The 285634-nt window shown below is 44.3% G+C and overlaps 7 protein-coding genes and 1 non-coding gene across 11 annotated transcripts; 5 read left to right on the top strand and 3 right to left on the bottom strand.

The window, feature by feature from the left end:
- Nucleotides 1–51922: 51922 nt before the first annotated feature.
- On the bottom strand, nucleotides 51923–57949 carry C18H17orf67 (chromosome 18 C17orf67 homolog). The gene is made up of 4 exons (XM_032199706.1): nucleotides 57845–57949; nucleotides 57054–57154; nucleotides 53934–54073; nucleotides 51923–52362 (listed from the first exon to the last, which is right to left on the bottom strand). The coding sequence occupies exons 1-3, from the start codon at nucleotides 57897–57899 to the stop codon at nucleotides 53957–53959; spliced, it is 273 nt and encodes a 90-aa protein (XP_032055597.1). The 5' UTR covers nucleotides 57900–57949; the 3' UTR covers nucleotides 51923–52362; nucleotides 53934–53956.
- Nucleotides 57950–60073: 2124 nt separating this feature from the next.
- Nucleotides 60074–75212, top strand: DGKE (diacylglycerol kinase epsilon). The gene is made up of 11 exons (XM_032199516.1): nucleotides 60074–60739; nucleotides 62406–62565; nucleotides 62916–63035; nucleotides 63952–64095; nucleotides 66032–66189; nucleotides 66464–66515; nucleotides 66653–66766; nucleotides 67152–67223; nucleotides 67755–67882; nucleotides 68725–68836; nucleotides 69153–75212. Exons 1-11 carry the CDS (start codon nucleotides 60276–60278, stop codon nucleotides 69342–69344), a joined length of 1716 nt encoding a protein of 571 aa, XP_032055407.1. The 5' UTR covers nucleotides 60074–60275; the 3' UTR covers nucleotides 69345–75212.
- A 4379-nt stretch (nucleotides 75213–79591) lies between these two features.
- LOC116496423 (meteorin-like protein) lies at nucleotides 79592–84284 on the top strand. The gene is made up of 3 exons (XM_032199491.1): nucleotides 79592–79940; nucleotides 81349–81408; nucleotides 83678–84284. The coding sequence occupies exons 1-3, from the start codon at nucleotides 79607–79609 to the stop codon at nucleotides 83992–83994; spliced, it is 711 nt and encodes a 236-aa protein (XP_032055382.1). The 5' UTR covers nucleotides 79592–79606; the 3' UTR covers nucleotides 83995–84284.
- Nucleotides 84285–90879: 6595 nt separating this feature from the next.
- On the bottom strand, nucleotides 90880–101959 carry TRIM25 (tripartite motif containing 25). The gene is made up of 9 exons (XM_032199487.1): nucleotides 101291–101959; nucleotides 100275–100370; nucleotides 99048–99281; nucleotides 98353–98509; nucleotides 96811–96894; nucleotides 96297–96362; nucleotides 95639–95665; nucleotides 95160–95288; nucleotides 90880–94493 (listed from the first exon to the last, which is right to left on the bottom strand). Exons 1-9 carry the CDS (start codon nucleotides 101921–101923, stop codon nucleotides 93961–93963), a joined length of 1959 nt encoding a protein of 652 aa, XP_032055378.1. The 5' UTR covers nucleotides 101924–101959; the 3' UTR covers nucleotides 90880–93960.
- Nucleotides 101960–105188: 3229 nt separating this feature from the next.
- On the bottom strand, nucleotides 105189–111093 carry COIL (coilin). Its single transcript, XM_032199488.1, has 7 exons — nucleotides 110840–111093; nucleotides 109470–110664; nucleotides 109029–109115; nucleotides 107535–107582; nucleotides 106858–106933; nucleotides 105855–105943; nucleotides 105189–105392 (listed from the first exon to the last, which is right to left on the bottom strand). Exons 1-7 carry the CDS (start codon nucleotides 111091–111093, stop codon nucleotides 105303–105305), a joined length of 1839 nt encoding a protein of 612 aa, XP_032055379.1. The 3' UTR covers nucleotides 105189–105302.
- A 99-nt stretch (nucleotides 111094–111192) lies between these two features.
- SCPEP1 (serine carboxypeptidase 1) lies at nucleotides 111193–125120 on the top strand. The gene is made up of 13 exons (XM_032199489.1): nucleotides 111193–111250; nucleotides 111946–112091; nucleotides 113005–113094; nucleotides 113997–114152; nucleotides 114630–114704; nucleotides 114905–114977; nucleotides 115925–115962; nucleotides 116135–116263; nucleotides 117773–117857; nucleotides 118652–118765; nucleotides 119414–119551; nucleotides 121136–121299; nucleotides 121423–125120. Exons 1-13 carry the CDS (start codon nucleotides 111193–111195, stop codon nucleotides 121486–121488), a joined length of 1332 nt encoding a protein of 443 aa, XP_032055380.1. The 3' UTR covers nucleotides 121489–125120.
- A 2745-nt stretch (nucleotides 125121–127865) lies between these two features.
- Nucleotides 127866–244160, top strand: RAB11FIP4 (RAB11 family interacting protein 4). Of its 4 annotated transcripts, none has more exons than XM_032199495.1 (15): nucleotides 127866–128071; nucleotides 166398–166485; nucleotides 176653–176741; nucleotides 229217–229440; nucleotides 232727–232918; nucleotides 234447–234581; nucleotides 236061–236096; nucleotides 237016–237115; nucleotides 237467–237570; nucleotides 238126–238266; nucleotides 238812–238893; nucleotides 239191–239328; nucleotides 239832–239990; nucleotides 240347–240490; nucleotides 242287–244160. In XM_032199495.1, exons 1-15 carry the CDS (start codon nucleotides 127928–127930, stop codon nucleotides 242401–242403), a joined length of 1893 nt encoding a protein of 630 aa, XP_032055386.1. In that variant the 5' UTR covers nucleotides 127866–127927; the 3' UTR covers nucleotides 242404–244160. The 4 variants fall into 4 exon arrangements, with proteins under 4 accessions (XP_032055386.1, XP_032055389.1, XP_032055388.1 ...); XM_032199497.1 differs by lacking the exon at nucleotides 127866–128071 and adding an exon at nucleotides 165373–165391; XM_032199498.1 differs by lacking the exon at nucleotides 232727–232918.
- Nucleotides 244161–255889: 11729 nt separating this feature from the next.
- TRNAT-CGU lies at nucleotides 255890–255961 on the top strand. The gene has a single exon. It is a non-coding gene; the product is annotated as a tRNA-Thr (tRNA).
- Nucleotides 255962–285634: the final 29673 nt, after the last annotated feature.

Raw genomic sequence — 285634 nt, 5'->3', positions numbered from 1 at the left:
AGCAAAGATTGCCTGGAGCAAACGTAATCATTTGGAGTAATTGAGTGCAGTAGCTGATCAAGGTGAACTAATTTATGACGCTTGATTTTATAGTCCTAGATTTATTATAGCTTTTTTCCCCCTCCCAATTACACTAAGTACCTGACAAAACATTGCCCAAGCAAATTTCCATAAAATGAGGGGTGCGTGAGCAGCTTCTTTAGAAGGGTAAGCTGCAAGTTCTAGTCAGAAAGGATACAACTACATCCTTGAAGTTTCTACAAGCTGCTGGTAATGATTTTTCCATTGCATGCAGTTATTTGGGCTGTGCTTTACAGTAAATGAGATTTTAAAAATTCTCTTCTGGCCTAAAATCTATGAAAAAATACTTAATCTCTCTTTGCTCCCTTTGTTGGAAACATGGTGTAGCACAGACACTACTGTGAGCACTGTCAGCATAGGATGTATCAGGAGAGCTGTGAATGCAAGGGTAGCTGGGAATGATGAATTTCCTTACAGTCAAAACTGTAAATGTCTTAAGCATATTGCTATGTCCAGTATCTGTGTAAGCATGGATATCCAGTTCAAAAAACCACCTATGCGTGTATTAAGATCCCATTTAAAGTCAGTGAAATTTTGAAAAGGCATAACCTTTAAGACCTGTTGATACAACAGCCGTATATTTAAAGATACACTTGAAAGGCTTCCTGAACTCGGGCCATAAACTGTGGTGAGGCAGTTCTGACCAGGTAAAGATGGATGCTTTTTGTAAGGAGTTTTATTTGACCTACAAATAGCATGCCCTGGTTTGCCATCAATAGCCCAGTATGTGGAGTGATAATGTAACATTTCCCTGATCGTTTGTTTTGTTTTTATTTTTAGAATAGTAGCATTTACATAACAGTCTTGGTAGAGATTTAGGGTACAAAAAAGCGCTAACTGAGGCTCCAGCTCTTACCCTCATGTGCTGTGTTTATAAAAAGCCACTGTAATACGGTGCAGTATAAAGTATGTATAAAAAGAAAAACCCATTACAACCAAGGGGATTTTCAGTGAAGTATTAGCCTGGTAAGAGGGTTAACAAGATTCATGCTTTTTTTTCCTTCCTTCTTTTTTTTTTCTTTTTTTTTAATCAAGGCACAACTTAGTATAAGCAGTTAATGTGCAGTTTTGGTGACACAGATTAAATTGTGCAGGCAAAAGTACTGCAGGGATTTCGTAAAGACATATATACAGTTCATTGATACATATAAATAAGATTATACCCTTTCCCCTGTATTCGCATTAGCCAAGACAAGAATTAAACATCATAACACAGAATGGTTATTCAGAGTTCACTAATTATGGCTTCGTATCTTTAAATGAGATTATAATATGGCCAGCTCTGGATCCTGGTACAGCCTGACTGAGTTATGCTGTGACACTTGGAGGCAGCAGAAAAATAGCCTGGAAAAAAAAGTTCACAGAATATTTCCCTATCAAGTTGGTAAGTGTGTGTGTGTGTGTGTGTGTGTGTGTGCGCGCATGCACAAGTTGGGCAGGAGAGAAAATGGGCCTTAGCCTTCTGGTTATAAAGGATTGTGCTGGAGCTGAGATTTCTGATTCTGTGTGCTGGCAGGTGCTGAAGGTAGCCCTGAGCTGGTAGCGGGCTGTGTTGAAGCTGCAAGTGAGGTATGGGGGGGGCGACTGCCTCCCAGATGCTCCCACACTGCTCCAGTGATAGTGGAGCTTGCCCCTGCTGGAGTGGCGTCAAGGATATCCCAAAGATCACAGATTCAACAGAAGGTGTGGCCACGACGTTGTGCTGCCTCTGGCCTTCAGTACACCTTCCCAGTTCTGTGCTGCCCGGGGTGGTCTGCAGATGTCTGGGCAGACAAAGCTCCATGGAAAAGAGAATGCAGGCTGAATTTTTATTTTGTGCATGACTTTTACTGGGATGATGTCTAAATATTGTTATCTTAGCTGTTTTGCTTAGGAGCCTGTCAAGTCTCTGCTTCTTTTCCCTTCTTGACAGTTTTTGAGCAGTAACGTCTCTGGATTTCGGGGGCCAGGAAAACAGGAAAGTGCAATGGATGTGGACAAGTTTTCCTTCCACTTGCTATTCAGCTACAGCCTGGCATGTTTGCCATCATGTGCAAATGACAAATAACATCACAAAACCCCGTGTTGCTGCATTAAGATATGGAAGAAGAGAATCAGGCAGTCTGTACTCCCTGCTCTAGAGTATTGCTCGGAGCTGTTGCTACCAACCATGCTTCACCCCAGAGCTGGCTGCATTTCAGTGATGAATGAAGCCACCCTTGTGCCCAATATGTCTGTTTTGTTTTAATTCTGCAAAGCTTTTTGGAATCTTCTAGGATGAAAGGCACTATGTAAGTGCAAGATTGTTGTTTTTATTTGGATTTGGAAATAGCTTTTCTGAAAATAGTAACTAGTAGATTAAATGCCAGACCAGGATGAGGCAATACTGCTTTGTACACAGAGAGGATTATTAGAAATATTTCTTTAGAATGATACCCAGAATGTGAATTACTCAACTTGCCAGGTTACTTATGAAACAGAAAAAGTTACAGAAGGGCTTATGTAACATTATTTTTCCAGAAAAATAGTTGGTGATTTTTCCCAGCAGTTCCATCTGCTAAGTGGCCTAACATCTTGCAAAACCCCCTCACTGCTTTTCCTCCCATAACTTCTATAAGTGGACACATACAAAAGCATATCCATGCGTAACAAAGAGCAATGTCAGATGTTTTAAGTAGGCAATCGGATACAAGAACAAGCTTGGACTATTTGATGGATGAGAAAGGTCAGTTTGTTTTTAACTTCCCTGGATATAAATCATCTATGAAAAAGTTTATTTTGCAGATGTCTTGAGCAGTACAAACAAGCAGTACAAAGTTCAGTGATTTTTTCAGGAGTGGAGGGAGAGGCAAGTGGGCCAAAAAAGGTCTCCTAACTATGTTGGTGGCTTCGTCCTCGTTACACCAGAGCTCCGTTACACCACCCTGACAGCAAGCCCAGGTTAGCCCCCCCTGCACAGCAGCGGTGTGAAGAGGTGCCCTGCGGAGCAGCTCTTGCACCATTCACCTCTGCTGGGTATGGCAGCACTCAGAGAGCAGCACTGGCTCCTCTGCTTTTGGAGAGACTGGCTGGAACATTTCACATTTGGGGCTGAATTCTCCTAGGAATGTAATTATTATTTAAAACACAGTAGGGAGAAGGCTTGGTCACCTCAGTCTGTTAGCTTCTAGGCAAATATATGAGAGGTCTCTGGTGATACAAAGTTGTGTTGTGCCTACTATTTAGTCTGCCTAATAGCATGTTCAGTTTGGGATACTGAGCTGACAGAGACCTCTTTCAGAAGGTGTATAATTTACCCCTTAAAAACAATACTTCTTGATGCTTATTTTTAACAGCATTTAAAAACTTAATACAGAACAGCAACAAAGAAAGAAACCCTCCTCCTTGACTCCCCAGTGAAGCTCTGAGTGGGTGTTTATGTCACTCCTTTAATGGGCATTTGTGTTTTATGCCTTATTTTAAGGATGCATTTACAGATTTCTTTTTAATTAAATTTTATGGGTAAATTTACTGCTCATGAAAGTGAGCGATTAATCATGCTGGCTGGATTCAGATGCAGGGGGCTAGGTGTTATGCAAACCTCCCTGCGTGGCTCTGCCAGGGCATCTCGGTCTTGACCTATTTTACCCTGGAGAGAGGGCTGGCCACTCACATGATATCGGTGGCACATGGCGTGGCTGTTTTGTCACATGCTGCCCAGGAGGAAATTTCCTTTGGAGCGTGAGGGGCTGGCAAGGATCTGGTATTTCTGGTGCTGACGTACATGGTGCTGTGCTGGCATCAGGAGAACTGGGCCAGGAGCCTTGTGCTTGGCACCCAAGCAAACAGAGAGCAGCCTCACCTTCCTGTCACTTGGAGCGGGTCTGGAGTTTCAGCACCTGAAAAACCTCAAGGGTGTGAATAACCTTCTTAAAGTCAAGTGTGTGCTGAAGTCATTTGTTGCCTATGAAAGTCAAAAAGCTTCAGAAGCAGGAAGACAGGAGAAGTAACCATGACAGAGACTTGACTCAAGGCATTAGCAGCTAGAAATCAGTCTATCCCTAATCTATCTGTATTAAAGCATGCCTTAGAAATTCATGGAATAAAAAAGATTCCCTTGTTAGTCATTACAGGCTATTCCTTGTGAGTGCTGTTATTTTTTGTTTGTTCAGAGTGATTCATGACAAATACTAGGCCATTTATGACAAGGTGACCTGAAGTGATTATAGGAATAGCTGCTTGTAACACCAGCGTAGGGCCCAGTCACTCCTTGTCAGGCCTGAAATGCACCTCCACTTTTGTGGCTGTAACACAAGTCTGGGGCATCTTCAGAAACCTTGCCCTGACCCTACACCCTGCTCCACCTTCATAGCATTTTTCCAAGCAGCTTTCAATGCTATCAATACCAAAACCACGAAGTTACACTAGCTCGGAATGTGCACAGCTCAGCTTTACTCAGTTTGATTTTGAACACATAGTATTGACTATTGCTCGTTCTTTGACATTTCTCTCACAGACATCCCAAAGACTTTACTCTCTGGTGAGGGATCTTGTATTTGTGGTGACTGTCACAACAGAGCATTTCTAGAAAGCAAAATTCCCCGTGACAGCTGTTCTAGTCCTTCTTTTCCTATTTTTAGACAGTGGATACATCCCTCTGCTGATAAAATCTCAAGTAGCAATATTAGTTAAACTTAAATTTTCAGTAGCCAGAGTTTAGCCCCAACCCTTTAAAAAATTCTTTCAAAAGCACTTTTAGCGGTGACAGTCTTCAGCATTTCATTTCTATTTCATTTACATGCCTGTCACATTTTTATAAAATAGGCCCTCTCCTCAGCACATACTTTCTATTAGCAGAGTTGCCAGCCCTCTTAACACTTCGTGTTTATACATAAAGGCTTGGCCTTGGGATTTACCTGAAGACATTAGAATAGTCATCTGCAGTTTTTATATTTAAAAATATATTTCTCACTACTGTGGTTATTACATTTGGACACAGTCCTTAGGACAAGAAGGCAAACACAGGTCAATAAATATTTATAAACTGTTGTAAGATATATTTTTTCTTCTAAAAGAAATTATAATTCTGGGTCAGCTACATAATGCTTCATAATGCTGTAATAGATATAAATTACCATCAGAAGGCAAAAAGGCTTCTTGGGGCTCTGGACAGAATGAAATGATGCTACAGTTACGTGAAGAGAAATAAACTGCAGTGTATAAATAATGTCTGTGCTGCTTGACCAGAATTAGCCAAGCCTCAGACGGTTCATCAGCTAATGCTATTTGTTGTTAGAGAGTCCTGGTAGTCCAGAAAAGTCTAATGAAAAGTCTGATGAAAAGTCTAATGAAAAGACTAATGAGAGTCCATGGAGATTAAAAATAATGCTGTTTAATACTGTAGGGTCAGGCCAATAAAGAACAGTTGCTGAGACATTTTTTGAAAACAAGCTGATCCACTAACATAAGAGTAATTGATAGGTCTTCTCCAGACACCAGGATCGATGCTGGCACAGGAGTAGGTTGCACGTGAAACTGGCTTCTGCAGGGTGATAGTCTGTAGTGGGATTTGAGGTAGGGGCTACACCTGCACTTTTAAAGCAGAGGCTGGATGCTCATTAGAATATCGTGAATTGCAAGATTTTGTTTGGACCAGTGGTACCAAGAAGTACTTACTGCATTATTTTCAGCACAGATTTTAGGCCACTTCATAGAGAAGTGGCTATTTACATGTGGAAAATGCAGCAATGTCTTTCTGACCACAAATAGAATTCCCAGTGAATATTTAATGTTAGGCAAGGTAGGCATCCACAGTAAATAGCAATGTGGTTACTGCAAGTACATATTTTATAAAAATATACATATTGTTCCCACATTTTCTTTTCCCTTTTAAATATTTAGCCTTATAATCCCAGATTACTAGACAGCATCTTTATTTCTAGGGCATTATGTAAATGACTTTCACGTACTGCTTGGAATATATGGATCTCACAATGATTAAGCTATAATCATTACACATTGCCTTTATTCATACCATGTTCTGCAAGACAATGGCTATGTAAATTGCTTATCAAGAATGTTCCAGGAATGTAGGTTTAGTATCTTAAGGAAAACTCTAATTAAGTTAAAAAATTGACATTGTAGATTTCATTTCCTGGTGCACGTTATGTTGTCTGAATTGCTAATGGGCTTTACAATTGCTCATGGCAGAGCTCTATGAAGAGCCTTCCATCACTTCTCCCGGCTTTCACTGGTGTGTATTCAATGTAAAACCTTGTAAGTGAAGAATAATCTTCATTATATGATAAAAAAAAAAAAAATAACATTTGCTCTTTGTGAAAGTGTAAAGACTGACCATCAGAAAATATTTCCCTGCGATAGCACCAATGTCACAGTAAGTGTGAAGAGCATTCTCCAATGAATAGTCAATGTTTGGCTTAAACTCAAAGAGCCCAACAGCTACTTCAAGTTGGCAGGTTTTATTGACCCACAGACCTAATTATTTACACACTCCAGGTGTTTTGACCTTTAAGGAGCACATCTCAGATTGAAGTAAACGGATCTGTGCCAATTTACACCATCTGTGGAACCAGTCCTTAGCTTTACACCCTGTTCTTAAACAATCTGAGTCAAAACTGAAGTACATGGTATTTAAGTAATTTCTGGATCCTTCCCTTTCCTTCCCTGCCCTTTCCTCATTGTGAGCTTCAGAAGATGTCCGAACAATAGTTTGTGCCTTCACTAAAGTAGTCACTGCAGTTTCAGTAATTCCGATCTACATAAAGCATTGCTTATAGAGGCCTAGTCCTTCGTCAATTAATGCTGGTGATAATTTGGTGTAAGCTCACTCACCTGGCTACAAAGGATCTTGGCTGATATGTAAAATAAAATGTGAGAAGCTTTACAAAAGACCTCATGTACGGAAGGGGAAGGAGGGAGTAGGGAACATAGCAGCACAGAGAAAATAAGCCAGAAATAGCGCTTACGTTTTCTAACAATGTCTTAGTACCCTGTCCACTGCACTACACAGGTGTAATGAGGAGGCTCAGTTAAGCTGTAAACTGAATCCATAGGAGCCCAGCATAGAAGAGGTAGCCAGAATATCAGGAACAAAACTCTGGTAGTGGAATTTGAAGAGCTCTTCTGCCAAGTCCACAGAGCCCTTCTGGAGTGCTTTTTCTGTAGAGCACTTAACTGTGAAGCAGACTCCAACAGTAATAGACAATGCGTTTTTATCCTTCGAGCAATAGTACACTTACAGTGAAGAAGTCTGGAGACATACATGGGTGTTGGTGCAAAGAACCGCAGCTGTCCAACACATACCAACAGGCAATATTGCAAAGTGGAGAGTGCTGCATGACTTGTTGGAGGAAGCCATCGAGTTTTGGTCATGAGAATTTGATCTCTTTTCATCCAACTAATCACAGTTGGGCAGATGAGAGCATTACAAATCTCCTTATTTAAAAAATGGAATCAGATTTGCCCATGCATTGCTGTGATGATAAGGACAGCTAGATGCACCTAAGGATGCCAGCTTGATCTTTGTGGTTCCAGGCAGTAGAAACAGGCACGCCTCAGTGATCTGCAGGCAGTGGAGAGACCGCAGGGATTCCTGACTCAGGGTATGACATGGGTGCTCTGCAAAAAGCAAGGCCTAGCACTAGCTGCAGCTGTCTTAATCGTTATTTTTCCATAGAGCAATACCAGTTTATCCAAACAGATTCCTGAGTAGGAAAAACTTAATTTTAATTCAACATTCTGATATTTAGGAAGGAATTTCAGATCAAAAGTGGAGAAACAGAGTGAAAGAAGTCATTCCTTCCACCCGCTTCAAAATAGTAGATTGGTAGCTGAGACAGTTGCTTGGAACGTGAGATAACTGGCTTCTAATCCCTCTGATTCAGAGATTTAAAGCTTATCCAGTAGCTTTACACTAATTGTTACTCTGGAATTGTTAGCTTTTCATTTTCTTCTCAGATTTTTGCACATGGAAATTCAGAAGGACTTATTTTTGTTCTGCAAACAATGCTTAAGAGTAGATGCTAATATTTAACAATTCCCACAAAATACAGTTCTTATTTTCTAGCCTGAATTTTTCTCTGAAGCTCTCCACATAACTGTCAAGAACAGTTTCTGCACTCTTCCATCTCCATTTGAGTATGTGTAGGGCCAGGGAACCCACTGTGTACGCATTAAGATTTCTTCAAAAACACAAAAGTAACTTAGTTATGCTATGCAGGAAAGACTGGAAAATATGAAAACATTCTGTTATATCAGAGTGATAATTTTGTTTGTTTGCTTTAAACTTACAACCATGTGAATGAGAAATTGGGTGCGCCAATCCCATTAACAATAATGGGAGCAGAGGGCTTAATTCTCCACATACTATGCTGAAAATGTGCCCCCTTAAGAATACTGCGTGTATAATTGATTTGGGCTATTTGCTTGAACTTGCCAAATGGATTTCTTGAATATTTGTAGCTAGTTTTGAAAGCACTCCCATCCTCAACCAGACACACATATTATTAAAGGATTTGATTTGACGTTTAACAATTTTGTATATTAATATTCCCCTCTTTTTCCTAAATCGACATAATCCTCCTAAATCCTAGCATCAACAGTCATTACACCAAAAGAACAAGATGTTGCTGGTGTCGCTGCGTTCCAGTATTGAATTTTGTATGAGCCTGGCTGATTTGGACAGATTTATATTCTGCTATTTCCTGAACTGTGAGCAGGACCTTGCAGGTTCAGCTCTTTGAAAACATTCACATAAACAATCTCACTTCATTACTTTGAAGGAAATAGATTCAGTGGCATCTGCTAGAGTGGTGATAGTCCGTGACACAGAAAGATAGCTTTTCCCTCTCAGGCTTGGCTAAATAAAACTCTACCATGGGTCTCTAGGGACTGGTCTGTGATGGAGATCTGATCTCAGATACAGTCAAGATTTGTGTCACTTTGAGCTATTCTGAATTTCAGCTGTTTCAGGTGAGAATGAAAGCAAGAAGCTTACTTTCAATGGATGCAGTTTTTGATAGTTCTTATAGCCAATGTGAGTTGCAAACTGGAGAGCCCAGTGTTTGTTATTTTCTAGTTTTTCCTAGGTCTTTATTATAATAGGTGTTTGTTATATCTTGCAACACTGAAGTGCTTTTCATGTAATCTCATTCTATGATCACAAGCTATAAACCATGTTTTGCCATCCTACCTAAGACTGAGCATTGCATCACTCAACAGATAGATAATTCCATCGCAATGAACTGGGCTACTCAGAAAATTTACCCTACAGCTTCAGATCTGGGTGTGATGGAGTAAACAGGATTCACTCATCAGCTGACTTCCTTCTTCCAGTAGGTAGAGTGAAGAATGAATGTTGGCTCTAATTTTAGAGTCACTAGCCAAAATGGCAAGGTCAGCGTTACAGCAGGATGTTGTAATTTGCTGCTGGTGTAAACCAGCAGTAAGTTTCTACCCCAGAGGAGTAAGAGGAAGTAATGAAAGAATAGTGACTCAGAGGTGTGTCTCTGAGTCACGAGCGCCCTGGGGATTATCTTCAAGACAGTGAGATTAATGCTGAACCCCTTGTTTGAGGCTGTGCCTAAAGGGGCTATATACCCAAAGTGATGAAGATTGATCTACCCATTCTGAGTCATAATTGCTGTTGTGTTGAATAAGGTGAATGCTAATCCCGAAGTGTGAACGTTGAATATAAGTGGTACAGCTCAGTCAGCCTTCACCAGAGAAGTCTTCTGACAAATGAGGATACCAGAAACTTTCTGCAGGAGTTATCTGACTCTTTTTTTTTTCCCAACTTGTCAGACACACTTCCAGCCCAGGCTGAGGAGCTTGGAATAGGTTAATTTACATATTGTTGAGTGTTATTTATACCCTAATCCCCCCATTGAGGGAATGAAGATCTATGTTTAGCTCCATCCATTTATCTGAAGGGTTTAATTCCAGTGTATCTAGTCTGATGTTGGCAACGTGGTATTTTCCAGAACTAATTGCATCTCCCTGGTTGTATTTTGTGACAAACCATGGAATTGTCATAGAATCACTGAATGTTTTGTGTTGGGAAGGGGAGACAATACCTGATGTTCTAGAGAGAGGCCTTTCTTCCCATCCCCTCCTTCAGCCATACTGCTGCTAGCTGAATGGCCACGGGGAGCTCTTTCTGACCCCTTTTGCCTTGGTGTTAGTTCAGACTTGAGACATCTCGTTCATCGTAGAGAACAGCAGTAAGTACCAGTGTGCACGTACGTATGTGTGTGTGTGTGTGTGTGTGTGAAATACACCGCACCACTCCACATTTCTGTTATGATTCATGGAAAGACCTTGGGTCTATGATTCATATATTTTAAAAATCACTGGTGTTATGACCTTTATTTCCTAATGTTCTGACAGAAGTTGCGGTTTCGGTTGTGTTTTGTAGTTTCCTCCTATTAAAATGTCTTTAGAGAAGTTGTGGTTGGAGTTGTTATATAGAAAGGGACTCTCACACTTACAGTGACTAATAGTGTAGCTTATTTACTGGACTCAGCAGGATGGAGAAGGACTGTATGAGCAGCCCAAGCATTAGTTTTTCTCAGGCTATTTAGGATGAGCAATCCAAGTCTCAGTAGCATCACCTTAACCTTTTCTGCCTCCAAAGCAGATGAACCAAGAATCAGAGAGGAATGGGATGAGAGCTTAAAGTAGGTCTTCTCTAGCTGATCAAGAACACATTGTACTTCTAACAGAACAGAGGGGTTTTTTAGTCAAAATATTGTGTTCTTGCTGATAGCGTTGGGCACTAGCTGTTAATGTTGGAGCCTCACATGCCCCTAAAAGAATGAATGTGGCCAGAAAAAATTGCCCCTGTAGAAACACAGCCGGGCTAACCTGCCTGTAGCAGAGAGGATGAAATGGCGCAGCTGGCAGGGCTTGCCTTCATCCTTCTCCACCTTCATGGCACAGTTACCTCATCCATTTCTGCACTCAGCAGCTACATCTCAGCATAAAAGTTACATTAGCAACTTGAGGAGGAAGCCAGATAATGACTGCAGTGTTGTGCTTATGTTGGTCCCTGCCCCTGCTTTTATCAGCTGCCACTGGCTCAGTCACTGCTAGGGAAGAAAGGGATTTCCCCTGTAAGCTAATGCTCCCGAGGCCAAAACATTTTTGTGATCCTGCTGGTATGTGAAAGAGCGACGAAAATGCAAGTAGTATTTGTATGTTATTAAAAGGACCATTTGGGGGTTCCTGTGCTATAAATGTTGAAGAGACGGTACTTCGGGGAGGTGGCACGCAGGGATATTGTCATATTCCATTCCACCCTCTCCAGGTTGAGACGCAGTATTGCAGTCTTGAAGGAAATGATTTCCACTCTACAGTGTTAAGCTTCTGATACTGGTTTGCATCTTTGACTTACGAAAGGTTGAACTGGGGAGGAAAAAAGAGAACTGGGAATGAAGGGAGCATGTAGAGGAAAGGAATCTCTCTCTTGTGTTTGAGCTGAGCTTAATTACTGTTAACAGCCCGCCTGTGGCAGCAGCACTGAAGACCCGTCCCAGCTCCTGGGGGAAGCAGGAGCTCACCTCCCTGAGCTCACATCCCCAAGCATTCACTGCCCAGGGCTGCAGCACCGCGTCCAGCCTGGACCTGGCTGTCGATGCAGGAGCTGTGCATGTGGGCAGTGGGCCCAGCTCATACATCAGCATCCCCTCTCCCTGCAGAGCTGCCTCATCCTTGCCTAAGGCACAGCCTGGCCCAAGGCGGGATGGACATGGTGCGTGGACAGACAGACAGGGTCAGGTTCCCTGTCTGAAAAGGGAGGGAGCGGAGCAGCAGTGGCCCTGGTTGTGTTTTTGATCAATGTGGTTATTTTAAGATTTTCTTGTCCCTAAAAAGAATACATCGCCCTTTACTATATGTCAACAGTCTGCGGCTTAGCTCTGTCATCTCCGCTGAGCTGTGTGCAGGTTCCATCCATGTGAATCATATAGTGCACTTATAAAAAATAAAGAAAAAGGAGGGCTGATTTATGCTTATTTATTCTGTGCAACTACAAACATCTGTGTAGAAAACAAATATGGACACTGAAGAAAAAAAAACACGCTTCACCCTTTTTCCTCCCCCACCCCTTATTTTTAAACCTTACAAAGGCAGGCCATGTGGTCAACATCTGGAATGTATGTGGGAATTATTCAAATGAGCCTTGGTGGTAGTTGCCTTGTGCCAGGCTCCTGAAGTGGCGAGGAAGAGTGACAGCCAGCCACGGCTGCGTACACGCCGCGTTCCTGCGCACCACATCCACATTCCTGCTGCCTTCCCGTTGCTGGGCTTGCCACTGCTGTCCTGCAGGCCTAGCGGGGCGGCTCCCCTGTGTCACGGCAAGTGTGCTCTGCGTGCCTCCAGTCATGTCTGGTCAAGGATCTCCATGCTTGATGCTAGCCCAGCTCTGAGAGGCAGGGAGCAGCTGTGGATGCTGGTTTGGGCTTGGAAGGGAGGCACTGAAGGACCTGAGCAATGCGGCACTTGCAGGGCAAAGCGAGGAGTGGGCTCAGCCCTCACCTGCAGCCCCCCACAGAGCCCAGGAGAAAACCCCCAGTGCTGGGCAGAGCAGAAGCCCTTGTGGAGCTCTCACCATGCTGCTTTCAGGGTAAGCAAAAAAATGCTGTTCAGAACCCAAAGTGGCGGAGCAGCACGAGGAAGGAAGGCTGCCTGCTGCAGAGGCACGAGCCTGGTGCCAGGGCAGCTGTGGCACTGAAGGTTAGCAGCTGTCAGATCACAGAATCACAGACTGGCAGGGACTGGAAGGGACCACAAGATGAAGTTTGTGGCCATGGTGCTGGTTCCAACTCGGGCTCAGCTTGTCAGGAGCACAGGTCCCAGGCTCCGCTTGGCCTTTCAGCTGCACAGCGAGCTTGTACCACCCAACCATGCCATGCTTCACTTCTGCAGTCACAGGCCCAGCCACACAGATCAGCACAAGAATTTGGGAATCTGTGTGAAGAATTAAGAGCTAGCAAACTAAGAGCTTACAAAATTTAAGTATAAAGCCTACACAATGAGGCTAGGCTTGTATAAAGGCAGAACAAAAATGTTTTTGGGGGGGAGGAGGAAGGATGTATATATTTGCTGCTTTCTAGCCTTTAGCTGGAAGTCCTTCATCAAGAGACTGCATCTGGATGGGAGCTGCATTTAGTGTCAGGCAGCATTTTATTTTGTCTGTTTTATTTTTCCCTATTACTATCAGCTAAGACTCAGTATCCGTACTTCAGGAAGACTTTGGCAAAATCTTCCTGCCTCCTTTGCTAACACTAGCAGAATCCCCCCAAACGCAACGAACCTAGGCAGCCTTTCTCTCCTGACCTGACAAACCGTGTTTCTTTTCTTCCCAAGTAGCCAGGCATCTTCTAATTAGAGGCTGGCTGCTGAGCGCCTTACTCACAGCAGCGGCTCATTACATCAGGCAGCCCGCTTGCGTTCGTGCTAGGCTAATGCTCCCCTATTAACTTCAATGGGAACAGGCGTGCGTGAGTAACCTACCGTCGTGAGCTAAAGCTTGGCGAGGCAGCCCGAAACACGCAGCAATTTGTTCTGGGAGCCCAGCAGCCACCAAAGCACCCGGGCTGTCGTCAGCAGAGGCCGGCGAGGCGGAAAGCCACGCGTTGGGCTCGCTGCGAGGCGCGGGACAGCCGAGGTGCGCTCGAGGAGACGCGCTCCCAGCCTCGCTGGCGCGCCGGCCTTGGCTCGCAAACACACGCGCAGTTTTGGGGGAAGCAAAAAAAAAAAAAAAAAAAATCCCGTACAGAATGAGGTTTTTCAGCAGCTCTATTGGCTCCTCTCCTCGGAGCAGTTTGAAACTTTTTGACAGCTTAGCAGCTCAGCGGCGCGACGCGCGCCCCGCCGGCCGGGCAGCTGCGGGAGCCCTCGGTGCCACCCGGGGGAGCCCCCGGCACAGGGGGGCGGCACCGCCACAGCCCCCGGGGACGCGGGGACACGGGGATGGGGAGGGGGGGACGGGGACAAGGGCGACCCCCCGCCCGCCGGTGCCCTCTAGCGGCCCCGCCGCCGTGCCGAGGCGAGGAGCCGCAGCTTGCCGTGGTGCAAGGCAGCGTTCTGCCCTCGGCTTCATTGCTAATTGACTCCAGCTGAGGATCTGGCCCGGCTTGTTCAAACAAATTAAAAACGATGCAAATCAGCCGCAAGTACTTGATGATTTCACTGTGCTAAGGGGAATACAACTATTTGGCACTGGGTGTGCTGTCAATGGGAGGATTGCTAAGTATTTTGCAAGCGCAGCACTTTCGAAGTGCAAAATGGCTCGCTTATGTTAGGGCTGATCAAAAATATTTTGTCAAAACTGTTTTTTCAGTGGAAAATTGAATTTCCAAAAAAAAAGCCATCTTTTCACAATGGAGATCTGCCTTTGCAGGAGAAATGTATTTCCCTCAAGAACAATTCAGCCAAAATTTTAAGCTTCTGTTTACAAACTCAGTTTCTGGTGACACTATTCATTTTTGGGGTTTTAAAATAAAAAGTTTACATTTCTGCAGCAGAGGAGGAATCATTTTCCATACAGGTCTATGAATTAACTCTCATAAAACCCCAGCCAGCAACACAAGCATAGTTTTCTTTTTATGGATGAGAAGCTGAGAAGCAAAGAGGTTAAGTGATTTGGCTCCAATCCCTACAGGCACCATTAAAAGCTCCTGGCTCCCAGTTCTGTGCTCAGAATGTTAGATCGCATGACATATCTTTGTGAGGCAGTTAAATGCTTTCAGACTCCCTTGGATTTCAACGGGAGAATCAGTCAGTCTACCGAGAACAAAAAGAATGATAGAGTAGCCTTGCCTCAACTCACACAGCGAGTCCTCAGCGGAGTCAGAGCCGGGACTTCTGGCTCTCGGTTCTTTGCAGCACACACCACACAACCTTGCTGGCTGTACAGACGGCTGACGCTTTCTTGTGGCCCACCCAGCCAAATCTGACACCTGAAGATCAAACAGCAGTGTCTTTCCCATGGACAGTGATATCTGCCCTGGACTGAAGATCTGGTTGATACCTGTAATTGAACAATTGAACCGCTACTCTTACTGCGTGGTTAATAGTACAGCATTACGTTATCAGCCCCAAAATGATGATGGTTGGCCACACGGAGGAGATCAGAAGACCGAGCATGCTGATGAGATAACGGAGGGTGGCACTTGTCTCTTGGTTAGAGCACATGCTTAGCAGCTGAAGCTGTTATATGTTTGAAGCTGTTATATATGTTTGGGCACTTTCAGAGTGTCTAAAAATGGTTAAATCATAACATTTCATTATACCTCAGCTTTCATATATGCTTGTAAAGTGTTTCCAAACCTTGTGAGAGAGCAAGGTCTTACTCATATGTATGTTATTTAGCTGGGCAGAAACTTAGCTTGACTCTCCACGTACTCTCCAACATTACAACAGGCAAGATCATGTCCCACCTGTGCTCTTATCTTGCTTGTCTACCTCCAGAGGCTGACACCTAGGGACAGATTAGTTAGGCATCATAATTTAAAGTGCCCTGCTTTATAGTGATTTCCGTGATTTTCATAAGCATGTGTCTCCTCTGAGATATCTGGGAAACTGCGTCACTTTGAACATTGCCTGAATATCTCACTGTGAGCAGCCAAGATGGAAAATGTTACTTATGTTCTTTTGTATGTTGGAAAACACAACATTTGTTCCTGGGTGGTACAGATCTCTTCAGTCAACCAGTTGTGTATGCTAATATTTCTACATTGAGGCTTTATTATCTTTATTCCCACTAGCTTTGCTTAGGACATGCCATCCCTCCCCTTGATGTTTTTCTTTTATTCTGGACCAGAATCCTGATGACCAGGTTGAGGAACCAGACAAAACTGGATTGTATTACAGCTGAAATACCAGGCTATAGTTCTAATAAATCTTCCCACTTTGCCAATCAAATTATTTGTAAACTATCTAGAGCAAGGGGATTTTTCTACAAATAGCTGGTGTAATGATCTTGCTAACAAACGATTATCATGTTTGGGAGAATTCCCAGTTTGGCAGGAGCTGTGCAGGAAGCCCTGTATCCAGTTCAGAGGCCAGTGATCGGAGCATACCTTTTATCATAGGAGCCAGTATAAAGAAGCCAGGATTTTTTTTCCTTTTCCATTTCAACAAAGGATTGTTTTAAAAAGTACAGTTCCAAAAAAAAAAAAAACCTGTGATTTATTTTTAATTTCAGTATAAATAGGTTAAAGAGTGCTTACATCCTAACCACCAGTACTTTTTTATGAAAATGAGATTTTTTTTCCTGTTCCTTAGCCAGTTGTTAACTTGATAAATATCCCTGAATATTCCAAATTTTAGAGGAAAAAAGAAAATATACTATTTTTTTTTCCCACACAAAATGGCTAACCCTATTTTTCATTGAGCTCTGATTTATATAATTCCCCCAACAAAAACATCAAATATTCACTACATCAAGCCCCCAAGGACACCAGCAAGCCTGCATTGTCTCAACCAGCCTCACCTGGGACACTCCCCACTCCACTCACAGCTCCAGGAGCTCCATTTAAGCTCAGCTCTGGGCTTTTTTCTCCTTGTTTGAGCTACCCTGTAGTGCTCCTTGGCTGTAGCTCTATCACCGCTCTGCTTGGCTGTTTGATGTTCAAACTTGTGATCTAAATGAATTGGAGTTTTCTTTTTAAGAGCTGTACAGGGGGCTATGGCTTATGCAGTAGCTTGATAGGAAAGCTGGAAATAGGACTCATCTCCGGAACTGATCATCTACCTACTCAAACAGGCTAAAAGCTTTTTTAATGTACATTTACCTCATTTGGAAAAGGGAGCCTCAGATTCTTTTCATTTAATTCAAACAGTTTTTACATCGTTTCTTTGTTGTTAATGGTTAGCTGGACAAATCACCTGCTTCTAATTCCTGGTATTTCTTGCTATTTTAAATCACGGCCTTCCTGTTGGTACCACTTACTTTGCCCCTTACATCAAAGATTTGTATTATTTATTGAACTCAAGTTACCATATCAAGTCAATTCACGTTTGGTCATTTCTAATTAGAAATAGTCTACTTCGCAAGTCAGGCAGCAAGCAAGTGAGCAGCTTGGTCGGGACACACCTGTAGATCAATCTGGGATTGGTATCTCCCCATCCAAATAGTATAGCTTAGGCAATGTAATATGTATACATGGCTTAATAATTCCTGGAAAAGCCCATGTCATTGCTTTTATCAAGTCTTAAATAAAACAATCAGTCATGATATTTTCTGCGTGGATCAAAGGCAGCACAGGCCCATTGAGTTCGAGCACTGTGAAGTGGTTAGTTAATAGTCACTGGGGAAGGAACACAGCACGCAGCGGTGTCCATCACTGAAATACTCTGCAAACATCAGCTCTCATAATCCCTCTTTCAAAGGCACATGGAGGCAGAATTAGTTTAAAATAGACTATGTTGTGACTTGTCCAAGCGCCTGTATTAAGGCAGCAGCAGATGCAACATGAGACTGGACTTTCAGTCCTGTTACTATGCCCCCAGTTCCCCCTCTTTGCTATGGTGGCCTTGTCCTGTGCTTCTTGTCCTGGCCAGGTGCTGCCAGCTTGAGCTGGTAACCTCTGCACTGGGAGGAGCAGGGGAAGGCTAGATACAACCTGAATTGTGAGCTGGTAACCTTGACTCTCCATCTTTGCTGTATGATTTCTTCTATCCCTGCAAAAAGGGGCCTTGCCATCTCACAGCAACACAAGTGCAAGAAGCACAATAACTCACTGCATTTGAAAAAGACAGTGAAGAGCACTGCCTCCAGACCTTATTGCAAAAATTGTGGGAGATTGGAGCTCTAGAGCCAGGGAAAGGCGATTCATCTATGTTTTCAAGTTTGTTTATTTATTTATTTATTTATATTGAGTATTCTTTATCAGAATTTTTATTGCTCTCATCCAGAAAGTGTGTAAGTGGCCAGAGCTTCTTCTGGTGAAACCTGCTGGAGTTTCCTAATAGGAGCAGCATCATGTTGATCCGCACTGCTTCAGCAGTGGCTCTCAAGTATTCAGTGAGGTTCCACTTGCATCAAAAGCAGTTTTGGTCCAAGATGTACTCAGATTTGCGTTTAAGGTGCTTGGCAACGTTGTAGTGAGCAGCTTTATAAATCACTCTGTATTATTATCTTTATGTCTTAGTAGTAGTATTGTTGTTTTTATGGTACTGTAATGTTTATTATGGCTATTTTATGGTGTAATTTGATTAGTGTGTTACCCTAATGTCACGTAGAAAAGGGGAGGGCATTCCTGTCATACTTCTGAACACTAACCCTTCTGTTTCCATCTGAGGAACCCAAAGCCCTTTGGCGATCATTAATTGTCCCACACCATATAAGTAAACTCACGCACAGAGGACTTAAATGATTCCCCCTAGCCCACACAACAAGTCAGTGGCAAAGCTGAGAGTCAGACCTCAAGAGTGCTGACTCCCTGACGTCTGCGTTAACCACTAGAAAACATTCCCGTCACAGTAACAGCAGGTATAATAGAAAGGAAGATTGCCGCTTTGGAGTTTTTTAGGTCAGTTGTAATGAGAACACTCAATGTTTTATAAACCCTTTAGGTTTCCTGTTTAGGGCTTGATCAAACCATAAACTGCTCGTTTAAGTAAGCTCCAAAAACAAAATGTACTAGAAAGCTGAGGAGCAGAGAGACAACATCCAACAGCAAACTTATGTTTATTGCTCATTTGCTTTCCTTGCTGGGATGATGCCGTGTACTTAGATTAAATATGCAGAGCCAAATTTATCCCTAGGGTGTAATTTTTTTGGACTCTGAATGACACCAGGGTGAATTTGGCACATTTACACTCAAAATTAATATGGGTTTTACAAATATTTGGAACGGTGTCAAAATGTTGTGGGTTAAATTCTGTTCTCAGTTCCACCAGCGCTAACCCAGGTTAACTCCGTTCTGATCTCGCACTGGATTTACAGCAACGTAATTCTGCTGGGCCGGCGTTCAGCTCGTGTGAATTAGTTTATCTGCACTGGAATGCAGGCAGCTCAGCTGCTTTACACCAGCTAAGAATCTGACCCATATTTAGATAGAATTACTCCTGAAATACACAATGGCAAATGTGATGTGAATTGGGTCTGCTGGGGCCCTGATTTGCACTGAGGAAGTACCATAGAATAGAATCATAGAATATCCTGAGTTGGAAGGGACCCTTAAGGATCATCAAGTCCAACTCTTGACACCGCACAGGTCTACCCAAAAGTTCAGACCATGTGCCTAAGTGCACAGTCCAATCTCTTCTTAAATTCAGACAGGAATTTAAGTTCTGTGGCTCTGCTGCGCAGTGACGCAAGCTGGTGTCACAAACCTGAACCTGACCCCCTTCAGCCTTCTGATGCTTTATAAGTTTTAAAATAACGCTGCAGTAAGTGCTACACATGCTGCGTGCATGTAAATCATCCCAAACGGCTGCAAATCATCGTCCGCTCTCTTGTTTCAAAGCAGAGATTGGGAAGTGCTTGGTGATATTTGGGTTCAGTTCAGATATTCCAAAGCTTGGATGGATGGATTGTTTTGATTCTTTCTTTGAACTCCTTTCCCACCCCTGCTAAAAGAAACAGACAGATCTACTCAGTTAAGCGACAGACAAGTTGGAGACAATGCGCCACTGCCCTCCCCAGTACCACCCCCCACATGCCAAATTTGCAGACATCTGCTAGCTGGAGCACAACTCTGCGGTAATAAAGAAGTGCTGGTATTCATGTGATGTACTGCCTTTAGCATTCACAAATGACTGAAATTAACCTCTGTTCTATGGGCCTTAACTTGGTTTACGACTGGGGGTCTTTTGTTTTATACCACTATACAGAGGTGCCTTTGCCATGCTAAAGATTTAACTAAATTATAATGAATGATCCTCACCAGCACTGTGCCCCTAATTAGAACAAGTCGCACAGACATATTGTCTCCTTGATTTCCTCTGTTACATTTCTCTCACTCTCTTTCTCTGCCTGAGACACATGGGTCCCATTAAACATTTTAGCATTTAATGTGGTTCCCTTAAATGACTTCTCAAGTTTTCAAGTTCCATTTAGAATTGTATGTTACTCTCCTGACTGTGGTTTTGATTGTTATGTTTCATGCGTTCAGCCAAAGCAATTGCTCTTCTTCCCCCTCTAGTGGGGAGTGCCTTAGCTCCCTGTGAGCTTGTGCGAGTACAGCATGGTGTCTACCTATACGTTTTGTAGACATTCACACAAATCCCTACATTTGTATATGAAATTGGGAGATGGGGAAATAGCTTCTAATGACTGATTTATGCAGTCGAGGTTAAGTGCGGTGTTTCTTCAGCACAGTACAGTTGTCTGTTAAAGAAAGCATCTGTTAAGATACAGTTTATTATCGGTATATTTCCATCAAGAGGTCTTTAAGTGTTTCTGTAATACACAAAGCTTATTAATCTTTAGATATTTCCAGCCTAAATAGAAATGATTGACAAAAAGCTTTTGTAGTGTCTGGTTATATGTATGATATCTATTATCCCCATTACATATACCTACTGTACAGATAGAGTGCTGAAGGACAGAGATTTTGTTGTTGATCACATTGTAATGCACTTCCTCAGGAACCACTGCAATGAGAATACCAAATTGTCCATTGGTTTCTGCCCCAGCTTTCCAAGAGTATCAAGTCAAGTTCAAGGTCTGGACCCTAATCCTCAAGGTATTTTGTGGCCTGGGCCCAAGGTGTCTCATAAGCTTGTCTCAAAGCTTGTCTATACCACTGTAGTTATCCCATTTCAGATCTGGCTGGATAACTTCTGGAATAAGAATGCCTTGTTTCCCCCACTCTTTCCCATTTAGCATATGCTCTTTTGAAAATGGTATGTACCTATTTAACAGAAAAGGCGTTCTTATTCCAAAATAAGCACCTCTTATAAACAGTGTCATAATACGAAAAAAATATGATGATAAAATAACTTCAATATAATTTTAAAGTTAAATTTTCTTTAGGGAAAAAGCCTTTCCATTGTCATGAAGGAAATCTGTTACAAAAGTGAACTGTAAACCTGGATTTCCTGGCTCCTAGTTACTGAAGTGGCATCATTCTGAGGACATGCGTCTTTAAAGCTGTTTACTTTCTCAGTATCAGATTGACACCAGTCACTAAAATACTGGTAAGGCTGGGAATCCAGAAGCTTGTTCTTTCCTGTTAAAGGGATTCATATCCTGGTTCTGAGACCACTGCCACAGTATTTTAATGGTGGATTTTGGCATGCCATCACAAAAACATAAGAAATTATTTCGGTGACAATATGTTGGCTTCTTAGATCCCTCAGACATGAAATCGAGATTTCATTATGGCGACTTACCAACATTATTTGTTCTTTAGATAATTCTTAAAAGTTTCCGTGATGTATTGGCTTCCAGGTTTAAGCCACAAGAAGCTTGAAATTTATCTCTGGAGCTGAGATTTAGGTTTCATTAACAGTTAAGCCTTCGTCTGGAGTGCTGAAGTGTTCTGCAATGGGTAACTCAGCTTGTTAGTAACATTAGCAGATTTGTGAGTCCTCAAATGCGTCTATGGATAATTGTTTCAACCTTGTGTTCTTTATTATAATCCGCTGTCTGATAATGGGCTTCAGGGTAGATAAGAGAAGGAAATGTGCCAGTAGGATTTCATTCAATCTTGTGCATTCTACCCGCAGCTGCTGTTTCCTCTAAGGTGATGGCTGACTTGGCATCTCTTGCTTTAAAGCAGAGAAAGCCACGATTGATGGCAGGCCATTCTAATGCCTCCGTACCAGCCATTCATGGAGACTTTGAGATTACTGTAAAGAGATATCACCAGTGTAGGAGCTGCTTTCTGGAATCATTCTTCTTGCAATAGTGCAAATGGACAGCTTTTGTTTCTATCGCAGCAGCAATCACTGTTTAAATTAGAGAGCTCTTTGAAATTTTTTGACAGAGCAGTTTTCTGCTGATAAATGCAGTTTCACTAACATTGAAATGCTTCTCCAGGGAGGGTATCAATTTTGGCAATTTTTTCCATGAGAAAGAAAAAGAAGCATCTTGGCTTTGAGGGAAGATTTTATGAAGTTGAAATATTTTGTTTTGAATTTATCACTTTTATTAATGTTTAGGTTTTAAGTTTATGCTAAGGTTGGAAGTGTAGATATTCAGTAACACGTATTCACGTTTAGTATGGTACCTTATTGTTTCTACATAATCATACTGAAATGGGTTTTGCTTTGCCAAAATGAAGTGATTTAACTTTAAGCCAAATAGTAAGCTACTTCTAAATCTTGGAAGGCCTTAGAAATCTTGATTCCTGGGGAAAATATGTCATTTTAATTTAGAATGAAAACATTTTAAGCATTGAAATTTCCTATTAAAAAAATCAGGTTTCTCACTAGTTCTGTATTAAATGCAGACATTTTTAATTTCTCCAGCTAATCTTTTAGTTCTTCATACCTCTGCAGCCTTCTGAAAAAAAACTTCTATTGCTTGAGAGCTGCTCCCTAGAAAAGATTACTGGGATGAATATTTGCCTTCCTGAACTGTATGGTAGAGTTTGTACATCTTTCACAGCTAGCCGTATTTCTGACTGTCACAATGCTGATCACTTCATTTATATTAAAGCGTTATTATGAGTGTTGCTGCTGCCTTTGTAATATATTATAATCATAACACTGCCATTGAGATACAGATTAATTTTATGAATTAAAAGGTGTCAGACTAAGATCCTGACTCTCAAAGACTTAGACACTTGTTGCTGCTTTGGTTCCAAGTGGCTTACCCAAGATCACCCAGGAGGTTTATGACTGAGGAAGGAATTGCACCTTAATTTCCCTGACCACTTTGTTGCAAGCTTCTAGCAGCAGCTGTGTTCTTGTTCCTGACTGCGGCCCATGATGAAAAATACTGACTCATGTAATTGAAAGGGTTAAAAATCAAGGAGGCACACCACCACCAACAACAAAATGCCATGCCTTTGATTTAATAAAGAGATAATCCTCTTTCTATTAGCTACGATAATAATGACTCACCAGTAGTAAATGAAGGAATATACACAGAATGACATCATGTGAACAGCGCAGTGTCTGTGGGACTTAAAACGAAGAGGATTATTCCAATATATCAGCTCTGAGCCTAAAACTGGCAAGGATAGGTTTGGAGTAAAATTTAACATGAGAAATGTTTATTGAAGCACTAACATGAGAAAGGAATTATATAACTGAAGTTATTAAAAACAATAAGCTCCTATTTCAAAAGCTTTAATTTCAGTAGAATAATATACACGCAGACTGACACAGGCTGTAGTTGTATTGAGTCATTCCAATGACATCATGAACCACAAGAGGGGATGTGCCGTGGTTTATCGGTGTCTGCAAACCACACCCCATCCCCTGGGTGGAATTACAGACTCTGTCTTGCTCTGGAGACAGAATCTCATCTGGTTCGTAACATGGAGGGAATTGCCCTGAAATCAGCAGTAAAGAAGAGAAGTAAAAGCACCGATCACTCACAGCTTATTTCCAGGCCTCCTGCTTCTGAACAGGCCATCGATGTGCTGCATCACGTTGAGGCAAGGGTTTCCAGCTCCTGTTTGTGGACCAGAGCTTATATAAAACTAATGATAAACTGTATCAAGCTGACTTTTTGGTCATGGGGTTTAATCTGTTTTTTGTTTGTTTGTTTGTTTTTTAGCCAGGGACTTGCTTTAAACTGACATCATGTGGTCTGGTTTGTCCCTGAGCACCACAAAGATTTCCTCGCTCCCATAAAGCAGAAGCTGGGGAGTGGCTGAAAAAAATTTGTTGAACTTCAGGGCTGACCAAAATGGTCATTCTGCTTTGCTGAGAACAGAGGGGTTCCTGTTGAGAGCGATTCAGAGCAAAAGTCCTTGATGAAAATGCAGGTCAGATTTATAGGCTATACAGCTGCATACTGGAATCGTGTTTTTCTGTAGCTCTGGTGGCCCCCCCTGTGAAGGGAGCACAGCTATGGAGGCTGCACACCTGAACCTGGTCCCTGGTACCTTTGGCAGATTGAGAAGTCCATGTATTGGTCAGAAAATGCAGATAGCATTGCTTGTGTGCTGTACGGATGGCAAGGCTGGATACCAGCGAAGTGTTACCAACGCTGAGCCTGGACTTAACAAGGACTTGGACTGAATCTGGACTTTTGTCATAACAAGGAAATGCAGTTTAGATCTAACAGGCCAAAGACTGCTTCTCTTTACTGATCTTAGATACTAAATCCTGAATATCTATTTCTGGTAAATTGGATTCCAGTGTTGTGCAAAAGAAGAATAACTCAGAGGTCAATGAGATTCACAGTGGTGCCACCGAGGGCAGACCCAGTGAGTCTTGCTGGCGCTGATGTCAACAGCAGCGCTGCGAGAGGGGGAGGAATCCGCCCCGCTCCATTACTCAGAGGGTGCTGACAGAGTATCTTTTATGAGGAGTCTGAAATACTCTGGAATCTGCTTCCTACTCTAGTCCAAAGTAGTCCAGATCTGACTTTCCTGGCATGTTGCAAAAGACATCCTTTTGTCAGATATCTGGAGAAGTGAGAATATGCTTCTGTTCTTCTACCCTGTGAAGGCGGTGGATGAGACGCCAGGGAGCTGATGTCGAATATAATCATTTGGTCTCTGCTGAGACACCTGGGCAGACAGCTCCGTTATCTGAAAACTAAATAGAAAATACATACAGATTTCATTAGGGAAGCTAGGAAATGGGATACAGTACCTATGGTTTGGGGGGTAGAAATAAGTGTTTATGCTTCCTTTGGAAAGAAGAGATTTGTTATAAAAGGACTGTCTTGTGACTTCTGAAAGTCCTCCGCAAGTATGCATTTCCCCTGTGCTGCTCTTCTTTCCCACCCACCTTCCCCTCTCATTGAACGATAAATGTGGAAGTCTTATTTATCATTCGGTAATCTGGTTTCTTGCTTTGGTTGCTGGTCCTTGACAATAACATCAATTTCTAAATCCCTGATTAAATTTACTCCACTTTACTGCTGCAGATTATTAGAAGGGCAGTCACTAGATGAAGCCACATCACTAAAAAGGTGAATAAATTTTGGAGCAGAGCTCTAAAACTTCTGAGCAGGGTCATTTTTCTACTTATAGGATGGTGAGGCTGAAGACTCCAAATGCCCAGGCAAAGGATGAAAAAAAGTATCCAACTGAATAAATAAATCTCTTAAAGAAAAAGATACTTGTCTGCCAAGAAACTTAATATGAGATGTTGAGAGTGCAGTTCTGAAAAAGATTTAATTGGAGATATACTCCTAAGAATATGTAAATAGTCTTTCCTTTCCTTAACTAAAAGGAGAAACAGATGCCAGCTCTAAGATCTGAGACCAAGTATGAAAAGTACTGAGGCCTCTAAATGTCATTTTAAACATATATAATTAGATTCTTATCTCGTTAAGAGGTTGTCCAGTGCTTTTTCAATTGGAAGGTATGAACTCTTTAGATACACTTTGCTGCAGACAGTTTGATTGTCTACTTTAAATGTGGTAAAAATCAAACACAGTTTTTAAAATGTAATTTCAAATTCTAGGTAGCCTTAAGACAGTGCAGTGAGATGCCAGTTTTGACCAGCAAGCCTTATGGCACTCACTAGTTTGGACCTATTGATTAGGGATCCAATATTTATTTAGTGTATGCAGACCCCATGAGTAAAGAGTTCAGCAATGGCATGTGGACTTGACTATGACTTCAGTTATAAAACTGGATAGATTAATTTGAGTAAAATAAGTAAATGCATTTTAATTCACTTACTGGTACAGTAGTCGATGGAACCTTAATTCTTAAAGATGAAGGACATTTCCACGGGGCTTGGGATCAGTCAATAAAAAGCTGCATATATTTTTGCCCTTCTTAACTTTGGTAGGGACCATCAAGGAAAATGCTGAATCATAAAGCAGAAATTAATGTTTTCATTAAAGGCTCAGTTACTGCCTGACACTACAGTCTTTCATTTACATGAGGACATTAGATAATTCAACAAAAATTAGTGCACTGCACTATTCCTTCATCACCCACCAACAGACTAAGACTCAAGAGTTTGTTTGGGGCAACAGCTCTGACTCCTGTTTTTTTCTGTAAGCCATGACATAAAATGATTGTGACATTTCTGATCCAGTAGGAATTTGTAAGTACCAGAAAATGCAAACAACTTTCACTCCACAAATCACAGGTTCAGGTAGGAGGCTCAGACTTGGGCTTACTTTGTTCAGTTTTGGTTACTGCAGTAAATCTGAAATTAAACCAAGGTCTCTAGCACTAAGTTTCCAATGATGCCAGGCTAGATTTATGGTTCTGGGAACAAACCATACAGTTTTGCAGAGATTGTGGTGTTGCCATAGAATCATACACCCAAAGAGTCTAGTCCTATCCCTCTGCCTGCTCTGAAACCTCAAGCCTTTGGATGCTTGTCTGGCCTGTTCTTAGCGACCAGTAATGGTGATTCTTCTCCAACGTTCATAGAAAAACATTTAGACAATGAAAATAGGATAAAATAGACCAGCTCCTTTGTTGGTATGCCCAGGTGTGGCTCAGTTGCAGTCAGTGTAATGTGGCTGTGGCCCCGGTGCAGTGAGACCCCATGTTGCGTGAAATGTTTCCATCCCACTGATCAAAAAAAATCAGTGAACCAGTGTGTAAAAAATGATGGGGAAATGATGGAAATGAGTCCCTTTCTCTGATCTTGGGGAAAATCTTGGTATAAAGCTTAGAAAAAAACAGTAATTTCTATGTTTTCCAAATAAATGTCCTACTGTTATGAAATTGTAACAAAACGTAAAATTTCCCAAAGCTGAAGTTTTCTAAGCATTCTCAGCAGAAGTTCAGCACAGTTCTAGGAAGACATTTTTCGCTGTTTTTCTTCAAACCCTCCTTCTGCTGGATGTGCTGCTCAGCCCTGCTTCAAAGCTGCTTTAAAAAGGCCAGGACAGAAATGGCAAGAGGATGTCATTGCCCACAACCCAAACAGAAACCTGTCTTCTGTACGTTATGAGCAGCCCTGAACAGACAATCAGGGAGGCGTAAGGATGCCTACTTCTGTTGGGTTTTTCTGTGTGGCCTTCCGTGTTGTCCCCAAATTCAGACTGCAGCCCAACTGAAAGCGCTGCTGCTTCTGCTCGCTGTCATCTGTACTAAACTTCCATAAATCCACCCCGTAATCCCAGTGTGCTGCTCCACGGCTGTACTGTGCTTTATGGAATCAACAAACGTTCTGCCTGGCCAGGAGAATATCTGGGGGGGGGGGGGGGTTCCTACTTTTGTGGGGACGGTAGCACCGACCCTTGTGTGGGCTGTGCTGGGGCAGCGCAGACGGGTCGGCACCTCAGTGCGAGCTGGAAGCATCACCTCTGCCTCTGCTGTCTGCCTCAGCTCAGATCTCCCACACGGTCCTGGAATGTGCCTCTTGTCTGCTACCCGGCTGGCTGGGGAAGTTTTGAAAAGGTTTAATTTAGCTCTCATTTGAGTCCCTCCTCGCTGCCAAAAAATCTGAACTTTGGTTCCAAGCGGAGCTTAGGAATCCTGTTTCCCAAGAGAAAAGAGGAGGGGAGGACAGGGGAGAAAAAGTTGGGCATTTTAAAGGAAAGACAAAGAGATGATACCAGATAAATACATATATTTTTCATTTTAAGGGGACAGTTGTTTTGTGTTCTCAACTGCCTAACGCTGTAGCATGAAAGATGAGTGATCTGCTCCAAAATCTGGGGTAACAGCGACACTTTGTGGCCAGCTGCAACCACCCACACGAGGCTTTCCTGGGGCCTCTGGTGGTTTTAGCAGTAGGGGACAATTTTCTGGCTTACCCCTACCTGACACGTGGAGCTGTTCCACCTCCGGCCTGTGCTCTGAGGAGCACCAGCGGGGTCCCGCACATTGCTCATGCCAGGCTCCGCTTCGCAGCATCCCCAGGGCACAAGAGCTGCTGCCCGTGCATGCAGTTGGGGTTGGAGCCCAGCCAGGAGGATTCCCGAGTCCCTGCAATGTGCCTGAGCCTCTCCCCATGCTGCCGTGTCGCACCCCCGAGCACGGAGCAGCCCAGCTCACCTGGCTGCACGCAGTACGGGCATGGCAGGGCCAAGCCACGGGAGGTGTCCAGGCCTACAGCAGTGAGAACCTGAAGAGAAGGCCTGGGAGCAGCTCCTGCAGGCTCTGCCGCGACACCGAGACATTTATATACGTCCAGCTGTGAGCAGTGTCTGGCCTGCAGGCCTGCCATGGGCGTAGAGCAGAAGCAAGGTTCTTGCTTCCCAGACGACCCAGGGACTGTTGTCTTGCCTGGTGTAATTCAGCATCACGCAGCTGAAATCAATACAGTGCTGGTCAATCATATCATAAACTCATTTCACATAACACCTCCAGGGATGGGGCATCCACAGCCTCACATTATTGGAAGTCCAGCAGTGCTTGGTGCCTTGCTTAGAGCCCTGAGCCATGTCTTGTGTGGATGCACAAGAAGCTCTGCTTTCATTTCCAGTAGCCCCTGTACTTCTGGGGGAAAAAGCTTTATAGTCTGACCCAAGCTTTCCCTAAGGACATAAATATCAGGAGGCAAACTGGAGGAAAATAAAAGTTCAGTGAGTTTTCTGTTGCATTTTAAGACTTTCAAAATAGTGTCATTATCCTGGAGTTCCCCATGGCTGCTCTGCTAGTTGGATGGAAATTAAATTAAACAATTTGCAATGCCTTGGAATTTGCTTTAAATAGCCCTAATGCAGTAGTATAGATAAGGAAATAAATTCTTCTTTCTTGTAAGAGAAAGACAAGTATTAAAAGCTACATATGCTAAAAAACAGTATATGCCATTCCCTATTACTTTTCCCTTTTTAGACTGCTTTTCTCCTGTTCAGTGACATTATATACCCAGCTACCTACGTAAAACATGCAGAAGCTTTGATCTTCTCGCTAGCTCAGATAAGTAGTCTAAGATTTTGAATTTATAGTTAATAGCTTTTGGTGCCATCTCAATAATTAGACAAAGCAAGACGCTTTGTGTACAGATAAGAAACAATTGCACAAAGTAGCAGGTCCAGGGACCACATTTGCAGGAAGAGATTTGTCTGGTTGTGGCATCTATGACAGGCGGTTTAACAGCCAGCTGTCAGGGGAGAGAAACCCTGAGACTCCTCAGAAGATCAGCAATGGGACATTTCCAATGATCTAGCTGACCTCAGATGTCAAACATAATCGGGTTAACACACCAAGCAGTGAATTGCCTCGAGCTGTCAGCTCATTCCAAAACTAACTCCCTAAGGGCTCAGTCCCGTGTCGTTTACTCACCAGTCAGTGGGGCTACTTATAGAGGAAAGGGCTGCAGGAGTGGCCACTTGGAAGTATAAACAGGATGATTTCTCCAAAAAGGCTTCTGTGTGAAACTGTAATGGGTCATTAATTAACTGATAGCTGCGGGCTAAGTTATGATAGCGAGAAATGGCACTCATGTCTATAAAGAAGAGGTTTCGCTGTGAAAGACACTCATTCATGGCCACTGGTGGCTAGGGATAGCAGTGGCTAAAGAATACCAATTTTTCAGCCACGCTGCACTGTAGATGTGAAGACAGCACTGGTGTTTATGTTGCAGATGTCAAAAGATCCTAGGGAGTTGGGTATTTGAGTAGAAAATTAGAAATTCCAACTTGCCCTTTAGAGCTATAGTATATGATGAGGTTCTCTACCACCATAAAATGCAGATAATAAGGACCCAAGTCACAGATGATCTTTAGAACTATAGTTTATCAACTATATCGTTCTGCAATATAAAAGTTTAAGCTTACATTTTAGATAACAGTTGTAAGCACTGCTATGTCCTGCCTTCCTGTCCAATGTGCTACTCAGTGCTGTCCAACACTAAAGTTCCATTATCTGTGGAATCAGCATCCCAAATGATTTGAAGATCTGGTGCTATTTCTGTGTATACACTATGTATAAAGTTAATCATAGATTTACATGTAATCATTCAGGATAGTATTAAGATTAGCAAATAGTTTGTAAAGGGACTGAAATAATTGCATTGGTAAACTAAGCTAGTGCACATCCGCAGTTCTCAGCAGTGTACAACGTCTCCATATACATGTACATGACCTCAAATAACATTTTATAAAAAGGAGACTAGGAAAAGAGCTTTCCAAGAGGGAGGTTCAAAGTTATCACAGTTACAGTCCTCTATAGCCCAGATGCTACAAAAATACCACTCGCATTTCATGCTTCATTAACTTCTTTTTGTAGATTAATCCATGTTTGCACAGAATGCTTTAAACCTAACGGCACTGATTCCATGTGTTCACTGCATGCCTTGCAGCTGAGGGCTGATTGATCCCACTCTGTCTGGAGTGCTCTGAGCTCTAGGATATAAGCTGGCCAACGGGTATGCAAATGGTATGTGCAAGGCACAGAGGTGTGACTTCTCTCTTGCCTTACTCCTGATAGATCCATTTCAGCAAAGTCACTGTAAATTGCCGCCATTCCGATCTGTCTTCACTTCCCATTTCATTCACGTTGCCTTGAACATATCGACTTCAAGTGCAGTCACACCTGATTAAAGCTAGGTGGGTAAAAAAAAGAATTGAGTTCAAGTGTAGCTAAACATCTTAAATACATGCTGTGGGCCAGATCTTGAGCTGATGTATTTCAGCAAGGGTGTTATTCTATATCTGCTGAAGACATAGCTTCTGGTTTTTGATTAGCCAGAAAATAGCTTCTAAAAAGCTTGGGAATATAATATGCTGGGAATTCTTCACAGACTGTTTTTCCATTAGAGCTGGCTGCTGGCCTACTTACGAAGCTGTCTGACATCAGGTATATCTTTCCTAGGAAGTCTCCATTATCTGATAGTGGTATTATTTTTGTGCCAATGATTGAATTGAACTATTCTGTTCTTATTTCAAAATGAAACTATTCTAATGTAAAAGCCATGCATGGATAATATCCTTTAATTCAGGTGGCTAAAGATACTTCCTTCTGTTTTAACCAAATGAACCTAAAATTTGAGACAAGTTCAATATTCAAGCAAATCTATTCCAAAACAGCTCACAACTCACATGAGAGCAAGCTGATCGGGTGGCCATGCGAGGCAGTGGAAGTAAATACTGATCTTGTTGACACTGGTCTAACTTAGAGTTACATAAAAGTCATAAGAACCACTTCAGTCACCTCCCGGTCAAGATCACAACCACCAACTATCTACCAGCAGCATTTGGTTCCAATTGAAAATTAAATCTTACATCTCTATGAGCAAGCACCCTGTCTGGCTTCAGCGACGACTTCAGGAGCAAGGAGTGTTTGGGGAGGGTTTTTTGTCACTGACCAGAGTTGAGGAGAGACTGATGAGGTGTTATGCAGAGATACCTCAAAGCAGCAGATTTTTGGAAATCCTCAAGCTATCAGGCTGTTCTCAGGGCTGGCACAAGTTAGGCAACCCAGCAGGGGCATGTAAAATCACTAGGCCCTTTTAAAATACACCAGTCTTCATCCACCTAGCAGACATATTGGGAAACCAGGCTAATGTAGAAAGCCTCCAAAGTTCTACGAAGCTAAAAAAGGTACTTATTAGTGCCCATAAAATCTGTGTGTGTAGTGTAGGATTTCTTCTTCCATTGAGCAGTGGAACATGCTGTACTGTAGCTTTCATCCCCAAGAAACAGCTAATGATGCTATATTTACAAATAGTTATTAGCAAAAGCTAACTGTCTTTTGCAGTTTTGGTACTCAGCCAGGCTCCCTTTTGGTTCTTATTCTAACAGAACCGATGCTGTCTGTGATGTGTTGCTTTTAAGGATGAGTTAAGGCAGAGAAGGAAACATTTTTGATAATGATGCAAACTTTGTAAATGGTGTGGTTCAGTTTGAAAGAACTGAGCTTTAGGTTGTTTGGGAACCAGTCCAAATCGGTTTGAGCCACTCACAGAGATTAGTTTACAGGCATTGCTTTCAGTGTTATCTTCCAGCAAGACTAATTAACATCAGTGAGATAATTTATCAAATATCTGACTTCACCTTGCAGTTAGAGACCATGAAAACAGAAGTTCCCATGGAAACATGTTAAGAATGACTGCGACCCATTAATACAGCTGAAATGGATTTTCAGCTTGATTCTAGGAAGATGTAAAAAGGTATTGATAATCCACCCCTGGAAGCTGAACACACTGTGATACATTTATTCAGGAGCTGGAATTTTTTTCCATTTCTCACCTCCTCCCACTAGTCCTACACATGAATAGCATCCTGAGATTCTGATGAGGACTGTAAAAATTGTGCTGGCTTTGAGAGGCAAAATCATTCTGCCCATCTATGATGACAGTAACATTTGCTAAAAACTACTGAAATGGGTGGCATTATGATGTCAGGAGGATCAGAGCCAAAGGTGGTTTTCTGAACGGAGACTCTGCATGAATCTCCCCAGACTGCCCAGCAGTCAAGGAGATTATATTCTCAACTGTTAAAGCTGTTTACACATACCAACCAGCACTGACTGCCTCTTTGTGGCAAGTTGTTTACATGAATTTATTTTGGGAAAATTCCATTAGACGGGACCAAGATTTCTTCATAAATCATTGAATTTAGCTTGTGTACTGATAAAATCTGGTTAGTCATTTATTCTTCTGAGCAGTGCTTAGTTATGAGTGTTCATTATTTGTAAGGAGCAACTTACATGAGTAATATAAAAAATAATGGATCGCCTATGGCTGTTTTCAGTGGTGGATATTTTACTCTGCTGGGAAAAAGTGTATTAGAAAATGACCCTTCTTACCCATTCATCTAATAAAACAAAGGACTCATTAACTGGAGTCACGGACCTAATGTATGCTCTGAATTTTGTTAATTTAGCCAGCAAAAATCTCCCAGTGAGACACTGAAACCACTTTGAAAATGGTCCCACAGATCTGTTTGCTGAGGTCTGTATTAGCTGGGTCCTCTGTAGCAGAAGGGATCTGGCTTGAGATATTAGTGCTACTGCACTGCTCACTTCTTAATCAAAGGAGAATCGATGCTGCTGGACTGCAGCATCCTAATTTCATGCACTAGCAGGGAGTGAGTTTTCACAGTGTGCCATTTACCAAACCATGGGAGGGATATATTTAGAGTTTGAGAACATGAAATTAATTCCTTAGTGTTGAAGAGAAACTTACTCTTTCTTTGAACTGCCATATGTGCTCACTTAGCAATTTCAGGTGAGCATACAAATCTTTCACCTGAAAAAAAAATAACATTTCTAAAATTCTGTAATTTATAAATAATATTTTCTTCTGATCTGTGACTTTTCTCTGCTAGTATTTATTGCAGTATATTTGTATAGCAATATATTATTGCTATAAGAAGATTCATCTTAAAACAAACAAACAAAAATAAGCCCAAAAAGCAAAACTAAGATGCCAGTTTAAATACAGAGTTTTGGCATGTTCAGACCCAGGATTTTGGTTGTTTCATTTCAGGCAAATGGACCAAGGTCAGATTCTTTGTCAGTATAACTGGAATGACTTTGTTATAATTAACTGCCTGCATCAGTTTACACTAACATGGAATTTGACACCCTGCCATCAAATGGAAGATGGCTTTTCATCCTCTGAATTCATACAGACGTATTAATCCAACACTGAGGTTTGGCATAATCTCTAATTTTATATAGCACATTTCTTCTCCAAGTGCCTCACAAATATCACTCAAATGCAGCCGTGTCTGGTAGCGAAGTTAGAAACATTCCACAATGCACACCAAAGAAGGCAACTCAACGCCTCCTTTTATTAAAAATAACATTAATTCAGAGAACCACGGTTTCAATTGTGTTGGAAATTTTCAGTCACTCAGACTAACTGGTATGAAACTCAGTTAATGAGGTGTTTAGTTGCTCGTTCCAGGATCTGTACCTCTGCTTCAGGCAGCCTCTGTGTCTCTTGGATGATTCCAGATCTTTACCTTGAATTAATAATTTGCACATAAGAGATAATCTTCAGAAGATCTCTTATTGTAATGCCCCATAAAGACAAACTGATTATGCCTTGTGAAAAGGAGGCTGTTCCCACTGAAGTTAGACGATGGTAAACAGTTGGCAGCAAGGAGAAGGAATATTTCTATATAGAAGAAATATTTGAAATATTTGGTGGTGTTGAATTTGTTGTTCCACAAGGTGTTATCTTCACCTTCACCAAGAAAGTTATTGTGTCTGCTTCTATGTCCTAAAAGCAGGAGTCCTCTGAATAAGGTCTCTGTGTGCTGATAACTCCGATGAAGATACAGGCTGGCCTCTCAAGGTAAAGGAGGTAACACAGAAACCTGCCTGGAGACAACAGGAAAGGTTGTGATGCCCCAGGTGGTTCGTAAATTAGTCTGCGTCCGTCAAATAAGGAGTCCTCCCTGCTAAGGGGTTTTAAGGTTGGTTGGGCAGCCTGGTAGAACTGAAGTCTGTGGGTGTGATGTGGGTGTGGGTGCTGTGCTGTGAGAGCTGAGTGCAGGGCTGCCATTTACCTTGCAGTGGCACTAGCAAATGTTAGCACGTGGAAGAAAGCTGCTACTCCACTGCTGATCTTCAGAAGGACTGCCCTGCATGAACAACAGCTTTATTTTCCAGCCTGGGTTCCTGAAGGACTCTGTCAGCAACCTCTCCCTGAGAAATGCGCAGAAACAGGCTGCCTCTCAGCCAGTTCAGCCCTGAACTCTGCCTGTTTGGCCCAGCAGCTTTAAGAGCTCACCAGCCACATCCAAGCATTTGATCCTCCCTGAAAGAGCAGATGCTGCAGAGGCCAAGGACTTGGGTGCGAATTGGGCCCCAAACGAGTACACTTCCTGCTTTGCTTTCACTTAGCACAATGTGGGAAGTTCCTGAGTAGCAGCAAACTTCGGGCCAAGCAGCTACTTAATTTTTTTCTCTCCCTTTATTGATTGTTTGCTTTAAAAAGAAAAAAAAGGTTGGCAAACCCAGTGATCATGAAAGCCCTGGATGGATCCAGATGTAGTGTGGGCAGGATTTGCGTGAGTGCCTCCACAGAGCTCTGCCAGTGCACTTTTGTCCTGGCCAACTCCTTCTATTGCAAACCTTGGCCTCTCCAGCACAGACACTACCAAGTCAGGAAGAACTGAGACGTATTATTAGGTGGTTTTGAGCTGTGGATTCTTGCCTACAGAAAATGCTTTGCTTGCTTTCTTCCCTGACCAGACGCAGGGCTTATGCTAGACTTCCAGAGGCAGCAAGCAGAGCAGGACTAAATGTGACTAATATGGAAAGGAAATGGCGAAGAAGGGCCATATTCACACCACTCACCAAAATATGCCCTGTGGTCGTGCCGTGCCGTGGGAGTTCCAGGAGATGATGTGCTTTCTAGAGCATTATGCAATGATGTGGCTCCAGTCTGTCTTGGGAATAGGATTCCCCTTGCTGGCAGAACGTGGAGACCTCTATCTTTATTTAGGCTGCCGCGCTGTGGCTGTCTCCGTGGTGTCCAAGCCCCTGGCTACAGCAGAACCTGCAGTGTCCTTCTGCTTTGGAGAACAGAGGTGATGGCTGTGGCCTCCCCAGCACAGGGCTGGCAGCACAGGGCGTCCTGGCTGCTCTTCCCCTGACAGTTCCCCTCCACACGTGCTGGGCTTGCTCCCTGCAGGAGCTCGGAAGCTGTGAGCAGCAGCGCCTACTCGGCATGTCTGTTTCTCTTCATCTTCTTTGCTTTTACGTGATCCTTAGGGTAATTGTATGGACTGGAGAGGGCTACCGTGTTGTAAATGATGAGGCTTTAAAGATCCTGTCCCTCATGGTGGGAAATCTATTGAAATGAGTAAATGCAGAAACCGGGAGGGCTTTGATGTTTCACCCAATAGACAGCAACTTTTAACTGATCAAAATTACAAGATAAGGGAAAACTCTAGCTTCCTAAAACAACCAAAGTAAAGATAAGTGATTAGAGGAAAGCTATCTGTCACATGAAATACAGAACTCACAGAAAACAGATTCCCCTATGGCTAACGGCACGGGCTATAAAATAGATTTTTTTTTTCCCTTCACAAATCATTTAAACATAAGTAAGAAATCAGTAGCTCCCTCTTCAGAAGTACCCCAAGGAATAAAAATGCAGTGAATCATGGGTACTTTATTACTGGTCTGTGTGTCTATCTGATGGCAAGCATCAATGGTTTTCCTTACACAGGGTGCCCAGGGGGATAGAAGAATGCAGGGAATAGCTTACTAGCTGCTGTGTCTGTCTTGTGGCAGAAATCCATGTTTTCTTATAGAAGACACTGCGGTACTGCATGGGCAGCATTTCAGTGTGTGTGTGCCTGGCTTTCTGGTGGCAAATCCTAAAGTGGGATTGAAATGTTCCCACTCCTCAAGTGCCTGCTGTGCCAGCTCGGCACGGCTCCTGGGCTCAGGCCCTTGCAGAAGAGGCAGAAAGTTTGTCCTGCAGGTTGGTAAGGGGAGCCAAGGACAAGCACTGAAAGACAGAACTGGGGAGGAAGGGGGGGGAATATCCAGTGTGTATTAATAGAAATGGATGCTGAAATAGGAGTCTGTTCTGCCATGTGGGGGAGGAACAGGCAGAAGGGATCTTCCCAGGTAGTGGCTGACACTGCTTAGGCTGGAAGCACAACGAGGCATGAAGGCACACGGCGCTGTGCGCCTCACCGGGTGTCCCAGGAAGCTGCTTCTCTGTGAACCTTGACACCAAGGAAGGTCACGGGCTTGGCTCCCTGCGTAGCCTGAAGTTCACAAACCACAATGGGGTCTGGGGGGACCCAGAGCCAGTCCCAGAGGGAGAAACTTTTTGTCCGTATCACTGAGTGATCTCTGTGGTAGTGCTGATCTATTTGTCTGTGTCCTCTTTGGAGAAGGGCTCTCTACCAGGCTGTCAGCATGATCCAGTGGTGTCTCCATAGAGCCCAGAACATCCAGTGGCACTTTAACACGTCCTGTAGGAAGTCAGCCAGGCTACATCTCCACTGGAGACCACAGGAAGAGTGAAGGTGCCTAGCTAGCTGTAAACAAGCTGGTGGGGACAGAGAGCAGTCCAGCTGAACCCTGGATGGTCTGTTTTACCCAAGTAAGAACAGGATGAATTGTCCTTATTAATTTGCACTATGCTGGCCTCATGTCAGTATGAGCTAGGTGGTTTTAAGATGGCTCTCAAGTCTCTGCTTTACATCGCAGCATGACACAGACATGTATATGCCAGGTCTTGATTTAAAGACTGTAACAGGAATCTTGTTCATCCCTAGATAAGATACCACAGTGATTAATTGCCCTCATTGTTAAAATTGTGCATGTTATGTATTAGTATAGATACAGCCATTTATGTTGACATTCTGATTTTAAAGGGCTTCTGAAGACCATGGCCAGTGATCTTAAACATCTTGGCTGCTTCTAGAGATGGCCTTCTCCTGATAATAACAGTGCTCCAAGATCTAAGTAGGAATAGCCATTTGCTCCCTAGCTTGGTTCACACTTCTCTTCATCATTGCCTTATAGAAAAAACATGATTTAAAAAACAAGCCGTATAAAATTTTGTTTCTCTAGTGATTTATTTTATTTTCATGGTGTCTGGAGACATGATGTACTCCCATACTCGCCGAGTGGTTATTAGCATTTTGCCTGGCTGTTTCTTGTGGAAAATCATAAAAATATTTGGTGAGCAAAGGAGAGAAGCTAAGTGCTTTGGTGGTCTGATCGGGGAGGGTATTTTGAAAGACTGCATGTTTTGTTTTGAATGAAGTGACTAGCTGTATCTTTTATTGATGGCAGAGACACACTGGATTGCAGCAGCGTTCTGTATTTTTCTTTTAAATCATTCTTTTCATTTAGACTGAATGTTTTGCATGAAACTCCAAACTGGTATGTTTTCAGTTTAAACTACTTCTGGTGTTTTGGTGAAGGTAAACAAGCAACCTGACAAGGCAACCCTTGGAGCAGGCTGGTAGCCAAGACCAGCTGAAATTTAATAAGACAGTTAGAGGATGAATAATTTCTACTGTCGCAGAAGTTTGGGAGACATGGATGGTGGGTCTGAGTCAAAGGAATGGAAATCAGCCTCAGAAGGCTTTGGACCAGGCTTATAAGAGAAGGACTGGTCAGCTGAGAGAGGACAGCTTTGCAGAGAAAACTTGTTAATACTTCAGAAGTAATTGCCTAGGGAAAAAAAAAGGCTGTAGTCAAACTATACCAGAAATATCCCATTCCAAATGTCACAAGAATTCAGCTTATAGGGAATTGGAGGTATCTTTTCAGTGAAAGCATGCTTCCTTGATTCAGTTTTAACATGTATGTCCTCCTAGAAAACCAATTTGACTGGATTTGCAGTGCTTTTGATCTGTACTATTATTGAAAGAAAAACAATTCCGAACTTTAATAAATTTATTGTAATCAGTAAATGTGAAAGAACAAACCTAAAAGCTGTCGCTGAAATTACATTAATAGAAGATAAACTGAAGCTTAAAGTATTCAGTTGCTCAAAATCAAATGAACACCTACAAGATTAAGAGCAGAACTCATAGCAGCCTATCAGAAAAGCTAAAGCATTTCATTAAAATTGGAGATAAACTGTACAAATCCTAAATAAAAATGGAAGAAAACAGCAAAAAAATAATGTTCTCTATAAACACTCTGAGACACGGCTACTTTCATAGTGGCAGATGGAAAGTTTTTAAAGGTGGCAGTTTTATAAATAGTCCTAAGTCTCTTGCAGACTGGGCATGGAATTATTTCTGTTACCAGCATTGGTACTGGTGTCATTACTACAGTGACCTAAAATAGCATTATGCTGTTTCTTGGAGACCCTGTAGGAGTCCTTGGATCTCAACACATCCTGATTTATTCTGCTTTTATATTCCTGCAAAAATATTGTCTAAATTGTAACTGGGTGGCTGGAGAGCTCAGCTGCCAGCCACCCAGGGAACGGAGCAGTTGTTAACTGAGAGTGAAGTAAGCACTTTGCAAAAGCATCAGCAATGTCACCCGTAGGGGAACCATTACCATCGCTCCAGGGCCAGACAGCATACTGTAATGACACTGGGGAAGAAGTGGTCGGGCTCATAATTCTCCAAGAAGCTTCCATAAATATTTAGGTGCCTGGTCTTTTTGCCGTGTCTGGAAGTGTAAGAACATTTCCAGATGACCAGCAGAGAGGGGTTTAAATCCTAGAAGTTTGGACTCAGCATTTCACTCATCCTCAGCCTGAGAGATGCCTTTGCTTGGGGAATATTTTGTCTTCCTTCAGCAAAATGAATGGCCACCAGTTAAGCGGGTACAGGAAGGGTTGGCGTGGTGCTTTCCTATTGGAAATGGCACACAAAGGTATAATGTTGGAGCAGCTAAGTCAATCCCCCATCTGTATACTGGAAAGCATTAAAATGACTTCTTACTCTAATTCTCGTAGCCGAACAGGCAGCAGTATGGCAACAAGTTAATGCATTGGCTTGCACAGGCAGCACCAAGACCCATCACATCAGCAGGAGCAATGTTTTGTGAATGAATCAGAATGGTGCAAATTAGGAGTACATAAATGCGCAGATGGTCCACAAATGTCCCTTACTGCAAGTTAAGTCTTTTTTCCTTCTGGTGGATCCAAGTGAGTACAGATGTAAATGGATTTATTTTTATTTTTATTTTATTTTATTTTGGTAACTGTGATTTCACAATACCTCATGGTATCACAAGCCAGAATTTCAACTGGGGAGAATGATAGTGGCAGACTGGGTAGTATACTGGCCCCACGTCTTTACGCTTGGGTTTGAAATTAACACTTGCCTCTTTATAGATATATAAGCAACACTGGGTTATGAAGAACCATTTATCAGATGCAGATTTACTGGGGAGGCAATGAATGCCTTAAACACCAGCATTAACCCTTTTGTACTTACCCTTGCCCGGTGCTGACTACATTCTGCGTTCCCAGGTCCTCCCATCAACTCCAAAATCTCGGGGTTGAATTCTGGGTGAACAGCTAGTGTTGTTTCTTCAGGCTTTGCCTTCAAAATAAGTTCTGTTTGCTTTGGACATTACAAATAAACACAACTTTAAACCAATTATTTTTATATCTATTTTGAAGAGCAGTGAATTAGTTAACCCTGGTGGTATGTACAAGAGCCATTTAACCCAAGGCTTTGACCTAGCCCAGCATCAGAATGAACATATGACCATAGCTGTTCTTCTCATAGACCTTTCCTTGCAGGCTGTCCGCTGATTCAGGGAAGCATTGGTGCACCATTTCAAAACTCTTTCCACAAAGTGGTTTGCAGGGGGTTGCATAGGGAAGCTGAAATTCCAAGCTGGAAGCTCAGACCTTCACATGTCTGCCAGTTCCAGCCCAGAAAGAAGGCAACTTGGGTAAAGCAGAAAACTTGTAACACAGTCAATATTCTGTCCGTGTTCTCTATTAGTCGATATTCTGCATCAATCCCCTTTTGCTACAGTCCATGCTTCCTGTCTCTAATGTATATGCATACACACATGTGTTTTGATTTGCTACTTCATTTAACTCCTCTGTGCTAAGAAAAATACTAATATTTATTTCAGAACACCGTAAAGCTTCTTTTTTTCTGCAATGTCTGCCCTCTGATTCCAGGAGAACACTGTCATGTGAAAGAACCTATTCAAAATCCATTGCATTCCCGTCCTTTTAATTTATGCAGTCAGACTTACACTGTAACTTCACATATCAGTTCTCGTCTGCTCTTGAGTTCATTTGCTTTCATAGCAGATGGAGCTGCTGAAGTGGCTGCATACATACCAGCCTTCTTACACTGGAATGATATTGTCCCTAGGTGGGTTTCCTTGTAATTGCCACAGATCCTTCCAAAAATTCTGGCAGAGCATGGAGCACATCACAAATTTAGCAAATGTGAGCCTATCAGATGATAAAAGCCTGCTTGTGCTGCTCTTACTCGGTAGGAGTAAGAGCTGATTCTTCACATGCCCCAAATGAAATTAAGGGGGCTACTCAAAGAGGCTGCGGTTACACGGTCACTTTAATCTGGCATAAATCTGGCTGCTGCTGAAAGGGGTGGTTCCAGTCCTCTCTCCCCTCTTCCTCTGCACCCAGTCACTTTTCTCACCCACTCTTGTCTGGCACCAGTGTTTATGTGGCTGTGCAGCGAGCTGGACCACAGAACTGATCCAGCTGAATATCAACCCAATTAAAAGAAAAAAAAAGCATAATTAGTTTTTTAGGGTAGTACAGCCACATGAATGCTTGTGCTGGCATAAGAAAGCACAGAAATGAGTGCCTGGGGGAAGAGGGAGTGGAAGAACTGCTTTTTCAGTAGCAGCCCAAAGGGCCATTGAAGGATAGCCTGATTAGACTAGCAGCATCCAAGCCACACAGATGAAACTATCTAGGCTAGGCTGTGAACTTCTCACATTCCTGGGTAACTCCTCTGCTCCTTTTTCTGGAGCACCTTTCCATTTCTCAGCAGCCACTGAGCACTTTACAGTTTTCAGCCATGCTTTGTCCTGGGAATCCTCTGTCCATCTCATCAGCAGTAACAGAGTTATTTGTGTTGCCTTCTTTTACAGTTTGCAATTTCTACAATTTCCCAGCAGTACTACTCCCAGTGTGTCAAATTAATTCAAATTCCTTGTTTGTGCTCATTTTTCCTCTTTACCACAATGTGCATGCCATCCTCAACTTTCCAGAGACCAGTCAACCAAAGAAAAACAAGGTATTTTTTTCCAAACTATCTAAACAATGAGTACTTCAGTTCTGTGACACGGCCCAAAGATCATTTCCCAAGTTAGTGAAATATTGTCCTAGTTTTACTGGACTGACTTAGGGGCAACGCAGTGTACGGTTGAGTTATCCCAACAGCAAAGCAGTGCTTCAGTTGTGGCTCCTGGGTTTGCTCCTTTCCAAAAGAAGCAATCCGTGTTCGCATTGTGCTTGGCTCCGACTGTGTTCCCCTCCTTGCCGCCTGGCTGCCTCGGTACGTGAGGGGTGCCAAGCCAAAATTCCTCAGCTCCCCTTCCCAGCCCACCCGTCTGTGTGGGAACAGGGAGGGCCACTGCTGGGACCTGCCGCGCTGGTGGCCAAGGTGAGAGAAGAAAGGGAAAACTCACACTCCCAAACTCTGCCACAAGAGAAATGTTCTCATAGCCACTGCTCAGGCTGGGCAGGTTCAAGCTCATGACAATAATCCCTTTTGTAGCATCTGTGACTTCTTCTTTAATACAATGGGACTGTAAAAAAAATCAAAATAAACTTGTTTGTGCACATTAACGCAAGACTTGAGACCAGCAATGTGCAGACAAAGACCCAGTAACAGAACAAAATAATGAGGACTCATCCTGGAAAGACATCTATCTGCCAGGCCAGTGTTTTGCACCTTTTTTTGTGTTTGTTTCAGTTTTATCACTGAGCTGCTGACAACTATTGCTGCTTTGATGCACCTTTCTGAATCCATGTCTGGTGCAAAACAGCTTAACAAACCCCCCACATTTCAGCCTCCTCTGAGACATGGGCTCCAAGGAACCTAAAATCTCATTAATGAAAAACAATCTCTAGGGGGTAGACAAGGTATTAATGAGGTAGAATTTTGGACTAAAGGTATTACATTGACCTGTCTTGAGATCCAGTATCGCTTTTAATACCTGCAGTTGTGAGCTAGCACCAGTCGTTTCTAGGACAGCCTTACATGCCTGCTTTCAGATGCCAGCAGCTTCCACTGCCTGAAACAAACAAACCAACATTTCTCAAAATACCAATGAAAAGTGGCCGGTTTCAAATCCCTCTACCATTGCTTCAATTGTAATAGGCAAGAGTCGGTGACACTCGCTAACATTAGTATCCCTGTATTCCACAAACCAGCCCATTTGGTAACTCTAGCAGAATTTGGGTATAAACTATTACACAGATAGGTCATATTTTTTCCCCTGCTGTAATGGAGACTAGCAGCCATTGATATCCATGACATCAGTTTATCCAGGTTTATAACAAATGAGTCTAGCAATTCAAACGAAAATCCCTTGGAGGAAAAAAATCATCCTGAAATGAGGTTTTATTTTCAGATGCAACCTCTGAAATCAATTTGGTAGGACTTGTCATAGGGAGTAGTATCATTTTACTAAAGTCTGGTCTTGTGGGAGATGCTTGCACTATTAGGATAAAACATAATGTGACAAAAGGTGATAGGCTTGCAGCTTTATTGTAACCATTGTCTGAGATAATTTACGTATAATTTAACAAAAGATTTTAAGAAACAAACTGGAGGTCTCCTCAGAGAATTGTCTTTGTGGTTTTAATCAAAATATGGGGGGAAGACACTTAGCTTCTTTTTTATTTACAAAATTGTAGAAAAATTGTGATGTTTCTTTCTTTTTCCTTTTCTTTTTTTTTTGGTAGCCTGAAATGATTTTGTATTCTCTGAGCTGCTCTGGTCTGTAATATTCCTTCCTTGCTCTCAGAGCTAATTTCCATTTTTTTGTCTCAATAAATGATTGTATTTGTATCATCTCTAGACAGGTCACAGGAGGTACATTGAGCACACACTGGATATGTTACACATCTGGTTTATATCCTCCTCCACTGAGCCACTTCACATCCCACAATGCTGTATTTCTGCACTGTTGTCATATATCAAAACACAAAGAAAGATGCTCAGACAGTGGAGGTAAGTGGACACAGCAACATAAGCAACAATTAAAAAATCAGTTAATTTAGAATAGCCACTTTCCTTTTAAGCACAGTTCCCAATGCTTGAAGTAGAAGCAACATCAAACTGAAGAACCATCCAACACAATGTAAACTCCCACACTACACAAAAAAAGCCAACAAACTCAGTGTTCTGGGTCTTCTTTACATCAGCCTATTGGTATTTGTATATAACTGTGAGAGTCTTATTTTAGCAACAGAGAAAACAAATGTACATTTAAACAAAATTTCCGGTGGTCCCTCATTTGGTATGATATGGACTAAAAGGGAGATTGCTATGCTAGCTATTTTCTGTAGATCACTTCCCAGTGGTCCATGGACCATAACTCAGGGGCTTCCAGAGGGAATAATATATGCCCTATAGATAACCAAAGGACAAATGCAATAGAAAGACAGGTCCTCGGTGCCTTCAGCCTGGCATCCACTGCCCCTTCTCTGCCAATTCATCTGCTTTCCTCCTGTGAGACAGGACAACAGCTCTGGAGGAGATTCGGAAGGAGGCACTGCTAGTGTGGGCCAAGAGATCCTCAGTGCAGGAGGAAGAAGATGAGGGTATGGACTTCATGCTGCCTTAGGCTTCCCCGTCGGGCACAGTCTCACCGTGAAAGTCCTTTGTCCCATAGGCAGGTTTGGTTTGGCCTGTTATGGCAGTGGAAACCTTCTTGGGGTTCATTTGTCAGTTTGAACCTGTCTTTACTGGGCTCAACGCGTCGGAGCAGCACAGTGACACAAGGCAGGCAGGCTTACAGCCGCGTGCAGGCCCGATGCCTTCACACGAGGTGGTTGTGAGGCAGGCAGGTGATGCGGGGGGGCTGACCCCCTGCCTGACAGGCTGTCGCCGACTGATGGACAGACAGACGAGCAGACAGCTGTGCTGGGCAGCCCCAGTGTAAGCAGGGTCACTGGTGGTCTTTGTGTCAGACCTGGGCCCTGTCACAGGGGCAGCTTTTTGTGTCCGCCTTCCCATCCATTCACCCACCCCCCCAAACACACATGCACGCCTGCACGTACACACACCCAGTTTCACTGCGATTTGTCCCCGGATTGAATTAAGCCAAAAGAACAAAGAGCAAAGCTGAGAGACTGTTTCCACACAGACCGTAGGCAGGGGCTCTGTCCTCTCAGAAACCAGCCCTCTGTTTGTCCCTGCTCACCTCACCTGATTCAATCAAAGCACAACGAAAGGTCTTCTGTTTCCAGCCCTAACTCCCTCCTATCCCACCCCCTCAGCTTTCTTCCACGTGGATTCTTTCCAACTTTGCCCCATGTTCTCCAAAATGCCAGAAAGTGCAATTCCCTTTTTTCTCCTCTTGAGTAGGCATTAAAGCTGCAAGCAAAGACATTTCTGTCTCATCAGGGACGGAGAGAATAACTGTTCCAACATGCTTTTGAAACAGGCACACATTTTGAAGTGCATGTCAAACTTTATGACACTTCTAGAATTGTGGATTCTATTCTCCTTACATAAACCTTGGCAAAGCAATTTTCCATGTCCGCATACATGCAGACTGCCCTGTTCCTGGGTTTGGGGAGGCTAGGTCTTCATTCATTGAGTGGCACATGGTTTCTTAATGTGAGCTTGGATTTTTGGATGTTTGCATCTTCAATTTTAGCTGAAGGTTCTAAATAAGAACATAGAATTTATGGAGCTTTCCAGTTAAATGCAAACACTTAGTGCTAATTTGAGCAAAATTAAGTTACTTTATTTAACAATATGTGTAGATCATGCAGTTCATTATTCCACCCTAAAAATTTTAGGCCAGTTGAAGTGATGTATTTATAGTTCCTAAGTACCCCAGACTAATAACAATCAATTTGAGCAGTGGCACGCATTGTTTGTGTGATAGCAAAGGAGATCAGAAGGAGAGGTATGTAGGCAGTAAAATCTGGTCATGAGGCAAATGAAGTGAACAATGTTGGAATGCTGATGTTATGGTAAATGCTGATCTTGATTTTCAGTAACTACTACAATTGTTTGCAACATCTAATCAGCACTGTCACAACGTGGGTGAATACAACCAAGCACTGCAATCTACAGTTAGTAAGTTTGCCTACATAATATGTAGCCTCATTATACAGAGAGATGTTTGTACACTGCTTGCTGTAGTAGAACTTGAGTTTTAATAGGGAACATTAGGCATTTCTGAAAACGAATTACAAAAATAAAAGGAAATTACCAGAAGTGGCGTAAGCTGATAAATACCTAGAGTCATTTGTAGCCCTTTTCCACTGATAATGCTTTGTAACCATCTCCTACGAGTCTGAGGTAGCCGAAGAGCAAAGGTGAAAATAAATGAAAGACATGTGCGGGCTTAAATCGGAGCAACAGTTAAGGAAAAAGTGACCTTGCTGTCATTTCATATATTTCCTTGTCTTATTTAATTTAAAGAGTCATGTTTTAAAAAAGCATGTTTTGGTACTTCTGTTGTCTCTGTGCTTCTCTGTCTGTGCTAGTGATTTACTGTGTGTAACACAGGGCTGTAATCCATTTCTCTCTCTGCTTAGGCGAGTTGTTTTGGGCACGTGTGTCCTGCTGCTGAAAGACTGGAGCCACAGGTGCTGTTCACTTCAGACCTGCTCTTGAGAGAGTGTGGTTTCAACAGCAAAGCACACGGAGCAGAATTAAAAGCCTGGGAATAAATTAACTAGGTGGCTTGAACATTTGTCATCCCTGGTAAATAGGAAATAGATGAGCAACCAAAATGATGGAAGTGGCCTCTTTCTGCCCCCTGGCAACCATGAATTTCAGACCATGAAGGATGATGGTTCCTTTTCAAAGCAGAACTGGAGGTATGTCAGCAGTCTGGGTGCATAAATAATGCTGCAGCCATTAGTAAGCCCCGTCACTGTATTGTCTGTGCTAGAACCCTGCCTCCTGGGGATGGATCCTAGACAAAGTTAAAGCAACGTCCTCTGCTGAAATCTACTGTCAAGCTGTTTTCATTGAGGGAAGCCCCTGCTTCTTTTTTGGATGGGATGAAATACTGTGAGTACCACTGGTGTGGGTGACCTCAAGGTGCAGCTGGCACGATTACTACACAGGCTGGCTTGTGGCAGAGCTAAATGAGATAACCACAGTATACACCCTTAGACGCATTAGTAGCATTGGGTAAGAACACTAAAGTCTCAATTTGCAGGTTAACCACAACTACAGAATTTAGCAGGTGGAAGAGGCTGTGCTCTAACCTTTGCTGAAGTATTCCTGGTTCACTAAAGCTGGCATGGAGAGAGAACTGAGACAGTCCATTTCACTCCAAAAGTTTGAGGTGAGAAAAAGATGTTTTTGACTCCAGAGGCTGTCATAAACTATTGCATCTATGAACTATTCTTTATTCAGGTGGAAAGCAATCACACATAACATCTGATACAATCACACATAACGAGTTCTGTAGGCATCCATCAAAAAAAAAATAAATTGCCTTACTATCAGCAGAAGGGATTTTGATCTTTGACTCTATTTTGTGACTGTTCACTTTGCTGAAAGTCATTGCATTGAAGTGCCTTTTTAGAAATGCTTTTAGTCCCAAAGCCATATTAATATTTAAAATGTTTTTTCTCCAGCAGTGCCACAGCTGTGCAATGTGAAATAGAAAACATTTTTTCTCACTTTCCCTGGGCATCTCTAAAGCATCAAATGGTAAATAGAGAGAAGGAGGGAGAAAAAGTAAAAATGAAAGATTTTGTTTCTGCTATGGCTCTTATCTAAAACACCAAACACTAACCGTCTGCCAAATCCCCTGCAGAGCTGTAGATTTCATGTTAGCAAAACTTTGTGTTTCACCAAAATGCATCCAAATACTCAGGATTTGAGAATGAATAACTCTGGGCAGAAAAGGCTCTTGAAAACTGTAATTTCTGCATCTGGAATGCTGACATGCAATTCAGATCCATCCACTGTTAAAACATAAGCTTAATTTCTGTATCTTAAACTACATAAAAATATCTGTAAACATTTGTATACATAAATAAGCATAGATATAAATATTATTCATTTATTTCTTTGTTTTGTTTTTGCTTTTATATGAAGTTTGTTGCAGATTTGTTTCCCGTGAGACTGAAATTGTGGTTTTTACAATTGAAAAATGAATAACTGTACATGCATGGTCAGCAGAGCTGAATGCAGCAATTTATGGAACACCATGTTGTCCCATGCTACCTCTTGCCCCAGACTTCAGCCTGGCCCTCCTTAGAAATGGCCATAAATATCAGAATTGGAAACAGGGTATGTCACTTGTCTTGGAACAACTCCCTCCCTAAAAAAAAAAAAAGGAAGTTCTATGGTTTCATGTTGAGCCTACACTGTGCTGGATTGCTTATTTGCTACAATAAAGATAGTTATATCAGCTCAAAGTTCATTGAACCTTTTCTGTTTTTACTGTTTTTCATTTTAGTACACATCTTTACTCCCAGTCCTGAAAAAGGATTAAAATGCCGGAGACAGATCACTCAGCATTTCTAATCACATACCAGAAATCTCAAGACACATAGTTCTCACAAGATTTTCTACTTGTTGTAGACCATAAAAGGCTCAGATAACCTTCTGAAGTCCACTCTGATCTCTGTAGTCATTAAATAAGTTTTTGTTTGTTTGTTTGTTTGTTTTTACTGAGAATCTAAGCTAGATTCCTACTTCAGTGGTCACATTCAATCAATCCAGTTTCCCTTCACAGTTTCAGAGGTTACTTTTGTATTCATTCATCAAGGCAGAGAAACAGAAGTCTTCATTCAAAACCAGATTCTAACATTCAAAACAAGTCTCTAACTACTGGGGGGGGGGGGGGGGGAAAGCCCCAAAGTATTGCAGGGAAACATTTCCATACACACCATTTCATTTCAAATTGTCATGTGCATTTGCTTTATCTCATTCTTTCATGTTCGCTTTTCAGAAATATTGCAGAGAAGCAGTACTGCCATCGTAGGTAGAAGAGTATACTCACCTGTTTGGCCTCCATGAGAAGTGGGCAAGTACTGTATCATCTTAACTACGAACCGGTAATCTTAATTTTGCATTTTTCATTACCTTCACCACTGTGAAAGTGGATTTCAAATAAACAAAGTTACTGACTTAATTTCAGCGACCATTCTGGAAATACCAGTCTTAGTAATTAAGTACTTCTAGTGCATGTTCTTCTGCAAGGTAAGGTGATCTTCTGGAAATAACCAGTTAGTTGAACTACCAAATTGCTTAGTAGCAATATTATAGCTACTTCATATAATACTTATCAGGCTTTGATGAAGTCTTTCAGTCTTGGTCTTGCTGAAGTTGATGCTTTTAAAATCTCAGCCTGGGTTTCTTTTTGCTGGGTTGTTGCATATGTAAATTAAAGTTGATATTATTTATCTACCATTTTTTAAGAGGGGTACTACGTTTCAAGCCCTGGGCATAGACTGATCTTTCAGTACTGCTTGGTACTGAACCTAACACATAGTCCCCTAAGCTACTAAAGATAACAAAGGTGGAAAGATAATGGGTGATGCTTTCACTATATAATTTGTCTGCAGCTTACAGTTTGGGGTTACTGAAAATAGATCAAATGAGAGTCATTGTGAGAGTGAAGAACAACATCAGACACAAAAATCCATTCCTAGTGTAAGTATTTTAATGACAGACAGTAAAAAGTCACAAGCCTCTACAATGTGTGCTGTAAAAACTTCCAAATGTTTCTTTCTATGATGTAATGGGGTGCTCCCATATAACGAGGCAGACACTACAGTAACATCCACTTTCACTACAATCTTGGATGCAAAGGGGAGAAAAATTGACCATTTGCTAAAGGGTCTTTTTTTTTTCCCTGTGACTTTTAATTTCAGTCATCTGACCTGAACATTTTAGAAAAGGAGTAAAAAATCAAGAGGGGAGAAGGAGGGATGCAGAATATTTCGAATCAAATGGCCGTTGAGGGCTGTGGTGCAGTTTTATGCAGAAACAGTGGCATCTAGTGGACAGCTTTTCACATGAAAGGAGACAATGTTATCAGAGACTAAATATAAAGCAAGTCAGGCAGTGATGAAAGCTAATGCTATCTTTATCTTTTTCATAGGTGAAAGATTTTCCCAAGTCTGTTGTAACACTTTTCTGTAAAAGAATTTGGAAATCAACTACCCTGCCAATTTTCCCATCCTCTGCATACAACTTGCAGAACACTTGTTCTTTTTTTTTTTTTTTTTTTTTTCCTCATTATATTAAACCCTCTCATGGCATTCAGATGTAAATTCTAATGACTTAGTGTTATACAGATTATCAAAAATCTTCACCCAGCAGAAAAGCTAATGGCTTGCATGCATGCGAAGAAGTCTATCATTTTTCCCCGTGATTTCAGACATGGACAAATACAAACTTTCAGCTAGTCCTTGAATACACTTATTTAGCTCAACTTTAGACGATTTCAAGTGCAGCATGGCCTTGAGGGAAAGACCTGGATAAAGGAAGAGAATAACAGCACAATGAAGCAGCCATGGTGAAGGACTTTGGAAAAAGTTTAATTATATAATTTCTGTAGATAAAACTAAGTATAATGTTTATGCAGTGTTAACCTTTTATGCTAATTGATGTCTGAGTTATTTTACTGTCAACAATTTTCTAAAGCAGTCATAATCTTGCTGTCTGTCTCTTTAGACTGCAGTGTTTGCCAGTGCTGAGCAATCTTCCAAAGATCAGCTGTGCTGTAACAGCCTTCTTCTTTGGCTGTCTCTCATGTAGGTTGAAGGAGTGTTTCTCTGTTTACTTATAGGGCCTAAATTAGTTTGTATGAATGGAGAACTTGGCTTCTTAAATCCAGCAGAACAGATGGATGTCTTAAAATGAAATATCTTGATTAAGTTCTTTACCCCTTACTCTCTCTGTTTCCAACTTTCTTATACAGCGTTTGCTGTCCGTGTTTTGACGGATCAGGAATTACTTCAATGATCTGTTCCACTACAGAACAGAAGTGCAGCTACTTGTAAGACAGCATTTACTTTTGTGAGGTGTAAGTGATGGAGTTTTAGAAACACTTGTAATGGTTTTGATTTGAATCTGAGTGCAAATGTGAGTTGGCTCTTTAGCCTATTGGCCAGATGAATCAGCCTGAGGCAAATGTGAAGTAAACAATACTAACAACATCTTTTTTTTTTCTTCTTTACAAAGTGGGAGAGAGCACAGTACAGGGAGGGACCTGTAAGCACTTAATTCTTATTCCTAGTTTTCTTCCTGTAAGTTAGGCATAGTAATACTTAGCCTTTCTATGGAGATTCATATGAGATCCCTTCATCCTTAAAAACAGTAAATAATCTCTATTCCACATTTGCAATAAGATTAGCTAAGTGTTACTGAGGTAGACCTAGCAGCTACAATTTAACCTTACTAATTATCTAACCTGTGACTGAATATAACTAGCTGGGTGTTCTGTTATTTCAGACAAGTACTTAAATAGACTTTCACTGGGTGAAATTTGGCATAATTGGGATCAGCGTGATTTTTTTCTCTAGTCAAGAGAAAACAGAGCCAGGATTTCCCCTAATGATGTTAACTTCTATGGAGATAGGCAAATTGAGATCTATGTGGCATAGAGTATTATAAATGGAGCACACAATAGCAGCCTGATTATACTTTTTTACACTCCCAGATTTAATCTATGATTCCATCTTGACATTAGGGGAAAGTAAGCCTTTGATGCTTTGAGATTTAAATTATTTCCTTGGAGTCATCCAAGAGGGCTGTCTTACTGGAAGGACAGTTGTTCTATTTCAGCCTACCAGATGCTCTGTTGATGCAGTAATTATCATATGTATCTTCAATGGATTGTTTTTTATTTTGTTACCTGTGATCAGGCTCTTAGTGTGACTGCAGTGAAGAACTCTGAAAGTTACTTTGTTCTGTCCATAACTAATTCTATTGCCATTACAAATCATAACTGTCAGGTAAAAGCCACCAAGACATTTCTTATGTTGTTTTGCAGGTATCATATGTTTAACTGTACAAGAAATTCTATACCAAGGCATAAATTTTAAAGGCACACAGGAAGAAAAGGGATGGCTAGATACATGTGGCTGATCTGGCAGAATTATAAAATAGTAGGAAAAGTTGTACAGAGAAACTACAAAATGATACTACACCTTCTTCCTTCTCACCTACTGATCATGGGAAGTCCTCACTTTGAAATACTTGCAATACAAAAAGAAATCACTTTGTAATACCTCACTTCAGTGATCTTTTTCAGCATAGAGTATGGGAATGTAGTGTAACAAAATCATCTGAAAATGTATTTGAACCAAGCATTTATTATGAAGTAATACATGAAATACTCATCAGGCAGTGAAACATAGATCAGTGTCTTCATACAATTTTGTTTTTTTTTAACCTACAAAGCTATAAGTAATGTTTCCTCCAAAGTCCAGAAAGGTGGCCTTCACTTTACTTGAGGACTAATTGGTGAGTTTTCCTTGCCCATACCTCAGAACTTGTAGGAAACCTTTGATTTATTTATCTATGCATGCAATATTTTTTTTCCCTACTGGTAGAATATGTATGTTGGTCTATAATATATCTAGCCATTTATGTTTGGCAGTTTTGCCATATCACTAGGGTTGTACTGTATTGCAAAGAGATTCAGCTCTACAATGAGCACATAGCCAATGCAGGAATAACCTTGTCCTTAACGCAATCATGATACATATCCTCTTCAGTGACCATGAAGAGACCTGCAGAAAAAAAAATGGAAAATATAACTAAAACACACAGAGAGATTGACCACACTAATAACATACAAGGGGCATCAAATCTTTTAAGCAATTTTCTAACAATTCTTCACCTCATTGTGAGCCGGGTAGAAGTGAGCCAGCTTTCAATTGTCTCAGCTGGAAGATTTTTTGAAAACTGCCAACTTACCTCCTAGGGCTAAGGTCTGGGAATTTTGTGGTTTTGTTTTTAAATAAGCGTCGGACCTTTGGCTTACTGTGGATTAGCGTAGCTCCGTTGAAGCCTACCCCAACATCCAAGTTTTCAAAGAACTTTAGATACATACAAGTACAGGTGGATGCCTAGTTGAATTTTAAGCAGATGAACTTTCTATCTTTCGACTCAGATCAGCCCTGACAGATACCATCTCTGTATTTTAATGCTTAAGTGCTTTTTAAAGTATGGCCCTAAATCTGCAATTTTTGTGTTAAGAAATTAACTGTGAGTGATATAGCGTCACTTTGTGGTGATAATTCTAAGTGACAAATTTCATGTCTGTTTAGAGAATGTTAGGGGGAAGGCTTATCCTGTTACAGAAATACACAAATATGGTTATATCTTCCTTTTTGGCATCCAAAACAGCCATTAGGAATTGGAAGAGTTTAGGATTAATACTTGTATTTTACAAGCTTACACCTGTCTTACCCACCCCAGATTCACAGTTTCTGAATGTAGTGATAAGTATAATCGCGTGCAAAATACACAAGGAAAAAATAGGATGACCATAGCACAAACCTAATGTGCACGACATTCTATTGGCATGTGGCATATTGTTACCAATTGGCTTATGAGTGGTGTCTGCTTTCTGGCTGAGCTTTGGAGTATATTTTCCCATTTAATTTTATGATGCATATGATGAACAGAGGCAGTAAAGCAAATTATGCTGTCTATTACACTGATGTTGAAAATGATAAACAGAACTGGTAACTCATACAAGCACCATGAAAATGTTCTGTGTTAATGCTTACCAGCATGTGTACTAAGCATTCAAATATTTAAAAAATTAAAATTAAATAAAAAAAATCATTTTAAAAAATCAGCTGTCAGCAGATTATTGCAGATGAGATACTGAAGAACAAGCTCAACTCTTAGCAGGTCAGATTGTATCTCAGATATCTCAAGGATGAAGACTATGAGTTTCGTCCTGCCACAGTCTTACTGAAAGCTAAGTGAACAAGTACAAGACTTAAATAAATGAAAAATAGTTGGAAAAAAAGCATAAGCAGACAGGAAAGAAACCAGAACAATGTCAAGCAATGTTAATAAGAACATTGTGTAGTCACCAATTTATATCCATATAGCAGATAAATGCATGACCAAATGTTTTATTAATATGAACAGAACTACATGGGCACAGCTGATGCCTGAAGCTCTTATGTTTCCTGCCACTGTTCTGTTCTATTGCCAGACACCTTTCAGTGCAAGGTGCTTCCTCCAGGCATTGGTTATTCTCTCCTCTTCCAGTTCATGGTTCTGCCTTTATTCTAGCAGAATAAAAGAAGCATGCACTGTAAATATATATATATTTATATACCAATTGTGGGGTAGCCAAAACTGTTAGACTGGATGGACTAAATCCCTGTTGCAGTGTGGGAAGCAATGTGGATTCAACCAGTGTTCAAGGAATTGTTCTTCTGATCTCTGCTCCAAGCGCTGGATGTAAAGCATATGCTCCTATTTAAAGACAAGAAAATGTAATTTAATTATGCAATCACTCAGGTCTGATGTCAGGCCAATGAACCAGGATAATTTTACAGCATTTACAAGACCAATGAATTTTCCCCTGAAAATTATCAAACGTAATGAAATGAGGTTATGAGTCAGTTTGTCCCAATGTAGCAATACTTAATGGTTGACATCAGCAGCCGTATTAGTAAACACATTGAGCATGAATTTTGCAATAATATTCATAAATTAAGAATTCCACATGCACATTTCTTATTGGCATATCTACACAGAAACTTCTGTTGGTCCTGAGGGTACAGAAGGAGTCTCACAGACAGGTCTGTTGCATCCTCTTTTGAAAATTGATTCCTGCTAATTAAAAAACATTACATCTTTATAGGATCATGTGGCAGTTCTCTGAGGGGGTCCAGTAAGCACTATCCATCAGTGCTGATTGGTCTTTGTGTGATAGATAAGTAATGTGAATTTTCCATAGTAACATATAGGCTTTATGGTGTAAGCAACAACTTCTCAAATTAAGTGAGCCATGTGCCAAAAACTTGACAAAAAAAAGAAAATTTGCTTTTAAAAAAGTTACAGTCTCAATACATGTGGGCTTATAACCTTTGTGTATATAAGATATATTGTTTTCAAAATATACCCCATTGCTTAGCACACTGAGCGTTGTAGCAATGGAAGCTGTAGTGTAAACCTTTTACAGTGGCCAAGTATTCCTGCTGTCATCCAGTTCTCTGCTCTTTGAGCTGCTCAGAGGGTTGGTGCACAGAACAGCAGCAGGAAGCATTGGTGTCCTGCCGTATACTGTGCTCTGTGTTCCTCACCATGCAAAGGAACTTGGCTCAAATCCCTCAGTGAATCTGCATTATGAACTTGAATAGAACAGGACTATACGACCGTGAAGATGCTACATTATAAAAGTAGGGCCTCGGTCAAAGGAAGATTAAAATATGCTAATATCATAAATGACATTTTTAAATAATAAGAGATGGCAAATCTTGTTGTCTGTAAGTGAACAGGCATTTTTAGTGAAACAGCACTGTGTCAAACTGTTTCACAAAGAATTGCAAATTAAATTCCCTAGCTCAGCATGATCTGGCCTAGTACAAACAGTTTTTGCTTAAAATAGCTGAAGAGAGGCAGGTTCATCCCAGCACTAACTTCATTCTGTACAAGGAATCCATGCAAAATCAGTCTTTCTCTGAGACTGTGGTAGAATTGTGCACAGGGATACAGTGGCCATGACCCTTCATTCACAGAGGTAAATCTCTATGTTCAACGTGGCAGGGGGGATGGATTTTTTATTGAAAGATATTTCCTTTTCTACTGAAAATCTTGACATTTAGTGAGAAAAACAAATACTCTGTGTTTGGGTTTTCTTACAGAAAGAGAGTGTTGCTGTATAGAAAAAAAAAAAATCAATTGGAATTTCTCATCAAAAGAGAGCTCAACAAAGTGTATGCCAGTCCAATCATGGTAGGATGGAAAGTGGCCAGGATATAGCAGCAGAGGTCAGTGATCAAATGCTTCTCTAGCCTTAATTCCCTCTACTCTCCACATATACAAGTGTAACTGCCTGTAATACAGAATGTAACTTGATCCATCCTCTCTGTTTTAGTTATTTTATATTTAAGATATTTACTATATAATGTACTATGTAATCGTGGGGGTATACCAAACATAAGCATGGATGGGATGTATTCCCACCAATTTGTGAAAACTACAAGGCTTACTTAACAACAGCATGGAAACCAACCCAATCTTGAATGTTGTCAGCTGTCAAGCCCATGCCTACTTGTTTCTTGGCTCTGTTGTATAGCATTACTTGTACAAGATTGTTAACAAGCATAGTATAATATTCTTGTGACAGCTTTGATTTGTTTTAGACATCACAGTTGACAAAGTACGTAATCAGATGTGGTGTACGGCCAGCCACTAACTATAGGAAAGAGAAAACCACTTGCTGTCTCCGCAAGCCTGGCACATAGTGAACTCAGTCTTGGGAGGTATATAGTGCTCTTCATGCCCTATGGGTGTATAGTGCTCTTCATGCCCTATGGGTGTATAGTGCTCTTCATGCCCTATGGAGTTCAGAAGTGTTCATTCAGCACCTTGCTAAACTGAGCTCCTTGTATTCATCATACATGCACAATCTATTGTGTGCTTTCTGGCTTCTGTGGTTTTTGCCTCTTCAGAACCATGTAATTCTTGCACGGTTTATTTACTTTGGAAAGAAATAGGCACTAATTTTAAAATACTTTAAGTGGCTCTTGAGAAGTGCAGAATTATATGTTACATCTTGTCAAAGCAAGTAAAACAGAAGCCTTCTAAATTCTTTTATTTATTTCTTTTGTTGTAAAATAGTTTAGAAATTAATAAATGTAAATATTACTTGCAAAAATAATGCTGTTGCATTAAGCTAGCAGCTAAAAATGCCTACAATGTCGTAACAAACTATCCAATCTGTAGCATTCATATAAAAGTGAATGAAAGTAAGTGATTTTAACAGCTAGTTTAAAACTACCTCAATCTCCACACTGACCGCTGACACCTGCATCTCCTTTCTGCCTTGAGTGCAGAATGTACTGTAAGTGGAAGACATTTCCTGTTATTTAGTTTTTCAGGAACAACCTGATGAACTCCACATTTCTAGAAATGAAAAGCCACTTTCTTCTCAATAATTTAATCGGCATTTTTGAACCGTGATAAATAATTTCCACATTCTGCAAGCATATGCTTCCTGAGCAATGTTCAGCACTTTCAGAATGCTACGTGACAGTAATTGAAAGAATGCAAAGGAGATTTTTAATATTTCGCGGAGCTCAGCTGCTTTAAAAGGTGACATTCATAACTTACTGCTTAGAATTACATGTACAGAAATCTAATATTAAGCACATTTTTCTTTCTTTCTTTCTTTCTTTCTTTTTTTTTTTTAATATAGTTAATGTAATTTAAAAATATCATAAATCACCCTCATGGGCTCATCAGGGAAACCAGCTTTTCTTTGTCTGTCTTCACGACGAGTTCTCAGAATCTGTTTGGCTTCCTTTTCAGTCAAAATTGGTGAAGTGTCTAAGGAAAAGCAGAAATTAGTTATGAAATTATGATAAAGTTAATGTTTTACCTGTCAGTTGTAAAACCAAATGTCTCCAAACCTTATTTTTGTCTATATACAAAGTGTCCTTTCATTACAGCCCCTTCCCAGGGGATATTGCATTCCAGGCGATATGAGTGGAATTTTAAACCATTTTTTTAACTTGGGCTTTCTATAGTTTGGTTCTATCAGTATGAAACAAACTGTACATATTAATGTTACTATCTAAAATGAGAAAATATAATAGCACCATCTAACCAATAACATTTGTAACTCTTCCAATTCTTTGTTCTTTTCTGCATTGCTTTGCTTTTTAGAATTATTTGTCTAAGTAGTGAGTTAGAATTTGTTGCAAAGGAGAGATTTAATTGAACATTTAACTTTCAGGACCTTGGTAAAATGATATTAAAATTGTAAACTCATAAAATAAAGCATTTTGGTTTTAGAATAAATGACTGCAGTGTGCTAATGCAGAGAGTAGAATATCTAATACAGTAGCACAACTGTTAAAAAACAAATCATGTCAAGCAGTAATATAAAAATAGTTAAATATTAAAAATGAAATAAGAAGATACTAAAATACAAATTACTAATATTATGCTAATATGCTCTGCAGCTATACTCTATAGTTACATACATATACAGTTTTATTTTATATAAACTCCTACCTGTAAAAGTGGTCATGAGGACAAGAAAGAAGATAAACACAAGTAACTTCTTCATTTTGATTCCGCTTTCTCTCAGTCTGTTCCAAAATGAATAACACTGACTGAGGCATTAGCCTATTTGAAGTAGCTACGTCAGTCACAAATGTTTGTTTATGCTTTAACTAATTTGACTTATAGTATGATTTTGAAGACATCTGGCCTGAAGTTTTGAATATGGCTATTATCTGTTCAAACATTCTCAGCATAACTCTGTTCCTGAGGGAAAGAAAATAGAAGACTATTTTTCCACTTCAGGTTTCTGAGTTATGCTGGATATTTTAAATTTGTGAAAATAGGACACATTACCTTTCATTTAGCATAGCAAGCCATGGTTTCAGGTGCCTAAGAAAAACAATCGCTTTTTAAAAGACACAATTGCCTATTACTAAATGCTAATCTTAGAAGGGGCTTTTTGTTAAAAATTCCTCTCTCTAACTTTACTCCAGCACAGAAGTATGTATTAACCTGATTTAACTCTAGCAAAGCCAAACTACCACCGTGGAAATACAAAGAGAGATTTTCATCAAATTAATAGAATCATAGAAATGAAAACTCATATAATTCTTCTTTTCAGGACAAGTTAGTGGAAAATGGGATTATAAATGACCTCACTATTTAATACAGTGTGAACTATGAATGTGAATTTAACAGATGTTTCCAGAGAGCTAGTTTCTACCTTCAGAAATGTCACCGGCCATACATCTGAGCAGCACTATTCTGGACGTAGGGCACCAGCATCACCAATTTGTAGGGAAATAAATACATATCCCTTTGAATATATCCTTTGAAACAGTCAGAATTCATCAGCGGCTCCCATACAAAGGACATAAGCAAGTAGCCTTTCCCCTCAGAGGGAAAGGTGCAGCACATCCACATCCCTGCTGCACCACAGGCTGCCAGCCCAGACCCTGAGCAGGGCTTCTTGTTTCTGCCTTTTTTCTTTCCTTGGAGAAGCAGTGTTCAAGCAGTTGTGTCTGTGCAGCATTTTCTGTGTTCACAGGCTTCTGAGCAAACCAGTCAGTTTCAGCGAAACCTGGGTGAAAGCTGTGGGTTGCAACAATACTAAGAAACAGAAAGTTTCAGGAAATCAGACAGGCGGGTCAGATTGAGGTGCTGTCAGTGCTGCTGGACCAGAAACCAGCAGGGTGAGCTCAGCTGTGGTGAACACCAGGGGCTCCAATGAACACCAGAGACCTCTCCTCAGCTCACTGGGCTGGCTAAGTTCAGCTGCTGACATTGGTACCGGGGCGTTTGTATCAGCTTGTGAGCCGTGAGCTAACGTGGGGTGCCACAGGTGTGAGGACTGGACCAGAGTCGAATTAGGTGACGAAAACAAAGCAGAGCAGCTCAGTAGTTGGGCCTTGAAAGAAACAATGGGCAATTCCTGGGTTCTGTATCCCATCGTGTCACGGAACTCGTGTTAATGTCAACATAAGGATTGTCCAACTGTGCGGTGCGTGCATTTCCAGCATGTTTTAAGGTACTGATAACCTAAAATCCAAGAGATGTGATGTGTACTGTATGGATTTAAGTAACTGTGAAGTATTTTGTTGTCATAGCTGAAAAAAACTTGTAGTTTCTATTAATAGCAACCATTGCTTTATTTTTAGAACTGCTCCAGGGAAAGCTTCCCAGCACCACGTGAAAGAATTTATGAGCAAAGAGCCGCTACGGATGGGGCAGCGAAGGGACAAACACTGCGAACAAAGGGATAAAACTCAGCGAAGGGCGAACCAGCGTCGGGGGGGGACCGCTTGCGACAAGCCCCGCCCCTTTCTACAAGTCGCGACAGTCGCGACAAAGCCGGTGGCGGCCAGGCCCCACTTCCGGGCGGTGCCCGTTGCCTGGTAACCGCCGCTTCCGCTTCCTGCACCCCGCGCATCCCCGGCGGCCGCCGGCACGGAGCGGAGCCCCTCGGCCCCGTGTGGCCCCGGCCCCGGCCCCGAGGAGCCGCCGCCGCCAGCAGCGGCCGCCAGCAGCCGCGGGAAGCGGGCACGGGGCGAGGGAGGTCGGAGGGCGGCGGCGGAGGCCCCCAGCGCATGGTCTCGGTCTGAGGGGGGGCGGCCCGGGGCTGGGCCTCCCCTGCCGAGGGGCCTGAGGGGAGGCGCGGGGCCCTCGTAGGAGCCGCAGCCCCCGGGGGCTCCGTGCTGGGGGCGGGAGGGGGTCGGGGGGTGGCCGGCCTTGTGCTAGGCGGAGGCAGAGCCCCTGGTAGGAGGCCAGCAGCGGCATCCCTCTGCTGGGTGCCGGCCCTGAGGGCACGGAGGTGCTGAGGGAGGGGTTAGAAGATGTTTCACGAAGCTGCTCGTTGGCTGCTGGGCCCAGGCAGCCGTTCCCGGCTTCGCCCGGCTGTCTTCTTGAGGGGTTAGGCTGGGAAGACCGAGCTGGACGAGGAATGGCGGGCACGGAGGGCAGAAGCAGTGCTTCCTCCTCGTCCTCTGTCGTCGCGGACTGGAGCTTGGTGTTTTGGACTCTGTGCTCCGTCATCGTGCCGGTGCTGATCACGCTGTGGTGCAGCTTCCAGCGGTCCCGGCGGCAGGTGCTGATACGTGACATCTTTCGCAAGAGCAAACACGACTGGCACTACACTGATCTCTTTGGGCAGCCCTCCTACTGCTGCGTGTGTGCTCAGCACATCCTCCAGGGTGCTTTCTGCAACTGCTGTGGGCTGCGTGTCAGTGAAGGATGCCTAAAGAAGGCTGACCAGCACTTTCTCTGCAAGGAAATTATGATGAGGAGCGATGGTAGAGCCCGCAGCTCTATGCCGCATCACTGGATCAGAGGCAATGTCCCACTCTGCAGCTACTGTGTGGTATGCAAACAACAGTGTGGCACACAGCCCAAGCTCTGCGACTACAGGTACTGCAAGGGAGTTTGGTTTTGTATGTGGAAGTGTGATGCTACATCCATGTTTAATTAACTGCAGTCTTTTTAGAACACATCGCCACAAAAACAATTTGAGAGAACCTAAAATGAAAGTGGGTGCCTGTGGGTTACCTGACTCATAAGTTAAGGGCAGGATATTGCATCTTCGGTCTACTTGTTGTCTTGCTTGCATTTCTCCATAATGATGTGCCAGCTAGCGTATAATTACCTCTAAAAGGCAATGTCTAAGAGAGCTTATGTTTTTATGGGACAGTTCTAAAAAGGCTCTAACACGCATGTCGTTAGTACAGTGAATAGCCTGAGCAATATCAGTGGCATAGTGTGCATTTCAGATTGCCAAAATGTGCATGCATCTCTGCAAAACTGGCATCTGCTTAGTGCAGCTAGAACAAACAACCCTCCTATAACTGGTGCTTTTTGTTTTTGTTTTTTTCTTACCTTTTTAAGGCTGCTCAAAAGAAGCTAATAGGAAGTTCATGAAAGTTGCTGCAATATAATCCATTGTTACGGTTTGTAGTAAGAATGATAAAAAAGTTTTAGGAAATTGAAAGGCTCATACTGTCATTAGCAAGGCTGCTTGTAAAGTTGTCGGCATGGCACATAGTGACATGTTAGGCTAGAACATAGAGGTCGTGGTGCACATCCTGTGTAGAGTGTGACCTCTGCATTCTTAAAGGGTGTCTGCTTTTGCTCCACATTTATGTGATACTGGGAAATTGCATGGTAAGTTAGCCGAATTCCATTATACGTGAGCATATTGTCAGAAACAAAACCTTGAGAAAGAGAGAGCATGTCTATGAGAGCAGGAAAGAAACAGGATTCTGAATGCAAAAGGAGGAAGAATGAGAAAAGAAGCAGAAAATAACTGACAATAATCACTGTCTACAGTACAGGGCAAGTATCATCGCTTCTCTAGTTGTGTGCTGGATTAAGCAGAAGGACTCCAAAAATAGCTTTCACAGCTGCTTAAACCAAGGCTTTGGATGTAGCAAATGAAGATTAACATTTTGCAGAGGCTGGCAGGAGGTATTGCAGTGTTCCCTCTTGTTCTGGTCTGTTTGCCAGGGCAGCTCTTAGAGTAGGTCAAAAAGCTGAGCAATTTTGCATAGCAAAATCCCATAAGCCTTGCTCAGTACCGTGTAACCTTTTAGGTTTCAGACCTACGGGTATTATCACTTTGGGGAAATTTATCGCCAAAGTCAATTCATGGTATTAGTAACACTTGAAATTATTAAACTGAACTCTAGTATGTGCTTTCCAAGAATGGATAGGAGTTCAGTTTCTCATCCAAGCTTTCAGTGTAACTGCTGCATACAGTGCAATACGGTATTTGTAGCACTTATTTTTAACACCAAAAATCAGAGTTAATTTAAAACTGGTATCTTTATTTTAACAAATTCAACTGTTTTTCTAGACTTTTGAGGACATGATCAAGTTATGTAATTTTCTGTAGCCAATACATAGTCACTTCAACTTCCAGAGAATGCATGCTTTTCTCTAAAATGTGCTTAAAATATCACTTATAACAGTACATGTAAACATAAGTAATTCTTAGAAGTTAGTTTCTCTTTCTAAAATACATAAGCAAAATTTGTGTCATTTGTTTGAGGATTTCAGTTGTTTTTTTCTTTTTTTCCAGATGTGTATGGTGTCAGTGCACTGTACATGATGACTGCATGCTGGATTGTTTAAAGATTGAGGAATGTACATTTGGAGAATTCAAAGACTTAATTATTCCACCATACTACTTGTCCACAGTCAACCAGCTACGTAAAGACAAAAGAACCGATTATGAAAAGGTAATTGCCTTCTGCTTCTTGTTTTTAAAATGTATTGTCTGGCTTCTGCTTCTGTTTTTTAATGAAACTGGAAAACTTGATAAAGATGTAGGAAGTTTTGTTTTGGTTTGTTGTGTGTTTTTTTTTTTTACATAACAAAAAATGAGTTTATAACACCGTAGCATTTGTTCTCCTAAGCACTGTAGAACAAATCTTCAGCCTTTGTGTTGAAAATATCTGTTTGTTTTGACTACATCAGACTAATTGGTAACTTCCTCATTTCAGCATTTGGAGGGAACTGATTATGAAGCAAGACTTTAGACATTTTCAAACATGCAGTGTTTATGTGACTTATCGTCATCTTTTTGCAGATAGTACCTTATGGCAGAAAACACTGGATCCCGGTAATCGTACTGGCTAATACTCGTAGTGGAAACAACATGGGTGAGATTTTACTGGGAGAATTTAAAATTCTGCTGAACCCTGTTCAGGTAATTACATTGAAAAACCACTATAACTAAATAACAGTTTAAGTTAGAATCAGCATCCCTTTGCTTCAATAATGGTAGTAGGATCTTCTAGAAGGTCAGTAAAGGAAACAAATTCATGCAGTTTGTTGTTTTAGAAAGAATAAGGTTGTGTGCAGAATAAAAATTCAGAGGTTCCCCCACTTCCATGTTTTTTTTTCTGGTTCTTTTAATAGTTGTGCAGTCTTCTATTTATAATAATACACGTAGTAATTCTGCTTTGATAGTCACGTACTTATTAACAATATACTTTTTTTAGAAATTGCAATATTTAAATCTTAATTTGGAACATGTGTTTAAATCCTCACTTTACTTGTGAAAATATTGGTGTTTACAATTGCTGTTTTGTGCTGTTGTTCCCTTTAAAGTCCACTTGAGATGGCACAGGATGTTGACGTTAAGGCAATTAGTTGTTCCTTGGACTTCCTGGCTGTACCTTAATATTCTCCCTTTGAAGTTTAAAACTGAATCTTAGAATACAGACTAACAGAAAACACTACACATTTGTTTTAAATACATCCCAGTAAGGCTTTATAAAATAAACCTCTTTGTATCCTGAATATTTTAAAGTAACTTTTATCTGAAGCCTTTCATCTTAACAAAACTCATGAAAATGTTACTAGATACAGACTTTTCTTAGGACTTGGTCAGCTTGATTTATCAATGGCTTTTATTCCTAGTGAAGCAGCTGAAGCTATTTTGTGACTTCAGGTCACATCCTGCTCATAAAAATCAAAACAGCTTAATTGCTTATGTAATATTATAAATAGAGAATGTTTGTTTTACATTAGAATAAACATCTTGAAGTTGTTTATCTACGAGGCAAATCATGACTCATGTTTCGTGAACCTATGAGACTCTCTATTTTCCTTTATTCTAGGTTTTTGATCTAAGCAAAACTACGCCTGCTAAAGCACTCCAACTTTGTACCTTGCTGCCTTGCAATGCTGTCAGGGTTCTTGTCTGTGGTGGGGATGGTACAGTAGGCTGGGTCCTGGATGCAATTGATGAGATGAAGATAAAGGTATTGTGTTTTAAATGAAAGGATATGTTATGAGTTTTGGAGCTGGAGAAATGAGTTTTGGAGCTGCTGAATTATTACACTTTAATCTTTTACCTGCATTTATCTTTTTCATCTTCCTGAATAAGCATACAGAAAAATATTTGCAGAATTGCTTATCAGGGCAAAAACAGCTTGTAATAATGCATCTTTTCATGTAGCTCAGAAAAATATATAAAAGCTTTAGAATTAAAAATGTATTTAAATTTGTTCTTTTCTGTAGAACAAGAAAAGAACAGATGCAGAGTATTTTATACATTGTTCTTTCCTCTTTGTCTAAACAGATTTATTTTGCTATCAGTAGCCATTATTAGTAATGCTGACTTGCTGTTTATTTATCCCAAAGCACTTTTATAATAACCTCGTAATTTTTGCCAGCTACAGTGCTTATATTGCCAGTGCATAAATGAGGGCTGTAATGTGCTTTTACTACTTATGGTGTATTCTGAAGAACCTATCAGTCTGCACTCATCCATTAACAGCAAATAGAAAAAATATGCTGTATGCTTGGTGTTGATTTGAAAGGGAAGATAATCCAATTTACAGAGTACTGCTAAGAACCCATGAGAAGATTGAAAGTAAAGAATAACTACCAGGGCTCTTGTACTTTACCTAGTAATCTTTTTCTCTAGTGATAAAAGAATGTCTTCCTTTATCAATATCTCTTTTTTTGTCTGTTTTGGCTGTGAATCAATTGCAGTGTTTTTAGTAGCTTTATTTTCTTGATGCTGCTTTCATGTTAATGCATGAAATGTTGTTGTTGAAGGCCATTATTACAACTCCATGCACAATCAAATTGAGCTTCTTTGAGACTTTTTATGTACCGATAAAGTAGAAATAGAACAAAGTAGAACTATAAAGCTTAACTAATATGGGTATGTGGTTATTTGGTTTTGGACACTTGATATATTGTCCCCAGAGCCAATATAGTTGATGAAACCTGGTAGCAAAGAACACAGATATTCAACTGAGGCATTGGAGTTACATAGATACCGTTAAGATTATGAGCAGTAGATTGTGCTCCCTTCATTTATCTTGACTCTCAAATCCAGGTTGCCTGGCAGAAACCTCCTGTTGAAAAGTAGTAACCATAATGCTACATTTTCCAAGTATTTTTCACAGCTGAATGTCAAAGGTTATAGTATGTCTGAAACAATTGTTCATGCTTCTCTGGTAAAGAGGGCAAAGATCTTTGCTAAAGTGGCTGTTTTGAATGTTTGTTTCTGATATTTGCTGTGTGATCTGCAGAGGTAATTATCATCTGCTCAATCTGTTCATGACAGATAAATTTGTGTGTGTATATTGCAATTCAGAAACTTAGATACTGACTTTACTTTGGGTGTGTGAATTTCTGTCCACAGTTGAAATGCTCTAGTATTACATGCATCAGTTTTTTTAGAACTAACATCAGTCTTCTAAGAGCCTTTTTGTTGCTCATTATGGTCCACAGTCGTGTGTGTTCTTTTTGTCTCTTAGCATTCATTGCAGAGCACTTTCCCAGAGATATATGCAATAATACTGTTATTAACTTACCCATACCCATGGTTGCAACAAGTAGAAAATTAGGAAATCAGATGAGAAGTTCAGGCTTCTGCTTTTAGTTCCAAAGCTTCGTTCTTCTGAGGGGATGCTCTGTTGAGTATCAGTAATGCATTGTTTCCTTTTTTCTTTTTTTTTTTTTTTTTAATTTTTCTCCTCACAATGGCTTCACATTTCCTTTCTGTACATTATCACTACCATAAGTACTTAAATGGGCCATCTGCTCTACTAATACTGCCAGCTGTACTGCACTATGTAACAAGCTGATCTGAAGATTGTTTATCAGACTTGAACATTTGGTTTTAGAAGGTAGAAAATGATGCTAAAAATAGAGCTAATATGTAGTGTTTCTGTATCCTAGGGGCAAGAACGCTTTATTCCACAAGTTGCTATTTTACCTCTGGGAACAGGTAATGACCTGTCTAATACACTGGGCTGGGGTGCAGGTTATGCTGGAGAAGTCCCTGTAGAACAAATCTTACGAAATGTCATGGAGGCAGATGGAATCAAACTAGACAGGTAAGTAACAGTGAAAAGACAAATTCTATTTAGCCAAATATTACTGTAGGTCTACTGCTACGCCACTAAAGCAGTATATGTAAAGTACACAGTGGATTAGGGAACTGCAGAATAACCAAGGTCCAAAATTAGTCTTTATTTAGTTTTTCTGAAGTGCTCAACTCTTTTGTAGTGTAGCTAAATCTGAATCTTTTGAAATTCTTAACTACAACTTTGATACTAAGTGAGAATAGTTTGCCTGCCGTGCATCTAAATAATGGCTGTTGTTTTTCAGGTGGAAAGTTCAGGTAACAAACAAAGGATACTATAACCTAAGGAAACCAAAGGTATGGCTTGTGATTATAAATATGGGTTCTATGGAATATCTGTATCATTTTCTGATTACCTGTTTCCCATTAAACATAGTGACTTTTAAATCCTAATAATATTTCAGAAGGCCATAAATAGAAATTCTCTCTCACAGGTGTTCACAATGAACAACTACTTTTCTGTAGGACCTGATGCTCTGATGGCTTTAAATTTCCATGCTCATCGTGAGAAGACTCCGTCTCTGTTTTCCAGCAGAATTATTAATAAGGTATGTTCGGTAAAGTGACACTTTCACCTTGTAGTTGCTGACTTAACTTAAGGCTATTTTTAAAGACTCAGCATGATTATTTTTCTGCATAGTGTGACAGAAGTTATTGCAATTAAATCTTAGTTTCATCTTAATTTCTATTGGATTTTCAACCCTTAGGACTCTTTGTCAGGGACTGCATTACTCTGAAACAAAATGTCTTCAAATATTAATGAACTGTAGTGATATAATTTCTCTGCACAGCTGCCTTGTGCAAATGTTACATATGTATTTTAGATGATAAGCTTTGAAGAACCATAACTATACATGAGCATTTAAAATAGATTTCATACTAACTGTCTCTTTTAACAGTCCTTTCTGTCCTTTCCTTTTGTTTGTTTTGCAGGCTGTTTATTTTTTTTATGGAACCAAAGACTGCTTAGTACAAGAATGTAAAGATCTTAACAAGAAAGTTGAGGTAAGTTTTTTAACTTGCTTTTTCTTTGGACAGTCGGGGAAGTAGAGAAATTTATCTTGTGAAAGGAAAGGAAAAAAACTGTGCAGTTTACATCTACATGATACTTGTGTGAGGATAGCTCTGGACTCTGGAATTTTTTTGATGTTCCAGGCTTCTTTGCTATCTGCAACTTTATTTGTGGAATTCATGCCTTCGAGCTTACTGAAAATTACTAAAAACTTTTCTGGTCTTGACTCAGATCTCTGAGTTCAAATACAGATACTGAGATGAAATCTGTAGTAGACTAGAGACTTAAATAAGTGACAGTTCATTTTTCTTTTCTCTATTAACAGAAACTGATTACAGGTTGTGAAGTCAGAAGTCATTTTTTTTAAGTATGGAAAGAAAATGTTATATTTGTACAGGCCCAATTTTGCTCACAGATGTTTTTTTTCTTCAAGTGGAGGCCTATTAGACAAAGAGAATAATTAGCTTATGTTGAAGTACTGAATTTCATTCATGGTAATTAACTTCTGTTTTTTTTTTTTAAAGCTAGAGTTGGATGGTGAGAGAATTGAGTTGCCCAATTTGGAAGGCATCATTGTCCTGAACATTGGATACTGGGGAGGTGGCTGTAGGCTCTGGGAAGGAATGGGTGATGAACCTTATCCCTTGGCAAGGTATGCAATACCTCTTTTTTTTTTTTTTTTTTTTAACAGTTCTTGTAGTGTAAACAATTCCCCCCAGTAGGCTATGCTTATGTAATAAGTCTTGTCTGAAAGTCAGGATTCTTTTTGTTAGAGACTAACAAGAGCTAAGTGCATCCCATGCATCAGGTTTGACCTTCTCAAAATGTCTGGCCTGATTAGGCAATAGGGTTGAAAAGACTATTGAAAATAGCCTTCAAAAAGTAGAAGATACTTACATCATGGAAGTCAAATTTTTGTTGCCTTATTATTGTTCTATATTTTAATTTGTATTAAGACATGTTCTTTTATAGTCTGAAATGGATGTAAGTTGGCTGCAGCAGTGATGAATTGTGGGCACATGAGACTTGCCCTCCTGTGACTTCCTTCTTTAGAAAATGCTTATGAGGCTGCATTTCTAAAATTATTTGGCCAAAGTTCTTTACCAAAATCTTAAAAAAGGTGGGGGCAATTAAAATATTTTCCTGTAGATTAATAACTGCCTAAAAAGACAGCAAGACAGAAAAATTTTCAAATTTCTGAAGTGGAAATCCACCAAAGGCCTTAAATATGCACTTTGAGTCTTGGAGAATAATATATCTGTGATCGCCAGTAACTGTGTAGGGTGTACCAACCAGAGTATTGTTCTGTACTTGGCCTGCTTTTGTACAGCTGCGCTTTCTATTCAGTGTGACTTATTCACCAGGAAATAAATAGTTCAAACATTTGTAGATTAACAGTTGTCTTTTTTATAGTAACAGAGGAAAGACTAATATTTGAATGGGCATTTCAGAGTTCATGAACATCACTAAGAGGTCTGCTTTCTTAATTCATAGACATGATGATGGACTTCTGGAGGTTGTTGGAGTTCACGGTTCTTTCCACTGTGCCCAGATTCAGGTGAAACTAGCAAATCCTGTTCGTCTAGGGCAGGCACATACAGTAAGGGTAAGTACTATTTATAAACCTGTTTCCCTAATCTTTTTTTCAATACGCAGCATACAATTTCAAGCACTCAGCTCTATGTTCTAAAGTTGCAGTTTGCAGTTGAGCAGGATGCTTCTTTTGCGTAATAAATTTAATTATGTTATAATTAGCAATCCTCTGTTGCTGTGGTTGGTAACCTATGAGTACAACTAATTATGTATTAAGTTTCTCCCTGGCTAGTCTCGAACTGTGCAACATCAATACGTTGTATTTATAAAAGGTATCTTCAGAGCTACATTGAACTGCTGTGATTGTGTGTTCTTCTGTTTAATACTAGCTGATCTTGAAGAGTTCAAAGATGCCAATGCAGGTGGATGGAGAGCCGTGGGCTCAGGGGCCATGCACTGTTACCATAACTCATAAGACACATGCACTGATGTTGTATCACTCGGGTGAGCAAACAGATGACGACGCTTCCAGCGTGTCTGAGCAAGAGCACGTGAGAGAACAGACAGATGAAGAGGTATAGATGTTGTGGAATGTAATGTAATACAAAGAAGAACTTCAGCCCGTTAAAAGCACTGAGAACACTTAACCTAGATCAAGAATTGTGCTGTAAGGTTCATACTTGTAAATGAACTAGGGTCGAGGAAAAAGCCGTGCTTTCACATTCATGAAAACTTTCACAGCTGAATTACCACAACTGCTTTGCCTTTTAGGTTGATAGTGGTACCCAGCCTTTCTAGCTGAGGAGCCAGTTACTCTGTCAGGGAAGGACCAGATACAGAAGCCCTTCCTTGTTGTGGAATCAGATCTTCTGCACATATACAATATAGTATGCATAAGTTTTGATACCCTTGAAAAGGGGAACAGTTGGAGTTCAGCCTGCTTCCACCTGTTATTTTCTCCAGGAATGCTTCCAGAACAGAAAAACAGACCAAGTAAAATGTGGGCTGTTTTTTTTTCTGTCAACGGCCTGCTGGTCCTGTCTGCCATCTCTTCTTGGAAGTAGGACAAACTTTTTTGTGCACCTGTGTGTGCAGTACATACCTAGTAGGCTTGACTGGGAGAGTGGAGATGTGGGGGCTCTTGGAAAGGCAGCTAGCAAGGAAAGGTAGGTTTGGACCAAAGGTTTCTGGAAAGGGTCTGTTAGCGAATGACTTTTTCAGTGGCTTTGTAAGCCATAGATGGAGTATTCCTGAGTACCCAAGATACAACATCAAAGTAATTGTACCATGACTTGCACTGAATGATCCTGTGACTGACTGCTTCAGTCAGCAAGAGATTAATTCTAGTTTTTGTAAATAGCAACATGTTACAGTTCTAGAGGAGGCTTCTTGGAAGAAAACTTGGAGCTGTCTGTTTTAGCTGTGTTTTAAAGACTGTTTTAAAGAAGTAATGATAGCTGGCAAATCTTTTTTTTTTTTTAAGAGGCTTGTTAAAGATCTCGCTTTGTTACCTGGAAACAATCAATAGCAAGTCAGTCTGTTAACTGTTTCAGTTTGAATTGTGGAGATTGAGAGAGAGGTTTGCAGAGGTTAGCAAGTTCTTTTGTTCACGTGTATCATTTGATGTGTGTGGAGGGTAAATTTGTTTTCTAACTGGCTCTTAGGGGGGTCAAAGATAATTCGGCCTGAATCTTCATTTCTCATATGAATACTGGGCCAGGAAAAGGTTAGTGGCCTATACTGGTAGTAAAGGTTAAGAACACACACACCAGTACAAGTAAACGGTCAATTTGACATATCTGAAGCTTCTCAGGTTCCAAGCTTCTCAGGTAAAAACATCTTCATGTCTAACAGAAGTAAAAACCTGCTTCCTTTTTAGTTTTCCCTTAGAGGTATTTTAAGCCTGCAGCAGGTGAGACATGTGAGTTAAGATTTTGAAGTTTGTAACTAATAATTCAGTTAAGTCCAGTTGAATTCTTGAATAAGAAAAGAATTTACGCTGAATGTATATTGCATAAGCTAAGATCATAAGAGAAGTTGAGGGGCATTGATCATAGCTTTGAATGTTGCTGCTTTTGTCAAACTGCCCCAGTCACTTCTTTTTTTTTTTTTTTTATGCTAACTGAAAGCGAAACCATTGGGTAAAGTAGACTGTGTTTCTAGGTTTTGTAAAATGAAACTGTTTTTCAGCAATCTGTAAAACAAAGTTTGCATTAACAGTGAAGGAACTATTTATATTTTAAAATAATTTATTTAAGCCTTGGAAATGTTAGTATTTTTAGAATCTTCAATTGTAATCATCTTTGGAGAGCATTTTTAAACTGATGGTATTTACTCTAGAAAGTGTACGTGCTAGATCTTAAAATACTACTGATTGCCAGTGAATTTATAGTTGTCTGGATACGTGACCAGAGTGTAACGAACTGTAAAACAGAAGCCACTTGTAAATTCCATATTCATTAGCCTCCCACACCTCATCTTAATTATTTTATAGTATGTAAATACAGAGAACAAATTTATTGTTAAGTCTATATAAAATGTATTTAAAATATGCAAAAACATGCAATGTTAGATAAACCCAGTATCCTAACCTTTTGTTGCTGTTGTTATGGAGGTTCAATTTGTATTGTAGCTTCAAAAGCCTTGCTAGTTATTTATTTTTATTTGGATAATTTACAGACATTAGCATCCCCAAAATACTTAAGTTCTGTGCTATGTAACTATTGTTTACAAACAACTGACAAGTCTCTGGAAAAGCAGGGTATGTGTTATGAAGGGCAGTATTTTGTATACTTAATTTAAACTATTCAGAATGCAGTTTAAAGAGCTATCTAAAGTTGATCAGATGATTATTCAAATTATTTTGTAGCTTAAGAATCTTTAACAGTTCAAAACGTTCACTTCTTAAACTCCCAACATCCTGAAAAATATGTGACGTGAAGACTTTGAAAGCTTCCTTTTTTTTCCTCCAGTAGGTGAGCTGACTTTTCCACATCTGTTTTGCCTGAATGTGTACCAGTGATATTGTACTATATTTGTGCAGACTAGATCCTCACACTTACTGCAGGTTGTTATGAATCCTGTCCTAAATGTGTGAAATACTCTTTGGGAAATGCAAATGTATCTAATTGAGCACTTTTGAGGGAGAACCCCCGAGAAATGGTCTTGTTTGTATTGGACAGATCATCATCCCCGTCTTGCATGTGGAAGTGAAAAAGTTTGACTCTTGGTGAATGCAGGAAATGGTAGACAGCATGTGTAGCCTTTTTAGGCATGGAAAGCCTCTTGTAAAATTGTATTTATGGTATGGAGAATATTCTGCAAGTATCCGGTTCCTAAGCAGATGTGTGGTCATCCTTCTATTATAATTATATCATTGTCATATGCATGACCAAAAAAAAAATCTTTTTAAACATACGATGTTAGCACTAGAATCTGCTAGGAAGTCTTTGGGAAGTCTTGCTGTGTCCAACACACCATCCTTTGATTTACATGTGTCCTCCTTTCCAGTATGTTGCAAATTGTCCTAAAGTTGTTATTAGTCCAACTTGAGAAAGCTCAAACATAGTACACAGGCTCCCAGATTCTAATGCTGACGTAAATGAACATCTCTAACTTATAATATAGCTGTAGTTGCTTAATGTTGTCATGTGTGTTGTGGCTTTAAAACTGCTACATGTTTTTTTAATGTTGTAGGTGCATAAAGCACCAGTACAAATAGCAACTGTATAGATAGCTCTTCTGAAAACAGATTGGAAACCTGAAAATACTGCAGTACGTCCTTTACCCAGAAGAGGGTACTCTGCAGCTGGAGCTCATGCCCTGCGTGGAGAGATTCTCCCATGCCCTCTTACTGACTAACATTGGGGAAAATAGTGATAAATAATGAATAATTTCTTCTGGCAGTCTTCATACAGTATAACTTTGCTTAAAATGTATAGAGTGAATAATAACATATATTGTCAAGCACTCAAAAGCAAATTCACTAAAACTATTTTTAAGTTTTACTGGAGTATAGGCTACCTTAACAGAAGTTTGGTCAGATGCTGATAATTTCCTTTATTGTAGGTTCTCAATCCTGTGAAATGCAAACAGCAAACTTTAACTTATTTGGAGAGTCTTTCTGTGCGTGAGCTTCCTGCCTTACTCAAACCTAGTTTGTTTACGTGTTCATTGAGAGGGGGTATGTGTGTGCATTTTCATATGCATAGAGATTTGTCATAGGCTTTGTTTTTACTTTTTTTTTTTTTATCCTCTACTTTGAGCAATTCATAGCAAGGTTAAACTGTTTCAAATACCACCTGCCTTTCGTATCTTTATCCTTGTATGGACTATTTAAAAAGGTGTCTGAAGTCCAAAGGTGCATTCTTTGTCTTTAAAAACAGCTGAGGTGGATGGCAACCACATTCAGCTTTGTTTTCGTTCTACTGCAATTGTGAGATTTGTTTCAAATTAATTTCAACTTATGCTCAAACTTGAATATTTTTGTCAGCTCTGTTATGAATTGCATTTTGTTTTCCTAATGTAAAGATGGTATAGCTTAACTTATGCATGTGATAACTGTGTATGTTCAGTTTTCTGTTGCCCATTCATAGTTTTGTGTTTTCAGGTCTTGCTTTTCTTAGGCACTGAGTAACTTGGAACACTGTTTACTACAGTTAGAAGCTTTAAGTACTGTTCTTGGAATACAGGCTTGAGTTTCTCCTGGTTGCACAAGAAAATGCTACCATGTTTGAACACGCTTGGAGAAAATTGTCATCTTAGAGCGATGTTTATATCAAAAGTTTAAAAAATATATATATATAATTTCAGCTGATTCAGATTGGGAGTTTGTTCCCTGGTACATCTTGTCTTGACAGAATTTGCAACTATTCAGTAAGTACTTTTTTCCCCTCAGTCATTTTAACTTCTCGTTTTTAGTTTGTATTAGCTAAAAACATCAGTTGGGACAGTGTCAGAAGCTCTGCTGAAACAGGATAGTGAGCTTCTCTTCTGTTTGTTTTATACTTTATGCCAGCTGGTTTGTCAGAAACGCAAATTGGAATGGTTTCATACAGCATATTTGTAACTCACCTTTTTTGCCCTTTCCAGTCAACTTAATTTCTAATTTACTCAGACTGACACCTGACACCTGGAGAATATTAGAATGGGCACATCAGGTGTAGTGTTCCCTGTCCTCCAGACCTATTTTGAAAGTACAGTTTTTGCTTTTAGCTGCTGGGGATGAATCTCCACTTTCTACACAGGTTCTCAGAATTAGTAATTTCTGGTTTAGGTTCTGCCAATTTCTTCTGGATCTGCATTACATGCACTGATGCTCACAGCTTTTTAGTGTATATTATTGTATCTAACTGGTTTTAAAAAAAAAAAAGCACTGTACATTAGCTGTAAACAGCATAACAGTATCAATGCTACAATGCTTCTTTTTTACGTAGGAACAAATACATTTGGTAGAGCAGCACTGAAGCCTAACTGGTTAATATACACATAAGAGTAGGACACTTAAGAATCTTTGCATGTGTTCTAACTGAAAATCCTTTTTTGTTCTGTATTTCGTATCTAGTATTAGCAGTTTTCTTTTTTTAAAAGAAACAAGATTGTTCTTGGTTAAGAATAGACTAGGATATCTTTTTAGATTTAAAAATGCTAGTAGCATCACTGATCCTGATGAATGTGAAACACTTGTTTTAAAATGTTCTGACTTCTTTTCTGAGAAACTGTAGCTGCTTCCTGAACACGGGAATGAAATGAGACCACATTTTCATTTAGCAATTAGATAGATTGAGTGAATTTACACATTCAGTATTTCAGTATTGTTTAGGCTGCAGTTCTAAAAGCATGGCAGATCAAAATATCTCACTAAGAATGCTGAATACCCAGTTCAGGTTTTGGGCATCTCAGGGAGAGACTTTAGGCTGGAGTAAAGCCACATGCCTCAACTAAACCTAGTGATGTTATGCTGACTTGCTTTCGCTGAGGCTCTGGTCTTTACTGTTTGAAAGTATGAATGTATTCAAAATTTTACTTTGGTTTTCATTAATGCTACCTTGTTTACTGTGCTGTATACTCCTATTGTTGTATGTATTTCATTTGTTTATTTGAAACTTGTTTGCAGATTTCAGCATAAATCACTTTTTTCTTAAGAGTAAGTGGGAACTAATGTTGTGAGTTTATTGCATTCTGTGTCTTCAAAGTTTACATCCCTCAAAAGCCATTTTGTCTGCTACCGACTATTGTAATCCTTCGAGTACCTCCAGCCATCTTCTCTTTATAGGATTTTTATAGTTAAACAGAACGGATTTTTATTTTTGTAGCTTGTAACTTCAATATGTATACTAGTTATTTCTATTTAGTAATTAGTGATTAGAATACTGTAAAAATGTGACTCTTAAGAGCTGTAACTTTAAATTAATAACTACTTAAATGAAAATACCAGCATGTTAAAATTTAAAAAAAAAAAAAAAAGTTATTATTTAGCTTGGAAATACTGTGATGCTGTGACTTGGAATTTGCATTGAATGTGTTTATGTGTATTCTGAAATTGCACTAAAGGGGAAAAAATGAACTTGAAATGCAAATAATAGATGAAAAGGTAGAATTTTTATCATTTTTTTTCAACCAAGATTACATTTGGCATTTAGTGTTTTGTTTTCATGTGTTTTGTTTTTTTTGTTTGTTTTCTCCCTGCTGCAGAGCCCTAACGCAGGAATGATCATTGCACTTGACAGAACAGTTGTTTCCCTATGGTGCAGTTTAACACACACGTATTACTTAGTGTCCAACCTCAGCAAAAGCCATTTGCACCTTTCCCACCTCTCTTCTCAGAAAACAAAATCTTAGAGCAAAGCTGAATGCTCGTAGCAGTAACGTACATGAGATCTTGCTTGCAAAGAAATAGCCAGGCAGCATAATATTGAACCTCCAATGCAAACTTCTAAAGACAAAAGTTGTTACATTTTTTCTTTACATCACGCTGCTTTCAAATACAATTTTTTTTTTCTTTGGTTAAAAGAAGGAAGGTAGAAATGGGAGGGTAAGGAGGTATTCATGTACAACTCCTACTTGCAAAGGCTTGGAAATGTCTTATTTGCTGTGTAGACACAACAAGTATGATTCTAGAACTTTGCATAAAACTCTGCTTTGTTTGTGCTCTTACTGGCTTAATCCCTTATTACTGAAGCAGGTGATACTAGCATTGACATGTGAAATGTGACAGGTTTACTCAAATTATTACATGTGGGTGATATGTATTATTTGAGTAGTTGGGCCAAGCTTTGTCTATAGGCTCCATCAGGTTCTGTGCCAGCACTCCACCTTAACACAAGTGAAACTGAAGAAAACGTTTGTGTTTAGTCAATAGTATTGTGGCCTATTTCTTGTGACTTAAGCTCCCAGAAGGCTCTTTTGAGAAACATCTACTCTGTATTCTTCATAGAAGTTTGCAACTATAGATTTTTCACAGTACTGACTCTGTTACTAGATTTCCTAATGCATCTTTTTGTTGTCTTGCTATTTGTACTGTATTTCTCTGTAGACTAAAGTGTGTGGATTAAAATATTTAAACTCAGTTTTTCCTGTTCCTCACTATGCACAGAAGCAAATGCGAGTTTTTGAATCCATAACAACCTAGTGATGAAGATTGCTGCCTGGCTTTAGGGGGCTGGAGTACGATAAGCTTCTTTCAGTTTCTACCTTTCCCTTTATGCTTGTTCAGCAAGCCTCCTCATTACAGGTAATAAACTGAAACATTCAGCACATAAATGGCCCAAAGCATTAAAATTCATTCTGTCTGAGGCAATGTGCTGGGCTGCAGAGCTGGATCAGCAGCTTCTTACATAGCATGCGTGCTACATCTTTTTAATAAACTATTACGTGTGTATATGGGGCATCCTTCCTGGGTAAGCATTCACAAGTTTTTATAATGGCTAGCAGTTTCCTGCTTGAGTCTTACAAAACAATTAATTTTATCACTTAAAAGGTTCTGTAGCTTTTTTTCAAATGGGTTACAACAGGGTTGAAGGAGACGGGTTTTGTACTGTGTGGAGGTATTCACCTGAGGGGAAAAGTTGAGTTTGTATGGCTTTATAATAGATACTTTGTCATTTAAAAAACATTTAAAATAATTTAAAAAACACAGACTTTAGTAGTGAAATGAAATGTCTCAGTTGTTCTATCTTGCCTTTGTTGTTAGTTATTAGGGTTATTAGAACAGTGTGTGCTTTTTATTTAGCCAAAGGGGAAGATAGGTACAACTGTATTATTTAGAAATTGCTCTTTACAGATAAGGGTTTTAACTGCAGATGTTTTGGTGTTACGTGGTATTAACATAAACTGGAGCAGGAGGGATGCTGAACACAAGTCAGCAAAAACACATGCAGTGCTTTCCACAGAAAGGGAAAACTGCTGCTGGAAGAAGTTCAGAGATCAAGTGGCTCAATGCTTTTTCCTGATGGCAGCAGATGGGTTAGTTTGAGCCTTTGGAAGTGAACAAATCCTCCTGGGGGGGGCTCTTTATCATGGTGTCAGTTCTGTTCCCCAAGTCCTCTCCTCTGTTCCCTGATCTAATTTGCACAAAAGAGAGAATGGGCTCTGGCCTCTTAGCTCCTAGATTATGCCACAATCAAACCTTTTAAAGACTATTTGTGTGCTGTTTCCCATTCAGGATTGGGTCAAAGCATAGATAGCAGGTTTTTCTCTTATGTAGTAAGACAATAGTTTCACAGAGCACTGAGGATCACTGACACTAATGTTAATACAAGATCTAGGTTTAATGCATTTTTAAATGTTTTTAGAACTGCTGGAGTGAACTGTGCACAGCACCAGATTGAGCCAGTTTTGCCTGAAGTGTAACGAGTCACACCACAGGTAGGTGTGGGGAACTGTGGGGTGTTAGAGAAGTGCAAGTCAAAGCTGAGATTATCTGCTCTGTGATAAATAAAAATAAAACTGTAAAATACTTGATAATGAAAAGTAAAGTGGTTGTGTTGGGGTCCAAACAACGTTCAAGTAGTCTAGCTTTCAGCACTTGAGGGCTAAAACTTTTTTCAGGATATCTATGTCTTCCTGTTAAGGAAAAGCCTTAAGTGCAGAGCTGTGACAGCACAAACTCTGCTTCTGTTTCCTGGAGCGGCTGGGGGCAATGTGAGAGCGTGCTGCTCACCACAAGGTAACAGATGGCCATGGAGCCCTGGTGACAATGCTGCTCGGATCTTCGCCTGTGCCACCCAGCAGTGCTGGGGCCCATTGTCGAGGCCCTGCTGCAAAATCCCGATTCCACGCTGAAGAGCCGCAGAAAAGAGCCTCGGTCTCTCAGACCTGCAAAAGAGCAGCTCCCCATGTCGTTCACTGAAAATATGGAAAGTGCAATGCATATAGAAATCTAATTACTGGCAGGCCCGGCCTGCCTTTTGGTATGATAATCACAGGCCCTCACCCTTTCTTGTGCGCGGAGCCCTGAAAGGTAATAATGAAAGCAGGAGTTAAACTCTTGAATCTCCATCAATCATTCGCTGTTTGCTTTGATTACAGTGACACGACTTGTGTTTGTTCCTGGAATGCGCTCAGAAGCTGTTATTGATGGCGTTAAGATACTTGCAAGACAAATCTGCCCTTGTTGCACCGCCGCCAGTCCCGCACGGGGCGCTGCGGCCGCTCGGGGGTGCTCGCGGCGGGGCCGGGGGCGGTGGCGGGGCCCCGGGACCCCCCCCCCTTGTCGCCCCCCGGCCGCCCCTAGAGCCCTGCCCGGCCCGGCCGCGCCGTCTGTCCGCCGGGGGTGCCGGCCGGGCTGCCATGGAGGCGGAGCGGGGCCTCCTCCCGGCCCTGCTGCTGGTGCTGCTGGCGGCCGGCGGGCAGCAGCCGGGTGCCGCCGACTACTGCAGCTGGAGGGGCAGGTAGGAGAGGGGCAGGGGCAGGTAGGGGCAGGGGCAGGTTGGAGCCCGCGGCCCCGGGGTTCGCCTCAGGGCGCCGCCATTCGCCTCAGGGCCGGGCCGGGGGGGCAGCGGCGGGAACGGCCCCGGCCCCGTGTGGCGAGAGTCAGCTGCGAGCCTCGGCTCTGCCCCGCCAGAGGGTTCAGCGCCGGCGTTTCGGCAGGAGGATGCTTGGCGGAGCCCTCACCGAGGGGACAGCGCCTGGCGTGGTCGGTGCCCTTCGGTCAGGGCTGCTGCTGGAGCTTGGTGGGGTTTTTGAGGGCGGTACAGCCAGAAGTAACTCTCCTGAAGGCAGCGAAATTGCACCGGCTTGGTGCTCAGCCTGCTTCCGATAAAACCATTTTTCTTGATGAGTTCTTGCCAGCAGCATTAAAAAATAATAATAAATTAAAAACAAAACTTTTAAATGTAGGCTTTTAAATCTGGTTTTCAGACACAACGCCACGAGTTGTGCAGCTCCTACTGCGAGTCCATGCTCTCACCTGCCCCCAGGTGGGATTTTCCAGAGAGATTAGAAAGACCTACCACACACCAAGCTTTTGCTGCTGTTTCACGGAGGGAATTTAATATTTTTCTGGATGCTGCAGATATCCAGGTGTGGACCTGTGGTTGGGCATAGGGGGCTGAAGCTCCTTTCTGCAGCCGGTGCAGCACCAGGTGCGAGCGGTCCCGTGGCACTGGGGCTGCACCTGCAGCAGGTCCTCAGAGGCCGGGGAGGAAAGGCACAGCTGGAGGGCATTAGCTGCACAGACACCACCCTTACCTCTGGGCGGTAACTGCTGGATATTCCACCTGTGCTGTGGATATCGTTAGTGATGGACTGATGGTGTTGTCTTGGCAGTGGTTTGAGCTGGGAGCCCCGCTCCCGTGCGGTGGAGCAAGTCCACCTGCGCTGCACCGAGGGCTCCCTGGAATGGATGTACCCAGCGCGAGCCCTGCGTGTCGTTCTGGAGCCCAACCTGTCCAGTGCCAAGCACACCACCGTCTGCATCAAGCCAGCCAGTGACTTCCAGGGTGCCAGCATCTACGTGGAACGTGCTGGGCAGCTGCATCTGGTGGTAAGCGAGGCAGGAGGGGCTCGACCCCACCAAGTGTCTTGCTTCAGCGCCCACACACCACAACGAGTGGCCCTCTTCCTGCAGGCCAGCCCGCAGAGGGACATCAGCCGCCGGACGGCCAGCTTCCAGTATGAGCTGCTGGGCAACCAGAGTGCTGCTGGCCCTGACTTCAAAAAGATGACACTGGTCAAAGGTACGAGAAGGGTCTGCTTCAGGGCTCCGTTGTTGGGGTGGATCCAAGATAGCACCTGTATCTAGTGATGGAAGCTGGTTTGGATGAAGGGGTTTGTCATGGCAAGGGAAATCCTTCTGCCAGCTCATGGACAGTGTTACAGGGGTGCAGTATAACCAGCTATTTGTGTTCAGATTTCCATTGTCAGGGGCATCCGGTAGGCACAGGAGCAAATACTGCATTATAAAGAGAAACTCAGTCCCTTCTTTAGCAGCTAGCTTGGCCGTGGATATATGCAGAGCAATCAGGGTGACTCCAGCCCCTGGGAGGTACTGTCACAAAGAGCATCTGTGTGGTTTAGGAGTCGAAATACCATATTTAGGAGAGGTTTAAATTCATTAAGAACCTAAGGTCTCTCCAAGATGGTCACTGAAAATTCAGTCTTTTAAAAACACCTAAGTTGCTTGAAATTTCATTTACCTTTCTTTCTTGTTCCTTTTCGTAAACAAACAAATCTTGCACTCAATAACATTTATGTGCATCTGTGCCCTCCCCCCCCCACACCATTTATGTATGAAGAGGGCTCATTTCAATTCAGGTTCTGAAAGCTTGGGACCCAAGTACTGCTGCCATTGTGTTCTCACTGTCCCCAGTAGATAATATCTAAGTCAAACCTGATAACCAAGGGCAGATAAATAAGGGGAGTGTTCAAGCCACGTTACAATAGTAAGCAACTGCCCTGTAAAATAGGGGAAGAATAAATAAAAGAGCAACCATAGCACTTCTGGACTGTCATATCCCTTTTGTTAACCTGTTCAGGCCACTGCTTCGCATGGTTTTGCTGTTTGCTAGAGCTTTGTGGCATTAACTTGAGGAACACGCTTATTTTAGGGAGTGCTTATTGGCCTGACTGCTCAATACTTGATACAGGAGCTTTCAATAACAAGCAGGATATCTAATGCGTGTATGGATAACTAAAATTCAACCACATCCATGCTGGATTGCTAATGTTGTTTCAGTAAGCGATACCAGAGTGTTCCTTGACTGTGGAGCTAAGTGTTGTTTGAAGTCATCATAGGACCCAGTTCATGCATAGATGCCTATTTTTTTTTCCTTGTTTCAAAAATGGTGGAGGGTAGCAATGTGCCAGGTGCTCATGTTTTCTGCTATATCTTTTGCATGTTTGATGAGTTGTTAAAGGGATTATAGGCTGTCAGGCCACGTTGTCACTCAATGACTATTAGAAATCCTCTGTGCTTATTTCATTGTTTTGGTTGTGTTTGCGTAACAAGAATTTTGTTTTGTCTGATCATAATGCTCTTTAAACTAGTACCTCTGCCCTATTTCCTCTCACGTGTCAATGTCAACCCCTTTAGAAATGAGGCATAGTATTGTATTGTAACTGACTGGCTTTTTTTTTTTTTTAAAGCTATGTGCCGTCCTTGTGACAATGTGGAACTTCTTATGGCTATTTGCAGCAGTGATTTTGGTAAGCTGACTAAAGAGAAGTCATTCTGACTTTATAAATATATATTGATTATTTGGATTTATTAGATTGATTTCTTAAAGTAATGACATGACTATGCACTCTGATCTGAGAAGGAAAATATCTTTGTGAAAAACAACTTGAACTGGGGGAGGGGAATGAAACCTGAAAGGGAGAAGCTTCCTTTCAAGGTCCTCATTTCCTGCAGGCAGAAAGGTTGTGATCTAAAACTGAGCTAAAAGTAATTCTCACAAGTGTACTGCTGACTCTCACATATAACAAAGTCACATGCCTGTAGATAACACACATATGCACAAATTATGCATCCTATTTACATTCCTTTTTATTCCCTTAATCTATTTTTTCCCAGATGATGAATATGTCCTTTCTTTTTCCTCACAATTTGCACACTTCCTAGTTCTCTTTCTACAAAAGTAGTGAGTTGTTTGTAGTTTAGCTAAGGATTTCAGGTGATTTCAACTTCCTTCAGTGACATACTGTTTCAGTTTCAGGCTTGATGAGAAAACAAAGCAGTTAAAATGCTGATTTGGTGGTACATTAAAAACTCTTCCTATTTTCTTTACTTCAATTGCAATATCGCTATCTTTTTTCTTTTTTTTTTTCCCTGTGGATTGCTATTTGTTTTATTCCCATAATTTTACACATTAAAATTTGTGCCTCTTAGAGACAGAAGTCCGAAAGATGAAGCTGTAGAGCTGTATCTCCACATGGCCACAGTTGTATTGCTGTAAATGTGCCTATGAACAGGTGTAAATATAGTCCCTAGCTGTATTTCTTTTCAGTGTTTAAAAGAAAACACGAAACAACTGCTTTCCTACTTCTTCCTAGAGATTGCTGTGCTTCAAAAACTACAGATAATTTTCTCACACCCCAACATCATTGTGCTAACACAAAACCAGAGCACAGAGCATACTTCCCTTAAATAGTGCTCCTTAGCTGGTAATGTTTCTTCATCTAAATTAATTGATGCAATCTGTCCCATTGTTTCTACTTGATGAAGTTATCAGTTCCCATGCAAGGCACTCTCCCCTGTACTGCCTGAAAAACCAGAGACTGACAGATGTGGAGGCCCAGAGCACAATGGGGAGCATTTACACTTAGAGCAGCAACAGACCAGAAGAAATAGCCCTTTGAACTGACTCTATTTATGGCCTGACTTCCTTGCCCTGAGCTCACAAATCGCTATCATCAACTTTTTTGATTAGAGAAAATAGCTGCTAATGAAAGTGTAAATGACACTGGGAGTGAATAGGGGCTTTATAGTTAATCTCAGGATGGAGGTCTTCTGTCACTAGGCCCTGAGCAGTGCAGGAGCAACTTGGAGCACCAGGAACAAGTGCATTATAGCTTGTCAATAGACCTGGATGCATCTGATTAAAAATTATTACACAGAGAGAGAGATGGAGAGCAGAGACATCTGTTACACAAAATCCTGGATTCCTTGGAAATTGAGTTAGATAGGAAGGTCTTGGAAATTTCAGAAATACGTTCTTTCTGTTTCATCTGTTGTCGAGTTCTCTGTACCTGAATGAAAGAGTTTTGTGGCAGAAGTATGGCAAAGTTCCAGTTTCATTGACAACCCCTCAGTTGCCCAAAGCCCAAATGGGATTGTTTTGGGAGAAAGAGGTACATGAATCTATGTGATTTTAAATAGGGATTCAAATAAAGTCACTTGAAGAGTTCTGCATGCTGTTCATTGACTTTGAAAGTATCTTTTTCTGGATGGATAATGTTTTCTTTTAAGGGAAGAAACCTCGAACATTTAAATGAAAAGTGTTTAACAAGCTCTTATTTTTCCCAATCGAGTCATATTCTAATTCTTCTTAAATCAATTTATTTTACTGCTGTCAAAGAAGAAAACTGAGAGTCCTGTGGAGACAGGAAGGAGTTAGTCTGTGACAGTCTTTGACTTGGAACATAAACCGAATCCCTGAGCTGACCTCTTTTCCTGTGCTTTTTATTCTTTACTGCTGATTTGCATTATCAAACAAGTTACACGTTTCTTGGCAAGCATAGTCGATTTGAGCAGTTATAAAGCATGCTTACAAGCACATAGCACTGTTTGTGTCGGGCTTTGGACCGTCCTTTGTACAGGAAGCAATGTATGCTCAGAAATGTGTCTGCCTGTAGGTGGTTGCAGTGCGAGCCATGCAACAGATTTATTTCTCCAATTATTTTATTCAGTGAGCTCCTTATGCATGAGCTACTTACCTGCTGCTCCATAACCAACTCCTGTCTTCTTCACATTTAGTGGTGAAAGGATCTATCCGAAATGTTTCCCACGATTCTGAGAACCACATGTCACAGGTTGATGTCAACGTCCAGAAAGTCTACAGACAGAAAAACAGAATTTTCCAGCAGGATGAAGCAAGTGGTGAATGGCGAGGCCCTATACGAACCCTGCTACAGTGCAAGGTGAAGAAGGGAGCTGGAGATTTTCTTTTCACTGGAAATGAACATTTTGGCGAAGCCTGGTTGGGCTGTGCTCCTCGGTTTAAAGATTTCAGTTTCATTTACCATGCTGCCAGAGAAAGAAGAGCCAACCCATGCGAGTTTCAGCTCAATTGACAGGAGTAACACAGGACATGAGAGTTGAAAAAGTTCACCCCTGTTTTTGGATACTGAATCTGAAACAGCATTAAAACCAAGGGCTAAAGCTAACAATTTCACCAAAACAGGAGCCTGGAGAATTTCTTGGAGATAATGGCTCTGTGAGCCCTGTAAACTTTGACCACTAATCCATAAACTGGGTTGTATTACTTTCTCCCTCTTCAAATCTTATTTGTCTCAAAAAAATAACTGTGAATTTTGAAAAGGTTATCTTTGTTTTGTAGTTAGAAGGCAGCTAGTGCTCAGTATTAAGATATTCTCTCCATCTTTACTCTGGGCACTTACTATGTGCTTTTTCTCTATTTTTTTTCCTCTCTTCACCCATCTCCAGTTGATTTCCCTTCCATTTGATTCCTATTTATCTTCTTAACTACGAGATCGTTTCTGGGCGTCTCACCACTTCATCATTTCCACATTCCTATGATTATAGCTAAAACCATAGTTAGCATTTGTTACTAAACCTTCAAACAATTGGTAGGTTTGCCATTTTTTTCCCCTTCTGTATGTTAGTAGAAACATTAACAAACCCTCTGGGGCAGGATCACAGCTGATGTAATTCCACAGTTCTCTGTTGATTTCAGCATAATTGATAGTATCTGATTTTGTTCCACATGACCAATGAGAGATACAGCACTAAGCTCATATGGACTGGTATCATTACCAGATGAGGAAAGCTCTTCGAGAAATGCATTGAAATAATCAGAAGTTTAGGTCGTAGCATTGTCTGCATTGGAACGTAATGCTAGGTTTTCATAGTACTGGATCTACAGCTAGCTCTAGTTATTGTTGAGTGCAGAATAGGAAAGAGCTAAGAGAATTGGCTCTTGGAAAGTATTAGCGGATATACAGGGGTATCCAAGTACATGGTTTTGAGAGCTGGAGATCACTGCTACATCTGAGATTTTAAATGGGGTACTCTTTGGTATTTGCACTGTAGATGTGAGAGAAAATGTGAGAGATATCTCTGTCTTGGTATAGATTAGAGGAACTTAGGTACTGCATTTCTTGTTTTGTATATTTGCTATATTTGTACATAGCAAATGTGTGTGTTATGGTTTTTGTTGTGTGTGTTGTTTTTTGTTTTGTTTTGTTTTTTTTTCATTTTAAAGGGTCCTTAGTGATTTCTCAATAGTATCAATACTATAATTAATATTAGCTTTCATGGAGCATTGTCCCTTTGAAACAATGTGTTCTTTTTCCAACAAATAGGTACTTCAGTTAACAATTGGTTGAAAACCTGAAATAACCCAGTGTGATGTGAAATATCATACAAGGTACATACTTCTGAAGTGCATGTGAGCCGGTAATTTAATCCACAGCTATGCAGGCTTGTCTGCATTGTAATGAGTAACATGAAATTCCTGCAATCAGTGATCCATAATGAAGAGATTACTAGAGCTTGTGGATGTTGAATATATTAATTCTGTTTCACTGTAGTCTCCATACATTGCATGGAGTTGAGATCGCTATTGTGACACCAGTAACTTGTAGAGAGATACCCAAATGTTTCCAAGTGCTGGGACAAAAAGCTTTGGCAGAGGAAAATCTTTTAGTTTGAATTTGTTTCAGATTTTAAACAAATACTCTGAAAGAACAAAAAAGAAAGTAAAAGCATCGCATTGTTCTTCCCCTAGGGGCCTTCCTTACCACTTTGCTAGCAAATGGGAAAACAAACAATAGATAGGAAAGTGAAAGAGAAGAGCTGGGGGGAAAAAAAAAAAAAAAAAAGGAAACTAGGTGAAAGTTACTTCAAAGTGCTCAGACCATTCTTGGAAAATAGTCCATTGAGGGAGCCAAATGTTTTTCTCTATAGGAAAAGATTCGGAAGCAAAGACCAGACAAAAATGCAGTTAGAAAGATGAACAAGTATATGAATATTTAAGAGAGAATTTCTGTGATATATGAAGTGCCAACACTCATAAAATCCATAGTGCTTCAGTTCTTTACCCTAGGTCCAAATTTCTTCCAATTTCAAGACAGAATGTCAAGATAATAGGCGTGAGTAACAGTGGGATAAAGCTGGAAAAGGTGGAAAATCAGAATCAGTGGAAGAGCAGGGATGTATTTGAAGAGCAATATAAGATCAGGTTACACACTACTTAATTTCAGTAACTTTATTAAGATTATTATCCTTATACAGGATGGGCAACCATTATTGGAACAAGGAGCTGTAACAACAAGCAGGACATTTTAATTTTGTCTCCTGGTGGTTTAAACTGTCAGCCTAAGGTAATACAGTGCGGTTTCTTAGTTACACAGGGCAGCAAGCAATGTTTGTTTCCCTTGCATCCTGTGTTACAGTTTCTAGCTACAGTTTCTTAGGTGTAGCAGAATAAAAGGTAAAGGGAATACTCTTTCTTGTTGAGTTAGCTTGTGTATAACAGGAGCCAACAGTTGCAGTTATGTATGCATTATGGTCTTATCAGGCAGCAAGAAGTTGGAAAGAGTGAAAGAAAATAAATTATGCAAGCAGTCTGTACTGCACCCAGCAGAGAGTTTTAAAAATAAGTGAATATAACCAGGGATCCCTAGTAGTAAAGAATGGAAACCTTCCTTTCCTGTGGTTTTCTGACATTATGGCTGCGTTGGTGGTGGGTAAACAAAGGCCGGGCAGCATTACAAGGGCATAGGGAACCTTCAGGGAATAAGGGAATACCTAAAAACAAAGTAAGGGTGCCAGAAGCCTAATACAACTGTTTCTTTTGAGCTTTAGGGATCAGTTTCTCCAACTAGAGGTGTAGGAAAATTGGATCTGAAGTGAAATAATATCACTTGTTTCATAAGTGGAGGGCTGAGGCAGCACGAGGCAATTATTGGTGGGATTTGGGTGCCTGCTCTCATTAGTGCAAGCCCTGTGATCTGAGCTAGATGGACTATGGGGAAGGGGGGGTAAGTTATGCTCAACCCATTTGTGAGCAACTGCAAGCAAACACGTGATGTTCTTTCTTTACTGTGATTAAATTTAACCCAGTGAAATATTTTTATTAAGGAAAGCCTGTTGAACATTTTCCCCTTTAGCATTGCAGGCTTAAGTCTCTCGGCCTCTTCCAGGAAGGAAGTGAAGCCTTTTCCATAATCCTTCTGCTCTGTAACATTTCATAAAGCAGTGGGGTCTTTATGCACTTAATCATTTGTTCTTTGCTGGATTCGTGCCCGATGTGTAGATTGAGAATCAAAAGATAGACAGGATGTTTCCTCACTTCATTGAAAGACAAAAAAGAGCTGTAAGAATCTCTAATGAGTTGGTGAATGACTGGACCAACACTATGAAGTAGAAGTTTGTGAATAGATAGTGGGGGCTAAGTTTTCTCTCTGATTTGAACGTGGCTTGGCTGGCTTACACCCAAGTGAATTTGGCCCTTTTTGAATGCAGCTGGTCTTTTCCTTATGTCTACCTTTGCGTTTTCTGCGTAGTTTCAAGTGCACTGAATTATCAGCACACTGTTCTGTAGGAAATTAATTGCATGACTACAGGCTCATACTTTTTGTTAGAGCAGTGACTCATTCACTCCCTTTCTCCAATTCTATTAGTACTTTAAAGGTAAACGTTTCAATATTTTTAGCTGAACTGTAAACTCAACTTGTCTCAAACAGAAGTGTAAGAACCCTGTTGGTGTAACAAAGTAAAATGTCACAGTGAAATGGCAAAGCTGTGGCTTTCAGAGGGGTCAGGAGTTGTAGTGAGAAGGCCCAGGAGCTGCATGTCAAAGTTCTGGGTTGAAATCTGGGTTTATGCTGAGCTTTACCTGACTCACATACCTAATGCCTTCCGTTGTCAGTGAGAGTCTGTATTTTAAAGCAGTTTTAGATGGCTAGGGATGAGAAGGATTAAGGGAGACACTCCTGAACACGTTGCAGAATTAACTCAGTTCAGAATCACTAGCACTTGTTCGCAGCTGGACAGTGAAAATGGCTTTGAGAAAGCAGCATGTGTTTTCTATCTGACATCCTAGGTTTTAGCACCTCCCTTCAGAGCTCGTTCTCCACTGAGATCTTTAGGCTTAACTTCAGCATGGAAGAGGAGTATTTTTTTTTTCACTCTTTTTCTGACCTTTACCAAGACTCCATCTTTTCCCGCTTTTTAATGGTTCTAATCCCATTCTGCTGAAATTTAGCAAGGCTTCCAAAATACTCGTGAAGAATCAGATTCAAGAGTACTTTTTTTTTTGTAAACGCTTTTTTTATTCCAAAGTGATGTGTTTTGGCTTTGCTACAGTGCAGCGGTACGTTGGAGATACATAGTGAATGCTCTTGTAATTAATAGTCATACCATATTTATAATTTTGCCTCAGGATATATAATTCTCTTAGTGTCTGAGAAAGCCATAGCTCTGTCTTCAAGGAATTAGTACAGAGACAAGTACCTGAAATGAATCAGGGGCCAACAAGGAATAAAGGGGCTCCAGGTATGCCATCAAACCTGTCATTGCAGCATGCCATAGAGCAGCAGCCCTCTTCACCGTGACCTTGAGAATTTGCAAACAAATTATGACTTCATTACCAGTAACAGTGCCAAGATTAAGGATTGTTAAACTGCCTGAGTATCAGTTTCATGTAAAATGAATGTACATGTATGACTTGACTACTAGATTATTTTTGCAACAATGCTATTCCTGATCAGGTTCCTAGGACACAACAATCCTTTACAGACAAATCTGGAAGCTGCTTCTAAACTGTGGGAAAAACTGCCCCTAAGGCAGAAAAAAGACTTTCCTTCCTTCACGAAGAACTACTAGATTTTTGAAATAGAGTCTTAGTACTCTAAAAAAATACAAATTATTTTTTTACACTGTGTATTAAACTTCTTAATGTTTTCAAACACATCCAAAATATTTGGATCTATAATACTTGGACTTGGATCCTTAAAGTTCTGTTGAACTAATTTAGGATCAAGAATTGCTCACGGTGGTATTTTCACCTAAATTATCTGCCTCTTTTCAATTAGCTTTTATTATTTTAATGGTCGCTCCTCCCACCCTTGCTTAGTGCTTTGGCCAGGCTCACATAATTGCCTCTATTTTATGTAAATGGAATTGTTACACCGTAAAATGATATACAAATGTGTCTACTACATGAAGTCCAGTAAATGGTGTGAATAAGCCCATTATTTTCAATGTAACGGCATCTGATAGCAGCCTGGGAAACACAGGGCTGACAGATGTGAGCCTGTGACAAGGCCTGGAAAAAACTGAATGAGAAGCACTGTGACAGACCGCAATTAATTGACTTTTGAAATAACTCCTTTTTTTCCTCAGTTCTACATGGCTGAGCAAGATTCACAAATTGCTGTCTTGAACTTTTTAATGGGACAAAATAGCTGCCAATGAAAGTCTAAATGACATGAACTTTGAATAGGAGTCATACAATGACCACACCATGACATGTTTTTAACTGACATTATTTGAGCAGTAGCAGCCCCTCCATTGAGAGGGGATCAGGAAGGGGTGAGAATAGATGGGAGGGAGTCAGAACTGGGCATGGAAGCAGTCAGTTGAACAGTAGCCCAGTCCTATTTTAATGTAGGAAGAGAAACAAGCATTAAGAAATGTCTTGACAGATGTGTTCATGTGTGTTCCCAGATAATTTGCAGTCCCCTTCCTGTGTTCTTTTTACTATGAAAAGGTCATAAAGCTAAATGAAGAGAAAACGATACTAGATAAGAGAACAGACTGGTTATGAGTAAGGTGCATGCTGGCTTCTCCACGTTCAGTATGTGTTCCAGAGCCAGGCTGTTGTCAGTCACGTTTACACGGGAGCAAGATACTTTATTTGTATTGGAATTGTGTAAGCTTTGGAAGCTTACGCCAAACTGTGGCAGACCTAATTGACCTCTTAATCCCAAGAACATCATAGGACAAGTAGTTAGTGAAGGGAAGATGAGGATTGTATTTTTCCTTAGTTATTAATGTGAATTACAGCATTCCTACTGTCTGCCTCTCCTGATCTAGCAATATCGTAACTGACTCTCTAGGAACTCTTCAGAGAATTTATTCCCAGAAACCTTCATCAGCTACACTCATTCAGAGAAAAGTGGCAAAGTCAATTTGTACCTTGTTTTACAGGTGCCTTTGTTTTAGCTAATTTTAAAAACTTTATTGAGCTGTCTGCTTTCCATTGGTCCCAGGGCGAGGCAGATTGCAAGCCACAAGCCCTTTAGTTTGACCTTGCTGACTGCTATTAGGAGTCTCAGAATATCCTGATTTGGAAGGGACCCTCAAGAATTACTCTGAGTCCAGCTCCTGGCTCCACACAGGACCACCCAAAAATCAGCCCCTGTGTCTGAGAGCATTGTCCAGATGCTTCTTGAACTCTGGCAGGCTTGGGGCCATGACCCCTGCCCTGGGGAGCCCATTCTAGTGCCCAACAGCCTTCTCAGCGAAGAACCTTCTTCTGATACCCAACCTGAATCATCACCCATTGCCACTTCCAGGCATCACTTGAGCAAGAAAATACTAGAGATCATCTAAGTTTTTTTTTAAACTGTCCCACTACACACACTTAGTTCTTAATTGTTATCTTCTTCCAACTAGTGGCATTTTTGCTTACCTGAAAAGGTCTCCACAGGTGCGGTTGTTGGAGGGGATGTTCATCCCATCCTCAGCTAGAATAAACCATTACTAGTAAAGGGTGTGTAGCTCAGATGGAGACAGAGGTAGTTCAGGCACGTGTCTCAATCCAGAGGACACCACAGCACATGCAGCTCTTGTCCTTTTCTCTCTTCCCCACTTCTTGTCTAACTTAGTGAGTTGTACAAATAACTGGTCTCCTTTTGCATACGATAGCATCTATTTCTGCCTCCCTTACTGCTTACTTCAACTTTGAGCACTGAACAAAATACCTCGAGTTAGAGTTTACCAAGAATATTTATTGAATTCAAAATATCAGTTCATTCACTTGAAAATTTAAAAGATCAGAAGTCATCTTCTAGAAAATTTGTAGGTACAACAGTAAAGCAGATGGCATAAAATCCATGTCTACTGCCCTGACAAGACTGTTTAGCTGAAACATCTATATCAAATAGCATATAACATACATACTGAAGCACATAGCTGATACCAGTACAATCATCAGGTTTGTACTTACGTAAGCATTTATTTTTCTAACTACAGTATTTTACTGATTTATTTAATGGAAGAAGAGATTAATGCAGATTAGGGCATTCAGTGGGCAAGCATTTATCCAGTTACCATCACTTACACATTAGTATGCAAATCATTCCACATACTCATGGCTTTATTAACACCAGAATTAGTTCTCTTCCTATACTGGATAATCAATTTCTTTGCAGTATTAAAAAGAGAAGTGTAATTGAAATTTATGCTCGTGTCTACATTTCATTTACGAACCAGTACAGCTTTGATACTCTTACTGGATGAGTAAAAACTTTAGTTGTTATTTATCATGCTGTAACTGATAATTTATTCTAATGATATATCTGCCCCCACCATTTTTATATATGCAAAGGATATATTCTCTGAAACTAAGTGAAATACCAGTTTTCAGAAGTGTGACAACTCAACTGTGCATTTCTCATTTCGTTCTAAATTAACTGACCCTCATTCTACTATTTTAATTCATTCAAAGCACAAAACCAAACAGGAATCACTAGTGCAGGGGCAGGCTTGTTTCACTGCCCATAGTAAACCAGAACACGTCTTAACATGTTACACACCCATGTCACATTTACAGAATCTACCCCTATCCAGTGTGGCAGAGTAAGAACTCTTCTCTTGTTAGCTTGAACACAGAATCATAGAATCATTTAGGTTGGAAAAGACCTCTGAGATCATTAAGTCCAACTGTTGAGTGTCACTCCACACTATGTCTAAAGAAGCCCAAAGACTTTAAAGGTTAACTCTGACACCCCTTTGAAAGTCAAAGAGCAAGCAACAGAAGTCGAGAAGAGGTGGCGTTTCTCCACTGCACAAGTTGCTGGGGCACTTTGAGAAGTGAAGAGCCATGAAGGGGGGATGTCGTACACTTTCAGCACCCCACTGAGTGGGTCTGCAGCCCTATGCTATGGTGAGGCAGCCAAAGGGACAAGATTTCTCAGACCAAACTGCTCATGTCCCCACAGCTGACAAACTGGAACTGCAGAAAAAAATATTTCAGTGTACTTTTTGCTTCAAACAGGACACATCCTCCTTCCTCACCTTTCAAAATGTTTTGCTTAATTTGACAGTTTTAGTGCTGACTGTGCTTTGGAAGGCTGGGACCCTTGAGACAGGACAACCACTCCAAAGACAGCCATTGCACTTTTAGATCCAGCAACAATTCCATATCCCATTCTGGCCAAACAGATAGACACATCCTATTGGACTTGGGCTACCTGTGACAATGTACTGAGAGTTTACAAACCAAGTAAACGGAGACACCAAAGCCTAAATTCCTATAAGTCTCCCACTTCAATCAATATGAAATGTAGTCAGAGATTCCTTAGAGCATTCCAACAATTCCCTTTCAAGCTGTCAGCTGTAGGTTTGTGTTTTATTTCTCAGTCCTATCAGAGTCCAGGAATTCTCTCTGTTCTTCATGACCTACTCCAAGAAATTAGAGCTGGCATGGTAAGTCCAGAGATGTCACCAAGATACAGGCCCAATAACTATGAGATCCAAGTACCATGGTTGCCTACTAATTCTTTTAAAGTTGTAATTAAGAAATGCAGAGGTACAGTCCTCTACACGTGGCGAGGACTTCTGGAGACATACTACAACCCAAAGGAAAGAACACCAGGAGAATTAGAAATCCATTCCAGTGGGGGTTGAAGTGTATTCTCCTTTGTGCTAATTCCCTCTCTGTTTCGAAAGACTCCCCTGTGTGCAGGCTTCACACACAGAGGAAATATTCTCTATGTACTGGGCTCCTCAAATCAGAGTCCCAGTAACATAACCACACTGTAGGAAATCCAGTCTCTACCAACTAAGCAACTAAAAATATGCCAGCAGAGAATATCCTGCCTCACAATGAGGAAAAGAAAGCAGGGTCTCCTGTCATAAACTAAAGTGAACAGCACATTTATGCTCCTATGCAAGCCAAAAATAGGCTCCCTGAATTCCTCAACACACAAAACACTGAAGAGCCTTCAATGTAAAGCATATTCTGGGTCAGAACATGAGACAGATTGCTTCAACCCACGAACTCTATTATTACAGGATCCACACTACTACTGTGCAGGACATCTTCCTTCAGCAATTCATCACCTGGTGATTCTGATACCATTTCTTATCCATCAACTCTAAAAATATCTGCATTCCATTCTGATGAGATTTGTCATACTTAATTTTATAGCTGTCACAAGACCTGAATTTACTGATTTCAATAGTTCATTCTGCAGCATCTCATCGGCCATCATACACTAAGAACATGTATATTGTAAATCTGGACTACAGACAATGGACTGAATATAGAGAAAGAATTAAGGTAAAACTGAGACCAACCTCAAAGCCTGAAACCTGAATTTCTCAAGGAATTCCTCGTTTCTTTCTCATGTATTGCTACCCAGACTCAAGGCTATTACAGACTTGAAAACTACATCTGGGGATCCTTTACAGGAAACTTCAGAAGCCACAACAGCTACTGCAGCCTTTTAGGAGCAGATCATATGATAACTGCTTTTGGAAGGACAGACAAGGTTTTTGCAAACCCTTTAACTGTGTGTTTTTGTTTTTTTTTACTATCATCCACATTTTACTAAATTACTATCTAAAGGTTTTAGCAATTCAGACCAAAGAATCATCAGATACTCCAAACTGCTGAAAAATTGATTTTCACCTTAAAACATTTTTTGAGACTGCTTTGACTAAGACAGGCAAGTTAATAGCTCATGAATTTGTAAAATACGTGTTATAGCTACTAAGATAAGTTACTGCAAGGAATGATTATCTGCATGTAAATACCCAGGCAAACTACATTAAGATATCAGGCCTTACTTTTTCATTTGGCAGAGGGAGAGAACAGTGCCACTTGAAAATACCCAGAAGGCAGGGTACAGTGCCTCAGTAAACTGCGTTTTGAATTTATAAATCAAGTTAAGCTTCTCCCCAACGGCCAAGAAAATTACAAACCCTCCCTCGCAGTGCAGCAGCACGCCAATCTTGGTAGCCTTCACATTGGGTAAATTCTTTTCAACATCATTATGCCAGGCTGAAATTTTGGAATTAAACCACTCAATACACCAAGAACTGCTGTTCCTACCCAGGCGGCTGTCTGGCCCCTCCCGGTCCATGCTGCCATAGCAGATGCCAATGGCACAGAAGTTTTTCTGCTGCAGTTCTACTTCCCAGTAGTGGATGCCTCTCTTGAAGCACTGGAACCCCAGCACTTGGGAACAATAGGTGAAACGCTGAGGGTGGTGGTTATAATTCAGGGGGGTGTCTGAGACAGACATCTTGGTGTATCTCTCAGACAGATGCACTTTGTTATGAGCTGTGTTGAAATCCAGGGTGATGTTAGCAGCATCTGTAAAGACATGAATCAGTTGAAGGTAGTAAAGAGCAATGCAGTTTTATTTACACAGTCCTGTGTAGGCAACACATGTTCCTACACATCTTTATCTCCCTGCTCAGCTTTCCTCTGCAGTGTAGGCAGTTCTTGGGGCTGCAGTAACAGCTGCTGGGTTCAACTGCAGCTCCGTGTTGCAGAGCAGGCAAACAGGGAGGGACAGGTTTCCTTCCTTCCTTCCTGCATCCCCACAAATTTCTCTAGCCACCCAAATGTATACTGGCTGCACAGAGAGATTACTGATCTGGCAGTGAAAGAGCCTACGTTTCATTTCAAAGAAAAATCAAGTGGGTTTCATTGCATTTCTAGGTTCCCCTAATGCAGTCATTTGGAGGGGAAACCCAAGTCATTACTAAGAAAACTTCAATTACACTGTGGCAAATACATGAATACAGAATATTAATTTTGATTCATCTGGCAAAATAACCACTGTTTAGTAAGGTAAACTTTCTTCCTCCTTATCCTTCAAAACTTTAACTTGTAACAACTAGTTAATAACCCCCCAAAGGCAACCTAGCTAACTAAGCCCCCTCAAAAACTTTCAGATAACTACAAAGGTCACATAACACCAGTGCAATAAGCACAGAAAGTTCATCTTTACATAGTGTAATGTTGATATCTTACACTGCAAAAGCTCCTCTCTGTCTTTCTGAAGAAAGGTGCTAATAAGATCTTTTGTATTAGCCGCAGTTGCAGCTTTTGATGCTCCTGCAGTTGTTGCTGCCGTGCTTGGTGCTGCCGTGTTTGGTGCTCCTGTATTGACAAAATAAAAGAGAGTTTGGCCACTTGGGAAGAAACATTGCATGCTTAACACAGACTTAGGCTGGAGTGGATCTTGAGTTATCTGGTCTAGCTTCCTTGCTGCAAGTAAGGCTAACTTCAATATTAGCTCAGGTTGCTCCCTGTCTTGTAAAGTTGTCAAAATCCCATTGCCACCAGGCAACTTCTTTCAGTACTTGATAGCTCTCACAGTGACCAGGAAGAGCCTCCTCAGAGGCAACAGCTAAACTTTTGCCTAATACACCAATCCCGGTGATCATCTACTTGGCATTTTAAGAGTAGTCAATGAAAACTAGAATAAGTATCCTCAAGTCTGAACTTACCAAATGAAATGGAAAACTTTTTGTCCGCTGGAAAAAAAAAAAAAAAAATCTGTTAGTTGTCTCCACGCTAGCTGTAATATTCTTGTCATGGCTCTTCTGAAGCTACAGCAGTAAATAAAGCTGACAGTCTAGCATGCTGAAGCCACGCAGAAATACACACATACTGGAATGCTGCACGTGAAGCACAACCTACTATTTGCCTCCTATTTCTTAGGGTCATAAGTCTGGAAGGAGCTTAATTTCTACCTTTGGATGCAACATGTTAGAGGAAGTGGTAATCACCCTATTCCCATGAGACACGTAGGCTGCTTCTTTTTCAGAACAGAATTGTTAGTACAGCACCAGGAGCTGCTCTTCCACTGTGTAAAGTGATCCACAGCAAACCACTCTGAGCGCTCTCCACACAGGACTCATGAACAGAAAGGACTGTATGTCAGGAGCTCAGTGGAAGTGACAGAATTAGTTTCTTAACACTTAGATCAAGTTGAAAAAGAGAACATGGAAGATCTTCCAAAGAGGCCAGAATGCCACATGAATACCAGTAACTGGATAAAACAGCATTGAAAGACCTGAGCATACCCTGCCACGAAGACTGTCTCCATCAGCCTTAGACTTTAAGCAAGATGTTTAAGTAAGGCCACTGCTAATCACCACTTACGGTTATCTGCCTCCTCCTGCAAAGGTTCTTGAACCTGGCAAGGTTTTTTTTCTTTGTACGGACGCTCTTGTGAAGGGAAAAAAAAAAAAAAAAAAAAAGAACATGAATAGCTAATAAGCAGGATTCATTACATACAAATCCATCAAAAAAGCATAGACATTTTGCACAAGTGAAAAGTAAATATTCCATTGCATTGCAAGGCAGAAGGGCAGTGAAGTACTGCAAGAACCAGAGGGTAGGGAAGCTCTCCTTTGCTTTACAGCCTGCGCTGACAACACCACAAGCACACATGCACGCTGAGGCTAATGCACCATTGTATCCATGCAGTTTGCTTCTTTACAGCTCACACGACATCCATCGCTAAATAGCATAAAACATCCTCCCCTTCCCACACAAAAGTGCTCATTACAGATTATTGCTGCATCCCCACTAGAGCGAGCAGCTCTTGGGTACTGCTTGAGCTCTTTATTTAATGGCAAAACCTTAGGAGAGGATGATGTTCCTTAGTACTTACGTGGTCCAACCGGCTTTCTCCCAGGAACGGGTCTATTTAGTGCAGCTGCTTGAGGGGGCTTAGCTTTCCTAGCTGTTTGTTTCTCTGCAATATCAATATTTTACATTATGGTTTGTATTGCCAAGGACAATTATGCATGAAAAAGGACATTTTTTCAATCATATTTTTCAGGCATGTGATTAGAATTTATGTGATTAGAACTTAAGTGATACTTGGCAAAGTCGGAACTACATGGAAGTTACCCAAGCCCCAGTCCAGAAGATACTTTTGCTTAACCCCGTAAGTAGAGTTTCATTCTACAACATTTATACAATTAGTGCCTTTACAATTGGGTAGTTCAATCACTCCAGGGTGTTTTATGTCTCCCCCTCAAATCCACATATCCTGAATATCCTGATATCCACATATCATACATGTATATAATGAAATGTAACAAGGGCAAGCGTAGAGTCTTGCATATGGCCAAGAACAACTCCAGACACGAGTATAAGTTGGGGACTGACCTGTTGGAGACCAGCGTAGGGGAAAGGGACCTGGGGGTCCTGGTAAACAGCCGGATGACCATAAGCCAGCACTGTGCCCTTGTGGCCAAAAAGGCCAATGGCATCCTGGGGTGTATTAGAAGTGGCGTGGTTAGTAGGTCAAGAGAAGTTCTCCTCCCCCTCTACTCTGCCCTGGTGAGACCACGTCTGGAATATTGTGTCCAGTTTGGGCCCCTCAGTTCAAGGACAGGGAATTGCTTGAGAGAGTCCAGCACAGAGCCATAAAGATGATTAAGGGAGTGAAGCATCTCCTTACGAGGAAAGGCTGAGGGAGCCAGGTCTCTTTAGCTTGGAGGAGGCTGAGGGGTGACTTATTAATGTTTATAAATATGTAAAGGGTTAGTGTGAGGAGGACAGAGACAGGGTCTTCTGAGTGATATCTAATGATAGGACAAGGGGTGCAAGCTGAAACATGGGTGGTTCTACTTAAATATGAGAAGAAACTTTTTTACAGTGAGAGTGACAGAACACTGGAACAGGCTGCCCAGGGGGGTTGTGGAGTCTCCTTCTCTGGAGACATTCAAAACCTGCCTGGACACATTCCTGCATGACCTGATCTAGATGTGCCTGCTTTGGAAGGGGGATTGGACTAGATGATCTTTCAAGGTCCCTTCCAATCCATAACATTCTGTGATTCTGTGACTGTGTCCAACCCTGCTGCATAATAAAAATGTAAATTACTCTAAGGAATAAAGGCCAAGTTGTGCCAGAGCAGCTTAGTGTCCCAGTGATCTATACTTGGGTAAGTAATGAGTAAAGAAACACTAGCACATTTTGTTCTCCTATACTTTAGAGCAGACTGTATGTTTTTGTTTGGAAATGCAGGACCACAGAAGTTGGAAGACAGTTTATATTAACCAGCTCTATTTGCTGCACTAGTTGTGGTTGTGTTTTGTTTTTTTTAAATGATATTTCAATTGCAGTGAGAATATCTCTCACTTGAGCTCAAAGGCATAAAGGAACAAATCATAAAATGCCAGTTCTCTAAGTGATACAATACCTTCTGTTTTTTTCTCCTTAGGCTGACTCACTGTAAGCTTGACAGTTTCTTTAAGGTTAATGGCAGACTGATAAGCAGTATGTATCAAGTTTTGGTCCATTTCAATTACAGGCACAAAAACATCTTTTGTTGATGCTCGTTGCAGTGCTGCTGCTCTCTGAAATGAGAAATGGAACATCTCATGCAGACCACCTTCTGTGGCAGATGTAGACAAATACAACCAAGTTACTTTAAATGGAGTAGGTTTTGTGCATTCAGCTCAAATGCGAACAAGCAAAGGTGACAGTCAGACATGAGCCATGGCAAACTTTCAACAACAACTCAGCAAACCATAAGCAGTAATTTCTAACTGATACCTGAAGCAATGAGAAAGATCTACTAGACTTCATCGCAGTATGGAGATGTAACACCTCACAGAGATGGGTTCTGTCATTCAGTGACCTTTCTGCTTGTGGCAGTAGTAGTAGGCAAGCTGGTGAGGAAGGGGGCTGCAATTTACTGGACAGAAGTTTGTTCCAGTGCTCTTTCACTGTTATTTGTGTGCTTATCAGTACACCTTTTTACAGAAGGTTCTTGCACGATTGTATTGTCATTTGAATAAAGCGGCTGGAGAGCAGGACTGCCACAGCAGGTTTTTTTTGATTCTGCATTCTAGAAACTTGAAGAATTAGATTTGCATCTAGAGGACTTATTACCTTTAAAAACAGAACGTCATCATGTTCTGTCAGTGCCATCTCAATCTGGTCTCTGAGAGACTGAATTTCATTCTTCTTACTTCCCAGAACAGTAGAAATGTAATCAAACTTAGTGCAAACTCTTTTTTCTTCTTCTGTGATTACTTTAAAGATCTGGTTTTCTTTTTCTTCAATCAAAGCTTTAATTTCCAAAAACTCGTTTCTCATCAAATCTCGCTTTCTGGCAGCTGTCTCCTGAAGCAAACAAGGACAGATAGACACTGGTTTCAAAAGAACAGTTTGTGGAAAAAGTGCTGCTGCTATTACAAAAACAAACAAACAAAACAAAACAAACAAACAAAAAAACAACGAACAAAAAACAACCAAACAAAAAATGAAAGTCTTTGAGGAACATCTAAACTAATTACTTGAAATTAGCAATAGAAAAGCTATGCATTCCTATTTTGTTTGGAAAGAAAAATCATTTACTTCCAAGAAATCAAGACAGTTCTCAGCCTCTGTTGCGGGGGGCTGCTGGGCAGAGGCCAGGCCTGCCGTGCCATCTAGCGGTTAGAAGAAGTGGAACTGTATCAGGCCTTCGCCAGCTTTGACACCACACACCCACTTGTACGGCTGGAGTTGTTCCTGTGTCAGCGATGTGCTTTGTGGCATCTTCAGTTAATACAGAGTTATTCCCCATCCTCCAAGAGGTGTTCTGGAGGAGCACAGAAGGGCTACTCTGGCAGTTTTGCAGTTTCTTGGTCCCCACCACCCAGTCCAGAAAGGACGGTACAGGTGAGATGTACCTGATCCAGCAGCCAGCACATGACAACCCCAATCGTTTGGTATGAGCAAGGACAGGCTGTGTTAAATTATGGGAAAGAGCCATTCCACATTTCAGCAAGGGGGCAGCTATAACTGCCCACTCATGCTTCAGCTTAGGCTACACAGATGCACTCTTTCTGGTGCACAGGAACGGATGGGTTCGAGCCCAGTTACCGCTTGGGTACATCAGCACATGCAAGAATAAAGCCCTTGTAAGGTGGCTGCATTTGCTCCCATCTGCCATGGAGCTGCCTGGCTCTGCCAAAACATCTCTTTTTTGTTCCTTCCCAATAAGATCTTCTCCTGGCAATGCAATCTCGATACTACAGCTGTTGTCACAAGAGTACGAGCATCAATAATGCTCAGCAGCCAGCATACACCAAGCGACTGGACAGTGTTTAGAACAGGAAGTTTCCCACTTACAGCAGTTTGGGTTTGGCTCGTTTTCACAGAGTTCATCGCTCGAGTAGCTTTTTCACTTTGATTATGCAGCTCTGTCAGTTTCTTCTTCAGTGCTGTCTGTAGTAGAGGAGATCAGATAAGATTTTAGAAAAAGAAGTTACTGTATTTATAGAAACTTCTGCATAACCACTGTAAGCATTTAGTACTACTGATTTAAAACTCACTGCTCCTTAAACCTTATGGAATGTAAAAATGCTCTCCTGCACATGCCTGGTTTGTGAAGCCAGAACCCTCCCTGCGGCTCCGCCTTTCCCAGCAGCAGGATGGACATTGTTGAGTCACTCTCTTGATAAGGGCTGTTCATCAGCAAAGCTGTTCCCCGTGCTTAAAATAAACTTTACTTAATCTCTTAGGCTGGACTTTGAGCATTAGTTAAAACTAGGTTTACTAGGTAAACACTGCTCTTCACCTCTCACTCCAATAATTTTATTGGTCAGTTATTCTTTTAGTTTAAAATGCTGCTAAGCAAAGTCAGGGAAGCTGTCTTCAGTTAAGCCATACCAGTGCTCGCTGAGTCTCACTTAACTTTTCAGTGTTTTCCTCAACTACCCTCTGATTTTTAGCTGTGTTATACAATTCGAAGCCAGGTTTCCTTCCCTGCTGCTCCCTGGAGAACCTGCTCCTGGCTCTTCCTTAGCACGTGCTTGAGATCGCTCTAGGGTACTTCTATAGCTCTTCGCTTTCTAAGAACATAGCAGCAGCGAGCGGTGCCTACAGGCTCTCAGTAAGCCAGCGGCTCCCTGCCAAGCCCCACCAGGAGCCTCACCAGCCAGCACGGCTTAAGGCTGGGCCACCCAACCCCCCGACGCCAGCCTGGAGACCCCTCTCCTCGCCTCGGTGAGGGCAGGGTGAGGTGTGTAGAGCCTCCGAAGAGCTCAGGCTCACACAGGAGGACAGACCTCAGAAGGACAGACAGGCAGGAGGCTTGCAGCCTGGACCGAGCCAAGCCACCCTGCCCCTGCCCCTGCCCCGCTCACCTCAGCTTCAGCCTTAGCCTGCTGCAGGGGGCTGGCGTTACACAGCTTGTGGCTGAGGAGGCAGAGGGAGCAGATGCAGATGCCATGCTGCTTGCAGAAGAACTCGAAGAGCTTGTTGTGCTGCGAGCACTTGCGCTGCTGCAGGTCATGCACGGGTGGGCAGAGCTGGTGGTCGCGGAAGGCCGGGCTGTCATGGTGAGGCCGCAGGTGCTCGGCACAGAAGGAGGCCATGCAGGTCAGGCACGTCTGCGCTGCATGAGCCTGCAGGCAGCTGTCGCAGTACACGGGGGACGCCGCTTCCTCCGCCACCGCCTCATCTTCCTCATCCTCATCCTCCTGCCTCTGCTGCTGCTGCTCCTCGGCCGCGGTGCAGCCCTGCAGCTGCTCCACCACCCGGCACAGCACCGTGTTCTTGCGGAGCTGCGGCCGCCCCGGGAAGGTGGTCCGGCACTGAGGGCAGCTGAAGCCGGCCTCCAGCTCGGCCCAGGTGCAGTCCAGGCAGGAGGCGCAGAAGTTGTGGCCGCACGGCACCGTCACGGGGCTGTCGAAGAGGGAGAGGCAGATGGAGCAGGTCAGATCCTCCTCCAGCGCCGCCAGGTTCGGCTCGGACACGGCTCGGGTCAGCGCCGCCATCGTCCCGACAGTGCCACCCGCAGCCACCGCCGCCGCTCCTCGGCTGCCCAGAAACGAAACTCAGGACCGAGGTTTTCCGGCAAACGACGTGGCCGGGCCCCGCCTCGCTGGGAGGTGCGGCGGCTCCGGGACCGGCCCCCGGCCGCACCGAGCGGGGGCAGCGGCTCCGGGACCCCCCCGGTACGGGGCGGGCACACAGCGGGGGGCTCCCAGCAGGGCCCCGTCTGGTTTTACACACCGAGCACGGGCGAAGCAGCTCCCGTTAATGCACCCAACTTAGGGCTGTGTGCTCGCAGAAACCACCTCAATGCATTTCCTCTCTCTCTCTTTTTTTTTTTTTTTTTTTTTTTTTTTTTTTTTTTTTTTCCTCCACGCTTTGCTTCTTCCTCAAACTAACAGAAGGAAGTTAGTCAGGAGATACAGTATGGAAATTTGATTAAGTGCTCTGTAATAACAGCATAACCTGGCTGTGACAGAGGAGCTCAGGGACCAGGTATGTAATTTGCTTGAGGGTGGATGAGTTTGTAGGAAATGTAGCTGCACCGTTACCTCCAGCTCCTTCCAGCTCCGCAGGGATTTGCAGCTCAGGACTTTGTGATGAGCCTGAGGGGACACAAACGCCTGGAGATATCTGAGAGCTGGTCACTGACAATGACTGCAAAAGAACATTGTTACAGTGGTGCGTTGCGGTGGGCCTTACCAAAAAGCACCTGTTGATATTTACATTTCTTATTTTTCATTAGGTGAAAAAAAAGCACTTCTTCCTGGCCTCGTTTGCATTAAGCCATCACCATCTTTCAAGGGCTCGGCACCCTTGCTGACTTCTGCAACACTCATCTGACATCTATTAACGCAAAGGTATGCAAATATAAAGGGTAACTAAATATATACTCTCACAATTCTAACTTTGCTTCTGGAGCAGAACATGGGATGTTTAGAGCTCAGATGAGCAATTTAAATTTCCCCATCATCAACCAGATCTTGATACTCTGTTGAGTGAACCCAACCACTCCTGTTGACCAAAAACAAGTTTAAAGATAATTGAAGAACTTTACTATTTAAATAGCTATTGAAGCTGTTTGCCTCCTCATAATTACTCAAGGATTTCTTCACGTGGTTCTGATTTAAATCTAACCCTTTGCCCAGATATTGTTTATTTAAAATGCCACTCAGGCTTGAAGCAGGAAGTTAGAAGAACAGCAGAAGAAATTATTCATCCGTATACATGACTGAGCAAACATCAAGATAGGCACTCTGATACTTTGGGACTTCTTTGGATTTAATATTTGAACTGGCTTAGGTAGGTACAATTTCCCCATCAAAATTATAAGTATCTCCAAATTCCTGAAGAACTGACACACTGTATTTTTGGCAGGTCTGTAGTCACAGCAGCAAACTTCTGGGTCTCTTAAAATCTGTTCAACACCTTCTGTTTGCCAGCTTCTCGCTGCAAAAGTTTATTATGTCTGTAGGCCTACAGCAGGTTGCACATTGTGACTGTAGCCTGCTAGGTCAAACTTACACATTTTTAGTCATGAGGTTGGAGTTTATAAAAAAAAACAAACATGAACAGATATTTTTTCTTAACAAACCTATAATTCTAAGTTTCATGAAGGAAGGTGGCAAGGAGCTGCTGTGACAGATAGCCAGGGCTGCCTCAGCAATGGGGCTTGCAAGGTGACAGAAAGAAAACAAAATAGGTTTATTCAGAGTAGCACCATCTCCCTCTATGGTTCACGTGCACATCTACCTTATTCTGCATTTCCTGCCCATTTAGCGACCCAGCCCAGCTCCAGCTTGCCTGGTATGAGGAAAGTAGTGCCTAGTTCTGTCAAGAACAAATGCATTGGTGTGGCAGGAAGGGCAGTAAGCCATCTCTATCAGATTGCATTTACTTGATTTAAATTGTGCATTGGAACAGGAGTTTTGTGCTAACTTGGTAACAATGGTTAAATAAAACTCAAGATTTTATCTTCAAAACATCCTTTCTCTGGGGTATATATGTTTTCAATCATGATCTGTTTCTCACAGGATGCTGTATCTTTACTTTATAGCCAAAATACACGGTAGGCAATGGAACAAGAGGCAAGTACTGCTCTAACAGGCTGTGAAATACTTGCATGTAATATTTGCAGTTTTATAAGAATTCAAAATTAACAATTTCCTTAAAAAGTAATCTTTCAATTAATCCTGTCTCCACGTGATTGCACTAGTATCAGAAGTGTTCTCTTTGTCCAATTTGCAAGTATATCCACATTTAGAATCAGATTTTTAACATAAAACAACAGCAACTAAAGAGAGCTGCAACACAAATTAATTTTACTGATAAAAGCATTTCTTCACAGCGGAGACATTTTAATAGGAATAACACAAAGGTGTGCAATATTTTGATGTAGTCATGCATTAGTCAGAATATATACTAGCTAAACCATGACATGCAGCTTTTCAGGTGTTTGTTGTACCCAGGTCTGTCTTTTCTAAATGTCTTCTGCTTAAGAGTCAACTATCTGAGTTGGAGAGTCTTAAATTTTAAGATTTGCCAAGATGCAAGTACAATACCTTAGGGGCACAAGGTTCTAACTCAACACTGGTATTTAGCAGAGATGTCAGTAAGTGCACCACTACCACATGATGACCTGTTCTATGATTAGAAAGGAAACAAAAAAGTAAGTACAGACACTTCAGCACTGAAACGGCAAAAGGGTTTGCTGAAAAAGGTTTTCAGAGTGTACACAGATTAACACACAGGGACACATTTTTGTCTAGGATTTCTGAAATACTCCACTGGTTCCAGACAAAATTCTCAGTTACAAATAGTATTTATCTGCCTTTCAAAATTACAGAAGCTTAAAGTCTGTACATTTTTCTTGACGCATTCAAGTGAACCCTGTACACAACTGCAAAGCCATGGCATTTGTATCGTGCTCTACAGCCGTACAGGAAGAGTCATGTGTATCAATACTATTTGACTTTTAAATGATGGTCTTTAATTATCCTTACAGCAAGCTGCCATTGTATGGCAGTTATACTGCTCTAGACAAAACAAGACATTTAAATGGAGCTACTGACAGTACAAGGTCATATTTTGTATTTTTGATCAAACTGTTCCAGTTTTACAGCTCACAGTTGTGAGATATGAAAAGTGTGGCTAAGATTCTATTTAAAAAAAATCAAATCTATATTAAAGATTTCCTATAATAAACAAAGCATTCTTGCATTACATAAAAAACATATCCTAAGAAAAAGTGTTTTCTTTTGGCATCAATTTCATTTCAAAACCATTTATTAAAAATATTCACCAGTGCATCTGCTGCCCTCAGAATTCGAAGGCAGTATTTCACAAAACAAGTCCATACGATTATTTACATGTATTCACATCTTAGATTGCTCTGTTTTCAATGCCTGATCCATTAACTCGAGTCTCAACAATCAGTCTTGGTTCTATCAGCGCATCCCAACTTTCAGTTATCTGAAAGCAAAATACAGACAAGAGTTAGCATGTATGAAGTATACAGGCAGATGCAGTTTTGTTCTACATTATACTTTGTCTGGACTTGAACAGCAGCACTACTGATCACAGATCATAGATTCTTCCTGTGATTTGGTGATCTTAGTGAATCTCAGTCTTCCTTACTTGTGCATCAGGCAGGCTACCTCAAAGGAATAGCCTTTTAAGAACTGATGCTCTATCTAGTTGTGATATTGTTTGTTAGCCAAAACTAAATGGTTACACTGTCTGATGACTGGTTTTGAATCTAGTTAATTGAAAACACACGCATGAAGTTCTTATCTTGTAATCATACACATTCTGTGATTCTTGCTAGAAAGGATCAATTATTTTTGCTTTCAATCAGATGTATTATAATAAGAGGAATCCCACTGAGAAGAACAGTGTCATAAAGCAGGAAGTGCGAACAAGATATGCACATACCTTTGTATCATGAGGAACAGCGTACTCTATCAGCTCAGCTCCATCTGCAGACTGGTAAACCAGATCAAATTTCCCTGGCTCTTTAGCAGCTTTAAAAAAAAAAAAAAAAAAAGCTTCTTAGTTACATGAACAAGAAGCAAAAGGTTAACATTTTCATCATGTTTGCAAAGCTAGTCAAGCACAGCTGTGCATTTTTGGTTTGTTTGTTTTGGTTTGTTTTGTTAATTTTAAATTATTAGTCTAAACTGCTGCAATAATTGAGGCTCCAGAGGTTCAAGGAACCACTTGAGCTGTGACATTACTCTGTATTTATGTTACGCTTTTCCACAACGCAGTACCCACGCCTCACATTATTAATCCACTTTGTATGAACCCTCTTTAGCCTATTTTTGAGTTTTAAACATATATCATATCAGCAATGTTTGTAACTAACAAAACTCTGAAGGAGAACTGAACTCTACACAACAAAATTAAAGTAATTACCTAGTAAAACTACGCATGAAAAATGTTTGTCAACAATACGCTGCCTACATTTGAGAAAAATGCTCATATGATAATGATTCATTAATGGTGGTATAAATCTCAACTGCAGCATACACATATATATTTCTGGGTCTCTGAAGTGCACTTTGTCATTGTATAGGCTCTGTTTCACATCCAGTGGAGACAGTGACTTCACTGACTTCACAAATAACAATATTAGGACCTAAAACGTTCTCTGGAATTCTACATAATCTTTTTAATTTTTCAGGAAATGAAACAGCAATGGAAATGAGTTACTGACTGGAGAAATTTCATTTTGCAAGCATATAAGAGCATGCTCTTTAAGACTAGCAAGCATCAGAACTTCTCGATTTAAATAGACTTTATGGAGAGGCAGTTTGGAGGGGGCAGGAAGGTTGAAAAAGAACAGGAGGAAATTGGAAATGCTCATGGAGTGGGAAATGTGCCCGAGATTAGTTATTTTTCAGGTGATGCACATGCAGTGTCCCAGGGTACATACGTTGGCTTGTTGAAGACGATAGGATCTCAAGCTCGATCTGTTTTTTATCAGCATTCCAACTGATTATTTTCCCCTCCTGTATAAGGCAACAAGAAAAGAATCTGATATAACACATCTCAGCACTGGATAACCATTCCATATTACAACCATTCTGATACTTGATCACAATTAGAAAAATTTAACAGACATACTTCTATCTCTACATACAAAATCTGTAAGGTATTAACATTTAGCAATCTGCAGTTACAAGTATCAATACAGTCATGATACTGTCACTATCCTTGTAGTTTAAATCAGTACTTTCCAAGAAACCAAGTTATTTCAAGTAGGTACTGAATTTTACATACACCAATACCAAGAATTTACCTTGACTTCAAAGAGCAGTATACTTGAACACAGCTACGTTTTTGTACTTGAAGGTCTGCTTTTCTGTCATCTCTAAAATACTAATGATCATTAATAATTTTTTTGTTTTTTTTTTTTTTAACAGCTTCACGTAGTTTTCAGCTAGCTTTGGGTTTTAGGTTTTAATTTTTACTTCTGCAAAAGGAATCATCTGCAGACTCAACCAGGTAAGAAGAAAAATACTATAGAACATCAAAATATTTAAGTCTTACCTCACCTATAATATTTTTTTTCAGTGAGTTGGGGGGTTTAGGGAGAAGGAAAAACAATACCTTATAGTCTGAAATTTCAGGACTGTAATTTTCAGTTAGTTCCAAGCGCTGTTGAAAGAAACACAAATAAGTTACAACTTATGATCCTTTAAGATGCCACCTATACCCAGACTTGGCTTCTTCAGCAAGAGGGAAGTGCAAGAACCAAGTCTCCTACTCCTAGACCCTGACACCTATCACAGTCCCAGGCAGCCTTTCAGGACTCACTGCTCTGAAGGATTTCTGTTTAGGTCAGGCTGTGAAATGAGCTCAAGGAGAAGGATCCAGTCTCCTCAGCTCCAGTGATTTAATTTTTCTTTACTTTTTTTTATTTTGCGGTGAAGTGTAATTATTTGTTATTTATTGTAAGCTTTGCAATAATATTTTAGAAACGCCGCAGAGAGAAATAATAACAGAGGGATTTTTATTTTTTTTTAATAACATCTAATTTTAACACTGACTTTCCTTGCATATAGGAGAGGGGTAATGCTTCTTTATGTCATTCTTATATTTAAACATAAACCTTGAAACCATCCTCAGGATAGAGAGAAACTTTGAGAAGATAAAGCCTGAAAGCTCAGTTATTCGTGACCTGATTGGGTGCCACGTAAGGGAGTCTTTGTACAGCTGTACATGGAAATTCACATTGAAACAACCGCAGAGACACTTCTTTGTGCTGTATAAATGTGGCAAGTCTTAAGAAATGCATTTAAGATACTGAATAATATTATCTTTTAGGTCGGAAGAGACCTAAGATTACCAAGTCCAACCACAATGTGGAATCTTAAAAAAGGATTTGTTTTTTCTTTTTGTGAAGGATTTTAACAAGAGCCAAGATTTTGCCTTTATGCCACTGGCGAGCACAGCTCATCTCGATCCCATGATCTGCAACAGATAGCCAGCACATGCGAGCTCAAGAAAACTTTCATATCTTTGAATATGAGTTTTATTACAGCAGTACAGGCAATGCTCTGTTATCTGGGGAGATGGGAGGCTGGTGCTGCCAGAGAATGGAAAAGCCTGGTGATACAGGTGATTCAAGCACTGTGCAAACACTCAAACTCCTCCCTCGTAGCCCTATCTAGCTTCAGGACAGAATTACCTAGCCCTATTTGTATGCTCAAAACCTTTGTAAAAATCTAAGTCAGAAAAGAATTTTTAGAACAGAACCTGTAATATTTTCTATAGTATGGGAAAGTATTAGGTTAGAAGGACAGCAAGAGGAACGAATGCTTTCAGAGCCTACAAACATTTGGAAGCAGTTTTACGCTCTGAACCACTTGTTGAACTTTAAAAAAAAAGTTTTGGAAGAAAAAAAAAGTTTAAAATTAATTTATGGATTCTTAATCCTTATACTTTTACAGTACCAGTCCCTGAACAATGCAAGATCATATCCTAAAGTGCAAGCTTTTGGTTGTCAGGACTACACCATTTTTATCATATCATGCAAAATTTAGAGCGGCCCAAGTGAAGCAATTTTAGCCCAGTAACAGTCAGCATTTCAAAGTTCTTTACCTTAAAAGCAATTCTTTCTCCCACTTGTGGTGGGGCAGCTAGAAGAGGTAATACACTATAGTCTCTCTTGGGGACTTCCACGGCATTCTGTGAAACAAACAATAAACCCATTGATTTGATTACTGTTTTTATAAAAACGGAAGACAATGTTTGTGATGTAGGAACGTAAGAGCTCTGAGAATAGTAAGGTACGTGTATGAGTGCTTTGAGATAGAAAATACAGTCTCTTAAGTATTGTTTCATAAACATTCCTTCAGGCTGATACATGGAAGTACTGTAAACATCAGACTTGCTAAGTTAAGATCCATCGCTAAGTTACAACCCATCAACCTTTCTCCTACTTATTTATTTCTGCTTTTCTGAACTACTCTCACCCTATACATTTTTTGTACAGTTAGATCTGCAAGAGAAAGGTGACCAATGACTGCATAAATCACTCACCTGGACAAGAAAAGAAGTATTTGTCACAGCTTCATTTATCTGCCTCTGTTTCTGGCCTTCACTGCTGTAGTTATAGAAGAAGCCAGGGTTTTCTCCTCTCCCACGACCTCGGCCCCTCATCATCCCACGAAACCCACGGCCCCTAGGTCCTCTCCAGAAGTTATCCTCTCCTGTTCCACGCCCCCTTCCACGACCTGGGCTGGCGACCGGTCCTTGAATACTGGCTGGCAACAGTTTAGTACTGTTTCTTACTATGGAATTACTCATTCCAGCATTTGCTGTGGGTTTTTTAATAACAAGTGTTTCTGAATCTGAACTGTCAGATTCTGAAGAGGAAGTCTTTGCTTTGGGAGCACTACTGGAACCGGCTTTTACAGCTGCTACATTGTTAGGCAATGACTTTTCCTTTGTGGTATTGTCTTGTGCTGGTGCCACTTTCTCATCCTCTGTACTTGAGTCAGAATCCTCACTAGAGGACTGGGATTTTTTAACAGTCTTACTAACTGCAGTCTTAGTGGAATTTTCAGCTTTAGATTTTACAGTCACTTTATTAGAAACAGCAGTTTTCACCTCAGAGTTTGTAGCAGCTTGGGATTTGTCTCTGGGAAGTGTTGCCACTGCAGATTTATGGGAAGATTTATTTTGCTTTATATTTAATTCACTGCTGTCGCTGTCAGACGACGTGCTGGAGGAATCTGAAGTTCCCACCCTCTTTTTCCTGGTCTCTGTTGTCAATTTTTTGGTGTTATTTTTACCAGAATTTAAAGAAAAGCTGTCATTTTTCCGTTCTAAAGCCGCCTTTGCTGCAGCGACCTTTGTGTGCTTTCCATCCTTTGTTTTTGTTGCCAACTGTTTCTCCCTCTCTGCTTTCTTAAGCTTTTTAGATCGGTCAGTAGGGCTCTCTTCCTTACCTTCTGTGAGTCTACTCCCACTAACTTCGTCCATTCTTTTTCGTTTCTTGTGTTTCTTTTGAGAGTCCAAAATATCTAGAGAGGCCTCTTCTCTACAAGAGGAATACTCGGGGCTTTGTTTCTTCTTCTTCTTTTCCTTTTTACGCCTGTCATCTTCACTCCTAGACAATTCCTCCTCTTTCTGCTTTCGTTTGTGCCTTTTTTTGCTTTTGTTTGGCGTGTAGGAGAACTCATCATCCACCTCTTCATCATCGCTGTCCGCGAGTACCCCTTCCAGCTTCACTCTGCCAAAAAGCAGACAGACACACACCAGGGTCAGGCGGCACCCTGCAGGCCTTTGGGGCGGGGATGCCCAGCCCGGTACCGGCATAAACCCTGCAGAACCTTTGGGGGGACCCCGATAGGGCCCTCAGGGCCCCCCCGATCAGGCTCCGTACCCCCCCCCACCCCCGGCCGTACCTCAGCGCGTCGTTGTCCCGCACCAGGCGGGCGCTCTCGGTGGGCGGCAGCAGCGCCCCGTCCAAGAAGAGGCTGAGGCGGGCCCGGCGGCTGAAGCCGAACCTGTGGCGGATGATGCTGAGCAGGTCGGTGACGAGCCGCGCCTGGCCGGGCTCCAGCAGCAGCCAGCACAGCGCGCAGCCCGGGCTGCACGGTGGAGGGTGGTCGAACAGCAGCCGCAGGCGGAGCGGGCCGCAGCCGCCGGGCGCCGCCATGTTGCGGCGGGAGGAGGAGGAGGAGGAGGAGGAGGAAGAGGAGGGCAGAGGAGGGCGGAGGGGCGGTGCGGGAGCCGTCCGCGTGACAGCGGCGGGAGGATGGCGCCGCAGCGGGCAGGGGTCGTGCTGGGGCTGGGGCTGGCGGCGCTGGCGGCAGGTACGGGATGGGGGGTTTGGGGGGCGGGCTCGGTCCTGTGACGGGACACCCGGCTGGGGCCGCTCAGCCCAGGGAGGAGGCTGGGGGGGGATCGCATCGAGCTCTGCAAACACCTGAGGGACCTTGGAAAGAGGACGGGGACAAAGTCTTCTCGGTGGTGGCCAGTGGCGGGACGAGGGGTGACGGGTGTGAAGGGAGCCGCGGGAGGGAGAACTCGAAAGGGTTCGGGTGAGGGGGCGCTGGAACGGGCTGCACAGAGAGGCTGTGGGGTGGCCGCGTGTGGAGATACCCAAACCCGCCTGGGTGCCACCCTGTGCTCTGGGTGACCCTGCTGGGCAGGGGCTGGGCCGGGTGGGCCTCTGGAGCCCCCTGCCCACCGCAGCCTCTCGGTGTCTCTGTGACAATCCTGGCCCAGCGGCTGCCCGGTGCTGTGCCCGCAGCAGCTGCGCTGTCAGGCGCTGGGAAGCGAGCGCCTAATTGCACGCCTAACCGCATTCACTGGTGGTAAATCAGCCACGGGCGTGTAAGTATGATTCTTACAGTAATTTATTTAATTGAAGCACCTCTAATTATCACACCCGAGATTGAAATGTAACGTTGTGGAACAAATCTGGGAGAAAGCCCGCAGCTGAACCTTTTGGACTTAGCTGTTTGTTTGGTTGTTTTATTCAGTGTTTGTTTTTCTTACCCCCAAGGTGTGGTGCTGAAGCAACCCCAAGAGCCCAAAGAGCTGTGGGGATATGTGCAAGTCCGAAGTAAAGCCCACATGTTCTGGTGGCTCTACTACGCAAACAACCCAACCAAGGACTTCACGGAGCTACCTCTCATAATGTGGCTTCAGGTAAGGCTTGGTAAAGGCACTTAGTCAAGAACTTTTTCCATCTGCGCCTGGTTCAGTGTGGTAAGTACTTTACAGCTGGACAGAAGTAGTGTTCAAAGCTGTCTGATTCTAATGCTTCATGTTGTGAAGGAAGCATTCAGGTTAGCAAGAAATAATTAAAGTGTCATTCCGCAGTTGTGTGATGCCCTCAACTACTCATAGAGTTAAACTGCAGAAATAGCAGCTGTTCTTATCTTTCAAATAACAGTAGTGCTTTTTGTGCCAGACATGACAAGTACTTAGAGGCGTCACAGCAACTTTCCCGAGGAGTTTACAGCCTAACTGATGTTCAGAGGGAGAGTAGACAAAACAATCAGAGATGTAGGATAACTGCTGTAAGGAAACAAGTCAGAGAGACTGATTGTTTTAGAGATTGGTCCCATTCAATCACAACTCATAAAAGTCAGTGGTGTGTGCTCCACATTCACTTCCAGTATTACATTTCAGAAATTAATGTTGAATATAATCGCTTGATTTGGTCCTTTCCCTTTTCATGTTATTTTTTCAGAGTGAAATGCATGTGCTGTACATGCTGAGAAAAAAATAATCATTTGCAAACGTCTGTTTTTACCTATTTTTTTGCATTAGATATTAGGGGATTAAGGGGAAAGGTTTTCAAACAGCACTCATATCATGCAACTCATTAGATGCTTTCACAACTGGATGACTGCTTCTCCGTTCAGAAATAGCTTGTGTACGCATAATGAAAAGACAATGAGGAAGAGAGCCTTCTTTGCAAGTTAACATGTAGGGCAAAGGCCACTTCTTTAAACACGTGATAGGTTGTGCTTAGGGGGTTGCTTTTGTTCTCCTGTCTTTCATGTCTCTACCATGCTGCCTTCTAATTTACTTGTCATTTGCTGTTTCCCCTTAGGGAGGTCCAGGAGCTTCAGGCTGCGGATTTGGGAACTTTGAAGAGATTGGTCCGTTAGACAAAGAAATGAAACCAAGAAATACAACCTGGGTATAGTGGAGAGTTCAGCTCCTAATAATTGATTGAAAAATGTTTGTTGCTTGTGTAGGCAAAAGATTGTTAGGCAAAAGCACACACAGAATAATTTTCATTTAAATAGAACTATGATACTTCATCTTAAAATGATGTGGTTAATAAAAATGGCTTATATGAGTAGCCTTGTTAAGATCTGAAGAAGTAGCCTCTTAATTTGATTTGGTGGAATATGGCTGGGCTTCCATGAATCTGTGAGTTGCACATGTCTGAGGAAACGGAGAGCAGGGAAATTCTAGGAGGATGTTATTTCTAATCCTTGCTTCATTGCATGCACTCATGAAGGCTTTTCTGGGTGGCTGGCAACGTATAACCAAGGGATTGTAATTACAAGCCCAGTATCACCTTCATGGGAAACCAGCTGTAATATAATTATAGCTGCCTATGAAGGTTTATTCAACAGAACATATTTGTGCTGTGAGACAACCAATAGCCTTAACTACTCTGGAGATCCCTAGATCACATGGATGATCTGCCCTTGAATGACTGGGATTTTTGGGCGCCTTTCCTGTTACAGATTAGGAAATGGAAAGACTTCATGTTGTACCTCTCTTGTATGAGCTGTACTGCTTTGAGCCATGCTGGCTATCTCTGTGCTGATCTATTGATTTTTACGTAAACACTTGTAACTATACAACTTGGCACTATTCAATAGCATATTTGACATCTGACAGACAAGTCCTACCTGTACCATTTCCTGTGTTGGACTTGTACCTAATTTTTTGGCAGGTTCTTTCAGGGTCAGGGATATGGTGACTGTTAGACTTCTGTGCATCAAAACCACAGTTTACAGTAGTGGTGCTCTGCTAGACTGTTAGCTGAACTGAGATTTCACAGAAACTTGCTTTCCGCTTTTACAGTTGCAGGCAGCCAGTATCTTGTTTGTGGATAATCCTGTTGGCACTGGATTCAGTTATGTGGATGACTGCAGCTTGTTTGCCAAAAACCTTACCACAGTAGTCTCTGATATGATGGTCTTTCTCAGAGACTTTTTCACACATAGAACAGAATTCCAGGTAAGTGATTTGAATTATTGATTAGAATCCTATTTTTATTTGATTGTTAAATAGTTCTCAAAAGGAATTGGTGAACAGGAGATGTCTGCTACTAGGCAGCATGCAGCGGTGGGGCGAGGCACTGCAGATGTAAGCACTGCCTCTGATTCTTCACAATTTATAACTGGTATCTTGAATTTCTGTCTTAGGCACCAGCTAGGTAATCAAAAGGGTGTGTTGTTTTCTATTGTGACCTGAGAAGCATGTAGGAACATGACTGTTCCTAGTTCCAAAATACTGAAGTGCCCACTTCAAAACTCCTGGTAATTACACCAGTATGTTGTGGAAATCTTATCTGCAACTTAGAGTCAAAAATCTCCAGTGTTGGATAGTGAGAAGTGACAAGCAAGCTCCTGGGTTCTGTGGGATGGCGGAAGAGGGTTGGGGATATGTTCTGCCCTCTGTCTAATGGCTTCATTGTGTGGTTTTTCTTTCCAGACCATCCCATTCTACATATTTTCTGAATCTTACGGAGGTAAAATGGCTGCTGGCATTGCCTTAGCGCTTCATGAGGTAAGTAGTTGGGATGTAGTTCACTTTTCACTTTAAAATGTGGTATTCTACAATACTAGTATTTCCTGGAATACGCTGTGCCTCTTGCCTAAGTCAGGCCAATAACCCATTTTTGTTTTTCACATAAGGAAAACTGGTTCTAGAGTTGTGAATTTCTTACTAAAAGAAGGCTTGTTTTTATTTTTCCTCTTCTCACCAAGGCTGTTCAAAAAGGAAGTATAAAGTGCAATTTTGTTGGGACTGCTCTTGGAGACTCATGGATTTCTCCTTTGGGTACGTTTAAAATCGTTTCATGGGTATCTACAGTCAAAAATGCCAGCCCTGCCTTAAGGGACTTAAATCTCTAGTGAGTCTGGTAAATCAAATCACCAAAAATAAATACTTTAGTATTGCAAGCTGATTGAATGTATCTTTAGAATAGATCTAAGTCATGAACAGTCTGAGAGCAAAGTCAATGAGGAGCACACTTGCATTTTTATTGAGGTGGTGGTGAAATGTCCTTACAAATCTCTGCTGTGTCTGTGGTGTTTTGATAAGAGTACTGCACATAAAATGTGGCCACTAGATGATCCACAAAGTTGCAACTGAAGTTTTCTCACTGTTTTCACAAGGAGACCTTGTGCTAGGGAACTGATGTGCTTGCTGACCTGGAGAAGATAGGGTGTCTGGTGAAGGCCAAAAAAAGAAAAGGATTCTTGGTCTTCAGTAAGATTTGCAAGGGTAGGCTCCACAGATTCTTTGTGACATGGGACAGTATCAAGCCAACTCCTGCCTGTCTTAGAAGGATCATCTGTTCCTTGAAACCTTATAAATTATCCTGCTAGAAAAAAGATTAGTTCTATAACTATTTTTTCCCTGAAATATTTTCAAATAGATTAGTTTAGACTATGCTTAGACTTTGTCCGTTCTCTCCCCATGCTGTAGCAATGTGCTGCAGTGCTGGGGTGAGAATGCTTTGGTAAGGACATGTCTGTTGCTTTATATAAATTTCACCAATTTATGTTTATGGCATTGAATTAGTCTTAGTGGTTCTTGAGATTTGTAAAGAGACTGCTCCATGGCATGTAAGCTTCAGACTAAAGTGAGCAGACAGTAATTCTTCACTGAGTAACGTATCTCTGTGTGGTTTTTGTCATGACCATTTCTGCTACAATAAAGGAAAAGTAAAGGAAATCATATGGCAAAAATGTAGATGTTTGAAATCTGTTCTGTTTCTTTAGATTCGGTGCTGTCTTGGGGGCCCTATCTTTATAGCACCGTAAGTACCTTAAGCTCTTGGTCTTCTGAGAACTTGTACTACCATATAGTATAAATGGAGGTTGATTTTAAGGTTGGCTCTTAATTGGTATAAAATCTCTCATGCATGGAGACTGTTAATGAGAACTGAATGTGGAATTATAATTAAAGCTGCTACTGCATTTCTCTTCTAGTCTCTCCTTGATGATCATGGTCTAGCAGAGGTGACTGCTGTTGCTAAAGAAATAATGGATGCCATAAATAAAAATCAATATGGCCTGGCCACTGAGCTCTGGAGCAAGGCTGAAGGTGTCATTGAAGAGGTAAGATATTAACGAATTAACAAGATATTAACAGCATTAACAAATAGCTGGTGCTTGGGGGAGCACCCAATGCCAGGTTTTCTTTTCTATGAGCACTGGCTTGGTGTGCATCCTCCAAACCCTGACCAGTCACTTCCACCAGTATGTGTTTTATGATACTGCTGCTGTAAAAGAGCTGTTTGTTTGCTGTGCGCTGCTGTGTGATTATAAGAGGCAGTGGGAGGAGCAATCCTCATGGGCTTGCAGTATTGCACAAAGGTTTCAACCCGCCACATCATTTAAGTAGATGCCTAATTTTTAGCATGCCACTAGTCCCACTGACTTCTATAGAACTTACGTTCAACTTGATCAGGCTATGTCTCCTTGAAAGCTTTGTTTTGACTGTTGAAAACTACATCCAGGAAGGCACACATTTCAAGTTAAGTTTAAATCTTCTATTTAAAAAAGTACAATAGGAGCATAAGATGGAAAGGAACATCAAATTATATTCTGTTACTGTGGGTAAATGCATCTTAGTACTTAACAAGTTCAAATTTAAAAACTAGGTAAAATTTTGTTCTAATTTTTCCTGTTAAAGGGTTGCTCCAAAATTTCAATCTTTTCTTGTATTTGTAGTTTTAGTGCAAGTAAAATTACAGCTTCCTCAAACTGAAAGACTAATCTTGAGCTGCGTCCCACCCCCCTCTTTCTTTCTCAGTGCTTTGCACACAGTTGGTTTCACTTCTTACTTCTTGTTAGAAACTTGTGGTTCCCATTTTGCCTTTCTCTTCAAACATGTTTGTCTTTCCGTTCTGGCTCTGATCACTGTAAGGGTGCAGGCATTTCAGTTCCAGTAGGGTGGCTGTTGTGAGCTCATTCCTAACCTGAGCCTCATAACTTTTAAGATTTGACAATTAAATAAAGGGGAGCTTCAAGAATCTTGAGTAACTTTGCTAATAGCAACGGTGATCACACTGATCACTCTTTGGACATAGTCAGTCTACTGTCTGTATCGGAGCTGTCATTTAATGATTCTCAGACTTGTCTAGATGTCAGCAGTTCCAAAAGAGGGATGATGAATACCTATCACCACTGTCTTAAGGAGGCATTTGGGATATTGAAGGGTTTTAGGGTGGGAGGATGTCGAGCAAGAGCTCGGCATTGGGCTAGACTAGATCTAGCAGAACAGGGCATTTGAAAGTATCACTTGTAAATATCTCTGTAATGAGTTGTGAGAATCTGCAGTCATTTGCAGGCTGTAGGGCTTTCTGTAGCTTCACACCTTTTTTAGAGAAGTAGCATCTCTGGCACAAACCACGTGTGAACAGAGACTTGAGAAAACTCTTTACCATTCTCAAAGCAAATGTAGAGCCAAAGTTTTTCCATAAATAATTTCCTGATATGTAGACAAATGGTAGGTCACAGGGTCCTTTATTTAGGCCTTACCTCTTCTTTTCAGAAGGAATTCTGTTCCTCAGATCTGAGAAATGTTTCAGTAACACTGTTACAAAAACTATCTTGTGTTTTCAGAACACAGACAATGTGAACTTTTATAACATCATGACTAAGGAAGTTCCAGAAATGAACACAAATGAACAAGAAAATCTTCATCTCAGTAAGTTGGATTTAAGTACTTGAACTTCTGAGGCTCTGGTTGCATTCACCTACCATCAACTCCAATAGTGGGAACAGCATCAGTTTAGCACATCCTTAAAATGGGACCGTCAGATCCAAAGGATATTCTCCTGAGCAGAACTTGATAGCTCTTGCATAGATAGGGATGAATAGGAATGTGGAGTAACCCCTCTATAGATTACACCTCCACCTACACATTCTGCACAGATTACTCCAAGGAAGTAGCGTAATTGCGACACAAGTTTTATGACCTCTAAGTTACTTCCTGTTAATGCCTTTCATTTGTCTTCAAGCTAGGATACAAAAACGTCCCATTCATGTAAATATTCTGATTAGACTCTCTGGCTTCGTGGTGCTTATGCATCTGTGTGAAAACAAGCACATGTACTGAATTTCTTTCAAGCTCTTTCTCTCTTGGCTTCAGCTGGGAAGGTGAACAGCACAGTCAACTCCCTAGAGTAAAGCATTACAACTCTAAAATAACTGGTCTGCTGAGGAGAAGAAACTGTGCCAAGTGGCTAAAACAGAAACTGAAAAAGTAGTGTGTTAGCTAAAAGCAGAAATGGATGGTTGGGCTCTTCCCGTTTTATCCCATGACCTAAATAAGGGTTGACTTCAGGGGGTTCTAGTAAAAGTAAACAAATTGTTCTTCATGGTGTTACGTTTTCACTAGAAGAGTTTGATGGCTGTGACTGTAACACTGAAAATTCTTATCTGTGCAGGATGGCTGTCTTAAATGTGCAACTACTCAAAGCATTTTTTTCTCTTTTCCAGTTAGACTTTACCAACGCCACGTCAAAAATATGCATAAGAACAGCCTAAATGAATTGATGAATGGACCCATCAGAAAGAAGCTAAAAATTATTCCTGACTGTGTGAAATGGGGAGGTACTTTCCTATCTTCTAGTGTGGATCTAATGAATATATTATCGCCTTCCACTGTATTAGAGTCCAAAGGAGGAAATTTTATGGTAGTTAGCAGTCACATTAAATTTTCATTGTCCTTCATCCTAAGAAGCAGACTTACTCTCACGAATGAAAATGTAATGGGCAAATCAGTGATAGCAGACATGGTTCTGGTTCTGCTGCTTATATCTGTTTTAGCCAAGCAGATGAGTTCATGAGTGGAAGATGATCTCCCACATCTCAGCATCTGATATTTGTCATCACAGCCTTGCTGAAAGAATTTCTGTCAGTTTTTCTTTGCCAGAAGGATGGTATCATGAACTGCTGCATGGTGTGGAGGAGAGAGGAAAAAAACAAAGGAAAAGCAAAAAGAACTGATGCCAGCACCCTGTATTTGTGTAATAGGAGCTAGAAACAACAGTGCTATATTAGCTCCAGTGGGAGTGTGGCTGCTTTCTGGTTCTCGTTAGTTCCTCAGACTGATAAATCACAGGCTGATACTTTGTGCTAGAGCTGGATTTTATGTAGCTATGAACTGTGTTTTGAGACCTCTGGCCAGTTGTTTCTGTCCCAGCTTGGGGATGCCATCATTCATCAGTTAAAATTTGTCTCCTTTCTGTTTCTAACCAGGTCAGTCCACAAACGTCTTCGAGAACATGGCTGAGGACTTCATGAAGCCTGTCGTTGACATTGTTGATCAGCTTTTAGCAGCCAATGTCAATGTTACAGTCTATAACGGGCAGCTGGATCTCATCGTTGACACCATGGGTAAGTAAGGGACTTTGTGACTGAGGTCGGGAACAGAACAGGTTATGAGTAGGACGTCATCACGAGTAACACTTGTACCTGGATGTCTTCTGAAAACCTCCTATGTAACTTGCAGTGCTTAAATACTTCAGTCATAAATGAGCAGCTCTTATGTTTTGCTTACACCCCTGTGAGAGAGGCAATTTCCCTACTTCCATTATAATTATAGTGTTGGGAAATGGATATGCAACATCAGTACTTTCTTGTTTCAATGAAGCCCATAAGCAGGTAGCTAATAACCCACTGAATTATTCTGGGTAGGTGTGTGTATATAAGTACAGTTTTTCATAAATGAAGAATGAGAATAAATTAATAAATATTTGGAGATTGTCCTCTCCTCTCCTGCTCTGCCTTGAAAATCCTTTCCTGTGGGGCAAAGGCCATATCCTGCTACAGATTGATGCAGAACACAGGTCAGCCTTCACTGAGCAGCCTGCAGCAGAGAGCATGGTGCCAGATCAGATGCAGTGAGGGTGTTGGTAATTAGTCCGTGAGGGTGCAGTTGAAGCATGGTCGCACCTGCTGCTCAGTAACATTTATAGACACCTGCACATTTTGGCAGGGCTTTGTCCCTTGCTGCTTGCAAGATGCAGACTTGATGAAGTGGCAGTGCGGGAGCCAGGCCAAGTGTTGCTGGAACGCCTTGTGCTGCCCATGCTCTCTTCCATTCGCCTTTTCTATTGATGCAGATAATCTGCAGCTACAGTCTGCATAAACATCTTTTTGTGTTGCAAATGGCTTTATTCTTTGTTTCTTTGCCCACTTAGATATTCACGTGCCGTTCATGAACAACATGGCAATCAATATGTCAGAAAACAGAGTATTTAGGCTGTCAAAACAGATTAGCAGTTAGTGGTGCTCCATTTTATCATATTTTGAGCTAAAATTTAGCTTCAGTTCATGTGTAAATTCTTCCAGTAGCTCAGAGGTAGGCTAAAGATAAACCTTTCCCCCCTTGGTGTCCTGGAGTTGGTCTTTTTGCTGCCTTGACTTCCGCCTTCTTTAGCAGGGATCTGAAAAGAGTCTTTCTTAGGCTCTTCTTGCTGAGTGACTGTAGCAAACAAAGAAGCAGTAACCCATGTGGCAAGTGTCTCTTTGGATTTCCAAGAGGGGTTGATTCTCCTCCATTGCAGGACATTCAAGGTGTTTGAGCAAAACATGTCAGAATTGGTAGGGCTGCAGAGCCTGTAAGAGGTGCATGTGCCACTTGGCTACCCAAACCTGCCTATTGCTAGTGTTGAGCATAGAAATAAAGCCTTATGAAAAAATCCAGCTGTTGCTGGGACCACAGCTGGACTGGGAGGGAGTCCAGCAGTGGGCTGGTACCTTGAAGCTGGAAGATTTCCTACAGCCAACTATAAAAAATCACCATAACTCCATTTCACATACATTTTCACTGTTTGCTTTTTCCCTTCCCTCTCCATTGGTTTGTTTCTGCTTGTCCTGGATTGTTTGCAGCCTTGGTCATTCCTCTAGGCAGAGCAAAATTGTTTTTAGAATCTGAGCACATGGAAACGTTCTGTTAAATCTCATATCTCTTAACAGGCCAGGAGGCATGGATCCGGAAACTGAAATGGCCCTGTTTGGACCAGTTCAGCCAACAGAGGTGGAAGGCACTTTATGTGTCTCCAGAATCCACGGATACAGCTGCTTTCCACAAAGCCTATAAGAACTTTGCTTTCTTCTGGATTCTTAAGGCTGGGCACATGGTAAATAACAGACCTATTGGGGTAGGATGCACCGATACCTGCAAGGCAACTGAGCATGCATGTATTGTCGTTCCCTGCTTCTTTACAGCAGCTGCTGACCATGTGCTCTCATCTCCATACTAGGTACCGTCTGATCAAGGAGAGATGGCCCTGAAAATGGTCAGGATGGTGACCCAACAGATGCACTAGGGAAGGAGAGGCCAGCTGGTATGGCCTCCTGCTGAGCACTGTGTTACTGCAGAATGTGAGTCCAGAACAAATAAGCCGCGGCAGGAACAACTGGTACTTGGACACACAGCTTCTCTGATCTTGATGATGTGTGAAAGCATTTATGAAAAGGCATATTTCTCCTTGAATGAGTTGTTTCTTTTGAATTAGAAAGATATGATTTGCTGCCTCAATGCTGTTTGTAATGACTCTTCCAGAAGGAACTCCTCTGTCATAAACAACTAGCAATAAGCCTTTGCCTTTGTCTTGGAAGGATTTTGTGCTTTTGTAAAAAAGCTGCCTTACTCCGAATGTTCTCTTGTCTGTTCACAGACCAAGACTAAAACTGATTTGCATCTTGATGGATTAGTTGTTTGTTCCTTTCAGAAAGCAAGCCTTTTTCATGAGGCTGTGGAATGTTCCTTCCTTTTTCCTCAGGCCTCTGCTTGAGCCACCTGGCTGGATTAGAAGCCGAAGACACGAAGTTGGCCAGGATAGAAGACCTGCACAATAGGGTCTACAGTCCGTCATCTCAGTGAGATGAGACGCCTGAGTTAGGATCCAAAATTCCTCAGGCTTCCACCACCCCCCTCCAGAGGAGGATTTGACCTCTTTCATCTGGCCATGTGTTGTTTTCATTCTCTTTTAATGACTCAAGTTTTTTTCCTTGGCTTTAACATCTAAAGCACACCCAGTAAAAATTTCTGCTGGAATTCAATTCAAGCCTTATTAATACCATCTCGCACAGAAGAGTCCTAACGAACTGAAGTCTCTTACAAGCTTTTGAGCATAGGCTGGAGAATGAAAAGCAGAATGTCACTAGAACAGTAATAGCATAATTCTGAAAGGTAATAGTTTTTAAAAGAAGGCTATACAAACTAGAACCAACATCTTCACTGCATTTTCTAGATAGCTTTTTTTTTTAAGTCTTGCAGAGACCTTTTGTCTTGTGAAACAATATTTTTTACACAATATACTGTCAAGGAGAGACTTGATCAGACATATTTGACTTCTGCTAAAGAACACAAAGTGACTGTTCTTTATCAGTGTCTGCTAGGAGGCACAACAGCTTGTTCCAGCTGTCAGAATCCTAAATAAATAGCAACCTGCCAGTTACTCCAGCAACTGAAACTGTCATGAAAAGTCTGATAGCATTGGCTTAGCAAGGACTGAGGCATAATGCTATGTAAACATGTGCAGTCGTCCAGCAGCTGGACTATTGGCACCTAATAATTGCTCTCCTTCTTGTTGTCTGCTTGAACTGTGTTCACGAGAACTTTAACAATGCAAATCCAGACCTTTTTAAAACACATTTTTAGTAAGTGCAATAGGTCGAATCTTATTCCTCTCCCTTGGGCATAGAATGTCATAGGACATACTGTCATTGGCACAGTCAGACTATGCTGATCACCGTTAACCCTCCAGCCAATTTGATCTGTCGATGGTCACAGCAGTAATGATGCTGCACCTACATTCTCATGCATAAATATTTTTGTTCTGTCCTTTAGCTCCTATTAGTCAGCTGACTTGGACTCAGCTCACACAATCTGTTTTGAGATGCAACAAGTAATCACTGTTTGGCGTTAGCATGGTATAGCATGTTCTAATTTTACTACTCTGTCCCAGATCTTGCTGCTAAATGCAGCAAAATACAGGAATTGCACTCCTTGTAGTCAGCTAGAATAAAATCACAGATGGAGCATACCTATTCAGATGTTGTGTAGTCCATCTCAGAGCAAAGTAAACAAAACTTTAAAAAGTATATGTAAAGCAGTAAGGATCAACTTACCGAACAGTTCACATATTGTGTGCTGTGGGCGAGTGAGCCTAAGGAAAATATACTGGTTGGTGTGCCCTCAGGCAAGAGCAGCTGCTAGATGATTTGCAAAATAGCAGTCTTTATTTTAATAAATTGAGGGTGTGTGCAGACATTTAGAGGTCACTTGTGTAAGACAATGGTCTTTCCCTTCAAGAGTCTGAGGTGTGTTGTTTGGTTGCTAGAGCCAGAGAGGAATGTTTGTGTGTCTCTTGGCAGGGCTTTTTGGGGTAGGAGTTGGAAATGACTGTAGCTACTACACTAGGTTACCTTTTTACATGGTTGTCTTCTTATCCAGACCCATTGCTGGTCCCCTCACAAGTTCTCAGGTCTACAGAACAATTAGGTATCTTAAATGTTTTGTTGTATTCAGGATCTCCTGTCAAGACTGGAGATCTCTACCTGAAGAACAGGACAGAAATGACCTAGAGGCCTGGTAGCTGCCAGATGCTTTCTAGCACCCTTAATGCTTCCAGGAGGCTGCCAGATGCCATCAAATGTTGTAACCTGAGGCAAACATAAGCCTTCCCAACTGCTTAGAGCTCTTCAGAGAAAAGCTGATGGGTGCTCTCCTCTCCCTAAAAGAAGGCACGGAGGCTCCTGGAATGTACCACTTGGTACTGAAACACTTGGTCCCAAGGCATTTGGAGGATTGTAGGACTTACTAGAAAAGGAAAATAGCTCACTTCATCCCACACTATTTAGTCATCTGTTTTCCATACAATTTTTGGTACTAAACTCACCTTGTTCCCCTGTATGAAGTGGCCAGCAAAACGATTCTCTTGGCTGGTGACAAAAGTGCAGTGAAATGGCTGACCACTTGGTGGAGTACGCAGCCCTTCAAATACCATGGGAACATGTTGGTGCCATCCCTGGGAGAACCTGATTAGCACTTGGAAATGTGTGTTTGATCCTATGAATTCATAGTGGAAATGGTTGTATGTGAGCCAGTACAGAAGATTAACTTTTGTAGTAGCTTCAATAGAACAGATATTTTGGTCTTTGTGGGTACAGCCCCCATTTACAGTGAGGTTTAGTAGTTGCAACCAGCAGCTAGATTAGCCTGCTTTAGCCAGAACATACCATTTTACACTGTCATTTGTATTTAAGCATGTTCTTCTTTTCTAATTTGGTGTATTCCCTGCCTAATTTGGAAACTTTTTCATCAATGTCTCTGAAGGTAGTATGTGTGTTAAGAAGAAACGAAGAAGGCATTGCTGTGTTTGCTTAGGTAACTGCAGTCAGACGTCTAGCTAGGTTCATCTAGCAGAGAGTTACGCATATGCCCAATTCATGATCTGGTAAGAGTACTGTTGAAATCAAGCAATACCGTTCACACTATATAAAAACAAACCATTAAGTAAACTTTTACATGGTGAGAGCCTTTAGGAAATAGAATTTTTCAAAGATCCTTGCTAGTTGAAAGTTCTACAAAATTTGTAGTATTTTGTCATTTTACTTAGCAGAGCACATCTGTTATATTGCTAATCGGAGCTACAGTTGTTGATGGAAAACAGAATTTGAGTCAAAATACAGCAAGTCAAATAAGTCAATATTTAGTTGAGTGATGTTATATATAATACGGAGAGAATTTGTACTATGAAACTGTTCTGAGAGGCTAGTTCTCCAGATGTCGCTCCTGTTTGCTGGAATGCAACCAGAACTGTAGATAAGGTCATCAGTACTGGGTAATGCAGTCCTTACATGCTGTTTCTGACACCAGATTACAATTCACCAAATAAATGGAAGTGACATTGATGGATGAGCAGCTGACTATAAAGAAATCTTGTGAATGGCATCCATGGCCTGTGGTATTCAATGAAATGTTTCCTCCTGAACTCTTCATTCTTAACAGGCAAAGATGGTAGCACCACCACTAGTCTTATTGCAAGTTTAGAAGATCAGATTCACAACATATAAGATACTTACTCTGCATAGTATAAAACTCAAATGAAGAAGCTGTCAAACATCTCTGATTAAACAGCTATTTTGATATACCATTAAGGAAAAATAGCCTAGTGGTACTAGCATGCGTATTCTACTGAGAACTGGAAAAGCAGAGATCAGTAAGGAGTAATGCCAGCTACATCCACAGGCAGTAAAAATTGACCTCTCCCATGTCCCTTGCCAGTGCAGTTGTCCATCAAGTGTGTGTGGCACATGTTTTGCTCAGTGTCCCAAATTTAGCATGCTTGGGGCACCCCCAGCTTTCAGATCCTGGGCCTTTATTGACAGGATCTCACATCACAATTCTTCTGTATTCAGTACCATCAGATCGTTTCCCAGCTGTCAGATCTTTGCTCAGAATATTTAGCTGTCTCTTTAGCTCTCATATCAGCTTGATTTCAGTTCTGTCTGTCATTCAAACTGTGTGGCAGTTCTCAGACTTCTGTACTAACTTCCCAAACTATACTATCTACTGCCTATACCTGGAGCTTCCCCCCTCGTGTTCCTCCTTTTTCTTAGGAATTAATACTAGAATAACACATACTTTAATACTGACAGATTTCGTCTAAATCTACATTGTCACGTACTTGCATGTCTGGACCAAGTTATTTTTTCCTCCATCAGAAGATAAAGACAGTAGGAATTAACTGGATTTCATAAGACAGACTCATCTGAGCATGGCAAATATGGATGTCTACTATGTTGTTTGTTTTGCTTTTTTTTTCATAATATTGTGCTACTCCACTTCCCTGTCTGGGACTGTACAAGTGCCCACCTGCAGACAAAGAACCAAGTCAGATGGTGCAAGGAGACACTGAGAAAATCTGAGCAAACAGTGTGGGACAACGACACAGGCGTGCACTGAAGCTTTGAAAGTGCTGAACTTCACTTCAGAGCAGTAAGACTAACTGTAGCTGATACCCTAAAAGCATGCTTTCCACAGCTGTGAAGGGTACCAGCTCATAGATTTTTGAATACTCCAAACAGGTGCCCCTGAGGGTTGTGCTTAACTCAATTCCTATGTAACCTGAAGGTGATTCACCTATGCTGAGATAAAAGCTAAATGTCCCAACATCTAAGAGTCCTGCTCTATGTAGACAGCTTCAGAGAAGTTTGCTGATCAAACGTTTTGCTTCCCTTTTCTCTTTCAGACTGCGTGCATCTTCACATCTCTTCATGAATTCTTTGCTTCTTAAGAATCTTATCTGATCTCTGCACTTTGAGGTTTTTTTCTGGTCTGGAAAGACCTTCTTGTACATCAGTAAGGGAACTGGATAAGTCTTATGTATTTATTGTAAAACTAAAGGAGGGTGGTAGGGGCTCTGGAACCAAATCAGAGGCTGGTTATATGTGGAGCTGTGCTGCCTGTTCAGTGTGTGCTATCACTGTGCTGTTGATTGACAGCTGACTTAAGCCTACAGAGCTGTCAAGTCAGCCTCTTCCTGAACGCTGAATTTGCACATAGCAGAGATGAGGGATATATGCTCAAAGAAAGAAAACTTCCTGAGAACGCTCCTAGTGATACCAAAAAAAAGAGATGAATTTCACTAGCTTGCTTTAATTATGGGATTTTCAGGGTTGTTGAGGGGCATAAGAACCTCTCCTACTGAAAGAAGCCAAGTGGACACTGCCTCAGCTCAAAACATGCTGCACTTCCATGGCCATTTTGGATGGATAGCTTTATCCATCACCTGCAGAATGTCACTTGGTGATGGACAGTCACTTGTCCTTAGTAAGCACAGAGGGAAAGATGTCCTGGCAGAGGCAGTATGTACCTGAGCCAGGTACAGTCATTGTCACATCCTCCACGAGCCATCCTCCCTGACCTTTCTGGTCTGAGGCACACTGCAGGAACCAGAACCTGGACTGGTCTTCTCACTGGCAGATCATGGCTGTGGGCTTAAAAAGTGGTCCAAAAACTGAGAAAAAAGGACAGAGCAGAAAGATCAAACTAAAACCCAGCACAGCAGTTGCAGAAGGCTTTTATGAAGAACCCTGCAAAGGCAGGGGCATCCCTTCCTTCCCAGCCACGTCTCGTCAGCTGAGCTGATGCCCTAAGCCAAAGGCGGGGAGAAGTGCTTCAGCCAGCCCGAGCACAGTGGCTCCCATTGCCCTCCTTGTCCTTTACCACCCTCCAACTCTTCACACTCCGCTTTTCTGCCCTTAGCCCGGGCCTCCCCACAGCAGGTGGCCGGGAATTTTCTCAGGAGCGAGGGCAGTTTTATTTGGGACTCTGGGGATGGAAGGGAAGGACCGAGTCTGTGGCAACCGGGAGAGAAACCGAGGGGTCGCCAGGCCTGGAGGACCCCGCGCTCAGCCCCCTCAGCCCTTCCCGCGCCCCCCTCCCGTTTCCCTCCCTTTTCCCCCGTCCCCTCAGGGCGCCGCGCGCCCCCGCCGCTCCCTCCCAGCGGCGCCCCCTGGCGGCCCCGCCGCCCCTCGCCAGCCGCCGCCGCCCTCGCCTCGCCGCGCCGCCCCTTTGTTCTCCTTCCCTCGCTCCCTCCTTCCCTCCGCCCGCGGCTCTCGCCCTCCTCCGGCTCTCCTCCAGCCCTCCCCCGGCCCCTGCCCGCGGTCCCTCCCGCACCGGCTGCGGGGGAGGGCGATCATGGCTGCTGCTGCCGCCGCCGGTGTAGCCGCCGCCGCCGGCCTCCGGCTGAGGTGATGCCCGCGATGGAGCCGCCGAGCCTGCTGCCGTTCCTGCGGAAGCTCAAGGAGGTTTTCGACGTGTGCGACGAGGATGCGGACGGCTTCATCCGGGTGGAGCACTTCGTGGCCCTGGGGCTGCAGTTCGGACAAGGGGAGGAGGTGAGGAGAAGGAGGAGGAGGATGGGGATGGGGGGTGCCAGGATTTCGCCCGGCCCGGCCCCGTTCACCTGCTGCTCCCACCGCGCTCTGCCCCGCCGGCCCCCCCTCAGCTCCCCGCCTTCCCTCAGGGCGGCTCGGACCTGCCCCGACCCTTTTGGAGCCCCTCGGGGCGTCCCGGGCTCCCCCCGTCCCTCAGGGGGGTCCCGCAGCCTCCCCCCGGAGGGTCCCGGAGCCCCCGTCCCTCAGGGCAGGCCGGAGTCCCGGCTCCCTCAGGGGGTCCCGGAGTCGCCCGGCCTTGATGTTTCCCCCCCAACCCCGCCTCAGGGCCGTCCCGGCGGGGCTGCGGAGCCTTTCGGGGAGGTGTTTGCGAGCTGGGGGCTGCTCCGTGCCGGCTGAGCACGGTCCTGAGCGGGGAACGAGCACGGAGCGAGCCGCAGCTCCGGGCGGTGCCAGGCCCGCAGGCCGCCCGCAGCGGCGGGGGCATCAGTGGGGCGCGGGGGAGCCACACGAGGAGCGGCCCAGGAGCAGAGCAGAGCCCCCAGGAGCAGCCCTGAGGCACCGAGCGGAGCCCCCAGGTGATCCACCCAGCCCTCCGTTATCCCACCGCCAGCCCCAAGCAGCTCCAAGGGGCTCAGCGGAGCCCTAACGACAGCAGGACCCTGTAAATCCGTGAGAGCGGGGTTTGGACCCGTATCTGGGGGGTAATGATGTGTGTTTGATATTAAACAATTCCCTTAGGTGATTCAGTAAAGGGTTGCAGCTCTGATCAAACTAACCAAGCAAGAAACGCTTTCCCTCTCAGACCTCTTGGGCTATTGCGCTTAACTGATGCTTCACAACGCGCACCCGGCAGGTTTGGGGCTGGGGAGTGGAGCTGGGACTGAGAAAAGGCTCGGCTGCTCTCAGCTGGCCTTTTAAAGGATAATAAAACAAATTAACGCAAGGAGCCTCTAAAAAAGGAGTTTCGGAAGGGACGCCAAAGGGGCAGCAAAACTGCAGTGAATTCACATTAATTGTCGGAGCAAATTACTCATTTTTGGCTTACTGCTGGTAATGAAACACAGCTTGTGAATGAAATCAGAAGAGCAGGAGGCTCATTGCTTGTAGGTAGTCACAGGTCTGTTAAACGTTTTCTTAATGAGAAACTAGAGTTTCTTGTTTTAACCAGCAAAATGAGGAGGTGAAATGCATAAAAGTAGAGAGCTTTATTGATTTCAAGTTTTATTTGTCTCTTGTAAGTTGTATAATTTTATATAAGCTAATAGAAGTATTTCTAAATGGTATTGCCAAATGCATTGCATCAGGATTGCTTCTTGCATGCTGCATTTATTTGGAGGTAAATTGGTGGTTTTCTCTTGCAGCACAGAGGAAGATTAGTTTGATTCCACAGGCTGTTTTGTGGCAGAATGGCTTTGATGATCATAACAATCCTTTTTGGTCTTAGAAATCTATCTATAAGGTTATGGAAGGTTCTGTGTGATGTAAGGGAGCATTCAGGTGGTGCTCTCAAGCTTAGAGTAAATCAGAGTATATTAGTTGGCAAATATTTAAAATATAAAATGGAACAGACAAGACGACAAAACCGGTAATCTCAACAGTGAAGGCAGTAGAAAAGTATTGGTTGTCAGCATGGTATCGAGGCTGCAGGAGGGGCTGGCTTCCTGGGCAGGCACTAGAGGAATTACCAGTGGGGAGCAACGCATCCTTTTTATTTTGTGCAGTTGTAGCTGGCTGTGTTCAAACACGATATGTGCAAAAGTGGGACACAGAAGTCTTAACTATGCATCTATCAGAGATATAACCCTTTGTTCCCCTTTGCTTCTCTGTATTGATTGTAGTCGTTGGCTGGCAGTCCCTTGATTTCAAAGGAGCGTGTATCAGCTGAGTAATTGTGATTAGTAAATCACCGAAAGAGGCTTGTTAGGGAAATACAGAATCAATTTTCCAAGTACACATTTACTGCAGAAAGATTAGAGCAGGTGAGCCGGTCTGTCTTTGAGCCTTGTTAAAACTGAACTTTATGTATGATGAATCGCAGCTGATGTCTGGAGACACTGAGAAGCTGTTCTCCCATATAACATGGCACTTTCACCCCCGCAGCTGCAGGAACCTAATAAGCTGTGTGTGGTAATGCAGCTCATGAAATTAAGCTGAAGAGACACTGCTCGTGCACTCTCCTTTAACACGCTAAAATGTGTTTATTGTCACTGAACACCAATTATACATTCGAACGTGCTATGCTTCTTGGGCCTGATCCACCATGGCTCCCTTTGCATTCAAAAGAAATCTTTCTGTTGGCATCAGTGAGAGATTGATTGGCCCTCATGTCTAAGTTATTTGCTGCTTCTATTTATTGAATTCATCTGGCCACAGAGGGGATCCCGTTTTGTAATTTTGTGGCCTGAATAATTGTGACTCTTACCCCTGGTAGCCCTGGGTCATATTTATGAAATGAGACAGTATCTGTGCTGTCAGCTGTGCCGTCCTGATGCATGCAGGTTTCCACCTCTTCTCTACCTTCCTGCAGCCACAGCAGTGCAAAGTTTGGAGTCTATAAATTCTTAATACCAACCAGGGCGTGTGGGGCTTGGACTGTGTAGGGTTTTTGACCTTTTCTGATTTTTCTTGTTCTTTTCATTTCCTTTTTCTTAATTTTTTTTTTCTTCTGGACATGTGTGCAGTCAACATGCTGAAATTTATTTTTCCTGAAAGATCTACAACTCTCTGAAAACTGCCCCAAGGCAAAATGTTGCAGCAAGGCAGCAGCTTCCTGTTCAAGTAAAGCAGCCCTTACCTGCACAGTCAGAATAATAAATTTTAAAATTTCTTATCAACTTCCTTGCTATTTTACTGAACTTTTGAGCCTTCGCTTCTAATAGTGTGATGCTTTTCCTTTCTTTAAGACCACACCATCACACTTTCCTCATACTGTTCTGCTTTCCCCCTCCCACCCCCCCACACTGAAATCCTCATCTTCCTACAGTCACTGAGAGCCACCCGCAGCAGAGCAGCCATCATCTCGGAGCAGCTGCTCGTGTAAGGTGTTTCTGCAGCAGAAGCACTTCTAGCAAGTTTGCTTTTATGCTGTAGCATTTCGTCATTGCATTTTTAACACTGGACCAACCCAACATGATTCTCTTTCCTGCTGTTGCTGAGGAGCACGGAGCCATGATCTTCTCATGTGCCCAGGACTTGGCTTCTAGTGGAGGCTGCAGTGGCAACACCAGGCTTCAGCTGAGCCCGTACAAAGAATAGAAGGAAACCCTTGACCTACGCGGCATGTGGTTCAACCGCAGGAAGAAATGAGTAGTCCGTGTTCATTTGGCACAGCCAACAGCAGAATCGTCTTCTGGGGTATAACCAGGGTATATCAACTAATTTTCCTCCATGGTCATTGATGATCAACTGAGCACTCAGAGGGAACAGGTCCCAAGATGAAATTCATCTTTCAGAAGTGCTTCTTTATCTCTCCTAACAACAGAAACTCCTAGACTGAGAGATTTTGGTTCAGTGCTTAAAAATAACAGGCTTGGGCCTTGTTTTCCTGTTGAATGGCTGTTTGTGAAAGAAGCTGAAGAAAGATGTGAAGGGCTGTTTCCAAAGAGACCTGACTGAATGGCGGGTGCTCACTAGTTGAAGAAACACTTCTCATAACATTGAAAAATGCCAAGAGTTGCTTGCCATCTGGTTCCCTTTCACTGGGAGGAGAGTTGTACTAGCAGCTGAGTGTCTAGGAGCGTTGTGAGTGACGTGTTCAGCAAGCACCAGTTCTGGCAGTGGAGTGTGTGAATGTGTATTTCAGGGTAGTGCCAGTTGATGTTTCATTATGCCAGATTCTATTTAAACTCTGCATTCATTTTTCAGCAACAAGTGAAGCATGCTAAACGTGTTGACTGCTTCTAGAGTTGGAATCATCCTCGGGAGGTGTGCAAACTGTGCAGGTGCTTAGGCAGTAACCTTGTCATGGTAAGGTCGACAGACTCTCCTCCACTTGTGAGGGAACTTGAGCAGCTAATAAAATCAGGAGGCCAAAATCAATTATTCTTGTGACCGGACAGTAATTTACTTGAAATCAATGGTTTTCTAGTAGTATAGAACAGAAGTAGCTGGAAACAAATTAATGTTTCATGTGAACAAATTAAACTTTCTGGCCAAAAGAAACCATTGGACTAGGGAAATGTTTGTTGCTGTTTGTTGTTGCTTTCTTGTGATGAATATCACCATCCTGAGCTGAAACCAAAGGCATCAGCCTTGCATGGTGCCCAGATAGTAGTTGTGGCTGCTGGCTGAGTTTAATGACAGTCCTGGCAGACGTGCTCCATTCTGACTTGCTCTCAGGTGTCCCCAGGGACACCTGGAAGAGTTGTGCCCTAAGCACAGCCCCTCTGTGGTAGCAGCTCCATGGCTGGCTTCTCCTGTGAAGACAGGGCTGTAATTTCACTACATAACAACCTGGGATTTTTCTGAATGGACTGGGGGAGTTTCAGGCTTCTCCCAGCCGTAGGGGTGCAGTTCAAAGTTGTGCCATAGAGATAAGTGAAGTCGCTGCAAGTTTCCATCAGTGTGCATGATGACAGAGGCTGGTTCATAGGTTCCTGGTAATGTGCAGCATGCTCTGGCCGTACCTCCATCAATGAGAAAAAAGACTTTGGCACCAAGACATTGAAATAAATACTGTAGTATTAAAAAGTGATATTCCTTGAAATTGTATATACTGATGACCTGAATCGTAGAATGGTTTGGGTTGGAAGGGACCTTAAAGACCATCGAATCATTCAGAATGACATGGAATATGCGTAGTTATGGAATGATGCAGTGGGTACGTGGATTATGGATTGTTCTGTTGCTGTAGCCTTCCTGATTCCATGCAAACTAGCCGGCAGTAAGTTTAAAATAGCCCTTTGGCATATCCTTGCACTAAGCGTGTATTTTCAAACAGCTGGCATAGACCAAGCTTAGTACTTACTGTTAATCAAACATTTTCTGAAGCACTGTTATGGGAAGAGAAGCTGTAGGTTTGCTGTGCACTCGTGAGTTTAATTTGTTATGTAATATGTTTGCCTTTCAAAGGTGAGAGCTGAGGGGGGTGATGTGCACAGGTAAGAATTGATTGTTGCTGTGTTTTGCAATACGTGTCAGCAATCTGAAATAGTGAGTTCACAAAGCCTGAGGAAAGGCAAACAAGTTTAATAGCAATTCTTGATGCTCTTATTTAAATGACTGTTTTATGACTACCTCGGTGTTTGCTTTTAGTACAGCTACAGTGATTTAGTGTTGCCTTATAAAATGCAAAAGTAAAGAAAAAAGTTAGCATATAGATCAAGTGTAGAAGACAGTACTGCATTCTTTGCACAGTGTATTGAAGGCATCATATGTAACTGGTGAAGTTAAAATATTCAGCTGCCTAGCAAGACTAGGTTTTGCTATTTTTTTTCTCTCCCCCTTCCACCTCCCCAGACCCATTCCTGAGTTGCTCCATGCTGTTAAGCTGTAAAATTGATATTCTTTGTCTGTGACATGTCAGTGTGTTCTCCAGAAATTTGCTCTTGCAAATCCTAGGGAGGATTTCAGATTTCTAGCACGTACTGATTTTCTTCCTGTAATGTGATTAAGTTTTGAAAAGTGAGTTAGACAAAATCGCTGCTAGGAAGGGTAAATATTAGGGGGGAACAGGACAGTGCCATGTGGGATTTGTGGGGATGATCTGCAATACAGAACTTTAGCACAAGTGACTCGTACTCCACAGCAACACCTGCATAGCAATATAGTGGGGAAAATCATTTGCATCATAATGTTTAGCTAAGTAAATGTGTTTTATTATTCTCTTTGTAGTTTACAAAATCATTTCATATTAATTTTATCTACTTTCAATGCTAATATTAACAAACATTTTATAATCCCTGATTGCTCTTTTGTAATGGAAGTAAACTGAATCACGGTGTCTGCTCAAGAGCTAGAAATGAAGTTCTACCAGATCTTAAAATACACATGAGTCTGTGGGCTGCCCGTGATCTCAGACCTAGATACCTGCCTAAGCTGCTGAGTGAATTCCCATCCGTGCACTGAGTGTAGTTAGCTTGGTGTGGGGAGTGAAGAATTTGATGAATGGTAACGGGAAATGTCAAGACACGAACACTACTGCTGTAACATACGGGGTTTACAGCAGTGGCGTGAGTGTAAGCAAAGCGCTGTGTAATGCATCTCAGTTCCTTGTATTTACTATGTAATTAAAGGGCCTCACTTGGAGAGAATGTGAGTGTTTATGTACCACTATGAATGTTATTTTCACATCTTCTGTGCCGTTAAAACCAAACCCAGCGGGGCTCCTTCCTAAGCTGTGCGTCCTGTTTGGTTTTACAGTATGTTTTGCCCCAGAGTGAGTGACAGGAGTGAGCTGTGGGGTCAAAATAATGCGAGAGACAGGATTGATGCACAGGGCACAGACCTGGAAGAATTACAATCTACTCTTTAGATTTTAAAGCCACTTCAACAGTTTACTTTGGGTATAGCATTACGGTTTCAGATCTTTTGTTGCTGGGGTTTGCTTATTTGTTTGTTTGAAGCAGAAAGCTTAGAGATGGGAGAGGCTTTCTCTGTTAGGTTCCCTGAAATCGGGAAAGTAGATACTGGAAGTGTCTGTTCTGGTGTTGATAGAAGTGGAAGGAGTCCTTGGATGGAAGCTTTCAAGGAACCTTTTTCTTTTTGGACATCTTCAGCTTGTGGCAGTGCTTTGTGACGTTCCACACTGGAGCATGTTTCTGGTACGCATGCTGGAAATTTGCAGTGGCAGCATGCTTTGTGTTTTTTTCCGATGCTTAGGTTGTTCTGGGTGTTCTTGGTGCCTGGTTTTTCATGAAGATTTGCAGTGGGCTCGTGAAGCCATTCTGGTGTTGTTCCACCACCTCGTGATGAACCAGACCCCCCAATGAGATCCAGATGGCTTTTGGAACATGGGATATTCTTTTCCAATGACACTGCTGTTGTTGTGATTAAAAAGCTCAAACAAATATGCAGATATAAACAGCTTTGCCCATATGTTTGCATGGTATTAATAGATTTGAGAAACTGTCCCAAATATCGGTGATTTTGCTGTTTTTGTAGCAAGCAACTATATGACCAGTGGAACATATTTCACCCAGTTAAACCCCATAATGTTGGGGCGCAGTAGGTAATAGTGCAGAGGGTGAAATGCAGCAGTGTGTCCTGTTACCCCAAAGCAGTACAGAATCCTCCAGTAATAGCACTAGGGCTACCTTTCTGAGCTTTTCTTAGTTCTTGGGAGCAGTGGAAAGCTGGAGGGCTCTCATTAGAAGTGTTTTGTTGCAGCATTCTCTCGCACGCTGGATTTGTGTGGCATTGTGTCAAAACACAATAGAGCCTGCTCAGAAAGAGGGCTAAGGGCAGCTGCACGCTCCGGAGGGAGGTGGGCTGCTAATGAAAGGAATGGGATGTGGGAAGACAGATTTCGCTGTCCTTACTGGGCCAACAGGCAGCCTCGATGAGAGTAGGTTTGGCAGGGTGACCCAAGGAGTCCTGACCCCGTTGAAATTGGGGATGTGACCCTTGTATGTTGCAAGGACTTTTTTCCATCAGGTAATCGTTGTGCACTAAGCCCCTCCAAATGGGAGTATCTCAACATGCTGTAAGGACTGGCAGCTCGCTTCAAACCTGCGTGTCCTCTCCTGCTGGCAGTCTTGTCTGATGACAACATAAAATTGTTGTGGTAGGAAGTATGTGGGCAATTAATTACGTGCTTATTCAGTGTGGGGAAACACAAAATGCTGGCTCGTTTGCAGTGTCTTAGCATCTTAGCAACACGGAACAGTGTGGAATGTCTCAGCAAAGCTGGTGAGTTCTTCTCTTTTGGCAAGTCCCATACATACCCTGAGTCTGGTTTGGGTTTTGCAAACGATTTTTGCCTTAAAAAAGTAGCAATGTAGTTAATTTCACTTTATTTTTTATTCTTGTTTTGTTTTGTTTTAAGCATATTTTGATTGTTTTCATTAGAAGCTTGCTTTTTCCTGACAAAAATAAATTGAGGTATTTGACAAACAAAAAGTGAAAATGCCCCAAATCATAAAATTTTGTTCAACACACATTAATTTTATTTCATTTTTTTCTAAGAAATTGATAAAACGTGTTTGATTTCCTTTACTTGGGCAAAAAGCTGAAAAATCAGTTATTTACCAAGTTTTGTATCGAGCAAGTACAGGGAGCCTGTGAGCTGCAGGAGGGAGAGGAAATAAGCCATTCGGTTCATCTCTCCTTGGCCTAATTTGACTTATGTTCAGCTCACAGTTATCCAGAGCTATGGGGAAAATAGAGCAATAGGTAAAAGCAAAACCTTGGATAATGCCAAGCTGTCAGAAAGAGACTAGAGGAATATAATCTTTAGGAAAAAAATATCATGAGTTTGTACAGAAAGCTGGAACAGCTTTAAAGCAGGATGGTACAGAGAATGTAGGATTTTAGCTCTTGAGTACCTCTGTCTGTTGCTTTTCACAGCTTGTGGTTGCAGTGATCGTTCCCTTGGTCTCTGTTGAGCAAATGAAGTCTGACTTCATTTGCTGCAGTCAGGCGCTGGTGAAACTCATGAATTTTAGACTCTGGTGTGAAGAGTGAATTGTGTGTTTAATTCTTCAGTTCCCTTTAAGATCCCTTAAAAATAAAGAGTTGAGGTATGGCTTGGGACAGATGTTGAAAGGAGCTTTAAGAATGTCAGCTTTGCTCTTCTCACTGAGCAGTTAAACACCATGGAAGGTTCCACTGAGGAAACTCTTGCAGTTTTTCTCCCCAGTTTCCACCTGGGAATTGCATGGCCTTTGCCACACGCAAGCTCTTCTGCCCATTTGGGAACGTTCACAGGAAAGTGCCGTGATACTTGCTCCCAGTGTGACAGTTCAGTGCCTCTTGTTGGAGGGTGAAACTGTTTTGAACAGACAGTGGTTGGAAACGAGTGTTTGTGAAAGTCTGTCTGCTTTTTGCCTCTTCCTGGCAGTGGCAAGTGGCATATGTCATAAATTATGCACGTCAAGCATTAGAATACCAAGTCTTCCAGCTAAGATAACAGGCAGATGTAACCAGAAAAATAACTGATGAGTGACAAAATGATAGCCCTCCGAAAGGACAAACTTCAGAGGGAATTACAGCTGGGAAAAAGCCCAGGGATGCACGGTTTGTAATTTGCTGGAACAAAGTTAGGCTCTGTTGCTGTTGGGGTTTGTGGGAGTGCTGCCACCTTACATGATGTGTTGTTATCCTCTCCCAACCCCATTGCACCCACCTGTGGTGCAGCTGGAGGCAGTGGAGGTGAGCACATCCCTGAGTGCCAGTGCTGCTTCGGGCTGACACATTGCCATCATTCTCAGTAATCTACCACTTCACAACTGTCCTGATGTCCAATTTGCCAGCTGTTTCTACGGGTAATCCAGAGGATTTCTGCATATTTAACAAGGTAAAATATTTGCAAACTCTATTGATTCTGCCAAAAGTGCAAGACGCAGATGGCTTTTGTTGTGTAGGTAGCCCCAAGGGATTCCTCTTGCTGTATTTTTCATGTAAACCTGGTATAACTACTGTGGACGACATTTCTTTTCTCAGCAACAGCTTTACTTTCCCGACGGCGTTCTCAGTGCGTTTCCAGAAGCGCGGTAAGCCTGGTACATGGAAACATCCCTCCTGTGCTCCTGGCGTGCTCTGGGTGCCGCTGCACCGTGCACCTCCCCGCTGGGAGCAGCTGGCAGCGGCTGGAGGTCCTCTGCAGCTGCCCTGCCTTTGGGCCAGCACTGCACACACACCGGCCACGTTTCTGCTCCCTGCCTCTGCCTCGTAGCGTGGGGAGGAGGAGGAGGGCACCGTACAGCAGGGATGTGTAAGGCATGAGAATCAGGGGTGCCTCGAGGGACACCCTATGAGCTGACTGCAGTCACTGCTGTTCCACAGCTCTCCAGCCCTGCCTGGGTGCCTCGCATTGCTGGAGACTCTCTGAAATAACACCTGATGCTCTGGCCTCCCTGTATTGTCCCAGTTTATTCCTCCTTCAGGGAGAGCTTCAGCCGTGGGCATGTCATTGCTTGTGCTTTGTGGTGGGGGGCTCTTAGCTTAAACCATCGTGCTCACTTAGCTCTAGCTATGTTGTAGCAAATCAGCACCTGTTGGGAAGAGAATGGAGCTTTGGAGGAGTAGCTCTACGTGGTTGTAAACGCAAATGATTTACACATTTTGGGTGAAAAGCCTGCTTGAGTGAGCTGAGTTGGTGGGATAACAGGGCTATAGATTACCTTTGGGTTTATTGCAGTTGGCTGCTCCTTTCCCCCCCCCCCCTCTTTATTAGTGCCAGTGGCTCTTTTGCAATGTGTTCTGTTCGGTGGCACTTCTAATTCAGTACTTGCCACTGCTTGCATTTTTTAGATGTTGCTCTATTCTGTGGCAGCGATTCTCTGGATTTACAGCACAGGATGAAAAGGGTAGGAGTGCGGGCTCTGCTCTTGTAGCAAGAAATGGTTAGCATCTGTGTTTTGGAGTCAAAGTGTGAAGAGCTGAATTTGAAATACCTTTTTTTTTTTACAGGAGGAAGGGTTACCATGGCTAATAGCCATGAAACATTGTGTCTGGTTGTTTTTTCCCTTATCTTTTATGTTGTTCTATGAGATATGAAAACGAAGTTAATCTTCCAGACTTCTGTATGGTACTGGATGTCTGAAGGGAGACTTGCATTAAGTGCTGGTAGCTTCACCAGAGGCTGTTCCTGAGCCCACAGGGGCACCAAGCTGAGCATCCTCTGGAGCACCTTCTGTAGAGGCAAAGATGCAGAATTATCCTTTGATTTGGGGAAATTTAAAGATGTGAGACTCCGGAAGGGAGTTCTTGCCGTCCTTTGAAGGTGTCTGTGTGACCTGACCTAGTACAGCTGGCACCCTGGTACCTTTCTTTCCTTTCCCCGTTGTGTAACACTCAGCATTTTTAGGAACTCACATCATTCACTGCACAGTGGGTGTGTCAGTCACAGGAGGTATTTCTCCGATTACCCAAATCCCACTTCAGCTTTAGTTTCAATTTCTTCTGTGTGTTCTATGCTACCCTTGCTACTGATAGAAACTTTCCTCTTTTGCAACCAGTCTGTTAGTCATTGTGCCTGCTTAATGGGGGGGAACTGCTGTCAGTAGCGCTGACTGCGTGCCATCATCAGTGCCAGCCGGTGGTTTCGCTAAATGAATTGGGTGGAAGAGGAACAAGGAAGCAAGAAGCAAATAAATGGGTAGATTGCCACCAGCAGTGAACGAATACAAAGGGAATTCAGGTGAAATGGACAAAGCTGTGGAACAGGATGGCAGTGTTTACCCTGTTTGAATACCTGTGTGCCTCTTAATACCACCCATGTGCAAGGACTGGTTTTGAGCAGTAAGCTGCCAGCCTGGAAGGGGAATTGATTTTAAGACCCGAAGTGTGCGCTCAGTGCATGCAGTAATTAGATTGTGATGGCAATTTCAGCACAGGACTGAACTTTAACTAACCTTTCAAAAACTCATTCTTCCTGCAGGAGCTCGTGGGTTTATTTGTGCTATCAGTGATGAACTCAGGCAATGTCACAGGCTATCAGATGGGAAGGAAGGGAGAAGCCATTAAAAGATTAAATTCTCATTGATTGCATTTTTAACTTAAACCCCCCAAACTGGTTGCTATATTTGATGCTTCTTTATTTCCACTGAAAGTTAGTGGCTCCAAAAAGCTCGGGTCATTTTTGAAAACACAGCTTTACTTCCTGAGTATGGCAAAAGCTCATGGAAATTCTGCGTTAGCCCTCGGGGAAGATGCAGGAGGTGCTAGACCCAGAAACACTGCGTTCTCATCACAGCACTCCTCCCCACTATTGGAAATGGCTGTTGTGCTTTCTGTGATTAATGAGGGAGTTATTACTTCCTTTAGGTGAAGTTTCTTGCTGCTTGGCACTCTGAAGACTCTCATTAAAGAGCTGATGTGATTCCCGGGAAGATTTTGTGAAATCTGGACTAAATGGGTCACTGCATGCAGATAACACGAGCAATCCACGCTGCTTCGTGGGAGCGGCAGGGAAGGCAGGCTCAGCACCATGCCGAGCTGTGTGTCAGCCCCCGCTTCAAAGAGATAGCACACACAATTTTAAAATATTCACCCTTGTTCAGCTAATACTGCTAACATAAAAAGCATGACTTATTTTGGTGCTGCATTAATGGATTTAGGTCAGAGACTGCAAACGAGTGTGACTCAGCTGTGTGAATAAATCAGTTCACTTGATTGTGGGATGAATTTACACTTTCAAAGCTTCTAATAGGTAATGAATATTCAGGGTCTGCCACATGGTAGGAGATCTAAAATGGAGGCTTGGATTCCTACCGCTGGGCTCTTGCTCAGCAAGTGTTGTTACAAAAGAGTCTGGAGTGGCAGATAGCAGAGCTGCTTCATCTTTCCCTTTACCATTGCTAATTGCACCGCTGCAATTCCCTAATTTGCAGCTCTGGAAGGTGGGTGGGGTCATGGTGCATCAGTGCTCAGAGCACGTTGTCCTCTAAGCACAATTTGTAGACATCAAATGGAGTTGCACAGGTGTCAGGAGGGGATTTGAAATCTCAGAGGCTTTTAGAAGAGTCTGGGAGCAGTTTCTTACCCCAGGTGTGCAGAGGCAGCACCAGGCTCCTTTTTTTTTTTTTTTTTTTTTTTTTTTCTATTAAGGTAGAATGATCAGCTCTCCTGAAACTTAATTTTCTTAAATGTCTTGTTCAGCACACCCCAAATTACAAATGACACCAGAGACAGTGAGTTTAGGACTTTGTCTGCTTTTGGGTGTAAAGCTCCTGTAGGGGAGTTGGGCTATGGGCTCTTCTGGTGTGATTGCATGGGCTGGGTCGTGCAGCTCCCCTGAACTCTTCTGCTCTGACACAAACTCTGAAGTGGTAAAAGCTGGTGTCAGCAAGAGTCATGGCATTGGTTTGGATGGCAGAGTCCTTGCTTATGCAGGAAGGGGACAAGAAATTCATCAGACCTTCCTGGGCAACGTCTTAATTCTGAAGTTGTTACTTCTTAAAATGCCATTCACAAGAGTAGTGGGGAAATTAAATAAAGATGCTGGTGTTACCCAAGTTAAGAATAGCCTCTAATAAAGCTGTGAAGTGTTTTAAATTTGCTAGTTTATTTTTGCTTGCAATAGAGATTTCTTGCCAAAGCCCTCTGTGGAATTAATTTGAAAATCTGAGTTCAAGATAGCTGGATAAGAAAAAATTTGGCAGCACTGTGAAAATCTTTAATCAAAAAGTGCAGCACATCTGATTTACACCTGGCAGCACATCTGATTTAGGTGTAAAAGCATTAGCATGCCTATGCAACTTGGTGCGTGGCCCCAGGAATGCTGCTGATGGTCATCACTTTCTAGAGCGGGGCAAAATGAGGAATATATCTGCTATCAGTGAGCTGCTCACGGCGCAGTCAAGAGCCTTGGATGCTGCACTGATACTACAGTGCTGCACTTCAGAGCCTGCGAATGCTGCCTTACTTGTGCTGGAAATCCACCAGCAGAAAGAAAAAGCAAAAAGCAGCTAGGTTTCTAAAGGAAAGATCTCTTTAATGGCAGCGTTGTAGCAAGGAAGGCAGGTACAGCCTGCACGGCAGCTCCTGCTCAGCACCAGCAGGCAGGCGCTGATGGCTGGCCTGACAGCTGTGGCAGAATTTACACCACTGATAACAACAATGAATGAGAGGGAAGAGCAAAGCCTTCAGTTGTGCCAAGTGCTCAGGCATGTGCTCACGTCCCGGTGACGTTAGGGGGTCTGTGTGCATGAGGGTAAAAGCTGAACAGGAGTGGAGCTGAATAAAAAAATCAAGTTGAATGCATGCAGCAGAGATTTGTTGAATTTAAGGCCTTTCTGTTTTGCTTTTCTTTTTTTCCTTCAGGAAGTCCCATATGATTGGGAAAATCCATATTAACAGGTTTCTTTAGAAATGACACTGAAAATACAAGAGATAGGAAAAGTGACAGCTTTCCAATGTTGTTAGTGTCCTCTGGAATTCCACAGAAAAAGCGTATTCCTTTTATTAAATTCTACAGCAGAGTAGAAATCTGTCATTTCTGTTCACTGCCACGGGGCTTTTCCAGAGCTTAATTTATTGTTTGATTCTGCTTTAGCTATCAGAAGAGCTAAACAGTGGAAGGAGCTGCCAAGTGTAGTTAATTTTTTAAGATGTTTAGGGCTAGACTGGACACCTGTCGGGAATGCTGAGTTACGAAATTAGTTATCCCAGGCATAACACTCCTGATGAGCCAAGGGCTTTGCACACCTAACATGAGCTTCATACATACTTCCTGGTAGAAGAGCTGTGCTCTTTACAGCAAGGAGCAATCAGACTAATCAAAATAGCTGAGAAAAAGGAAAATCTAGGCAGGAAATTCTCTGCTGGCTCCCCAAGTATGCAAATTGTTGGAACTACTTTCTTGGGAAAGTCCTGCAGACTGTAAGGGCAGAGACCTAAGGCACTGAGCAATGTTACTGGTGCTTGTGCAACTGTTCGCACGTACGAATGTGTAATGTAAAACGCTAGGTAGCATTGCAGATGCTAGTGTGTAATAAACATGTGCTAAACATGTTGCTGATCTTTTCCTTCAGGTTTTGTTTCCTCTTGGGTCTATTTTCTATTCCTGTGTCTGCCTCTTCTTTTTGCTTTGCTACCTACAGCCCTGCTCTGAGGCCTTTGGCAGGATTTGTGCAGGGACAGCAGTCTTCCGAGTGACTGTTGTCATACGCTTTTCTGCCGTTAAATCTTTCATAGAGCTTGTCCTAAAAATATGTCCTGTTCCCTCTCTGTGCTATCCACAGGCTGTAAGAGCCTAAGTAGGAAAAGGAACATGACAATGGTATCAGAGCTGTACTTTATATTTTGGGCAGGGGGAGGATGTTCCTATTATTAGCGTGGGTTGCATTACGAAAAAAAAAAACCTATGCTGTATGTTAAAATGCTGCAATAGTAGATTTCAATTTATATATACATACACACACACACTTGTATTTGTGATTCAGATTAGGTAAGTTTAATCTGAGATAAAATTGCCAAAAAAAAAAAAAGCTGTAATGCAGTAACATGTCTGCCACCCACTAATGTCAGACTAAAAAAAGCTAACTGTAAAACATAGTAGTTGAAAAGAAAATGAAGAAAAATGTGCGCCATATGACGAGTTTATTAATTTGACTGTAGGCAACTTGACAGGTTTCAGTAAAACCAGTGGAGCTTTGCTGCAAACTGGGAGTGGGACTGAAAGGTTTCCCCCCATCAGTCTGTTCTCAGCCTGGGGTCCCTTCGAACACGGTGGCTGTTCCTGGGGCAGGAGCCAGGGCTCCTCTGGGTATTTTCAGCTAAAGAGGAGCTGTCATGGGTATCGGGGTCTGTAGGGTCGGAACATGTGCCTGTCCTGTATGGGGTTTCAGAAGGAGCTCAGATCCTGGAGTTCAGAAGCATGAACAGCTCTGGGGAAAAGAATAACACCCATCTACACAAAATCCTCAAACCGGGGCCTTACCTGCGCGTTGGGAACAACAAACAGACACGCCATCCCTTTGAGCTGGATTGTAGGAGGATTAACAATGAAATAAACAGGTTCCTGTTCACGTTGTGAAGGTCTGTCAACATATTGTGACAGGTTGCAGCAGCGATGCGTTACTCAGCACAGCAGCTTGCGTGTCGTGGAAGCATCTCTGTAAATTCTCTGTGCCGCTAGATGCAGAAGACTAACGAGCAGGGGCCAAACGGACGTGACCACCACAGTTCCTGTAGATGTCTTTATGCAGTGCTCTCTTTTTCTTACCAGTGACAACTGCTATTTGTAACTTCTACCAACTGCACGAACCCAGATCATCTTGTTCCTGCTTTCTTTCCTTGATTAGAAGGACAGGAACCTTACTCCCAGCTCAAATCTGTGTTTTACAGAATGCATAAATGTGTCTGGCAGCGAAGGAAGATAGGCTTCTGACTGCATGCAAGATTCATGGTTTTGTCTGTACTGGGCTCAGCCAAACCTGGAGCCAAATGCCTGTGAGCTGCGAATTAAAAGTTTTAAATGCAGACAGTGCTTGTTTAAATCTTTGTAGTGCCTTCGTCCTTGTAGTCAGATTTCACTGGTAATTTCAGATGGAAGCAGGAATGTTTTGTCTTAGGCTGACTGCCTTTTGTCTTTGCTGCTGAAAGTCCCAGAGGCTTCATACTCTGGTTTTTATTGGCATAAAAGAGAGAACAACAGGGAGAATCTGTCTGACCTCAGACGCTCCTGAGAACAGCTGAAGCACGAATAAATGAGAGGCTTCGGTGACCTCATGGAAAACCACCTGGAAAAGTTCAGAATTTCTCTCGTCATGTCATTAGGTGAATGATTTCTGTTAGGATTTTAATTCCCTTAGATTTGTCCTTCAAGCGTCTAACTGTTCTCCATTACTGTAGCACTGGTGTAACTGTCTGGGCTTTAATGAAATTCAGATTGATGTCACTCGGAGATGGGAATAGGGCCTGTTGTGGTGCTGTTAAGAGTAAAAGGAGCCATACCGGTTTATGCTTAAAACTAAGGAGCTTTATCCCCAAAGCAGTTATATAACATTTATACAGAAGAAACAGGAGGTGATTAATAAATGCCATTTTAAATATTTACAGGTCTCTTTAGCTTCTCTGTAGAGATGCAGGTACCAACAGATGTTATGGAAAAACTGCCCAAGCTCCTTGCCTGACCAGGAACTTCACCCTTTTTGTGCACAGGAGGCAGTCTTTTTTTTGTCCTTTTTGTGCACAGGAGATCTCCTTAGGAGCTGGCAGCCCTGCTGCGAGGAACCAGGGTGCAGGAGAAAGCAGTGTGAGTTGGCTGTCCTTGGGAAACCTTTAGTAGTCGGTGTTGTTCTTGGTCGCCTCCTGGGCTACCTCCTCCATACCCGGAGGCTCAGAGCTTTCAGAGCTCTGTGTCCATTTTTACCATTTCTGAGAGTCGATATTTAATATTATTGTCATGATTTGAGTATTGCTGAGCCCTGGATTTGCTCAGCTTCACAGTGGCCCATGCTTGAAGACTTTTTCCCCTTTCCAAATCTTTACTGGTGAGTTATTTGCAGAGGATTTGCTGCTGCCTTTTTTTCTGCTGTCAGAATTTGAACATTCTGACTGCGTGCTAGGTGCTGATTTCCTTGGCATATTTCCTTTCTTCTTTTGGCATGTCCTGAGTACGGTCCATTCTGCTTATGAATTGAAGTGAAAAATGCTAAGCAGAATTTGCAGCGACTTTCTCTTACTTAATCAGTGCTTTATCTCGACATTGTCTGGTGTGTAAATTTTGTCCTTTTGATGACCAGGAACAGTTGATGTATGGAGCCTTTGTCACTGGGCTGCACTGGCTGCAGATATCTATCAGCCTAGCAATGGGTATGAAATGCAAATTTACATCTCGGGTGGGGAAGTGGAGCCTGTATTACAATATACTGAGAGTGTCTGATAAATTATTCTGTGCAATAGTAATGTGAAATGTGGTGTTTTATTGCTGCCACCTGACCCTCTGAGTATTCCATTCTCCTCAAGTTCTTACATTTCACCCTTCATTATTTCCTCCAAATAGGCCATGAGTTTGCAATATCCTGTGCCTCTGCTGATTATTATTGTGCTGTGTTATTTCCAAAAGCCGTAAAGGGCAAAATCTCCATCAGGGCTGAGCCCATACGCAGAGGGCACACAGCTCGCACTGTGCAGTCCAGCTGCTGCCTGTGGAGGTTGGTCTGATGTGTGGGACATTAACTCTGCTGTGCCGTGTGATGCCCTGGAGAGCCACTGGTGAGCACCCCGCGAGACCAGAGTTCAATTTTCAGGAGCCTGTGCGATGGCAGTGCAGATCTGATTAACTGCAGAGAGCATTGGCTACATCATAGAAACCCAATTATGCTCATAGTACATCATGGTGGTGTGAAATTAAACCCAACTGTTTAATGCCAGCATTTCTGATGGCATGGTTCAAATCTCCCAAGTGCACTTGAATGCATTTTTTTGGCAGTCTCTTGCAGAGACCCACAGATGTAGCAGACAGTCAGCATTCTACAGTGCACCTCGGCCTGCCTTGGTCAGAGCAGGTGTAGGAGGCAGCCACAGGAGACCCCAGGCTGCAGCTAAGCCCACCGTGCTCAAAGGCTGCAGGGTAGCAGCTGCTTTTCTGCGCCAGTCAGTGACTGTACCATTGAAGGACTAAGCCAAAACAGTTAGTGCTGTCCCTGTGTTTGAACAGGGAGCGCAGCTTTGTCATGTGTTTGTTGGGAGAAAGCCCCCAACCGTTCCACTCGTGCAGTGTCCTTGCTAGAGAAGAACAAGTTAATTCACATCTGACACAGCAGGAGGCTTGCGGGGTTGTCTTTCAGATGAGATGACAACTGGTAATTATATGAAAGAGCTACAGGCTCTCTATCCTCTGTTACCCCAGCACTGCGCTGACTGCTTTTACTAGCAGAAAAATAACACAGGGAGTCTGAGAAAACCCTTAATTATAGGGGAGGATTTTTCTTCTTGCTTGCTCTTATTCTAACCAGCTAATTGTTAAATCTTGCATCTGATGTAATGCACGCAGTGGTGGAGTGTTGCTGTTGTGTTTCAGGTCTGTCTAGAGGATGGCTGGGAGAGATGCTCATATTCAGACAGACCTCTCTCTGCTGTGTTGCTCCATCAGGACATCCTCAGGTTGTGAAGGCAGGATTTGGGATGCAGAACATCTGTCAGCTTTAATGGTATCTCGTGCCTAATCTCCTGCTCTCGCCGTATCTGCACATTTCTCAGCAGTAACCAGAAGTCAATGCCAGTGTTACAGTGCAAGGTAGATGGATGAAAGCGTCAGATAAGATCTGGGTGTTATGTCTGCTTGCAAATTGTTCCCAGGTACTGTATAAACTTAGCTCCGTGGCTTGGTAAAATGTGCTGTTTGTGCTGGGACCATTAATCTACACAGAGCAATTATATTGCTTTCATCGCTTCTCCTAGCGCTTTACAGGAAGCCTTCACTTGTGCAGCACCTGTGCAAGAATTAGTTAAATGGGAAGGGTGTGGGAAGGAGGCAGGGTGAGCTGGTGACAGGGTCCTGTGACTCAAAGCAGAGCCCAGGGTAACGGTCCAGCGGAGGAGGAGAGCTTGCACACAAGAATGTGATTTTTTTTGCATCAGCTTCAAGAGAAAGCTTTGTTCTGGGGGAGCACAGGGCAGCATGCAAGTGTGATTTATTTTTTTTTTAAATCCAATTTTACAGCTTATATGAGAGACCTCTAGCTAAGTAGGCTGGGGACTGGGTTCCTGGTTCTGAATTAGAAGCTACATATATTTGTCATAATGGCAGGGTGATGTCCTCCATCAATTCACTGACAGCTAGATCTTGAATCAGCTCTGACACAAGACATGACAATTTCTGGCCTGGCCTCAAACTGAAAAATCCCTTCTTGCATGTCTTGTGGGAAAATTTAGGTCATGGTGAGTTTCCATAAATTGCCTACCTAATGTCCCTAATGGGGCCGTTAGGGAGTGCAGGTTCCTAACAGAGCAGTGCACTGAGAGCTCCTGGGGAGTTGGGAGCTACTGCCCAATCTATTGGCCAGGCCAAAAAAACAATTTCTTTGTCATTCTTTTCTTTCCCTGCACTGGTTATTTTTAGAATCCCTCCAGTTCTGAATATCAGTTGTGAGAGCGGTGTTGCAGTAAATAAGTGCAGGCCAAATAGGTTCAAACCAGCCAGGCTTGGTGTTTCTAATGGGTTTTATATAACACTGCATAAGGCGTTTGCTTCTTTTTGTACATCTGTGATACGTGCCAGCTACCCACTGTGGTATTATTGCAGTGCTTGATGTAGAATAACACTTGATTTTTTTTAGTAATGAGATCCCTTCACACTGGACACGCATTGAGAATAGGTGTGGGGACAGACAAGCATTTGCTTGGTCTCTTGGGACTTCTTGGAGAGCCGTAATTGCCACAGGTATTTATTTTAATATATAACCCCATGTATACACAGCGATTTGGGTGCATTGCTGTAGTGGCTGAGCATCTCAGCTGCCATGTACTTATTTTCACTGTCCTGGGAGTTTGGGGAATGGACGTGCAAGCCAACCATTAACCAGAACGCTGCTGCTGTGGCAGACGTGGTGACTGAACACAGCTCTCCTGAAAGCTGGGCTGTGCCTTAAAGAACTGAGGCTTACGTTGTGCGGAAGGAGGTGCTGGGATGATGGTGTGTGTACCATCCAGACCACTTTGGCACGGAATTAGCCTTACTAATTACTTGCCCTCCTTTCTTAATTGAGTATTTACTTAACATCTGACCTCCTTTAATGTACTCGAGCAGTCTGAGTTGGCTTTCCCTAGGCTTTCAGTCTGCAGCTCTTGATTGAGGCAGAATTCCCTTTATCCCAGCTATGCTCACGCTGGAGCAGGGCCAGCAGCTCCTACCCAGGCTAAACCATGGCCTTCTAGACAAGGAGCAGACTTTTTCCTACCTTGCCACTGGATGTATTACATGCGTTTCAAGAGTTTTGCTTCAGAGAGGACAACAGTATGTAGGAGATCCTGAGGGACCAGACTGCAAAAAAAAAAAAAAAAAAAAAAAGCATGGTAAAGGGATGGAAAACCAACTGGGAAGCATAACACCCAGCTTCAGGCATCTGATCGTAGTAGAAGACAAGGCCTCCTAGATAGTCAGGAGAGAGAAAGAGGCTCTTGAAGAACTGAAGCCTGAGACCAGAGTGTGATCAGGTCTGGAAGGACTCGATTCTGTACAGTAGCTTTGAATGATACAGGAGGAGGACACTGGGGCAGTAAATGCCACAGTGATGTGTGCACAATTCCATAGATGAGCAGTCAGTGTGTGCAGCTTAAACCATCATGAAAGGACAACAGGAAGAGAGTGTGATTTTCCTGAGAATAGCATCATGTTATGTTCTTCTCCAAGCAAGTAATTTATTCCAAGAGTGACAGATTGTCTGCTCTGTCTGAGGCGCTGGCCTGCACCTTGGGTCTAGATGGGGCTGCCACAGATTCCCTTTGCTGTCAATATGTAAAGTATCCAAGCATAAAATGAACTGTCAGACCACATCTTAGCGGTGTTGCCTTAGGTTTGAACGGCCAGGATGAGAAACCTTGAAAGGCTGCTGCCTGCACCTGATTCACAGCTCGTTAGGCTTTGGTCTGCAAGGCTTTATTTCAGAACATTGCATTAACACTAAATTTCTGACCTTAAATTAACAGTCCATGTAGTATAACCAGTAAAATATTATTAGCCCACACAGCAAGTGTCTTTTGGAGAGGTGTAGGTTTTCCTGTTTAATCAGCTGAGTATTTGGTCCTGACATACAGGCACGGGAAAATGCCTGAAAAACAGTTGAGAAAGGGTGGAGCTTACTCTGAAAGGTCAGGTGTACGAGAAGGTAAAATACACTTACAGAGCTGATGCAGGAGGGAAGCATCCTAGAAATGGAGTAGCCCACGTTATGGAGAGAGGTTTTTTTAGTGCCAAGAGAAACAACAGAAAATCACGAGCAGAGCTGTGGTTCTTCATCAGTCTGACACTGGCAGAGTGAGTCTGCAGTTCGCAGCTTCTTCCTGATACATGGCGAAACTTCTGGCAGAGCTCCATAAAGCTGCTGATCTCTGTCAAATCCCTCAGTAAGTCTCACTTCTCCTGCTGAGTGCTGCTGCTCGTGAGAAGCTTAGCCAAGGGTGAAAAAGCCTTGCCATTAATTAGCTTAGCCTCGCTGCTGACCCCGTGTGCTGACCAGGAGGTGGCCAGGTGACAGGTTCCTGTTCACTTCTTGAGGTACACCATAGCTGGTCTGCAGAGGGCTTTGCTCGTGTTACCGTGCTTCCATCCTGCTTGTTTGCCTCTCACCGTGTCTCAGGCCTCTTTATTGTCCCCAGGAACATGGCCTGTCTGCTACAGTGCCCACCAGCAGGGCAGTCGAGCCTTGGTGGGGGTCTCAGCCCCCAGGAGCTCTGGCTGTCTCCCCAGCTGCTGCTGCTGGAGGTGTGGATGGGGTGAGGAGCACTTGCTTAGTTCCCAACCACAGCATCCTCCCCAGTGAGCAGACCTGCAGTGAGCCTTGGGCTTTGTGCAGCTTTAGGCTGCGGGTTGGTGGTGGAAGGCTTTCAGAGTAAGACTACAGCTTCCCTTGAGCTCAGCGCTTGCCATTCATCCTCTAGAATCACCCAAATTCTGTAAAATTGATAGTAGCTAGGATACAAATATTACCTTCTAGTACTTCTTCCCTTCTTACGTTATCTTCTGTTTCTTTGGCACAAAGATTGACCTCTGGTGCTGGAAACCCCCTAACATCCAGCGTGCACTGTGTGCTGAGATCCTTGTTTTGTTTAGGTGTTATTTGTTCGTTTTTATCCCAGACAAAGCAAGTGTTTGGGCAGCAGCCTTTAAAAGGCCTCACCACCGTTATCTTTGAGCACAGCAGTAATTCAGTTATTGCAGCTTTTCGTATTCTCACCGGTGCAGCAGTGTAAATAAACAGCGAGCAGTGAGACACATGATGGGAACCAGAAGTAATTTAGCCACCGGAGTTTATCATCAAGATACAAAATGCCCTGGAGCAGGGGAATTGTCCCCTCTGCCAGCCCGTGGCTCTGACTGCTGGCTAGAAAAATGTTCTTTTTTTATTTCACTGACAAAATATTACTTTTTGCAGAGAGTTGGTGCTTCCCCTAATGTAACTGCTGGACGCAAAGGTCATGAAAGATCTGTGCTGATGCTGTTCCAGAAAGATGTGGAGCCTCCCTGTGTGCAGGGAGGGTTCAGCAGGAGGCCAAAGATATTTGCTCAGTTCTGTATTGGACAGACTCTGGTTTGGTGGCTGCGTTTTGAAAGGCATTTGCAGAGCTTCCCTGATGGTCTGTTTAAGGAGGGATTCCTATTACAGCAAAGGGTAAAACCATTCTGTCAACTCTGAGCAAGAAGTAATGTGTCCTGTTCTGGGGCTCCTTGTCCCCTGTAGGTCTGCAAAGCACTGGAGGCGGTGAACTCCTGTTTTGTAGCCTTTGTGTGCAGGTTTGGAACCCCAAAAGTCTGTACCGGTGTTCCTGGTCTCTAGGATGATAGTCCAGAAGTACAAGTGTACTGAGCAAACCTACACAAGGTGCAAAAACCAGCAAGTCTGAAGGTGCCTATTTGTAATTCTCAGCATTTTACTTTTTTCCTGGTCCTGCATAATGAGACTGTGACAAACTTGGCTGTACAGAGATTTGTTCTGTGCCAATGAAGGCGGAGTATGTCCTGTAGGGTGGAGAGCCCTCACATACCTGGATGATGGTGAGCACTGGAAAGCAACATTCAGCCAGAGAAGGTTCAGGTCTCACACCAGGACAAGTTTGATTCAAGCCCTAGATCATAACAATGCCTCCCAGCATCTTTCAAGTAAGGGGCTAAGTGTTACTTGTCAAAGCTTACAAATTTATTGCAGCAGTGCGTTTCAGCATTAAATACCTCCCTGTGGCATTGGTGATTTATAGATTTTACGGCCATTAAGCTCTTCTAGCATGCCTTTCATTGTATAATACAGTACAAGTGGTTCCTGTGTCAAGCCCGTTGCTTCTGGCATTGTTCAAGGTCGGATTTAGCGTGGTGCCACGGGAGCTGTTCCCTGCTCCTTTCTGCTTCCCTGCCCTGACCAACACTGCTTGGTGTGAGCTCCGGATGATGTGACAGCTCCGTGGCTGCCTTGTGCCCTCCCCACTGCTTCCCTGCCCAGGCAGCACTGGGTCACTTAATACAAGTGCATCAGCCTTGATTTGTGAGAAATGTGAGGTCATACCCAGAGAGAATGGCAAGGCTGAGCTGTCACCAGGTGCAGTATTTCACTGTGACTCAACTTACATTTATCTATGGTAATGGCAATAACGTTGCCCTGTTCCAGATCAGCTTTCATCCAAGCTGCTTGCAGAACACCGTGAAGCCTGCAGGACCCCTTTCACATTTCCCCTGGGAGCAGTTGTGCAGCTCCAGCCCATGGCCGCCTATGCAGAGAGCTGCAGAGAGGAGCCCGGCTGGCAGAGGCGCAGTGCAGTTTGTCCAGGGCGTTGTGTTTGTCTCCGGTCCCTCCAGGAGTGAGTGCTGGCAGGATGCCCGTCTCTAATATCCCCACACCTTGCTCACGAGGTTGTTTTTCCTACCTTACAAAAAAATGTGTGGATCCCGTCCAAACAAGTGCGATTCAGAGCTCCGGGAGCTGTGGCTGTTCCCAGGTCAGGCTGTGGGGTGAGGTTTAACAGGGGTTGGAGTGTTGTCCTGCTGCTGAGGGGTAAAGCCTCAGCTGCTGAGGCACCAGCACCACGTTTTGGAAAGAGTACATTTTTTCTTTGGCATTTCCCCTTATATATTATATATTGTCCAAGCTGCAGCTGTGAGGTTCCCTGCCTGCTGGATTTTAGTCTCCGTAGATGCATTATAAAGAAATTATATTCTAAAAGATGCCCAGTCCATGGGCACATCAGGCAAAATCAGTCCATCAGCCCTCTCTCGGGAGCCTTCGTACACCGTGCCACCATCAGCAGTGTCAGCTAGACACTGCTGTTGTTACACAGGTGTAAAAATGTCAGGGTGTTTAACTCAAGGTGGTTATAAACCATGAAACTACTTTACTCCGTGGTGAGGGAGCTGATTATGTACTGCCTGGTGTGGATTCCTTTATTGAACTGGTCCTTTGAAAGATGTTCCCAGAAAGCTCCTTTTTTACCTTCAGGTTCTCAGCCACCCCGCCTCACATTTCATACATGTACCTTTGCTGCAGGGCTTCACCCAGCCTTAGTACTGAAGAGCAAATTACCTCCTTGTTAGTAAATTACCTTGTAAAGAAGCTGTGTCCCTGGAAATACACAAGGAGTGAGCGCCCTGTGGTTTCTGTGGCTGGTATGGGTTCGGGTGTTAGTGGTGGACAGGCTGCTCGGATCCAGCACAGTGCAGTGAAATGCAGCTGGGTGAGGGCCTTGCAGTATAAATCTGCTGTGCTTTCTGCATTCTCACCTCTTGATTGTAACTCCTACAAGACATCTTTATGCTGGAGGAAAATAGATACGAGCACATTTTTTTTGCAGGTTGAGAGAAGGCAGCAGCAGCGAGTCTTCGGAGATGTTGCACCGTGGAAGGTCTGGCAAACACACAGAAATCAGCTTTTGCCTGCTTGGGGATTTCACAGGGGATTAATAAATTGTCAAGAGCTTTTTAATTGTGAAATGAAGAAGAGCCTGTGAAACGAAAGGCCAAGAAGGGGGTGTTTGCCCTGATTTTTAAAGGGACTCGGGTGGTTCAGAAATAACGTTTTACTCTGCATGTTATGTCTCAAAGTGGGGTGAGGTCCCACTGAAAAGGATAACCTGTTCCTCTCCCCTTTTCTATAGATACTCCAAAGCAGAACTGCAGTTCCACTACTTGGCAGTGCACAGGGGATATGTTCTATGCCAGAGGTGGTAATTGAGCTCCAGTGGCCAATTCTTACCTCATTTCTTGGGGGGTTCCACCTCAGGTGAATCTCCTCCTGATTTACTGTAAACAGCACCTACTCCAGTTCTGCAATGAAGGGGTCGGTTGCTTTCACTTTCCAAGCAATCTGTTTTCGCTGTCTGGGGCTCTGTGGTGATGTGTTGTGACAATACCTACAGAGAATGTACATTAGCTAGAAAAACCAAAATGTTCTTGGTGAGGCTGTTAAGTTTGATTTTAATGTAGGGAAAAACGAATTAACGTGCTGATACCACAATGTCAAAAACAGTCTCAAGGGATCAACAGATACACAAAATTAAATCTACTGAGAGATGATAAATGTATACACATTGAGCCATAGATTAGAAAATCCAAGCTACATCCTTACTAAAATCTGGTTGAAAAAAAAGTAGTAGTGGAAATGAGCAAGACCAAAACAGAACTTCTTATAAAGCCTTAGGAAGAAACAATTTAACACAACAGAAGCAGCCTCGTGAACGCCTTTGCTGAGTGTACAGGCATGAATATTTACGGTCCCACCTGTAGGTGGACAGAAATGCCTCTCTGATGACTATTGCCTTGATTGACAGCTGCTCTGGGAACAACGACCTGCTTAGCTGAGCTGGTGGGATGAGATTTCCAGCTGATGGAAGTCATCAGAACCACTCCTACCCTTCCTTGTGGAGAAAGAGCAGCGTGAGCACAGGGCTGCTGAATACCAGCTCAGTCCCTGGCTTGTGAAGTGCGGTATTGTTTGTGCTTGTTGTTTGTTCTCTTGTGAGGCTTGGTTCCCTGGGTACAAAAGAGAAATGCAGCAGGGGGGATCTCTGTTCAGCTAAAAAGTGAGGTGCTGTAGCCAGCTGGGGTCCTCTGCGGGGTGATCCCAGGGCCAGCATACCTGCTGCACACTGCCGGAGTTGCAGAGCACGTCAGCAGGGGCCCACACACACTAATACCTGACTGCACATGCAGCGATGCCGCAGTCCTGCTCAAATTTGCACTCAGGAGATCAGGGTTTTCTCAGCAGCTCAGTCTCCGTTTCAAAATCTGCCATTCCTGCTTAGTCCCTGGGCCCAGCACTCTTTACAGTGCATCTGTTTCTGGGTAAGAAAAGAATATAAAATCATGTGCCAGCAGAGAAAATTATTTCTCGGTCTGATATTGTGAATTCAGTAGTGCATGCAGCGAGCAGGGAACACTGGGCCTGGTCCCTCACTGTTATTGTAACAATACCACCACTAATTGATAAGAGTTGGATTGGGCACACTTTAAGAATACAAAAGTACAATTCCAGCTTAGCTGTGCACCTTTATTTCCTTTCTCTTTGTATTACGCTTTGGATCTTGTTTCCATTCAGCCTTCCAGCCAATAAGTATTAATATCGACCAGACGTGAGGATGGAGAGCATAGGAAGTACTGTGACATGAAGTATCTTGTGCGGCCTGTAAGGCTGGAAAGAGATCTTGTATGCATGCAGGCTTTGCTCTGTATTTCGTCCATCCATTCCTACACAAAAATTCTGGCTAATTATCATTCCCGCTAATGTCTTTCCCAATGTGCATCAAAGGGCCGCGTAAATTTCCGTGTGTCATTTTATACAGCGAGAATTTTCTTCTTTGCAATTTTAATGGTTGCTGGATGGGGGAATTGCTGACGATGTGGAAGAGGGAGGCATGAGGGGCTTCTGAGCTATTGCACTGCCCGGAGCTGACAGCTGCAACAAGGCTTGGGGGATTTAGAAAAGATTTAACGCCGCTGTCTGTGGTAGCGCTGTGGTCAGGAATCTGTCTGCTTGGGCAAGCTGATGCAGCAAGGACTCGTTCCTTCCCCCGGTAGCTTTGCTCTTGGTGGGACCCATCGTTGTCCTCTCGGCATCAGCAGTCCTGACTCGTGCTCTGCTGCTGCCTGCTTATCTGTGCTTCCCTGGTCTTGACGTCAGCCGAGGCAGCTGCTGCTCAAACCTGTCAACTGCGTTTCGTACTCGGTAATTATCCCCCCGTAGCGGTGGTACCCACTGCACGTTTGCTTTGTTTTGTTGGAAGGATGTTATCTCCTAGCCACACTTCTCTGAAAGGTTAAGCATCTTTCTCTTCAGCTAAGTGGAAGATTGTTCCTTTAATCATACCTTTCTGCCTGATGTTTTTCATCTCAACTTATGCATCTCCCTGTGCTGGATTCATCCAGTACTCGTTCCTCCTGGGATTTCCGTCAAAGCATTAATTTGCCATGAAATTTCCTTCATTCAATTTAATTTCAGGACTGCTGCTCACTCGGGCTTTTGCATTTGAGATCAGCTCTCGAGACCTACATTTCATCCTCTGTGTCTGCGAGCACGCCAAGGCCAAGCACGTTCCCTTCTAGCAGCTGCCTTCAGGAGTGGGGTGGGGAGAGCTGGAGGAGGCCCAGCCTGCGCCGTGCTGGGCAGACCCCAGTGCAGACCATGATCTAAACTGTGTTGGAAAGTAGGTGTTGGTGTGCGATGCAGCGCTGTGCTCTGTGTGTATGTTGGTGTGGTTTTGTGGTAAGGAGAGAAAGTAATAAAGCAGGCAGTCGAGACATGACCAAGCGTGCTACCTGCTTTGTGTCCATGAGGCTAGAAACCCAACTTGTAAGGATGCTGCTGTCAAAACTTGGGGATGCTGTGTCTCGGGAGCCTGCCATGGCACTTAGCTGTGTTCCTGAAGTGTCAGTCGGGGAAAAGCAACGATGGGGCCCTAATGTGGCTGACAGAAGAGGGCCTGGTTCTTGTTTTGCATGAGCTGTGCGGGCTGCAGCGACTGCCTGGCCTTCAGTGTGAGCCTGCAGTGTGCTTGTGGCAGCCGCGTTAGCTTTTGGTTCTGGTTCGAGGAATTTTCTGTAGCTTCTTTCTGGCTTTGGGCACTGTTTTCATACAAGTGGAGCTGGCATAGAGGGTGCCTGAGCTGCATGCCGGGACCTACAGGGATACTTCGGACTTGCTGTGTTCTCCTCACCCTCTCCAGCCTTCTCCTGCTGGTCTCTGGTATTGTGCCTGCTCTTTGCCTGTGATAACACCTCAATTAAAGTGAGACTGCAGATGTGGCAGCAAGAAAGGCACAGAGAAGGTGCTGGCTCAGGAGCTGGCACTGTTTGCCCCACCTCTCTCCCCAGTTTTACTTCAAAAATGGTAATTGTTCCTGGAGTAGATCCCATTTGGCTGACGTCTCACAACTGGAGGCCATGAAAACCATTGTTCTGGGCAAGTTTGCTTTATGCACTGATGGGAAGGATCACACACACCACAAGCTGCAGAGGGGGGGGGGAAATATTTTCTCTGATAATTGAATCCGTGCTGCATCACTTGTGGATGAGCCTGATGTAACCCAAACATCTTCCTCCCTGTTGTTTAAAGGCAGAGCACGCTGCACCCACATGCCCGATGGCATCCTGCGTACCTGAGCTCTGACTGGTTCGTGCTGTATTTGACTTACGCTAATGAATGAGACAATAAAGGGCTGCGCTTCACTTCAGCTTGTCACAGCTTTTGCTAACAGCCTTATTTTTCAGGAAGCCTTGGTTTCAGGTCTGGCAGAAGTGGAGGAGAAGGCGTTAATGCAGCCCTGTTTATTTTAGCAAGTGAGTGAATCAGTGGTTTTAGGAAAACAGTTCATCACGTTAACTCTTTGTTTCCAGCACAACACCACAAATCACTGTAGAGTGAACAGATGGCTCCGGCATATTTTTAGCCTTGCTCTCTGTTCCCATGGTACTCCAGACTGTATGGGATTCCCCATAGACTGTTGTAAGATTGGTGGGCTCAGCCAAACGTCTTGTTTTGCAACACAGCATCAGAGGGAAGGAGGGGAATGGCCTCGTTCTCCAGTCAGCTATGTCAAAGTGACTCTAAATGAGAGGTCCTCACATCTGGGCTGACGGATGCTGGAAGAGGCTGTGGAAAGATGTTGGTCTTATGGTTCCGGTGCCTGCTCATTGCTGGCTGCCACATTGCATTAGGATGGACACACCAAGTGAGAAATGCTGTTATAGTGGTATTGTCTGTGTAAGGAATTGGGGGATTTACCCTTGCCTGTGACAGAGACCTGATCCAAAGGTGAACAAGGCAGAGGAAAAACACCAGAATTCCTGTGGTCTCTGGCTTGCAGAAAGGATGGGAGGGAAGTAAAGTCTGTAGCTAGGGGCAGTCACTTTGGGATGTGTCCTCTGAGGAAGTTTGGAAAACTTTCTGGTTCCAGTTTTTTAAATTTTCATGAATTTTATTCATTTTCATGAATAAAACAGGCAGTGATCCTTTTTTGGGTGCTGTCAGTCAGAGCTATGCATGTCACTTTGTTCAAAGTTTATGAGCAATTCTTTGTGGTTGTAAACGTCTTGCTCTGTAAGTCGAGGCTAGCCAGCGAGGTATATGGTGTAAGAGAAGGGATTCCTTAGATGTAATAACTTCTCGCTGCAGAGAAAATCCAAGCTATAAGAATGTTAACTGCAAAATCTGAGTATACAATATCTCAAGAATTGTCTTTGTTGTTATCCCAAATTAGATTTGTGTCATCACTTGTAGTAAAAACCACAAGTGATTTCTCCATGGAAAACAGAAGGCATTGATTTTCCTGGCACTGTCTGGGTATTTGCCACACATGCATTCACTGAGGTTCATGGAGTACTACGTTCTCTTAGCAGCTTATGGAAAATGTTTTAAACGAATCCATCTCTAATGTGTTCTCTCTGCACTTCCATATGGCTCAGTCTTTTCCTCTCAGAAGAGGAGATGCTGCTGAACAGAATAAGAAAAGAAGATGTCATGAAGATAAGGGTCGGCTCAGTGGGACAGGCTTGTCTGCAATGCAGTTTAGAAATACCTGTGTGTTGTAGCAAGGTCAGTGTGTCTGGTGTGTCCCACAGAGCTGAGCGTTAGGGGATGGCCAAGGAGCTGCTACCTGCGCTCCGTCCTGTTTGGCCCTGCTGGGAGGTGGCACGTACACAGCTCTGCCAGGAACGGGCAGGTGCAGCTGGGCATGCGTAGAGCACTTGCTGTCCTTGCGTTTCTGAAGGTGGAAGCTGAGCTCTCGTGCGTGTGCTGCCTGATTCCCGTTTCTGTAGCTCAGCTGCATTTCCCATCTGTTGCCCACCTGAGGCAGGTAACGCTTACACAGGGCGTTAATAACAAATGAACACTGTGAGCTTCCCCATCTCCTCTGAGTGCACTCAACCACCTGCGATGCCTCTGAAAGTACCTTTCTCGCTCTGTGGCTTTGTAATTCACTGTTATGTTTCACACACTCAGCAAAAGGCAGCAGCGTCATGGTTGTGTTCTCCATCTGGGTCCCCAAGCACCCAATTTGTAATTGGAAGAAGATGCAATTCTGTGTGCTTGATGCTAAACCCAGGAAGGCCTGTGAATGGGCTGCCTTGAGTGTAGTCAGATCTTTGCACTGGAGGCACAGAAGATTATGGATTTGACAGAATTAGGAATTAGCTCAAAGTCAACGCCAAGATTATTCAACAAATTTGCTTACGTCATTGAGGATACAGTTCAAGATCTGCCTTCTAGCTGGTGAAACGGGTGTCCCCAGTTAAAGCAGGAACTGAAACGGTAGTTTCTGTTTAAAGAAATCGCTCTGGCATGGCAACTTGCAGGCTTGAAGGCAGCGTATGAAGCACCAGGGGACAATGACTGATGCTTGAAATCAGAATTCAAAACAAATTCAAAGCCATTGTTTCCAGCTGTGATGTGTGCTCCTGCATGGTCTGGGATTGGTGGAAATTTGTGATGTTGGTTGGAGCGTCGTGAATCATTTATGATAGACAGGCCGTCAGCAAAGAGCAGTTAGGGCAGGGTGTTGGTTGGACTCGTGATTCCTAAGTGCTGGCCTTCCACGCCTTGCGTGTGTCAGTAGGGACGTCGTCCTTCATGTGTGTGAAGGTCAGGTTCAGGGGGGCACCAGGTTGTCCCGTGAGGTGTCCTGAAATGGTGACAGCACAGCTCGTTACCCATTTACTCTAGGTTAGGTAAAACTCCTGGGCAGGTGTATCTTGTCTTCTCAAAAGGCCTTGGATGGGAGGGAGTCCACCCATTTCTTTTTATGGTTGTCATGGGTAGACAACTGTGCTGATAGAAATTGGTGCCTTGTTTCTAATTTGGGCCTTTTAATTTGCAGCTAATGGTTCTTTGTTTTTCCCCTGCTAGAGCAGAGAGTCCTTTACAGCCTGCAATTTCCTGCTTGTGGAAGTCTTTATACCTAGTAACAAATCAACCCTTGGTCTCTCTTTTACAAAATTAAATAGAGAGAACCCGAAATTTGGTTGTATAAAGCATTTCCACAGCCCTTTAACGTTATGTCTTTTCTCTGCAATCTGTTTGGGTTTTCAGCATCTCTTATGAGCGTTAGTAACACAACTGTGTTAGCATTGGTCTCTCCAACGCAAGGTAGAATCATTTTCCTTATCTTGCTCCCCTCCCCAAAATTGTCAGAACTTCTGAATACTTCTGTAAACCCCAGCTCATCCAAACACAGCCATCCCCTCTGTAGATGTGAACTCTTACTTCTCTTTCTTTTGTATTTTCTGTTTTGTGGCCTTGCCTAGCAGTGCTTAAACCATACTCAGTTTGTATGGGCTTCACTTATGTAGCTATCCAGAGGAGCGTGAGGCTGTCAGCATTGTTGTTATTTATCATCCTGTCATCTGCAAACTTCATCATCATGATTTTCTATTTACTTGCAGTCTGAATGCCAGCACCGAATAGCTTTGGGGTAGGACCAATCCTACCAACTCACAAAGAGATGCTGGCACTCTGCTACTGGGCTCCTGAATGCCCATTGCCCGGCAGGCTCAGACCAGATACCAGGTAAAATTCCTTCACCATGCGGGTGGCCAAACACTGGAACAGGCTTCCTAGAGAGGCGGGTGATGCCCTTGCCCTGTGCCTGTCAGGGTTCAAGAGGCATTTGGGTAATACGCTAAATAATAGACTTTAATTTTTGGTTACCCTGAAGCGGTCGGATGGACTCGGTGATGTTTGTAGGTCCCTCTGCTGGACTCCCATTTTGTCAGCCTGTGTATCGCGGATACGGCGGGTTGTTTTCAGAAGGAGCCCTTTAGGGGGAACTGATTCCCAGCTAGATTCATCGTGTCAGGGGGTTATATAAGCAAGAAAACAGCAAAGCCTGTAACTTGTCTTGTCTGTAAAGATGCAAGGTGACAAATTGCTGGGGGCTGGATGTCTGTTGCTGGCTGCGGAGTGAAGCGGTGGAGGAGCAGGACCTGCAAAGCGAGGGGAGAGGAGGCAAGGGTGTGATCCCACGCAGCTTCCCCAGGTGCAGAAAAGGCCAGTCTGTTAAAATCAGAGCGAGTGCTGCTGCTCCCTTTATAAATTACATTGGAACCTCTCTAATGCCTCTCTGCAGCATTCACCTACGTGCTCTCCTTTTGCTGGAAGCTTCTGTAATCTTCTGCGAAATTCTCATGCTTCAGGAGATGCTGCCCAAATGCCGCAGCACGGTCTGACCTTTCCTGCGAGTGCTCGTCTTGCTGTTCTCACTGCTCCCAGGTGCTCCTGCGCTCACTCCAGGGCGAGACGTGCTTCCAGGCTCCCGCAGTATGACGGCACGCTGCTGAGCTGAGTTCAGTATTTCAGATGGCATCTTCTGGCTGTGGCCTGGAGCCGGCTGTAAGATGCTGGTGGATGGAGCCAGTGTGGGGTCCCTCCTGTTGCAGCCGTCTCTAACATTTTTGTGCGGTAACAAATCTCCCCTGGGCTGGCCAGTTTTTGAAGAAAACTAAGGGAGGTCAGTAGAGGCCTGAATTTTTTCTTTGCTGGAGATTGCAGCAAGATTCAGTTTCTAGGAGGAAAATCCTTTCTGAAAAAAAATAAATACCTATCTGCAGCACGGCTACAGAGGACTCCTTGCAAGATCCTCTCAATCCCCTTTCTTTGGTGAAGGCTGGGTTTGTCCCTGTGCCTGGTGCTCTTGTGGGAACATAGAAGGTCTGCTTCTTCACTGGAACAGAGCTCAGAAATGAGTTATCCTTTGCTGTAAATGCAGAGCTGTCCCCCACAGTTAGGGGCTGAAGAAACTAGCATAGCAAGAAACTTTGGGCTGAAGAAACTCTCAGGTGTTTCTAGGCTGCTCTTACATGTATCTATCAGAAAGCAGCAGGGGCAAACATCACTTGGCAGCACATTCAGTGTAGCTGAGAAATGCAACGGAGAGGGGCAATGCTTTGGCTGAAGTGACCGGTTATTACAATGGGGAAATACATTTGCCTGGGAAGGATAATCACCCATTCATCTAAGCAAGCTAAACAATAGCAACAAAGGGTTTGATTTTCTCCAATTGTTTCCCAGAGCAAAAATGATTTATTTCTTCTCTCTGAGACTACTGGATGTCTGCTGAGGAGCTCATTAGAGGGACCCTCGCAGCTGCCAGGAGAACCAGCTGGACTATTGAGCCTGCAGCTAATTTTTTCTGTCCTCGTCCTTCCCTTTCCACAATGAAGAAAGTTTGCAAGGTTTGCAATCCTGACCTTGTTTGTGCTGTCCCACATGGTGGGGGACTGCACAGTGCAGCAATGTAGAGAGGAGTGTCAATCCCCAGCCCCAAACCCTGGCTTTGGCCCATCTCGATGGTGTTCAGCTCTGGAGCAAGTTCCCTGTGCTGCCTGCAGGCACCACAACAATCACCCGGTCGTTTCAGCCCTGAGTTCTGGCAGCAGTTGGTTTTGCAGTCCTGTGTCCTTTGTAGTGGGATCAGCAGAGGAGACAGAGCCCGGCACAGCCTGGAGATGCAGGGGCTCAGGAGTCTAACCGTGTCCAAGACTGGCACCGCCTGCTTCACCCACGTCTGTGAAATCAGGCAGCACTGCCTGTGCTGCTAACGGGGCTGAAGGGCTGCTGCTCTCTGTTTGCTGGCAGAGGATTTTATCTGGAAGCCCATGGGGTTGTGGACTGCAAAAAAAGGTTTTGTTGTCATGCAGCTTGGCTGTTGGGCTGACAACCCCGTAACGCCTCCCAAGGCAATAAGTAAGTGCCACAGCTTCTGATTGATCGCTGGGAGCCAGCCCCTGGTGAGAAGGAGGTGGAGAGGACATTATTTCTCTACAGAGAGAAGCAGAAGGATGGCTGACACGGTATAGACAGCACAGAAGATTTAGGAGTGACTGCAATGGCATAGTTTATTTGGCCACAGCTTGAAATTGTGCTTACTTTCAAGTAATGCCTTCAATCTGGAATTAACAAGATAGTGCTGCTTAAACCAAGTCTTGGCTCTCCTTTGTGTTACAGCCCTGTCCGAGGGCCCCTTTTAGATGTCCCAGAAAAGGCAGGCCCTGTAGAAAAGAGCTTCTTAGCCTTATCCCCAAAAACAGCTGGTAAAAATGCATGCTCGTGTGCTCTGGAGGCTTGAAACTGTGCACGTCAATAGGGGTTTATATACAGTACATGCGTGTGTATCAAGGCACTGACTGCATGCAAGTTCATATCTGGATATAGTCCTGGCTGATAAAAAGCTCTGCGGCCTCAACCTGTGCTGGAGCTGCGTTGGTCAGTGCTGGCTGAAGATGTGGGGGGGATCAGCACAAATTCCACCAGGCTGCTCTGTAAGTTCTTCCTCTCTCCTGCTCTGATGGCAGCTCTTTGCATTAGGAAATCAAATTGAAAACCTGCACAATTGGATTGCGGGGAGACTGGAGACTGAAGCGTTTTGCTGAGGTGATAATTTCATTTGCTGTTAAACGTTGCTCAAGCTTAAACATGAAGGCATTCGCTGTTGCTTTGTAACAAATACATCCAGACGTATAACATCTCATTTAATTTGATTAGAAAATATAATTGTATGTGGCTGAGAAACTGGTGGACTAAAATCACTGGCTTAACTGTCAGAAATAAACTTACCAGGCCAGGCGTGCTGGAAACACCGAGTGGCACCACTGGGCTACAGCACAATATGAAGTTGTGTAGGGGCTTCCCAGCTGGCCACAGGAATCTGTACATTAAAACCTAAACCACAATTTCTTGCCTCTTTGCAAGAGACCTACAGGAAATGGGATTCTCCAGAGCAACCCCGCAAGCATTTGCAAGTGTATTTACTTACATTGCAATGATGGGAGCTTGCCAGTTGTCAGAGGGAGTTACAGGCTGATCCCGTAACCCAGCAGACAGGTGTCTGATCAGATTTTGTTGCTGTATCTGCACGGGGACAGATGCTGAGCTAGTGGCCTCACCGAGGTCTGCATCAGCGCTGTCAGGGCCAGGCTGAGTTACACCAGCTGACACATCTGCCGCATATTTAAGCTGCTACAGTGATCAAGAAGATTTTCAGCTCTAAAATCTTGCTGCTGCCAGCCTCAATGGCCGGTGTGATTATGCTGCTTTGAATGCATCCAAAAATAGCCCAGAGAAAGGAATTTCTGTTGCTGCTTCATCTTTCTATAACATTTCTGCTGTTTGTGCAGGTGAGCAGCGATAAGAGTGACCCAGCTTTCCTGTACCAGGCGTGGATCCATTTAAGTGGTTTCAGGAAGGATTTCCAGCTCATTGTGCATGCGTTAAACCCACTCTACAGTGGTGAAGTGGCTGTGTTTTGGAAACAGACCCCTGTCTTCGGCTGCTGTAAATCAGTGGGACTGTGCTAATTGCTCGTGGTACCAGATGTAGGAATTTGATCACAATAGGTGACAGCTGTAACATTTCCGTTCCTGGGATCATGTTTAAGAACATTGTTTGTTGTTTTTCCCTAAGACAAGGAGAGGTGAAAGGATGCAATGAGAGGATCAAATCGTTCATTTCTCATTGAACCTAGCATTTTACATGTAAGAAGTGGGTCATTTTCCCATCCGTGGTTGGACCATTTGGCTTGCAGTTTCAACACAACGGTATTCCTGCTCTTACTGCAGTGAAAGATAAAATCTTAATGAATAGCAAGCAGGTCTACAATATGGAGCATGAAAGGTATTAGGGATCTCTCTCCTACTCCAGATGCATTTCTCGCTCTGTGTCTGAGACAGTTGAGAGATTCTCTTCTTCCTTTTGAGGCTGAAGACTGTCAGCCGTGGGTTAGACAGTTTGGTGTGATGTGGGAGAGGTAACTTGCTTCAGGCCTGCAAGCAGATGAGTTTGTAGGCTTGAAACCAAGGCAAGGTCTTGGTAAATTCCCATCCCAGGGAATGCCCACCTGCACTGAGAAGAACAGGGACAACTGCATGATGTCCTAAACCTGAGTACAGCAAACTTTTGTTTGTCTGTTCTTGGGTGTCACCAGCAAAGAAACACAGCACTACTCAGGGTAATGCTGTTAGCACAGTTTCAGGGCCCTTGTTTGGCTCAGAAGCCAAACATAGCTCGCACTGTGCCTCTGGCACTGCCCTGGGTCATGATGCTGAGCCCTTGCAGGTACTTGGCCACCTGGAGGGACAGAAATGAGACCCACAAAGAGCAGGAATGGCTGTGTCTTGGGGAATTGCCCCTCACCATCCCAACACCTTTGTTAGTTGTAGATTGGTTTGCTCTAAATGAGGTCTTTGGCTAATCAAGGCATTTATTAGCACTGAGAGAATTTATAAACACGGAGAGAATCTGAAGGAAGAGGTGTCACGCACACATCAGTGCGTTATCTGCAGGGTTTTGAGAAACAGCTAGGCTCTCACTAGCATGTTAAAAAAAAAAAATAGAAAAATGAGAAACTGGGTCATCTGGATTCATTTGCTGCATAGCTTTCCAGCTGGGCTTTTGTTGCTGCTCAGACTGACATATCTGAGCTCCTCTTGCCGTCGCCAGGATTGTGCAGCATCCTACATGCCCGCTGCCCTCGCCTCCTACGCTCATCTCCTTCATGCTCTGGGGTGTCTGGAGGGCCCGGATCAAGGTCAGGGCTGTGCTGCAGCTGGCCGTGAGTGTGCTGGCAAGCAGCGAGGGGCTGCCTCGGCACACTGCCTGCTAGGTATGGCAGGAGGAGGCTCGGGGAGGACCTGTACAATGTCACTCAGCGTGTTTATGGCAGAGGGGAGCAGCCAGCTGGGTGTCCCAGCGTGGTGCCTGCTCTCCTTTGTCTCCAGCATGCTCTGCCCCTCTCCTTTTTCTCCCTCTTCAGCTACTTGTTTCTGTGGAAACCCTCTCCATTCCTTTATTCCAGACAACTCAGCACGCAGCAGCCTCTCCTGTCTGGACTGCTTTTCTCCCTCTTGAGCAATCTGCCAGACCTTCTTTTGGGCAAATGCCAACTTGGTGGCTGTGTTTAAATTCTGTATAATCTCATTTTACAATGACTAGTGTTCAGAAATGCTAAACTGTGAAGCCGAGACTATAACTATAATTAAATAAATACATTGCTTGCTTGTATATGTATATACTTTATACCGTTGTATTTTCCAATTCAAACTTGTGTTCTCTGCCATGACAAGGGAATTTTTTTTTGATCCCAAGTGGCCAAAGAACATTCACTACTTTACTCTGGATTCTTCAGGGAACGAGGCTCCTATGGGTTGTGCACATGTATTCTTCTTCCCCAGTAACTGGTGGCAAGAGGGGTGGACATCATGAAGGTTTTAACTTTCTTTGAGCTTTGTAAAGGAAAAGGGCCCCAAGGGAAACAGATTTTGTTACCATCCTTCTCTAAGATGAAAGGCTAGGTCACAGACTGACCCCCTATTAAGCTCCTGAGCTTAATGCAGTGCACCATGCTTGACATCAGATAAATCCACCTGTAACTTCTCCTTGCAGAACGGTTTGAATGATTCAAGTAAATGTTGCGGGTATTCTTCCACTCACGGTCTTCTGTGGAAGCTACAGACTAGCTGAGCAAAAGATGATTTACCATTCTCAACATGTGTTTTACAATTTTCTCTCTCTTTTTTTTTTTTTTTTTTTTTTAGGTGGAAAAACTGGCAAAGTACTTGGACCCAAATGACTTGGGAAGAATCAATTTTAAGGACTTCTGTCATGGAGTTTTTGCCATCAAAGGTATGTGCATGTTTCATAAAAATTACCTACTTCAGTGCCACCAATGTTTCTCTGGTTGCAGGAAATGTAATGATCAAAGACAAAAAATTTGCTGGGAAGCAGCAGTGTGCTTTTCTGGTTGATACAGGCATAAACAGTTACAATCCCCACCAGTCCTTCTTGGCTTTCATTTTTCTGTCTCTTACAAATTAAAAAAAATACAAATCTAGAGCTAGACTTTTATTTTTTATTTTTGTGTTTCTGAGTATTGTTGGTGGTGACCTCTTCAGTAAGGGCTGCATGTTTCTGGACATGTGTTGCTCTTGTTGTAGCTGGTTTGTTCTTGGTTGGTGCAGCAATGTAATTATACCTGATCTAAGATTAGCTGGGGTTTATGCGACAGAAAGTAACATGGTTGGACTGGCTGCTTCCTCTTTTGACTGTGATTATTTGTAGTGACAGTAGGGCAGCTCTGGGAACAGAGCCAATACATCTCTGCTTCTTGTGCAGTCTGTGTGTCAATGGTGAGCAATGCTGAGTTCCTACATCCAGAGGTGCTTGAGTATTGCTCTACTGCTAATTTTTCAGAACAGATGTGATGTGGTTTAAAGCAAAATGTAGCAGAAGAAAGAGTAGCCTTGTGGTTACCAGGCAATGTCAAAGTCCGATGCTTCCAGGTTCTTATTCTGATTCTGCTGTTGATTTACTGAAGGAAGTTGGAGATCCCGGGGCATTAATTTCTCTACTAGAAAATTTAAGACTATTATACTCTTCTCAAGATACCTGCAAGGTATAGTTAATTCATGTTTTTAAAGTACTTGGGAACTTGTACTGGAATGAAAGGCGTTAATTACAGGCTCGACAAGTTAAGGAGTCCAGAAGGAGACCAGCTGGATCAAACCATCTCCTTTGCGGAGTCCTTGGCAGAAGGCAGAGACACTATTATGCTTTACAGCGTCACCAAAGAGCGATGAAGCAAACAGTGAAGAGAGACTTTAGCTGTTCTGCTGCTGATTAGCTTTGTAGCTTCCCACAGCAAAATAGTTCAGCCTGTCCTTGTTGGGACACCTGGTATGTCCTTAGTGAAGTGCCAGAGTGCCGTCACAGCCCAGAGGCGTCACTTCAGGGACAGGGTGAATGTCACAGTGATTGCAGCGTGATTCCAGGAGAAGCCTCTGGAGAGTCTGCTACAACGAGACTGTTATGAAGCCATAAGGATGCAAGAATGTGACACCATAGCAATTTTAATTAAAGTTTATGGTAACTGAGAACAGCGTATAATCATGTGAAATTACTGTGAGAGCTGTTCTTAGTCCAGGTTTGGGGAGACAGAGACACCTTCCAAAGGTGATGCTGACGTGTTTGAAGAGAAGGCAGTGCAAAGCCCTAAAGGAAAGTTAATGTAGATGTCTAGATGCTAGAGCCTACGCTAGACACTTCCCTTGTCTAAGAAATGCTGTAGTAAGCTGGGGTCTAGGTTAAGGCAGACACAAGCTCTGTGCAGCCAGTAATCCTCTGTAATTCACAGCCTAAAGACGTGCTCAGGTGGGCAAAATGGCATCAGTAAGGGATAGGTGTGAGCCAGGAGAACATCTTCTCTGTAATAGATGTGCCCTTGCCCGCAGCAAATAGAAGTCAGTGGGCAGTGCCCTCAGGGAAGCAGTGGGCGTCTGCGATTCCTTTACTGTGAGGGACAGCTTGTGCATAATGATGGTTATCAGAGAGGGATGATGCCTTGGGAGTTTTCATCCTGCCTCGCCGTGTGGGAGCTGGTTCATATATTCATAGCCTAAGGTTTAGTCCTGCAAAGACATAGCTAAGTCAAACGCTCCGGAATACCTTGTACTCCGGGTTTATGAAAACCTTAAAGCCCTTATGTGGAACGTCTTATGGTATGCTTGATGGGTGTTAGTGTGTGTATGTGAACAGACAGAGAGATCTTCCAATTCTGCAGCATCACATAGCGCTCTTGTAGCACATCATTAGCAGTGCCAACACTTAAACAGCATCAGTGCCAAGTGCGTATAACCACGGGAGCAGTTGTATCTATTTCTGATCAGACATTGTTGTGTGTGATTTCACAGCATCGCTTAAGGAGAACTGGCTCTATTGCTTACCTCACAGTGTGAAAGTTTCATTGGTCTTTAGCAACCAGCCCCACTTTTCTTAAAAATAACTTGGTCGTGTGAAAGTTGAAAAAAATGTACATCTGCGGTTCAGGATGGAAAGCCTCCATCTCTCACTTTTCAGTGCAACCACATCCCATGGGGAGCAGCAGGCTTGTTATCGAACAATAGCAATTTGTATTGGCAGCAACAGATTATGAATATAATGCTTTGACATCTCAGCCTATTTTAATTGCTTGGGGTAATCAGATTAATAGAGCAAATGCGATGCTACTATGAATCCACTGTTTTTTTCAGTGAGGGAGTATGAAGCTGTGCTATTCTTGGGACTTGAAGCCAAATGTCCAAATTCAAACTTTACTGTCCTAATGCCTTGCCATATTTCTCATTTATGAGGCTTCACATTAAGTTGTCTGACAGATAGCTGCCTTTATGGCGTGCTGAAGAACTTTCTTCCTGCACAGAGGTGAAATAGTGTCAAGTTTTTGTTTGTTAGTTCACTGTATCTTGAATTTATGTTTAAAACATCAGGCTTGAAGCATCTGGAACAGATTCAAATCACAGTGGTAAAGAAGTCACCTCTGATGATGATGGTTTAATCCTTTCGGATCCAGGTCTGGATCTTAGCCAACAACAAAAAATGTTGGAGCCTGAAAAAATCCCAAACACAACGTTCAATGTCTGCTCTGTAACTGGGTGGCAGCTGCTCTCACTGCAAGGAGAAACTTCAAACGCTGCATCTAAAACCTGCAGCTTGGCCTCTCTTCTCCATAAGCCAGGGCATTGTGAACTCTTGTGTGGTTAAATGAAAAGTGCCATGGCCCTTGACAAGTGGACATCAACCTTGCCTCCTCCTCCATGCTTCTGAGCTGGACGAACCTCGTGATGTATGAGTCATGTACCTCCACCAAGGTTGCTGGGACTCCCATCTGGAAGAGACATCTTCAGCTGCTGAACAGCAGGTCCCATGGGGAATGATGTGCTGAGGAGTCTAGCTGGCAGCAGGGACCTTTGGAAGTGATGGAGAGGACTTTTACAGAAGTATCAACGTTAGAGGGCAGAAGCGTGTTGGAGGAACTCATTCCCATTGTGTCTCCTGGGTGGAATACTACCCAGGCAGAGGTGCTTTCTGTTTATGGAAGGCTTTGCTTCTTTTTGCTTGTCCTTCATGGATTAAAGCACTTTGCCTCAGTGTCCGAGCTGAGCCCCCTGCTGTCTGGGCTGCTTTCCCCATGCAAAAAGTGCCAGAGCTTGCCATCAAATTTAAAGCTTTGCAGTAATTTCACTGGAATTCCGGAATAGGAAGATTTTGCTCCTGCCACAGCTGCCTTTGTTATCTGCTCACTGCATGCCTTTAGTTCTAATAACTGCATCAGTCTGGAGAGCAATAGCCATGAAATAACACCTGTACCCTCTTACCTAGCAGCTGTGTCAAAGCCAGGACGGTCTGTGAAGTGGCACTGCGCAGGGGACTTTGAGAGCAGCCAGAATGTCTTGCAGAGGCAGAATTCCCATCGATTTCAGCAGGGTCAGCGTGGGATCCGTTACTGTTTGCTCAGTGGAGTCCGTTTCTATTTTTACTGTACTGGACTTATAGTAACGATCCAGTAAATATTTTCTGCCACTTGTAATACCTGAAGGTGTGAGTGGAACTATTGTTTCTAATGTGCTCTGCAGGCTGGTGTTTGCAGGACCAGGCTCTTGGTCTGTTTAGCAGGCTCCAATTAAGTCTGATCTGTTCCTTCTATTTTAAGGTTTCTGTTTTCTTCACAGTAGTCTCTCCACTTTGATACTTCACTTACAAAACACCAAACAAACAAACAAAAACCCACCAGACCCTGACAAATAAAGAGCGAGCTCCCCCTGCTGACCTTGGTGTTGCAGCTCACATAGATGAGAGGGTAAAATGTGAATACAAATTCATGCAGAATTAAAAGATAAAGGCAAACATATTCCAACTTCATTGTTTATTTAAACCATGAAAACATCGCTAACCACTGTGCAGTAATTGGAGGGCAATGGCTTTCATAAGGGGAGAGGCTGAGCCATGCCAGCACAGAGCATTTCTGCAATAATGAATTTTCATGCTTTAGCAGAATCACTGTGGGTTTTTTATTTTATTTTTTTTCCCAAATAAAACTGTACAGCTTATTGTTCCTCTGGAGGAAATGTGCTTTCCCTATCTTCTAGATGTTATAAGGGCTTTAAAGTTATGACCTGTTGTAATATTAAAAAAAGCTGAGGTGTAGGAGCTCTTCATGTTCATTAACTCTGGGAGAAGCACAGTTGTGAATTTCTACCCTTCCCCACCTTCATCAACAGCAACCTTTGAGTCTTCAAAATAGTAACACAAAATGTTAAGTGCCTTCAAAAATCCATCTGTGTGCTTTCTTGGATCTTTAATTACTGCAGTTGGCTGGAAAACTTCTAGAAGCAGTCCCAGTGTGAGTAGATAAGTTGTCTTTTTTTTTTTCTTCTGTAAAAAGTAGTTATTTTCTCCATAAGGTCCTAGCAATTTTGATGAAATTTCCAGGAATACAGAATTGCCCAAAGCTTCAAAGAAATGCTAAAAAAAAAAAAAAAAAAACAACAAAAAAAACGTGAAGTTGGCTGCTTTGTTAGCTCCCACTGTGGCAGGTTATCAGTACTGTGAAAATAATGTACTATGAAATTTAATGTTTTTTCAAAAGAAAGTTTTCCAGAGCAGAAAATTTCTGGCCTTCTGTTTCACTTGTGACTTTTTTTTTTTAATTTGCTTTTATATTTTCATTTAGCTGCTCCAAACAAACATTTTCTACAGAACCAGTGCTGAGTTTTGATTATCTCTCTTAACTTAATTTGCAGTCCCGTAGCTGAGAATAGGATTGCATCAGCTTTGCCCCAAAGATCCAATAGAGAACTTGAGATGGATGTGTTGCACTCGCACAAGAGGAGTTTACCTTTACTTGCTGGACACCAGTGTTTGCAATACATACCAGTTCTAAGGAGCAGAAGAGCTGTGCTACCACAAGAAGCACAGCAGAAAACATCAAAGTCTTCATGAGCCCGTTTAGACTTACAGCTGTAGATCTCAAACTTCGCAATGCACCATAACTGGAGAGGATTTGATGAGTCTGTGTGTTCTCATAAGGATGTCTTACAAGCGGGAGCAGTACTTGGGCTGGCTCTAGGAAGAAGGACTGTCCTGGTAAATGTGGAGAGTTGAGCTCTCCTTTTGTGAGTCAGGCTAAAACTCTTTAATGAGCTGAACTTCGTTGCTCTTAAAAGTACGTCAGAGTTTGCTAAGACTCAACTAAATTTTACTAAATATAGCCTGAAATCATAAACAGGTCTAAAACACCATTAAAGATCCAAGGGTAGATGAAGTAAAAAAGCTATTGGTCTCAGGAAAAACGCCAGGAACCAACTCCATTCAATTAGGTAGCCAGATTTGATTTCCCATAGTATTAAAGTTGTTTAATTGCCTGTGAAAATTGCCTGACACAGCATGGGTTAATTCTCCTTCTTGGAACATTTGCAGGAAAACCACTTTGCTGCAGTTGTGTTTATTTGCAGCCAGAGTGTCTGTTTGCAAATTAACTGTCTGCTAGAGTGTGAAAAACATTTTTTTAAATGAAACTGAAGGTAAATATCTAAAAATATGTGGTAAGGGAAGTCATGTCTGGCATCCTGAGCAAACAGAAAATGTTAAAGGTTCACGTCTTCCCCTTCAGTGACTTGGAAAACACTTGCATCATCTTTGCTTAGGGTTAAAGATGAGCCTGTCCTGCCTCTGGGACAGCCAGCACTGCCTTTTGAGAGGTTACTAGCATTAGTTTGGTATTTTCCAGAAGTATACTTGTGTTTTCACAAAAGGAGAGGATAAATGATCTAGTGGTTATGATGCTTAGATTTCTTGTTCTGCAGCGTCTTCCTCTTACAAGAGTCCGGGCAGTTGTCCTTTTACTTCCGTTTGCCCCTGCAAATTGCCAGATTGCAGGTTGTTCCCCACTGCAGTTCTGGCCAAAGGCACCGTGTACACTTCTGCTTTTGGCATACTTTGGATAAATGTGTTTTTAACTTCAGTAATTTTGACAGAACCACATTAGAGAGTGACCTGGTGCTTTGGTGAATGAGAAGTGACACACGCCGCTGTCTTGAGCAGTCTTTTGATGGGCACAAGAGCAGCCGGCTCTGTGCTGGCTCACCGCGTGTCTCTAGCCAAAGAAACTTCAGCAGCCTCACCACTCTCCTGCAGTTTGGTAACTGAGTTCCTCCTCCAGATATGAGGTTGCTCCTAATCTCTGTCACCCTGCACAGTGATTTATACAATGCACAGCCCTGCAGGAGTGTTCTCCACAGAGGACATCCTTTTGCACAGCTGTAGAAAATATAGAAGGACTTGAAACCACCCTTGGGTTAGCTCTTCGCCTCCATTCGCTGCCTCACTGACTGCAGTGGAGCTGGGTCTCCTTGCCAAATGCTGCCCAGAAACGTGCATGAGGAGATTTTCCCAGCCATAGCAAGGGTGAGAGCACCACTGAGCACGTTAAAATCTTGTGATACGAGTAGGCATTCAAATGAAATATCTCTAAACAGCCATAGAAGTGGCTTTCAGTTCTGGTGTTTCCTGGAAAATGAAATTATAGCAACAATGGGACAGCTCAGTGCAGGAGGTCCTTAAAGTAGCCAGGAAGTATTCGTTCGTGTATTTGCAGTGGGTTATTTATGGACAGACTCTAGCCTTGGGTGCATACTGCTGCATGGCTTGAAATACTGATCATGGCAGTTCTGCAAGCCTGGGCAAAAATGTTTGTCCTCAAGACAGATACTGGCAGAAAGCACCCTGTGTGCCTGACCAGACAGCTCCCTATACAAGCTGCTGTCCAATGCCTTCATGTTTCCACACTGAGATGTGCCAGAGTAAACCTTGATTTTTTTCCTGTTTCCTTTCTGGACTGTGACACTTTCATTTTGCTCACTGGCATTTCCCAGGCTGCAAGCCAAAATATGTTCAGGTAATAAGAAGACATGTGAACGGTATTTGAGACACTGCAGGTTAATTCAGTTCCCTTCTTACGGTGTGCCCCTTGTGTAAACCTCTTGGGGTACTTGTAAAATTCAAATCATCCTCCAGATATGGGAAACAAAAGGTGAGATGTATTAGCAGTGTTGCAAAAAAAACACTGGACAAGAAAGGCGATGCCTTTACCGACTGCGTGCCAAAACCCAGTGTCCTGGTGGTAGGGGCTGGGCCCTGGGGAAAGAGCAGCACCACAGCCCTCCATGGTTAGGGATGACAGTTTGTGTCTTGATAGGGAAAATGAGCAACAAAACATTTATTTGTTATTAAACCTAGTTCTTAAGTGGAGTGAAAACGGTGGCACAATCCTAAGCTTCTTGCAGCCAGTGGGCATCTTTCCATGGTTTGCTGGATGGTGGATGAGGTCCAGCAAGGTGGCAGCGGTGTGTTTGAGTAACCCTGAAGGAGAATGGCCTCTCAGCAGTTTCTTTTCTTCTTCTCCTTTTGCCGGGTGTAATAACATGCAAATCTTCCCAGCGGGATGAGGGGATCCAAGCTGCCACACCAGCACATTAATTGCACTCAGCAAATGTCTCCCATGGGGGACGCTGGTTGCTGCACGCTCAAATGTCTTCCCAACAAGAAGTCACCTCTGCAGGAGGAGGTGGTCTCAGGTGAACCTGAATCTGTCCTGGCTCTGTCAGTTGCAATGGAAATTTGGTCTGTGATTTCAATAAAAGGAAGATTTGGCTCCGATTGCCAAATGGAGCTCTTCAGCTCGGTAAACAAATTGGATTAAGTGCCTGGTGATGTTCTGGAAATGGCTCAAATGCTTGATTGGCTTCTGCAGTTCTGGCCCAGGACACGAAAGCCTGTGCCAGGTGGCTCTTGTGAAGAAGTGGCTAGGGCTGCCCCAAGTAGGTTAGGTACGGAGGGGACGGTGCTTTTTTTCCTGTGTTTTTTTCTGAGTAAATTATAGGTTTGAATTTAAATGGTCAAGGGCTATCATGAAGAGATGGACCTTAATGGTCAAGGAAAATGAATAACTGTGATCAGGAAAAATCTCAGATAAGAACTGGGCAGCAAAGAGGGGACACAGAAGACCTTGCAGCTAAACTCCAGATTTGAGAGGTTTATGATGCCCCTTGGTTTTGGTAGTTAAATCCCTCTTGTACCTTTCAAAGGTTTTCAAAGCCTTTGTGACTTTTGCCCAGCAAAGAAAAAGGTTGGGGAAGGTGGTACGCTTATCTAACAGGCTTAAGCAAAGGCTGACAGCTTAGAAGTCTAGCTAGAAGCACTGTTAGTACAGCTGAAATAGGAAAAATAAGGCCTAACCTTATAGCTGAAGATATAGCTGGGAATTTTTAGAACTGTGTAAACACGTCTCCTTCATTACACAAATCTACATCCACTGCTGTGTAGCACTTGGCATTTATTTTCCTTTTTGCTGGAGATAACTCACTTTAACGAGTACGTGCTCCGTATCACGCAGAGAGCATTTAGCAGAGCAAGCAGTCCATACATGTAAAGACTGTCACAGTGGGTGCTGGCATGAGGTAGTTTGATGAGTAATAAGTTTTTGTTATAAATGTCAAAAGGTACAAATAGTAAATTGAATTCTCTGTAAGAGGACTAGAAAGTGCCCTTAGTCAAGCACAGGCTGACAAACATAATGCTAAAGCCAAGAGAAAGAAATAGACTGTGGGCAAGTGGGAAATGTGACAGCCACAGGCAAGGCAAGTTATGTAGAAAGATGCTGTCTCAAGGCAAAAACGTTTAATATTTTGCCTCTTTTCAGAAGGTAAATGACCTCTTTGGATTGTTATTCCCGTGTGAGCTCCTCTTTGGGAAGCGACAGTAACACAATTCTTGCTTGCTGACTTCTCCAGAAAAGCAAAAAAAACACACACCATGTCACTGGCTTCATCCACCTGGTGGTGCCTCTGGCATACATCTGTGGGTAGGAGACAGGGAAAACACATCGACCCCAATGTTGGGCATCCTCCATCCGGTCACCTTCCCTGTTAGGTACTCAATTCTTCTGTAAGGGACTCCCCTCCATAACCACAAGGTATCTTCAACCCTGGAGATGTTACTTCATTATTTTAAAAAAGCAAGAGAGAAGGCCAGCTACCAGGATAAATCCTTACATTTCACACTTCCTTGCATTATTCTGCCTTCTCTGACTCACCTGCCTCATGAGTATCAGTGTGTCGTGTCACGGGCAAATGGATGCGTTAGTGATGGGATGGAAAAGAGGAATGCTGCTGGCTAATTGCTGCTTCCAAATGTACGCGTGCTGAGGTTCTGTGCAGTTCAGGCCCAAGGCTGTAGGCTGGTTGTTCTGAAATAACCTGGCCTGATAGCACTGTCTCTGCGGCTCGACATGCCAAGTGCAGTCACTGGTAATTAATGGGAAATGAGGCATTTGGTGATTGGAGTGTTTCTATATTTGTCTCAGGTTTTGAGACAAGACAAGGACTGGGGGAAATACGGACATCGATTTTTCCAGCTGTTAGTGTGGTTGTTAACAAAGGCAAACACAGAAGCTGAAGATCTGACTGCAGCACATGAACATTTGCTTGCCAAACGCTGTATGCTCCGTGACAGAGCTCTTCTTGAAGGCATATGTGACATTTGGGTATTGCCCAGTCCGTCCTTAGGCCAGAGGGAATCCGAAGCAGCTCTGCTGATGCTGATGTCAAGCAGACGCTGGTTAGTGCCAGGCCTGCAAGTCCAGAGGCTGGGGTTAGGTGGGGGTGGTCTCCATCTTGCAGCACAGCTTCCCAAGCCAGGCAGTGTGCAGCTTTTGGTTTCACTGCAGCTCAGAGTAGTGCCAGCATTAGTGTAATGGCAGCTATTAAGGGTCACATGCTGAATGTGTGCCCTGCACAGCTCTGAAGGCACGGCTCTGTTAGAACTATTTAGACGTATTCCAGAGCTGTCTTTCAAAGTTTTGTGCATTCAGGCTAGCTACAACTGTTTCTTCCTCCATTGTCGATGTAATCTCTGGAAGACAAGCTCTCAGCCTGACCATTTGCTTTTGTTTCTGTTTGCCAGGCTGTGAAGAGTTACTGAAAGATGTCCTGTCTCCTGACAACTCTGGGCCTCAGCACTATGAGCCGCAGTACGATGACTACTATTACCAGGTAGGAGAAGCATCGGTTCTTCCTCATCTTACTGTGCTGAGAATGTCTCTGGAGTGATGTGTGGTTGGGTTGTTATAAATGCTGTTGTTTCACTTGGCCTGTTGACTCTTCCTTCCTAGATTCAAGCCTTCCGTACTGGTTTAAGCTGTATTTAACACAGGCTGTCTGTCAGCTGACGAGAGAGAATTTAGGACTTGGTTAGCACTGCTCTTACAAGCCTTGGTATTCTCTTGTCTGTGAAGCCATCACATAAAAGCTTGCTGGCACCACATAAGTGGAAAAGAGTGATTGGGATCTAATTAAATCAGTCAAACTTTGTAGGTGAACAAGTCCTCAGAGACCTTCTGCAGATAATAGATAGGGATTGAGCAGCAGTTGGGAAGCAGAAGCAAAAACACCTCGATAATATTTTGGATGGTGGGTATGATATATCCATATTCAATTTTTCAAACTATTAAAGAAGTCCTTGTCCATAATTTGCCAGTGTCTGCAACAACAGGCAGGACAATGTTACGCTTCATTTAAGCATCTCTTTGTCTCTCCTTCATTTTACTTTGTTTTTAGTCACCTCCACCCATGTGCATTTTAAGATTAAAGGCACAGTTGGCATTGTGCACTCAGATGTCAGTGGTGTTAGGAGACTTGCAAGTCATTGTGCAATTTGGATGTAAAGTATTGTAGCTTCCCAGGTGACAAAGTGTGAAAACAATCCTCATACAGCGAGGATAGGTGAGGGATAAGCATGCAGGGAAACGCTGCTATCTGTGTTCCTCTGAGAGCACCTGTAGGGGAGGAAAGATCTGTGAGTGCGTGGATGAGGTGGTTAGTCAGGGAAGGGCCGGTGAAAAGCCTTGGGCTGAGTATGCCCAAAAGGAAGGCAGAACAGGGAAGGTGCTGTGAGCAATTTATGGCCTCTGCACTGGAGGCTTCTAGCAGAAGGTGGCTTCGGATGCCCTCATGTGAACTGGTACCAACGAGGGGGCAGTGAGAGCAATTGTGGCTCGGAGAGGCTGGGAGCTGAGCCTGGGAGCTCTGACAACTCCAGCTGCACCTTTTGATGACAAAGAAGAGTTTCATGGTGATTAGAGAGTGGACTCGTGGTGGGGAGATGCCTAGGAAGAACAAAGATGTGGTGTGATGGAAATTTTAGTGAGTCAGCGTGGCAGAGATCTGTAGTGGAGGCCAAGTGAGGAGCCTGAGCCCAGGGTGTACCCTGCTGGATCTGGGTTCAAGGTGTGGTAACCACCGGGCTGCAGGCAGTGCTGTAGATGGGTATTTGTGGCCAAGTCCTGGGATGACAGCTTCCTTCCAGCAGGCCTGTCTGCAGGAGGGTTGAACCTGTAATTAGCTGAAGAGTTGAGCTATGGCTTCTTTGTAATGCTGGGCCAAGTTTGGGGTGCGAGCTACTGGACAAGGACTGGCAAAGGGTTTTATTGAGGGATGGAGCTGGAGCTGCTCAGAGGCAGGGAGCCCTTCCTTCCACTGCATGCATAGGGAAAGCACCCATCACTCGGCCCCACCAGGATCCTGCTTTAACATTTTCTTTGTAATCCTCGTGAATACCTAGGACCAGCACTTCAACTTAGTTGCAGAAGCACGTGGTGAGAGGTGTGAGTGCCACGGAGCCCGTCCCCATTGCTTTGTGGTGATACACAGAACGGTTCTCACTGTGCAGAGGGTACACAAACATTTCCTTCAGCTCTAGGCAGATGATGTCCGTCACAAGATAGGAGGAGCCTTCTAAGGCTGCAAACAAAAGGGCAGAATTTGGACACCAACTTTTTGAATAGGGAAGAGTTGGCTGGGCTTGTTGGCTCTTTCTGTGTGATGGAAGTGGCAGGCTGCTTTCGGGACCCAGGCAGCGGAGGGCTGACAGCGCTAACACTCTGCTCCTTCCTCAAGCCAAATTGTTTTGTAACTGATGACATAGATGCCCGCAATGCTGTTGCTTGGTAACCTGAATAGACATCATAAACCAACCTCTCTGTTTTGCAAGAGATGATAAAGGCTATAAAACAGAAAGCAGGCTCTCTGCAAACACTCGGTGTCTCCTGTGCAGATGTCGCTGGCTCCGTCTGACTCTAAAGGCAGGTGGCGTGGCTCTTGGGTCTTTATTCCTCTGGGGCCAGGTTTCAGACCTGCGGTAAACCAAAGATAGGCTGCAGAGAAGGTGCTGGAAAGTGAATTGTGAGGGGGCTGCAAAGCGTGGCAGTCCTGCCACCCAGTAGCCAGAAGAGCCCTGCTGGTCCTGAGAGCAGCCAGCTGGTGGGTTCCCATTCTAACTTTGTGCCCTTGGGAGAGGAAAGGGGCACTGAGCGACCCTGCCTGTTCAGAAAGAGTTCATATGACAGTGCTGGGGTGGAAACTACTGGTTGCTCCAGGGTTGGCTTCTGGTGCCCCCAGTCACCCTGTATGGGCTGTGCAGTGGGTGGCACCGGTGCAGTCCAGAAGCTGTGTTTGCCCACGTTTCCAGGACCAGTGCAGTATTTGATGGCTTCAGAGCACAACCAGGCCTGTTCCCTGCCTGCCCATACGGCAGACAGGTTGTTACGGTGGGGAGAGGACAGGAAACTGTACGTTTTGGTAAACCCCACGCATAAGCTATTGCTCCTCTGTGAAGCTCTGCTTTCCTCAGAGGCAGTCTTGTCCGATTTAGTTTCCAGGTTGGTCCTTCAGGCGCAGTTCAGAAACTCTTCACTAGATGTCAGTTAAAGACTGGGAAAACTCTGAGAACCGGCTCTGTGCCTGCTTTAAGGATCCTCTCCTATGAGGAAGAAAGTTGCAGTTTTCATTCTGGTGAAATAGGGGAGAACTTCAGAGGCCTGGGTGGATTTGAGGTTATCTCTGCTGCTGCGGTTTGCGCTCCACTCCCAAGGAAGCACGTACTGAACACGTGGAAGTTCACTTTGCACTTCCCAGACCTTACTGAGTGTGAATTCCTGGTGCTGTAGTCAGGCTTATGTACAGCTCCCAGTGGCACAACTAGCAGTTGCCTGTCAATCTGATTTTCATCCCTTTGCATGTCTGTCTAACTCTCAGGTGCTTGTGATTTGGGGGAGAAAAATGGAAAAGGAAACTTGTCCTTGTCTCATGTTATTTCCCCTTTCCCCTGCTTTCACTTTGGCTTCCTCTCCCATGTGCCTATTCCCTGTATCGGAGCTTTTCGAAGCCCCAAATGAAGCAAAAGCCTGGAGGGGTGAAGGTAATGCCAAGAAGGGGGACGAGGTAAAGGCAGGAGCCACAGTGAGGTGCTGAACTGATCAAGCTGTTTGTGTGTTTTGAGACAAATGGGGAAGAAGAAACTGCCAAAACTCAAGCCTTTAATTGCAACCAACTAGATGCAATTAATTTAAATTGATAGGTAAGATCCCCAGCTACCAGGAGGTTGGGGCATTTCATTTAATATTTTCTAAATGGTCTGCTTTTACTTTCTTCTTCACAGAAAGCAAGAACAAAAACTGATAACCTTTTAATGTCTACAGCCAGAAGGGAAGGAAAAAAAAAACCCTGTGCAATTTAAAATGCAAAGACCATTCCATGGAAGTTTTCTAATGGTCTGTAATGAGAGACTGTCAGTGTGCTGTGTCAGGCAAGCAGATAACTCGTCCTTTGAGCTCAGGTCTGTTAAGGCATGATGCACGGAAAGCAAAGGGCAGCACTTAATTACTACAGGACCATCGGATCAGTCAGAAATGTCTCACTGACTTCTCACAGACTGAATCAGGCTGCAAAAATGTTCGTGCACACAGAGAGAGTTGGTCCAAAGAAACTTGGGATGGGGTGGCAGTTAGGAAACTCGTGTCAGACCCGAAACAAAATGTTTGGGTCCCTGCTCGTCCTCCCCCAGCCAACCTTGCGCCAATACCTCAAAGTTCTGGCGCTACGCAGGAGAAGCTTTTGAAAGTGCTGCTCAAAGTGCTCTGTGGTGTTAAGAACGGGGTTATAAATACTGCGGGGGAAGCAGGTCTATTCCGCAACAGCACAAGTTAGCAGCTGTAGGGCCTCTCCACTCCCAGACCTGTGAACAAGGACCCTGGGTATGGACCCTGGGTATGCATCAGGGTCTCTGGATTTGGTGTTTCAGTCTGTAATGTGCTCTCTTTGAGGCAGTTTAAGTGATTGGTATAATTTCTGTCTCTTTAGAGAGAATGGAAATGTTCTAAATAAGACAGAAGCTGACTTACCCACCCCGAATTCCCTTCCCAGTGCTGGCTGCTCTGCCTTCAAGTGTAGTTTTGGCTGTGGTTTGAAGGGAACCCCAAGTCTCCCTAGCCCACTGGGCAGGATTTGCTCTGCAGCAAGTTCCTGGTAGCGCTGCAGAGCCCTGGCTAGCCTTGAGGAGATGCCAACCAACAAAGTCCACAGCTGAAGTACCTGTGTGGAAACCCAGACCCAGATTCAGCCAGCTAAGACAAAGCAAAGTGCCCATGCCCAGCGTTTGTGAACGGCTGGCTCAGGGCACTGCTGGGCACCCAGCCAGCTGCGGGCACTGGCCACAGGACCAAAGGGGAATGAGGCTGGCTGCATCCGCACCTCCCTGGCCGAGACTTCCCGGCAGGACAGAGAAGCAGTTGCCTGGTTCCAGGTGTCTTAACTTTGGGGAAAAGGGAATCTGCACCAGCATCTGGAGCACTTCAGCTGGCATATTCTGGCTGTTCAGATTTGAATGGAGCCTGAATCTAGGTCACCTGGGTGGGTGACAGGAGAGGAGATTGAATGAAAGATCTTAGAGCCTCTCACCAGGTATCAGGGTACCTGAGTAGCTGCTTGTGAAGAGACAGGCTATGCATTTTTATGTAAGAGAAATTGCTTCTTCATCTGAAATCAATGCCCAAGTGCTGTACATGCAAACCCAGTAGAAGAGCCTATTGTAAGCTCCAATAATAGCAGGCTGCCTGTTTTAAACAAGGCTGTTTGTTTCTTATTCGTTGGTGCAGTATTGAGTAGTTGCAGTTTTCCCTTTTTTTTTTTTTTCCTTTTTTTTTCTTGCTGCTGTCATCTGTAAATAAGAGGGAGTCTGCTGCTTAACAAGGTGCAGGATGATTGCTGTGTGTCAAAGAATGAGCTGCCTTTTCAGTCCTGTGTGTGTTCACCCGCCTGCCAAGTGATTAATTACACTGTATGAACAGCAGAAAAATTGTTGAAACATGACAAATAAATTGTGTTTGCCTCTGGGATGGAACGGGGACTACTAGCTGATCTGCTGCTTTGAAATTATTTTCAGCAGCAATTAGGAGTCCCCCACTGGCTTCCGAAAAAAAGTTTTTTTCCCACCAGTTGCTCAAGGAGGTCTGCTAACACCTATGGCAGGACAGAGGGACTTACCTGCACTGGAAAAGCCAGAGATCCAAATGCGTTTTTCATGAGGCTGAGGAAGGGAATAGCAGTCTGAGACACCGCGGGACTAAGGAAAGGTGATGGGCCGTTTGCGTAGGTCACTGGGTCAGCATGGAATTGCGCTTATGATCTCCGTGCTGTCTCTTATATTTATTGCAAAGCAGGGCCCAGGAAAGTGTTGAGTATTTTATTAAACTCAAACTTGCAGTTCTGTTCTTGTGGTTTGCATCTTAAGCAAAACTCTTTTTTTTTTTTTTTTTTTTTTTTCCCTATTGAGGACATGTCTTTCACCAGGCTTGCTGGCAGCTGCAGCAATGCTACTTTGCTGGTGAACAAACCCCTCTGGGTCACTTCAGAAGAGAGGAGTAAGTAAAGACGTCAAGTCTTACCCGAGCCCAAGAGAAATCTGCTTTATCACTTCTAGTTTCCCAGAAGCTTAGGGCAGTGTCCACCATGAAAAAGAGTAAAGGCACAGTGCTAACCTGACACCACAGATTAAAACAGATCTTTGCTACAGAGAGCACCACACATCCTCCAGAGCTTGACTGTTGATTTTTTTGTCCTTGGTGCAGACTTGGTGTGGCTGAGCCCCCAAGGAAACTCCCCACATGGATCGCACTGGATTCATGTACCCTTGCTGTATTCAGCTCACTGCTCTTCCTTCTGGAGGCTGAAGCAAAGTTTGGGCAAAGGATCCCAAATCTCCCACCTTAACAGAAACAACAGTTACAATGTTAAGTTGGAAATATCTTTCCAACTGATACCAAAGAGAAAAACACAACCTAGGCAGTCAGGAGAAGCAGTATTAAACACAGCAAATTGAAGCTTTGTTTTTTTTCTGTTTCTTATCAGCCTGCAGTTTTCTCCACCACCCCCACACTGTCATTCTTGGCTCCCATTGTGTGTTTGGCATTGTCGCTGCTCTGTGTCAGCCTCGCGTGTGAAGCCTTACCTCCCTGTGCTTGGGACTCTCGGGGTGTTTGTGCTACGCAGCAATCAGCACAGCGTATGTTTGCAAATTGCTTCCCTTTCCAAGCTGCTGGTGGGCTCTTCTGTCCTGCTGTCACTGTGGGACCCACGCTGTGATTACGAACAAGTCATTCTTAACATCTTTCCTCAAGCTGGGGGGGAGGCTGCATCTTCACTGCTGCAGCAGTCAGGACGCGGGACGTGCATGTCCCCAGTGCTTCAGCTGCGGGATGTTCTGGCTCGAGTGTCTCCCTTGGGCACGCTAAAGGAAGCAGAAGGTTCCCTTGTTTCTAATCTAGAAGTCTGGCTTCTATTTGATGCTCCTAAATCTGCCAGATTCTCCTTCCCCTCCGCTTTTATTGTGTCCCATGGGAAATGTGTCTAGTCGACATCTCAGGGGATGCCTTCTGTGGGACCCAGCCTAGGGATTGATCCAGCCCCTGCTGAAATCAGGAGAAAGACTGCTCAAGGCCTGAGCTTCTTCTAGACTACCCTTCTAAGCTAACACTGTGGGTTTGTTCCTGAGGAGGCTGTTGCCTGAATCCCTTGCTGGAGGACACTTCTAAGCTCAGCTCTGTCCAAAATCTTCATACAGCACAGCCGTGAAGTCACAGAGAAACAAGCCCTTGTTCCTAGGTAGGACGAGATAGGATTATACATAGGCAATGCAATATCTTCACTGCTGAGAAGTTTATTGTAACCTCTAAGGGCAGCACTCAGCAATTCATTTTTTTTCCTATTTTTTTCCAAGCATCGGAAAGCAACATTAACTACAACTGCCAAGAAACCTCCAGTGAACAATTACCAAGAGCAATGAAAAGCGCAGCGTGCACCCATTTGGGACTAATTTACATGGAAATTGCCTGCTTTCACCTGGCAATATTCTGATTTATATTTTTTATGTTTGTGCATACATGCAAAGTGTCCTTGGTACGGAGCACCTGCATAAAATCATCTACCTCTCTGGCTGCTCAAGCTGACTACAAAAGGCTGCCCTGAAGAGCTGCTGCATGGAGAATGAGCAGCGCTGCACTCAGGGCAAGGCAGGCATCTTCCAACAAAATAAATGCTGACTCCTCCAAAAGCAGCCACAGAAAAGATTGTTTGAGGAGTATTTTCTTTTTCAAAGCCAGCTTGAATTTTGTGATTTGGTGGAACATCACACGCTGATGTCTTCAGAGGGTAAATTACTTTTCCCTGGACTTGTTTCTGCTTGTTTGTTTTATAAAAAGCACACCAAATAATACAAGAAAAAGTGAAATACTCTGGCCCAGTCCAAAAATATTTCGTCCCTTTCTCAAAATGTGCTTTGGATTTTCTTTTCAAAAAAATCTGAGGTTTTGACCTTCTCATCCTGAGCTGGGACAAGAAAGTATTTTGAAATCTAGTTGCTCCTAGGGAGAGAGAAGTATTTTCCCACCTCATTCTTGCCCTACCACCCCAGCAGATGGGTTTTGCTCCCTCCAGATGCAATCCCGCTGTCTTTGGGGCCAGCAGGGGTCTGCCTGGCACTGGGGAGGAACATCAGAGATGCTGCTGGAGCTTCTGTCACCATTGTGATGCTGTATCTCGGTGCAGTGCTGCTTGGTCAGCTCACCACTGTCTTTTGGGGGGCTGGAAAGCTGGGCTGAGTTTGCTTATATCAGTGTTTTGTCCAAATTCTGCCAGTTACCTGCTTTGAATTGTAACCACCTGCTGCTGCAGGTGAACTGCTGTTCCCCTGTAATAGAAATGTAAATCAGCAAGGGAGCAGAAATTGTTCACACGTGGCATTGTCCCAGTCGACCCGTGCCACCTCTCAGGGCTGTGCTTGCTGGGGGGCTTCAGACAGGCGGAGCTGTGGCCGTTCTGCTGCTGCTCAGACACAGGTGAAGCTACAGCCAGTGTTCTTCCAGGCCTCTGAGGAAGAATTACCTCATGCATCCATATTTCTTGGTATCTTTGCCTCTTCTTTGAGTATTTTGCTGTTTTGGGGCCCAGGTAGGGTTTTGTGCAACCTTCAGAAGCTTTACCATTTGAAAGCCCGTCACGTTTCTCTTTGACAGAACCTCTCTTTAACAGGCATTTTCTCCCGTGCCTTTTTTTTCTTTCTGAGGTGTTATCTTCAAGCTTTTCATCTGCTGATTTTCTGACTGAGCACAGTTTTGGGGGTGGTTTTCTGGAATTGTCAGTTGCCATGGCAAAATGTTCCTCCCATCTTGTTTCTCTGTGGATAAACGAAGTTGGGCAGCGGATCAGGCTTTGGGTAGAGGCTGTGAAATTATGGAAAGCTAAAACTTGCTGCCTTTCTGTCGAGGAAGTTGCGTCCCTACTGATCTAATCCTTCAGGTAAGTGTGACTTTGTGGTTTAGCCCTTTTTACCTGTTGTTTGTTGTAATGCAAATCTATCCACTTTAGCTTGTGTGTCTCGACTATGGCATTATCAACAATATAAGCAGAAGCATTATGACAGCACTCACTTTGTCCTGTTCTCTTGTCATAGAAATATAGCTGCTCGGTCAGAGGGTGGTGAAGCAGTCCTGACACTGATATATTTCTTTTGGAAATACCAAAGTATCTGTAATAAAAGTAGTCAAGTAGGAGACAGTGCATATAGGTTTCTGTGGGTTTCTTGCCACTTGTGTGACGGGATGAAATTATCTTTGCCCTCCAGATCATAAACTTGAAACTAGCTCTTTCTTTTTTTCTTTGTATTTATTTCCTCCTCTGCCTCACCTCTTTTCTCTTTGCTGTTCAGGCAGAATTGTGCCGTGTTTATAGAAGATAAGAGAACACAGAGAGTTCTTTGAATATATTCAGTGAGAAGGCTGTGAAACTGAAATATAAAACCTCTTTGGAGTAAAAAGTATGGGCTTAGGTATTTTTTGTTGTGGTGATTTTGTTTTTAACTGGGAGAAAGGTCTGTAAGGTCTGTGTAGGCCTGTAAGAGCTGGTTGGTAAAGCCACGTTCCAGGTTGTTTTGAAACTGTGGGGAGAAAGTCTGCCACAAAGAGGTGGTCGGGCTAAACAAAGCCACTGAAACCCCTCCTTGCACAAGCAACCTAAAAGCATTTCCCTGCATCCTTTTTGCTCTTCAGTCTCTCTGATCAGACTGAGAGCAACGTATTTTGTTGGAGGAACCTTCTCTTGTTTGACAAAAAAATGTGCTTTGTATATTGCCAGGGTTTTCCCACCTACATTAAAAAAAAAAAAAACAATCCTCCTTAGGAGGATCTTATAGGAATTTCTGTCACACAGCTGCTGCTGGACTGCCTGCAGTTATTTAGGGCTCAAATGCTTGATTTCAGTAGTTTCGGGAAGTGCCACCAGAATTATCCATTACAGTAATAAAATTGCCCACTGCTTTTCCTTTCCCGCTTCCTTCTCTCATTTCACCCCCAGCCCTTGAAATGTCCCAAAATCCCCCCCAAAGCTGTGTGGGCTCCGGCCTTCCCAGTTCAGTGCCTCCCACCTGCAGGTTTATTGAGCAGTTCGTCAGTTCAATTTACCCTTAACATTACACCATTGTACTCAGCTGGGCTCACAGAGCTAAAAATTGGATCTTGATTATCTTGTCTATTTTTAGAAGCCAGAGAAGGATCAAAATGCACTATTTTACATGCTACAGTGGAGCATTTATGTGATTGGGTAGAGGCACGCTTCCCCAGCACCGCCACACATCAGGGCCGTGATAAGCAATTTGTAACCCAACAGGAAGGGAAAGTAGGCCAGCCTACAAGAGAGTATCTAGGAACTGCTCCTGCGGGATTTGTGCTACGCTGCCTCCAGCAGCTGAAATAACAGCATGAAATTGCGATTAAAAATTAAAGAGATGTGGGCTACTTGACCTTCTTTTAATCAGGGACGCGGAGGCCATGGCTGGAGTAAGGATGCCAAAGAAACACAGCTTCTGTCCAGAAGTTTCGTGCCAAGAAGAGGCTGCTGAAACTCAGCAGGAACTGGGTGGAACGGAGCTGATTTATTTCTGGTCACCGCAGTCCCTGAGGGATTTCCAGGCTGCACGAGGTGCTGGTGCCCTCAGGACCTTGCCAGGCAGCTTTTAGAAGGGGAGCGCAGCAGGGCTTGCTTCGAGAGTTACAGTCTGAATGGATGAGAAATAGGAAAGAAATCATTGACTGTCACATCTTCTAAGTTTACAGAAATCCAGGCAAGATCAATTAGGCCCCTGAGAGGTGTTGCTAATTAGGAGTTTTGCTCTTTGGCACACCTTTTTACCCAGGCTGTTCCTGTAATTACCCAGCTGGCTTGGGTATCAGCTGGAGCATAGGCCGTCAGATAGGCAGCTTGTTTGGGTGGATGTGTACACTGGATCTGGGCTTGTTTTGGTACATGGCATTGTGATAAGCTGCTAGCAAGGTTAAGTTGGAATAATAATGTAGCCATGGCAATGTTGATACAGAGTAGATGCAAATGCTGATGAGTGTTTTGGGCTGACAGTGTGAATCTGGCAGCCTGCTCTCAAATTAACATGACTGGGAAGGCATGAAGTAGATACAGTGCCGTTTAAAAAGAAAAGAAAAAAAAAGCATATTGAAAAGGGTGATTCCGTGGAGCTTTTCCCAGTCTGTGCAAATAGGAGTATGATAACAAACAATTCGACTTCCAAAAGTTTGATTTGTTCTTGGCTGTAACAGGATATCTAACCCGTGACAGGGTTTCTGCTGAAGTAAATGTGGAATTTTTTATTTTATTTACAATTTCCAAGCGAGAGGATACAGAAAAAGTAGTAAGTAAATAATTTAATCCTATCCTCTGAAAGCCTGTTCTGCATCTTTCACTGCATGTAGGCTCCCAAAACAAAACTACCCTTAGGTAGTTTCAGCCCAGTTACATGAATGCGATATAGTTCTGTTGTAGAGCTGTGTCCAAACATTTTTATAGAATAAGGCAATAATACATACGTAAACTTTCTTGCCCATGGTAGAAGTGTATTTATCACACTACATACAAAACCTAACTCCGTTTAAATGGGCAGAACTTTTTAACAGATACATAGTGAATATGCTGCCACTTTCTCCAAGCTGCAGCGAGGATGTGTTGGGCTTGCCAGAGCCTCAAGTGTTCTTCTATATCCCCCGCAAGAAGTTTTCTATATCAGGAACTGTTCCATGTTTCTTACTGGCATGTGTGTGTTCAAAGAATTGTTGCTGTTTGCTGCTCCCATCAGTTTTTAATTACTGTGTCCTTGAATGTTAACATCACTGAGGAAGATTGGTCGGGTTAACTGGGGCATGTGTCTTTAATCGTGAGATGGACCATATGGTTACGATGCCCTAAGGCATGGTCGTGGAAGATGGGAACCTGTCCAGAAAAAGGGGGGTGTTGGGAGCCATTAAGAACTGTTGGTCATATTCTTAGATGGTGAAAATCAACCTAAGAGTAAGAAAGAAATGAGAATATGTTCCTGGTGGGTTTTCTTTTCCCATTCTGTAAGCTCTTAAGATTGTTAGAGTAGGAACTTTTTCTCTATAGTGCCTCCTTATAACTCCTACAGCTTCATCTCCTCCGGGGTCTTCTTTTGTTTTTTAAATTTCAGAATTAAAATTGCTTTTCATATTTAGATCTTTGAAAGGGGGTTCTGCCATAAAACACTTTTAGACTGTTTTGTCTCTTAGGATCTTTGCCCCACTGGCTTCTTGTTGAACTCCTCAGAATATTTCATAGACCAGTTACATCCTTTTTTTTTTTTTCTCTAGGCATATCTGATGGTATTTGGCCTGCAGGCTCAAAATGATTACAATGTGCTCAATCGAAATTTTCCTCAGTGCATTGTACAGGAGAGCTCACATCACGAGTGAGTGAAGAACTAATGTCCTACTTTCCCTTCGCCCGTTCATAGTGCAGAACAGTGCCTGAGCACAGTGCGGGCAAACCCCAGCTCTGCACGCTGAGGAGATTGGTGTGCAAAAACAGCTTATTTAACGGGTATTTACAGGAGTACAGGAAAGAAAGAAGGAAAAAGAGAGGAGGTAGTGAATTCTTACAAATCAGAGGAAAGTAAATCTAAGGCCAACAAAAAGATATGATAGAAAAGCTTCCTGAAAAGAAGGAGATTAAAGGTTAGTGAATAAAAGGAAAACCAACTGGGAGAAGTCTGGGCTGTAATTAGGATGGTTTCTCTTGCTCACCTGCTGCTTATGGAAAATTGATATTTTGCAAATGTTTAACTTTGTCCAGTACCAGTTATCCCAAAGGATCCCACGCACCATCCAACCTCTAGGCCAAATAAGTCTTTATTGTGGTTAAATTTCCATTGCTGAAGTTGGAAGAGGAATTTTAGAGTTTGGTATGACAAATATGAAGCCAGTGGCTAAAGTGAAAAATAAGTGTTCCTTTGTTTTTGTTTGTTTGAGTCTGTTCATGATAACAAAACAGAAACCAAGATGACCAGCTTATCAGCAGCAACCCAGAAACTTCTGTTTTCTTGTTTCTAGACCATGTCCATCAGAGCTCTGGAACCATGTATTTTCTACCTGCATGCTGTGACTTTGCTTTTGCTTTTTTACCTCTGGGGGCAAATAGCATGTCCTGAAGAAAAGCCACGGAGAACCTTGTTGGTGCTCTCCTTTCCTTTCTAGCAGGACTCTTGCTATACACACATGTACTGCAAAAACGTGGGGCTCTGGACTAGTAATCAATGTCACCTACATCAGCATGGGATTTGGGCTTTAAGAGTCTGTGAAAATTTTATCTTAAACCAACACTGTTTGCAATTCTGGGCTTTTTTTTTTTTTTTTTTTTTTTTTAGTGAACTCACACAGGTGCTTCCAAGGAAAGATTTATAAGTTGATTTTAACCCTGTGGAAGAGTGAGGAAGGAGACGTAAATAATGAATGAAGTCAGTATTTTACTGCATCTCTGAGATCTGACATGAGTAATGCATGGTATTTTGTGAGACTAGTAGATAAACGTTGCCTTTCATAAATATTTGTTTACCTCTGAACTCTTGAGCACAAAGATGAACAACCATTCCTTTATGAATCACTCTTTATGGGGTTTATCTAGCTTCAGGAGCTGCCACAAGTTTCTCATCTGCGAAGCTGTCAGTAAGTGAAAGAGTAAATTGCTGGCTTTGTACTTACACAGTATTTTGAAACTTGACATAAAACCTTTCTGTTTGTCTCATTGCAAAGCTAAATGTGAGATATTACTGGGAAATTACCAAAGGGTGTCTTGTGTAGTGAACTCAGTTTTCACCTGTTGTCTAATACATTTCCTTGCCTGTAAAGAAAAAAAACTGAGTAAGCTTTCTCAGATTACTGCACCAAAGCAAAACTTTGCTATCAGGAGACATCCTATGTCGTTTTGTGGTACTCAAATCAAAGAGGAAAGAGTTTGTACTCAGATGCCACAGCACATGCCCTGCCAAGCATGACCAATGCCCTGCTAGTCTACAAAGAAAAGCTTTAGCAGTGAAACGTTCTGACAACACTGACTCATGCTTTGTGAAGCAAAATTCTAGGGCTGGGGAAAGTCCTCAGTCACTTTCTTTACAGCTATTAAAGATGACTAGTTTTTCCCCATGAACAAATTGTCAGATGTTTCCTGACTTAGAGCCGGGGTGCTGCTTGCTGTGCTGCTGAGTGACATGCTTTTCTTCTAGCTTGTAGGTAATCTTTTTAGATCAAAAACCTTTACAGAAAGAAACTTGATTGTATAGTGCCTGTCATATGGGACACTCTGCTTCTCCCCTGGAAGAACAGGAGCACTTAACCTTAGAAGGAAGAGTTGTGAAAGGAAAGCAACCAGCACTCTTCTTAGCATATCAATACTTACACACCAAACATTCATATTTAGTTGGATTTAAACTATGCAGAATGCAAGTATCTTGCTTTTACGTGCAGTGTCTTCTTTCTTATTAAGGAATCTGATATTCGAGGGAGGATGGACTCTCCCAAATCAGCTCCCAGGAGCTCAGACTATCTGAGGGCATGCTTCCCTGTCTGCTCTGGGCTGGTCTCTGTTAGCACAGCTTGCACAGGTCTGCTCAGGGAGGCTGGGGCTGCCTTCACACTCATGCCACTTCCACAAGAGCCCGTGGTAACAAGAACCACATGGACCACACGCGTTTCTGTTTCCTATGGTAATTCACCATCTGTAGCTGCTTCTTAGATGACGTGGGGTCCCAGAGCTTCCCCCCCGCTGACAGCTCGCTGCCTCACAGGAGCTCTTTTCTGATGGCATCTAAACACTTCCGTATTGAATGTGATTAATAAGAAGGGAGAGGTGAGTGCCAAGGGCACAGATCAGCATGTAAGACCACTTCAGTATTTTAATTTGACCAGATTATGAAAACAGAATTTGAAAGGTAACTGGAGGCAGTTGACTCTCTTCTGCAGTGGCAGGGAAGCTGTGTCGCATCCAGCACAGAGAGGGGCCCTCCCATGACCTGTTCTCTGCAGCACATGGGCACTGCAGGCCCCCAGCCAGGCCAGCCCTGCAGCCACCGGGTGCCTTGCTAAAGTATAAAACATAGGCCTGCAAATTTGCTTCATACAGCTTGCCGTGTTTTGGTTTGTTGAGGCAAAATAAAGCATTTCTGTTGAAGAAAAAAATAAAAAAAGTTGCATGGCCACCTACCCTGAGCTGTGGAGCTGTGCCAGGGGCGTATGTGGGGGCCAGGCCCAAGGGCTGGAGCAGCGTGGCACCAGGGCCTCTGCCCGGGCACCTCGCAGTGCAGACAGGGCTGTCCATGGCTGATGGCTTACCAAAGCCAGCGGAGAGCTCCTGGCAGTACTGCAAGGTGTGGGTTTGCTCCTGTCTGTGCGTGGTGCTTACAAGCAGGTAAGCAGAGCAGCAATCTATGGCAGTGTGCTATCAGTGCTCTCACAGGACACTGGGCCAGTACTCCCCGAGTGTAGGCAGCATTGTTCCTTCAGCTCTTTTAAATCTCCCACTTCTTTTCATATTGCAAATTGCTGGGACTGGAGTCATGGCTGTGCCCTACAGAAGTCCTGCCTGGGTCAGTGGTGTTTCCACCCCTTCACATGGGTGTTTTCTGTCCACGCTGCTTGTCTGCGGGAAAAACTTCTTTGGCTTCGTTTCCTCCTAATACTTTATATTCAGAAGTGTCTGGGCAGTACCAGAGCCATTGACAATAATGCTGATTACTTCACATCAGTATTTAATTAGGATGAAAGACAGGGGATGAGCAATGGGAGATTTTACATTTGGAAAAGAGATTGATTTACAGAGCAATCAGCCTGTGGGCTCAGGCAGGCTTTAAAAAAGCGAGAAAAGTATTCTTGTCACTTTTCGGTTGGTCTAAATCAAGGAGCTTGTGCAAAAATCTTCTTCCCTGCCTACGATTGCAGAGACCTAACAATGGGGCAAAAATTGATCCTCTGTTAAATTTTGAGCAGTGCCTTGAGGAAAGAGGCGGGGAGCCTGAAGTCTGTACTGAAAGGCCTTGCCTGGGCTGCGCCCTGTCAGTCACAGAGGACTGCCCCTGCTACAGCAATGCTTTTCTGCTCTTTGACTGTGTAGAACTTCCTGGGAATTAAAACTGAGGTTATTTGAAAGGTGTCTGTGAGATGTGAGTACGTGCTGAGTTCCCTCATTGCTTGTACAGATGTGGAGTCACCCAGGTGCAGGGGGAAGTCTGTCAGGGCACCTTGGGAAGGCCTCGGTGGCATTCCTGCCCTCATAGCTTCGCCTGCGCTCCTCAGCTTCATTGCACAGCTGCACGTTTCTCCTATAGCCAGGAGTTTTCCCAGCAGTTTTCTGACAAAAGTTACATGAATTGAAGGCGGCACATTGCCTTTCCCAGCAGCTCTGCACCCACTGTTTCCTGCTCGAGGCCCAGCACCAGCCGCTCTCGCCTCATGCCACCCGGCGGCTGCCGACAGCCCGTGTGTGCCGGCTGGCCCCCAGCGCCTGAGGTGAGATGGCTTCCAGATCTTCCTCGCAGTTCAGCTGAACTGGAGGTTATGTTTTTCCTGGTATGTCTGTGCTTGTGAAGGAGGCTTCTCAGTGATTGTCCTTACACTCTCATCCGTGAAGGGGCTCTGAGAGAAATGAAACGCTGTTTTCCATGGCTCTCTGAGCCTGCCACATCGCTTGTTGGTCAGGAGTCCCTGTAGGGAGCTCTGGGTTCAGCTCAGCAATAGCTGAGGATAAAACTATTAGTTCTGGCTATTTGGATGGCAAGCTGGCTGGCAGAGCGTGCTCCCCTGCCTCTGAGTGCCAGCTGTGCCGTGCCAAGCAGAGCAGCCCCCTCCTCTCGTTCCTGTTGCCCGGCTCCAGGGAATTGAGTATTAACACGTTGTGTCCCACAGCCTGCAAGCAGCGGGCACATTCCTCAGCAAACAATTCCAAAAGGCCTGGATGGCTAAATACTTGTCCTCCTGCCTGGCTTTTAAGAAATGAAGTGAAACTTAATGGGAGTTCTGCGAAGTTTGATAGCCCTTCCACTCCGCTGCCATCATTCATGGGGGGCGTCCAAGCTTCCAGCCTAATGGGCATTTGTGAGAAGGCATCAACTCAGAAAAAGTGTCAACAGCACCACAGGTCAGACCAGGACATATTATTATACACCTTTGAAAACATAGCCAGGCTTCACATCTCAGCCCAGCATGCAGCAATCATTAGTCACCCTGCATAATCCTCTTGACCTATTTCTTTTTTTTTTTTTTCCTTTCATAGTGGTCACATTTGAAAATACTGTCTAGAGCCAGTTGGGCTGACACAAAGTCGTTAATTGGGAGCTGTCTAGCTGAGGGGTAACACAGGGGCAAAGTTCACTGCAGTGTGCTCAGCACCCAGGCTGCAATGCTGAGTCTTCCAAGGGAGGTGGCAGCTGGGAGGCCTCGTGTCACCAGCATGCACGGGGACTCCATTCCTGTCCCTTTCAATGGTGTTGGGCACCTGAGCACTTGGGTTCATCTGGAATTGAGGGGTTGAGCGGCTCTGGCCCAGCAGAAGGTATGAATGTGAGAAGCTGTAATGGTATTTGTGTGCAGGAGGAGGAAAACGCTGACTGGAATAACAGGGCAGCCAGCGAGAGGCTGCCTGCACATCTCCATCCCGGAGAGCTGGGCAGGCATAGCATTTGTCACCAGGCGATCTTTCAAGGGGCTGCCATCCTGATGCTTTCCCCCTAAGGCTGGTGCAGGAGATACACAAAGAGGCATCATTCATGGCTCAGTCAGTTTCCATTATCTTACAGGAGGTCTCACTTGTCCTGGTAGGGCAGGTGCAGGGCGGCTGTACACACATGGCAAGACATGGAAATGAGCTGCAGGCTTGGTACAGAGGCTTGTTACTTCTGAGACATTTATTCTGCACGCCATGTATCTGTTAAATTCCTGGAGGAGGCAGCCACAGATATGTAGATGAATGAATTAGCATAAAAACTATCTACAATACTTATTCCATTATTATACTATCAAAGTCCTTCACAGGCTCTAATGAATTCATCTCATAGCTCCTCTGGGAGCTAGGAAATTGTTATTCAGCCCAAGTTTGCAGAAGATAAATTGAGCTATCCACTGATAAGGCCCAGGTCAGAGGTGGCAGAATCAGGCTGGTCCACTGAAGAGCCAGGTGACTGCGTGTCACTGGGGTCATCGGAGATGCCTGTCACCGAGTGGGGACCCGTACCCATGTCTCCCCCAGTGGCTTGTCTGCTGACACTGCTTCTGTATCTGAGCACGTATAAAACTCAGCAGTACTTTGTGCACGTAGGTGGAATTTGTTACTAAATTTCATGTGCTGATCATTTTCCAGAATGCTTTTTCTTGTTCCCCTGTTCTGCAGAGCCTGCCTGGGTGAAAGGCAGAGTGCAAAGCAGGGCTGCCCTGCTTCGACCGGGGAAGGATCAAAGCTCTGATGCAAATGGTGCTGAAGGCAAATTAATTTCTTGCTCACCTGCACTACTTTATGAAGCTACCAGCCCAGCAAGATTTGTAGGTGTCAAATCTACTTCTAATTTATAAAAGCAGCCAAGGGGGCCATTAGAGGTCTGCTGCACCCTTGTACAAACAGGCGTTCAACTAATTAGGTCAGGCTGTGTTCTGTTAGAAGGAGCTGTGTTGTAAATCTCGCCTCTCCCTGCCGTGTCAGCCTTCCTGCCTTTTACTGGAGTTTCAGGGGCCCTCAGAGGTACCTGTGCTGTTATCCTCCAGTCCCTGTAGGCATCTATAAAATTCTGCAAGGCTTGATTTTGTCTGACAAAGTGTGGCATTTACACTGCAATACGCAGGCAGCCAGAAGTTGCTTGTCTCCCACTGTAAGGTTGCGGTCAAAAGTGGCTCAGTGTATTTGAGGGATGGTGCAGGTAGGATCCTGTTTGGTTCTTGCTGTTTGTGAAGCTGTTTCCTTGTCTGTTTTTGACCTGTCATCACAGGACTGGACTATGTCAGTCTGCCATGCATATTTCTAGCCTCATTAGACCCCTGGGTGCTGAGTGCTGCTGTCTGTGCTCTTTTGCTGTTCCTTTCTGTAGGGATTTAGGGCAGAAGTGCTTTATGCTGCTGTCATCATTTTGTAAGGAGCTAAGAAGAAATGCAGTGTATTCCGTAGATGCCAGGATAATCGTATCTTGACAGAATACTAATTAATCATCTCGTAATCAGGTAATTATTTCCCATGTAGCTGTCTAATTACCATTTAGTAGCCTAGACTCCAGCCTGCAAATAGCTAATGTTTTCAAGTGAGGGTTTCAAGGAGAGGAACACAGTGGGCCACGACTCTTGGTGTAACTCCTCTGTCTTTCTTGAATTACTCCTGGGATCAATTTGGTCTGCCAGTTCTTTTAGTCTACTGAAGCACACAGCAGCCCTAATAATTGCTGTGTTGGCAACAGGAAAAGAGTACAACCAACTCCATTGCTCAGTGTAATGGACTTAGCTACTTTACTACAGCTGTTAACATGCTCATAAGTACACCCATATGTTGGCTCCCTAGGAGCTCTTACTAACCTAGCAGATTATAAGCTAACAAGCTTGAGTCATACGTTTGGAATCAATATACAAAATGCTCTTAAAAGTTAAGGTTATGTATTAGAGCATGCTGAGTCTCTCCATGGTAGAGAAGAGACTTACTTGTAAACCAGGTAAGACTGCACAGATAAAAATTACAATCTTCAGTCAAAGGTTTCTTAACATTCATACCTTGAGTGTGTTTTCACCTCTCCCTCCAGCTAATTTACTCCTATCTTAGTTAGGTTTCCCAATGTCTGTGGTGTATGTGTGCACAGCACGTATGTATGTGTCCCATTCTCATGCCTCAGAAAATTTAGAGTTGTTAGAAAATGTCAACCGCATTTGGAAGAGAGGCAGGAACCTCAACAATATTCAACTTTTATGGTTCAAAACAATAGGCTTTTGTATGGGTATAGTTAAAGCAAGACAAGCCTTAATTTATGTGACTTTGCCAGTGTAAAAATGATTTAATACAGCGATACTACTCCCATATGTGAAAGAAGTCACTGTAGACTGATACTTTCCTGCTTGTGGAGCTTTCCTGCTTGTGGAGCTGCCTCTTGGGCTGGTAACATTATGTGGTTGTGCTGCTAACCGTGTCCCACAATGTCTGTGTCAAAGCTGTAAAACTAATCCTGAAGATATCAGAATCCTGCTCAAAAGGACACGTACACCTACCATGGTGCTGGCCATGAACACACTGATGGGTTATTTAACATCTCCCTTTTATAATGCTGGGAGCACTATGTGACCCTAACTTCATGTCTCAGTGTCAGGTTTACCCCAGACGAATTGCAGCAATTTTCTCATGCTTTACAGGGCTCCATTGTACCCAGCCGCCTCTGTATGCGTTCACTATGTGTGTGTGCCTTCAGCTTTGCTGTCTGTTCGTGTGTCCAGACCATCAGACCTTTGCCCAACCAGCCTGACAATGGCTTTGCAAACACTCCGAGGACCTGGAGTGTGTTTGTTTTTCCTTGGTTTGTTTTCTTTCCACTACCTATCTTTGTGGTGATACAGACCGCTGCTATTGACCTCAGAAGTGCTGTGATGGGCTTTGGTGTGCACAGAAGGGATGAGCGAGGTGTGAGCCCTGCTCTCAGCAGCTGACCTCGTGGTGCTTCTCGCCAGAGGAGCCAGGGGAGGGGAGACCACGTGTATTGCAGGGACTCTCCAAGAATAAGTGCTGAAAGAAAAGCAGCTAAAAATAGCCTCTAAGGCTAAATGTGAATCATCTGGAGAGGAACCAGCAATAAATTCTGCATGAAAATCGTGGAAGGAAGAAGCCATGTTTTCAGCAGCAGTCCTGCAGGCTGGCAGCAAATGAAGTCTGCCTATGGAAGAGCTGCCACCTCCGACAGGCGCTGCTGGGAGGCTCTGTGTCCTTCCCTCTATCTGCCTTCTCCAGTTTTGGCTGGGACACAAGCCAATCTCATTCTTACTGGTGCAGTTATCAGTTAGGTCTCTCAGAATATTTTTTTCCCCCAGATTTTGATAATGTTTCAAGAGCTGGAGCTCCAGAAAGTGGAATCGGGCTTTGTAAGAAGAGCTAGTCCGCATGATTTCCCTCATCCTCCCATGGTCCAGACAGTTCCCAGGTTCCAGAAACGTGGCAAGATAATGAAACCCTTTACAAAACAGTGTTTTTCCTTTGCACCCCTTCTCCCAATGCAAATGCTTAACCCCTCTGTCTTCCCCCTGCCATTCATTCTCTTCCCTCTTTGCCAGCTCTAATCTGCTGCTGGGGGTTACCAGAGCTATTTCCAATGCGACGTGTTTAATCCGAAATTGAAAAGTCTTTGTGAGCTGAGGCCGCAGTGTCACGCAGTGAATATCTTAGATTCAGAAGGGGATCAAGGTGGCTTCTTGGTTACCAGTAGTTAACACAATCCATTGTGTTTTATTTAATTGCCTTTTATACGTGTCTTTGTATCTCCTACTAGGGAGAAGCGAGATCTGGAAGTGAGATAGCTTATAAATAGCTGTCGTTTTGCTGCAGCACCGAGGGAAACTTCAGCTGTAGCGCAGCTATAGTGCTTTCTGACAGGCATTGAGGAGGCAGATTGAAGCCTTTCTGCCATACAATGCTGGGCTACAAAAGCAGCATTAGGCCAGCAGCCCCTGCTAGGCGGGAGTAGCTGAGCGCAGATGCATCCCGAGGCAGGGCAGCACCGCTGACTTTGCGCAGCAGCGCGCATCATGCGATGCATCATGTGAAGTAACGGGAGGAATTCAGACCTGCTGCTGGGCCGGAGCAGTGTGCAGGTACTGCCTCGTCGCACAGCTGGGGCAGAAAGCCCAGCCCTTCAGTCCCCATCCCACGCCGCTTCTGTGCAGCTGCAGCAGCTTGGCATCATTTGTCTCCTTCCTTTCTTGGGATGGCATTTCTCACTGAGACGCTGGACAGAGTGCCAAGTCCAATGGCAGGCCACGTTTCAGCAAAGCTGTTTTCTGTCAGAGTTGAAATGACCCTAAATTACAGGTTTTGACAGCATTTTGGCATAGCAGGAAGGGAATTATGCTTAAATTTCAGAGTCTCGTTTTGACATCTGTCTGTGGAGTGTTTTGGTTTAATTTTTACTGGGTTTTTAACAATTTTTTTTAATTGTATAAACATTTAATAACTTTAATAACATTAGTAACACTTAATCATATAAACATTTTAAGAAATTGCCACCAATTAAAAAAAATAGTGAGAATTTTCACATTTTCTTTTAATTCTTTTTAGGGTATCTGGATTTATCTTCCAGAATTCCTGTTTTCAGCCTGAGGCTGGTGAAAGACAGGGCAGCTATCCAGTAAAGCAATCTAGGAATATAGCAGGAACTATATTTCATCAGAATTTTTTCTTTTCCATTCAGAAGAAGAATGGCTAATGCGTGGTGTTTTTCCACCAGCTGTTAATAATGCATTTAGTTTATCCTGATGTGTTTAGAAGAATGCGACAAGAGCCCCAAGACATATTCTAACAAAGAAACATATCACTTGGCATTTTTACAGTGAACTAAGGCTTTTCTGGGTTACACATGTCAAAGCTAAGAAGTGGGTGTAACTTCCATTACCCACAAGAGAGGAAGCAGAAGGAAACAGTCTGATAAAACCATAGCATTTCGTTAGGCAAACTTTCCCATGTAAGGCTAAAACATTGCAGCCTGCTGAACTTCTTCCAGCTTTCAGGCCTGTTTTTTAAAAAGCTTCAAGTGTGAACAGATAAGGAGTTAATTTACCTTCTCAGATTTAGACCTTTTGAAAGATGCATGGAAATTGTGAGTGCGAGAGATACATTTTTAATCATGCTGGGCTTATTTAATTGTAATCTTTGTCTGTCTCAGCTGTGGAGCATGGAGCCCTTCCCGCTCCTGCTTTGCACTGCGCAGCCCAGGCACGTCCTAACTGTATGGGAGAGCTGGCTTCATCTCCTGCTCTGCAGCCTCTGGATCTCAGGAGAAGGACCCTGAGCTGCAGCGGGCTCCATCGCTGCTCCTGGGCTGGGCTGCAGGGAGGCACCAGGGATGCTCCAGCACCTGTCTTGCTGCAGAGCTGGGCTGCCCCGTCCTCTGCGCTGAGCCTGCAGGAGCAGCAATGTGTCCTAAGAGCACGTGTCTCAGGTGTCTCACTCCCCAGAGCAGCAATGGCCAGGGTTCTTAACACTCTCTTTTTGGGAGAGCTGTTCATGCTTAATCTCTTTTGGGCTGGATGATGAAGCTGGTTCAAGGCTGCCTGCTCCAGGACTGATCAGCACTGCAAATGCAGTGCTAGAAACAGAAGAATTTATTCTTTTCCTTATAAATGTGTCTCTTGGAGTATAAAGAAGAGCAAAAACCAATATGCAAAGCCATAGTTATCTTTCCTTGCTACTTCCTCGACCTTATTGCCTCCTTTTGCTTGCCACCTTCCTTTACACCACTCTTGTTTGCAATCAGGAACTGAGGCCCTGCTGGGAAGATATATTTAACTGATTTACTTTAGCCACATTACACATGATGCACACATGGTTTTGTATGAGGAGTTCATTTTAAATTACTTACAGGCACATAATGGTAACTCTGGGAGGAAAGAAGGAGATTAAAGTGTATCCTTGCTGAAAACTCTAATCTTTGAAATGTTTGACCTTTCCTCCTTTGAGCAGTCCTCATCAACAAAATTAAAGGCCCAGAAATTTCCATTGTTATAGAGATCTGAATGTTAGAAGTACCAGAGTTAAAATAAACAGGGTTCAGTTATTCTTCATGTAACGTCATTTGGGCCAGCTCTAGATAAAGTAGTTGCAAAAATGACCGTGCCAAGGCACAGTCTGATATGCCCCTATCATGCCTAAATTTAGACGTTTTATGGGATTCAATGTGATGTTGTTTCAGTCTGACGATAAACTTCAGCTATGTTATGATTAACTAATAGAAAATGGCAGGAAATGTTTTTTTTCTCTGTCTCGTTAAAGACTGAAAGATGTTGAAAAACATTGCCTACCCTAACTCAAGAGAAGAATTCATTCTCAGAAGTGTTTGTGATCCTTAGGAAAATATAAAAAATATATAAAGTATAAAAATAATTTGTCAAATCAGTCAAAATGCTAATGTTAAAACATTTTGATCTGACTTGCACAATGTAAACATTTTTATTATAATCAATTTACCTGTAGAAACAAAAAATAATGTTGAATGAGAAAGCTGGGTTGTATTCAAGATCAGCTGTAAGAGGACCAGTGGAGAAGGGGATCTCTAAATGCCTGCTCATTTCTTCTGGTTTTGCCCAGGCTTCCATGATCTCGTGAATCTTTTCCATCTTACAGCCACTAAGATAAAGAATAACCTTCACCACAATCAACATTTTCTGAATGGAGCAACAAATTCAAAGGGGTAGGAGCCTAAAATGATGGCTGTTTTACTCGTTTGGGAGGTAGCAGAGAGGTAGTATTTTTTTAGAGAGGAAGTTTAACTTCTGTTGTGCTTCAAACTTTCTTTCTGCTTGCTGTCTTCCTTTCTCCTGGCTATTTCTTGCTCTCTGCAGCTTTGTACATCTCTTATTTTGGACTGCGAGTTCTTTGGGATAGATAGAGCCCGTGAATGTGTATGTTAGCTGGCACCGTGCGACCTGGCTGTCTAGAATCTGTTGCCGTAATGCAAAAGATTATTCATATGCATTACTGCAGCAGCAGATTTTACGAATTCCCTGTTCTCAGGAGCTGTGCAGTTGCAAGTCATGAGATTTTGGCATAGCAGAGCCTTAGAATTGTTCAGAAATACCTGGTTCCACTGAAGACTTCGGCATCAAACCTGAAGGCAAACCTCAGTCCTGCCATCGTTTCGGTGATCTCTTCTGAGCAGCTAAAAGCAGGAGAGTGTGAGGCAGAAAATTATTTTGTTTCAAAATAAGTCTAAAGTTAATAGCTAGTTCCAATTCAGATAGAAATTGCTTTGTTAAACTAACAATATTTCGGACTGGTGGAAGCACTGTGTGGAAGTTCAGCGTTACCTGGATCGAAGGCAGCGATGCTGCTCCCGGCTCCGTGCTGCCCGCGGCTGCGCTGGATGCTCCTGCTGGGAGGAGGATTTGATTAGGAATGCCTTAGCCAGGGCAGATCTGAAGGCTTTGGAGTCTACCCCAGGTTTCTTGGCAACGACGCACAGTTGAGAGCCCTCACCAGCACAGACACAGAGCGTGTCCCAGGTCTGCCTTCACGTCCCACTCGGGAGAAACTTGGCTGCTACGAGGGAGATTCAGAGTCCCTGCGATTTCCTATAGCGACTTCCACAGCCGTTCTCAGTAAGTAGAACTTTGAATTAAGAAACGATGAATATTTTACCCCCAGAAGTTGTCTTTTGTTAAGTGTGTCGTAGATAAGGGAGGCACATCAGGCTAAAAGCCAGAGTTAAAATATACACAACTCTGCTTTCAGTTAGTGTGAACCTGCTCTAATGAGCCATTAACGAGCGGTGTGAGACTGCAGGAGACGAGTCTTAGAAAACCAGGCGGAGTGGGAAAGCAGAGCCTGACCCTTCTCCCTTTGTCAGCTTTTTCTTTTCAGGAGGGAGCTAGTTGCATTGTGTGCGCCTGCTACCTACAGCAAAGCTGTCTGCACGAGAGGGGAGCTGGGACAGCCTCCCCAGCGTCTCGCATGCCTTTGTGGGCTCTGCACATCCCTTCTTGCACTGCTGATGCAACAGGGGAGCCTGGCACTGTAGCGAGCTGTTTCTGTTCCTTTTGCACTGAAATCATAGTAAAGTGGTGTCGTTTTGAAGATGAGAGTTTTTAGCTGGGCAAGGCTGTATTTCCTGAGATTTTTCATTGATGTCTGATTTCTGATGCAGAACCAGAATGTGCAGCGGGCTCCTGTTCCTTCTGAACTCCTCTGTTCTCTGAAGTATTTGTGCTTGCTTTTAATGGAGCAAACAGTGAGTGCAGCAATACCAGCCCGGCAGAGGTTACCGTAACCCAGTGGAAAGGTGGCTATTGTGACTGTACGTGTGATTTAGTCACCTAAATAGTTCTGACCTCAGGGAAAAAGCCAATCTTCCCGTGCACAGGGCTCACAGCCTTCTCTTGCGGCATGCGTCGTGCCTGCGTGGGTGGGCGTGTGGGCGGGCACAGCTCCGAGCACCCTCTTCCAGTGCCTCTGAGTCACACCGCACTCGCTGCAGGTATGCGCGCGCCCCTGCTTTGAACAGTTCCTAGTGGAGCCATGCACAACCTGTGGCACATGCCATGAAAAAACACGCTCGTAGGAAGTGAGCTAGCCGAGGCACTCGCAAACACAGCGGAGGGCTGGGCTGGCTGCGCTCCCTGCAGGAGCTGACTGCAGTTCTCTGAAGGGCCGGGGCAGTGCCATGCCTTCCTCATCTGCAGTTCTTTCACAGCTCGGTTGCCTAAACCTACCCACTCGGAAGGCAGCCTGCAGCACTGCAGAGAGCCTGTGCGGCTTCCGTGCGGGGAATGAGTCATGAGCTGCCTGCAGCTGAGTGAGGGCAGGACCGCACCGTGCCACCCGTCCTGACGGCAGTGCTCCTCGGCAGCCCCTTTTGTGGGGCTGCGGGAGATTAGTCCCAGCATACAGGGAATGAAGGATTCAGCCCTGCTCCTCTGGGAATATTGAGCGCTGCTGCGAGAGGAAGAGAAGTCAGGACTCAATTTATTGGTGCCGTTTGATTGAGCAATCATACCCCTGCTTTTAGTAGAGAGGAATGTGAGATTAAAGAAACTTGGTTCAAAGGCTCCACACATCTGTGGTAACAGCTGACGGCGGGGCCAGATCCTTGCAGTTTTGGTTCCTTCTTTGAATGACCACGTCCTTTGGGGGCTGCTGTACTTGAGTGGCAGCCCCAGAGGCTGCTGCACCTCCTGGGCTCTCCTGCTGTCCCCAAAGGCGAACAGCAGGAAGCCGGCTGCAGCTCAGCCTGTAACCCTGCTGGCTGAAAAGCGATGAGGATTTGGCCAGCCCAGCTCTTCTCCACTCCCAGTATCTTTGGGAGAAACTACATCTGAATCTCACCACTTAAATTGCTGAAGTCAGTGGTGCTGGGCCAGTATATCCTAGCTAAGAGTCTGGCCTGACATTTTTACAGAAAATACAGCAGCTGTGACAAATAAGAGGTGGTTTAGAGGGTGCTTAACGTGGAGCATGGGGAGTTCCCTTTGCATAGCATGGTGTTGGTTTGGATCTTTGGGTTTCCAGGACCTCCTGTCTCGGGCAGACAGGGTGCCCGAGCACCCCACAGTGATGTCCACGCGGCTGTTCCCAATGACTCTTGTAATTACTCCTGCGCTGAGCTCAAGAGTAGCATGCTGCTGGTTCGGTGTGGCTGGGCCTGCTGGTGCAGGGACTGCAGGGACTCGTCTGCCGTATGTCCCCCACATAACCCAGGCACGGGAACCACACTCATCCTGCTCAGGGACATCAGCTGCCTCCAAACTGCTTCGGCGTGAGCGATGGTGAATCCTCCTGGGGAAGATGTAGATTAAATCGCATCCTTATCACATCTTGCCATAACTCGCTGCAATGCTTGTTTCCTCCAAGGCTGCTTAGGGATTCCTAACCCATTTTTCCCCCTCAGAGAAAAATGCTGTATTATAGTAACAGAAAGCCATGTGGCTATGCCTCGTTCATTGCAGATCTCCACAAGCTGATGTTGTCTGTCCAGGTACCTCATTCATTTCTGCATAAAACACACTCTGCCCACGTGCACAGAGCAAAACCCTTCTCATCTGTGCCTCCCCCATGCCTCACCGAGTGCTCATGCTGGTTAAATGAATGTCAGCCTTGGTCAGCTCTCGCTTGGGCTGGTTGGCCAAGTATTTCGGCCTGGCTCTTTCTCCTCCCCTTGGTGTCCCCCTCCTGTTGTTCTGTTCCTCGCTCTGTTCTCCAGTAACAGTACCACCTAATTAGGTCACGGGTTGTTTCAGAGTCAAAACCTTTCAGACGGTTTTCCAGTAGCTGTGGGTTTTGTTACTCAGAGCCACTTGTTCTGCTTGCCTAGCTTTCCTGCTTTGTGCCTCTCTTAACTGCTCCTAATGCTGAAATATTTCTTATTCATGTGGCTGCGGCAGTAAAAGACATGTTAGCTCCGTAACAAGCTGCTGCTGGCTCCTCAGGGAGCTCCCAGAGAAACGTTTTACTCCGAGATAAATCTTCTTTTCTGCATTCCCTACTGTTTTATTAATAGAGACGTTTTCACAAGAAGAATTTTCTCACGTGAAGCCTTCTGCAGCTTCAGCTGCGGTTCCTCCCTGGAGCCCCGATCATTCTGAGCCCTGTGCCTTGCTCGCAGCAGGTGCCGGGAGCCACATCGGGGTGCTGGCAGACACGATGCCGTGCTCAGAGCAAGGGCAGCCAGGAGAGGGTCAGCAGCACGCACCGAGACCTTGGAACATGGCTGGCAGATTGTAGGCATCAGACCTAATCCGAAGTCTGGTTGCCCCCAGATCTCACTGCATCTGGCTGAAGGGATTCACCTACCTACCGTAAGGTGTTACTTTTCCCTACAAACAAGTTCAGTTAGACCACAAGAAGTACTTCCAAAGGAGATGCTGGTTAGGGTAAGCAACGATGGCAGAACTGTGTTGTTTTTTTCTCATATTTTTAACCAAAGCCTAGGAGATGCCAGATGTACCCCATTCAGTCTGCAGCCAGAAGGCAGGGCGGGCTGCCTGACCAGCTGGGCTGGGACTAGATGGAGGCTTGGCAGTGGGTATTTGTAGGAGATTCCTGCCTGCTTCCCTCCAAATGAAATACGAATTACGTCCTGATCCCTAATTAGCTTTTAAACATTCAGTTTAGTAGTGGTGAAATGACATCTGTGAATTATGGTACCTCTGAATATTCCGAACAGCTGTATAAATACCCAGACCTCTTTAAAAATGAGATGAAAGAAGAGCTGATAAATCAGAATGATTTAAAAAAAATCAACTTTTCTTCAGAGTTAATTGAGAGCAAAGATTGTTGCCCCCACTCATTGCACAAATTTCAATTAGGCTGATGGCAGAGCTGGTCACAGTGGCTGAATCTGGCCTGTAACAAATTGTTAAAGGAAATCCTTCCTGTTTCAATCATTGAACCTTATTAAATCAATTTCATACAATGTTTTAGTCATTGGCTTTCGTTCATGCCAAACTAAAGCTGCTTTTCCAGGCAACAGAGCCTGCCTGCTGGAAATAACAAGACTGGCTTTGCCTAGCTGTGTGCTGCATAAAAGATTGTCCAGAAAATCTTATTTTGGGATCTGCTGTATACAAGACGGGCAGGACATGCTTCCAGCTTCTTCCCAAGCAAGGTGCTGGTGTGTTCAGGTGAGGTGGTGGCAGCTGGGTTCTCAGCCTTGCGAAGTATTTCACCTGGGATGTTTTGTAACGCTCATCAAAGCAAAAATCACACGTGGCTCTGGCTGGCTTTTTTCCTGTGCCATTTTTTCACAGTACTTGCTAACTGTGACTTAGCAAAAGAATTGAAAGAATCTGGAAGATAAGAAATTAGTCAGGGAGACAAGAAAGCTACATGTAAAGGAGATAAGAATTGGGCCAGAGGGAGCTTAGTCCGTGCAGTTAGGATGTCCCAGATCTGAGCACCACTCCTGTCCCATGAAGTCTTGTATGGCAGGTAATTCAGTGTTCTTCCTGGAATAGTAGGTAATGTCTTTTTTTTGGTGCATTTTTGCTTAACTTTGTGTCTGAGGCTTGTTGTGCCACCTCTTTCTTAGAGAATCACTTATCATTCCTTAATCACCTCAAGCAATTAAACCTAGTGTGAATTTGGAGGGAGCCAAGGTTCTGGGCTCAGCCTCCTGCTGTCAGGGGTTGAAGCGGGCCAGCCTGCAGGAGCTCAAGACATCCTTTTCAGGCAGAATGTCCTGTCAAGTTTAGATGGAAATAACAACTGTCCTGATCTTTTTTATTATTATTTATTTATTATGGCTTTGTCTTTCCACTGCCAACAGCACTTCAGAAGTGAGGGATCCAGCCTGACCTCCCGGAGGAAAGGCGTACTGCCAGGGGAGTACCTCTCAGGTCTTTACAGGAGGAAGTGTCACATCACCAGCTGATTAAGCAGGCTCATTCGGATCTCACACAGTATAAGAGCCCAAAGTTGTAATCCAATAACTGGCTGAAGAGGAGCCTGTGTAGCCATGGGGGTGTTCCCAGGTGACAGCAGTGCCTGCAGCCTGAATGGAGAGTCCCCCAAGTCTCATTCTTGTGCAGTCCTCTGGGTTTCAGGTGGAGAATCTCCGCTGTTGCTGCTCTCCTTAAATTGCACTTTCCAGAAGAGACTGAGAGGAGAATGGGTGAGACAGCTCAGAGTACGTGCAGGATATTAACAAGGGTGATGGCTCTGACTGGGGTGTGTGTGGCTCCAGCTACATGGCCACCCTAACAAGCCCAGCTAACTGCAGTGATGAATCGATCTTCACATCTCAATCCAGTGCTGTCTCTTCTCACCTGTAACCTCTGTTGTCTACATGCCTGCACCAGCAGTCTCACAGCACTGCTGCATGGCCATGCTCTCCTGGAGGGGCTATGCCCCATCTGTGTGAATGCTTTGGCTATCTTCAGGCTTCAACGTGGCATTAAATGTCTGTGCTCAGTCAGCTGGAGCCAATCTTGAGCAATGCCAGACATCAGATAGTGACTGATCACGCTGATCCACCCCTGGGCTCTCAGCACGGCCTCTGCCTGCCCTGGGCTGAGCCACTAGGGTGGGAGCAGAGGGCAGGTTCCCCCCAGCAGGGATAATTAACAGCAGTGGTCCTGTATGGATGCTGTGATTACTTCCTTCATTTTCCTTTTGTCTAGCTGTAAGATGTGTGATTGCCATGGGGGAACTGCCTAGTGTTACACCGTGATTTGACAAAGCCTTTGAACTCTTCTTTTTTTTCCCTTTTGAGCTTTGGTCATCCAAATGTAAAGTAGAAGCAGTTAAAGCGTGGGAGAACTGAAAAGGTGTGGAAAAGAGACAGTAGGGCTGTGCTGAGCATCCCCAGAGCCAGCTCTGCAAAGGAGGAGGGGGGTTGTTATCTCTGGACTGAAGCGCACTTTCCCACTGTGACTTCATATGCGGGGTTTATACCACAAAGAATTTCCTTTCAAGTCAAAGGAAGGTTTGCTACTGCTGTCGGTAGATTTTAGGCTTTGGCAGAAGTGCTGGTGCTCGCTGCTGTATCACAGGGTGCCTGGACCTGGTGGGCAGCTTGCTTTAGCAAATGTGCATGTCAAAGAGCCATTGCTTTTCTCAGGAGCAGCGGATGAAAAATTGGTTTCAGCTGAGGAGCTCTGCGATGTACTTTATTGTGATGTTAGCTATGATTTAATGTTAAAACGCTAATGTCGCCTAGGAAGGAAAGACAATCGGTCCAGTCAGCCGCCCTCGCAAGGAACGGCTGTGCTGTGCTTGGGAGCCAGAGCACTGCTGTCGCTCCGCTCGCTGCCCACGGCTTAGTCATTTGTCTGAGCACCAGTGAACAAAAACACAGATGTAGAAGGAAACGCATCCCCTCTGCCATAGCAGAAAATTAATCATGTGAAATGCTCTCTCCCAGTAGCTGCCCATTGCCCAGGGAAGGAGCAAAGCCAAACGCATGAGGAAAATATTTCCTGGCTGAGGGTAATTTTAGTCTCACACACCATCCATCCCAGCGAGGTACTTCATCGCTGCCCCAGGGGCGGCTGACTGGGTAAATCACCGTGCCCTGTCTGAAGGCAAAGAGAAGCCAACTAAACCACTCAGAAAAACCTCGTAAAGCAAAAGGTGCCATCCAGCCTGTAACAGAATTAGCACGTTTCTGTGGCTGATAACCTGCTGCTTGCAGAATATCACAGGTCAGTATGTTAGCAAAGTAACAAAGCCTGGCTTTGGAGGCACGGCCCTGTTTCTTCTGAGCTGCAAGTGCACTAACCCCAGGTCTCCCCACATTCTTTCTGGTGCTCTCAGTCTAAAAATGGTCTCTTCTTGGAATACACTTGTGATATACAGAAAGTAAAGCAAGGATCCCAGAAGAAACCACAAAGTACAGACATGAAATCCCAACTGCTTCTAATTAAACACAAACAATAGGTCCATTTTACGTCAGCTGACATTTGTCAAACTGTTATCGCAGTTTATATTTACCACAGCGTTCTTCTGGGAACTGTTAAGGCTGCGTGTGTAACTTAGTGAAATGGCCACAAGAATCAGATTCAAAATATTTGCATTTCTTGCTGCCAAGGTTCACAGCAAGGTCGTTCCTCGTGGGCTTTTGGAGGTGTTGGTGCTGGGATGGAGCTGGGAGGGAAAGGCACGGCTGAGGGAGATGACTGGGCCTCTGCACGGTGCTGCCGGTGGGTTGTACGTGGTCACAGGTTCACATTTTTCCCCCTGAAAAGTGGCTGCTGGAGAAATGACTTTAGTAAAGCCAGTTGCATTTGTGGTGTTTTTATAGCTCCAGAGCCAGGCTTTCCTACCTGGGCTACAAAGTGGTTTCCTACTCAGGAGTTAATGCACTCGTTTCAGTAGCCAGGCCTGATGCTAAGGTAACTTACGCTATAAGTGATTCTGGGTTAACTAAGCTGCACTCATTAAACAATCCTAAATTATAAGAATATGGTTGTGTGCTGGGAGAGTAAGGGGGTCAGCCAGCCCCACGTTGGTCGGACCCTGCAGGGCTGCTGGGCAGATCTCGGGGCTGGCTGGCTGTGCAGCTGCAGGAGCTCTCACCTTGGTGCTTTCGTCTCAAAGCAGGGAGTTTGACAAAATTGTTGAGGAAGACCAGGCTAATATCCCGGTAGAGGCTAAAAATAAATTGCATTTGTCATTGTGAACATGTGCACTTATTAATAGCCAATATTAAAAAAGCCCTCTGAGTCCATCTGTTACAGTTTCTGATCAGGCACTGAATGTTCAGGGCATTCGGTAGGTTTCTGAACATCACTGCCTTGGGAAAGATGTTTCAGCTGATTTAAAAATGATTAAAAAAAAGTTCTGAAACTTTTAAAAATCACTTCATGGTTCAGGTCAGTAAATCGGGGCCAAATCTCCCTGTCTCGAACACAGGCTGAGGAGTATCAAGGTGGAACTGAGTATGAGTGATGAATGCAGCTTTACATCAGCATGATTAGGGATACAACCATCCTTCATCAGGAAGTCAAAGGCTTGCATAAAACACAGAGAGGCCTCATAGCAAGTGAGTGATTAATAATACTCAGGTTTTGGACAGCCACTTGTAAAGGGGGACAGCGAGTGGATGCAAGATCTCTGCACTGGGAGATCTGTAAGGAAAACAGCCCTTAGATTTTTCGGCCTGATCACAAGGCATCACAGTTGTGGGACATAAATCTGAATGACAGGGTGTGGATCTGGCTATTAAACAATTACGTCCGTATGAGTGAGAGTTTGGTGCAGAACTGAAGGGGCTGCACACTGCAGCCATGCTAGCATGGTGCAGGGCTGAAGGAAACCTTGTCACCAGCCCCGTCCCGGCTGCGGCAGCGGGGAGACAGGACCCAGACTCGCCTGTTGCTGCCTTAAAGCTGCTGTCCCTTGTGTTGTTGCAGGCAACAAATGGGTTTGAGGGTGAGCATCTCTTATCAGTAGTTCCCATGCTAGTGGCTGGCTTGTCCTGTTGACTGACAGCTGTGATAATGAGGTTATTGTGAGGAGGCAATCCGTGCACAGAAATGTTTTTATGTCTTGTGGACTGGGATCTTTGTGTCCCGAGAGAGGCTGTGCCTCTCGTTGGCTGAGCCAGAGTAAAGGGCAGAACATGAAAGGACTGTACAAGAAAAACCTCTGTTGCTTTCTCATCTCTGTATTAGGTAGCCAGTTTAGCATGGTGTTTGCTGCAGTATCAAGGCAGCTTTCTAACCATTCTTACATATCTTCGGTGTGAAATGCCAGGACAGCAAGGCAAGTCCCGTTAGTTCCATTCACCTGGGCAACACCTTCAAAAGACTTCAGCTTCCAAATCTTAGTGTAACGGTTAGCAAAACAGTGGAGTGTTTGTCTAGGGCAAGGCAAAGCAGCTAAGAGAGCAAGGAAAAACAACTTTGTTTGTAGATGCTGCATTTCTAAAAGAATCCCCTTTGCTGCTCTCTCTCCCTGTTCACTGAACTGTATTGACTTAGCTCCTGGTTTTTGTGCTGCTGGCTCGTCATGGTACAACACTGTGCTCTCAAGGAGCCTCAGATTTGGGCCAGGCCTTGGCTCACCTTAGAATAAAATACTGAGAAAAGGATCTGATGACTGAGCAAGTGTGGCTTGGAGGAAGAGGGCATGACTCTGGTGGCAAGGTTTGATAAGATTTCTGTCTGCATTTTCTTTATTCTCTGTTGTTTTCTCCCTGGAGGTAGAGGAAGGCCATTTTTGTTTTCAAAAGCACTGCCTTCACCATGGCAAAAATCTTGTTTTCTTTCTTTCTTGCTACTGTTCCTCTCCTTGCTGTGAGAAGAAAAAAGCAACAACAACAACAAAATAAAAACTAGTGGCTAGCAGCTCCGGTCTCTCAGGGAAACAAAAATTCTTACTATGAGATTAAAATTCACCAGAATGAAATGTCATGGGGAGTATTGAGTTGTCATTCTCTGGTGCTGCAGAAAATTGACTTCCTGCATGTTCCTGCGAGGGTGCAGAGCTGATGAAGTAACTGCCTTGCTGGATTTCAATAAGAATGCAAATGGGTGGTGAATAGGAACCGCAAACCACAGAGGTAGAGCAATGTGCTTGGGATGGCCCAGGCTGGAAATTGGATGGTTTTGATGTCTGTAGTGGGTCGTCCAGGTTAGAATGCAATTCATGTTTCAGCTGATAAGACTACCCATGTGTGACTTTTAAATTAAAATCTGTATGTTTCTTACTGAGATTGGACCCAGCCAAGCCTCTGAAATGCTTTGTATGCATTACTGACAGAAAGCAGCGTTTTTTTCCATCCATAAGTTAATATTTTGGTGGTCGTTATTTTTTTGCCAAAGAATTAAAGTTCTGTTTCTGGATAGAATTAAGTGTGGTTGAACCCATTCTTGGGTTCTTCTGTGACCCAAGATCCTAAACCAAAAGTGATCCTGAACCAGGATACAAATACAAGTTTGCAGCAGCCGTAACTTTGAGCTGATTTTATTAACGTGAATTACTGAAGCATGCTTAACATGACAGGCAGGCTCCTCTGCTCACAAATGTTGCAGCATCTCCCAGACAGAAGGAACTGAAAACATCTGGTTCCTTATTTTGTGAAGCAAAGCACTGGGAACCTGCTGAGAAGTGGAAGATCAGGCGTGCAGCCGAGTGCCACAGCGTTGCGGCAGGGCAGGGTAATGGGAAATGGACCGGTTCGTGTCCCTCGTCTGCGGTGACCTCGAGATGGCAGGGGGCTGGCACACTGCTGTCACCACACGGCCACGGGTGACAGTGGAAGGTGGGAGCTCAGCTGGCACGTCGCTGGTACGTTGCTGCCACGCTCAGCACCAGGCTGCAGGAGGTTACAGATCTCTGCAGGCAGCAGAGCTCCTGGTGCCAGCAGGTCCGTGCCAGCTTAATCTTATGAAAATGGCCCAACACAGCAAATGGTTCAGCCCCTGCACTTCTATAACATTCTCACCCCCCTGTCAAGTAGCTTCCTACTCGGTGTTGATGGAGAGTGCCGGGGGCTGAGCCAGGGCTGCCTTGCTCCCGGTGGGTGTGCTTGCCCTGCTGGAAGGCAGCTCGCGGCCCTCCTTGTGCATGGAGCCCCGGTTCCTATGTGCTGCTGCACAGAGATGGCACCTGAGTGATAAGATAGAGGAGGTTAATGGCCTCAGCTACAACCTTCCACATAAAATTTAACTGATCTAAGTCGTATGCAGCCTGGGGGCCTGATAGTTGAGACTCCTGATACAGGAGTCTCTAAAAGGTATTCAATGTGGCACAGTTTGGTGCCTTTTAGGGATCGCATTAAGAAGGCTTTCTTCTTGTTTCCCTGACGCTTCCCTCCCTATATTTCGTTCTTCGCTAGCTGTTTGCTTTCCCCATCTGCTAATAACCAGGGCCAGAGAGAGGAGCTTGTCTTAGACACACCAAGGTGCTGACCCAGGTGGGCGTTTGGTGGCCTGTGAGGAAAAACCAGGAAGTACACCAGAAAATAATGTCCATTGCATAAAAAAATCATCATTTTTGTCATTGAAATTTTCTTTTGAGTCAGCAAAGTGCCCAGCTGGGGATAAAAGAGGAAGGGTCAAGCATCCCATGAGCTCCAATCCATCATCATCATATGTTGCACGGTCGTGTTATCAGTCTAAACACTGTCTTGGATTTGAAAATCTCCATAAGCACAGATGTGCCTTGGGCACAGTGGGCTCATTGTCCCAAGAAAAATTGAAGGGAGGTCTTGAGCAATGTCTTGTTTTATAGACGTTGTTGCTAATAGCAAATTCTCCCAGCAAGGAAGTGCAGATTGTTTCTGTTATTGATTGCCATGGTCTCCGCTTCATTGAGACCACATGGTCCACTTTGTTTTTATAGCTGCCTTTTATTAAAAGTGACAAAGGTATCAACGTTTGAAAAGATGAGTCTTGAGAGTCCCCTGGGCAGCATTTTCGTGGTGTAAAGTGATACTGGCACATTTGATCCGCAGATGCTTTTAACACACTAATAAAACAAAAGCCATGCTTCCCAGGGTGGTCTTCTGCACTACAAAGCGCTTGGCATTTGTCCTGGCTTGGCCAGGCCCCAAGAAACACGGAGAAACTGCAGTTCCTCTTACCTTAAACTATCTATGCTCTCAGGATTTGGTCCTGTGCTATGAACTGTAGTGAAAAATTCCTCTGTGTATAATTTTTCGAGGTATATTCTGCTGTTTCACAGAAGACCCGTAAAGTCTTCACTTGGGTTATCTGTATTGTTCTTCAGTATTCCCGAGACCGGTGCTCAGCAAGCTTTCATCCTTATTTCTGGTGACCAGCATTTACTGCTCCTAAGCCTCTCCCATTCTTGTACTACCAGGCTTCCGAAGAAGCCAGTCAGAGCTCTGTTTGAACGTACAATCAGCAGCTTTTTGTTTTGGCATTATATTTGAAGACATCTAAAAAAGATTAGATCTGAGACATTTCATATTAGGACCTATCATGAGTAGATGTGCGTGACCTCAATCTGTCTGCGCAACAGCTCCTGATGTGCAAAATGGGAATACCATCTTCCCTCGTTTTGAAGAGGCTTTATGAAGATGAATTAATCTTTGCAAAGCACTCAGATGTCAAAGTGATGAACACCACAGAAAAGCTTGGGGGGAAATAAATAGTTGTGTGTGCAGAGCAAGCTGTTAGTAGTAGCCGTAAATAAGACATGAAGCTGCACTTTGATCAGAGAGACTAAAGCAGATATTGAATACTTGCTGATAAATTGAGCACCATCCAGCCTGTGTCCTGAACAAACGCAGAGCAGTGGGAGATAGCACGTGATCGTGTGATTAAAGACATGCAGCAACACACACGAGCAGTGGGACTGAAGTTGCACCCATGAGCTCAGTACGGGTTTTTCATTGCTTTAGGATGCTCTGTTCTGCAATCTTGCTGTTAGCCATGTGCCACAGGAGAAATAATAGCCGCTGGCAAGCATGAATTATTCCTGTCCTGTCCAGCTGATTCTTTTTATTTCCTTTTCTTCTTCTAAGTGGTTATATTATACAGAGTAGGGACTAAAAGCCAAAAAACATGTCACTAAAACATGCTCAGAGCTGAAAATATCAAAAGGTGTGTTTTCCAGCCAGCAGCCTGCCTTTTACAGAGCAGCACAATCCAGCAGAGCATCACATCCATCAAGGGAGCTGTCAGATCCCACTGCCCCGGCCATGTCTCCAGGCTCGCCTCGCTCCTGGCCACTTGCTTGGCTTGGGTAAAAGAGCCAATGAAGTCTGCAGTCACTCTGGCCTCAGAGGAGCAGAGTTAATTTGCCACAGCACAGACAGCTGAGTAAATGTGTTTACATCTTTTTGGTGCAGCATGGAGCTGCTTGGCTCCACCTTGGTTTAAGCCCTGCAGTAGTTAAGGGGACGCTCAGGCTTTGCTTGCTGCCTGCTCTCATCTGCGAGATGCCCATGTCCAGGCCTTTGTTCTGCACAGTTCTCCTGGCCCATTTCTAAAGCATACGGTACATATTTTTCCATTGAATTTGCTCTCATAACTTGTTGTTTTATTTTATTATTATTGGGCATTTCGACAAAGGCTGAACAGAATAGATTGCGTGCCTGGCATGTTTTTTGTAATGCTTTTGACAAAGGTGTTCTAATGTGGATTAACAGCTGCTGTTATGAGGCGCCTTCAGAGCTTGATATGAAAAACCTAATGGTACAGCTGCAGTGATGAGCAAAAAATGAGCCCCTTTTTGGAGGGGGCTGCATGTGCTGTTCCATTATCTGGCCTCTGGATTTGCACTTCTTGACTTACAGTCCCTCAGGCTTTTGGAGGAATGCAGCGAATCTGTCCCAGCACAGCCTCATTAAGCAAAGAAAATGTTAGCTACCAGTGTCAAAAAGGTTGCAAGCAGCTCATCTCTAGAGAGAGCGATGGATAAGTCCCCTGAAATGCCTTTATACTATAATTGCATGCAGTAGTTAGGTCCAACTTTGTTGTAGGCCCAAGGAATTGACGCTAATGGGCCCTCAGCCGGCCCCATCCTGCCTTCAGCGCTCTCCTCTGCGCAGAGACCTTCTGTTGCAAGCCCTTTGCTTGACCCGTGCTGTTTGATCTGCCCAGCTGCCTGCCATATTGGTGAGCACAGCACAGAGGCAAGCACTCCGCTCCGATTAATGTTAACGGGGATCACGGGGAGAGCAGCCCCCCACAGTCTAACCTATGGTGTAGTCTAAAGAGCTGCTTCCTTACTAAAGTAAGCCTCTCTGCAGACACTTGGCGGGTTGTTTTTTGGGAGTGGGGGTGAGCGGAGCCTGCTCCACACAGAGCAATGTTCCCGTGCTGCTGGAGTATGGAGCCAACCTCCTTGCCTTGGCCAGGGATGCAGGAGTGGGGAGGGCAGAGGAGGAATGGCAGAGAGCTGAGAAAAGGCTCTGTCTGTGCTGTCCATGCTACCTCCTTCTTCCCCTTCCTGCAGTCTTTGCTCAGCAGCTCCACACTTGTACTCCACATCCTATCTTAGCCTCTGGACTTCCCCTCCAAAAATGTCATGGGAACAAATTGCAGTGAGGAGAAGGTTCCTTCTGCGCTCACTCCGTCCCCTCTTCTCTGTCTTGAAGTCTGTCTTTGCCTGTTCTGACTGTAAGATCTTTGGGGCAGGGACTGTGTGCTCCCTGTGTTTCTGCAGAGATTGGCTTAATTAGGGAGTGTTCCAGGCTTGCTCTGCCATAATAAATGGGATTAATTATAATATTGCAGTAATTCACACCGGTCTCATTGCATTTGCTTCAAAGGAGGCACTCCAAAATCAGATTAGTAGATGAGATGAAGATCAGACCAACTGTAATTACTAGCCTGCAATATCTCATTTTCAAGCAGAGCACTTATCTGCAGTAGTAACTTGGCTGGATGTTATTGCAGGGGAAAAACACACACAAAAGGTATTTTTACAGAAGTGTCTGCAAAATATCCACCAATATTCATCACAAGGAGCATGATGAAAGGCCCTTGAAGTGTGATTGGAGTTGCCAGTTTTCATGAGATAATTAAAATGCGGGTTTGGTCTATACGTTCTGGTGATCTCATTATCTTCATTATTAATTAGTCTCTGTTCTTCACATTTCAGCTCCAGTTTCTTGTCATTAGGGCGACTAGCCTGTGAGCGATGCGTTAGTGAGACTCAGAGGAAGGATTCTGCCTCTGGAACAGCAGAGGAGGTGCCAGCTTTTGTTCCAAACAGCTCCAAAAGAAAGTGCAGTGCTTTGTACAAGACCAGCAGGTCGCCCTGCTGCAATCCCTTTCAGCAGCGTGCCCTTCTCTGCATTTCCTGGCCAGAAGACACAGATTTCGGCAGGCACCCTGGCGTTCAGTGCTATTGGGATCAGCACCACATGTGATTTAGGCACTTAGTTATTTAGCAATCTTCCTCTAATCCCCAGAAGATTAATATTTTGCCCAAATTTCCTCTGCATGCTTCTGCAAACACCATCTTAATAAAGTTTTTATACAGACATTTCTTAATAACAAGTGATTGTCTAAAAACTGCACATTTCCTGGGACCTTTACTGAGGAACACTTCAATCAATGAGACAGACGTTTATGCCTTCTTAATTATTACGGGGTGATAAATGCCAAAGCCCTGCCCGACATGCACAGTAGTGTTTTTGGTTGGTGTACGTACCAAACATTTGGACTCATATTCTTAACATCTCTATTGTAATAACAGTTTCCACTGTTGCTACTTTATCTGTTAAAGATTTATTTCACATTTTGCTCATCACAAGTTATTGAAAATATGGCTGTGTTCACTAAATATTTTGCAAGTATCTGGAACCATTTCCCCGTGGGCTGTGATACTGCCTGATCAGTGCAACAGTTCAAACACTTCTTACATCTGTTGGGAAAGCATTAAAAATGTACTGTGCGTGTGGTTGTTTTATTTATGTTATTTATTCAGCAGTGAATCCTTGCCATACAACCACCTCTTTCAGATTGAATACTGAGAGGAGACACAGATTTTAGAAGTGTCCTGTTTAAAAAGCAGTGATACGGTCCCCAGCTCTGTCTTGTAATAACGGCTTTCCCATTAAGTTAAATCAATGAGTAAAAAGAGGGCTGGGAGGACTTTTTGATCCCTGTTGCACCGTTCCTCACCAGGACTAACTCAGTTAAACCAGGTAAGCTGCATAAATGGCTGTGAAATCAGAATACAATTGCTGTTTCTTTTAAATGTCACTCAGAAAAAAAGCCATTGTGAAGAACAACGCACCCTTCAGGTTCTCCAGAGTTATTTTGTCATACTGTGTGCTTAAAGACAGGGCTTTGTAATCCAGGCGTTGGGCTTTGCAGACAATCAGGAGACAGGCATTTAACAGCTGTACGGACCGATCCCCAGCAAGATGCACAGCACTTGGTGCAGTTTCTCAGGAAGGGTCTTGCTCTGCAGTGCACACTTGTATCACGGCGCTGGTCGGGCAGGGGCTGTGGAGTTGCACTGAGCTGTTTGCACAGACCTGATTCTTTGTCCTGCCGGTGAGCAGGCTTTCTGGGAACACAAGCACGAAGGCCTGATCCTGCCCTGCTGTAAGCCTCTTGTTTCGTGGGCAGTGGTATGGACTGTGCCTCCTGGAGCTGTGGTGCTGTTGGTAGCGTACATGTAATTCAGGCTCCAGAGCCACTCTGCAGCTGCTGGGAGTCCTGCTGGGTCCCACATGCTTTTTTTCTTATTTTTTATTATTAAACAATATTTTACATTTAGAAGTCACTGGGTGTGATGGAGATGAGGACAGGCTCCGGCAGTACCTGGGGCAAGAGATGTGAAGCTGGGGCTGGCTGTGTGGGGCAGGCAGGCACCCGCTGCCCACTGCTTCTCCTTTCCTCACCCTCTGCTGCCGGTAACTCCTCTCCGGCAAGCCTTGCAGACGCTGTCCAGTAAAGCCCAAAAGATTTGAGGATGCAAGTGTCCCTGTTTAAGCACCGTTGTCAGAGCGCACCCCCAGCAGCTCCCTGTGACTGTCTCGAAACACCCAAAGTTAACCTTAAAAACAGGGTTTGGAAAGTGGCAGCAGGGATGGGGCAGGAGATGCTGTCCTGTCCCAGTGCTGCTCTGGGTAGGGAAAGGTGTCTGTCTGTCTGCTCGCTCAGTGAGACAGGCTTTTGTCACACATCATGCTCCGGTGGCAGCTGTGACACTCAGTGTGGCTGCAGCCTGGCTCCTTGAAAGAGGTTTTGCAGAAAATGTTTATTTACACCCCCCCCTCTGGCTGTGAGGCCTCTGCTGCAAACCCCCAGCAGCGTGTGCAGCCCACACGGTTCTCGTGAGATGTGGTGAAAAAGGAAGTTACCCAACTTCTCCGAAGTGAAGCAAATTTCAAAGAACGAAGACTGTGCGAGTGTGCTCAGCCTTCTTGGTTTGTTCTTTGTCTGATAACCGAAGGGATAAAGTCAGGGACAAACAAACGGCGCCTCCTCGCAGGACCTGGTTTGCTTTGCAGCTCGGAGGATGCTTTTGAGCGGCACCACCGTCCTGTGGGGCACCCCGGGAGGAACCGGGTCCGACAACGGGACGCGATCCGCGACCGCCTCACGGGCAGCAGGGCCAGAGGGCACGGCGGGAGCGGGCAAACGGAGCCCGGCAGGGGTAGGGGCCGTGCTGAAGGCAGCGGGAGCTGGGCACCGCAATACGGCCACAGCTTCGGGCAAGGCGCCGGGACACGGCCCCACAGCGTGAGGGGACCGGGCCCGGGGCCTGCGGGGCCCCCGGTACCGAGCGGCGCCGCCGCCCCCCCCCGGGGTCGCCCAGCAACGGCGGGGCCGGGCCGGGCGCGGGGCCGCCCCTCGGCGGGCGGGGCCGGGCTGGGGCTGGGCCGGGGCTGGGCCGGGGCTGCCGGGCCAGGTGCGGGCGGCGGCGGAACGGGACGGAGCCGAGCGGGTAAGGGAAGGGAAGGGAAGGGAAAGGAAGGCAAGGCAAGGCGGGGGGCTCGGTGCTGCCGGGCACACCGGGAGCCCGCACCGGGGCTGCAGCAGCCGGCTCCGTGCCGGGGGGGTTCGCACCGTGCCCGGGGGGTTCGCACCGCGCCCGGGGGTGGCAGCATCCGTGCCCTCTGCCCGGCCCTGGGGCCGGTGCCGCCTCCCCAGCCTTTTTTATCGCTTGCACGGGGCCGGGGCTCGCTGCCGAGCCGTGGGGAGCCCGTGGGTGGCCGTGCTGGAGGGGCCCTGCGCCGTCCCGGTGTTCCTGCCGGCGGTGTGCTCGGCTCTCGTTGCCGCTGCTGGATGCTCTCCGCACCGAGCCCTGGTCCTCAGCGCCGTGTGCTGGCTCCGGGGGTTGCCCGCAGCCCCCGGGCAGCACCCGGGCTGCTCCTGCCTCGACTCACGGAGCCCGGCGGTTCAGGGCCTGTGCTGCACACGCTTGGCAGGGTAAGAGAGTGTTTTATGGGCAGAGACCGTCCTCTGGAGCATAGGAGGTGCCAGCAGGTCTTGGTCCGTAGCTGGATGCATCCTCTGAGACAGCGGTGGGATGTTGGCCCTCCTGTCCTGGGAGGAAGCCACCTGTGGTGTCAGTCCTGGGGTGGCAGCGCCGCGTTGCTGCTCTGGTAACAGCGGTGATCGTCGTCTGTTCCGGCAGGTTCACACGGTTAGTGGCTGTTGGGGGCACAAACAACAGTTTCTCTGAGAGAAACCTCCTGGTACTTGGCTGATGTTAAAGAGGCAGGGTGGATGAGGGAGTGCTCTGAAACAGGTTGAGAGTTGGTGCCCCAAGTGTGGGCTTTGTGGTACCTGGGTTCAAGCCCTTACACCAGCAGAATTAGGGGTTCTTTCAGTCCCTTTTGATGTATTATCGTAGCTGCTCCCGTTAAAAATGGGCTTTCTCCTGTCAGGTGGTGACAGCGTGGGGTTGCTCATTGCTGATAGCAGTGGATTGCCCTCCCCTGGTTGTTCCTTGGTCCTGAGCACAGCTCCAGGATGAAATGGGATCTTGGTGGCGATGCGAGGGGCTTTCTGCCTGTGGCCCTGCTGATTTCTGGGGTGGGTGGAACAGCACAGTGTCCTCCCCGGAGATGTCCAGTAGTGTGGAATAGTGCTCACAATGGGTAAAGGAGGTTGTGGTTGTTTGGCAGTGGCTGCCCAGACTGAGGAGCTTGAGCTGTTCCCATGCTAGACGTGGTAGCCTTTAAGCAGTTTAAAAGCCTCTTTGAACAGGCTTCTTTCAACTTTGTCACTAGCAGAAGGGCTGCAAATGGCAGCAAGTCTCCAAGAAGGCACCTGACGTGCAGATGCTTCTCAGCAGCGGTTGCCGTGCCGGGGCTCTCGGCTATGTGCAGAGGCTGCAAAGCAAAACGCTCCCCGTGCCAAAACAGCAAGGGGAATGGGATAGCCTTGCTTCAGTTACTGATTAACCCGGCTGGTTGCATGTGTGGGAGCACACCTTAGCTTAACTTTTTGGGTCTTGTGAATACAGTGTCTAGTGAAATATTTGGAGTGGTTCTAAAACATAATCGTGGGTTGCTGCTGAGTTATCTGCTGTCCTGGTTCTGATGTTCTCAAGTGCTTGCTGTGTTTTGGCAGCTGACCCCTTAAATTCTGAAGCGTAGCATAATAATAATCTAATTCCTGTTGTTGTTCCCATAGTCATGTAGGTTGGTGGCTGCTCTGAACGTGAGACAGGCTCTGTAAGTGCTTCCTGACAGCCTGACACGGCGTTTGGGGCACGGTGTTGCAGCTCCTAGCGCTGGTTAGTAGCAGGGGGTCTTTCGCTACAGCTCTGCTTTGAGTCTTGTTTTCAGTGTGCAAACTAATGTTGTTAGCAATTATTTCTTCTTGGATCCTGTCTGCTTGGTCTGTGCAGTTCATGAGTAGAAACATCCCCTGCCTGTGCAGAGCTGCAAACTCTGCAATAAGCTGTGCTTTTCCGTATTTTACCATATAAGTGAAAAAACACAGCCTGATGGATGTGCCAGAGTTGGTGATTGCTGGGATATTAACTTGTGTTTGTCATGTTCCAAGCACTATGATGTGCTTGGCAGACTTCAAAAAAAAACAAAAAAACACAATAAAGTGAAGCCCATCTACAAATAAAGATAACTCACTTCATTATAAGAAAACAAAAGAGCAGGTGAGTGAGTTTGTCTTTTATTTTATATATATATATATATAAAAGCCTTTTATATACAGAGGGGGACTGAACGTTTTTCAAGTTCAGTACTTGTAAGCTTTGCTGCATAAAGGCTGCAGTTCCAGTTCTTCCTGCAACAAAGGCTCCCTAACCCATGGTTTGCTCAGCCACCAGCTGAAGAGCAGCCAAGGTCCTGGAGCTCTTCCTCCTCAGAAAGGGGAGCTCTTCAGAGCTTCTCTGGTATTTCTTAAACACAGAGTGAGCTAGTTTCTGGGCTTGTCTGTATTCAGACTGACCAATGGGCTCTGGGAAGTGTTTCCATATAAGCTAGAGCAAAGCCACATCCTTAATGCTTTCCCTCTGTTTGCCAACATAAACTACTCATTAGCAAGCATGGCTGGATTTCTTACTGTGCTGTGGGAGCTTGGGATGTTTCTCCACCCCTTGGGACCTGAAATTGCTCCCATTCCTCCTCTCTATACACTGCAGTGTAACCTAACCCGGCTGGGTGGGAAGGCAGAAATATGATTTGTGAGGCAAAAATCCTAATTTTGTTGTTTATCTTCCAATGGCTTTATTTCCCTGGGTTTCCTGGAGGCCAGACTTGCAGCAGTATAGAAAAGAAACACAAACAGTGTAGTTTCCAAGTTCTTTGGGGAAAGAGATTTTGACCGGGGCTCCTGTAAAAGCTTAAAGGTAGGTGGAGGTGTCAGTGCCTGGGACAGCGAGCTTGCTCCTGTCCTTCGTGCTGTGCCTAATGTGGCTCCTGGAGGGCTTTTTCCCTCCTCCTCACCCAGCAGTGCTGTGCAGCAGCACCAGGTCTGCTCCTGGAGCTCCTTACCCATGTGCCTGCAGCACCTGCAGGCAAGTATGATGCAAGTTTTTTGCTATTTACCATCTACCCAACTGGGTGACCTTGAGGCTTGTCAAGGAAAACAAGTGCTGTGTGAGCTCAGCTGCCTCCTGAGCAGAAAACAACTACTTGCAAGGAGCATGCTGTAACTCCCAGACTCGGTTATTAAGGAACTGAACTGCAAAGCAACTACTTGTGCTAAAGACACTTCTTTGCAAGCAGCTTCCAGCTCTCTGACACGGCAAATGTGTTCACTTCTGGAATTGCTTCAAAATAGCCCGATCTGAGCTCGCCTCTGACCCTGTCTGCCTGCTAGCTGTGAGCTGCAGCTCTGCGGTGCCTGCGCACGAGGAGTGCTATGACCGTGCCCTGCGGTTGGCCACGTGGTGCCCAGGGCTTGGTGGCCTCTGATTTTGTCACCGACTGTCCATGCCGATGTGAACAGTAAGTGGCACGGCTGGCAGTGTCCTGGTGCTGGCCTCGCTGGCACCGTGGCTGCAGGGCAGGCCTGAGCATCGGCCCCAGAAACGGTCCCCAAGAAGAGCGTTGTGTGCTCCCTCCCGGTTACTGCTGTTCTGCCTTGGCAAATTGAGCTACCTCATCTCAAGGCAGAGACTTCTCAAGAGGGCTAATTATGTCACGCTTATTACCTGCAGCATGACAAATGCCACGAGCTGTTTCTGGAGGTGTAGAGCAGCGCTTCTCAAACCAGGGGCTGCAGCACCCTGCTGTGTGCTGCAGAGGTGGTGCTGAGTCCACCCCAGCTCCCATCAGCACAGAGCTGCCTTTGTCCCTGGGCTGGAGGTTTAAGGGGGGCTCTTGCCGTGGGCTGTCCCAGCAGGTGGCTCTGTTGGAGGGCCTGTGGCACCAGGCAGCAGGGGTTAGCAGCTTGCACAGACAGCGTTTCACACTAGAGATGTTACCAGGGACTTCTCTGGATGATTAGGTCTCATCCCTGCTCTTTCTGGAGTGGTTACCTTAGGAGTTTCCAAGTGACGTTTGTGGCAGCAACCAGCATAGCAGCATGGTGCCACTTCACACTTCTGTTTTTTTGGCTGTGTGAAGAAGAATGAGAGCTGCCTTGCAGCCCGGAGCTAAAAGCACCCTGATGAGTATAGGAGCAAGGTGCCAAATGGTTTGGTGGTTTTGTTCTGAACTCTGCAGCTGATGTGCTGGCCCCATCCATGCTGAAGGTGGGGGGATTGTACTTCTGCTCCTAACGCTGCAGGCTGGGATGTTTTCTTCTGCAAAGGGACGCTCCGTGCTTTGAACCTGCAGCGAGGACTGATGAGCCTGTGATAGCCCAGCAGGGAGAAGCAGCCCAGGGAGCGATGGGCTGCAGCTTCAAAGTACTGGGAAAGAGCCTTTTTTATATTGGTTTCTTTGGAGGATCAAATTATCTGTCTGCTGAAGTCTTTTAATGTTAAGACTTCCAGAGCATTAGCAATGACCTGTGAAAAGGAGCGCTTGGATCTAGACCCTGTGCGTGGTGATGAGGGCTGGCACGTCCATTACGGCCAATTAACGTGACAGGTAGCGGAGTGTAAACAGCCCTGCCTCCTCCCAGCCTGGCTCCAGCCACACGCTGCCCCTCTCCTCTCCTCAGCAGGGCGCATCAGCGTGGGCTTCCCACCCACCGCACAAAGCAGCCCTTCCCAGCCTCTGCTCATGTGGGTCAGTGTCAACAGCCCAAAGGCTGAAGCTCAGGCGTGCAGTCCGACCCTGCTGTCCATGAATTGCACGGCTGTATGAGATCCTTATGTTACCCTACAGAGGCTGGCAGCACGCTGCAGCACATGCATGGCTTGCCAGAGCCTGGGCCCAGCTTTCCAGGATGCTGTCCTGCACTCCATGCTAGATTTAGATCTCAAGAACAAATCTGCAACAGAAATCCCTTGCAATGCCCACAGCAGGAGCACGTGAAGTTTTGCCTTAAATGGGGCTTCAAGAATCAGACTGGAGTAACTGAATGGCCGGGTGGAGCTATTGCAGCGAACAAACTGAGGGGTGGCCCTGAAGCAGCTTCTTATTTGAGCAGCTTAGTAAAACAGCCATCCTCTGCACTCTGATGTTGAGCCCTCTGAGAGGTGTCAAACCCCCAGCTATTTGGGGAAACGTGCAGCTCTTTGCACGTCGCAGCAGGAGGCGTGGGGCTGCCCCAAGCCTTGTGCTCGGCCACAGCTGCGTGGGCGAGAGTCGGCAGCTTCCTCGTGGGTGCCGGCGCAGCGGCGTGGTCTGATGTAGTGTTGTGGCATTTTCCTCTACGTAGTTTGTCCCCTTCCCAGTCAGATCGAGGGATGTGTCGGCACCTCCCAGCCTCTGCCCGAGCGCTGAAAGGGAAATAGGCTGGGGGAGGAACCTGTGCTGCAGTTATAGCCAATGTCAAGTAAATACGCAACCGTTTGTATGGGAGTGGTGTGCTTCTAGATTCGTTGGTGAGAAACGCCTCACGCCCTTCTTCCTTACCTGGTGATTAGAAGAGCGCTCCCACTGCAGTGGCTGCTTCCATAGAGGTGAGTGCCTGGGACTTTCTCCATGGTGGATGGGTGATGGTAAGTGGTGTTTTCTCTGAGCCTGGCACACTTCCATGTGGCACCTCTTCCCTTCCAGCTCTGCTGGGGGACTTTTCCTGTGCTTCTGCTGGGAAGAAACTGGAAGAGGAGGGTGCAGGGACACCAGGCTTTCATCTGTCCCATGGCTAATGGATTCGGCTTGGCCGAAGGGTGCAGGGGAGGGACACGATCCTGGTGAGGGAAGTGCACGAGGCACTTCTTATTTGTGGTGGTGTTTGTGGTGGTTCTGGCTCCTGCCAGTTGAATCGCCCAGTGGGGGGAGGCTTGGATCATCTCATCTTCCCTGCTGGCTCTGGAGCGGTGTGTGGGAGTCCATCAGAGGTGTTGGTGATTTGGCCGTGGTGCGAGCGAATTTTAACTGGGAAATTTTAGCCCATGGAAATCACCAGCTTCTGGCTCCTGCTTCTGGTCGGGGTGGCTGCGTGAAGGCAGGCTGTGCTTACTCATCTGGCTTCAATGCGGCCACACAATTGCCTCTCTCGAGGAAGGGAGTTCATTAGTTACTGTGAAGTGGCCTCAGATCTTCGGGCAGCAGGTGCTTCTATAGAGCAAACTGTTGCTGAATATTCAGCAGTCGCTGTACGAGCGCCTGGCCTGCTGCCTGTGGAGCACTTGGAGACATCTTGAGCATCCAGTTAAAGTGCAAAGGACTTGCTGCTTTAGTGCTACCCACAGTGTTGTTGTGTTGGTGCTGTTTTATTTTTTTAACGTGAATATTTCAAGATAATAAGCGCAACAATTTCATCTCTTTTGACTCAGCTGAGGAAGAAGGGAGCTGCCCAGGAGAACAAGAAGCGCAGTGATTCATATTTAGGGTGTCAGATCTGCTTTCTCCTACTGGTTTCAGGTTATGCATGTGCACTCGGAGCAAGTGACTCAGGACAGAGGTGTCTCCTAAACTTTAACATACTGCTTAGGTTCACACCAGCTCTTTTAAGGCTACCTGAATAATGTTGGGTCTTGGCAAGCTCTAATTTGGGACATGAAATCCTGTAGGTACCTACACATGAAGGAGTAAATTGAGACCGTAAGTGGTGCGTTTGGCCTCTTTTTTTTTTTTTTTTTAAGGAGGAGTTTTGTTCCCTTAGCACAAGCTGTTTACAGACCACACCTAGCCAGCAGCACTGAAACTAGGTGCTGTGAGAACCTGTGATCGCTGAACAATTGCCCCTTTAAATAAATGTCTTGCAGCCTTAGTCAGCAAAGCGTGGATGCCGGTGTATTGTTGGTAGTGACATGCCCCGCTTGTGACTTCTCATACTAGAGGCTTTCTTAACCTGTTGTACTTGCTTTAAAGATTATTCTTCTGCTGGTAATTTAGGCCACAGAAGGAAAACTTCCTATGGCCGCGTACCTGTGTAACGGGGACAGCTGCACTTAAGGCTGGTTTCACCAAGCAAGCCTTGGTGCTGCCCACGTCCCCTGCTTTACAGGATTTCTGTGCACATCGGAGAGATCCTCATGCCTGGAAACACCACGTTATTACTGGTGGTTCTTTGTCTTGATCTCCGAGTGCTTAATAGCTGAGCACATAGATTGTACCCACAGAAAATGATCACGTAGGCTTCAGCCCAACAGTGGCTGTTTCTGGTCCATGTTGTGCACGGCTTGCTGAAGCAAGGACCTCAAGCACCTAGATGTAAATCAGCTGGAGCTGAGCCTTCCTGGCAGGGCTGCGTTTTGTCATGCTGCTCACTTTGGAAGGTCTGGGTGTGTGCCCAAGCAGAGGCCCTCAGTGCTTTGGCTGCCAGGTACTCGGAGAGGGCCGGTACTAGGAGGAGGTACGAGGAGGACTGGCTTCCAGGAGGGCTTCCAAGGCAGGCAGTGAGGCATTTCACTGGCTGTAAAGCAGGTGTTCGGGCTTAGATGGGTCACTGCCTCAAATAACTTTTTTTTTTTTTTTTTTCCATGGGGCTCAGAAGTGAATGTTTAGGAGCAGAACGATAAGGCTTTGAAAAAGAAAGGATGGTACTAACCGGCATGGGGACGCTGTGATCTGTGCTGTAGCTATGGTTCACAACTCTAACACCAGTCAATACATGATGGCTAGGTTGGCAGAAAGTGACAGGGAAGAAAAGTGAGCCTTTGGTCTTTATAGATGACACTGCACATTTAACTGCTAATGGACTTCTTTTTTTTTTTTTTTTTTTTTTTTTTTAAGAGCATCTAGGATGCTATTATTAGAAAAAGCAAGCGTGATGGTACCTACAGGGAACGAGAACAGTCTTTTGTGCTCTTTTTGACCTTTACTTCCTTGTGTTAATTTGTTTAATACCAGTGAGATTTGTCTGCTGTAAAGACTCCAGAAAAGATGTGCTGATGGGGAGGGAGGGCTGTGCAGGAGTCCTTTCTTTCTCTCCTCCCTTGATTTGCAGACCCGTACTTCAGGGATCTGCTGTGTGCTCCGTGCCTCTCTGCCCATCTTGGATCAGATTTTTACCAGCTGGTGCAATTCCATAATGGCAGTCAGGGCTTAATTGCATTAATTTTTTAAAGAGAAATGGGAGCTCTGTGCCTCTGGGGCTTAGCACAAAGCAGAACACTTAAGGGAAATGTTAGAGTAAATAAACTCTCCTGGATACTGCTGAAACATCTCAATTGCTCTTAACAATCTTTACTTTTCCAATACCTATTAAAAAGGTCTTACTGCTTGTGCAGTTTGTCAATCCCCAGGCACTTTGCAAAGAATTGTGATTGCCCCTTCTCACTTCTGAGGGTGCGAGGTGCAGGTCAGAAGATGTGCTGAAGAGCAGCAGGAGCAGGGCGGTCGGCAGCCAAGCTGCCAGCTCCCTGCGGAGGAAGGCTCGTGCCCACGCCAAAGGTGTGGTGGTGGCTCAGAGCTGGAAATTTGACTGCATGAGGCAATGACGCTCCAGGAAATACCATGTGGATAGACCAAGAGTAAAACCCTTTGGACGTGTCTTGGAATGGTACTAAGGCTGACCCTGAAAAGGGGGAGAAAGCGTGTGTACGTGGGCTCAGCCCTGTACGGTGCTGGAGTGTCTCACTGGTGTCACTGTGTACCTGAAAGACCTGTTGAGAAGTCAGCTAGAAAAGCATCCAGATATTTGCTCTGGGTGCCTGTCTGGAGATCCAAACACTGCAGGTAAAGCTGTCCTTTTGGCTGCTCAGATGTTCATTAGTTAATTAGGCTTCTTGAGCAAGTGAGGTTGCTCTGGAATTTCTTAATCATCAGTGTGCTAGGAGTTTTCACAGTCATACAAATATTTCAGGAAAACATGAAAAATGAGACCTGCATTTCAGTAGCAGTTGTTGCAGATCTCAGAAAGCTGCAGCCTCTGGCTGACTCCTCCCGTGCTGAGGTGGAAAAAACACTAAGAAAAATTGGTGTCACTGGCGCTGAGTACCACAAGTGCTGTAACAGGGGTTTTAATCCCCGTGGCACTAGCATGGGGGTGCTCAGAGGCTGCAGGGGACTGCCTGAAGCCATGGCACCGCCAGCAGCCCCTCTGTAACAGCGTCCCAGCAAGCGTGCTTGCCAGGAGGGCAGCTGGTGCTGCCGGTGGTGCCAGGCTGCTGCTGCCATGGGATTCCTCAGAAGGAGCAGGGCAGGAGGACAGTTGGACCTAAATACGGGCTATTTCTGTGAATGAAATGCTTCGTTACTTGTGCCAGTAAACTAAGCCTTAACTTGCAGTAGTTCAGCGGTGGGGCTGCCTGTGGAGCGAGCAGGTGAGCTTTGGAGCGGGGCTCAGAGTCAGAGCATTTGCGTGAGTTGCTGCCGAGCCCTGAGCGAGTTGTCTCGCTGGATGGGAACTGCCAAAGCAGTACTGTGCTGCCATGTATCAGACAGAGGACAGAGCAAAATGTTAGGCTTTATTTTTTCAATTAAGATTTTTCTGTTTGTCCCTCAAGGAGAAGAAAACACAAAGCAGCTTGTCCTGACTATTGTGAATGTTCATGGGGCAAGAAGGGGAGGGAGGGAACGAGCAGCAACAGGGAAGTGTTGCAGCAATAAGGATGACGTCTTACTTTAGCTGGTACTTAATTAAGACTGGTTCCAGGAAGAAGGAACAGATGGCTTTGTGCTCTTTGGGGCTTTTGGGGGCTTTTCCTTAACACTACCCACTGCCCTCCTGCCGCTCTCTCGTGTCTTTGATTCCTGGTAAGTCTTGGTTGGTGGTGGCAATGTTTTAACACCTGCTGACTTCCCCCCCCTTCCAAAATACAGATTTTTGCCCACCTGTGAAGACAGAGTAAGGTGCTACACTTATCTGGGTTGCTTTTGTTTAATTGATAATACACGAAGGGTGAAGTAACTGAGAGTTGGTCCTGCGGTAAGCTTCTTACAAAGGATGCTTCTTCTCAGATTAAAAACCCTTTGAGGATATTTATTAACTCTGCGTTTTGACAGTGAATTAGGCCAAAATTGACTGCATGTTATAACTGGGTCTTGCATCTCTCCTGTGGAAGAGACAGCAAGTCGGGGCAGTGTTCAAACCCTATGTGGAAGGTGCAAGCTGCCCTAGGGGCTTGCAGGATCTGGCCTTTGAAAAGCAGGTCAAGCTTTTTGTTTTATTGCTTTAATACCACTCATGCTTATTAGGGCATCCAGAGGGTGGGTTACTGCTTCCCCTGTATCCTCTTAGCTGCCTCGGGGGATGATCTGAATTGCTTCCCAATTCTTCTTTTGCCAGGGTGGTGAAATCCAGGACTGCGCCTACCTGGACAGCGAAGGTGCCTACAGCGAGTCGGAGCTCTTTCCTGATGACGACACGATGACGCTAGCACAGCAAGAGGTTCACCATGAGTCTGACATGGACAGTGCCATCGAGAGTGCCCAGAGCTCGGAGGCCTCCGACGTGTGTCGGATTGAGGAGAAGGACGGTGTGCTTGGTGGCTTGTTCCTGCCTGGTGACAAGTGAGTGGTGGTTTTGCCCCATGGCAGCTCTGTTGTGAGGCATTTGTAAAAGAACCAGGGCAGAAGAAGCCTTTATTTGACTAATCCTTCCAGAAGGAGGCTGAGGATGCCTGAGGGATTTAGAAACTTGATATCCTTTTAAAATATAAGGGTGATAGATGTCCAGAGCCTCTAAGTGGCTTAGACAGTCTCAGCCCTGGCTTCTTTTGGTGTGTTCTGTGAACACTCATGGAACTTCTGTGTCGTGTGTTGAAGTGAAAATGTTGGGCTGTCCATTTCCAGAAAGGATCACTTTTTTGTCATCCCCCCAGACTTAGGATCTTCTGTGTTACTGCCCTTTACGTGCTGGAGTTGAACCAAATACTTTCCACAACATAGCACAATGTGGAGGATGTTGCTTTAGCCTTTTGTATGTCTGGGTATCCGAAGGTACGGGCACTGCTGACCTGCTTTGTGACTCCATGTACCAAATTAATTCTGTATTTCTAATTTTCCATGGTCATTAGTGTTCAACAGTAACCAGCATTTAACACAGGGTGTCCTGCCATGTGCGTGTGTAACCGTAGCTTGCTGTTAACACAAGAGTGTCTCAGTAATCCTAACTTGACTCTTTACAGGTATGTACCCAGGGATGCTGTTAAACGCTGACTTGTAGGGGAAGGGACCCAATCTGGTTTAATCCTGCTTGCCACAGAGCTAATGGAGTAGCACAGGACAGAGCTCTCCTGGGCTTGCTTTACAAGCCTCTGCCCTTTCTTCATTATTTTTGGCTTGTCCTCTTGGTTTGTGCCTCTTGAGCTTCTTTCCTTGCTTGGGCAGTTGTCCTCTCTCCTGGGCCTAATTGGGTGCTCTCCTTTTCCTTTCAGCCTCATTCCTGCTCTCCTGAGTTCCTCAGCTAGCTGAGATCTGGCCTTCTCCCACATGCCCTAGCAGCTCCAGAGACTTTGCTAAGCTAACTCCAGTTTTCATCATCTCTTTATCAAACTTTTCTTACTTTGCCATTCCCAGTTCTCTCTAAGCACCTACCCTTGCAGTGGCTCACTTTTACCCATATTGCTTTTGAAATGAGTATCTTTCCTCCAAACTGCATAATTCAGGGGGGAATTCGTAATTGTGAATGAGGATGGGATGGAACTTTGTACATCCTGTACAATTCCCATCTGGGTAAGCTGGGAAGTACTAAAAGCTGCACTGCTCCTACTAAAAAATCTTGCTTTATCCTTCAAGGCCTACTTAGCTTTGGTAAATTTGGGAAGCTTCGTGCTCTTGTGTTAGAAGTAACGAGAGAGGTTTCTGCCTTGGCTAAACCCAGATACCTTCTTGTTGCAGAAGCAGGTGGGTTGTGCATCAGTTGTGTGTCAGCACTTGGCAAAGTCCTGCTCTGAAGAACAGAAAGTAGCTTTAAAAACACACACACACTCTGAAAGCTTCCTTTAGAAACTGTTAGAATGAGAAAACCAGCTGCTTTTAGCAACTCCCTTGAAAATGACTGAGCAACTCCTAGAAAGTTTCCAGTCTGAGGCTGGCTACGAATTCAGGATGCATCCTGGCCATGGCCTGTTTCAACCCAAGCAGCTTAGAGTTTGGCAGAGCTTGTCAATGAGAAGTTCTAAGCGACACTGCCAAGCCCAGCGGTGGTGACTGACTGTAGCGTAGCTGCCATAAGAGAAATAAGAAAGGATAATTGTAAGACTTAGCCAAGCATTAGGGAAAACAGGCTGCTGAACCACAGTCTGTTAGCAAGTGGTACTGTTCAAGGACTGTCTGTGCAGGAATGTGGATTTTATTGACAGTTATATGTTATCATCCCAACTGAGGCCTCGTCGTCAGCCTCCAACCTTGGTGGAAGTGTTATGAGGAGCGTCTTCCTAAATTGGTTTAGTGCAACAACACTGAGATGAAAACACAGCAGTTGTAATTACGCAGATTGTAGTTGCCCAAAATCTTCATCAATGCATAGTACGCCTGTGGCACAGCAGCTCTTTATGAATAGATGATAGTGTGATGTGTCAAGCTTCTCACTAAGCCGTCTCCTAGCCAAGGAACCTTGTTAGATGAAAGTCTGTTCTATTTCTAGATGAGCATTCCTATCTTTCATGATCTTCATCCTTTGATAATGTGCCAGGCTTGACTTGCTATAGTTTCTGTTAGCATAAGTTAGGTAAATGAGGTGCAGGTTTAAATGGATCTCCTCAAAACAGGAGCAACAAAAGAGCATACATGTGTAATGCTGGCTGGCTTCCTCTTCTACTAATTGCTTTTGAAGGGAGGAGATATACAAATAATGTTTGTGCCAACCACCAAAGCAACGTGGTTGAGGCTCTTGTTTACAGCTCCCCAGCACAGCATTATAGGAAGAGGAATCTCCCTGTTCCCAGAAAGTGCAGGGCACTGTTAGGAGGCTCAAGGCAGGTTCAGAAAAGACACCAAGGAGATGATATCCGTGAGCTGCTGGAGGTCAGTCTCAGCTGGGAGCTACTGTCCCTGCAGCAGGCATGTTGGTTGTGGTGTGTTGGTCGTGGTGTGCTCTGCCAGCTGCTTTGGGCTGCCTGGCTCTGCTGATCCTTGCACAGGTTTGTGTACCTGCATGGCTGCTCTCACTCTTAGGTTGTGGTCCTGCCATTCCCTACCTGTTTGGCGCTATCTTGGGTAATTCTGTGGTAACAAAGCAGCCGATTCTTGGGGTTCGTATCTCCTCTGAAAGATGCATTTTGTCATGATGGAAGGAAGGGCTGGGATCCAGCCTTGGGTAGGCAACATCTCTGGTTTTTGTGACTCTCATTCCCAGCTCGTCTGGCACGTAGTGAGCTGAAAGTGTTTCTGGCCACACAAAAGAGAGTGGCTGAAGTTCATGGGGTGGGAGAGAGGGTTTATGGAGATTACTGGGAACTGGTTGTGGAATACAGCAGCTGCCTCAGTCTTGTACGCATCCCTTTCACTGCCCCATGCATTTCGGAGATGTCTGCACAGTTCCTGCATCGGCTGAAGGCCCATGAGCAGCAGCCTTCACCATGTGGAAATGGTGGCTGAGGATTGCCAAGCTGTACTATTAAACTGCAGTGGCTGGTGTCGATACAAACCCATCTCACAGGTAGCTCGTTTGTAGGTTCTCATGCATTTGTCTTTTAAGTCACCATGAAAAATGGACATCAGGTACATTTGTCACTTCAGTTGTTAAGTGGACTACAACTTCAAATGAGGGGACAAACTAAAAAGGTGGAAGGCTCCATGTGAGGTGAGATGCTATCAAAGTTGGCCCTCCAGACGTTTTGACCTCTTGTTTCAGGTCAAGTCCTCACAACCCTTCTGCAGCATCCGACCTCTCCACTTACTCCACTGCCTCTCTGATCAGTAATGAAGAACAGTTTGAAGACTATGGGGAAGGAGATGATGTGGATTTCACTCCCAGTAGCCCATGCCCTGATGATGAGACCAGAACCAACGCCTACTCTGACCTTGGCTCATCTGTATCTTCCAGGTTGCTCCTTATTCGTTAACAAGTTTTTTCACTTCTTTTTGTTCTTCTCTGAGCCTGGGTGACCATAACAGAATTTCCAGTGGTAACACAGACTTGCCTTAAAAGCAAACTATTAGTTCATTTTCTGCCCTCCGATTGACAAATTACTTGATTATCAGAGTTACTGTAAATACATTGTTTCTGGTTGCTGCTGTTGGGTTCTGCTGAAATAACTGTGCTGCTCTGCTTGTAGAGTTTTCTTCCGATTGCAAGCAGCAGATATCACAGTTAGGGGTTAGTACTGGAAGTTACCTGCTGTAAGTCAGATACCAGCTTAGTGCTATGCACGAGCCTTGGTGCAATGGAGAGAAGATCTGCGAGAGAGCTGTTTCTCCTTAGCGTTTTAATACTGCAAATCCTTAATATTATCTTGTAAGATGAAGTTCTATATATACAGACAGGCTGGTGTGAAACAAGCATCCGTATTGACTTTGAATGTCTTGGAGAACATAAGCAAGTAGTTGCTGTCTGTTAGGAGCTGGAAATGCCACCACAGTCCACCAGTTCCTGGATGCAACCACACTCAGTAGCTTTTATGTCCTATGACCAAGCCAGTTGCTGATTTAAAATCCTTCTCCAAGCAAGGGAGTGGGTGAGCAGGGTTGGGGAAGAGCCAAGCATGTTGAAGACTAGGATTTGTCTGCTCGAATCACTAGTGCATGAAGGTCTTGTGCTTGATTGCTGACAAGCTCACTGCATCCCACTGTTCCACATGCAACCCTGGCGTGCCACCCTGTGTTTCATGGACCTCCACGATCTAGCCTCACTGCTGCTATCACGATGCATGCAGAGCCAGCATCCCTCTGTGCTGCCCTTTCATGATAATGGCTTGTGTCCTGAATCCTTCCTTTCCTCAAGCTTATGTAGTCCTTTCCATTCCTGGGGCTCTGTGCATTTCATGCCACAATTGGTCTTTTTTTTTTATGTATATTTCAGTTTATTTTCCCTTTATCATGCCAAGAGCTACTGTTATCTCCTCTTTAGACCTATGTCCACCTCTCCCTACCTCCTCATTCCAGGGTTCCCTCTGCCCTACCATCTGTGGGATTTCATGTGATTTCTTCCTGCCAGACCACTCTATTTTTATCTTCCTGCCTTTCTCCTGGACGAGGGAGCCTTCAGGTTGCATGCCACGCAGGGGCAAGATAGGCAAGAAGAGAGAGGGGGACACTGCTGAGGTGAACATACTGCTGTAGCTGCTTTTGCTACGTGCATCATGTGGGCTCTGTGCATCTTGCGCTGTTCCTCCAGTTGCCCAAACTGGTTCTTTGCATTGATACCCAGAACGTGTCTTCTGGAAAGCCTGAATTCAGGCAGGTAGAATTGCCCTTAAACGAGCATTCCTCATCATCACCTCTAAGACAGATGGGCCGTGGTGAGAGGTGGTTCCCCACGTCCCTCATCTGTGATTCTGACACACAGTCAAGAGGCAAAACCTGCTCAGGGTTGGTTACTATAGCCAGTAATCTCTCTCCTTTCCTGCAAACAGTGCTGGCCAAACACCCCGAAAAATGAGGCATGTTTATAACAGCGAGTTACTGGATGTTTACTGCTCACAGTGCTGCAAAAAGATAAATCTGCTCAACGATTTGGAAGCCAGGCTGAAAAACTTGAAAGCAAACAGGTAAGCAGCCTATTGCACTGCTTTTAGCAATGCTCCCTTGAAATACAACCATCTATTGGCAGGAGGGGAGGAAGAAAAGCTGTCTGCTTCCCTGTGTCCCGTTCAGTCTTACACACATTGTGTTTCTCTTGCAAAACTGTAAGAAATTCAGACCTTGACATCTTGCGTGAACAAAAGTGCTGTTCCTCATTAAGTAATAAGTATTTTCCTGTCTTGAGTGTATTAATGCTGTCTATGCCTTAAATATTTCAACCAATGGGCTCTTTGATGACAGAGTGAGAGTGATATTTCCGGGATTTTTTCCCAGGAAGTGGGGTCTGCAGTACTGCTTAGGTGATCGTAACTCTGCACTATGTTTATCTCCAGGAAGAAGTGATCTTGGCAGATCCTTAACTAATGTGTATAACTTTACATATACCTCTCATGAAGCCATTGGTCAGCAGAAGTGCTTCAGTCGTGTGGGGTTTTTTTCCTCCTAAAGAGAACTTGAAATAATGATGAATCCCAGGGCAGAAGTGTCTTTGAGGGTTGTTTGTAATTTCAGTTTTCCTTACATTCCTATCCCTGTTACTCCAACCACTTCTAAGCTGTGCTGAGCACTTGGAAGGAATCCTGCACTTCCAACAATCAGCTGGGTTTTTTGAAGGAGATTATTCGGTGAGCTTCTAGCTCCCTCTAGAAACTGAATATAAATCCCGCCTGTCTACGTAGTCCTTGGCTCAGAGCACAGTGCTCAGAGCTGCTGCTTTTGATGACACAGTAGCATCATACTTGATAGGAACAGTGTTCCTGCCCTAGCAAGGACTCTGCTAAAACCCAGACCATGCCTGGCTAGACTTTTGGTAGTTTTATGAGTGAGGTTGTACATACCTGGCTGAAAGAGGGTGGTGCTCTGATACGGAGCTGTGCGTCTGTGCGCCTAGAGATGTGGCATCTTGTCAAGAGATGCAGCTGGATATTTTGATTTGGTTCTAGTGCTCTTGTCTGGAATCTGGTCCCTCCTTTGGATAATACCAGTCTTTAGATGCAAAAGAAAACTAAAAATTGAGAACATCTCAGTTTCTGTGCTGAGCTGGGAAGCATTATGATGAAGGATAAGCTATCTGTTTATAAAATCATCTGAAATTTGGAAATCCCATAAACATCCATCACTAACTCAATGTTCTTTTGTGATGTTTCTAATGTTAGCTTCACTCTGATTTACACTGACAAATTTCTGCTAAATATAACAGTACTTGCAGATTGACATATTAATGATCACAGTAACTAGTGGCTCCACTCATCTTCACATTGTTAATAACTGCAGATTTTGATTAAGTTGTCTAAGAACACTGTTCACGGAACCTTTTTATTTTTTTCTACTAAGAAATCAATATTATGTTTCATTGTGCAATTCAGTTGAAGATTAAACTGAGATTGAATTCAACACTGATCAAATAAGTGTTTAATTCCTATATCATGCCTTCTGTATCTTTGTAGCCCTAACAGGAAAATATCAAGCACAGCTTTTGGAAGGTAAGTGTCTTTAACTTTTTTTTTCTTCTGAATACTTGTGGAATCAACTGTAACAATTCCATAAATGGGAGCAGGGGGAGAGAGGAGGAATAAATTTGGTGAAGCAAAATAAGCTTTCAAGGAAAGGGTCCTATATTTGGGTAGCAGTGTTACAGAATAGAGAAGTTCTAGTTTTGGAGCAGGTCCCTGAACTGGAAAGAGCTCTGCTGAGAAGAACACAGATAGTTGCTTGGTTGTCTGCCAGTTGTTTTCCTTTAAATTGTTATTCCATCATTCCAGCTACTGCTTCTTTCACCCTGGTAGTACAGGACTTTTTGTTGGTTTTGTTGCTAAAATGCGGAGGATAGCAAGAGCATGGCTTTGAAAAGGACCTACAGAGTTGTGGTCTTCCTTTGGCTTAGTAAACCAGCCCTGGACTGGGTAGGGCTGTAAGTTTCAAGAATATTTTAGATGCTCTCTAGTATTATGTATTCTGTATTGGGAACTGAGATTCAGATTTCTTTTTTTTTTGTTCTCCTGTTCTTTTAAAGAAGCTCTTACTGTATGAAAATTTCTAGATTAGATGTACCAACCAGTGCACAGTGGTGACCTTTGAATTTCTAGTAAAGCAAATGTAACTTGGTATGTAGTGTGAATAAAGTTAAGTAGGTTTAAGACAATGCTAATGCTGGTGACAGGTCCTATCAAAAGGAACAGAGAGCTCACACTCTGGAACTAATGTCATTGGTTGTGCTCAGTATGACTTCATTTATCTACCAGTCTCTTGTAAGAGTTGTGCTTAAGCAGTTGTAATTGTCATTGAAATGATAGCACAAATTTTAGCACTGGATGTTGTAAGTGCAAAGCCAGGCTATAAGACAGCACCTACACTCCTTTTCCTCCTTCCTCAACTAAAATAATTATCCTTCTGATTTTCCAGGCAGCTCTTCCACAATAGCAACTTCAGCAGCAGTAATGGCAGCACAGAAGACCTGTTCAGAGACAGTATAGACTCCTGCGATAATGATATAACTGAAAAGGTAAGAAGCTGTGTGTATTGCAATTAATGTACCTAACCAAATCCTGCTGGAGATGTATATCAATTGAGGAAGCTGTCTTGCTCACAGTTACCAGTGATACGAAGTAGTTCATTCGAAATGTCTAAGCTATTCCATTAATATTAAAACTGCTTCACAAAAATGAAGGAGCTATGGAAGTACAGATCTAGGGGCATTGTATTGGTACCTCTTTACTGAGTATTTGCATTGATCACCTGGAAGGGAAGTATGCCCTCTTAAATGGTTACCATAGCCAAATGTCAATTAGAAAAGATGCAGGAGTGTATGAAGAGATTCAGACTCTCAGTTCTTATTCTCCACTCTCCTTTCCAGGTAACGTATCTAGAAAAAAAGGTTACAGAATTGGAGAACGATAGCCTGACAAATGGTGACCTGAAGAGCAAACTGAAACAAGAGAACACGCAGCTAGTTCACAGGTAATGAAGCACAGAACCAGTTCTCTATCATGTCACAGCAGTGCTAGAACAAAGTTGGAGGGAAAGAACATCTCTACCTGTAAAATGTGACCGAGTTTTCTGCCTTGATACTGATAGAACAAAGCAAGGCTTCATGTGAGAAGTCCAAGTGGAATAGGGCTGCCTTACTGAATTTTCAGCAAGTAGAGGAAACTCTCTAGTGCAGAGAGATGTTACTAACTTGTACAGAACAAGCTCTTTTGTTATAAGGCGGGTTACCATTAGGTTTTATAACGTGCATAGCAAGAACAGGAGGCTGGTTGTTGCTGGGGGAATAGACAGACTTCTTGAGACTGAAAATGAAGGAATTATAGATGAACTGATACTACTTAATTCTTTGCATGTTGGGAATATTAAATACCAAGAGAGCTACTGGGAGAGGTTAAATGTTGAGGAAGATGGTGAAGTAGAATGGAATAAAGAAGTGAGGAGGGAAGCAGGCAATGAAGTTGCATGCATTTTTTTATTTTTAAATACACATGAATCTGTTACTGAAATGAGACTTGGCTTCCTTAGAGTTCATGAGCTGGAAGAATTATTGAAGGACCAAGAGACATCAGCAGAACAGACCCTGGAAGAAGAGATAAAGAGACATCGAGAAGCATATACCAAGTATGAAAAAGAGAAAGGCACGGAAATTGAACTGCTAAACACAAGGTAAGAAACATCTTGGTCCCACCCAGGACAGAGTACATTTATATTCTCTTCCTCTTTCTTCTGTATGTAAATGTAGGCTGATCACACCCAGACAGCGCACAGGTGGTTACAGGGTAATAGTTCTACAGAGTAGCCATGCGGTTGCATGTCTAATACCCTTTTTGCCCAGTCATAGCGGGTGGTTTACTTTTATACACATGCCCCATGTAGACAGCTTAGCTGGTTACGTGGCGTGGATTCAAGGAGGGAGTTGTAGCTAGCTGTACCAGACATTTGTATCTGTATTATTTTCTTTATACTTGATTCTTTTTAGATACCAGTTGTGATGAATATAAGAAATTGCATGTCAGCATAGCGTTTTTGGCCCTAAAAACAAACAAACAAAAAGGAACCCCATAACTCGTGATAAAAATGCCAGGATTAGAAAGGTTTTCTTTATTGGTCCTTCTGTCAACTGCAAGCAAAATTGCTTTTTAGAGCATGTTGTTTTGCATGTCTGTATTCTTGAAGAGACATTTGCTGTAAGACTTGTATTATCGATACAGGGTTCAGCAACTGGAAGACGAAAATGGTGAGCTGAAAAGCACTGTCACACGACTGAAATCGCAAACAGAGAGATTAGATGAGGTAACAAAACTCTCGAGTGCTGATTGAGTCCTTGATGTCATGTGCAAATTGACAGCAGCTTGATTTGTGTAAAGGCAAACTCATATAGTGATTGGCTCCGGTCTTCTAACTGGCCTTCCCTAAATGAGAATATTAACGGATTGGAGCATTGGTCACTGTTAGTGGCAGAAATGCCCTGAGACACATGCCAGTTTACCTGTCTATATGTAATATAAATGTGCTTATAGATTGGTGTTGTAAAACTGAGGATGGCTCATGCACTTGTAAGCTAGCTGTGAAGTTCCCCATTTATTCCAGGAGAGGCAACGCATGTCAGACAGGTTGGAGGACACTAGTCTGCGACTGAAGGATGAGATGGATTTGTACAAGAGAATGATGGATAAGCTGCGGCAGAACAGACTGGAATTTAACAAGGAGAGGGAAGCCACGCAGGAGGTAAGCGTGAGGCAGGTTGTAAGATGAGGCAATTGTGCTTAATCTGCATGGAAAGCATCTGAAAAAGTATAGACAGACAGGATGAACACTGAAAGTACAACATCCAGTGAATATATTACTGGATTGTATTTCTATGAGGGGATACCCATAGGGCGTTGAATGTTGCAAGAATACTTAATAAAGGAGAATCCCAAAGGGTTTACAATTCTTTGAGAACTTGGAGCCTTGAGTGCATACCATAAGACTGCTTTACTAAGCTTGCAAGGAGAATTACGCCTCTCAGATGCCAAGCTTGGATGTCAGAGCCTCTTCCAGCTCTGAAGCAGTGTGGGTGATTTGCCCTTCCACAGAAGGCAAGAGGCTGTATTTAGGAGTGTCTGGCCTCGACCAGGCTTACACAGTGCTCTTGTCACAGTGCAAAGGTGCAGCAAAGGGATGGCTGCTGCCAGGGAGGGCTGGTTATGCAGAGACTGGAGAGACATGACCTTATTTTATATCTGCAGCTCATTGAGGACTTGCGGAAGGAACTGGAGCACCTGCAGCTCTACAAGCTGGAATGTGAGCGTCCTGGACGTGGGAGAAGTTCCTCATCCAGTGTGAGTGAATTCAATGCCAAAACCAGAGAGGTGGAAATGGAGCATGAAATAAAACGGCTGAAGCAGGTGAGCGGGGAAGGGCCTCACAGTCTGTGGGTGAGTCCCAGTGAACTGTGCAGGACTGCTCTGAAAAAGGCCTATAGCTGCACATCCTAGTACATTGCTTCTAGGTTTTTGTATCCCCTCCTGCTTCATCTTTAAGCACAGGATGTGCATGGCATTCATCTAGGATTTATTTGCACGGGTGATAAAGTTGTACACCTAGGAAACACCTGCAGTTCAGGTGGGGACAACTTGCCACTGGTAAGAGAGTTGTGAGCTTGCGTCCTTACTGTATCTCATCGACACTAGCTGTGATTTTTTTTTTTAACAAATCCTTGTAGGAATAACTTAAAATCAATGCTTTTTTCTTCCTTAAATAGGAGAATCAGAAACTTCGTGACCAAAATGATGATCTTAATGGACAGATTCTTAGTCTGAGTCTTTATGAAGCTAAAAATCTCTTTGCAACACAAACAAAAGCCCAGTCTTTGGCTGCTGAAATTGATTCTGCATCAAGAGATGAGGTAATATACCTTTTCATTAAGTACTAAATCCAAAAATCTATTTTTTTCAATTTAATTAACGGTCAACGTGAAATTGTCTGAAGTTGACAAGAGAACAACAGAAAAATGTGTTTTGTTAGGAGTTCAAAGAGTATTAGAAGACTGTTTTAAATTAACAGTGGTTTTAGGGACTCCTTTTAACATAACTCTTCCATTTCTCCCTCTCACAATTGGAATTACTAGAATCTCAGTGAACTGTTTTACTATGGATTTATTTTAACATCTTCTATCTTACAGGGGACTGTGGTATTATGGCATTAACTTCACATAGACATTGCTGTAGCTAGTTAATTAAATCTTCTCTCTCCATTCTAAAATTAGTTCTAAGTTACTTCAGTAACAAGTTTTCACTTAGATCTAAATTTGCCCTGTAATAGAGCTGAATTCTTGCAGAAGTAGGCAGTGTGCAAGTAATGATCTGGTAATGCTTTCAAAGATGTTGTAGGAGACTGTTTGCATGTGGGCTGCATCAAGCTGGTACAGCTTCCTTTAAGCTGCCGGACAGATCAGGAGATCAGGCCAACAGAAATGTAAGAGTTCCCAGAGAAAACGACGAATTGGGGATGAAAGAGTTTAAAATGAATTGTTTGCTTTTTATGCTTTTTTTTTTTTTTTTTTTTTCTGGACAGAACGTCCCATTTCTTCTTTAAGAGGAAACTTTCTTACCCAGTTTTTACTGAAATGGCCCTGTTAGCCTTAGCCCCTGGATGGTCCCCTTAAAGTGAATTACATACTCAAATTTCTTGCTGCACTTGAAGAAAGGGAGTTTAATTGTTGCACTCTAATTGAGTAAAAGCAAATTGGGTTTTGCTATTGTCAAGGCATCTTTATTTCTCCTCCAGAGTCTCATGGCTCTGGCTCATGCAGAGAATAGCCAGCACTCCTCTAAAGGAGCAGCGTGCCTCACAGCTGTGGCCCAGGCTTAGTAAACCTCCCAGACCAGCATAACTCTTTCCCATTGTGCTGGTTTTCCTGTCTAATCAAAGTGAAGGTGAGAGGCTGCAGGTTCAGTGTGGGACTGCCTTGCAGGCTAATGGAAATGGGCACCTGAATCACATTAGCTTTAGGAGGATCTGGGGTTTTGACACTTCTGGGTAGCTTTGGCAGCTTGATATTAAACACGCTGTGTATAAAAAAGCAAGCTGTTTTCAACTTGGAAATATTAAAGGGCCTTTCACAGCTCAAAGGTCTAGTGGAACACAATATGTATTTAATGTAGAACATGAAATATTCAGTGGGTTGCGCTTGAGGAGTATGTGTAGCTATGGTTTGTTGGGTTTTGTGTTTTTTTGATGGCTTTTAAAAAAAAAAAAGTGTACGATACAAAGGGAGCTCCTGTTGTTCTCAGCCCAAAACACAGCAATCCATGTTCTGCTCAGCAACCTTCCATGCAAATCTACTGAAATCTGAAGCAAGCTGGGTACCATGCATTCTTGCATTGAGATGAGTTCTTGCTCATCCGTGGTGTGGGTACAGGATGGATTGGTGTGCTAGATGTGGAATTTGTGTTTCAAATGACCTGCCAAAAGATTCCTGGTGGTGACTGCTTACCGCCTTCCTCAATAATAAAGGTCTTTCATATGCAAATCCTTTCTAACAGAGATAAATGGAGGAGGCAGGGGTAGAGTATCTGTCATATAAGGTAATGATAAGGTAATGGTGATCTTGAGCAGGCACTTGTCTCTTGCCTTGCTAAATTCATGCCATTATGTAAACTAGTTACAGTGCTGGAGGAGTAACTTTGAAATGTGTTTCAGCTCATGGAAGCCCTTAAAGAACAGGAAGAGATAAATTACAGATTGCGACAGTATATGGACAAGATCATTTTGGCAATCCTAGATCACAACCCATCTATCTTGGAAATAAAGAATTGAAGAGAACACAAAAAGGAAAAGCAGCAACTGCCTGATATCTCTGCACATGCCACTGGATCTAAACAACACTGATACTGTAAATCTATAAATATATATATACACTACGTGTGAGTGTGGGTGCGCGGGTGTGTTTATATGATGTTTGGTACACTGTTATTTGTCGTTGAATTGGCTTGGTTAGATTTTTTCCATGCACTTTCAATACCTGTGACAAGATAGTTACTGTATATTAATGTAATAACAATATAACTGGATCATGCTGTTTTAGATACTGGACAAAATGATTCTACCTCTAGTTGTAAAGGTAAAAAAGACAATGGAAACATATGGATGTGACCCTAACTTTAGGAGCAGGAATTGTTCTTTCGTTCTTCCAGGAATTTGGGTACCACAAACCGATCAACATACCCAGGTTCAGTTCCTGACTGGTGCTGACTGTGTAATTTCCTATTCAATTTAGCTTTATTACTTAAACCACACATGGGAAAAGAAAATTTGGGGAAAAGGGGAGACACAAAGTGTGTGAAAGAAGTGGAAGACACTGCTGAATTGTTGCTATCTATGTAAAATCACCATCCACTTGTTTGCCATTGTCAGCACAAAGTGCTTTTTATAGAAGATCACTCTGGAGCCTGTTTTGGGATGTTCTGAGCCAACCCACTCTTTAGTGTGTGTGCACGCATGTGTATGTTTTATGCCAGGGTCCCTGTAGCATTGAGGCTAAGAAGCTCTTCAAATCTATTCCCCTATTTTCAGGGGTTTATTATGGGCCATTGATATGAATTCTGGGATCCTACACCTTAATTTTAAAGATTTCACTGAAGAAATATGCCAATTCTTAACCAAAAAAAAAAAAAAAAAAGGAAAAAAAAGAAAAAAAGGAAAAATTGCATGAAATAGCCCACTTCTTGGGGAGGAGGAGCTGGCCTTGAAATCAGGTGATAAGTTGCTTTCCAGACACTGCACTCTGGAGTGACTGAGTGACCTTTTGTGGGCAAGCTGTAGGGAGGACCATCTCCATCCTAACACAGCGCTGCAGAGAAGTGTGCCATGGAGTGACTTCTACCTCTAGGGCAGTAAAAAGCAAAAGAGCTTGGTCTTGCAGAAGTTACCAATCCAGACTGAGTACACATGTGCGTATCTGAGGCTCTGAATAGGGAATACATCCTGATTTACTGAGCAGTTGTGCAGGTGCTTAACTTTAAATGCGTACTGTGACTGCTCGTAGAAGTCAGTGGGACAGAACAAAAGCTTTAAAGTTGAGTGTGTGCTAAAATGCTGCCTTAAAGAGGGGTGGACTTCAACACGTGCCTGTGTTTTCCTTAGCTGGATCTGTGTACTGTAGGGCTAGGCCCTTTTTAATTAATAATTATTGCAGCTTATATAAAAGAAGCTGATGAAATTGGCTGATAGTTGAATGCTTAAAAATATAAATTATTCCATGCATATTTTTAAGTAAAAATTTCACACTTCAAATTCCTTTAGATTGATGCCAACTGACACAGAAAAATAGGCCCAAGTATCTGGCTTTTTCCCAGTGTGTAGAGATGTTTCCTCTATTGAATACACTCCCCAGAAGAATGTTACAGTAGCAATGACTGTGCTTTTCTGTGTATTTCTTGCTGTTGGCACTGTCTCGCCCCTAGTATTCTCTTGATGTATCTTGGTGTGTATATGTGATGCATTTTTCGGGATTTGAATACATATGGTATGTATTCAGTTACGGATGTAAATATATATACATATATTTTTCTGCAGTCTCTGTGCTCTTGCCTTCAGTGATATGTTACTGGAGTGATGAAAAGGGAGGGGGGGGGAATGTTGAAATCAGGCTTTGTTGAAGGCAAGAAAATAAAATAAATTTGTTTCTATGTATCTGCATTAGGCAGGTGTAAAGTAACTGGAAAGCCAGAAGGGACCAGAGGGATAATCATGGGACGCAACATCCCAGCATGCGCAGGTGTCGATAGGACTTCAGTGCACTGGGAGAAACGTTAGTCTTGTTCAAACAATAATGTCTTAGGGCTGGATTCCTGAGGCTATAGGGTAATCAGGAGGAAGGGATTTAAGGACAAGTCCTTTACCAGCTGGGGACAGTATGAAATGTTCTGTGCTAAATTGCAGCAGCTTCTGTTTGTGGAGGAACAGGTGGAATGCCAAGGACACCCCCCCACGTAGGCACTGTTCCCGCTACTGCTGCTTCTGGATGTGCCACCCAGCAGGTAGGAGAGAAATGGTTAAACCAGCCTGGCGCTACCTACAGATCCCTGCCAAAAGGACTCTTCACCTGCAATTCAGTGATGACAACTCTATCTGAATGGTGATGTCAGTGGGTTGTGCCAAGGACTTTGCTCTTTTTGTAGGCCGCTGAGAACTGTTTCAAGCTGTCAGGTGGCTGTTGCTAATCTGTGACAAGCAGGGCTGGGTGAGCCAGCAGCCCTGCTACCGGAGCTAACTGTACTTGGTAAGTTACACTTCTGTCCTGCCCCCACACGGTGGATTGAAATATGAGCGAAGCAGTTGCAGGTCAGACTGGTGATTGAATATTTTTCCCCTAAATATTTTGACATAAACTGGACTTGTCTTCAAAATGTTAATCATCTAAAACCCATTCCTGTTAGGGTCAAACATCAGCAAGTGTTGAGGACTAGATAACAGAAAATTATGCCGAGCACTGGGGATGCAGAGCACCCGGCATACTTCACTGAAACTACAGAGTCCATGGACTTGAATGGAAGAAGATGTGATTGTAGTGATATCCAGGATTCTGTGCAGGTACTTACACGTAAGAAATGAGTGGTTACCAGTAGTGACTAAAGGTCACTAAATCTGCCTGAAACGCTGGAAATGGCACACTAACCAAGGGTACCCAGCAGTGAATTTTATGAAGACTTGCAGGACTTCTAGTTGAGCTCTGCACCCAGCTGCTTTAGAATTTAAAAGCTGTTCCTTGCTCTGCAGTGTTTGAATTTGAAAAGATTTGTCTTACCACCATGTTGGTGGTGTTTGTAGCTTTGTTTTATTGCATAAAGGAGTTGCTTTTCCACTCCTGTGGGTCTGTTGGTGTGGTACTGCTTTCCATAGTGTTCAAATACATATCCAGACACTTCTCGTGTTTTACAAGTAATGAGTTGGAGGTGGGGGAGGCATCTCATTTGCAGATACATTTTAAGGAAATAGTAAGAAAATAAAATTAATAAAAATAATTAGCAATTGATTTTTTTAAACTGAGTCTAATATTAGCTCCCTTGTAACTACAGACTTTAGACCAACTTATCTTGCAGTCCAAGCCCTGGAGAACCCTTCTATCCCAGAAAATAAGTCATCAAGTTTTTTGAAATAAAGGTAACTTGCTAATAAGGGACCATCTTTGGTGGGTCACCGGGGCAGTAAGAAAAGTAATTGGATACCAGTTTTCCAGAGAATGCATGTTTTGATCAAGTGTCAGACAGACATATTGGCAGAATAGAAGGGAGATTTGGGACATAGGAAGGCACTGTTTTCAGTGTCTAATCTCTGATAAATGTCTTATCTTTACTGTCATCTTACTTTGTGCTCACAGGCAAGCTGGGGAATCACAGCCTGCCTCTGTGTCAGTGTTGTGCTTGGTGGAATAATGGTTTGGCTTTCCTGGATAGATAATATCAAACAGAAATATGGTATCATCTCATTCTAGCAATACTAAAACGTAATAAACATTGTGTTAAAACCATGCTTCTCATTTAACCCTCAGGGATGTAAATGCACTCCAAGGTACTATATTTTAATCTGCTCTTTAGTTCTTTCTTCTGTAGATTCTGAAAAGCTAAGTGATACTCTGGTCAAACTAGTTGCAAACCACTGCAGGTATTTTTGTACAGTGGAAAAAAAATATGACTTGCTTCTGGCTAGAAGCAGTCCTTCACCAGGCTAATCACACACACAAGCTACTGTGGAAAACTCTCTCTTAAAACTTGCACTTAAAGTTCCTGCAATCCTGAAATGTGGTCTTTCAGGATTTTCTGATACTGGCTGCTTCACTCCAAGTATCAGCCTTCAACTGCTACCTAGTTCTGGTTTCAGAGTCTGGTGCTGATTCAAACTATATTGACATTAGAACAGCATTTTTCAGCTTCTTTAATAACTTCTAATAAAGACTCAGGCTGTTGGAGAACTTGTTGTGCTTTGAAGTGCGACAGTGACAAACTAACCATCCGATCTATTTCTAAAGGAGTTTTTAATACATAGATTTGTAGCAAGTCTCAAAAAAAAAAAATCAATACACTTTTGCTGCCAACTTTCCTTTTACGGTCTTGGGAGAAATTTGGATGTTCATCAGCCTGCTCTGTAGGCAATTGAATGCAGTATTATTAATTCTCAAAGATGTGTATCAACAAACATCTTGCTCTCTGAATCCAACAAGGCTCCGTTCTACTCTCCAGAGATCTTAGCCTACTGTATTTAGACTCTAATCCAGTTAGTAATAGAGGGTTTGGAAGCTAATATGTAAACATAGATTGTGGCCTGCTACATCAGTCACTGTTCAGCAGACTACATCATAGTGCTAATGGCGTGGGATGAGTCTAAGGACTAGAATTTACAAATAAATCCTTTATTTTCTTCTTTGATGGCAGTGAATATACCTACAGTGTTTTCTTAAAACAAATACTGTATGGTGTGGTCTGAGGGATTTTTTCCAAGAAAGGAAGGAAGTAGCAGCTGATCAAACACTTGCCAAATCAGTGACTTGGCTTATATTGATTTCAGTGAAAACTGACTCAAACTTTAACTGAGCAGTTACTGGATTGGTTCTAGTGTAAGCAGCAATGCTCATATTCTTATGTCATTTGTTACTCAAGGAACATTGTCAAGAAAGCACGACTTGTTATGTACCACAGCTGATTTGAAAGGAAATAAACTGTTCAACAGCTGCTGGCAATTTGTTCCTTGACTGCTTCCTTGGGATTGTTTTCTCAGTATTTTTCAATCCAAAATACTGATTCCGAGGCAATTTGCTATTAAAGCATGTGGCGTATGTGAGTTTGTTCTTACTTAATGAAACTTTGTGTACCATAGTCTGAATCGTGTAGTCCTTGCAAGCGTTCTGTTCTGCACAGAGGGAGACTTTGCTGGGGCTTCTGTGGTTGTTCTCTGTTTTAGGAGAGAATGTGGGTTCAGCTGAGCACTGCAAACAAAATATTTCAATAATTTAACCAAAGGCTTGTGTGTCTAGCACACAACAAGGCGGAACTTGAGCTGTGGATTATATTTACTAGGGTTATTTTATTATATAGTGACTAGAAGAGGTTTGAAATCCTCATTGTGAGTAGCTATTTTCCTTTTAAAGAAATCAACAGAGATATAGAGAAAATTCTCACCTACTGCCTCCCATCCTTTGTTTTCTATAGTCGCTAAAGAAAGAGGAAAAAGGGAAGGAAAGAATTTTGTTATGCTTGGGGAAAAAAATAAAAAGGGTAAAAAATAAAAAAGGTAAAAAACAAAACCCCCACAAACCTTGAAGCCTTACTTGCTGTCCCACAAAGGAACCTCACTTGTCTGCCCTTAACCAGTACTGATGTCTGTATCATATTTTATTTCCGCTTGAGATCTTATCTGTGGTCATTCAGTCTCCTGCATCACTGAGGGACAAAGTTGAGGTTTGCTGAGAGTTAAGAGTATGTGTGAGCCCTTAGCACAGACTAGCTCAGTTATCAATGGCTTGTGAACGTCAATAGTAATCTGTCTGGGAGGGAATTTTGTGCTGAGTTTGTGTTTCAGGAAAAGCATTAGACAGGCTCAAATCTCCTTCTTGAGAGTGGGATTCACTCCTGTGCTTCTTGGACAGCTTTCACCCCCTTGATGCAATGGGCTGTCTGGGGAACACAGGACTGCCCCTTCATTGCAGGGGAGTGGTGAATGAAGATGTTGCTTTCACTATGTTTCTATCATAACAGGGAGCAGCCACTGATGAGATTCAGAGGGAAGTCCCATCTCCATTATGCTTTCAAGATCTAAAAAAAAAAAAAAAAAAAAAAAGCTTGTACTTTTTTAGACTAAGTCCATCCTAGTGAGATTTTCCTATCTGAACTCTTATGTCCATTGCTGCTCCTTGGTTAGCACTGTTTGACAGTGATGATGAGTGGTGGTGTAGGTGGTGCAACCACCGTGGCTGAAACCATAAGCTGTCCTCTACAGCATCTCACCTATGTGAGCTGCCTTGTTAGAATATCTTTGACTAGCCTGTCCAAAAAGACAGCATAGAGATAAGGCTGCAAATGCTTTTCACACAGCTCTGGTTCAGCTTTATTTATATTAGGCTGTGACTTTGTGAGTTGCTGATAAAATTTCTAGATCAGTTGTAACATCCTGACAATTCACTTTTTTTTGAGTCTCAGTCCCAATGTCTCTAACAAGCCATGAGTCTGCAGCTTATAGGCAGTGCTGAATAACGTACTGGGAAGTGCTCTAAAGTGCAAGAGTTGTTTCTTTGTGGATTTCCTCCCCCAGAATATTTTCTGTTGACATGTACACTCTTAGTCTTGACCCCAGCCACGGTGCTCACTGTCAGAGTATCTATGTGCCATGGGGTAGCTACGTTGAGCAGCTGGGAGGGACAAACACAGTATTCTTGGCTTCAGTATAGCTTTAGTTACTGAGAAGAATTTTAGCCCTGGCTTTATACCAGGCAGGTCCTCTACATGTCTTTTGTGATCCTGAAGACAAGGTGTGTCCCATCTGCATGACAAAATTGTGATTACCATGATATGCAAGCATATAGGGTGAATAAGACTGAAGTCCATCCAGGTAAGGCAGCACAGGGTTGTCCCTATAAGCTTTACCTCAGTTCTGTATAGCTATCCAATTGCATGCTGTAACTGTACACTCTGTTTGCAAGGCACAAACTTAATAGCTTAGCCTAGCAAGCATAACTTAGAGACAACCAATTCCCCTTCAGACAGAAACATCTGCAAGTCAGGTCACTGTACCGTAGTTTGTGACGGAGCGGAGCCAGATCACAGTGTTACATTGCCTTCCTTAGACTTCTGTTTGGTGTATTGGCATAAGTCTTGAAATTTTGTTCAACCCTGGCAAAAGGGTAGGCAGGTGATTGCTCTGGCAGACCTGTGTTTAATACACAGTAAGTAATGGGTGCAGAAGGGCTGCAGTTACTCTTCCACCCAGATAGTTGGAGCAGTCATCTTTTTACACTACCCAACATCAGCCCCGTTTTATTTAACACCTTATCCTTAGCTAAATTATTTTGGCTTTGGAGAAAGGAAATTTGAAGGGGGAGAATTTCATGTCATGTGAACACTTCAATATGCTACAGGACAGTAAATGTTGCACTTACAGTATGTTTAAATACTGGGATATTTTGAGAATTACTGTAAAATCAATTGTGGGAGCCATTTGTTTTGCTTTGTTGCACAGATTGTACTTCAGTTTTTTGCATGGTTATACATTTTAGTACTTGTGCCTTTCACTTCTATGTTGTGAGAACATTTTTTCATGTTTCATCTGCTTTTTGGGGTACTTTTTATATACACTTCTTTCATTTGATCTTCATCTCTGATTTTCATGTAATGTAAATGTGTGTATATATAAAATAGATCAGATTTGTATTCATGTGCCTGAGATGTAAAAAATACTCATTTTGTACAGGTTTTTTTTAGAAGCACTAGGTCATGTTCTAACTTAGCAAATGGGGTTTAACATAATTAGCAGCTCTTTGTCTTGTTTTAGAAATGTTGTGTCAGGTGGCTGGTCTCTTTTTTATAAGTCAGTGTGACACGCACTCCCTGGATTTATTGTTCTGGTATCACTACGAGACCAATTCTATCCACTTGTTAGTTTCAGTAAATTCAAAATAATAAAACATCTAGATGTATGTTAAGGTCCTGCCTTGATGATTATGGTTTTTATTCACATTATAGAGAACTTGTTTCCTTCTATACTTGAAATGGACATCAGACAAGAACTTCATTTTAACACATTGCCCATTTAATTTCAGTTCTGGGATTATTTTTGTGGGAGTGGGTGAATGATTTACTTTGCCTATTGAAATCAAAAGGGAAATAGCAGTGCCAATTTATAGACCCTCCTTCTTAGGGTAAAATGCTTTGGATTACTACTTCTGTTCCCTTCCAGGCTTCTGTGGCAGCTTTTACTGGATCTGCACAGCTGAAAGTGCAAGGTGTTAAGAATATGAAGGTAATAGGGCTGGAATTTCTTGCACAGATGATTAACTATCTCTAACCTCCACTTGCAGATGTGAGAAATTGGGTGTCTTGCTTTTCACATTTTAGCAGCTGCAGAATAAACCTCCCTTGGGACTTACAGCGTAACACCCCTGCAGCATTTGGGAAGCAAAACAGATTCCAGGTGAGACTGGGCCACCTGTAACTCTTTGGCAACCAGGGCCCTGGTCCTAGAAGTGTCCTTCCCTCCCACCAACCTCTTCTTGAGCTGGTGCTTTCATTTCTTGAGTGTTGACCCCCTCATCTGGTCAGATGCTTGAATTGTTCCCTCTCTCACATGTATTTTATCAATACCTGATAAGCCTCACTCACCAGCCTGCAAACATGGTGTGAGATAATAAATAGTGTTAAATCACAAGAGGAAAAAAAAAAAAAAAAAAAAAGAAGAAAAAAAAGAATAATATCCTCTAAAAACTCAAAGACCCAAGGTTTTGATCTGTAAAATACAATGTTCTGTTCTCATGGAGGAGAATTTTTTAAACTAAATTTGGCATCCACTTAAGACCACAAAGCTGCCTTAGAAGCAAGGAGGTGGTTTTATTTTTTTTTTTACTTCAAAGGCTGCTTGGTAAGAAACTGAGCAAAGTCCATTCACTCCATTGTTACAGGAAAAAAAAAAAAAAAGCCAGCAAAAATGGCAAATGATTATTTTTAATCTTGTTCTGTAATTTACAACACAAGTGAAGTGATGTCAATACTGTTGCAATGTGCCATTACACTATTTTAATCTGTATTTTCTTGAAATACTTTCTGGGGACAATAAAGCTGTCCTTGCTAATGTGGATCCTCTCATGTACCTGTATTGTACAAACATATGTAAATAAATTGTTTGCTTTCCCTGCATGATTAAAAAACTGTCTGTGGTGGGTGACTGATTTGATTTCCCTGTCTACCCTGAGTCCCTGGCGCACGCTGCGCGTACCCACCTCTATGTCTACACTTGTTTTAAAAAGATTGCACAGCTCTGCTCTTGCCCAAATGCCAAACTCATTAGCTTTGGCCGAGTTACACAGATGTCGCTAGGGAATGAATTTGTCTCAGTACACGCTTTATCAGACAGCCGCAACTCTGTTAAGTTTCCAGGAGCTTTGTTGGGTACATAATGCTCAAGCTTCGCAGGGCCGATGTGTTAATCTCTCCACCCACAGGCCTCCTCTTCTCAATTGATGGCAACTCCAGCTGTGAGCTGTTGGTGGGATTTGGGCCAGCTTTTTTTAATCTGACTTAAATATCATTACTTGCTGAGCCGTGCGGCTAACGAGGGCTGGGGGGAGAGTGAGTGGCGGGCGGGGGAGGCCGCCTCCTGGCTCAGGCCTCCGGGGGCAGCAGCTCTGGGCCAGTGGCTCCGGGCCGGGGCTAGTGGCCCAGGGCCGTCGCCAACTCGCCAACCATCGCCCCCAGAGCCGTGTGTGGAGGTGGCAGGGACAGAAAGGGAGCCCCGGGACCTGCTGGGGCCCGGCCCGGCCCGGCCCGGCCGGAGGAGCCGCCACTCGGGCCCAGCCCCGTCGGAGAAGCCACCACGTCGCCCTGCGCAGCAGCCCCCTCAACCGACGTGCTGAGGTAATTTTTTTTTTACTTTTTAATTTTTGAGTCGCCAGACCCTCCGGCTTGTTCTCTGGTCTTTGTTTAACTGCTGGAGTGAAAAATAAAATTAAAAATGCCAGCAAGGGACAGGCAGTTTAGGTCAGGGCCGTGCTTGGCAAAGCTCGGTGCAGTGATGGCGTCACCTCAGGGGCAGCAGGCCCCGGGGCCGTGCTTGCAGGTGTCGCTGTGGAAAAAAGGGGTCCAGGATGGGGCCATTAGCTTGGGAAAGCACAGCTGATGGAGGTGCAGCCCCCCTCAGCCTACACCAGTGCCATGGTGCCCGTTACTGGGAAAACTGGGGCTTTTCTGAGGGGTAAGGGGGGGACTCAGGTGAAGCATCTCCCCGAGCAGCCCTGTGTGGCCTGCCTGGCGGTGCATCAGGGAAACCATTGCTCGGCCCTGTAACACCAGCAAGGTCTGCGCTAACGTGGCCACAGGATGGAGTTTCCAGCAGGTTTAGGATTTGTTTCCTGAAAAGTCACTGCTCCTACACTTGGGCTACTCCTCTGCCAGTTGGAAAAAGGTCAGTTGTGCCCTTCTGAGGGGGACCCAAAAACATGACTGGTTTATACCTTTATGAATGATGATGGACACTGTACAGCAGAGGAGAACCATGTCTGTGATGTATTATTTAAAATCTGGGAAGTCTAATTTCATGAGTTCTCTACCTCCCTCTGGGCTCAAAGACAAGGGAGAGGGGAAAAAGGGAATTTTGAAAAGCCTTGGAGGGCAAATGTCTTACTTTAAAAAAACATTTTGGTGCTCCTAAGTGATCGTAGAGTTCAAACTGCTTTGATTCGGCTGTCAGTAGTTTCTAAACCTGCTGTATGCCTCTTACAATATCATTCCATGTGGTGGCTGGGCAGCTTTTCTCCCAGCAGGTACAGACATTCGGGAAATCAGAACAAAGATAAGGTGTGAATAATCCATGGAGCAACCTCTGTGTTATCTTCTCAGGCTTCCCTGTTTCCACATTCCTTACAGCAGTAAGGCCTTAGATATTCAGATTTATAACAGCAGGCTGAAACAAAACACCCCGCTGTGTATGTTCGACCATTCTACCAAAGAGATATGGAGTAGTTTTATTCCAAAATCTGGATAGCAACTCAGGCTTACATGCTGTACTACTGACCTACTTCCAGATCAGTTGCACAGGGGTTCACAAGAAAGACACACTGTGAAAATAAATCAGCTGTTACTGTGGGGATAGGAATACATCAACACCAGGTATCTCAAAGCCTCTAACAGTTTCTAACAAATGATACTGTTCTTACTGTGTTGAGAGCCCAGACCCTTGGGTCGTTTTGCAAACAGGAACTGAATCTCAGAACTCCCTGGGAGGTGATTGTTATCTTGCTCCTATCTTTGGTGGAAAGGGGAGGGGGAAAAGGAATCTTGAAGCCAGACAGAGGTTCTGTGATGCAGTAGCAGAGCAGAAAATAGTTTTCAGGAGTTCTGCCCCCTGGAAACTTGGATGGTGGCAAGGAGGGCCTTTACAAAAAGGAAATGCAGCTTGTGTGAGCACCAAGTGAGTGCAATGGCCAGTTCTGGTAGTCTGGCAGCAGGCTCTGATCTCCTTGTCTTGTCTTGGCAGATGTGTTTTGTTAGCACGTGAGTATCAGAGCTGTGACTTTGATGCTTTCCCTTGCTCTGTTCTCTCTACTATTTGCTGTTCTAGGTGACACAGATTTATAACATTTCCCTGAATTTCTGTCTGGAGGCAGGGGTTTGAGATGTGTTGCTCTGTTCTAAATGTTTTTTTGACCCACATGATACAGAAGGGAGTCTCCTAGCTTGCATAACTCAAGGTAAGTTTTGTTATTTGAGATAGCTGCTACTTTTAGGCAAAAAAAAGCGGGGGCTAGAGCACATGACTAGTAAATTGAACGTTGTTCCAGCTGTATAATGATAAGCATTTGGGTTAATGGTCATTTTAAAATTACTTTGCAGTGGTAATGTGTCTTCTGTCACAGTGCTTAAACCCTTACTCACTCCCTCACACTTGGACCTTTGTGCCTTAGCTTGCTAATATACCCATAAGAAGCTGGTGGTTAATATTTTGATGCCCTGGCCTATAAATCCCAGCACAGACTGCTTTGAACAGAAAGACAGAAGAGCAGGTAACCAGGCTGTGTTACCAAATGAGGTATGAGCTTACCACCTCCTGGGCTTGCTCTTTCACTGGTGCACTGCAACACAAATTGCAGGTTGTGTTTTACGAAACACTGTCTCTCATGGCCGCCGCCTGGCTTTCCTCACCGTGCTCAGGTTTTATTTAAAACCTGGAAGGAAGCTGGCAAGAATTACCCTCAGCCCTTCAGCCCTCCTCCAGCCTGCCCCAGCGCTTCTACAGTGCAACACCGCTGCTGGGCGAGCTGCCCCTCAGCGTTTCCCCTGAAACACAGCCGAGCTCTGGCTGTGCGAGCAAAGAACGGAGGGGCTGCCGCAAGCAAAGCGGCGGCACGGCATGCAACTTGCCTTTCCTTCGTGGAAACGCTGCTGAAGCGTGCGCCGGGTTCGGCAGGGAGGCTGCAGTGGGGCGCTCCCCCAGCAGGGGCCGGCCGGGCTCTGCGGGAGCCGGCGGGGAGGCGGAGCGCGGGCGGCCCCGTGTGCGCAGCCGGCTGCTGCTCCTCCGAACAGCCGCCCCAAAAGCAAAGTCCAGGGACGTGGACTTTTCAAAAGCGGGACGTGGCTTTTAAGCACGAGTTCCGCAACCCACACGGCTCCTCTCGTCCTGCTTTTTTACTCTGGATGTCGCTGGGCTACTTCCCAAGCGACTGTAGCATCAGAAAAGCAGGGCTGGGTGTCAGACACCTGCTTGGAAATACTCGACACAATCTTTATACTGTTTTTAACAGCTCAGGATGGGATTTACTCTTAGGAAAGCAACTGTTTCTCCCGCGAATGAGGTGTTCAGACCTCGTGTGTTTTATTTGTGCAAGGAGCACGTTGCAGATGCAGTTTGCATTCATGTAATAAAGGTTGTGCAACCCAGATCTGATCAAACAGCCGGCGGTGCCTGGTTACCAGCTCATCCGTGTAAAGAGAGCTGTTATGTTACGTCAGGTTGGCAGCAGGCTTTTACTGTGCTTTGGTTTATTTGGGTATTTTTTCCAGGAGAAATATGTAAGTCAGGGATTGTTAGATTGCTTTATGCAGTCCAGCAACGATTGAAAACTAGAAATCAGAATGAGGAATTCCAGTGCAGAGCTAAATAATGGTTCAAACCCACATCCTTCAGATTCTTCCCTCCTGCCCTACAGCCAGCGGTGACAAAAGCAGGAGCTGATTCACCGCCTGGGTTTTAACCAAGTGCTAGCCGTGAGTCCAAATCCTTGGTAACCGGCAACCCGAAGGAGGAACCGTTCCGTCTTTACGATTTATGCTATGCGATTTATGCTGCTTCGCCTGCGTAGGCAGAAGATAACGAGACCGGAGCAAAGCGTGAAAACAGCGGCAGGGAGCTCCACGCCGGGCTGCCCGGCACCCGGGGCAGGGCTGGCCGGGTACCCCCGGTCCTCCCGGTGCCGGTGCCCGGGCCGGGCTCCGAGGGAACGGCGCCGCCGGTGCCGCCCCAGCGCTCCGTGCCCGGGGGCGCCCCCGGTCCGGGGGGGCCGCAGCCCGCTGCCTTCCACTGCCTGCGCGCCGCTGCTGCTAGCCCGTCAGGCGCGGTGGCCAAGTGGTAAGGCGTCGGTCTCGTAAACCGAAGATCGCGGGTTCGAACCCCGTCCGTGCCTGCTCGAGGGAGCGCGGTGCTGCTCGCTAGCCTCGCGGCGTGGAGCCGCGAATGCCGCCCGCTTGGCGGTTGCTTTTTGTTCCCGGCCCCGAGGAGAAGGGAGGGAGGGCGACCCAGCAGTTCCTGCGGCTTGGCAGGCCGGGGTGCACCGGCCAGGGACGGGGAGAGGCCCCCCCGGACCCCCGCTGTGCTCCAAGAGGAGCGAGCGGCAGAGCAGGGGGGCCGCATCCTGCGCGGTGAGCGCGGCTCTGCTGAGCACCGCGTTTGTGGGGAGGGAGCAGCAGTCACCTCGTGCGGGAGGCGTTCTCCATGCTTTGCTGCAGGACGGGTGTCTCGAACGAGGTGAATCACAGTTAAGTAAAGCTGATGTTGGCAACACAGCGTTGTGGAGGAAGTGTTTGGTGAGCTTGGAAGCGATGAATCCCTCTTGCTGTCTTTAAAGGTGCTGGGTTTGATGTAATTCTCGTAGGCAGAGTCTTTAAATGGTAGAGGGAGGCTGAATCCTGGAATAAACGAATACAACCATGAAAAGCTTAGTGCAGTTGTGCCATTTACACCAGAACTGGCCTTGATTACTTGGTTCTTAGCGCATAAACCAGTGCAAAGCTCTACACGTGTGCAAGGGCATTTCTGCTGGCTCTGTATAGCATCAGTTTGATTATTGCTGCTTCCAGGCAGCTTAAAATATGTAGAGAGTAGTCATTTCATTGCAAAATCACAATAGCCAGATATTTGGGAAGAGCTGAGGAGCCTCTTGGAGAGGGAAAAAAAAGAAAAAGAAAAAAAAAAAAAAGCTGCTTCCTTTGATGCTTGGAAAAAGCTGTTTTTGCTGTTTAATGTGCCACGCTTAGTCTGGGACCGTCTGGGTAGGAGGCTGTTTATCTTTCTCAGTAGGTACTGGAAGTGTGAGTGCGTAAGGTATTTGGGGAGGTTTGTACCAAACAGTTGGACAGTATGTTTTTAACAAGGCACAAAAATGCCATAGTACGTTTTGATATAAAAACGGGAACTGCAGTTTAGAACTTGTTTAGAAAAATGTAGACACCATTTTACTCGGAAAATGCAGTGCTGTCAAAAGCCTGTCAACTTTGCTGCAGGCTCTTGCGGATGAAAGTTTCAGCTTTGAAGCACTCTATTTTGACTTTTTAAAATTCTGTAGCGTCTCCGAGCAGAATGTCAAACCCAAATGTTTCTAATGACTCAAAAATCTTGCAGCTTTTGCAGAAAATTCAGAATTCTGTGGGTTTGTTTCTCATTGAAACCAGTTGTGAAACCGAGGTCCTCCCCGAGACAGGCTTGCCATCCAGTAAACCTGAGCAGTTGAGTCTTGCCCGAACGTGTGCCATGAACACAGGACTGAGCCAAGTATTTCAGTAAAGCTCTGGCGTTGCTGTTCTCTGTGGCCATAACACATCCAGGCAGCTTACCAGTTGCTTAACATCAGTCTCTGCAGAACTGGAATATTAGCTTCTATCTCACAGATGTCTTGTGAGGAAGGTCCTTTGCTCAGCACCTTGGGAAGGACCCACAGAAGAGCTCAGCACTGGGACTAACTGTGCATCTTCACTGCTGGAACAAGCCCACCTGCCCAGATCCTCTCTGGTAACGCAGAGTTAGTTCTGTTTGTGCATCCTGCTCGCATTGCTGTCTTCATGGCTCACTGACTTCACAAACACACCAGTCCTAGGGCACAGGGATTTTTCTTCAGTCCTCAGGGCCATTTTTTTCTGTACAGAAAATAGTAGGTGCTATAAACACCACATTTCAACAGGTGAAGCTTTCAGGGCAAAGGCTGTCACTTTTCAAAGTTCCGGTTGGCTTAGCAGGAGTGGAGCTGTGCTTTGTGGCTCATGCATGAAGTTTATGCCAGGGCAAGATGCTGTGCTGAGCTTGCTGGGGATGAATCGCTAACAGCCCCGGTTCTGGCATGAGTGGAGGTTGCAGGTTACTTATGATAACCAAGTGACTTCTTGCAGGAAAAGTTCAGGATGTGAAAATCTGGCCCATGTGTGTCTCTGTCCCCTAGCACGTGCGTTATGTTTGGCCTGCCTTACCTTGGACAGAAACATTGTACGGTTTGTTTCCAAAGCTGGAAATCAACAGCTAGACCCAACTGACGTTCAGGCTAACAAGGCTGCATCAGCTGACCTTCCATGTGAGCAAAGTCCTGCCTAAAAATAAAATTCAAACAAAATGACCTGCTCGTCACATCCAAGCAGAGCTGATCCTGCTGTTCTCTCTCCAGGCTCGCTGGCAGAGGCGCTGCTGGGCTCTTGGATCTCTGGCTCTGCTCTCGGAGGTGTCTCTGCACCTTCATGCTCTGCAGGAGCTCCTGGCACCGCAGGGTTGTGTTGAGGTGGATCACATGTTCTCTTGCCTCCCAAATCCCCAGCCCATTCTTCTTGGGAAATAAATTTGATTTTGGCTTTAACTTAATAATTAAAGTCCTAAAGTGTCAGTGAAGTTTAATCAAGATGCTTACACTCTGATCATAGGTGTGCTGGAGATAGGTTTTTGGGAGTGGAAGGTGGACTGGGAAGGGGGAATTTGTTTATTTTGGACACAAATCCTGACCAAAACCAACTCAAAACCTTTAGGTTTCCCATTTGAGTTGCGCTAAGATCTTTGATTTTGTTCCAGAAAACATTGAGCAGTCTCCCTCTGAATGTAACACCTCTATTAAATGAGGAATTATTAAATGAGGCCCCTTTTAATTACCTAATAAAAATACATTACAATTAATGTACTTAACATCCGTGTTGCTGCTGAAAATCTTGGCCATACTTAGGAACAGAATTTCCTGACCTTTCTGGATTTACAAGCTGGTTTATTTAGGGTGCAGACTCTTCATGACCCCTTTAAAATTCCTCTTAAAAGTAAGTGTAAAAATGAATCAATTATAACAGCGGTGTTTTCTGAATTGTGTATTATGTGCATTTTTGAGAGGCTGACAGAACATGCCTGCTTGTGGAAAGTAAGACGTGAATGGGAACTAAAAGCATAATGCTCTTTGTTCCGATTATAACAACGTTTTCAGAGCTTTGCAACTCTCCTAAGTGTCTGTCGCGTCCTCCCAAGGGTCAAACTTCAGCAACTAAAAAGCAGTGTGTTAGCAACACAGGAGGAGCTGTGTGTCTGATTCAGAAATAGTAGTGAGATCATTCAAAAGCCTTGTGTAGACCTTGCTGGGTGTAGCCAGGGCAGACGGGACTGTCCCAAAGACTGTTCCGATCCGCTTGTGCATTCATGAAGCGTTGGGCTGCCTTCCCAGCAGTCCTGCCTTTTGGGTATCCCCCCGTGGGTCTGCTGACATCAGCTTCTTTAAAAAAATAAAGCAGAGTTGTTGTTTTAAAAAATATAAAAGTCACCTTAGCCCTAAAACCTTGAACTTGGAGAGAAAACACGTGTGCCGGGCTGTGCAAACAGAGCGTGGTGTGCCAGGGGTGAGCAGGCTGCCGGAGCCAGCTGGGCTGCATGCGGGAGCCAGCGTCTGCTCGCTCCGAGGGCTGTCGGAGGGCTGCTGCGGGTTGGGCACTGCCTCTGCGCGGGATGCAGGGAAGGGCCAAGCCAGGAGGATGCTCGGTGTGTGCAACGTGGAGCTGTGGTGGTGTTTCCTGCAGGTTAGGCAACTAAATGTACAAAGTAAAGCTATGACCGGCTGGTGAGACCACCAACTAACAATTGGGATGAGGGCAGTGGTCTTCTGTGAGGCTGGAGAACAGCTTTCGCAGTGTTGTCTGGATCTCAAATATATGGTTGAGTAAATTAACCCCTGAGTAAATAAACCCCAAACTGTGGAAATCTTCACATGGCTACAGCAATGTGATTCCCATTTCCATTATGCCTGGAATTTAATGGACTGCTGAAGTTTGACCAAAAGGCATTTCTTGTGTCAAAATGAAAAATTACAGATCAAAAGGGTGACTTTGCAGACAAACATATCGATCTAAAGCCTGGGTGACACAGACTTCCTGGAAGAGAGCCCAGAAGCATGTCTGTGTTTAAAGTCAAATGGCTGTAGCCTTTTACCACTGATGAATAAAAAATGTTTTTGTCTGCATGCCGAAGGCTCAAGCAGAAACAGAAATTACTTGATTTGTTCTGCTGGAGGAGCAGGTACGTGTTTGCGAATAGTAATCCACTGAATGCTGCAGTATTCAAGATTTAAAAAAAAAAAAAAAAAAAAAAAGATAGGAAATAAATTTTTCAATGATTTTTTTTTTTCCTTGAAAACTCCTTTTGTGGCAACTGAGAAGGCAACTTCGGGAAAGGCAAACTGAGTCTCCTTGCTCTGTGTCCAAAGGGCTGAGTCACAGCATCCCCTTCCCTGGAAACCTGAGGAGGGGAGCAGTTGTGAAATTCCTTCATGGGGATCCCGCTTGTATTTCTGCTTCAGTACCCAAGTAGCAAACTTTATAGAGGTCTGGTCCTGAGGATAATATTGTCTTCTATAATTAGATAGTAACGGCAAGGTGCAGGTGTGCCTCCCAGGCCAGGATGAATGAGGGAGCAGCAGCAGCATGCTGTGCTGACCCCCTGAGAGCGAGGTGCAATGCGAGGGTGGCAGCAGCCTCATTTGGTGAATGAGCTCTGCAGCACCCAGGAGAGGGAGTCGGATTCCTTACTGCTGCACCAGGGAGTGGGGAGCGAGGTGGGCATCACCACAGCATTGGGTGCCTTGGTTTTGCAAGAGAACCTGTGAAAACAGAATTTAAATTGAAAAAGTGGTGCTGAATGGCAGTGATGGCCAGAATATGCTAGCTGACAGTCCAGGTAGCGTGTCTCAGATGAACTTCAATTATGCAGGGGAAAGAGGAGCAGGGAGGGAGGAGAAAGAGGAACAGATGGGAGATTTATATTCTCATCTCCTCCGCTGTCTGTTTAACCTCAGCACCAAGGGGCCTGCAGGTCACAGAAGCCATACTCCTCTCCGTCTTTATCTCTCAGGTTCATGTTCCTTACTGTAAATTGCCTGAAAGAAATAGAGGCTCGGAGCCCAGTCCTGTAACGTTTGTGCACTGGGTTCTCTTTGTCTGTGTGAGTACCCACTGACACCACTGAGAGGTTACTGCAGGTAAGCAAGATGTAGCAGGGTGAAGGCCAGTCCCACGAGTGTAGCTCTTACTGTGACCTTGGTGTAAATTGGAAAAAATTGCACTGGAGCAGATGAAGTGATCTGTTTGCAAATGCACTGCCATGGGAGCACAGTCAGAGATTGGATTCATATAGTTTCTGAACTATCAGTTCTCATCCCGGAGTGGAGAATTAGTTCCTTTGCATTCAGCAAAATACAGCTCTGTGGACCTGGAGTTCATGGTGACAAGCCAAGATGCAGAGTCCAGCCTGAGACATCGTGTCAGTAGTGCAAAAACCATCAACAACAAAAGCCTTTGCCTTTGAAGTTTGTATTATTTTCTACTGCTTGAAAGAATTGAGGCAAAACCTGCCCCTGTACTAAGAGCAGCAACTTCTTTAGGGTGATGCCCGCCGTGGCTGTGGCCTGCCATCCCGTTTGTGGCAGCAGTAATTCAAACAGTAGTGCTGAGCTGGTACAATCATCTGGGTGAAAGAATTCAGACTGTATATGAATTCAAGACAAGGACAGCCTAATATAGAATTTAATGTTTACTGTCTTTGAAGAGGCTATAATAAGCTTACATGGGAAGCCCAAGAAAGAGATTGAGCAATCAGCTAGCGCTGCAAGTATGTTAGAGGGCTCTTGGGAGCCCCAGTCTGCAACTTTTGTACGTTATTGTTTGGTGCCATGGCCATCAGTTGAGCCACAAATGGTCATAAGAGTTTGATGGTGTTGTGCAATTTACACTGTCACAGCATTATAGGGGACGTGAGGACTGTGCGTCTGAATTGATGGACTCCTCGTGGCTAATTTCACAGGGATTGTACCCAGGTTCAAACACATTTCATCATAGGAAAGCAGAAGGCAAGTGAGGCTTTACTGGCAGAGCTGGGCTTAAAACCTCATTTCATACCCCCAGTGTGTAGATGACGGGAGGATTAATACCATGGCAGCATCTTTAATTTTCAGGAAGTGTCTTGTATAGTCCTGTGAACACTGTCCCCTCTCAGCAGTCACTGCAGTGCCCCGGTGCCACTGCAAGATGTGTGCAGTGAGAAACGAGCTCCCACTCCCAGCCCGCTTCCTGTTAGCCTCTGCTTGAGCCGAATTCCTGACTCCTGGCCTTTCATCACTCTGGGCCCAACTTAAAGAGTACTTGCAAGCTACCAAATATAGAACGCTCGCAGCATATTTCACAACTGAAACTTGCAAATGCTGGAGTGGATTTCAGGGACTGAAGCCCCCCATGGAGCAAGCATTACAGTAAATAACGTTAGTGCATTTATTTAATCCCTGAGGATTGTGGAACGAAGGATTAAAGTGGGCTAAGGGGATTTCCCCCTTGACAGCTGCTCCTCTGTGCACAAACACACAATTTTTTTATATGTAACTTGTTCAGCCACAAAGAATTTAAACTGCATATGGCACTGCGCATAACATGACCGTTGTTTCCACATCTGGTTACACATATCTGTCTCCCCCAGTAATTGTCTTTAATAGACACAATTGGGGATGAGGTAGTTGTACTAAGAAGAGACATAGTTCTGTGTTTGAACAGGAAACCATTATTTCTGAGCTTAATCATAGCTTGTTAGCCCTTTGATTCTCCCCTCTCTCCTACACACACACAAACACACATGCTTTAAATATGAAGGTCCCCATTTATGATGGGGCATTCATCACGTACCGACAGTTGCCAGGGGTTCTTTGGCTGGGCAGAGCCTTGGCCAGCGAGCAGAGAGCAAGACCACGCCTGGTCTGTGGACAGAGATGCAGGCCCAGTGGTGTTACGTGGGTGCTCAGAGCTGAGCAAGAGCTTCCATAAACCCTTAATGGGTTGGTGGCTGGGTGTTCCTGCAGAGGTACAGGGGGTCAGGCCCACTCCTGGCTGTATGTCATGTTTGCAGATTTCAGAAACTGTAAATGATAAACTTGTTGTTCCTATTGTTCTGATAAAAAGAGATCTGATTCTGGGTCTCCAGCATGGATTCATATTTTCAGGTGAAGAGCAGCAAACTTCATCCTGTGCCAGCAGCAGAGTTTCAGTTATTTCTCTCACTAATCATTGGGTTCAGGTTTAACTGCTTTGGTGATACAGTCTCTTTGTCAACAAGGGGTGATGCTGAAATACCAGGCTGTTGGCTACAAGCCGTGCTTGCTCACATGCTGCTTAGTACCACGTGCTGGAAAGTTAACAAATCGATGGCTCTTCTTGCAGAGAAAGGTATTGCGTGAGCATAGGCAGAACTGTGAAAGAAAAACCTCAGACTGCTGTGTGCATTCAACTAGACCAAAGTACATCCACGGGGCCTGAGCGTGTCCCGGTCAGCAATGTGCAGTCCAACCTTCCATCCATTTTTCATCCCACAAGTTCCCTCCTAACTTCAGAGATGTCACACCAGTCTTCCCCTTGGTGAAGCCTTTGTGAATACCTATAAAGAAGCTACTACATCTGGTTCATGGATCTTGTAAAAATCTTTTCCTTTTTTCCAAACAGGGCTATTTTCAGAAGCGATAGAATCTATTGTTCTGTAGTTATTGTTCCATAGTTAGTGTTGGCCTAATGTTATTAATATATTAGCCCTTTGGCTGCTAAACTGCTTCAACCAAACTGCTTATGTTTATTTTTAGAATTGCGAAAGTTGTGATGCTTTACAACTTGATATGCTTGTGATTACATCTGAAGTGAATGCAGGGCTAATCCTCTTCCCAGCTCCCATCCAGACTGGAGCTGTAGTCATGCATTCCCCGCACACAGGTTCTGCACACCATGGAGAGCAGCCAGCAGGTATTTGTGAAAGGAGATGAAGTCCAAAGACCTGACCTTCTCAGGTACGGAAGTGTCTCCTGCCAAGGGGAGACTTGCCTGACATGTGCCTTATCCGGTTACCACCGAAGGACTGCCAGTGCTGTCAGTGGAAGTGGGAGCAGGCTGCCAGGAGCTGAGCAGTATCTCATAGGATCAGGCTCCTCGCATGAGACCTCCCGCTGGGCAAAAATGTTGTGTGAAAATCTTGCCCTGATCTCGTGAGAGACGCTTGACATCCAGTACCAATGGTGGCAAGATAAAGGCAAGAGGCAACACGTATGAGGCTGCCGAAAATAGCAAATTAAACAGTTGGTCAGGAGATCAGCTAAAGAGTGTGCCATCCACTTAACTAGGAGGAAACTTCTCTGTTCCCTGGCTCACACTCATCCTTCCATGCATGTAGCCACAGCACTTGCTATGATTTTTTTTGTGCTCAGTGTTGGTCTGCGTTGTTATGAGCAGCTCTTAGCTCTTTGATACAGCCAAAGAGCAAGAATACTACAAAAGAGAGAGAGAGAGAAAGAGAGGGAACAAGTGGTTGGTGGATGTAACTTGCAGTCTGTATGAGCGTGAATCTCTTCATTTCTAAAAGCTGTTGAGGACTTTTCTCTTTGAACCCAACTGTTTTCTAAAGAATCCATGCCCTTCACCAAAGAAAATGTCAGTGTGTCTTACACAGTTTTTGGAAGTCTTTGTTCTTACCAGTGCTCACGGGGCATCATTGTAGAACAATTCCTGAGTGTCCCCATTCCAGATGGTCAAGAAACTCTTCGTTTCTGTACCTTCCTCCAGTACGCCTTATTCCCAAATCCTCATACAACTTCATCTCTCTCTCAAACCTTTTGCCCATGGTCCATGATTCACTTTGCATTCTACTATCCATTTTAAACAACATGTTCCTTGGCTCTAAAAATTCATCAGGCTTCCAGCCAAGGAACACTTTCTTCTGTGTGGAGGATGACTTTGCAGTGTCGATCAAGAGGAGCAGTTACATGACAGATCAGTTCAAGTTCTCCCTGTCCCGTTCTGTCCACACAAGCTACTGGTCATTTGCCACAACCGTAACGATGCTGGTACCATGAAGTTCTGAGCACGTAAAGGCTCCTAGTGCAACCTGCATGCACAGAGGTGTCACAGGTTGCTTCTGTATGGACACAGGGATAAATCCGATGTAGACATGGGGGATGTACTTTTGTGTTCTGCTGAACCCAGATATTGCAAAGATGAGTGCTCTGGATACTGGCTTTGATTTTTGTTATCTTTAGCTCCTGAAGCCGCGTTTGGAGCTTCTTGCTCAGCTGAGGTTTTCCTACCAGGTGTAGAAGACATGATGGTAGCGTTCCCATGTGTTGGTAATCCCAATTTATTTTGTGAGCTCCTTTTAGCCAGCATCTTTTGTGGGACTGCTGCTCGACTTGATGGAGCTGCGTTCCTGCTGTGATTTTCAGTGAACATCACCTTGATAACCGGCATGTCACAGAAACAGCGACTGATGTCCTCTGTCTCTGTAGGATAAAACCTTCCAGGCCATCCCCTGCATTTCCTGTGGCTCCAGCATGCTGCCTCTCACTGGACTGGTCAGCCCTTTGCTGTCACAGCACAGTAAGCTGCCTGTGGGCATCATCAAGGGAAGCGGAGCTCTTTGTGGTATGTGCCTGTTTTGTCCCCTTTTCCTCATACTTTGTCATTGGGAGGATCTGGAGCAGAGATTAAAGGGAGGTGCAGTAACTGGCCAGTCCCACGCAACCTGGGGGCAGGGCCCACACATGCCAGGTTCATATCCACAGCATGTAGAGGTATCATTGCAGGAAACCTCAAAGCTCAGAAACACAAAGCAGGTGAGGATGTGCAGAGGGACACTGTAAGATCAGCAAGCCGGAAGACAGAAAATTATCTTTTTTTTCATGGCATTTCAGCCATCCCTTCTGACCTGACCTTATGTTACAGAAGGCCTGTGATGTTTCCTAAAAGGCCTTTTTTAACTGTGTGCGTGTGTAAGGGAACGTGTCCTTACTAAAGCCTTACAGCTCCAGCCGTGAGAGCTGCACTTGGTGCGCAGGTTGCCCTGCTAAGGCAGGTACGTTCACCCAGCCCTTCCAGAGATGTAGGTAAAAAGCTCCGGGACCCCCAGGAGGCCAGGCAGGGGGTGGCCCTGCCACGGCTGCGCCAGCCGCCGCTCAGGGAGGCAGGAGGAGGCCGAGCGAGCTCAGGACACGCGTGGGGAGCTGCGGCGCGGGGCTACCGCCGCGGGGGTCGGGGCCGCGTGGGGGGCTCGAGGCGAGGCCGGGGGGCTCCTGCCGGCGGCCCGGGCTCGGGGGAAGGAAGAAGGGCGGCGGCGGCGGCCCCGGGCGGCCGGCAGGGGGCTCCCTCCGCCCTCGGTGGGCCGCGGGGCGCGCAGGTCGGCGCGGCGCAATGCCCCGGCGGAGGCGCCGCCGGGAGGAGCGCGGGGCGGGCGGGCGGCGGCGGCGGCGGGCACCGGCGGGACGGTGGCGGGCACCGGCGGCCGCCTCCCTCCTCGTGCACGGGGCTCGGCGGAGCTCCGGGGAGGGCGAAGGGGTGGAGAGGGCAGCCCGGGCGAGCCTCCCAAATTCGCCCGGCCGGCTGGCGGCGGGAGCTGCCCGGCGCAGGGGTGGGGACCGGCCGCTTCCTTAAACGTGCGCGGCGGGGGGCGGCGGGGCCCGCACCGCCCCCGGGAGCCGGCCCTGAGCCTCCCCGAGCCTCCCGGGCCGCGGCCGCAACACGTGGAGCAAACTTTCGAGGGACGGGCACCCGGCTGCAGCCGGCCGCCGAGCACCGCCGCGCCGGGACCGCGCCGCACGGAGCAGCTCGCCTCTTGCTGGTTTGAGGGGTTTGGGGTGCTGGGGGGCTGGGTTTTAATTGCTGCTTTTGGGGGTGCTTTTTTCTTTCTTTCTTTCTTTCTTTTTTTTTTTTTTTTCCCTTCTTTCCCCTACTTCTCTTCTGCTGCTTCTTGTTGGGTTGGGACTTCTAAAGCACGCCGGGGCGAACGCAGCGCTTGAAAAGCCGAGAGCAATGTTGCAACGTCCCTTGTGGCAACGAATTTCTGATTTTTTTCTTTCGCCTTTTGTGAGGGCAAAGAGGAAGGGTGGAAAAGATCTCGCCGTGCTCGGTACCAGCTTAAATACCCGCCTGAGAACAGCCGGCGAGGCAGGAGAGGGGGCACCGCGGCCGCCCGCCGCCTCTCCCCGCTTCTCGTAGTCGAGCCCGAGCCGTGCCGGGGCCCCGCGGCTTTGGGGGCGGACGGGGACCAAGGGGGTCCCCCCGAGCCCCTCTCCCGAGCCCCCCTGGGCGCTCAGAGCAGGTACCGGGGCTCGGGCTCCCGCCGTGCCGAGTCACGGTGCGCTGCGGGGCCCGGCCCGGGGGCTGCGGGGCCCGGCCCGAGGTGCGGCAGGCACCGGGCTGCCGGCGGCTCCGGTTCTTTCTCGGGGCCGGGCACCCCCGGCCGACACGGCCCGGCCCGGGGAGGGGGCGGCGGCTGCTGCCGGGGGTGGCCCCGCTCCGGCCGGGGCCGGGGCTCCGCGCTTGCGGCAGGCAGCGGCCGGAGCGAGGAGTTGAATGAAAACACTAGCGGTGCTAATAAAAATAAATCACAGCCTGCGCCTGATCGGGCGAGCTGAGGGCTGGGTCTTTGCGGGCGAGATGAGAGGTTCGTGGCTTCAACTGGCCTACAAAGTCCCAGTTCTCGGCTCCCAGGACCTGCCGGGCTCGCAGCGGGCGAAGACGGAGCGCGGCGGGGCCGCTGCCCGGGGCCGCGGGGAGCGGCCGGAGGCGGCCAGCCGTAAGTGCCTTCCTTCCCTTCCCTTCCCCTCCGGAGGGGCCTCGAACGAGCGGGGCCGTCGGCGATGCCGCGGCCGCCCCCCCGCAGTGCCCGAGCCCTGCCTTAGCAGGCAGCGAGCGCCCGGATTTCGCTCCTGCGAGGCCATGTGCATCCTTCCCCGCCGCTTTCACTTTCAGAAAACACATCTGTTTTCTTTTTTCTGCCCTCTCCCCTTTCCTACTTTTTTTGTTTTGTTTTGTTTTGTTTTGTTAATAAATCTGGTCACATACACACCAAATGGCCTCCTGGCTCCCGGTCCTTCTCTTCTTCCTTCGATGCTCTTACCCCTCACCCTCCTGAGGTTCCCTATTACTTGTCTTTGGTCCGGCACACTGCACTCCTGTAGGCATTGGTTTGTGCTCCTTCTTTGGGCACGATATAGATACAACGCTGTCTGCGGATATTACTGTTTGCTTATGTAGCATCGTATTTTTAACTTCTGCACCCTTCGGTGTTATGTTACATTGCATTTTAAGTTCTTAGAATTATTTTGAGGCTCCCCATAATTTTTTATTTGTGTAGAGATAATTTTCTTTCTCTCTTGTCAAGTTGAGAACAATGATCTAGAATAAGGAGAAAGCCATGAGAATATTGTTGCTACTTGGCCTGAGTTTCCCGAATGGAAAATGAAGTGGCTTATAAAGCAGAGGAAGATTGTAGAACTGAATCGCTTCTTTGCTGTAGTGTTGCAGAATTCTATGTTCTGTGTGCGTACACAGACACCGGCACACTCCACATAACTTTTACAGTCAAACCCCATGAGATTTTTGCAAACAAAACCTGTTTTCAATGCTTTGTTCTATAGACTTTGCCCATAAAAATATTCACTTTGTGTTTCACGGTTTGCAAGAATTTGCAAATGGTATTACAGACCTGTGCTTAAGTTCTTCTCCTGCAGTCCTCTGTATCCAAACACTTGTGCGCAGCATACTAAAATGTGTATTAATAGCTATTCCTCTGACATGTGTCTGGGCATACTGTCCTCGATGCAGCAGAATTATTTCCTGTGTGTAGTCTTTCAGTTGCTGGTTGGACTTTGGGGCCAGCAGGAGCGGTCAGGTCTGCCTTGGGCCTGTTCTCTTTAGGAATCTGTACGTGGGTACTGGGTGGGAGCTTTCTTTGAAACCAAAATTTAAAGGAATTTTTTTTTTGCACATTTCTTTTCCCTGCACGCCCATTTTTTTCCAGAGAGGTCTGTCTAGCAGCCACAAAACGGAAAAGTATGTGAAAGTAAGGAGTAAAGGCAAAAATCCTGTTCCTTTTCTCGCAAAGAACGGCGTTGGGGGCGGTTCTGCTGGCCTATTTGCAGCCCTTTTCTCCCTGCAGATCTTTAGCTCTTAACGAAATTAATCTGCAGTGAAATCACAGAAATCTGATTCTAATCATCCACCCTGGAACAAGACGGGGCTACAAGACGACGAGCATAGTGTAAAAATACTTTAAGCATGCAGAGCCATATCATTAACATTAAAACCTGATGGTGTGAAAGGGGGGAACCGGGGGTAGATTTCTGTGCCTCTTTAGCACGCTCCTCGCAACTCCTTGTACAAGCTCTCGGTATCGCTGGCAAGCAGCGACTTCTGCTGAGGTTGCTTGTGTTGCAGTTCAGTCTCTGGAGCTGGCTGGTAGGCTCAACTGAAGTTTTCCCTTTCATAGGAGATTTTCTTAATTGTGGTTTGCTTTGTAAAGCTGGGTAAACTGCTGGGTTTAGCTTTTGCCAGATTTAGCATAATCTGGATATTTTTTCCAGCAATAATTGTTTTCTTCCTGCGTTTAAGTAACTCTGGCAAGCTTTGCCCCCAAAAGCCCTGTTTAGGAGCACTATATAGCATAATTCGAGTTACTAGCTTTTGGTTTGGGTGCTTCCTTCAAGATCCAGTCAAAGCCTGTTGTTGCAGGGAGCGAGTGCTCAGTGTTTTGCCATCACCAGGACTTGGGAAATCTGTTCAGCTGAGCTTGTGTCTCCCTGGTCTCTTTTGGAAATCTTTTATCTTGATGGCATTTGCCAAGGTGAAAGGACTTTTTTTTTTTTTTTTTCCAAGCAGCATTCATCTGTTTGAGCTAGAGTGGATGTAGTTGTTCATAGCTGCTACAACTGTTGATGAACTTTCTGATGGTACAAATGTAGTTTTTCTTCATTCACCTACAATTATTAGCAACTGTTTAGATTGTAGCTGTACACACAGCATTGACGAGCCCTTTCCAACTTGTGTTTGTGCCCCAAAGACCATGCAGTGCACTGCAGACATATTTCTCAGCATCTGGTTTACACTGTTCAGTTTTAACATTCCCTCTGAATTAAAGTTCAGGCTGGAAGAGAACATTCCCTCCTGCCCCAAATGACTTTTTGTGGGTCAAATTACAAAGTAAAAATATTTTATTTTTTAAATAATATTGCTCTGAAGGCTGGGCTGGGGGTAGGCCACACTTTAGCACTTTCCAAATGCTAAATAAGATGGTTCAAGCTTCTGCTGCAAGTTGTGGACAAGCTCTTAAATTACTTTTTTAGCTCTGAAGTTTTCAATAATATCCTTTGCTCTCTGGGATGCAGGCTCAATTATTTCCCCCCACACACCCCAGTTAATAATGGGGCTTTGTTTTATTTTCACTTCTAAACTTGATGCCTCTCTTGCTAATGTTTCTCTGTGTACAAATATGCTTTCTTCGTCAGTCAGACTTGGCAATGCTCAGGCCACAATAAACTAGTTCTGGGCAGTACGGCGAGGCTCTCCTTTATCAGGGCCTTTCTGGGGAAGTTTATTACACTGTAAGAGTGACATTTTCAGCCTTCTGAAAGAGTTGGTAAATATTTGGCAGGTTCTACTCCTTCAATAAAAAAGGGGCCACATTTATCTGTGATAAAGCCTGAAAGAAAACTATCTAGGCATTAAGGCTGGAGTTGTTGGGCAGAAGGGTGGGGTTCGGGCAGGATATTCTTTGAATTGGGCTGAGGGAAGTCAAATGTTTGCCTGCAATTTAGGAACCACTGTTCCTCTATGTTTGCAAATAGAGACCTTCAAGCCAGGGTTGTATTTTGAGTCGCAGAAGGGCACAGGGCATGGCAAGTCTGCGGTGTGTGGTTTACACGTTTATATGACCGAGGAGGGGACGGTTAGATTCAGCCTGTGCCTGGTGTCGGCTCTGCTGCTCGGTACAGAGCTTTCACAAAACCCTGGATGTGCTTGTGTTAGAGCCCTGTGCCCTCGGTGAGGGCCAAATCCGGGCACGAGGGAAGCAGCCAGGCTGTGGAGCTGCTCCTGCTGCTCTCGGCACCCTCCTCAGATGGCGAGCCCCGCGCTCAGCGTGCTCCGTGCCAGCTCCCGCTGCAGGCCGGCTCTGAAGCACGCAGAGGCAAAGCAGATGAAGGGAATGCGCTTTTCCCTTCCTGCCGCAGGCCTGCCTGAGAAAAGCCTTCCAGCTCCTGCTGACTTCATCGCTTCCCTTCCCGCGGACCCCAAAGTGACGTCCCAAAGGGGAGAGGAGAGCTCAGGAGTGCCTGTGAGGGGCTGCAGGGCGCCTGGGGCTGGTCTGCAGGGGCTGGGACAGCCCTCAGCTGCTTCCTGCAGTCTGTGATATCCCTGTAAAATGCCAAAGATCGGCAGCATCTGTGTGGCTTTTGCAAGGCAGGGGGTATTTCTTTATTTTATTTTTTTATTTTTTGCCTGGCAGAGGGGTTTCTGCTTTATGCCAGGGTTCAATCGCTTTGGGAGAGGGGGAGAAAAGGATGTGTGTGTACATGTGGTGGTACTAATAGGAGGATTACAGCTGCTAGGATAGGGAAACCCTTCCTTGCTGAGGGCAGAATAGGCCTTTGAAATCCCATCTCCAAGTCTGCACATTCGCGTGAACCTTAGTGTGAGCCAGCAACAGTGTGGAAAAGAAATCATGTGGCTGCGAACTGTAGGAAATGAGCCAGGAGTGATGATGGTGTGGAGAAAGCTTCCGCTTCCCGGCCTAACTGATGGACTATAGGATCATGGCACATTTCTTTAGTGCTAAATAATCAAAATATTTCCACGGCGCTGCTCAGTAGCTTTGGGTTTTATATAGCCTTCCTGGATTTTATTTGGGTCTTAGTGGTCTGTCAGTTTAGGAGGAATAGGTTCTTGGCTTTTTCCCTGCTGTGGCAGTAGGCAATGGGCCTTTGTTCTGCCTCTCCTCTGGCAGAAAGTCTTTCACGGTGTCCTGAAAGTCCACGTGGGCGGATGATGTGCCCACATTCCATGGCATCATGCAGGATTTGAGTATTTTCCCACTACAGATTAGTTAGTGACACCATTTATAGGTCTGGTAGGATAGAGTCCTAGTTTAGAGTCCTGACTCCTAGAACATGCCCACTGGTGCTGTCATTTATTAATATTACTTTAATTATAAAATGTCCCATCTGACCAAGGTTTTGGAGCCTTGCTCAGATGACTGCAGTGCAGCACTCAGCGGCTGGTGCAGCTGCCATGCCATGGAGGAACGTGCACTGCTCTGAGCACAGCGTTACCCTCAACTGCCCCGTCTGGCAAAAGGGCTGGAGCTGCTCCTCTGCGGGCCGGGCAGGGACTCCTCCGGCCCTTTTTCTACTGAAGGCTGGTTAAACCAAGCAGCGACGTACCAGTGCCTACAGCTGTTTTGAATCTGTCTACTTGCATGTTACTTTTTTTTTTTGCAGTTGTAGGTATGGAATTTCCTCAAACTGTAAAATTAGGAAGCGGGTTTCATTCAGTATTATCTCTTTGCATGGTTGCTTTTAAAATACTGTGAGGAACCCAGTTTAACACACTTGAGTTTAATTCAATCATCAGTTTGTATGAGCTAATGTACAAGGGGCCCAAAGGCCTTCTAAAGTTAGTTGTGGTTTTATGTTTTTGGAAAAAAAATCGATGCAGCTCTTTAGGAGCGTCTCTGTTGTTTTACAAAGCATGGGGCTTTGAATGCCAATAGGGCTAAGTTCAAATAGACAAGTGCGGCAGTTTAAGGACTAAATTGCAGAAGCTATTTAACGCTCAGCTTCGTTAAAGCAATGATCAGGTTGGGTTAGGCAGAAGTGCCGTGTGCTGGAACATCTGGAATAATATCGCACTTCCCCAAAGCGGAATTTTCTTTAAGAGCAGCAGCACTTGCTGATATTTGAGAGGGTGGAGCTAGCAGCAACCTACAAATGCTGGAAAACGAATTAAGAATTTATAGAGTGAAATATTGAGACTTTGTCAGGAATCTTCGTTTTGATTATAATCTGTTGTTTAAAACATCAGCTAGTTCTGGGAACTGGGGCTTTCCAGGCTGTGGAGCTCGGTAGGACAGCTTACGTGGGGGCCAGCAGCTCGCCTCCTTGGCGCTGGGCTTTTGAGTCTTTTGATGAATTCCAGTGAAACAAGTTGTGGCGAACTGATGTGGAGGTTTGGAGCCAGAATCTGCATGAAAAATCTTGCATGAAAAGAGAGATTGTTTCATCAGGAAGAATTTGAATGTAGTTCAGTTAAAATATGCTGGATTTAAAACTATAAATGCTATTTTGGTATTTTATGAAAGATACGGTTTCCTCAATTCTACCATTGTGGGTGTATTTTACACTTGAAGGATACCATAAAAGTAGATTTGAAGTCTCAGTTGCATTTAAAATATTTTTTATTACAAAATCTGCTTTGACTACAAAGGTATTTTGTATAATTGTGACTTCATTTGTTAATTTTGAAGGAAATATTTCTGGAGGAGGAAAATATTCCCATGCAAATGCAACCATTGTACAGAGTTAGAAACAGAAAGGTGCTTAATCACAAATGAGCTTGCCCATTTTAGTTTAATTTACATTATTTGCTTGATTTTCTGGTTAAAGGTAATTACTGAAAAAGCTTAAGTCAGATATTTATGGCATCCAGTTTTTTTCCAGTGTCGTGGATTATTCAGCAATGCAGTTAATGGTATTTTATGTATTGTATTTAATATATTTAGAGTGGCTCTTTCACATGAGTTATAAAGACCCAAAAAACAGCTTGAATCTGCATTTTAAAAACAACTTAAATTGACTTTTTTGAAACAATTGCACCAAAAACAAAATTCAGTTGAATAAATAAAATTGAATTTCTTAAATCTGAGTTAGTGAAGAGCTTCCAAAAAAGATTGTAACAAAGGAGCAGAACTTCACTGAGTTGTTTCACAATGCTAGCTGCGACTCCAAGTGCTACACTGAGACTAGAGTTACGTTACTCAAAGGCCCAGCCTAAATTTAACTCCAGGATTCGCATACTGCACTCACTTCATTGGGAGAGTTTGGTTCGCATGTAGCATATTTGAGCTAGTTTTGCATCTCCTCAGGGAATAAATTATAGGCTGAATGAGAACATTCACACACATTTATGACATTAATGCTATATGCAGTTGGAGGTTCTGCATGCATGCAGCCTTTAAAACTAATGCTATCTCTAGCCTCCTTCCAGGACTTTATTTAATTTCTGTATCGATGGCTGCTAAGGGCAGAGAGACAACATTTTTCCCGACAGTGTGTCTTGAAAATTTCTTTAGGAACACAGTAGGAAACTTCTCCCTTTAAAATTTCCACTGGAGTGAACTCTTTTCTGCCTCCCCTCGCCCCCCAAACACTGCCCTGTGCCAGTAACTGCAATCGTGTAGCTCGTTGTTTCACATGCCCCAAATAAAAGTGTACTGCTTCCAGAGCGTAGGGAAAGTGCTTAAGAGCCAGTTTGGGGTATTATGTAATAGTAGTTACATAAAGTTTTGGATGTCTTTATACTTCTAAGGCACTAATGCTTTTAAAAAAAAAGTTTCATTTCAAAACATCTGATAGGAGATTACATGTAAAATATGAATTGGGATTGTAGATTGTCTACATCACAGAATGAACTTATGGCTCTCCAAAGCAGCAGCAGGTATGCCCACTGCTAAATAAACATCTCCTGTATGCTAGTGGAGATAGTGTGATCTGCACCAGCCCGGGATTTGTCCTGTGCTCTGTAGTTTTGGTGACTGCTGATGTTTTTGGGTGAACTGCCTGGAGTTGTACTTTTATCCTTTTAGAGCCATGTGTTCATAAATGAGTGTTTGTAAATCTGTAACTTCCAAACCTTTTCTAACTTTGAAGTGCCTTTTACAAATAGAAATATTTTGTAACTATCTAGCTAGCCGTGTTACAGCAAGGCTGACTTATGGCCAGTTGCTTGCAGGCAGCAAGCACGGGATTTAAGTGCTTTAAAAATACATGTAACAAGGCTGTTGCAAAGCAAGGTAGGCTGAGCTGGGCGTGAATGTTGACTGCAGAGGAGTTGTACTGCCTTATACTGCCTGAGGTCCCAACCTGGTGGGCTGCAAACGGAACCAGTGCTCCAGAGACCCAAGTGGCATGGGCACGGTCCCACCGAGGTGTGCTCTGTGCCCCACTGAGATCGGCTTGGCAGGGGAGTGGGGTCAACACAGTGAATGCACTCTTCTTGTCCATCTTCTTCTCTTGAGTAAATCTGCACCTGGAAGGAAATGCTGCACTTCCTTCATCCAAATTAAAGTATATCCCAGTACAGCCTCCAGAAATCATCTCCCACCAGAATTACTTCCCCATCAGCTAAAGAGATGGCTGAATAAGTCTCTTGTTGAATGAAATTCCCTACAATTTCACTATTCCAGGCATAGCTGTGAGTGTAGACAGTGCTGTTGAGCTATTATCTGACAGCCAGGAAGGAAAAGAGGTGAAAATAAAAGAGAAGCTGAGTACATTGATTGTGGTGTCTGACCTAAAGTCAAATGAAAGTGAGCAGCAGGGAGCAGTCAGCACCACCAGCAGGTTTCCACGTGCAGCATATTCTTGCCAGCTGGTCCCAGTGCCTGCTGTAGTGTCCATAAGTCTGTCAGGGCCATGGCAAAGGACCGGCCTCAGTATGCCCACAGGAGGTGCTCCGAGTCTGGCTCAGGTGAGCGGGAACCCTACTGCCCGCAGCAGGGCTGGTACAAGGCCTGCTGCTCACTGACAGGACTCCGAAGTGGGATTTCCCCTTCCTGAGCGTTTCTCAGCACCCCTTGTACTTGAATAGCAATGGTAAGCCTGGAGACTGGTGGAGCATTAGTTGGCAAAGGCTTGTTCTCATTAAAAGTATCCTTTGGGAAATGTCAGCAGGGCTTCTAGTTCACCCCGGGAGGCCTTCAGCCAACTCTGTGTAAAGGGGGGCCCTGGCTCAGCCTCCATCCAGCCCTGGTGGAAGGAGCTGGGGCCTTCTGGTGGGGTGATGGCTCCCTGTGCGACTTATGCACCTGGCAGCCTTTTAACCATGTATTTCACTCAACTTGTAGGTGCATTTGATGGCTTTATTACCAGATGTCTAAACCTTGCAGGTACGAAGCCGCTCCTTTGATAAATCACTGAGTGGCAGCGGACAGCAGTGTGGTCCTTTACAACTCAGCTATTCTGAAGGTTGCTGTGACCCTCTGTCCCTGCATGTGGCAGGTGAATCTGGGTTTCTATAACCTGTCATTATGGCTCTAATACATCAGTGATGTTAGAGACACCAGCTCAACTTCCTGCTGCTAAGCCCTGTCTAGTTGAACTAATGATATTTGGCAAATGAGGGGGGTGGTCCTGTGACTTTTACTGCCTCTGAGGAGGCTTCTGGAAATACAGGGTTGGGCCCCAAACCAGCCACCATTCTCAGTGGTTATTGAATCTGTATCTAGCATGTTTAGGAAAAAGCTTGAAAGCTACTGTTGTGAAATCAAGCTGAGATGATTTAAAAAAAAAAAAAAAAAGTCATGTAAATTTTCCCAGACACAGCGTTAAGGCTAAGCAGGTAGGTTCGCTAGTAATACAGACTTTATTTTTCTGCTGAAGATGATTTTGCATTTTGCACAAAGACCAGCAGGATGAGCAGGGAGCAGCACAGCCCGAGGGAGGGAGGTCACTGTGATAGTGTGGGAGAGCAGTGAGGGTGCCCAGGCTCAGCAAGCCATCTTGGGGGGATTTTCTTCTTTCCTCTAGCTCGCCCTGGTAACCAAAATAGGCACTTTTCATGAATGCACTGGCAATAAAGAGTATGTGATGGGATTAGTTAGGAGTAGCCAAAACATATATCAATTATTGTATCTGTTTTCTTTCTCAGAGGAGGCTTCCTTTAGAGACATGTGCTTCTTCTCTTGTAATCAAATCCCATGTGTGCTCAGTTGCTGGTTGAAAATTGATTTGTGCATGCTGTGCTTTAATTGCAATATCCTGGTTTGTCAATATTAACTGATTTTACTGGGTGAACGTGGGGCATGGGTGTTCCTGGACTTTCGGAGGCTCCAGCTGGCAGTGCGCACAGGTCCCGTGAGTGCCTTAGGAAGCAGCTCCTGTCCCTCCAACCTCCCCAGTAGGGATTTCCTCGGTCGTTAAAGAGGCAGTTGTGTCTTGAAAAATTGAGCTTTCTGGTCCTGTGCTCCTCTGCATGCTCCTCCCTGGGGGCTGGATACAATTTGACCTTCCTAAAATTAGTATGAATTAGGAATAAATCTTTGCTGGAAAGGTGGAAAAGTGCAGTGAAAACATCCCCAGGATAGGTACGCTGTGGATAATGAAACGTGAATTTACGTGACCACCCATGGCTGATGCATATTTTATGGTTGAGCTCTTCTGTGTGATGAGTCCACAGCTAGCAGTGCAATAATTTCAGTAATAAGCTTCAGATTTCTTTTGAGGACTTTGTAAACTCCTCAGACATAAGTGAACTAATCCCCAAAATGTGCATATTAAACAGAAGTAAGTTGTTACCTAAAGCCCCATTTAGGCTCAGTAAGAACTAAGCCCAAAGCTTTTTAAATACACATGAATGGTAATAATTAGCTCTGGGTTTAATGCTAATAAATTCTGATAATATCCCTCCTATTGTAATACCCGTAATCAGTCCTGGTGAGGAAATGTGGAGAATAGGTACAAAAACTGTAATAGAAAAAAAAAAATCAGAAACCAGACTTGAGGTGAGTTGTTGGGAGTGTACGACCATGGGAACAGTCCTATGTTCCTTCCACTTGTTGAGCCTCAAAGAGCAGGAAAACGGGGAGCACAGGAATACCAGTTAGATCCACTAAAGGCTCCGGGTCAGTGGCGTGCTTAAGCACATGCTAACTTCAAGCGTATGATTAATCGCATCCCTGGTCCACAGAGTAATTAAACTTGTGCCTAAGCACTCTGTGCTGCGCAGCTCCAGCCTGCAGGCGTACTCTGCATACTGTGCCTGAGAAAGTGGTGAATCAGAAAGTCGTTTTTGGCTGGAGTTTGGAAACGAGCTTGAAAGAGCTGGTTCGGCACCCAGGTCTCGTATTTGAATAGCTGTGGAAAAGCTGCTCTTGTTAGCAGAGCTGTAAGTAGCAAGGTGTGGCCATTTACTTTATGGTAATGCCTTAGTTTTGTTTAAAGTGAAATTATTTAAAAAGCCCTTTTGCTGAGCAATTTCCTGCTGCTCTCCTGTACTTTGCTTTCCTCCGTGCCAGCCAGACCAGGTTCTGTTCCAGCAAAGCCCAAGCTGGGCAGCCTCTGCCTGGCTGCTTCCCTCCCAGCTTGCCGCTCACCGTGCAGGAGATCCAGGACGGGAGGCAGCGCGGATGGGTTGATGCCAGCTGCCTGCCTGCCTTCCCTGCGGTGGGCAGCCCAGGCACAGACCTGCAGCACGTGCTCAGCTGGGACCCGGTGTGTGTCTGTGCACAGCTGCCTGCTGGCCGGGCACCTGCTGACCTGTGGGGCCGCAACCTCCGCTCGCACCGCACTAGGAACCCAAACAGCCGATGGCCGCATGCTTTGCCTGGTCCTGGGCAGGGCTTGGACCTGGGACTCTTCCAGTCAGTCCTGGATCTGGTTTGAAAGCCTGTGTGGGCCAGGGGCCGTTATTAACAGGCTGTTCGGATGTGGCCGCCTTGTTTTGGTGGCTGGGAGACTTCAGGCCGGGCTGGTTGGCCCCCACACTGTTTAATTTACTAGCAGTCATGAAGCCTCTTTCAGCCAGAGCTCCTCCCCTAGAGTTCTTTCCTAGCGTTCTCCCTTCCTGTCCCCTTCCTTGTGCCAACCAGTTTAATGCATTATTAGTCTTCACACCAACAGCTCCCTTCTCAGTTGTTTTGGGTTTGTTTTGCCAACGCGTTGGTTTGGCCGTGCCATCTGACCCCGCAGCACTGCCATCCCCTCTTGCCACTCAAGGTGGGTGTAATGTGGCAGTACCTAAAAGACTTTTTGATGACTAATTGTGTTATTTTATATACTTAAAGACAGTTAGGTGCTTTAGTTTCCTTGTTCTGTGAGGCCTCTGCATATAAATGCTCATGGGGCATAGTCACCATAATGAGGCAAGTCCATGCCATATTAAATGCTACTGTTTGAACTATTGGCTCCTACGTTGCTGAAAGGTGGGAGGGTAGTTTTCCAAGCAGACTCCATGGAAAGTCTGTGTAATGTGTTTGGTTATCCAACCTTGTCATTTTCAAAGGGACCAGTCAAGATTAACAGGGCCTAAATGTACCATCCCCTAAAAATAACTTTGGCTTTCCAGCTCCACTGCTGATGTTGGTGGCAGGGCTGAGAGAGAGGAAGAATGATGCTCCAAGCTGAAGGTTTCAAAGGAAATGAAGATGGGTTCTCTTCTATCACTGCTCGAGGGTTTGTTTGTTGTAGGGTCCCAGTGCAATGAGGACAAGGAGGTCTGAGCTCTGTATGGCGACTGGGCAGCTCTCACCGCTGAGACAGCAGCAATTGGGATGTCTTCTGGTAATTGGCAAAGTGAGAGGCTTCCTGAATTTAACTGATGGGTGTATTTTTATTTTCTTCTGGATGGAGGAGACTCAGCTAGCATGGTGACTTCTGGAGCACGCTTGGGCTTGCACAAAGGACAGCCTGATCAAAGTCATAGTTTGTGCTGGCAGCGCCAACACTAATAAATGCCGCTGTTCGTAACTTGTTCGTGGCTGAAGGGATTTCCCAAATGCCAGGTGCAATTGTGCTGCCTCTCATGGGGGCATGTCCGGCTTGGGATGGACTGGACCACACTTAGTCGTGCATTTGTCCTCTTGCACTGCAGAGTTAATATTTTCTCAGGGACCTTTCATGTAATTTTCAAGATGGTGATCAACCCAATCTTGGTTTTGGTGATCAACCCAATCTGCCAGCTAAAACCAGAGGCTGAAGCTCTTGTCTGGGCCGAGCAGGATAGGCAGCTGTTGTCAAAAGGGCTGGAGTTTCTTCTGCGGGTGGGTGTTTTTCATTTGGTAATACCAGTCTATTCCAGCTGAGGATCTGTCCCTTTGTTTTGTGCACAGGACAATTTGTTTTCAATTTTTGTTTCTGAAAGGAAACTGTCAAGACGAAATTCACACTTAAAAAAATTAAGGGAAACAGCCCTTTGTCCGTTCCTAACAATCCCCCTCAATGACTAAAGCTGGAAGAATTCTAGAAACTGCAGTTACTTCTTACCTTCGGTTTGTTTTTGTGCAGTTCTTGCATTTTTTGAGTTTCAGATCCAACACACCAAAAAGACTTCAGTCCCTAATCCTCCTGATAAACCCCAGCGTAACCCAGAGATTCGCCCCCTGATGATTCAAGTCCGATTGTGCCTCGTCTGGCAAGTGGGACTGGGGCAGCAGGGAGCAGAGAGCAGCTGGGGCAGTTGGTCCCTCTTCCAGCACACGCAGCCCTGTGCTGGCTTGGCAGTCCAAGAAGGAACACGCGAGCCCTCTGCAAAGGGGCTTCCGCAGAGCAGGACACATCCGTCCTCTCTGGAGTCTGCCATGCACGTGAAATTAAAGCAGGGTGAGAAAGCCTTGGCGGGCTGACATCTGCAGCGACTCTGCTCTTCTGCACCCTGGCCGTGCTCCGTCTGCTCGTGGCGGGGAGCTGGCCGCTGGGGAGGCTGCTGTGTGCCCAGGGCAGGGGCTCCTCGGGTTGTCTTCTGTGTCAGCACAACAGCAAGGGCTGCAGACCTGGTCCTTGCCTGCGGCTCCTTCCGACTACAAAGAGCTGTTTATTGTCCTTCCAAGAAATAAAACAAAAAAAAAAAAAAAGAGAACTTTTTGAAAATAATAACAGCATGCATCTCATTTTACTTTTAGACTTAGAAACTACTTGATGCTCATTACAAAGGAATTGATTCCTTAAATGAATGAAGCAGCCACGAGTGTTGCTTTCAGTGAGGAACTGCTGACGCTCTGACTCATGCTTTGCTTCTTGCAGGATCTGGCTTTTATGCTTCATTTAGGACACCAACGTCATTAGCATTCAGAGGGCTCCTGCTTTTTTTTTATTATACTGCTGTTATAATTTCTTAAAATATGCAAATAATATTTGGTTCAGAATCATGGCTCGTGTTTTATTACCAAATGGGAGCATAAAGCTTGCTTTCATTTGACTTTCAAGCCTTAGAAGAAATTCAAAATGAAAATAAGGTGTGGCTCTGTACAGTGATGAGGGGGTCTCAGGAATTTTTTGGATGCCAGGTTGGCTGCTTCTGTGGAGCGTCATCTGCCGATAGAAGGGGTGAGGTTGTCGCCTTGTGTTACACTTTGTGGATCTTTATGACTGCCCCAAACCCCGGCGTTTCCACTGCATGCAAAACAGCTGCGCCAGCCTGCTGCCCGTGTCCCTGGAGATGGCATGTTTGAACAGCAGCAGCTCCAAACAAGATGCTGCTCTGCACAGCTGAACGTGGCAGCTCGGCCTCATTGTTTTGGAGCTGAATGTTAGCACAGCGGCGAGCGAGGGAGTCCCGCAGAGCGCTTGGGCGGGGAAGGGGGAGCTGTGCCCTGCGAGATCCCTCCTGGATCACACCTCGCAGGTCTGCAGGGATAATCATCAGTCGTGTTCTTCCTAGCCTGTAACTGGAGCGGGAAAAGGTGCCCTTTGCTGAGGGACAGGACGTATTTAATGCAATCAGGAAGAAAAATAGCGCTGAGAGTCCTCAGTTGCTGGCTGTGCTACAAAGGCCCTGCAAGCCCTCGAGGCGCTCACCAGCTTGCGGGGGTGCGTGCAGGTCCACGGGCCCATCCCAGCACCCTGCACAGAAAGCTCCTGGAAACAGCAGAGCAGAAGCATTGTGGGAATCTGCCTATGGTTTTTGTCAAGTCCACTTCCATCAAAATTTACATTACTGATGAATTAAAAGGAAAGTGTTGCTCCTTGCCCTAAGGATGTGCTGGGCTGGGCTGGGATTTCCAGGAGGATTTGTAAATGAGGGTTGAAAATTCCCAGCCAACTACTTGGCACCTTTTTAGTAGGAAACCTATAGATTCATTTCAAAGATTGCTTAAGCTGAAAGCTGTTGAGAAATCAGTAGTAATTAGCTAATTAAAATCCCAGCTTTATTAATAAATCAAGAGTAACTGCTCCTGCAATTGGGGAAGCAGGTGTGACCTGCTCTCACTGCGGTTGGGCAGCCTGGCACCCCGGAGTGCTGGTGCACAAATGCTGGGTGCTGGTCAGGTCTGGGGTCCCCGCGTGTCCTGGACGCAGTGCCAGGGTGCTGATTGCCCACGACACGTGTGCCTGCAGGCAAGGCATTGCTTCCTTTTGCCCCAGTGGTTTGGGGCTCTTGAGGGTTGCTTGTGGTGAGCTACGCCAGGCTTTGTTTGATGGCATTTCTGCCGAGTGACAGACGAGCCATCTGGCGTTACGCTGAAGTGCAGCGCGGCGTTTGCTCAGGAGGGAGCCCACAGCGATGACAAAGCAGTTCCACACCTTCCTGTCTGTGTCACGGCTGGTCACCGTGCTCGGGGCGGCTGCGGGGCTGGCCGGCAAAGCCAGCAGAGACGGCACCGCCGTGCTGGAGAGAGGAGCCCGTCAGACCTCTGCCCTCCTAGGGACCTGGAGGGGACTGAGCGGCAGCAAGAAAAATGAGGGACTTTCAGGGGCAGCTGTGTTTTACTAACCCAGTCATAATGCCCCTAAAAATCCTTATTGTTCTTGCAATGGTCAGCTGTGACCTCCGGCACGGGGAGGCCTGGAAGGTAAGCACGAGCGCCTGGGGCAGGGCAGGCAGGAGGGCAGGCGTGCCCTCGGGAGGGAAGGCTGGCTTGCAAGCCAGGGAAGTGTTACAGGCTGGGGAAAGTTTGTGGTGGAGGGCATCGGAGCAGCCTCGCTGTCATGGGCTGTGGTGTGGAGGGTGCGTTTCTGCGTGAGGCTCATGGTGTGAGACCTGACAGGCAGAGTGGGTTAAACGAAACAAACTTTAGTGCTTTCCCTCCCTGTCGTGTCTATCTTTTGTTTTCCCCATCTGGGAGTGAAATGCAACTGGAGATATTCCCAACCCGAGATGCAGCCCCTGCCAGAGCCGCTCCAGAGGGAGAGGTGCTGGCTGTGAGCAGGGGCAGGGTGCGCCCAGAGATCCACCTTCGCTTTGCGGGGTGAGTGATTCCCCTGGCTCCGGGCCAGCCAGCCACGGGAACCTGGCTGCAGCATCACCGCCGTGCTTGGGCAGCAGGCAGCACCGACCGCTCCACTGCTGGCTTTGGGGATGGGCTAATTAATGCCCACTGTGGGGATGAGCTAATTAATGCCCACCAAGCAGCCTGCCCATGTCACTGTACCCATTTCTGCACAGTTGCATGCTTGTGGATGGACGGACTCTGTCCTGCCAGTGCTCCTGCCCCTTCCTGTAACCTCACAGGACTGTACTTCCATGACTGATTTCTGTCATAAGTGCTTAAAAAAGTTGTTTTCTCCAGATTCCAGGACAGTGATGTGTGCTAGCTTATTTTATCTCTTTTTTTTTTTTTTTTTTTTTTTCCCAGTATTTACTCTTTTCATGTTTGTGAAAGAGTTAGTGGATTTAGCCTTAATGCCATTCTTCATATTGCAGACTGCCCTCTCCATCCTGACTCCCCATTTTACTCCTCTTTCAGCTGAACTGCTCCAAGTCATTGCAGATCTCTGCTCGTTCTTATCACCTCTTCCTCAGCTTTATTCCTACTCTAATTTTTCAGATCAGACAAGGATGCAGTAATTGCATGTGGAGAAGCAATTTGTTAAACAAAACTCTATAATATTCAATTATTCAACATCTTTATGCATTCTAACACCTCGTTTGCATTTCTGAGAGCTTCTCTATGTTGAGTAAAAGTTTTTTATTTTCATTGAACTCTGCAACAATGTTCAACAAAGCTTTTATCCTTTAATAACTCCACCTAGGGGTATGGATAGTCAAATTAGTCTGGCCCCACCACAGCAAGTCCCTTTCCCAGTGTCTGGTTGGATTAGTCGTTACCTTTTTTGAAAAGGCTTTGTTTATCAATTAATTGATATGTTTATCAATTAATTCTGCTTTATGTGCCTGTGCCAATAGATTAGAACTGCATGCATTTTTTTTCTATGCTGACTGCACAGACTTGCCCTTACACATCACTTACCTATCTTTAATTGGGTTTTGTGGCTCTGGAGCAAGAATTACTCATTTGTTATTTGTTATTCTCAGGAACATTCCAACTGCTTTTCTTAAAGCTGAATTCTTTGTAAAGGAGAAGTGACTAGAAACCCCAAACTGAGTCCCAGGTCTTGCTTAACTTTGTAAGGCACACTGACATACTGACGCTGCTCCAGTTAAGGTATGGTATGAATCAGAAACTAACAGCCGCTGTGGAATGAGTGTGTTCACATGAAGTCATCCTGCAGTGACTACTGCAGAATAGTCAACTCCTCCTTGTAAGCAAGCCCCAAAAGAGAATACTTGTCCCAGTGACTGTGCGACTAGATAAAAGATAATGGGCACAGGAAAAGCACCCTGCTATCAGATGAGGATGGGTGCTGTTTGACTGGCTGCAAACAACAAAATTTGTGCTGCTCAAGGCCACGCAGGACTGTCGCGGGGGTGTCCTTCCTTGCAGGCTGATTCCAGGAATGTGGCACTTTTGGAATGGTTTGTTTCAGGACTTTCTGCTTTGACACCTGTGATTGCTGAGACTGGCCCATCATAGGAAGCCCCAGACCCCCTGCTCCTTTCCATGGGAATTTCCTCTCTTAGCAACTCCAGTGTCTTCACCTGATACTGAAAGAAGATGGAAGAAATTGAGTGTTCCCCTTGGCAAGATGTGTGGATGGAATAGATCTGTTTTCAATCTGGTATCTACCAAACCAACTAAGTAGAATCACCTCAACTGCTAACAGGTTGGAGAACAACAACCTACTCTTTGTACTGAAAGCAGGAAGATCTGGAATGGGGTTTTGTAACTTTTTTGATGATTCTGTGTTACAATTTTTATATTTATTATCTGCATCTTACTCAAAATAAGAATATTTATGTTAAAATAAACATTTTTACTCTGAAATACTGGAATGAGCCTGCTCAGCTTCTCCCTATCTCAGCTCAGCCCCTTTGAAGGGAATCAGCTCGTGGATTTTAAAGTCAGAAGGACCAGTCTGAACCTCAGAGGATGGGCACAGAGCAATCCCTGCAATTCATCCTGAAACCAGAGCCCTGATGAATGGATCTTTTTCTTATGTGCTATGGGAACTCTGCTTATATAAATGTCTGATAAACTGTTCCAATGTTTTATAACCTTGTCTTGTACCTTATGGCAACCCAGAATTTCACACTTATGCCTCTTGCACAGCTATGTGGAAGAAACCCTTCACGTATGTGACTGCATATAGTGAATAGGAGAACAAGAAGGTTTGGTGTTAACTTTTATACTATCTGTTCTCAAAACAGCTCTATTGCACATCTCCTCCAGTTGTGTTTCAGAGTGGACAGCAGGCACAGCAGAGCTCCATAGGGACACTTGGCTAGGGACTGATGGGCAGGAGAGATCCCACATCTCTCCCACATATCTGGAGTGGGATCCAGCCTGGCTGTCCCCCCTGTTACACCATAGGGAACTCTCAGCAGCCCTGTGAGACCCTTTCTTAATGCCCAGGCTAAGACACTAAGATTTTAAGGACAAATTTGGCTGTTCTTTCTGAAAGTTCAGTGTCATTTAGCACCTCTGATCTGGCTTGGAAAAATGCATAAATACCTACAATAAA

The sequence above is a fragment of the Aythya fuligula genome, chromosome 18 (assembly GCF_009819795.1).
Source record: "Aythya fuligula isolate bAytFul2 chromosome 18, bAytFul2.pri, whole genome shotgun sequence".
NCBI classification, from domain to species: Eukaryota; Metazoa; Chordata; class Aves; order Anseriformes; family Anatidae; genus Aythya; species Aythya fuligula.
Note: the sequence above shows the minus strand (reverse complement) of the source record. Positions and strands in the feature narration are given on the sequence as shown.

Coding starts and splice junctions, on each gene's coding strand:
- DGKE (XM_032199516.1), top strand. CDS start 60,276: ATGGCGGGCACGGAGGGCAGAAGCAGTGCTTCCTCCTCGTCCTCTGTC. Junction 63,036..63,951: donor TTCTGCTGAACCCTGTTCAG/GTAATTACATTG, acceptor CCTTTATTCTAG/GTTTTTGATCTAAGCAAAAC. Junction 66,516..66,652: donor ATAACCTAAGGAAACCAAAG/GTATGGCTTGTG, acceptor TCTCTCTCACAG/GTGTTCACAATGAACAACTA.
- COIL (XM_032199488.1), bottom strand. CDS start 111,093: ATGGCGGCGCCCGGCGGCTGCGGCCCGCTCCGCCTGCGGCTGCTGTTC. Junction 110,665..110,839: donor CGGGACAACGACGCGCTGAG/GTACGGCCGGGG, acceptor GCTTTTTGGCAG/AGTGAAGCTGGAAGGGGTAC. Junction 105,944..106,857: donor ATCGTCTTCAACAAGCCAAC/GTATGTACCCTG, acceptor TTTTTTTTAAAG/CTGCTAAAGAGCCAGGGAAA.
- RAB11FIP4 (XM_032199495.1), top strand. CDS start 127,928: ATGCCCGCGATGGAGCCGCCGAGCCTGCTGCCGTTCCTGCGGAAGCTC. Junction 232,919..234,446: donor GGCTCATCTGTATCTTCCAG/GTTGCTCCTTAT, acceptor TCCTGCAAACAG/TGCTGGCCAAACACCCCGAA. Junction 240,491..242,286: donor ATTCTGCATCAAGAGATGAG/GTAATATACCTT, acceptor AATGTGTTTCAG/CTCATGGAAGCCCTTAAAGA.
- LOC116496423 (XM_032199491.1), top strand. CDS start 79,607: ATGTACCCAGCGCGAGCCCTGCGTGTCGTTCTGGAGCCCAACCTGTCC. Junction 79,941..81,348: donor AAAGATGACACTGGTCAAAG/GTACGAGAAGGG, acceptor TTTTTTTTAAAG/CTATGTGCCGTCCTTGTGAC. Junction 81,409..83,677: donor TATTTGCAGCAGTGATTTTG/GTAAGCTGACTA, acceptor CTTCACATTTAG/TGGTGAAAGGATCTATCCGA.
- TRIM25 (XM_032199487.1), bottom strand. CDS start 101,923: ATGGCGGCGCTGACCCGAGCCGTGTCCGAGCCGAACCTGGCGGCGCTG. Junction 95,666..96,296: donor GCAGGAGGAGGCAGATAACC/GTAAGTGGTGAT, acceptor TTTTTTTTCCAG/CGGACAAAAAGTTTTCCATT. Junction 95,289..95,638: donor AAAGTTTTCCATTTCATTTG/GTAAGTTCAGAC, acceptor TTGTCAATACAG/GAGCACCAAACACGGCAGCA.
- SCPEP1 (XM_032199489.1), top strand. CDS start 111,193: ATGGCGCCGCAGCGGGCAGGGGTCGTGCTGGGGCTGGGGCTGGCGGCG. Junction 116,264..117,772: donor CTGAAGGTGTCATTGAAGAG/GTAAGATATTAA, acceptor TTGTGTTTTCAG/AACACAGACAATGTGAACTT. Junction 121,300..121,422: donor TTCTTAAGGCTGGGCACATG/GTAAATAACAGA, acceptor TCTCCATACTAG/GTACCGTCTGATCAAGGAGA.
- C18H17orf67 (XM_032199706.1), bottom strand. CDS start 57,899: ATGAAGAAGTTACTTGTGTTTATCTTCTTTCTTGTCCTCATGACCACT. Junction 57,155..57,844: donor CCTCATGACCACTTTTACAG/GTAGGAGTTTAT, acceptor GCTTTTCCTTAG/ACACTTCACCAATTTTGACT. Junction 54,074..57,053: donor TCCCTGATGAGCCCATGAGG/GTGATTTATGAT, acceptor GTCTTTAAATAG/GAGCATATGCTTTACATCCA.